This window comes from Malania oleifera, chromosome 10 (genome assembly GCF_029873635.1).
Source record: "Malania oleifera isolate guangnan ecotype guangnan chromosome 10, ASM2987363v1, whole genome shotgun sequence".
Lineage (NCBI taxonomy): Eukaryota > Viridiplantae > Streptophyta > Magnoliopsida > Santalales > Ximeniaceae > Malania > Malania oleifera.
The window spans coordinates 62,250-275,285 of NC_080426.1; the positions used below are offsets into that span (position 1 = coordinate 62,250).

Below are 213,036 nucleotides of genomic sequence, written 5' to 3' on the forward strand. Positions count from 1 at the left end.
ACTTGTGTTTATAAGAGAGTTCCTTCTCCCATTTTTACTATTAAGATTTTTTTTTTCTTCTCAATCCTATGGTGATGTTATCAAAATTCTTAAATTTACTGATAAATTTCTTAAATGTTAAATTCATCATCAGTAAATTTGTCTATATAAATATGTCTTCTAATAAGCAATCTATCAATTTATTACCTTCAAGTTGGGGTTATCTTACATCGGTTATGAAAAGGGTTTAATAGTCGGTTATTAAGTATGAAGGAAATTTTTACCCCATGAGTTAGCTTTTATGATTGAAAAGACCTAATATTGATATCAAAGTCCATGGTTTCTCCTTAGGATATCAGGCATGTGGTCCTGCCGAGATTGTTAAGATTATCTCACATCAATTGTGGAAGGAGCTTGATGATTAGTTATTAAGTATTAGGAAAAGTCTCGCCCCATGAATAAACTTTTTGTATTGAGAATACCCAATACTACCCAATTTCACTCATTTTCTTACTTGAATTGAGCTACTACTTTTTGTTACCACAAGTCAATTATTGTTGGAGCTCTCTCCCCTATACATCTTGGGTTCACAAGTTTTAGATCACATATTTGATGAAAAAAATTTCCTAACTTATCTCTCATGGTTATTTCTTTTTTCCTTTTTTTTTACCAATCATGAATTCTTTGTCAATTTTTTTTAATCATAAATTTTTATCTATATTATAGACTTTGTACTTAGAGGCTATATAGCCTCTAACGAAGCATCAATGTAAAAATGACTTGCAAGTTTTGCATTTTTATTTTTATAGTTAATATTTCATAAATTAAAAGTATTTTATTTTTAACGTGTGCATTTGATTTAACACGTGTACATTCATGTTAGATTATAAAAAAATTTATTTTATCTTATTTTCTCAAACATTAAACAATCATGTTAGTGTATGTTGCATATTATGTTGATGATTGATATTTGACATAATGCACTGTGTATGCGAGATTAATATATTTACACAATTAAGAATGTGTGGGAAGTAACACGAACCCGATAGGGTTCTTCTAACTTTGATACCAATTGTGATAACCCGAAATTGTACAGCGGAATATCTCAAATATATTTATACCAGAGTACTAATTACCTTTATTACAACAATGTCTCCAATATCATAATTAACAACCCTAAAATTCCAAAACATTAAAAACATAACTAATTAAATTTTTATCCTAACTAACTATTTTATCGCACTCACGCTTCCGTTACGCTACTTTGATTTCGGTTATACTTTTTAAGGTATCTGAAATGTAAGATAATAATGGGGTGAGATACCTCTCAACAAATAAGGATTATATTATTATTAGTGTCTGGCTGTCACGTGCTTTACGGTATAAAAATATATTTAATAATTTCACTGTAATAAAAATCTCTATTGAACAATTGTAATCACATGTATAAACCAATACACATACTTTTCTCCAAAGTCACATTTAAACTCATTAAATGGTCATAATCACATAAATATCCAAATATGTATAAAAGAACTCAATCTCGCCTATGCACATGATGTTTTAACTCTCATGACCGGACTGTACTGTCCGAAAAATAGACTTAGTTTGGTTGGCCGACCAAAACTAAATTAAAACATTATGTCTCTAAGTGCGATTTGTCTCACATTATGGTCCGAACACAGGTGTGTACTCTCTTACTCAGGCCAAATCCACTATCTACTACCAACACTTTCACAATAGTGTGGTAGCACTAATATTCATCCATTGTTACGGTATCGAGCATTCACCACATCCGGCCCATCAGAGTTCTTAAAACATATAATTGCAATTTATGCAATAACAAAATATGTTAATCTCATCATTTTCCTAACGTCAAATTTGTGACAATCTCATCACTATTCCCAATCATACACGTAATAAATATAACACCGTAAAATTTCAACTTGCTTAATTAGGCAATAAATTAAAATAAACTAATGCCACACAATTTATATATTAATTATAATTTCATAAATTGCCTAAGGAATTCTCATAAATATATATTATGTAAATTTAAATAAAAACGCTGGTATGATTAACACCCCGTATTTAAATTTAATCCCCAATATATTTAAAACCCCAGATATGATCAAATCCCCGCAGTATAATTTAACTCAGGCATGTGGACATAATAAAATTAACGTAATCAATTTAATTCAGGCATATTTAAAAATAGCATCTTACATAATTTAGCCCAGTTACCCTAATTTTGGAGTGGTGTCTATAGCGTGCAGGAGACGAAATTCTCGTGGTCAAATCTTTGGAGAGTGGAATTGGGACCCAGGATTGATTTTCGTTCTTCAAATTCACAGAGAAATGGAAGAGAAATTGAGAGGGAGAGATGGAGGGAGGGAGGGAGAGAGAGAGAGAGAGAGAGAGAGAGAGAGTGGGAGAGAGAATGAATTTGGGGAGGAGAAATCCATCTCTGATTGATGAGGATGGCATCCTAATCTTTTTTCTTAAAATAGATATATTATATTATATGAATATATTATTATATTATAATATATTATTTAATTAAATAATTAATTATTTTTAAAATTTATTATTTTTTTTATTTTTATTTATTTTTTTTAGGATTATTACACTAATCATGCATAAATATTTTAGGGTCGTTACATTCTCCCCTCGTTATAAAAATTTCGTCCTCGAAATTTGCTAAATAACTATGAGCGAAAAATTTTCCTAAAGAGACTCTACTATTTAGCATAGAAATAAGAGTACTTGTGAATCAATATGGTTTAAAACAGAGTAGCAGATCAGAAAGTAATACACTATAACCCTAAATAAAATATATTGTTAACGCATAGTACTATAATAGGTGTAAAAATATCCTAACCTACTCATTCCTAACCTTATCCTAATTCATTCATATATTATGGTAAAAATCATTCCTAAACTCTACAAAATTTATATCTCGATGCTTTGATACCAACTGAAGTAACACGAACCCGATAAGGTTCCTATGGCTCTCATACCAACTGTGATAACTCGAAATTTTACAACCGAAGACTCAAATATATTTATACCAAATTACTTGTAGAGACCCAAACCCATAAAATAAGAAAAAGATAATAAAAAAAAAAGGGATTTTTGCAGACTTCGTAGACAAAGTCAATGTTATCGTCGATGAATTCCCTTCAATGCATCGTTGCCGACGTTCAGAGTCTCGTCGACGAAAAGATCCCGACTGACAGAAGAAAATATCAGGCTTGCGTTTGTCGATGAAGGAAGAGGTTCGTTGATGAACAATCTTCTATGGTTCGTCGACGAGTTTGAACGAGTCAAAAGGCCTACAAATAGGATTTTTCATGGTTTAAGGGCTAAGAAATCCCAAAAGCTCTCTCTCTCTCTCTCTCTCTCTCTCTCTCTCTCTCTCTCTCTCTCTCTCTAGAACCGACAAGTTCTATCTCTCTACAATTCTTCACCGTTCGTCGCCTGTTTCGACTATTGAAAGTTACTATGAGGATCAGGGAGCTAAGATCTACAGTACTAGCGAAGCAGATTCTTGTTTTCATGAAAAGTCAGAATTTGGATTTTTGAGCGTTTTGGTTTCTATTTCGAAATTAGGTAACGGGATTATGTTTAATGTAGAGTTTTAGTATTTTTTATCTGATGGATATGTTAAGGAATGAGTATATTTATGTTTTTTGTTGTTCTTTTGAAAGCCAACCATTCAAAATGTTTATTTACAAACATAGGATATACGATATGATATTTTGAGTAGAAAGGAACGATGGAAAGTTCGGTTTGATCCTACAAACCATTTATACGGTGTTTTTTCATGGTTGTTTACGGGATATGTTTAAATATGGGAAACTGTGTGGCACGTGAATACTATTTTGAGAATTATGGAAATATTAGGATGGGTATGTTTGTGTAATACTAAACTGTTTGCGAAAATACTGAAATTATTTTGAGAAATGCAAGAAGTTATGAGAGGGCCGAGGTCGAGTTTGTATTAAATGACCAAGCTCGGGTTTTATAAAATAAGAGAGTTTATTTTGAGGTTGGAGTTTGTATTAAACGTCCGAGTTGTAACAGAGGAATCGAGGCCTGAAATTTGTACTTTATGAGAGGCCAGAGACCCGTTTCGACTATTGAAAGTTACTATGAGGATCAGGGAGCTAAGATCTATAGTACTAGCGAAGCAGATTCTTGTTTTCATGAAAAGTCAGAATTTGGATTTTTGAGCGTTTCGGTTTCTATTTCAAAATTAGGTAACGGGATTATGTTTAATGTAGAGTTTTAGTATTTTTTATCTGATGGATATGTTAAGGAATGAGTATATTTATATTTTTTTGTTGTTCTTCTGAAAGCCAACCATTCAAAATGTTTATTTACAAACATAGGATATACGATATGATATTTTGAGTAGAAAGGAACGATGGAAAGTTCGGTTTGATCCTACAAACCATTTACACGGTGTTTTTTCATGGTTGTTTACGGGATATGTTTAAATATGGGAAACTGTGTGGCACGTGAATACTATTTTGAGAATTATGGAAATATTATGATGGGTATGTTTGTGTAATACTGAACTGTTTGCGAAAATACTGAAATTATTTTGAGAAATGCAAGAAGTTATGAGAGGGCCGAGGTCGAGTTTGTATTAAATGACCAAGCTCGGGTTTTATAAAATAAGAGAGTTTATTTTGAGGTTGGAGTTTGTATTAAACGTCCGAGTTGTAACAGAGGAATCGAGGCCTGAAATTTGTACTTTATGAGAGGCCAGAGACCCAAGTGGTATTAAATGGCGAGTAGCCGGGTTTTATGAAATGAGTTTCAAAGTATAGTTTTCTTTACTTAAATTGCACGATATGCTTTAGGAAACTTGTGAACCCAGTGTTGCGAGCGTGGTACCATTGCTAGAGAGAAAGTTTCACCATTTGACCACGTGCGCTCACATCTACGAGCGCGTGGTGTTGGGCAGTCCTAACTGATTGACCTCTGTAGATGTAGTACCCAACTCGGAAGTGGTAAGGAAATCAGACCCGCAAGCGGGCTTGCGGAAGCCTACCGGTGGAGTGTGCAGGAGCTGACTTGGCTTGGGTTGATCACCCCAGGTTTTCGTCTAGCCTTTGGACCGCACAACCCTAACCAAGGGGGTTTATACATGGCGAGTAGTTATAGGATGTATCTTTTATGCATATCTATATATTTTTTGTAATGATATTACTATTTCTTGAATTGTTTTATATTGTGAGAAATTAGTATTTATATACCATGTTCGGTAAAAGAAACATGTATGGTGATTTTGAAATACACTGAGACGTGTGTTGACCACACTCACTGTCATTAACTTAACCTTCCTTACTGAGAGGTGTCTCACCCAGTTGTACAACGTATCTTTTCAAGAAATCACAAAGATTGAGTTTATATGATTTTAGAGAGCAGAGACTAGAACAGTTTTGTGCGAGTGTCTACAATAACTCGGATGCGAGTAGTTATTGTAGTATGCCTTCGGGCTTGTATCACTGGTTATGTGGACCGAGTATGTGAACTCATTATTTCAGGTGTAATACGTGTATGGAAAGAACCTTGATATATATTGTGATTTAGACTCTGGTAATAGAATGTTGAGAATGTTTCATTTATTTCGCTGCATTTCGTATGTGATATGATGGTATCAGGTACTCAAACATCACTAGAGTAGCACCCCGGGTCCACGTGTCGGGGCAGGGCGGGTCGTTACAGGTGGTATAAGAGCCTAGGTTTGCTAGGTTCTGCAGACTTTGACGGTCAATGTTAATTACCATAGTATAGGTTGAGATAAGTTAAGAGTGATTAGGGGTAAGATAGGTCGGGTTTTAATCTAGAGGCTTGGAAATGGAATTCTGTCAACAGTCTTCCGTGCTTTTCCTAGAATGACGATTTCAGGAAAACCATGGTAAATCCACTAGGTTTGGGTTCTAGGTTGAAGGACTCGGCTAAGAAAATATGTACGTCGCGTCAGCATATGTTTAGGGTCGGATATTTTGGAAGTTTTACAATAAAGATGTACATGTGGGTCCTTTAAACTACAAACTTATGTATTCTATTAGTTAGTCATTTCATGTTTGTTTTAACCATGATAAATGTGGAATTCCTAAATCAGGTTATATCCTATCTTCAATATGAATTCTAGGGGAAAGGAAGTCATGATTGGAGGGGACAATCACGTGGATACTTCCAGCAATGATGATGTTGAAGCTTTGTCTGTACTGCGTAGTAAAACATGGCGGGCCAAGAGGGAGTCCCAGAGAGATTCCAGGGAACGGAGTCAGCAGGCGGCTGATAAAGGCTGCACATTCTAGCAGTTCTCATGAACGAATCAGCCGACATTCTCAGGAGGAGTGAACCTGATTGCGGTAGAGGACTAGGTCTAGGAGATGGAGGAGCTATTGGAAGTGCTGGTGCACGAAGGAACAGAAGGTATGTTTTGCTGCCTTCAAACTGGTGGGGGAGGCAAATAGATGGTGGCGATTGGCAAAGCTGGTAGAGGAGCAGTGTCCAGGGTACGTATCGGTTATCTGGAGCTAGTTTAGGGAAGTCTTCTTCAGCAAATACTTCCCTGTTGCCACCAGAGAGGTAAAGGTGGAGGAGTTTCTAAGCTTGACACAGGGATCCATGGCCACATAGCAGTATGCAGACAGATTTGTGGAGTTATCCCGATTTGCTCCACATATGGTCCCGGATGATTTGAGGAAGGTTTGGATGTTCGAGAGAGGACTGAGACACACCATATGCGCACAGGTGGTGGTGTTGTTGGTCTAGGGATTTACGAAGTTGGTGGACAGAGCATAGCAGATGAAGCTAGTATATAGGAAAGGGAGAGAGAGACAAATTAGAAGAAGAGGTCTTTATTTCATAATTATCAGTCCAACACTGGTTAGAACTCCTGAAAGCAGCTTGGTAGTTCGTCGGGCCAACGATAGACGTCAGGACCATGAGCCACTCAAGGAAATTCTCAGCGCCCTACTTGTCTTGAATGCAATAGGATGCATAAAGGCGAGTGCAGGGTTGGTTTTCTGGGTTGCTATCGGTGTGGTAGTATGGGACACCGGATACGGGATTGTCACGCGGTATTAAACTACGCGCCTTCACAGTCGCAGTATAGAGGAAGTAGTCAGACAGCCAGAGGAGGTCACTAAGGGGGGCACCGCACAGGTGCAGGTTTACTCTTTGACGTAGGGCGATGTAGAGAATGCCGACAACATAATGACAAGTATTATTTTAATTTTGTCACATAATGTTATTCTGCTATTCAACTCAGGTGCGATCCCCTCATTTGTATCACGGAGATTTGCTAGAGTATGCGGAGTTGAGACCCAATTGTTAGGGGTCGAGTTAGGAGTGGTCACGTCGACAGGGTTAGTTATAGTATGCAGTAAGGTGGTTAAAGACCATCTAGTGGAGATTCTGGGGAGAAGGTTGCCTGCTAGTCTCATTGTTTTGGAGATGTAGAGATTCAATATTATATTAGGGATTGATTAGTTAGCATCCAGCTATGCGAGCATAGATTGTCGAAAGAAGGAGGTTGTGTTTAAACCTCCGGGAGAGGACGAGTTTAAATTTGTTGGGTCGTGTGTGCACTTTGCACCACAGATCCTCTCAGTGGTGCAAGCAAGGAAGTTACTTCTAGACGGCTGCCAGGGGCATCTAGCATGTATGAAAGCAGTACCAAAGGAAGGACTAAAGCTGGTGGATATTCCAGTAATATGAGAGTTTCCCAATGTCTTTCCTGAGGACTTACTAGGGTTGCCTCCAGATCGGGAGGTGGAGTTCGCTATTGAGTTATTCGTTAACATAATTTTTGAAATCATTCTCTGAACCTAATCAATCATATGCAAAAGATTTAACCCACGAGATTATCCAAGAATAGGGATGATTACCCGCCCATACAAGTAGCACCCCTCTGCTCTGATACATTTGGCAACCCAAAGGTCACAATTGAAGCATACCAGGGCACTTACCTTACTCAGTATGACCTCAAGAATTAAATTGATCTTGTACTCACACAGTTCAAACAAAGGTTTTTACCAGCGAAGGCCTCAAGGATGGGGAAATCTACCTGCCCATACAAGTAGGTTCCCTCTGCCCTAGTACGTTATGAAGCTACTGCCACATTTGAAGTTACTAGTGCACTCGCCTTTCTCAACAAACCCTCAGGCGAAGAGTACGAACCGCCCAATCGTAACATGTTCTACGAGCATAGATACTTCTAATATCATAAAAAAAATTTATTCTATCATTATTCAACCATTCACCTATGTTCATGTTCATAACTTTAACATTCCATTCCATTTCACTTTAAGTGACTTTTTCGCATTTTACATTGTTGACATTTCACACTTCATTTTCGTTCCATTCATTTTCATTTTCATTTTATTTCATTACATACCCAACATCTTTCAACTGTTTTACCCAACATTTTTCAGAAGTTTTACCCAACATGTTTCAACTATTTTACCCAATATCCTTTCAATTGTTTTACCCAACATCTTTTAGCTGTTCTAGACAGCATCTTTCAATTGTTTTACCCAACATCTTTCAGCTGTTTACATGGTTGCATTAACACATACAAGCAACATAGTTCATAACATATTTCATTCTCAATGCATTACTTACTTAACCTATATCTCATACATTTAACATATATTTGCACATAACTTATATTTACTCATGCCACACAATTTAGTAATAAAATTCATACACTGCCTGTAAAATAAGTCAACCAACATTTAATGTTTATATACTGAATATACCTTTTATTTCTAATAAACATTCCTAAACTCGAAAAAATATAATTTAAATGGTTCACATTTTAAACCCATACTGAAACATATACACGTATATATAACGTAATTTATTTTTCATTAAATTCATAAAAAATATGGTTTAATATATATTTTCCCCCTCACCTGGTTTCTTGAACTACACCAACAGGTACCTCAAAAAATACCTGCGGCGCTCACCCAGACCCTGAATCAAAAATTATAATTCCATTAAATTAACCCTAAATAAAAAACTATTTTAATATTTTCTAAGCCCTTAAATACCTAATAAATAGTTATACTCTCAAATACAACCAATTTACCAAATTTCTCAAATCTCAATCTCGCTTTGGAGTGGGGTCTAAAAAACCCCAATTGGAAATTTACTCATGTCAAAACGATGACGATCGCGACTAGGACCCCATGGTGGTGTCTGATCGTCGATTTAATGGTAGATTTAACGAGAAATTAAGAAATTAGGGAAAAGTTGCCTTACCCCAAGATAGTGCCCAAGCCACTCCCACGACAAATCCGCTCTAGTAGAAATGTGAGTGGCAGAGTTAGGAATCTAATGGAACCTTCTGTTTCCCAATTAGCCAAATATATGTCGAGAAGTGAGAGAAGAGAGAGAGAAGAAGAACGGAGGAGGATGCTAGGAGTGAGAGAGGCTGAGAGACGGACGCAGAGAGAGACTGAGAGACAGCTGCCAATTGTCCAAATTCTCCTGAAGCTTCTTTAAGCTTCAAGAGATGATAAGCCTAAAACATTATTTTATTATATTCATATATATATATATATATATATATATACATGTATATATGTTTATTCCAATTAGTTTTTGTTTTGTTTTTTTTTTATTATTCCTTTAATTTGTTAGTTCAATACATTAATTTAATAATATTTAATTAATTAATTGATTGATAATTTTAATTAATTATTATTATTTTTTTCGACTTATTACAAATATACTTTAAGCTTCATCAGATTTTTCTATCTTTGAATCCAAGCTTTTCTTTCTTCAATTTTATTTTGTTTCATCATGGGCTAAGCATAATCTTCATGTGAGCTTCTTTACAAACACTTAAGCCTGATCTTTTAGAAACTTGATCTGTTATAAAAACTTTTGAGCTTGATCTCTTTTTATAAAAAATTTTTAGCCCTGAAACGTATCTTAACAAAACATGTTAAGATTCTCTGTTTTGTTATCATCAAAACGAGATTCGTAAACCTTATTAGGCTAACAATCTCCCCTAAACCTATAGTAAGCGAAGTGAGCCAGAGATCTCCTGCCATGCCTAGCCAGCGGCTTGAAACATCTCCTTGTAAAGCCATGGCAACGTTGCGAACGCCCAGTTGTACGAGTGAATATCTCTTAGGTCCGCAAGGAGTGGAAGGAACATTAGATGCATGCAACTCCCCAAAATGTCGCAAGACAACATCTCACATGTCAAACGCAACAGGTGGGCTCATATGTGGCACACTACAGTAAGTGCATCTGCATCTTCTGGGAGCTGACGAAATATATCCACCTCAAGAAACCACATATGAATGCGTGCACCAACCAACTCGCTAGCAAGTGGCACCACCCTTAACAATCGCTCACACATACGGCGCAGTGCGAGTCCTCCCTAATGATCTGCAAAGCACTCTATTGGTTTGAGAGTATGATGAGTGACGGGCCTCCCATCAATCGACAACCCGAACAAAACCGCAACATCCTGGAGTGTGATAGTCGCCTGTGGTAGGCGGAACATGTGTGTCTCCGATCTCCATTGCTTCGCAAAAGCAAACACCAGATGCCAATCCAATTGGATATGACCAATTTGATATATCTCGTAAAAGCTAGCATCGCATATCCATCTAACAATGCGGTCTTCTCCATCTATCCAGCTCTCGACAAAATGCGGGCCCACTTGGTAGTACAAGGGGTCGACGTGATAATTAGATGACCTTGGATCGATCATACAAAATGTACTAGTAAAATATAGTAAATATAATAATTACAGGCTGTGTAGACGAACCCCTGTAATTGCGTAATAAGTCAATGCGAAAACCAAGTTGCATCTCCAGGTTGTGTCCTTCTCGAACACCTTTTGCGGTAATGTCTTTCTTGATGACCTATGTTACACGTGCTCTTCTTCCTACCTTCTTTTGCATCCATCTCATTTTGTAGACGTGAGCTCTTAGGCTGACCTTTATGCCGAGCATACATAGGATTTTCCTACAAAATGGGCAACGAGGATGCTAGCCAATACACCTCGTGTATAATTGGATTAAAATAAGCGACATATGTCGCATAGTGTTCGGTAGTGCTCCAACATGACTCAACATACTGGACAGGGTTCAGCCATGTCTCTGCACATGCAGCAAGAAGGTGGGAGCGAGGAAAGTGTAAAACTTGTCACTCCCCACATAAGCATTCGTGTCAATTTATGTTCAAAGTTTGGACATTATTTCTTTTATGTGGCCCCAATTGCGCGGCTCTGATGCTAAAGGTACCCATGGACAGGTTGAATGTTGTGACTCAATGTCCAGTCATCTTTAGCTTCTATCTCTCAATTGCTAGCAGGATGTATGGAGTAAATGCATTTTCTCAAACTATTGCCTTACGAGCATCGTCCCATCAACTATTGAAATAATGTGCAACGCGGTAAAATGTTAGTTGCACAAGGGCCATTATTGGGAGGCTACGAGTTCCTTTCAGGACGACGTTGAAATATTCCACAAGGTTAGTGGTCATGTTCCCATACCTGCGTCCACCGTCGTGGCACTAAGTCCACATATGAGGAGGGATCTACTCGAAAAACAACTTTGTTGGTTCTTGACCCTCATTGAATATCCTCTCCATTCACTTGTCAAATATTCCTACTTGATGCCCCCTTCCCGCTCGCTCAGCCATACGCTTCATAAGGAATTGAATATGAGACAGAGAAGGTGGTTAGAGTTGATTAAGGATTTTGATTGTACTATCAGTTACCACCCAGGGAAAGCAAACATGGTAGCTGATGCATTAAGCAAGAAGTCTGGGGTTTCTGCGTTGGCAGCTATGGAGATCCAGCATCCGATCATGATGGATCTAGAGAGACTCGACATTGAATTAATAGAGAGTAATACTCCAGTATGTATCGCCAGCCTAGTGGTACAGCCTACACTACAGGAAAGAATTAAAGTTGCTCAAAAGGAGGATCCAAAATTGGTAGAGGTAATGGACAGAGTGCAGAGTGGTTAGGGAGATGAATTTTGTATTTCAGATGACGGAACTTTGCGATTCCGTTCCAAACTATGTGTTCCTACTGATACTGACATCAAGAGGACCATTTTAGATGAGGCTCACAGATCTTTGTATACGGTTCATCCGGGCAGTACGACGATGTACAAGGATCTGCGAGAGTTTTACTGGTGGAGTGGTATGAAAAGGGAGATTACCGAGTATGTAGCCTAGTGCTTGACATGCCAACAGGTAAAAGCTGAGCACTAGAGGCCGGCAGGCCAGTTACAGCCGCTATTTATCCTAGAGTGGAAGTGAGATCATATTTCCATAGATTTTGTTTCAAGGCTACCATTGACATCGCATGATCAGAATGTGATTTGGGTGATAGTAGATCGGTTGACTAAATCCACCCATTTTCTCCCTATCAAGATTAGTTATTCCCTCAGTCGTTTGGCAGAGATTTACATTCAGGAGATAGTTTGTTCTCATGGGGTGCCTGTATCTATTGTATCTGATCAAGACTTGAGATTCACGTTACAATTTTGGAGGAGCTTGCAAGAAGCTTTGGGGTCTCAGTTATCATTTAGTATGACATTCCATCCTCAGTCAGACGGACAAACTGAGAGGACGATACAGATACTAGAAGATATGCTTCGTGTATGTGTATTAGATCTTGGGGGTAGCTGGACTCAGCTCATGTCACTGGTAAAGTTCACATATAATAACAGTTACCAGTCCAGTATTGGCATGACACCATTTGAGGCACTGTACGGTAGGAGATGTCGATCTCCTTTATATTGGGATGAGATGGGTGAGCAGCGAGTTGTGGGTCCAAAGATGGTACAGCAGGCATATGATAAGGTTCGACTTATCAGGAAAAGAATCAGTGCAACTCAAAGCCGACAGAAGAGTTATGCCGACAATCGCCGCAGGAATTTAGAGTTTGATGAGGGTGATCACGTATTTTTGAAGATAGCTCCATTAAAAGGAGTCATGAGGTTTGGTAAGAAGGGTAAACTTAGCCCTAGGTTTATTGGTCTGTTTGAGATTTTTAAGAAAATAGGGCCGGTGGCTTACAGGCTAGCTTTGCCACCCACATTATCCAGAATACATGACGTATTTCACGTATCTATGTTGAGGAAATACGTCCTAAACCCTTCTCATATTATCAGCTATGGTGAGATAGAGCTCAGTGATTCACTAGTTTTTGAGGAGGTACCAGTGCAGATTTTGGACAAGAAGGAATAGGAACTACTTAGTAAGAAAATTCCTCTACTAAAAGTTCTATGGAGGAATCACGCAGTAGAAGAGACTTTTTGGGAACTCGAGGAATAGATCATACAGAAATATCCACAATTATTCTAAGAAGTTTAAATGTAATTAGAAAATATGAGTAAATATGTAATTTGCTTTTGCAGGTACTTGTAATGTTTTAGTAGTGAGAAGTATTTTAGTCTGTGGGAAATTTCTTTTGGTATGTGTAATCTCTCAAAACTTAAGTTGTAACCACGGTATTCCTCCGCCACAAGTAAGGATAAGTAATAAAATAAGTAAATCATTTTGCCTTAAGGGATGATGAATTATGCGAATAGTAAATTTCGAGGATGAAATTTCATAAGGAGGGGAGAATGTAATAACCCGAATAATAATGGAATTTAAATAATAAGTGGTGGGGAAATGGAAATGGTAACAGAAGGAGGAAGTCGACGACATTGCATTTTGGAGGGAAAAACAAAAGGGAGGCATCAGGGCTTCGTCGATGAATACAGGGGATTCGTTGACGAGGGTTTAAGAAAATTCGTCGACAAAGACTGAATTTCATCGACGAAGAAATATCAAGAGAGTTTTGAGCCGACTGAATTTCGTCGACGAGGACTGAATTTCGTCAACAAAATTATTGAAGGATTCATCGACGAATGACGTGGCTCGTCGACGAATGACGTGGCTTGTCGACGAATCCAGTTCTATATATATTAAAAATCCGATTTTTAACTTCATTATTAAGCCATCTTCATCCTCTATCTCTCCTCTTCGGTGCTCTCTCTCTCATCATTTTTGGGTCATATTTACTCTGGATCGACAATCCAAAGTCACCATGATGCTCTTGGGGAAGTTCTCTCTAAATCTACCCGAGCGGATCGTTGGTGAACGCAAGTTGGGAATCATCCCTAAGTTGAGGTAAATCTTTTTAAGTTAAATTTGGTCTTACGACAGTTATAGGAAGTGATGTACACGTAGAAATACTGAAGTTTAATACTGTGAGTTTTCAATTTCAGGGTATTGATTAAGAAATCCTACGGGGGTTAGGCTAGGATATTTTAGGGGCTTTCTCAGTAGCCAAGTAAGGGAATAAACTAAAGCAGTTACTTTCTTGCAAATTACTGTTATTTATGAGAAAAGTTATTTTCAGAAAAAGTATATATTATATCTGTATATTATGAAGGAAATGTATGTTTTAGCAAAATACTGTTATTATGTTGAAATGTATATACATGTAAGAGATGCCAGAAAGTATGATTTTAAAATGCAATGTACGGTTTTATAGAGCGAATGTGTGGCATGAATATTATTTTACATGGAGAAATATTATGATATGATAATGATATGAATGCAGTATGATTTAAGAAGTTATGAAAGTATACAGTACATTATGATTCTGATAAATGCATGATAAAATGATTATTTTCAGAATGACATATTTATGTATGATATGTTCGGCGCAAGGCCGTAATTTAAAAAAATGTTCGGCGCAAGGCCGTAATTTATGAAATGTTTGGCGCAAGGCCGTAATTTATGAAATGTTCGGCGCAAGGCCGTAATTTATGAAATGTTCGGCGCAAGGCCGTAATTTATGAAATATTCGGCGCAAGGCCGTGATATATGAAATATTTGGCGCAAGGCCATATTTATGCAATTATGAATGATGTTATATAATTATGTATTATATGTTATCAAAACCCGGATGTTAGTTTAGTTCAGTTCAAGAGTTCGGTACCGTAGCTATTTATAGATCAAATATCTATGTTCAGACTTGTGCTAACCACCCCATGAGGGGGTGAGAGATGGATAGTCGGTGTGACTTTCAGTGTAGAATTGTAGATGTCCACCTGGCTGTCCAGACCATGGTGTGGTGGGCCCATCGTACTTACAGACATATTTGACTCGGCAGTGATCGGCCAGCCATTGTCGGGTCCCGCCTTCGGGCTGCAGAATCCGTCATGGGGGGTAATACACGACATTAGCTAGCTATTCATTCTGAGTATATTTTCAGTATTACAGTTATAGAAGATGTTTTATGTACGTTACGAGTTATTAGCAAATATGAAAATGTATGATTATTTAGTATGATATGATGACTGTTTTTCGATTTATGAAATGTACTGTATATGTATAAATGCATTAAATGTTCATGTTGCCACACAACTATATTTAGTTCATTTTCCCTTATTGAGAAGTGTCTCACCCCCGAACTAAATATATTTTTTCAGGAGACCTTGAGTGACCGACGGATCGTGGCCGCCGTTAAGTTAGGGATATTATCCCGTTAGGAGGGTAAGATTTTTGTACTAGGGTCATAATTATTTTGTGTTTGACTCTAGAGTTATTTTGATGTTTATGGGGATGTATAAAAATACAGTTTTATGATGTGTAGTAAACTCTGGTATTATGCTTGAAAAAATGAATGATTTAAATTTTATAATTGCTGCTGCTTTGGTTTCCGTTGTGATTGACAGGTGTCCCCATTACCCACAGGTTCGGTTTGACCACTTTATCTATTATGTGACATTTTATATTAAGAAATTGAGGGTCGTTACAATCAGTGTTTCATCCGATACATTGCACGCACTCTCCATACGCAATCAAACTCCTTACACCTAGCAACCCATAACACCCGGGTAGACTGCACAACGTAGATGTCATGGTGGGTTTGAGCGTGATAAATTCGCACTACCATTATCAATTGATCCTTCGACTGAATAGCATCCCCCTACTCAGCTCAGACAATTCATCCAACAAGTTGCCCGTATAGGAAACTCCTCTTCACGTGATGAATCTGCCACATCTATTTTAATTTGAGCGTACATTGGATGTTCGTCCGTAAAGTGAGAATTGTAGGTGGCATCATTCATTTCATTGGGGGGGGGGGGGTCAGGGGTGGGTTCACATTATCGTTGAACTCATTTAGTCATATGGTCGTTTCTTGCTTATATGTGTCTTTATCTTCTAAATTAACATCATTCATAATATTCATTCCCTCTTCTAACGCAACGTTCGCAGTGGCTAACAACGATTCTGGACCTTCTTCCGGAACTTCTTCACAACCTCCTTGATCATTCGTGTGAAGAACAGGTCTTTTGTACGTCGGCGGCTCGAACGACGAATCCGGACATTCGTTGGAATCCACTACAGGCGTCCCACCAATCTCCGCACTCATGTATGGTTCAATACCTTCATCTGCAGTCATTTCATAATGGCGTGTTTGTTGGGTGTCTTCCTCCACTTCAACCATATGTTCAACAGACGTTCCCGTCTGTCTCTTTGCGGCGACACCCATTTGAGGAATGGTTTCGACGTATAACTGCATAGTTAAATATGTCGGACCTACGCAATGTGCATCCAACACAATTCACATACCATAATCATCAGTTACGGGAATAGCCTCATAGATGACTGTATCATTGAACCCTCGCATAAGGTATATTGCAGCTACCCGCAATGCATATTGATCTATATCAAAAATATTTGTATATCTTTGCATAAAATTTATTTAATTTAGTCATATGGCCAATTCAAATTGGTTGAACAAATTTAGTACTATAACTAACACCTTTTACTCTAGTGATATTTTCCCCTATATACAACAACACCGTCACCGGAACATTGCTTGAGCTTCTTGCCATTTAGATCGACCCTCAAGAAATAGTAAAGACCTATGAAAAACAGAATTGTATATATAAGCGCATGGTATAACACCTCTTTTCATTCATTCTAAGCTAATCAACTATAATCATGACTCCATTCATTATGCAGTAATCCTTTAAAATAAAGTTCAACATGCAACATTTGTTAATCATTCGACACATGGTTTATACACTTAGATTATTTTGGGAAAAATCTTATAAGAAATTCAGCAGCATGCTATCTATAAACAGAACATTTTCTCATTTTGCATATCACAAACCATGCACCAGATATCTTAAGAGTTTCTACGACATGCAATTCACAAGTCACTGCATCAGCCATGCAGGTGGCGTTCAGTTCAATCAGCATGCACTCCTAATCAACTACCAGCATGCAATTCACAATATTGCATTAGCCATGCAGTTGGCATTCCAAATTAACCATGCAAAAACAGTATATTCAATAACAATTAAAAAGTAAAACTACTGTGTGCACGAACATACTCATCAATATATACAGTATTATATAAATTGGCTAAAGCCATTATTTTTGGTCGATCTTATATATTTTATACTTCTATCGCACAAAATAAGAATTAAGGGCATATGTATTACTTGTATATGAATAAAACTTATATTTCTAGCATAAAAACCTTCTCAAAATTTTCAATAATGATAAATATTAAAATCTAACTCTTAAATAATAGGATCAAATTCAGCAATACCTCACTTCTTAGAACAACAAATTAACATATTAACCAAATTAAACAAATTAACCTCACATTAAATAACAACAAATTAACATATTAAATATATAACAATTACACATATACAATACCGTATAAAATACAATATATGATATAGCATTTTTTTTTTCATTTTGCCTGTTTCAAGTTTTTATTGTCGAATTTTGCAAATATTATAAATATCGACTTCTATAATTTTTAGTAGTTTTGGCAATATGTTGTTGTAGTACTTTAATATTTAAAATTGGTTTTTGTGTATTAAATCAATAATTTTATACAAATTTTAAAATTAAAGTAAAAATAAATGGCCATGTGAATTTAAAATGCAATTAAAATAAAAATATTCATAGAACTTGTATAATTTTGAAAAAAAGAACAAGTCATTTAGACTTCAATTTCCAAAAGAATAAGTCATTTAGACTAGATTTAGAATAAGTCATAAAACTTAAATAATTTTGAATAAGTCAATTTTTTCTTTCAATACCAATTACACATACACAATACAGTGGAAAATAATTTTTTTTTAATACCAATTACACATACAATCTACATTTGCATGAAATGAATGACAGGAAATATAATATCAAATTCAAGGAAATAAATAACAAAATCAGAATAACCATAACCTCAATATTGGGGGTTTCTTGCAATCAATAATGAATATATTAAACATTTGAATCAAACTAACAAATTCTCCACAAAATCAATAATGTGAGTAAGGGTTGAAGAAGTTACATACCTCATCTTCCTTTTTTATACCTTCTCCCTAACGTTCGACGAGCAACGTTCGGCGAGTCCTCTCCAACGGTCACCCGCTCTCCCGTCCAATCGTTCGGCCAACTTTGCCCTCTGCTTTGCAACGCCCCTCTCCTCAACAATATGCGAGCAAATGAAGGAGGAAGGGGACGTTCAAAAGTCAAGCAAAACTTGCTGGATGGTCTAACGAGTTTTGTCATATGTCAAACGTCAGTTGATCTTCGAAACCCAATATCTAAACAAATCTCGCTGGATGGTCCAGCAAGATTTGCTATGCGTCCAACGCTACTTCATTTTTCTAAGCAAATGTTGTTGCTTAGTTTAGCGAATATTGGACCAAACAGCGAGATTGCGTATGTATCAAAACATTAAAATATTTGACAAACAAAGTATTATTTAATGTTTTATTATAAAATAATATTAAAATGAAAAAAAAACTCCTACATTAATTCATACAACCAAATAAAATAAATCACATTTTTTATCTTGCTTTATAAGTTCCGACGATTTTAAGCTCATGTTTTAAAGACGGGAAGTCCCTCTTTTCACATTTTTGTTTTTGGTTTTTCCTATTTCTGTTTTCAAATTTTTGAGGCCCAAAATAAAAGGATTCCTATATCAGCGATTCGCAGCGCTCGCCGTTTCATTCTCAAAGCGGTCGTGCGCTGTTTCCGTTTCACGGCGTTGGAAGGCATTTCCCATCTCCAGGTGTGTATTTCCATTTCAATAAATTTTTGCTGCTGCTACGTCGAATTTTTACGACAACTTATTTTAGTAGATTAGTGTAACTTCCAAGTTCCAACTGTAGCATATTGTTTCATCCTCTCGAAATTTCGTTGACATGGATTTCTGCAAAGTGCACGCTCTTTCTGCGATCCGATTCTGGTGTAAATTTCACATGCAAACGTGTTCTGATGTATTGGCGAATCTGTTCAGCATATTTTTCTTATGTAATACGCATATATTTGGGTCATATTGACAGAGACTAGAGAAAAGGAGAACTGAAGCCGCTAGTGTGCCCCTGACATTATAAATAATCGGGTTTCCGTCTTTAAAAATATGGTGATATTCAAGAAATTCGATATCGTACACGATTGATGAAATTTTAATCACAATATATTCTGTTCAGTCATGGGTAGAAGGAAGCAAATTCGACCACGTCATGCGGCTGGAATGGTAGAAAGCAACGGTAAGGCTGAAGGGGAATTGGATAACCAGAGCACTTCCCAATATCAGTATGCATCCAACAATGAATCTAATGTATCTGATGCACCATTATTTGTTGAAGTTGATAGAAGAAGTTGGGTTTCAGACGAACACTTTGATATTTCTGAAGTTGTTCTGACAAATTTAAATACCAGGGAAAGGTTTTTCAATTATCAGGCAGATGGGCACTTTTACCAGGAATCTAAATATTTTTTAAGATTTCGATTGTGCAATGTTAAGCAAATGGATCGCATTCGGTTAGGCCATTGGCCTGTCCTGCCCGCTAGTAGTATCTCTTTGGAATTTATAGAGAAACGACTGTCAGATGACATGGAGACCCATGACATGATTCTCTCAGGGAGCTTTGATGGAACAGATGACGGTGTTTCTGGTCTTGTTCATTTGGTCAGTCTTAAGTTCATGACAGTGAGGCCCATTCTGGGAGTTGCTTCATCGGAGGACATTTCATCTTTGAGACTAAGGGTGGAGATACTTAGGAGTGCTTTTGATGCTTGTGACTCACTACTGGACAATACAAGGCAACTTTGGAAAAGGAGCATGATGAATGTCATGGCTTGGTTGCGTCCAGAAGCTACAACTTCAGAGGCCATATATGGAGTTACTAAATCAGCAGATTTGGAACTTGATTTGCACATGAGAAAGAAGCAAGGTGCTTCTATTTCCAGGCAGCATGCAAGATTTGATGCTTGTGGATTTTATGAAGCCATTAAGCCATCAAAGTCAGTAATTTGCTTTCTTATGCATTATCTCCATTTATTAATTCATCATCCAAAATCAATAATCTCATACTTCTGCCTTTAATTTACAATGTTGCCATTTCTTATGTACAGAAGTGAGCAAATGCTCATTGATGACATACCTGATTTGCTTCCTGAGCTCAGACCATATCAGCGCCGAGCAGCTCATTGGATGGTACAACGAGAGAAAGGAGCTTCAGCAAGTTTGGGTGAAAGGGAAAGAAATCAACACTTGTCTCCACTATCTGTGGCTGTGGATTTTATAGACACATGTGTGAAAATGTTCTACAATCCATTCAGGTATAATCTTACAGTTTGGTGACACATAGGCTGTGCAAATTACAGTATTTTGCCACAAAACCATAAGCCTGACAAACGTGTTATGATATGTCATTTTCAAAAACAAAAACCATAAGCCATTGAAGAACTCACTAGGAATATATTTTTTTTTTGATAGAAAAAAAAATGCAGTAGATAGAGAAAGAATGTACAATCAGGAGAGAATACATTTGCTTAAAGAAGTATGGGAATCCCCAAAAAAATAGAAAAAGAAAAGCACAGAAATAAAAGATAGCAAAAAATCAGCATGCTCTAAGAAGAGACTGCCAATCATGTTGAACATCTAAAATCCACACCCCCTTGAAATTTCCATTTCCCACACACCATAAAGAAGCCATGAAAAGAATCTTTTTCCACACTAACCAACATGGTTACTTATTCCTTGAAAAAATATGCTAGTTACATTTCTTCCACAAGCCCTACAGTGCAAATGAAGCACAATTCCATAAAACAATTCCTTCCTTCTTCCCCCCAAAGCCCAGATAAGATATTTCCAAGAACTCCTCCACTGTTCTAGGACACCCAGATTTCTCCAAAGTAATTGAATATTCAATTGCAAACCTTCCATGCAAAATCGCAATGCAAGAAAAATATGAAACATATTCTAAACAATCAAAACAAAGCATGAATATATTAGGAGAGAGAGCCTTTAAAGGTCTTCCCATTTGCAACAAGTCTTTAGTGTTCATCTTATTAAGCACGACCAACCAATGAAATGCTTTGATTTTAGGGGGTATTTGGACCTTCCAATTACTTTATGGAGTAGAAAGGAGAAATTGGTACCAACCAAGAATTTATTGAAAGATTTATAAGAATAAACACCCAAAGAATCCAACAACCAACATAACCTGCAAAGAAGATAACTTAATTGTTTTCCCTATCTTTCAAGGTTCTCCTAAAGTGAAGATCCCAAGGAGGCAAAGGACTGCTCGAGTCTACACTAAAAGAAGAGATGGGATCATTTCGTCTTGATCTCAAGGGAAATAGACAAGGTAAGTGGTGGACTGAACAACATTCCCCAACCAAAGGTCTTTCCAAAAATGAGTATTACAACCCTTACCCATAACAAATTTGGTATGGGTAATAAAGTGAGGGTAAATATGGAACTTATTTGGAATATCCAAAACGAGATGTCATGGTGTATGCTATTTGCAAATGATATCGTTTTGATTGATGAAAGTAAGATTGTGGTAAGTCTAAGTTAGAACTTTGGAGGATAATGTTAGAGTCTAAAGGTTTTAGAAAAAGTAGAAACATGACACAATATACGACTGCAATTTCAACCATGTAAGGAGGAATATTGAAGATAAGATTATACTTGATAATAAAAAAATCAGCAACACTAGTTGATTTCGTTACCTTGGATCTATTATGCAAGCGGAGAGAAATATTGAAGCGATGTAGTACATAGAGTTAAAGCAAGTTGAGTAAAATGGAGGAATGCCTCGGTTTGTTGTGCTATTGTTGAATACCACTAAAATTAAAAGGAAATTCTATAAAATGACTCTATAAGATGACTATAAGTCAGCCATGCTATGTGGATCAAAATGTTGGGTAACTAAGAAACAACATATTCAAAAAGTAAAAGTGGCCGAAGATAAGAGAGGGGAAACCGGGCAACGTAGATGATTTGAACATTTGAAACACATGCCAAGTAATTTACCAGGGAATAGGAAGGAACTAATTATTGTTAATGGTATGAGCTTGGAGTGGTAGACCTAAAGTAACTTGGAATGAGGTAGTAGGAAAGGATTTAACAGCTCTTGAGTTAGTCGAAGTAAATGCCTTTGATAGAGTGAATTGGTGGAAAATGATTCATATAGATGACCCCACTTAGTAGGACTTAAGGCTTGTTATTGTTGTTGTTGTTGGCTGGATACACTCTATTGTATCCCTTTGCTCCTACAATCTTGTATTGGCTAGACATCTGCTGGTTGTGGAGCTCTTCATATGTACATCTGCACTTTGTCCACTATGGCAAGATGCTGTTGGTAACATCGTCTCACTTGCTTTTTATGGATGGCATTATTATGATAGTGAAATATATGAAAACAAATACAAGTATAGGATGCAGTAACTTCCCATCCTGAATGCCCAAAAATCTCAGTGTTATTCCCTTCTAAATCTTCACCTTTAACCCCTATTGGTTTGTAGATGTGGTTTGCTTCTGAATGTAAATTTATGTGGTGTGATCCATGTAAATTGAGCATTTTACGGATGAAGTGTTACTTTCTCAGATTTTTATTGTTGTGAATTAGAGGGCTTCTTTTGATTCTGTCATGTTATATTTGGTTTGCGGAATGTCTATTTCTAGGAATAGAGTGATTATAATAGAAGAATTTGATAGTTTACACAAACAAAAGTTTTTTTCTTTTTTGGATTGTGACAATTGAAAGAATTAATACCAATGATTTGCTTCAGAAGAGAAGACCTGATAAGGCCCTGAACCCTGACGTTTGTGTCCTTCATTTGAGGAGTGAAGTGACTTGTGCACTTCTGTGTCTTCATTGTCCTTTCATATTAGCTGTTTGGATAAATTATATGGTGAAAACTGGGTCTGTACATACATTTTGACGGCCTCTTCTTAGGTGTAGCTATTGCTGACAATTTGCTTTAAGCAGAGTGGTATCTTGCATTGCTGCGGGTGTTGGCAAATGTTTTTATTTTTTGTCATGCTTCTCGGGAAAACTTGCAGCAGGATTGGTTGGTTCTGTGACATTGAGCTGGTTCTCGGTTTAGGTTGTGTTCTTTGTTACTATTTTCTATTGATGCAAAGGGAGGATTGCATATTCTTGCTGTTTTTCCAGTTTTCTTTTCCTTTCACTTTGTTAGATACCTCTTTACCTAAAAGCTTAAGCCGTTAGGTTGTGGGTCAACAATGTATATTAGGCCTTAAAACTCCCCCACACGTACAGTCCGGTTGCACGTGGAGGATAAGAGAACAATGAATAACACACATATTGGGAACATGATAATTTTTTGACAAACTTGCATTAAACGCGAGCAATAAGACTAGAACCCATGACCTCCTAGAAACCACGACTCCGATACAATGTTAGAGTTGCACTTTGCCTAAAGGCTTAAGCTGTTAGGTTGTGGACCAACAATATATATCAACCTTTAACACTCTTTCTCTTTTTTTGATGTACATTCTTCTCTCTTTTAATACATTTCTTTGTTAATGGAAAAAAAAAAAAAACAAAAAAAAATGTTATTATCATACATCGCATAACTATGCTCAAATTATTTATTAATCCATAATGTGTAATAACTATTTCTAAATTTTATTATGGGAACGCCTATTCCTTTCCTATACCATGATAAATGCAATAACATAACTTTTGTATGAGTTGTCACAAGCTGAGCTTGTTTAGGGCATTATGCTTGCCTGTGGCCGCTTATATCGTGCGTTTGGGGTGGGTTTTCATCATGTAAGTACTAGCGTAGGTTTATTTTCCAGAAGTAGTTTTTCCCTGGGCTAAAAAAAACAGTATGTCTCCTTGGTCACTTTGATGTTTCCTAGTGCTAGAGTGAGAATAGCATAGAAAGCTCTTTAGGAGAGGGTGAGTGTTCATCAACTTATAAAACTCACTAGCTATTGTCAACGTGTTTAGCCTACTTGCCTCCCTTGGTAGACACACAATGTTAACATAGGTGTTGATAATGAATTACGTTGCTTCAATATTTACTGCTTAAGCGCCATTGCTTTCATAAGTTGCTTACTGGTTCCGCTTATATTTGCTTGAATGACAATGAAAGTGTTTTGTGGGTGAATTGTGGTAAATGATTGGTTGTCTAGTTAAACAAGAGGGCTTTAGCTAGCGTTGCACGGTCCATTCACAAAGGTGTGAAATATTTGGTCCGTGACACCTGATATTAGAGCTTAGTTAGTTGCTTCGTGAATTCAGTTGCCTTCGTTGTGGGATTGGTAAAATTTTGGTAAATGACCATGCTAACCACAGCTGAGAAAATTAGTGTGTTGGAAGTACAGGTTGAGACGACAACCAACATTGTGGCCATATAGATGACCTGACTGACGGAATGTGTTGATGAATTGGAGGGATCACAAAAGCATCAACAAAGTTCGATGGTGTAAATGTCAGAAGACTTTCACCACACTGTGGAAACCTTGCAAGCTCAGATAGCTGATCTGTCTGCAAAGGTGAATGTGATAGTTCTTGTTATGGGAAACTTTGACACCCTGAGGTTTAGCAAGATCAAGGTACTAGAACCCAGGACGTGTGGTGGTGCCCGTGATACCAAGGAGTTGGGGAACTTCTTGTTTCATACGGAGTAGTACTTTCGCGCTTTGAAGACGGACTCAGAATAGGTGAAAGTGGATACCTGCAACTATGTACCTAGTTAGTGATGCCAAACTGTTGTGGCGTACTAAGTACAATGAAATTGAAAATGGACACTGTGTTGTGGATTGTTGGGCAAACTTGACTAGAGAGCCCAAGGCCCAATACTTTCCTGAGAATGTTGAGTATAATGCTAGCAAGAAGCTGAGAGAGACGTCAAGCATACTGGGTCAATCAGGGAATATGTGAAACAATTTTCTGCTTTGATATTGGATATTAGGGACATGTCGGAAAATGACATGTTGTTCTACTTTCTTGAAGGGTGGAAACTATGGGCAAGAACTAAATTTCATAGGCAAAGAGTTCAAGACTTGTCTACCGCACAAGCTGCTGCGCAATGCTTGATTGACTGCGTTGGTGATCATACCGCTTCATAAAAGAGTTTGGCTTAGGGGGAAACAACGGAAAGTCTTTCAAGAAAGGCAACCCCAAAAGTGGGGGAGCTGACCATAAGGCATCAACTTCAAAAGAAGTTTCATTGTCCTGAGTGTTCAACACACCCACTAGAAAGAGTAGGATTTCACGCTACTTGTGTCGAGGCCCTCACAAAGTGGTTGAGTGCCCTCACAAGGCATCACTCAATTCCTTACAAGCTTCAACTGCAGAGCGGGTAGTGGAAAGTGATGGGGAAGAGGAGGATACCTAGAGGATGGGTGTAATGTGGCTGGTGAATGCATTGGAAAAGCAGGCGAAAGCACTAAAAGTTATACAAGTGAAAGGATTGATGTTAGTGGACTTGAGGATCTATGGGAAGAGTACCCATGCTATGGTGGATACCGGGGCTTCCTATAATTTTGTATAGGTAGAAGCAAGGAGACTTAACTTATTCTTGGAGAAGGATTCAGGACGCATGACAGCGGTGAATTTTGTAGCCCAACCTACTCTGGGAGTAGCCAAGCAAGTGGCTGTGAAGCTTGCATAGTGGGCAGGCATTGTGAATTTCATAGAGGTGCCGTTGGATGACTTCTAAGTCATTTTGGGAATGGACTTCCTGAGGGAGACTAAGGCAGTGCTGATACCTTTTTATGGTTCCCTGTGTTTAATGGGAGATCACCCTTGCATGGTGCAAGTTGTTGCAAAGAAAGGAGGCGATGAGAAGTTCCTTTCAGCCATGCAACTCAAGAAGGGGTTGATAAGGGGCGAGCAGACGTATCTAGCCACGATGGTGGTAGATGAAGAAGTAGGCCAAGAGTTGGTGCCTATGACCATCCGAGCTGTGTTGGATGAGTACAAGGAGGTGATGCTGGATAAGCTTCCTCATAACTTGCCTCCATGACGGGGTATGAAGCATGAGATAGAGTTGTTGCCAGGAGTGAAACCTCCTGCTAAGGGGCCATATCGGATGGCGTCTCTAGAGCTTGCAGAGTTGAGAAAAAAACTTGGTGATTTGTTGGAAGTAGGATATATTCACCCTTCCAAAGCACCGTTCGGAGCACCAGTGTTGTTTTAGAGGTAACATGATGGGAGCTTGCGGATGTGTGTAGACTACTACACCCTTAACAAGGTGACAGCGCGCAACAAGTATCTAATTCCGTTGATTGCCGATTTGTTGGAAAGTTTCAAAATTTATACAGTCAACTCTCTTTGATTATAGGAGAAATTTTTGTAATTATGTAAATCTACTCTCCTTCATTATAGGAGAAATTTCTATAATTATGTAAATGATCTTAGGAGATATTCTAGGATATATTCTTAGTTGATATTCTAGGAGATTTGTTAGCAATTGTCATTCCTTCCTTTTGTCTATTCTTTCCTTTGTTATTCTTTCCTTTTAGATTATCCTTATAGTGTATAAGACATTTAGATTGTACCTTATTTTAAATAATTAGAAATGCTATTTCAATTCTTCTCCACTTCTAGATGGTATCAGAGCTTGGTTTTCTTTTCCTTTCGGCAGTCATAGCCTCTAAAACCTAGGCTTCACTGCCTTAACTCAGTTAAGCCTCCATTATGTCTGAAATTTTCTGAAACTTCCACCATGGCCAGACTTGAACCTGTGGTTAGCACCCAAACTGAAACCAAGTTAGCCCATACTGAACCCCATTCAGTCCAAATCACAAATATCCGTATCAATGAAGCCAACTTCTTGAGATGGTCTTAGTCAGTTTGAATGTATATTTGCGGGAGAGGTAAGATCGGGTACCTTACTGGTGAAACCAAGGCCCGTGATAGAGCAGACCCATCATATGCTATATGGGATGCTGAAAATTCCATGATTATGGCTTGACTTGTGAATGCAATGGATGAAGATATTAGTGCTAATTACATGTGCTATCCTATTGCAAAAGAACTCTGGGATAATGTTAGCCAGATGTATTTTGACCTTGGAAATTACACCCAGATTTATGAATTGCAGCAAAAAATTGGCAAGACCCAACAAGGGGAAGATGGTGTGACTAAGTATTTCAATGTCTTGAAGGAACTGTGGCAGGACTTGGATCTATTCAATGATTATGAATGGAAGAGTCTTGATGATTGCAACTACAACAAGAAGATGGTGGCAAATGCAAGAATTTTAAAATTCTTGGCTAGACTCAATGATGAGTTTGATGAGGTTAGGGGTAGGATTCTTGGTAGACAACCTCTGCTTCCAATTGGAGAGGTATTTTGTGAAGTGAGACGTGAAGATTGTCGTCGGAATGTTATGCTAAAGAAAAAAGGTGCTAATGGAACAGTTGAGAACTCGGCTTTGGTTGCTGCTAATCCTATTGTTTTGGCTGCTGCTAATGCCTTTGTACAACGGTCATATCCCAATCAAAAGTCTCGAGTATGGTGTGACTATTGTAATAAGCCACGCCATACTTAAGAAACCTGCTGGAAACTACATGGAAAACTAGCAAATTGGAAGAGCAACAAACCTAGACCTGGAAACAACCAAGTGATTCCTAGAGCAAATGAAGCCTAGACCAATGTTTTAAGTTCAGAGTAGATGGATCAACTTCTTCAACTGTTGGAATCCAATATGATATCTAGTACTTCTATTGGTTCCTTGGCTCAAGCGGGTAATATGTCGAGTGCCTATTCCAGCTCTTTAGCCTTTGCACCATGGATTATTGATTGAAGTGCATCTGACCTTATGATCAGTGTATCTTAATTTTTTCAATCTTATTATCCTTGTCTGGGTAATAAAAAGGTTAGGATTGCAGGTGGGAGTCTTTCATCCATTGCAGGAGCAGGTTCAATTGTAATTTTTGGGAAAATAGAATTAAATTCTGCCCTTCATGTTCCTAAACTTACTTGCAATCTTCTGTCTATTAGTGGATTAACCCATGATTCTAACTGTCGTATCATATTCTTTGATTCTCACTATGAATTTCAGGACCAAAACTCGAGGGTGATGATTGGCATTGCTAGGATGATCGACGGCCTTTATTATTTTGATGATACCCTATTCAATAGTAAAAAAGCTCAGGGCTTGAGTGGTAGCACTAGTTCAATCCCTGTGCGTGATCAAATAATGCTTTGGCATCTTAGATTAGGACATCCTAGTTTTTCTTAGTTAAAATATTTGGTTCCTAATCTGTTTAAAAATTTTAACTGTACTTCTCTTCATTGTGACGTGTCATTTATAAAAAAATCATCGAGTTCCTTATATTTCAAAAGGCTACTGTGCATCAAAACCTTTTTATTTGATTCGTAATGATGTTTGGGGTCCCCTATAAGGTTACTACCTTATTCGGGAAAAAATGTTTTGTGACTTTTATAGATGATCATACTTGGATTTGTTGGGTATATTTGATGAATGGAAAATATGAAGTTGAAATATTATTAAAGAATTTTTATATTATGATCGAAAATCAATTTCACACAAAAATAAGCATACTTCGTACGGATAATGGTACAGAATATTTCAACCAAAATTTGGGAAATTTTTTGAAAGAAAGAGGGATTCAACATCAATCCACTTGTAGTGACACCCCACAACAAAATGGCATCGCTGAAAAAAAAAATCGTCATTTACTTGAGGTTGCATGGGCTATAATGTTTTCAATGCATATTCCAAAATATTTGTGGGGGGGATGCTGTTCTAACTGCCTTTTACCTTATTAATAGAATGCGTACCCGTGTGTTGCAATATGTCACTCCTTTGGCATGCCTAAAAAAATCCTTTCCTGATAAAATGATAATTTCTAATCTGCCTCTAAAAGTATTTGGATGCATTTTTTTTGGTTCATATTCCAGCTCACCTTAGATCTAAACTTGATCCTAGGGCTGAAAAATGTGTGTTTCTATGATATGCTCCCAATAAGAGAGGGTATAAATGTTTGAATCCAAAAACAAAAAAAATTCACATAAGTATGGGTGTCGTTTTTGTTGAAAATCAGTCTTACTTTGATCAAACTTATCTTTAGGGGGAGAAAGAGAGTAGTGAAGATTAGTTGTGGCAAACTTATATACCAATGACTAATGTTGTCCTTGACATTGACACCCCTCTACAAAACATTCAAGGAACTGAAATTTAAAATAGTGAAAAAATTGGAAATCCCAATCTGCCTGTACAAAGCATAAGGGAATCACAAATAGGGGGAGAATTGCTACAGAATAATCCCTTTTTTGAGCTTCGTGTTTATACTAGAGGCAGGTATCATTTTGATACCAAGGATCATCCCACAATTTTAGAGCAGAATCAATCATCACCTCCAAAAACTGGTCATTTGGAAATCCTAGGTAATCCTTCTATGACACTTCCAGTTGATCAATCTACTAACCTTGATGTACCTATAGCCATTAGGAAAGGAGTTAGAACTTGTACCACCTACCCCATTGCCAAATATTTATCATACCATAGACTCTATCATAATCATAAGGCCTTTACATCCAATATTGCTCACCTATTTGTTCCAAGGACCATTCAGGAAGCTATGGATCATCCGGATTGGAAGTTAGCAGTCCTTGAAGAGATGAATGCACTACGAAAGTATTTTGACAATTTTATTTTGACAGGTAATGACAACAAGGAACTTGAGAAATAAAACAGATGCTTGTTAATGAATTTGAGATTAAAGACTGGGGTGGCTTGAAGTATTTTCTCGGCAAGGAATTTGCAAGGTCAAGAAAAGGTATTTTTGTTTCACAAAGAAAATATGTGCTCGACTTGTTTGGAGAAACAAGTTTACTAGGGTGTAAAACAGCTGAGATACCTATAGAGCCTAATCTTAAACTACAACTTGCCAAGCCTAAAGAAGTAACCAATAGAGACCTGTACCAAAGATTGGTTGGAAGGCTACTTTATCTATCACATACACATCCTGGCATAGCCTTTATTGTCAGTATGGTAAGCCGATTCATGCACTCACTAGGGCCTGACCACTTTGATGTAGTTTATAGAATCCTGAGATATTTAAAAAGAAATCTAGGAAAAAGGTCTATTGTTTGAAGACCATAGACATCTACAAGTTGAGGTATACACTAATGCAAATTGGGCTAGGAGTATAATCGATCGAAGATCAATTTCTAGTTATTGTGCCTTTGTTGGTGGAAATTTGGTTACATGGCGAAGCAAAAAACAAAATGTGGTAGCTAGAAGTAGTGCAGAGGCAGAATTTAGAGCAGTTGCTCATGGAGTTTGTGAAGTGTCGTGGATTAAAAAATTATTGGAAGAATTGAAAGTCTCTAATCTACTACCTATTAGTAGACTGCATTGCGATAACAAATCTGCCATAGCCATTGCTCACAACCCAGTGCTTCATGATTGAACAAAACATGTTGAGGTCGACAAGCATTTTATAAAGGAGAAGTTGGATAGTGGACTGATTTGTTTACCCTATATCTCTACTTCTGAACAAGTAGCAGATATACTTGCAAAAGGACAACCAAAGAAGCAATTTGAAAATTTGATCGGCAAGCTAGCTATGGAAGATATCTTCAAACCAGTTTGAGGGGGAGTGTTGGAAAGTTTCAAAATATATCCAGTCAACTCTCCTTGATTATAGGAGAAATTTCTGTAATTATATAAATCTACTCTCCTTGATTATAGGAGAAATTTTTGTAATTATGTAAATAATCTTAGGAGATATTCTAGGATATATTCTTAAGAGATATTCTAGGAGATTTGTTAGCAATTGTTATTCCTTCCTTTTGTGTATTCTTTCCTTTATTATTCTTTCCATTTAGATTATCCTTGTAGTCTATAAGACATTTAGATTGTACCTTATTTTAAATAATTAGAAATACTATTTCAATTCTTCTCCACTTCTAGACGATCTGTTGGATTAGCTGAGTCATGCCAAGTACTTCACTAAACTTGACTTGAGATCAGGCTACTATCAGGTGAGAACTGCTGATAGGGATGAGCCAAAGACAACTTGTGTGATGCTGTATGGGGCGTATGAATTCTTGGTGATGCCATTCGGGTTGATGAATGTGCTTGCGACATTTTGTACCTTGATGAACCAGGTATTTTGTGAGTACCTTGACAAGTTTGTCATGTTGTACCTAGATGATATTGTTGTCTACAATTCCACTTTGGAGGAACATAAAGAGCATCTACAGAAGGTGTTCGACAAGCTGAAGGGGAACAATCTATATGTAAAGAAAGAGAAGTGCTCTTTCGCTCAGCGGAACATCAAATTCCTTGGTCATGTAATTGAGCCAGGTAATATTAGGATGTATATGGAGAAGGTAAGAGTGATTCAAGAATGGAAGATCCCAACGACAATGAAGGAGCTGCGTTCCTTTCTTGGTCGTGCCAGCTATTATAGGAAGTTTGTAGAGGGGTACTCGCGGAGAACTGCTCCTATGATAGACTACTGAAGAAGGGTCAGGGGTGGAATTGGGCAGAGAAGTGCCAGGGAGCCTTTGATGACTTGAAGGATGCCATGATGAGAGATCCGGTACTTGCTCTTCTGGATGTCATGAAACCCTTCAAGGTACAAATAGATGTATTATACTACTTCTTAGAGGAGCCTTGTTATAGGAGGAACGTCTTGTTGCATACGAGAGCCGTAAGCTTAGTGAGGCGGAACGAAGGTACACAGTTTAGGAGAAGGAGATCCTAGCAGCGATACATTGTCTCCGTGTGTGGCGACATTATTTACTTGGGTCAATGTTTGTGGTGAAAACGGATAACTTGAGCGTTAGCCACTTCTTCACATAGCCGAAGTTGACACCCAGGCAAGGCCGATGACAAGAATTCTTGGCAAAATTTGATTTTTTATTTGAGCACAAGGCGGGGCGCTTGAACCAAGTTGGTGATGCACTGAGTCGGAAGGCCGAGCTGGTGGCCTTGTAGATGGTAGCACACTTGACTGTGAGTACTGTTACCACGACGATGCGGGAGTGCATCAAAGAGAATTTAGCCAAAGATCCAGTTGTGCAGAACCTCATGAAGTTGACCGAAGAGGGGAGAGCATGTTAGTTTTGGATGGAATATGGATTGATGATGACCCATGGTAGTTGGCTCTTTGTTCCACGAGCTGGGTATATGAGGAAGACATTGTTGAGAGAGTGCTATGATACCATGTGGGCCAGATATCCAAGATGGCAGCGCACTTTGGCCTTACTGAAGCAGAGGTTTTATTAGCCGCACATGCGTGGTGATGTGGTTGATTATACCCAAACTTGTCTCAATTGCGAACAAGATAAGGTGGAATGGAAGAAGATTGCAGAACTGCTAAAGCCCCTACTAGTACCATCCAAACCGTGGGAAAGTGTCTCACTGGACTTTATCACCAACCTGCCCAAAGTGGGAGATGAAGGGTCTACATTTGTGGTTATGGACAGGTTTTCGAAGTATGGTACGTTTATACCCGCACCAAAGTTTTGTTCGGCAGAGGAGACGACACAACTATTCTTTAAGAATATTGTGAAGTATTGGGGTGTTCCCCAAGATATTGTTAGTGACCAAGACTCAAAATTAACCGGCAACTTCTAGACATAATTTTTTAGAATCCTCGGTTCACATCTTGGCATCTCTTCGAGCTACCATCCACAAATAGACGGACAGATGGAGAGATTCAATGGGCTACTAGAAGAGTACTTGCACCATTTCGTCAATGCCAACCAGAAGAATTGGGTGCAACTACGTGATATGGCACAGTTTTGTTTCAATGCCCAAAGGAGCTCAACAACCAACAAGAGCCCTTTTGAGCTTGTTACTGGCCAGCAACCGCTGTTACTTCACACAGTGGATGAGTTGAACAAAGGAAAGAGTCTCAGGGCGTACATCTTCACCAGAGAATGGAGACAGAATGCAGAGATTGCCCGAGCCAACCTGGAAAAAACTTCTAAGCCGATGAAGAAGTGGGCAGATTAGGGAAGAAGACCGCAACACTTGAACATAGGTGACTTGGTGCTTATTAGACTCAATCCTGAAGAGATCAAGTCAATACGAGGACGAGATAGGAGATTACTTTATAAATATGAAGGACTAGTCCCCATCTTGGCCAAAGTTGGGAAGGCCTCTTGTAGAATCGATCCTCTGACTTGGATGAGAGTGCATCCTGTATTTCATGTCATGTTAGTTGTCTCAAGCCATTCAATGCCTACATTGAAGATTCAAGCAGAAATTAGTCAACTAGAGCAAAATTGAAGATAGTGCAACCTGACAGATGAGAAGCTGAAGACATCCTTGCAGACAGAGATTTCACATCCTGAAAGGGGAAGCAGCGGGAGTTCTTAGTGAAGTGGAAAGGCCTTGGCGACAAAGAAATCAGCTGGGTTCCTGGGAAAGATACTCAACCATTTGTGGACAATGTTGAAGTGTACCTAGCATCAAAGTCTACGAGGACGTCGACTCTATAAGTGGTGAAGCGTCACGAGCTAATCTTGTCAAGGGGATTATGCTTGCCTATGACCGCTTGTATCATGCGTTTGGGATGCGTTTCCATCGTGTAAGTACTAGCGTAGGTTATTTTCCAGAAGTCGTTTTTCCTTGGGCTACAAAAGGCAATATGACTCCGCGATCACTTTTATGTTTCTTAGTGGCAGAGTGAGAATAGCATAGAAAGTTCTTTAAGTGAGGGTGAGTGTTCATCAACTTGTAAAACTCACTAGCTATTGTCAATGTGTCTAGCCTACTTGCCTCCCTCGCTAGACACACAATGTTAATGGAGGTCTTGATAATGAATTACGTTGCTTCAATGTTTACTTCTTAAGTGCCACTACTTTCATAAGTTGTTTACTGCTTCTGCTTGTTTTTGCTTGAATGACAATGAAAGTGTTTTGTGGGTGAATTGTGGTAAACGATAGACTGGCTAGTTAAACAAGAGGGCTTTAGCTAGTGCCGCACGGTCCATTCACAAAGGTGTGAAATATTCGGCCCGTGACATTTCTTCCTAAATTATTCCATTCCTACACAATTTTCGTTACATTTTCGTTGTGTTCCATTCTATACCAAGTAATAGGTATTTCACGAACTAAATACAACCTAAAGATAAAATAGTCAAGGAATAGGTTTATGGCCAAGGAGTAGGTATTCAAGGAATGCCTATTTCTTAAAATAGAACAATCATGACATATTTGATGACTTACTAAAAGATATGTGTTGTCATCCTAAAGTAAATGACAAATGCAAAAATTTTAGGAATCCATAACATTGTATAGATAGGAGCAACTTCCAAATTTTACCATGGGAATGTCTATTCTTGTTATTCCATGTTGGGTAGAATAAAACAAGGTTTTGTATAAGTAAATATTTTTCTAAATTATTATATCCATATACAATTCTTATTACTTTCGCATCTTATTCAACTCTATTCCTAGAAATACACATTTTGTGAAGTTTGAATGAAACATAACCTTAATATGTAATATGTCTATCTTACTTTGCATTAAACCTGTTTGTAAAGTCTTTATGAGTATTGTATACTTATGCCACATATTATATAGATTGTTTAAAGGAGAAAAAGCCATGAAAAGATAGAGGGATGGCTGTTTTTTGTCTTTCTAACTTTTCTTATTCTTCTTCCATTTAGTCACTTAATTTCTTACAACTAAGTGCACACATATTTTATCTCTCCCTGTCTTCCTGTTTGCTCACCTTGATTATGTGTTGTTTTCAGTGGAAATGTTTCATTGCATCCGGAATACTCTTCAATGCATATTTTTGGTGGTATTCTTGCTGGTAAGCCGTTCCACTGTACTTTATCAAGCACGTGCAAGATTTTTTGAGATCATTTTTAGATTGTTTCTTGTATTTCCATTTCGATTTACTTTTTTGGCAAGAAATCAAATATATTTATAAAATAACTTGGTTCAGCATTTTCTAAAGTTTGGGTATTTCTCACAAAATGAATGCTAGATGCAGAAAAGTGCTTAAAAATCCAAAGTTGAGTTTTGAAATGAAACTTCATGTTGATTTGGTTAGCGTCCACTAAATTTGTTGGTACTTGTACATATCTAATCAATTTATGATATGAAGAGGCCTATATAAATGCCAATAACTCGAGGAACAACTTGTTAATAATGCATTTGTTTGTTGTAGCTTGACATATGAAGAAGTACCCGGACAAGGGCTAGGGTTTATATTAACCACATTGCAAGTTCTCTATGTACCTGCACACACTTTTCCACATGTACCTTTATTCTTGGGTCTTGGGAGGAAAAAGGGTTTTGAAAGAAAGACAAATTCTTTGAAATGCTTAAGGGAGACATTTATAATCTCTCTTTTGATCTGCCCCTCAAAGGGTAGTCCATCAGTAAGGGCGAGCTCTAGTGCAAGTCATCAACTTGGACATCTTAGGTTTGATTCCTTGTGGGATTTAATTTTGATTTAAGTGGACATCCATGGCTGGGGGATGCTACCCTAGGTGCCCTTGAGGTAGCTGATTGATTTATGGTTGGTGCTCTCCCTAAAAAAAAAAAAAAAGAAAAGTCTAAATCTCTCTTATCGATGGCAGATTTTTGAGTTCTGCACCAATAATTCATTTTTGACCGTCCTATGTTTATGATAGTGAGTATTAGCTAATCTGGTTTTGCTGAAGTTGCTTTGACTATGATCGTTCATGACAATCACAGATGAGATGGGCCTGGGCAAAACTGTAGAATTGCTTGCTTGTATCTTTGCTCATCGAAAGCCGGCATCTGAAGAGGGCATTTTTTTTGATAATGTGTTGCAAGCTACTGAGGATCAAAAGGCTAATTTCAAAAGATTGAAGAAGGAACGAGTTGAGTGTGTATGTGGATCTGTCGCAGAAAGCTCCAGTTATAAAGGATTATGGGTACAGTGTGATATTTGTGATGCTTGGCAGCATGCAGATTGTGTTGGTTATTCACCTACACTGAAAATTTCGAAGTCCAGAAAGATTTCCAATGGGCAAACATGCAAAATTAAACCAACAGCAAATTTAGAAAAGCAAATGAGAAAGAAAAATACAACAAACATAGTTTTGATGGATGGTGAACATATATGCCAGCTCTGCTCGGAACTTATCCAGGCCACTCATTCTCCGGTTGGTACTGGTGCGACTCTGGTTGTGTGTCCAGCTCCTATATTGCTGCAGTGGCATGCTGAGATTACTCGGTATAAATTTTGCTTTTGCGTCAACTGCCCTTGAAATTGGTATTATTTTTATTTTTATTTATTTATTTATTTTTTTGCATTTGTTGACTTAAAATTTAATTTCTAGAAAATTTGTAAATGAATTTTGCATTCTGTAAATGATTTTTGCTTAAACTATTCATTATAATTTCTGCTTTAGCTTTTACTGCCCTTGTGTATTTGCCAGTTATGAAATATCTTAGTATAACACATTAGTGTTGAATTTTGCATTTTTATTGGCATTTAAAATTCTTATTTTTAGGTATGGTAGTCTAAGCTTATCTAATATACTCTTATGTGTATGCTTTTGACACATTATCAAAATAGTAATGAAAATAAAAAATAGATCTGTCAAGTTTTCAAGATTTGGGTCCTCCCATATTTGGCAGTAATAGATCATATTCTCTTATTCTGTGTTTAGTGGGGGGAAGGAAAAGGGGAGGAAAGAACAAGGTAAAAGGGAAGGAAAGGGAAGGAAAGAGGGTGTAATTTTCTTTTCCTCCTATTAGCTAGTTGAATGATGAAAAACAGAATGAATGAAAATTCTTATAACTCAATTTAATTGCTGAATTCTTAATTGAGAACAAGTGGCTGTCATTTCTCTCTTTTCTTATAACTGCTCCTTGGCACCATGGAGCAGGGAAGATGCAACAAGCAGGGACAAGAATCTGCCAGTATGAAGTCATTGACCCAACCATATGCTAATATCATAATGCTTCAAGAAGCCAGTCCTCTTAGTCATTTCATCAAACACACGACGGGCAAGACTTGAGAACCCACATCGGGAATACATATAAACCAAAGAATTCCTGATAAAAGGATAATGATCGAACCCAGCCTTAAAAACCCTGCGATGGATTTGAGCCCCCTTACGACCAATGCCAAACCCATCGAACTTCAATTCTTCTTCCACGCAAAACAGAACTCTAGTGCGTGCCCTTAGCACGAATGTGAAGGTAAAATGGTCAAATTCAACGTTCATGCGGTGCATTTGATTGTAGAGATATATAACTCTGACAGGGAAAACACTCTTAGCATAAGCTCTAGTGTGTTGCAGATAAAAGGATTTGGGAATACAAAGGAAGGCTGGGCATGCAATTACATTTTGCAGGCACCAAGCAAGTAGGCAGACAGGCGGGGCACTTGTGGACCCGTGGTCTTGTAGATTATGGAGGCCAGAGGGGCAATTCACTATTGTTCCACATCGGAAACTTGAAGGATGGGGAGAGCCTCACCACTTGTATAAAAATGCCACTTTCTTTCTTTATAACTTCATATATTTTCAGTTATAAAATAAAATTTATTCAAAAACAGAATAAAGTGTTTTATTACTTATTTAGAATTAAAAATTATTGTTAAAATGATTAAACATTTATGAATATGATATTAACATTAAAATGATTAAACATAATTTTAACATTAATATTATATAAAATTATAACAAGCATAGTTTATTATCGGTTTATCGGTTTGGTTTTCAGCTTGAAACCAAAACCGAAACCAAAATTCTTTAGTTTGTAAAAATGAAACTGAATTTGGGAACTGAAAAACCGAATCGGAATATATTTTGGTTCGGTTTTGGTCTGGTTTTGGGTATCTTGGTTAAATTTGTACACCCCTATCCAACAACAGCCCCCCACCGCAGTCAAACTCACTAATATCATCACTTTCTGAATCTGAAAAGTCTCCCCATTTCTTTCCCTCTTTTTCTTTACGTACCCCATTAATGCACCCGAACTCCTTCTTAGCTGGAGAATCTTCCACTGTACTAAGCTCTCCTTTAGAATCTATCTTTAATAGCTTGCAACTGATTCACTAGATTTTTCTCTAATATCTTCAAACACCTTCCTCATCTCAGCACCCATACAAGCCACCCTCCAACAAGCATGAACCTTGTTCTTCAGATCTGGTATGGTTAAGACTACAAACATCAGATTTTCCCCCCAGGTCACTTCTTATTTTTCACTCTTTTCCACGTCACTTTCAAATTTAACTCTACGATCTTGTTTCAAATCTACTAATATTCTGAGTTTGTTCTGAAACTTGATCAGTTTTACTCATAAGCTGGAAATCTGTGAACTGGGAATGGTTGCACTATCAAGGTGTATAGGGTGCTCTTCCCAATATTCATCTTCTGGATTCTAGGAACAGTATTTTAGGCCTGCTGATTTTTTGTTTCCAGCAGGGAGGTACCTGGATCTGTATTTCCCAAAACATATGCCTGACTACTACAATGGGCCATCTGCATGGAGCCCAAAGGATGAGATCCTCCCTTTGACTCCACATTAAAACTCAAATCAGACTTTCCTAAATATTGGGCGTGATCAAATAAGTGGCCAATTTGTTAAAAAAAGATGTACCTTCTTTCTATTATTTGGGCCAGGTCCAAAACAAGAAATATACCACCTGGCCCACTTCTCTTCACAATATCCTCCCAAATGCAGCCCTTGCTGCATGGGAAGAATGCTGCTCCTGCCAAAACCCTAGCTTCCTTGACATTCTGATCAAATGATTTCGGTCGGTCTGCGATGGATCCGGACTTCGAAACCCCAGGATCCCTCAGCTGCAATGCGCCTCCGTACTTACAACACCGATCTTCTCTCCCACCCACCATACCCTGATTTCCAGAAAGAGATTGACTACCATGACCCATGCCTTTGCACTTTTTGCCTTCCAGCACCACCTGACTCCATGATCTGGGATGTAACGAGTCATATGCAACAACAGCTCAAGAGTCCCTCCAAAATTCCTTTATGATCTCTCAAAAATTGCTTGGGAAATTTACCCACCTTCAACCTTTGCGCTGCTGGGAAAGAAAACTGAAAATATCCTTTTTTTCCACCCCAATCCTAACTCCAAAAACTTTCCCACCTTAGTCCACCTAATCAACATCCAATACTGCGTAATATCCTTAAACACTCCGAGATCCCCTTTCCATATGACCGAACACTGACAACCCATCAGCGAACCAGGAAACTGCCTCTTTAGTTTTAGGCAGGCTCAGAAGAGGTTTCTGAAGTATTTGACTTGGTAGTATGAGGTATTGTTTGACAACTTGACCACCAAAACTTGGGAAGTTCTTGGACAGAGGGCTGTGATGGAAAGGAAGATGCGTTTCATTGTTCATTGCTAGTGGATTAAAAGGAGATGGATGGTGAAAGTTCATGAATGAAATCTGTGCGCTGGTTAGGGTTTTCCCTTATGGCAATGGTGGTGTAGGCGAATGTTTACAGAGAGGTGGTTGTTCATGGAGCCAGGTAGTGGTAACAGAGAAGAACAAAGTCTATGATAGATGTGGTTGTGCTTGTGTGATGCAGAAAACGCAGGCACAGCTGGTGCAGGGTGCAACAACAGTCTGTCAATTATCAGTGGGACAGCAAAATAAAGTTTCATTAATAGGAATATAATTTGCAAGAGGGAGAATGAGATACTCCTGAGAATGATCTGGAGCAAACCAGAAATAAGTGCTGTGAAGATGTGACGGTGCAGGCTGAGGTCCCTTTAAATCAATTTGGACTTGGGCTGGATTTCAGGCAGTATAAGATTTGAGGACTTGGGCTGGTCCAATGTCTTAAGTGGTGACCAGGCCTGAATTCTAGCCCATGCAGCTGAAATTTTTAAGGCTTGGGCTCAAAAAGATTGGAGCTTACTGGGCTTCCTTGTCAGGCCTAAAATTCTTATTATCACAAAGAAGGGAATCGGCCCATTCCAAGTTTTAGAAATGGATTACTAAGCCCCGTATAGAAAACTCTCATGTGGAGATGGAGCTGGCACTACCCTGTCCACAGAATAGGGTTAATGCCACCTCCGTATTGCAGAAAACTGGATCCAATGTAGCATTGGGGGATTGACTAGGGGAATCCTGCAGGCAGACTCCAACCAGTGATGATAGCAACTTGTTTTGTCCTAGAATTTAAGTTGATACTCCTGTGCTTTTGGTTCGAGAGGGTCGCTGCCAGGATGAGGGCTTGGTCAAGAAGCTGCCGTCGGCAGTAGGAAGGAGGTGCAGATGGTATACAAGGGATTGCTGTTGGTGAAGGGGATAAATCTACTAGTAAGGGAATGAATTTCAAGAGGGTTTTATCTAGTGGACAAGCGAGGTAATTCTGCTGGGACATTGGGAAAAGATGCAGGAAGCAATGCAGAAAGTACTAAATGTGTTGTGAAGCCCCAATTATTTGGAAGGAAGGTACAAATGTGAGGAGTACCAAGCGTAGGGAGAAGGAAAAATGGGGCTTACTATGCACTTGAATAAATATGCATTTACTTGGCATAGCACAGTCTCTACTCTTTTATATTCATGTTCCTAAAACCTTTTGGACTGATGCTCTTTTTAGAACCTGTTTTTTGCTCAATAGGATGCCCTCTATTGTTCTACGTAGGAAAATTCCCTTCTCCCCATGTAACCAAAAACATTCATGTTCTTTGTTGTGCTCGTGTCTTTGAGTGCTCTTGTTTTGTTCATGCTTTGTATACTGGTCGCAACCGGATTTGCCCTAGTGCTGTTAATTGTGTCTTGGTTGGGCATTTAAGAACTCAAAAAGGTTATAGATGATATGTTCCTGTGCTTGCCGGAAATATGTTAGTGCCAATGTCACCTTTTTTGAGTGGACAACTTATTTCCATTGTTCTGGGTCCTCTTTGGATGTATCTATTTTGAGTCCGCCAACAATTTACGACTCCCTCTCTTGTGTTGATTCTCCCATTCATACCCTTACGCCTCTCGAGAAATCTTCTGCTTTTCCAAATTAGTTACTAACAATAGAAATTATTGAGGGTTTATGAATGGCAGTAAGAAAGCACAAACATCACTACAACCATGCAGCAGGCCATTACTGTTTCGACTTCTAGTTTTGGAGATCTAGTCTGGCTTGGATGTGCCCATTGCTCAAACATGTACTTCGTAGTTTAGCTGCTTATCCTACTACTCATTATGTCTTAGGTTTTCGCCTTCTTCGTCCTATGTGTTCTTTTTCCTTGTTTATTTTCGCTGTTTTTACCCCTTCCTTGCCTGTTGAAATGCTTGCTAACCCTAGGTGGAACCATGCAATGGATGTAGAAATTGATGCCTTGACCACTTGAGGGACATGGGACTTGGTGGGTCTTCCTTTAATATGGAGTTGGTTAGATGTTGTTAGGTGTACATCATTAAATATCTTCTAGACCGCTTTGTCGAACGACTTAAGACTAACATATGATTTTGATTATTCTTAGGACCTTCTCTGTTGGTGCTCGACTAAATTATGTTCCTGTATTGATCTTGCTGGCAGTTAATTTAGGTTGACCCTTATTCTAGTCGGATGTGAAGAATGCCTTCTTGTGTGGATATTTGTTGGAGGAGGTATATGCATGGTGATTGGAGCAACCTCTTGGAGGGGGAGGATGGTAAAGTAGTAGGTTGTATAAAGCCATTCATGATCTTAAGCAGTTTCCAGTCTCCTCAAGCCTGGTTTTACAAATTTAGCATGGGGTTCTTTGCATTTAGCTTAACATGGTTCTCCTTTAATCATTTGGTTTTTGTTCATGAAAGGTAGAGGGATGTGGTACTTCTAGCAATTCATAATAGGGACCAAAGTAGGATTGCATATGTTAAGCAATTTCCTCAAGCAAAATCTCAAATCATGGGCTTAGGTGCTCTGCGTCAATTTTTTGGTATTTAGATTGTATGGTGTTGGAAAGGATTGAATCTATCTAAGCGAAAATATATGTTGGACCTGCTAAGTGAGATTGGCTTGTTGGTGGCTAAACTAGTTGATACTCCTATGGATTTGAACTTGAAGTTGTCTGGGGATTTTGTGCCAGACTTTGAAGATAGCATCGATATAGACAGTTTGTTGGCCAGTTCATCTAGTGTCACTAGACCTCACATAATTTTTTTGTGGCGGGGGTGGCAAGTCAATTTATGGAAAATCCTAAATAACCACATTGGGATGCTGTTTGTAGGATTTTGCAGTATCTCAAAGCCAAAGGCTCTCCCAATAGAGGTTTGATACATAAATTCAATAGAAACTATGATACGCTTACATGCAGATTGGGGTGGTTCTGTTTGTGATTTAAGGTCTACTATTGGATGTTGTACAGTTGCGGGAGGAAATGTTGTTACCTGGCGTAGCAAGAAACAATCCACTATAGCACTAAGTGCTAAAGTAGTATATTGAGCTGTAGCTCATATTGTGAGTGAACTTATGTGGCTGAAGCCTCTTATATTTAAGATGAGGTTCTTGGTAACAAAGCCAACAGATATGTTTTGTGATAATTAAGCTGTCATTTATAATGTAGCAGTCCAGCGTTTCACGAGAGGACAAAGCACATTCAAGTCAACCCTCCTTTTGTGAGGGACGCTATTTTGAAGAAGGTTGTGCGGACTGCCTTTGTGAAATTTGTGGATTAGTTAGGTGATGTATTCTTGGAACTTTTATTTAAGCCAGTTTGTTTTTTTGGGTTATGTGATATTTATACGCCTCCAGCTTGTTGGGGGGGGGGGGCGAGTGTTATTTAGAGAATATGTTATTTTAGTAAGTAGGGTTTGTTAGTGGGGGTGTTTCTGTCCTTAAATATTTATTATTATTGATAATTGTTTAAGCTTTATGTTCATTGTTGGCCACAACCTAACAACTTAAGCTTTTAGTATGGTATCGGAGCTGTTACCAGGAGGTCCTAGGTTCTAGTCTTGTTGTCAACATTCATTATGTGATGTTTAAAAAATTATTATATTCCCTGTAATGGGTGTTATTTATTGTGTGTTTCTATCTCCACATGCTATTAGGCTGCACGTGTGTGGGAGTGTTAAAGCTTGATGTTCGTTGTTGATCCTCAACCTAAAAGCTTAAGCTTTTAGCTAAAGTGGTTATCTAACAATAATATATGGCAGACCTAGAGCAGTATGTATGATTGAGGACATTGCTGTGCAATATTTTCTTCTTTTTCTCTTTTTCTTCTCTTCTCTTCTTCTCTCCTCTATATCTTACCTTACAACTGATATGTTGGATAATGATAGTGTTGATATTAGTGAATTTGCTGATGTGCGCGTTTTGCTTTTGGATGAGATTCAAGAACAGCGTGGCTATGATACTGAATCATCTCATTTACTTGGGTATTTATTGTCTGTGTCACCATCTCTATTTGAACATTCAGAAGGTACTTTTATAATTGAGGATGATGAAATGGGTAAGGAGCAGCCATGCAAGGATGGGGTTTTGCCCACTCTTGTAGATGGGGTTGATTGGAAAGATTTAAAAGCTCAACAATTTATGGATGACATGGGTTTGTGGTTTTCCCATTTTCGAGGTAATTAAGTTTGCTTGGATGGGTGTAAAAGGAAATTGAAGAAGGGACGGTGAAGTAGAAAATTTGAAGTTTTTAGTGAATTATAAAGGCAAGGGTTTAAATAGGGGGTTTCTTATTTGATTTGTTAGTTAGGTTCTTTTTACTTCTATTTTCTTCTTCCTTTTTTTACCCCCTTTTTCTCTTGCTTGTCCTCTTCTAGGTTGTAATCTTTTTTTTCGTATCTTATTATAAAAATAATTCTTATTTTATGGAAATTTGCAAATGATTGGGTGTGCTACCTTATTCTTGGAAAATTTGGTTCAGGTCTTCTAGTGTTTTTGAGGAGCATTGGGGGGCGGCATTCTCTAGGAACTTTTCCGCTCAGAATTTTAAGTGCTTTGGTGGTGAGGAGGGAAAGATCCTTTTGGAAATGTGGTATATGTGTTTTTAATTTTGGTGCATTTGGTTGGAGTAAAATGAGGGTATTATTTGATTTGGTCTAGAGTAGGGTTGTATGGTTGATTTTGTTTGTGGTAGGGTTAGTTTTTGAATTGTTTTGGGCTTCTATTTGATCCTCTATGATTTTTATTTTTTCATTTTTAGAGGAGTGAGGCTGGTGGATGTGCGAAGAGATTGGAGGGCTTTGTAACATTATTGTTTTTTTTTGTCTTTTATTTTATTTCTGTGTAGGTTTTTTTCATTGTAGGGGGATACATTCATTTCTTGGACTTTTCCTTCTGTCTTTACAATATTTCTTCTCTTAGAAAGAAAAACACTCAAAGCAGTTGGGACAAGGATGTAGTGGATTTGAGTCTGTATGTGCTATTTTAGTTTTAACACCATAAATGTATTCTTGAATTTAAATTGCCTTGATTTATTTCCAATGCAAGAATTTACTTGAGGCAATGTTATTTGTAGATAATTCTTTTATTTAAAGCATCTAACTTGGATAATGTTATCATGCTTATGACATGTTATTGTATTATTTTATAGTTGATATCAAGTTTGTGTTGCAAACTGAATTCTTAATTCTCTCTCCTTAGGCACATAAGGCCAGGTTCCTTGACTGTTTGCATCTATGAGGGTGTAAGAAACACATCTCTTTCAAATGCATCTGGAATGGATATCAGCGAACTTGTCAGTGCTGACGTTGTATTAACAACATATGATGTACTAAAGGAGGATTTATCACATGATTCTGACAGGCATGATGGGGATCGCCGTTTCATGAGATTCCAAAAAAGGTCTTTCAATACTGCAGCTTTATTTTTTATTTGCTTCCTTTTACCTGTCTCTGCTTCAAATTGTTATTCAATACTTGGTAGTTATTGGTGTTAAACAAGTGCCTTTAGTGGTTTTGGAGAATGCCTTCTTGCTGTATCGTTAAACATAAAATGTATGTCCACATGTTTGGTAAGTTCTGCCTTGTCAATTGTCTCCACATGACACAGTGTGCATCTTCTGTCTGTGCTTGTTTCTTAAAAGCCATTTCTTTGTCTAAAGGACTGGTCTTTATTCTCTTCCTCTGATCAGAGTGTCATCTCAATTGCATCTGAAGTTTCATCAGTTTTTTCATGCATAGAACGAACTTTTTATCAAGTATAAGGGCTAAATACTGTCATACACTTGTATTGATGTCTGCCACGAGAGTTAGAGGGAGTATTTAGTTCATATACTTGTGTATGTTTCTGTGTTCTAGAGCAGTACTTGGTACATATATTTCTGTTCCTTTTTCCTGGTCTGTTATTTTTAAATTAAATAGAAGGCGCTGAACTTATTGTGACTTCCAAAAAATCCATCAAGAAGAGCAGCAAGCATTCCCGAATATCTCTCCTCCCTTTGCAGCCCCTTCGAAACTTGCCTAGCTAAATAGCATAGATAAGAAGGGCGTTGTTTTCAAGGTAATCCGGGCTTCTTTGAAAGAGACGTTCCCCCCATACAACAAGTAGAGATGGTTACCACGTCCTCCTCCTTTTAATTAAAGGGAGGGCGCTGCCTAGCCCTGCTCAATGCTCCCCGGAAGGGCCTCTTTCCATAAAGAAATCCTTGAATCTCTATTCCTGTATTCTTGAGTCGAGGTGGGACCCCGTAGATACTCTGATGGATTGAATCCCGGCAACTACGGATTCCACGGGATGGGCTGTTATGAATAGTTAGTAGGTCGGAAGGCAAAGAGAGATAGCCGTTCCATACACTAGCAAGCAGGACCGCTTTATCATTCTGTATAAGAAAAGACTAGGTATCTTGGGGACAGGTAAACTTATCAATGGACTCTTTATGCTCTCTTTTTCCATCTAATTGTTAGAATGTAAGGAAGCAGCTCACATATAGCAATAGAAGAAACTATTTTTAAAGGAAAGACTAAAGGTTCTGGTAATTCTTTTTTAGTGTATGAGGAAAAGGTTTGACCTAGTTGCTGATTGCACTTCAGTGAAGATTAATGGCTATTCTTTTGATATCTAACCTCAATCCAACCTCATATCAAACTGTGATGGAAAGATACTGTAGATGATCTATCCAGATCGAAGGGAAAACCTTCAACTTGAGATGGAGAAGGAAAGAGTGACTTTCTATTTGTGCTCAAGCATTAATCCTGGGCGAAATTAGTGGGTTAGGTTTTCTTTGTTGTTAGTGAAACAGTTTCTAGAGGGGATGTTGTTGGTTTTTGAAAGATTGGGAAGAGGTTTTCAAAGCATGAGGGTTGGAGGCGTGAGGTTTGGCTATCTATTTGCTCAATGAAGATGGGGAAGTTTTTGGAGTTAGGGTTGGGATGAAAGGGGAATTTTTTTTTTCGATATGTGTTCCTGGTGGGCTAAAGGAGAGGGGTGGTGAAGCTTTATTCAAGAATTTGGAGCGTTGGCTAAGGAATTTCGAGTGATGAAATTCTGTTAAAAATGAGGTCAGTGATGGAGTTCAGAGGGAATGATTGTTTGTGGTGCAAGATCTCGATGGCAGGAAGGAATCAATTTTGTGATCATTGTAGGAGTCCAATGTAGATTGTGATTCATGGACATTCATCATCTGCTGTTGCTGTTTATCCTCAGCATTTTGGGGAGGCAATGGCCGACGTGGAGGAGGCTATGGATTCTGAAATGGAGGTGTGAAAAAGACGGTTTGGAAGGGGCTCAGCCTTGCTAATAGTGGGCTTGGTAACTTAAATTGAAACTGTGTGGGCTTAAAATGGGCTTGGCTGGGCATTATAGATATTACCCTGCATTTAGGCCACATCTTGGGTATTCAAAAACACTTGTGTAGTTAATGGGCTTTCTTGAGGTAGCCCAGATAACAGGGGCCCAAAGTTCTTGCAGCCTATTACATGCCAAATTAGTCAGGCTGATTTGCTGGATCAAAAGGTTCTAATGGGTAGAAGATGCAGACTCTCTTATATGTTGACTTCTCAAGCTTTCCACATGAACGGTGTCTCAATTCTAACTAGAAGGTTGAATTGCAATGGAAGAATTCAAGGGGTTGGTGTCATCTACATCGAAATTGATGAAACCATGAGTAAATAAGACAAGTCTTGGTGAATGGCAGGAATAGGTTAGGTGATTTGCTGAATTCAAATGATGTTTCTGACTCCATAATGGGTGTTAAAAGTGGGGATGCTGGGAGTGTGCCCCAGGATATCCTCTGCCTAATATTGATGAGGGTAGGGGCACGAAGGATAAGACATTTTGTGGGGATGATGCTCAGAGTAGTCTTGATGTTATGGGGGATCAAAGTGGAGATACGAAAATCAGTAATGATAATAAGAGGGATGGTAAGGTTTATCGCCATTGGGTGGTGGGGTAGGCAAATGTTAATGATCAGAAGAAGGATTCAAAAGAAACATATTTAATGGTAAGGAGAAAATGCAATGGGGAGGTATGTTGGAGGATGAAAGTGAAGCTGCTAATGAATTTGCATGTGATGAAGGTCTGTTATTGGATGCAATTCTGGAACAGCAGGGGTATTTGTACTTCCTTGGGAATGAAAAAAAATTGATCTACTTTCATTTGGATCGTTTGGATTTGGTATTTGGACCTAAACTCTTTGACTCCTCGATACTCAATCAAATCCTCTTTTTTGTTTTTGACGTTTGAATGCGCCTCTATAGTCCCATATTTAGTAATTCCTGAACTGAGTCATCTGATTTATTTTGGGGCCTATCATATGTGCCTCCATTTCTGGTGGAGAGGTTGGATGGAATTCCTCTTTTTGAGGAAGTTGGTCTGGGTAAAGAGCAGTGGGAAGGGGTACTGCCTATCCCTGAGAAGCAAGTGGATGGGAAGGATGTAGTGGCTCAACATCTTTTGGATGAAGTGGGGTTATGACTGTCTGGTCCTAGAGGAAATGTTTATCTGCATGATGGCGCGGGAGGAAGGTGAAGAAAGGCATGTGGGATAGTTAATTTGCAGTGTTCTGTGAATTATCATGGCAGGGGATCGAAGAGGGTTTCTTAATTAGGTTGTATTAGTTTCTTTTTTCTTTTACCTTTGTTTTATTTCTTCTTTTGTTGTTGTTGTTGTTGTTGGTTTTTTTTTTTCCCCGAGGCTTCATTGCCCTCCATTAGTTCGTGACTATTTTCTTTTTTCCTTGGCAAATTTCTTTTCCTATACAAAAAGGGAAAATACACTTACATCCACTAAACCATACCATCTATTGCAAATTCCCCTTGAACTTTTGAAAGTGACACTTGCACCCCCAAACTATCTTTATGGGTCGCAAGAAGTCCCTTCTGAACATGAATGATTAATAATTTTTTAAAGACAAAATTATCCTTATAAGATTAAGAGATATTATTGTTAATAAAGTTTACTTTATGAGCATGGCAAAGATGCCCGTAAGGAAAGTAGCAAAGACAAGATAAAGGGTGTCCCTGGGCCATAAGGCTCCCTGCTTCGCGAGGGTAAGGGAAGGTCGTCACAGTGTAAGCAGCCTTACGCTCACTTTCAAAGACAAGATATATATATGTCTTTTTTCAGAATAATATATAGTAGGCTAGAATAATGTATTAAAGTTTCTTAAGGGTAGATCTTAGGTATGAATCTAGACCTGATTTTGGGTTCAAACAACCAAACGACAAAACAAATAACGTATTAAAAACATAGAAGAATTGATTGAATATGGATAAGAAAAAGAGATAAACATTTGAGGAATTAATTAATTAATTATATAGAGTAAAAATATGCTATACCGCTTTGCATGGGTAGTGTAAAATGCATTAACAAAATATCATCTACTATATATTGCAACTTTTACCTATTCAGATAACATATATCTTATGGATTTACGTTGCACCATCCAAAAAAAATATTTTATGAAACAAATTAATTTTTATTGTTAATATAATTTTGATGCCTTTTATATGGTGTATGCGAATGATACCTGGAACTTCTACTTTTAGTATCTTACACGTGCTTTCCAACCAAAAGGTGTTTTTTTTATTTTTTATTTTTATTTATTTATTTATTTTATTACTTCTGCTTAGGAAAAAGGGAGGGCCCTTTGTGTTAGGGTTCTGGTAACTGTAAAGACAAAATAAAATTGAGACCCTCTAGGTAAGAGCAGAAGTATTTAGGTAAGCATGTGGAGGCAGAAGAATGAAACAATCTTCCAGAAGGACTTTAGCTATGGGACACTATTATAGTGGTGTTGTTGCCACTATGCTAAAGTGGTAAATCCCAGAACCACCATTTGGACCTTAAAAAAATTGTTAACAAGAAGGAATTAAGATTATAAGATTCGGAGGCAAGCTTTGCTTAATAGATTTTGTTCCAATAGTTAGTGTTGGAGTAATGTGAGAACTGGTATGTGAAGATAGGATGAAGAGTGGCATGCAGTGCTGTGCTTATATCTGGAGAAGATCTCCATGTTCTCGTAGTCCTGCAGTTGTTTGATTCTTGTTGTCAAGAAGTGGGTTGTCATGCTAGATGGAGTTAAATTAAGTTAGAAGGGCTTTAAAGTATTCTATTATTTTAGTTAAGAGATATTAACTCCATATATAAAAAATGTATGGTAGAACTCAAGCTCTCACAGGTTTTGACCGTTCAGAATCAACATTTAAAACAATCTGAGCATGATTATAGAGCCAACCTGCTAGAAACGTCTTTTTTGGTGTTCTGAAAGAGCCTTTTAATATGAAATCTGAAATGATTTTTTTTGGATCAATGAGAAAGATAAAAATAAATGGAAGACAACAATAAAGCCTCAAGTCCCACCTTGTGCAGTCAGTGTATGAATGCTTTTCCACCATTGCTTGATTTGGGGCAGCATCCTCTAGAAGTTGGAGATCCATCAAGTCCTTCTTTACTACCTCTACCCTGGTTCCTCTCTTTTCTTGCTTCAAACCTCAATTAATCTGCTCCTTTGCTCTGAGTAAATGGAAATAATAATTGAAAAAAAATAAAAAAACATGTCCATGAGAATCACACAAGGTCTGAACAGTATAGAACCAATGAAAATGTTCATTTGATAGAAGGGACAACAATAAATTCTGGCATATCAAGACATCAAATCTGTAACGAACAGATTCCTACATCAATAGATTGCTGATGATCATCAAATACGCAGTGATTTACTGATTCCTTCCTATAATGCCCTAAATCGCTTTTGGTGGGAATTCAGGCCTTGTTCACAGGCTTGACCTTCAAATATTATAGAATCAGTGCATCTTACATGCTTGAAATTCCTTAAGCAGCTGCTGTCTTTAAGCATGGACCAGCTGTGTAATGGGACATCGAACAATATAAAGCAGAACGTTGAACAAAAAATTGTGCAATCATAGTCATTGGGACTAAGGCTAAGCTGATTTCTTTTTTCCTCCTAATTATATTTCCTCTCCTCTGTAGTACCACGAGTGCAACCGTTGGCTTCATATTACATTGTGAATGATCAAGGAAGCAACTGTCTGGAGTGATTTTTGGTTTCTTCCATTCTTTCTTGTTTGATTATAGATTTGTATTTTTGAACTTAATTTTTCTGGATGATGACATGTGGCCTTTTGTTCTAGGTATCCTGTTATTCCAACTATTCTCACAAGAATATTCTGGTGGAGAATATGTTTGGATGAGGCTCAAATGGTGGAGAGTAATGCTGCTGCTGCAACAGAAATGGCCTTGCGATTGCATACTATGCATCGTTGGTGTATCACCGGGACTCCTATACAACGTGGACTTGGTGACTTGTATGGACTCCTGAAATTCCTTAAAGCAACTCCGTTTGATGTCCATAGGTGGTGGAATGAAGTTATGCGGGATCCTTATGAGGTATCCGGTTCTTTATATTTTGACTCAAGATCATTACTTGTGAGGTAGAGTTAAAGTAGGGTGGGTAAAATGGAGAAGTGCTTTGGGCATGTTGTGTGATTGTTAAATACCTAATTAAAAGGAAAGTTTTGTAGGATGGCTATAAGGCCAATATCCAAAAGGTAAAAGTTGTTGAAATGAGAATGTTAAGATGGATGAGTGATATTACGTTAAAAGATAGTTAATGACATTTCACGGTTGGTTAGGCATTAACATATAGAAGATAAGATAAGAGAAGGGTGGCTTAGGTGATTTGGGCATGTGCAACATAGGCCAAATATTGCACTAGTGAGGAGGAGTGATTTGGTTACTCTTAGTGAAAATGAAATAATGAATAAGGATTTAATACCCCTTATATTGTTAGAGGAATTTGCTGACAATCGTGTTAATTTGCGGAGAAGGATTCATGTAGGATGTAGCTGACCCCACTTAGTGGGATTTAAGGCTTGGTTTGTTGTTGTTGTTGTTTATCATTACTTGTGAGGTGCCTTACAAGAGCCATGAATTCTTGTTGAAGCAAACTAGCCTCTCTAATTATTGCACACTAAAGTAGTTGCCTTCATATTTCAAGGTTTCATTCCTAAGTCAAACCTAGGTAATAAAACTAGTACGATTGGTCTGTGTAACTTACAGTTATGCGAGGGGAAGTGATGCAGGGGCAGCATCAAGATTCTGCAGTCATGGGAGAATTTAGAAGAAATAGAAGGAAGGAAGAGGAAGGGAGCAGAGAGAAGATACCAGGGGAAACTCACGTTCAATTCCAATTCAAATTCATCAACAACTGTTTACAATATGGCTTTCACATACTATTTATAAGAATGCCTCCTCACATGAAGTGACATAAAAACCCCTAAAACTACATTACATTACAGACATACCCCTAGAATACATAAATACTACAAACAAGCCCCCAAAATACACATGATACTATATATTGTTGGAAAGTTTCAAATCTGTTTAGTCAACTTTCCTATTTTTTCTGAGAGAATCTCGGCTGTAAATGTGTGAATATCCTAGAATATTTAGTTTGCTTAGAAGTTAGCATCTTTGGTTTTTTCATTCTACTCTTCTGCTGTACATCTATTTATACAGACCTGTACCTATGTTACGATTAATGAGAATTATTTCCACAAGAAGCTATCTCATTCTAGATGGTATTAGAGTTAGGTTTGGCTCTTGGCCTTGTGTATACCCTAGTTTCCCTTGGTGGCTCCAATTTGACCCTAATCTCTATAGTGTTTTCTTCCTTGTTCAACTCTACCCTAATCTCTTCTGTTGCTGTAGCCATGGATGAAACTTCAAACAAAGCTAAACCCGAAACCAAACCTAAAGCCAGAGCTACCCATTCTGAACCTTACTCTGTCCAAATTACCAAGTATACGATTGAATGAGGCCAACTTCCTGCGGTGTTCACAATCTGTCAGGATGTATATTCGTGGAAGAGGGAGGATAGGGTACTTGACTGGTGAAGCTAAGGAGCCTGAGAAGACAGACCCATCTTATGCTATATGGGTTGCTGAAAATTTCATGGTGATGGCATTGCTCGTGAATGCTATGGATGAAGAGATTAGTGCTAATTACATGTGCTATTCTACTACAAAGGAACTTTAGGACAATGTGAGTCAGATGTACTCTTACCTTGGGAATTACTCTCAGATTTATGAACTGCAGCAGAAGATCAGCAATACTTATCAAGGTGACGGCAGTGTAACAAGGTATTTCAATGTTCTTAAGGGCCTATGGCAATTTGGATTTATTCAATGATTATGAATGGAAAAATCCCTCTAATTGCAATCACAATAAGAAGATGGTGGAGAATGCAAGAATTTTTAAATTCTTGGCTGGAATTAATGATGAGTTTGATGAAGTAAGGGGAAGAATCCTAGGGAGACAGCCTATACCCCCACTTGGGGAAGTATTTTTTGAAGTACGACGAGAAGATTTTCGAAGGAGTGTGATGATGAAAAAAAAGGAGGATGTGACTGGAAAATTCTGCTCTACTTGCTGCCAATAATCCTACTCCTCATGCTACTGGTAACACAGATTTGGCTACTGCCAATATTTCTGCACAGCGACCTTACTCTAATCAAAGGAGGTTGGAAGATAAGCCTTGAGTATGGTTTGACTATTGCAATAAGCCACGCCACACTAGAGAAAATTGCTGGAAACTCCATGGAAAGCCAGCAAACTAGAAGAGCAACAAATCTTGACACTCTGGTAGCAATCATGCAGTCCCTAAAGCCAATGAAGTTAATTCCGTAAGTGCTGAGCAGGTGGATCATCTTCTTCAACTGCTGAAATCTACTTCTGCCTCTAGTCTTCCTTTTGGTTCATTGGCCCAAATAGGTGATAAATGTAGTGCCTACCCTTGTTGCTTAAATCATTCACCATGGATTATTGATTCTGGTGCATCTAATCACATGACCAGTACCTCACAATTGTTTCAATCTTGTTCTCCTTGTTCTGGTAATAAAAAGATTAGAATTGCCGATGGCAGTTTTTCATCCATTACTGGAGCAGGTTCTGTCCAAATCTTTGAAAAAATATAACTCAAATCTGTCCTTCACATCCCTAAACTTGCTTGTAGCCTGCTGTTTGTTAGTATACTCTCACGGGATTCTAATTGTTGTGTTATTTTCTTTGATTCCCATTGTGAATTTCAGGACCAACTCTCAGGGAGGATGATTGGCAGTGCTAGGATGATTGACGGACTCTACTACTTCGATGAGACTTTATTCAGCAATAAACAAGCTTAGGGTTTGAGTAGTAGTACTAGTTCTGTTTCTGTACGTGAACAAATAATTCTTTGGCATTTTAGACTAGGACATCGTAGTTTTCTCTATTTAAGACATTTGCTTCCTCGCTTATTTAAAAAACTGGATTGCAATTCTCTTCATTGTGATGTTTGCCACATATCCAAAAGTCACCGAAGCACCTATCAATCAAAATCTTATCATTCTTCCAAAACTTTTTATTTAATTCATAGTGATGTTTGTGGTCCCTCAAAAATCACTACTACTTCTGGTAAGAAATGTTTTGTTATGTTTATTGATGTTCATACATGTTTGTGTTGGGGTGTACTTATTGAGTGACAAATTTGAGGTTGAAATTTTTTTTCAGGATTTTTATAATATGGTGAAACCTAGTTCCAAACGAAATTCAGTATGCTTAGAATTGATAATTGTACTGAATGTTTTAACAAATGTTTAGGAACGTTTCTTTCAACAAAGGGTATTCAAAATCAATCTACTTGTCGTGACACCCGACAACAAAATGGCATTGCTGAGAGAAAAAGTCGCCATTTGTTAAGAGGTTGCATGGGCCCTAATGTTTTCAATGCAAGTTCCTATATATCTATGGGGTGATGCTATTTTAACTGCATGTTATCTTATTAATAGGATGCCTACTCAAGTGCTAAAATACATCGCTCCCTTAGATTGCCTGAAAAAACTGTTTCCTACATGTTGGATAACATCAGACCCGCCACTAAAAGTGTTTGGATGCAAGCTTGATCCTAGGGCATAAAAATGTGTTTTCCTTTGATATGCTCCTAATAAAAAAGGGTACAAATGTTTTAACCCTTTGACCAAAAAAATTTATATCACTATGGGTGTTGTTTTTAATGAAAACTAGCCCTTTTTTGTCCATGACTATCTTCGGGGGGAGAAAAGGGAAATTGAAGATGAGTTCTGGCGAACCTCTAAGCCTTTTCCAAATGTTTTCCTTGACATTGACATCCACTCTTTAAAGGGTTAGGAAACTAATACTTTAACTGGTGAAAATAATGGAAATCCTAGTCTACCTATACAAGGCATACCTGATTTGCAAATAGGGGGAGAAGTACTATCAAATATTCCCTCATTTGAGTTTCGTGTTTATACCAGAAGAAGAAATCATCAGAATAATAGAGCTCTTTGTTCAAATCCAGAGCAAGGCCAATCGTCATCACCTACACAAGTTGGTCCTCCTTCACATACTCTAGGTACTTTTTCTTCTTCAGATCCTTGTTTTGATAATTCTTCTGATCTTGATCTGCCCATTGCTCTTAGGAAAGGAGTTAGAACTTGTACCACACATCCTATTTCCAACCATCTATCCTATCATAGATTCTTCGATTCTCATAAGGCCTTTACTTCAAATGTTTCTCATCTGTTTATTCTAAGAACCATTCAGGAAGCACTAGATCACCCAGAATGGAAATTGACTGTTCAAGAAGAGATGGATGCACTAATTGCTAAATTGGTGACCTACCGAAGAGGAAGAAGACTGTTGGCTGTAAATGGGTATTTACAGTAAAATTAAAGGCTGATGGGAGTATAGGAAGGTACAAGGCAAGACTTGTGGCGAAGGGGTTCACTCAAACATATGGAATTGATTACTAGGAAACATTTGCTCCTGTAGCCAAGATGAACTCAATCCGTGTGTTGCACTCTCTAGCAGCTCACTTTAACTAACCCTTATATCAACTAGATGTGAAGAATGCCTTCTTAAACGGAGACTTAGAGGAGGAAGTCTTTATGGATCTACTGTCAGTATTTGAAGGGAAAGGTGGCAAAGGCAAGGTGTGCAGATTGAGGAAATCATTGTATGGACTCAAACAATCTCCTAGAGCTTGGTTTGAATGCTTTGGGAAGGTAGTAAAAAGTCATAGCTACAGCGAAGGTCAAGCCGATCATACTATGTTCTATAGACACATGAGTGAAGGTAAAATGGCTATCCTTATTGTTTATGTAGAAGATATAATTGTGATAGGTGATGATAGCAATGAGCTAGAGAGGTTAAAGAAGATCCTTGCTCATGAATTTGAGATCAAAGACTTAGGAAACTTGATGTATTTTCTTGGTATGGAATTTGCAAGGTCAAAGAAAGGAATTTTTGTTTCCCAATGCAAGTATATGCTTGATTTACTTGGAGAAATAGGTCTTTTGGGGTGCAAAGCAGCAGAAACACCTATAGAACCGAACATAAAACTACGACTAGCTAAGGCTGAAGAAGTGATCAACAGATAGCAATACCAAAGATTGGTAGGGAAACTCCTTTATCTCTCTCATACACGTCCTGACATAGCCTTTGCAACAAGCGTGGTACGTCAATTTGTGCACTCATCAGGACCCGAGCATTTTGATGCTGTGTACAAGATTCTAAGGTACCTAAAAGGGGCTCCAAGTAAAGGTTTATTATTTGGACATGCGAATTTACAGGTTGAAGTATACATTGATGCAGATTGGACTGGAAGTATCACTAATAGAAGATCAACTTTTGGCTATTGCACCTTTGTTCGTGGAAACCTAGTAACATGGCGCAGTAAGAAACAAAATGTGGTGGCAAGGAGTAGTGCGGAGGAAGAATTTGTGAAGCATTATGGATCAAAAGGTTGCTCGAAGAATTAAAAAATTACTAATTCACTTCCAATGAAACTGTATTGTGACAATAAAGCTGCAATAGCTATCACTCACAATCCAGTTCTTCATGATAGTACTAAACATGTGGAGGTAGACAAGCATTTTATCAAAGAGAAAATAGATAAGGGAGTAATCTGTTTGCCATATATCACGACAACTGAGCAAGTAGTAGACATACTGATAAAGGGACTGCTGAAGAAACAGTTTGAAAACTTCATTAGCAAGCTGGCCATGGAAGATATCTTCAAGTCAGCTTGAGGGGGAGTGTTGGAAAGTTTCAAATCTGTTTGGTCAACTTTCCTATTTTTTCTAAGAGAATCTCGGCTGTAAATGTGTGAATGTCCTAGAATATTTAGTTTGCTTAGAAGTTAGCATCTTTGGTTCTTTCGATCTTGGTTCTTTCCTTCTATTCTTCTGTTGTACATCTATTTATACAGACCTGTACTTATGTTATGATTAATAAGAATTATTTCCACAAGAAGCTATCTCATTCTAGATATATATTAATAGTAATTTTACTAAATACATAATAAACTTCTAAATAAACCCAACAATAATCGATCCAATTCTTCTTAAGTAGCCTTCAATATGGATCTTCCCAAGGTCTTGCTTCTTGTCCTACACTAACTCTCACCCAGTTAGAAAATATTCAGCCTCAAAGTTTGAAATGTTGGAGAATCAAAAGGGAGAAGCAAACTTGGACTCTTCGAAATCAGTGCTTGAATGAGACAAGAAACCATGTTCCATTGGAGCACCATAGACTAGTGAGAATTAGCATCAATGAACGTATAGAGGATGACAAACTCAATGATAGGAATGTTTGAAAGACTTTGGATGTCTTCATGCGTATGCATTTCTTTGCTTGTAGTGTTTTCAATTTGAGTGAATGTGACTGTTTGTTTGTCTTGGTTAATTGGTAGAGCAGACCTCAAAACAATTTTAATCCCATTATACTAGAAGACATGTATTCTCAAGCCCTTGAGTCACCCAAAAGATTCAAGCAAGAGGAACCAAGGAGTATATGGCCAATCTTCATAGGTATGATATCACACCAAACATTAGCCAAACATTCACCCATTTGGATAGGAACCAAACATCTCTCGCAAACATGTATAGTAGAGTTATCAACCCAAGATACACATAAGGCTCTGGGTGAGTTTCCAGATCAAGCTGCATTCGAGTGACTCCATTTATGGAAACCAGATTCATTGGACATCTTCCATCAATAATGATTTTGCAAACCTTTCTCTGCATTTGAGAAAGGTATGGAAAAGCTTGAAATTGTGCCCTCGGTACAGTAAATGCATTCCTTTGTCCAATAATTTGTCACCATATTGCTGGACTTATATACACTGCAACTATGTATCACCAAAAGTTCTTAACAAACCCACAATTCTCAATCTAATCTTGCAAAACCATAAACTTGACTCCCAGTTTTCGAGAAATATCTTCAATTCACCTTAGATTGTAGTGTCATGCTGAATGAAACAAATTCACTTACGAAACTCTCAAATTACAGCAATAAAACCTGATTTTTGATACTGGCAGCAGCAATTTCATGGTTTCGTGCCAAAATTATCATGCTTGGTTACAATATATTGTGTCTGTGATCAAAATATCAAGATGCACATCAAATTATCATGGAGAAACTAAAATATTGTGCCTGCAGGCAATTTCTCATGAGACAGGAAATTGCAAAAAACTCTCAGAGACTCTCTGATGCACTTCGCTGGCACATGGGGCATCTGAGTTGACAGCAGTGAGATTTCTGACGATGAAAATTCAGGCGAGTGCAGATCAGTGGGTGGGGAGCACAGTGGTGGTGGTGCTCTGATGAGAAAAACGCAACACTAGGGATTCTTGAAGGCTGATGGTTGGAGTCCTTTGGCTGGTGCATGAGACTGTTCCGGTCAGTGGAAGGTGATGAAATTGTAGAGGAAGGGGCGTCAGGGTGTTCTGTCTGTGATGGTGTGTGTGGTGTTACATAATGGTGGCTGGAAAGTAGTGTTTGAAAAAATGGGGACACAGCTGGAATTTCAAAAAAAGGATCAGAAACTGCATTTCCAATTTTTTTTTTCCCCTTTTTAGTACTAAAATTTTTGAACAGAAATGATGAAGAAGAAGTGGACTGAAAGCTAGAGAAAAAGAACAGAATAAAGAAGAAGAAGCAGCAGATAGGGAACAAGAAGTTGCAAGAAGAAGAAGAAAAAGAAGGCATGAAAACAAAACAGAGAAGAAGGGATGATTAATACAGGGCAGAGAGTGCAAGAACAGAATAGACAAAAGGAAGAAGAAGAGAAGAGGAGAAGAGTGAGGGAGAATGGGCTGACTGAAAGCCAGAGAACTAGAAGCAGAATAAAGAAGAAGAAGCAGCAAGATAGGGAGCGAGAAATTGCATAACAGTGGAGAGAAGGAAAGAAGAAGAGAGGGAGAAGAACAGGGCAGAAGAGACGAGAGAAGGGGATGATGGGGGGATTGAAATGGAAGAATGGAGATTGAAGTTGGGTTCTGATAACCAAATGATGCAGGGGCATCATTAAGGTTCTGTGGCCATGGGAAAATTTAAAAGAAATAGAGGGAAGGGGAAGGGAGGAGAGAGGTGATACCGGGGGATACTCAGGTTAAATTCCAATTCAAATTCATCAACAACTGCTTACAACGTGGCTTTCACACACTATTTAAAAGAAAGACATGAAATTTCATAAAAACCTCTGAAACTTCATTACATTACAAACATACCCCTAGAATACACAAATACTACAAACAAGCCCCCAAAAGACACAGAACACTATACTAATTATACTAAATATATAATAAACTACTTATTAAACCCAACAATTATTGATCCAAGTCTTCTTAAGTAGTTTCCAACATGGATCTTCCCAAGGTCTTGCTTCTTGTCCTACATCAGAAAGGTACTAACACCTCCTAAACATCCGTACCATGAATGGCACATAACTAACCATGTATGATCACAAAATCAATTGCCCTTCTGAGAGGTTATTTATGTCTTTTAATATTATTATTAAGTGTCTTACTTTGTTAATTAGTGAGAGTTTGTAAAGGTATTATTGTCATTAGAATGTATTTGATTTGTATTATAAATACAAGGAGAGGCTTATCTTCAAGTTACGTCATTCATTTTATTCAAAATCCCAACATGGTATTGGAGCATGATCCAACCTAAACCCCATCATACACTGCCATTGCCAAAAACACATTCCCATAGCTGCCCTTCTCAGATCCACCTCCGCCCTTCATTATTTCACAAAACCAACCATACATCCAAAAACAGAACCCTCCGAAGCCTACCCCAACAAAACTCCATCACCGAAAAGGGGCCCACGCGCCAGCACGGGGATGTCAATTGCTGTCAGTGCCGACCCCATGCCCTAGTGCTTGAGAGAGTTTCCGACCAACTCTCTCTCTCTCTCTCTCTCTCTCTCTCTCTCTTTTTCCTCTGCCATGTTTAGAATCCTACTCTAGACAATGTTATCAATCTATTGGGCATGTTTTTTGCTAAAAAATCCAACCTTTTTCGACCATGCACTTACGATAATCCATTAATTTCTGTTTTGGTGGTGTTTGTAAAGGCTTCTTTGTGAGTTTTTAAGGGCAGTTGCAGTTTTTGTAAGTTAAGCTGTGAGGTTGTGGCAGTTCTATATCAATAAGTGAGTTGTTCACCTCATCCGTGGTTGTGTCGGTGCTTCACATAGTTTGTGATTGTACTGATTAGTTTTGATTGTTCTTCTTGTTTGACATTGGTGTGGCTGCAAGTTTGAGATTGTTGGGATGGAGTCTATGAATCCCAAAAATATGTTTCCTACATCGCTGCCATAGATAACGATTCAAAAGTTGGATGGAAAGAATTATGTTCAATGGTCTAAATCCGTTTAGGTTTATTTAATAGGATTATGAAAATCTGACCACTCGCTCTAATCTGATCCTTGTAATGAGAAAAGAAAAGGAGTGTGGATTCAAGAAGATGCCTTGATTGTTTCCCTTTGGCGGAATTCAATGGAACCACAGATTGCTCAAATGTTCATGCATCTATATACATGCAAGGAGATTTGGGATTATGCCAAGCTTCTATACTCTAGTAACATTACTCATATGTATGATTTTTCCCAGGAGTACTTTTGGTTACAACAAGGAGATAGGAGCATTGTAGATTATTTTGGAGAGATGAAAGCGTATTCATGAGGAGCTTAATGTTGTGCAACCTATAGCTACTGATGTTCGTGAGATGCAGAAGCAGAGGGAGTAGATGACTGTCCTTCGGGTTCTAGTGGGCTTGAGACCCAAGTTTGAGGCAGTCCGGTCCCAGATACTTAGTAGTGCTGAATTGCCATCATTTGCTGATGTTTATTCTGGTGCCCTTTGCGCTTCCTTTAGCACACATTCTCCTGCTCTTGCATCTGGCTTTGAGAGGACAACCAATGCAGCCACTATCGACTCCACACCTTTTGGGCTGAGTAGGGGGCAACGTACTGTATTTATGTTAGAGGAGGAGTACCCCAAGTTCCAGTAGTATCAAGTGTCACAACTAGCTTCTCTTCCCATTGCATCTTTTGCCCAAACAACTAATCCCACATTATATGTGTCATCTAGTACTCCTCATCCTAGTCCCTTAGGTCATAGACTCTACTACTATTGATCATATCACAGGCATACCTAATTTCTTCTCTACTATTCAAGATCCTGCAAATTTTCCTTGTGTTACTCATGTTGATGGATCCACAACTGCAGTCAATGGAATTGGGACCGTAAATCCCACTTCTTCTATTTATCTTCCTTTAGTTTTGTATGTTACTACGTTTCCTTTCAATTTTATGTCCTTTAGCAAGATTACTAAATCCATGAGTTGTTTAATAACATTCTTCCTTGATCCTTTGGTTATTCAGGATTTGAAGATGAGGAACACAATTGGGGAAGGGCGTGAAGCTATTGGACTTTATCACTTCAAGCCGCTATCTCCTTCTACCGCTTGCACTGTTGTCGCCACACCTCTCCAAATTCATTGTCGTTTTGGTCATCCTTCGTTGAACAAGTTGAAACGTCTTGTTCCTAATTTTAGTTCTGTGTCTAGTCTTGATTGTGAGTCTTGTTAGTTAGGAAAGCACCACCATGTCCTTTTCGCTTCCCGAGTCAATAAACGGTCTGCAAGCCCTTTCATGTTAGTCCATTCCGATGTTTGGGGTCGTGATACAGTTGTGTCCAAGTTGAGTTTTTGGTACTTTGTGACCTTTGTATATGATTATTCAATAATGACTTGGCTATATTTAATAAAAGATCATTCCGAGTTATTTCATATAATTTGTTTCTTTTGTTCTGAAATAACAAATCAGTTTGATTTCTAGTTCGAGTACTTCGAATTGGTAATGCTAAAGAGTATTTTAGTGCACATTTCACTACTTGTATGACTTAGTTTTGTATTATCCATCAATCATCCTATGCTTATACTCTTCAACAAAATGGGGTTATAGAGAGGAAAAATAGGCATATCCTTGAAATCACTTGAAGAGATATGTATTATCCATCAATCGCGTGTACCAAAAGTGTTTTGCAGTGATGTTGTACTTACTGCTTGCTATCTGATCAATAGGATGCCATCCTATGTTCTTAGTGCTAAAATTCCCTACTCCATTCTCTTTCCTAATTCACCTTTATTCTCTCTCCCTCCTTGTATATTCGGGTGTGTGTCCTATTTTCATCAACGAACTCCTAGAGTGGACAAGTTGGATCCTTGTGCTATAAAATGTGTCTTTCTAAGCTACTCATATACTCAAAAGGGATATTGTTCTTATAATCTTGTGTTGCAGTCCTTGAGTGGTTTTGAGCTCAATGAGTCTCTTCCTATACATAATCTTCTAGACTCTACTTTGTTTTCCTTACCCAACTAACCATCTGAGTCTTCATGTAGTTCGAGTCCTTCTCATTGTAACGATCATCCTAATTTGCATGTGTATTCACGACGGCAGCTCCAAGGAAGAATGTTACCTGTAGCTTCTACTACCATGCCTTTGGTTTCCTTGTTTGATGATCATATTTCCCATGATGTTGATCCTCCCATTGTTGTTTAGAAAGGTAAATGCACATGTACCCAACATCACCCTCCTATTATTATTTTTTCACTACTCTATCATCTACTACCCTTCCTAAATACGTTTCCAAAGCCTTAGCCCACTCTAGGTGGAGGAATGCTATGGTTGAAGAGATGAATGTTTTACAGGTGAATGACAATGAGAACTTGGTGACTCTTCCTCCTAACAAGTTTGTGGTTGCTTGTCGCTGAGTATACAATGTGAAAGTCAATGCTAATGGTTCTGTGGCTCGTATAGAGGCCTATCTCTTTGCTAAGGGGTATACTTAGGTGTATGGTTTGTATTATTCGGACTCCTTTTCCCCAGTTGCCAAACTTACATTATTGCGTCTATTCATCTCCTTGGCTAGTGCTTGTCATTGACCTCTGCATTAGTTAGATGTGATGATGCCTTCTTGCATGATGATCTTGAGGAGGAGGTCTATCTGAAGCAGCCACTTGGGTTTGTTGCTCAGGAGGGGTCAGGCTTAGTGTGTCGGCTCAAGAAGGTACTATATGGTTTAAAAAAATTCTCCTAGAGCGTGGTTTGGTTGTTTCAATGTTGTAGTACTTGAGTTTAGCCTTCGATTGTGTGCAGTGGATCATTCTATGTTTTATTGTCATACTTCATTGGGTACGATCCTTTTTGTTTTTTATGTGGATGATATTATTATTACAGGTTATGATGATAAAGGTATTAAGAATCTCAAACCTTTTTTATAGACTAAGTTTCAAACTACAGATTTGGGATTGTTGAAATATTTATTGGCTATAGAAGTATCTAGATCTCATATGGGAACTGTTTTGTCACTAATGAAATATGTTCTTGATCTATTGGATGAAATTGTATTGTTGGAATCCAAACTGATTGATACACCCGTGGGTAATAGCAAGTTAATGCCAGATTTGGGTGATTTGCTGCCTAATCCTAGATAATTCTAGAGACTTGTTGGAAAGTTGAATTATCTCACAGTCATTCGGTCGAATATATCTTGCAACAAGTGTTGTTAGTCAATTCTAGATTCTCTGAGAAGCCATTAGGATGCAGTTATTTGCATCTTGAGATATCTTAAAGGTGCACCTGGGAGAGGTCTTTTATATCGTGAGGTCACACTAATATGCATGGATATACAGATGCAGATTGGGCTGGATCGCATTCTGGCCAGAGATCCACAATGGGGTACTCTGTCTTGGTGGTAATTTGGTTTCTTGAAAAAGTAAGAAACAAACTGTGATGGCCAAGTTGAGTGCTAAATCATAATATAGAGCTATGGATCATACTACTTGTAAAATTGTTTGGTCGAAAAACATATTCGAAGAATTGGGTTTTTCACATTCTCTGCCTATGAAGTTAATGTGTGATAATCAAACTGCTCTTCATATTGTTTCCAGCCCGGTCTTTCATGAGCGGGCGAAACGCATTGAAGTTGATTGCCACTTTGTTCAGGAAAATGCTGTGCAGAAGCTCATTACTACTGCTTTAGTGAAGTTTGATATGCAACTTGCTGATTTGTTTACCAAAGCTTCGGGGGGTGCTCGTGTTAAAATTATTTGTAATAAATTTGGAGCATATGGCATTTATGCTCCAACTTGAGGGGGAGTATTAGAGGTTATTTGTTTATTTTAGTATTATTATTATTAAGAGTGTTAGTATGTTAATTAGTGAGAGTAAGGGTATTATTGTTATTAGAATGTATTTGATTTGTAATTTTCTTTTTATTTCTCATGCATAATAAAATAATATAAATTAAAATTTGGTTAGGTTATATATTTTATATGTGTGTGGCATTTATTTAATCATTTATAGCTAAGAATGCCCATATGAAAATAACATATTGCTAAATACAAATTCAAAATTACTTCTACATATGAAAACTTAAGTTAAAACTAATAGAGATTTGTACATTTTCTTTATTTTAACGAAAAGTCCCTATAATATTAAGTGATACCATTAGAGAAATTATTTTTACACTTAAAATCTCTTATTTCAATCATTTGCAAATCGACTAAAATTCACAAACTTATTTTAATAATAATTAATTCCATACTTGAAAAATGTATTAACTAATATTTATTATTTAAAATATATTTAAAAATTATAAATAGAGGGAAAGACCTATCTTCGAGTTAGGTCATTCATTTTAATCATAATCTCAACTTGAATTAGCATTTATTGCTTCCCTTTAGAGATACAGTCACTTGCATTCTTCACGATAGTCCAATGTGAGATGCAAAGGGTTCTCTTACCTTAAGAAACCCTATGAGAGTGCTAGTGCACCCATTTAGGTAATCCATCATTGTATTCAAATTAGAGTTAACAAAACTAAAAAGACAACAAGTGTATGAAATTAGACTAGAAAGAAGAGGTAAGACGTCTCAATTAAGCAATCATAACAACTCTTAAGTGCTAAAATAGAGCAGGCCAAAAACAAGAAATAGAATAACAGCTTGATCCATCTTTGTCCAAAAAGAGAGCAAAATTTATAAATAAAAAAATGACAAAAGTGCAATATTCTATTTAAATATGGAAACTAAAAGATTGTAGCTTAATTATTACCCCAAACAAGAAGAAGCTACCCAACTACTCACTCAATCCTGCTTTCCTAAACAAAGAAGTAACAAACTCACAACTTCCAAAACAAAAGGGAACACAATTTATATACAAAAGGAAACCCTTATTATTGCATTTTTCAGTTTTTTTTTTAATTATAATTTTTGGGGATTTCTAACTTTTTCCTATAGTTCTTAAATAATCAACTTATTCAATTGGGAGAATTTTCGCCTTTTTATTTTCTGGATTTTCACAAATTTTAAGATTTTCTAATAATAAATAAATGGCACATAATAATGATAATAATAATACCTATTATCTGTACTACTTATAAAAGGACAAGGAAAAGGTGTGTGTTTTTTCATATTGGGTGCCTTCTTAAAAAATTATTTTTTATTAAAGTTAAAATTAAAAAATTAAACAATCAAATAATTCGATCGCTTTTCACTCTCTAAAAGTGCCTATTCCGAGGTGTATTTTAAGAGTTATCTCCTTCCATAAGAGGTACTCTAATCATAATTGAGTGTCTTCTAAGACATGTCTCCTTTCATGAAAAGGTCTCTCTATCTCTATAAAAGGAAATAATGTTTATAGGCTTAACGCAGAAGAACACAACACTAGCATCTCTTCTCTCTTCTCTTCCTTTGTTTTGTAGAAGTTCCAAAACTTCTCATAATTACCCTTATTTCAATCTTGCAATTTTACTCTTACTGTCTAAAAGGCACCTATTCCACTATAAGTCTTTAAAGTGTCATCTTTCTCCAACAAGAGTCGCTTGTCCACTTTTTTTTAAATTATAAAATAAGTTATATTATATACAAAAGGAGAAGTTACATCGAAAAAGGACAGGAAGTCCACCCCATAAAAATAAAATTAAAAGTAAAAAAATAACAAATTATCAAGGAACCCCCTCTTCAATCCTTTCCCTTTATAATTCACCGGACATCCATACTTCAACTTAGCTTTCCTTTGATCCTTTTTAGCTCTGTTTTTACACCAATCGAAATGCACTTCATTTCCTCTAGGATCACAAAGCTTTAAACCCAATTTATCCATAAGATGTTGAACTTCTACAAATCCTTCCTTGACCTTTCATCCCTAGCTTATCTTTGGCTCCCAAAATAAGAGAAAGAAAAATGTATGGTTTGCTAAGTTGCCCTCTAAGCGTTTGGAACCCAATATTCGGGCAAAACCAAATTGTGGAGATTTCGGACGAGATGGAGCATAACAAAACTCCTAGTCCCAAACCAAACCCTAGGGATTCCTTTCCTCCTCCATCTCTTTCCCCAATCCTTCACCAAATCAAACTCTTAACAAATCATCCATCCATTCACGTCGCGAACAACGCTCATGGTGAGGAGTCTACCCCAAGCAATTCAGAAGAGAAAGAGCATGTGGATCACAAATTTCCACTTCCCATATTGGAAGGACACGATGCTAAATGGTTCATTGCCCCCAACGACAACACCAAATATTTTACTGTTTTTACTTTTTATTGAGAAGTTTTTTATTTTTTTTTTATTTTTTATTTTTTATTTTATAAATCAAGAAGAAGCTTTTGCCCAATCAACTTTTAATATGTTTTCAAACAATGGTTTCTCCTTCTCATACTGTTGAGGCCCAAGGTTCAACAAAACTATGTTGTTTTATCACTCCCACCTTTGAAAATTATCTGCAACTAATTTTATTCGAACTTGGAACAAAAGGGCATTTACCTTGGCCATATTGTACAATCATATGTTCATAAGAGATACATGGATATTCAGGCCCAACACTTGACAAATGTTTTTTGATTTACCCACTGCTGGCATCCAATCTATAGATGAACTTAAGAAGAAAAACGCTTTCAAAACAGTTTTTGGTTCTTCCAAAGCTAATAATGACGTGAACTTGTTCATTGTTGAAAAGAGAATTTGTAATGGCCCGACCCACCACGTGGGCCCGAAATTCTGGGCTTGACAAAACCGTGGACGGTTTGGCAGTTGACCTTCTCAGTTGATTGAAACCGTCAATGGTTTTCCCTAGCTCAGTGAAACCATCGATGGTTGGAGTCCTGCCAAACTAATTTCCTTCTTTTTCCTTTCTTTTCCTTTATTTCTCTCTTCCTTATTTATTTTCTTTTATTTTTTGGGTTTGGTTTTCTACAGAATTATCCATCATATAGTAGCTAATCTCCTCCTTCCCCAATATAGCTCTATGACCCTAGGGGCAAATCTTCACTTGTTATTTATGTGGACTTTTTTGAGAAGGAAACCAATCAACCTCCCTATCTTCATGCTCTGTCACATGATTGCTGCAATGGAGAAGAGCTTTGCCTGCCTAAACTGTGTCCATTTTCTGTGCAAACTATTTATGGATCCTCAAGTTCCGTTTGAGGACATTTCTGTAGCCAAAATCAAACAAAGTTGTACAATGAACAATCTAACTACCATGAAGGCTGCAACAAGTTGGATCCGAGCTCCATAACATCAAAAGGCAAGCTCACAGTGTCCCTCCTTATCAGCCTTCACTCCTACGGACACCAAGTTGAATACTTTGGTTTACTGTGTTAATCACTTTGGAAGAACAAGCAGTTAGCAATGTTATCATGATGGAAAAATTGCTGAAAAAGAATGAGGAGATACTTTGCCTGGTGCAACCCCATCCCCTCTCCTGCAGTGATCATTATTTATTTCCTCTGGCTCTAAGCAATTATTCTTTGGTCTGCATGTAAACATTTTTTCTTTCTATCTTTCTTTTATATGCCTCCCTATTTACTTTTTGATGATGTCAAAAGGAGGGAGAAAAGTATTGTATGCTCATATACTGCTCTTGTGTTTTGTATGCTCATATACTACTGCTGCACTAATATTGTATACATACTACTGCTCCTATATGTATGCTCACATGATTTATTGTTTACCTAATGATTGATTGTATCCTAAATGCATGTTACGCAGCCATCACCTTCATGATTTTTGCTTTCCAACACCACCTAACTCCATAATATAAGTCATGGAGAGTTACCTGCACTTGCACTTTCAATTTCATCCCGAAAAACCTTTGCTAACTCGCTGAAGACACTTGTGAAACTTTGCCGCCCATCACCTTTTTTGCCCTGAAGAATATAAGCTAAAAATTTCCTCCCTTTTCATCCCAACCCTAACTCCAAATACTTTCCTTGCTTCGTCCATTTAATCGACATCCAAAGCTTCATGACATCCAAATGAAAAGATTGAAAACCCCTTTGCATGTGACGGAGGAAAGACAAGCCATCAGCAACCCAAGACACTGCTCCTCTGGAAAATCTAACCCACCTATTCCAAGATACATTGTTCTCAATGACCAGCAAGGATGTGGCCTCTCCAGTTTATTTATCGCAGATTGAAGGATTTACCTTCAATCTGGATCAGTTGATTCAACATCAATTACTGTGAGAACCTCCATGGTATCGAATGCATAAAGGGGAAGTGGTAAAAGTTCCAGAGAGAGAGAGAGTGGGGAAGCGGTAAAAGTTCCTGAGACAATCCGTTTGCTAGGGATAGAGAGTGGGGAAGTGGTAAAAGTTCCCGAGACAATCCGTTTGCTAGGGATTTATGGAATAGACTTTTTGGTCTTTTGGAAGAAGACTGGGTTTGTCTAGAGTCGGAGAAGAATTTGGTAGCCACTTCCTTTTCTGCTTTTGGAAAAAGGAAGGATGCACATGCTTTATGGACGTGCAGTTTCACTGTTCTATGGGGTTCATGGATTGAATGAAATGCCCACCCATTCATGGGGAAAAGCTGAACTTATCTTTGTTATGGGAGAAGATTCATTGTTTGGCCTTGCTTTGATGTGCGTTTGATGATTGATTTAAATGAGTGAGTTTTCTGATATTCAACAGGATTGGTTGGCTTTGTTGGTCTAATTGTTGAGTGTTTTGTGTTAGTGTTTTTGTTTTATTTTTTATTTTCTCTTTTTTCTTTCTTTTGATGTGGAGGATTTATTGTTCTCCTTCTTGTACATTATTCATATTCTAATGAATTCATAAAAAAAAAAAAAAAAAAAACACGCACACGCACATGCTGTTTTTCCAAATCAAACACACGAAAGCTGTTTTTCAAAAATAAACACATACACCTGCCCTTTTTTGAAAACACACACACACTGCTTTTTCACACATGCTGTTTTTGTTAACAGCTGCAGTTTTTCAAAAACAAGCAGATGCTTCTTTTCTAAATCTCACACACACACACACGTGCTGGTTTCTGAAAATAAGCACGTTCACACACTGTTTTTTCAAAATACACACACATACTGTTGAAAAATAAACACACATAGTATGCGTACCCTTGTACACATTCACGCAATAAAACATAAAAACAGGGGAAAAAAAAAAAACAGTAAGTGTAAGGAATAGTTTGGATGGAGAATGTACCTGATTTTGGATCCTCCTTGAGCCTTCTCTCCAAGCCCTTTTTTTTCTAATGTGCCTCCCCTAGGTCCTTTGTAAAGAGCTAATGTTAGGGCGTTGAGCCCTAAAATCTAGTTTTCAAAGAATAGGCCTAAAAAACCAAAAAAACCAAATTTTCACTGATTTACCGAAGAGTACTAACTTGGACATTGCCCAAGTCCAAGTTCAACTTAGGCAATGTTTGGTATACATGAATGGAATGGATTGGGAGTGGAATGGAATGAAAAGTTATGTGAAGAAGTATATAAAAATATAAATATCAATCCATTCTTTTGTATGAAATAACTTTACACTAATAGCCCAGATTCACCCTTGTCAGCAAAGAAAGGCGGTCCAATTTCCTAGGGTAGGGACATTGAAGGTTGGAATTAGCGTGGCAAAAACAGGTGCTCGCATATATCAAGCTTTGATAATAATAACAATAACAATAATTATCATTATTATTCTCACGAGGGTGAGGGTTTCAACAAAAAGTGGAAGTGATGAGGCACTCCAAGGAAAAAGGAAGGAAAAACAAATATGAATTAAGGATATTGGTTAAAGAAATTTTGTTGGCTTGAGAATCAAGAAGATATGTTTTCTTTATGGGCTGTTGCTGCAGGTCGTTTCAAGGGAATGTGTTTTGAGGATGTACAGCATGATTGGTTGGCTGTTTTTGTATCGACTGTTTTGTCTACTAGTTTTTTCTCTTTTTCTAAGGAGGACTTTTAATCTCCTTCTTTGTACATTTATTCTGAATTCTGAATAATACTTATTTTTTTTGATAAAAACGAAAAGGAGAAGATTCCTGACTCTAAATGGAGATTTAATATGGTCAAACAGATTCATGTGACCACCTATGGCAGAATAAAACAGATGAAAGAATCCAGAGGCTTTGGTAAACATGGACTATGAGGAAATCTAGACAAGTGTGCAAAAAGCCAAGGCCTTCAAGATTTATTAAAAAAAAAACACAATCAGTTCGTAGAAATCGTCTTGAAAGCCTTGGCTTTTTTCACGGTTGTCTATATTTCCTCATATTCCATGTTTACCAAAGCCTCTGGATTCTTTCATCTGTTTTATTCTGCCATAGGTGGTCACATGACTCTGTTTGACCATTAAATCTCCAGTTAGAATCAGAAATCTTAGGTGACTTAAACATACACAGGCTAAATAAAAGGTTAGGTGGAGACTCTATGAACTTAAAGGGATAGGTAAACCTTAATTCCACTCATAATTGTTCCACTATCCAAGTCAAGGTGTTATATCTCTAGATCCTCACTGTTCACAATATACATTGTTGGCCCACCACCTAAAGCTTGTTATACATTTTTGGTCTGCAGCCTAATGACTTAAGCTTTAGGTGAATTGGTTGCTTAACATGGTATCAGAGTTGCGGTTGCCAAGAATTCCTGGGCTTTTGTTTTGTTGCCCACGTTGATTGTGTGGTGGTGAAAGAAAATTATATTATTCCCTGTAATGGTTGTTATTTATCCTTGTTTTTCTCTGCATGTGCAATTGGTCTGCACGTTCTGGGAGGGTGGTGGCTTTAAAGTTGATGGTATTGCTGGTGTACAACCTAATGACTTGAGCTTTTAGGTGAAGTGGTTGCTTAACAACAAAAAACAGCACCAGCAAAGGGTAACTAGAAAAATATTTGAAGTTCACTCTTGATATGTTTTCATTTGTAACATGAAAATTTTCTGTTTTTGAACTAACTTTTATGTTGACAACAATTTTGCCTGACTTTCTCCAATATGCTGAGTGTGGTAAGCTGGGTAGTGTTTAGTGTGGCTCCCTGCATCTTTTGGCCATCTGAAGGAATACAATAAATTAGATTAAATTTTCCATGGTTAATCCCATGGGTGGACTTTGCTGTATGCTATTCTCTTGTATGGAGCTGCTGATTTGAAATAGTAGACAGGATATCCTTTGAATTCTTTTATTTTGCTTTGGGCAATTAATCTAAGAAATCAGAATCTGAAAATTGGAAGAACAAGAAATTTATACTCTGCTTCGTTTTACTCATTTATGTCAACAGTATCTGACTTTTCAGCATGGGTTATGACTGATGGAATGCATTGCATTCTGCTTTGTATGTATTACTTGCAGTATAGTTCTTTGTCATGCCCAATAGCCTTTGTATGTTATCATTGTCAAGTGGGAATAATGAAGACGAAAAAGAAAAAAATTGTACTTGATACTAAACAAAGGAATCAGTGTTCTTTTTTTTGTCCCTTTCTTGCTTTCTTATATAATGTTTCTGTTGCTGCCCTGGTCTAGTAAATTTGGTGAGGATTTGTGGAATCTTGATCGTTCTATATTCTGAAAATTACTTAATCTTGCATCTACATTTGCAGCGGGGAGATGCAGCTGCTATGGAATTTACACATAAATTCTTCAAACAAATCATGTGGCGTTCTTCAAAAATTCATGTTGCAGATGAGTTGCAGCTTCCTCCTCAGGAGGAGTGTCTCTCTTGGCTCTTTTTCTCAGCAATAGAGGAGCACTTTTACGAGAGGCAACATGAAAAGTGTGTGAGTTTTGCTCGTGAAGTTATTGAACACTTCAAAGATGAAATTTTCAAAAGAAGAGCTCCAGGTTATTAGTAATTTGTTTTGCAACTTCATTTGTGATTTACTGAAATAAGGCAGCTTTTAGGTTTTGCGACATTTTCATGCTTACTTTTTATTTTGAAATTTTCAGGTTGTCCATCATCTGATACTTCATCTGACCTTTTTATCACCCAAACAGAGGCTGCAAAGCTACTGAACTCACTCTTGAAGCTCCGTCAAGCCTGCTGCCATCCTCAAGTAGGAAGTTCTGGTCTGCGTTCTTTGCAGCAGTCACCCATGACTATGGAAGAGATATTACAGGTGGTTATAATGAAATCTTGGATCTTACTTCCTAAAAAGCTTTAATAATTCTTTCTTGTTGTTTAGCGAAATTCTCGTTTTCTAGGTTCTTGTTGGCAAGACCAAGATAGAAGGGGAGGAAGCTCTTCGGAGGTTAGTTGTTGCCTTGAATGGGCTTGCAGGGATTGCTATAATTAATCAAAATTTTTCTCAGGCAGTATCACTTTACGAAGATGCTCTGACTTTTGCTGAAGAGCACTCTGAAGATTTTCGCTTGGATCCGTTGCTGAATCTTCATATTCATCATAATCTTGCTGAGATACTCCCACTGACTTCAGGCCACTCACAACAGATCCTGTCAAAGGGAGGACAGTTCTCAGAAATCTGTGAAGGGAAACCCTCAAAGAGATATAGTGTTGAAGAATGTAATCAATCCTTGTTGAAGAGGCAAAAAAGGAGCTGTGAAGATAATTCAGATACAACTACAGCTTCTGGGAAGCTTTTTGTTTTTACTTCCAACCATGCAGCAAATGGCATTGTCAGTGATGGAGAATGTGGTGCTGGGCAGCATGTGTTGTCCAGATTCCCTACTGTTGGATGTTTGAGAACAGCATGTGAGAGTATAAAACGGAAGTACTTATCTGTTTTTAGTTCAAAGTTGTCTGTGGCTCAGCAAGAGTTTAAAAGATCTTATATGCAGGTATGCATTGCATCACTGATGATTTTTGGAGTTAACTTTCATTCAGAAATTCAATTCTATAAAGACGTTACTGCTGATTTTTGGAATTAACTTTAATGAGTTAACTTTCATGATGGCGATAGTGCCAGATGATGAATTTCAAATATATTTTATGAAATGGTTATCTATAGAAATGCCTTCCATCTTCCTACTCCTGAGAAGTGTCTGTACCAAATGTTCTCTCTCTGTATGGTCCCTTATAAAGCAACCTTTATTTAGTTACTGGTCATTATATCAGCAAGTTTTTTGTGCATTTGTCATGAAGATGCATGCTCAAAGCTCTCTCTCGCAATGATGGTCTCTTTCTTTATCTCTCGTGCATGTGTGTGTGGGCACAAATCAAGAGGGTTGTGCAATCTAGATCGAAAGGAAAACCTTGGGTCTGAGATTTGAAGGTGGGGGAGCTTCTCTCTCTGTTCAATCTTTAAAACAATCAGGTGCACAGTAGGTAGGTGATGTTATTGTTAGTTGCGAAACTGGTTCTCTGATGGGTTTTTGTTGCTTCTTGAAGGTTTAGGAAGATTTTTTGAAAGCTTTTGGGCTGGAAGTGGGATATTGGATGGCAATCTGTGCATGAGGGGGAAGTTTTTGAAATTGTGTTAGATTACCACTTTACTGAAAAGCTTAAACCTTAAGCTGTTAGGTGGTGGGTCAACAATGTAAATCAAGCCTTAACACTCCCCTGCACGTGCAGCCTGACAGCACATGGAGAGAAAACTCACGATAGATAACACCCATTATGGGAATACTATAATTTTTTCAATGCAGACACAATAAACGCGGGCAACAAGACTAGAACCCAAGACCTCCTGGTAATGAGCTCTGATACTATGTTAGATTCCCATTTTACCTAAAATTGGGCTGTTAGGTTGTGGGCCAACGATGTATATCAAGCCTTAACAAGGGCATGGCTGGAAAAGTAAGAGGTTTTCTGTTTTTTTTTTTGTAGCGTTTAAAGGTGATTAATGACATCAATTTGTGAAAGAGTATAGTGCAAGTGTTAGGTCTCTTCTTCCTAGCATTGAGGGTAAAGGTAGCAGTAAGATTAGCCATAATCCTTCATGGAGTCTAGTGGTGTCAGGGTGAAAGGACATTGCAGGAGAAAGAAATTATCATCAATATAATTAGTGGAATGACAGTGTGACAGAAGAAAATAAGCAGGTTTTTGGTGTGGTGATAAAATGCAAGTGGAAGACTGTGGGATTTCTTGCAGGGAGTGAACACATTTCACTCAGAGTTGAGGTATCCGGATCCCACTGTCAAGATGGCTGGGGTTTCGCCTGGAGATGTGAGGTTTCTGAGGCAAATCGGAAGTGGATGTAATGGCTTTGACCTTATGTATGTTGGTAAATTTGCATGTTTTTAAGCTCTTAACTCTTCTTAAAAAGAGTTTTAGTGTATTTTGGATCCTTTTAGTTCAATTCAACTTACTAACATTGTTTAATGCAGGAACAAGTTTTACAATTCGTCACTCTTTCAGTAATCACATGCATGATAAAGTAAATAATAAAAAAATCATTATGCAGTCCAGTAATCTGTTAGGCACATAAGACACAAAAATAATATAAAAAATTGGACAAATTATATTAATTTATTTGTTAAAGTAATAAAAATTTCAAAAATTTAGACTAACAAGTTACGTTGTGTAACCGTATCCTACAAATTAATTCTTTAATGTAAAATCAAAGAATTTACCATTGAATAAATACCGTAGTAAGTACTAACAAATTGAACAAGGTAAAACTCGGAAAGGGAAGAAGCTTGAAGTTGAAAAACATTGAAAATAAAAATCAGATTATTATCAAAATAAATATTTTTAACAAAACAGTGTCCTTATCAAATTATTAATTAGATGCTTTTTTTTTTGATAGAAAAAGAAATTCATTACATAGAGAAAGAATGTACAGTCAGGAGAGAAGACATCTCCTCAACAAAATCTGGGAATCCCCAGGAAAACAAAAAGGGAAAAAACACAAAGATAACAAGAGAAATCAGCATGCCCTAAGAATAGACTGCCAATTGCTCTGAATATCTGAAATACACATCCCCTTGAAATTTCCATATCCCGCACACCATAAAGAAGCCATAAGAAGAACCTTTTCCCACACCATATAATATGGTAACTCCTTACCTGAAAATATAAGCAAGTTAGATTCCTTCCACAAGCTCCAAAACACTGCAAATAAAGCAGAATTCCATAATGCAATCCTTCTTTCTCCCAAACCCCACAAAAGAAATTGCCAAGAACTCCTATACTGTTCTTGGACAAACCGAGGTTTCTTCAAAGTAATTGAATAACTTGTTCCAAAGCTTCCATGCAAAATCGTAGTGCAAGAAAAGATGTGAAACAGATTCTGATCAATCAAAGCAAAGCATACATATATCAGGAAGGAGAGCCTTTCAAGGTCTCGTCATCTGCTGCAAGTCATTAGTATTTATCCTATTAAGCACAACCAACCAAAGAAACAGTTTGATTTTAGGGGTGATTTTGACTTCCCATATAACCTTGTAGAGTGGAAAGGAGAAAATTTTCCCAACCAAGAATTTGTCGAAAAATTTACAAGAACATACTCCTGAAGAATCCAACAACCAATATCAACCATCATTTTTGGAAGATATCATACAATTATTCAACGTAACCTTCAAAGAATATAACTCAATAATTTCCTTATCATTCAAGGTTCTCCTGAAATGAAAATCCCAAGAAGGTAAAAGACTGCCCAAGTCTACAATGAATGAAGAATTCGGACTATTTGAACTTGAGCTTAGGTGAAAAAGGTGAGGCATGATTCAACAGAAAAACATTTCCCATCCACAGGTCTTTCCAAAAACGGACCTTACAGCCCTTACCTGAAACAAATTTTGTATGGGGAGTAAACAGAGGGTAAATCTGAGAGAGAGCTTTCCGCAGACTTTCCAAAGAGGATCTGGAACCAAAATTAGCGTCCCATCCATTCCCATCAAGTCCAAATTTACTTTTGTTAACTTTATGCTGCAATGAAGAAATCTCTGGTGGGAATTGCCGGAGCCATTTAGCCAGAAGAACTATGTTTTTAGAGACCCAATTTCCAAGACCCAGACCCCCCTCCCCTCTTAGTCCTACAAACCACCTCCCAACTCACCAAATGATATTTAGAACCCGCTGCCGCTGAACAAAAAAATGGAAGCAGAATTAAAAAGATTGAGCATTTGCAGAGTTAAAGCTCTTCTTCTTCTTCTTCTTCTTCTACAGAGAGTTCACAATCATGGGCGTCATATTGATTGCAGAAAAGTTGAGGAAAAAGAGTTTGTCTGGGGCTGGTGATTTTGTGTTCTCTAGAGCTACACAGGCACAAGTGTGCTGTGCTCAGAGTTCTTCCAAAAATATTTGCAGCCTGAGAATATTCAAATTAAACCCCTAATTTTATTCCATTGATGTACTGTGCTGTGGTGTGCAGCCATTCAAACACTTTTCCCCAAGTGGTGAAGGGGACACAACCAAGAGTTCTTATCATTTGCTTGCATTTAAAATTTCTTTGTTTGCTGCAATGTGTGGTTTTACTGCTACGAAGACCATCTTGCATCAGTGATAAAAGAGTAAGCTTCATGCATCCTTGGGATAGCCAAGAAGAGAGTAAGGGGGAGAAGAAAAATTATTGCTGAAAATTCAGGGCTGAAGGTGTCTGTTCAGTCAGCTTGAATTGACGATTAGAAGGTGTGATTTCTTGTTTGATTGAGCTCAAATTTTGGCAGTTTGTTTGTCACTCATCCTTCTTCATTCTGGTTGGTTTGATTGTCATTTGGAGATCAGTTGCCTTGGTTTCATGGCTCGGCCAGTAGCCTCTGTTTTTGGGTATTTGTCATATACAGAGCTCTTTTGTAAGCTACCATATCATGCTACACTCAACAAGAAGTTTATTGTTCCACAAGCTGTTGCTTTTATGAAAAATCATCGTACTTGGCTTGTCTCAGACCTGCAATCATAAATGTGAGAATGTGAATGGAGTGAGTTCTACCAGGGCCATCTCGACCAATAAGTATGTAGCTTTGCATTAGTGGTAAAGAGGCCATTGGAGTCCTAAAAATAAAGAACAATTAAATAGAAAATAGAATGGTAGATCACCTTGCTGCAAACGCTTGGCTGTTAGAATCAAACAGGAGCAGTGTTCCTCGGCGACTCCAGTGTTCCTGTCTTAGAGACTCTTGGTTGAATGAGACTACTTCGAACTAGAGCCGTCTGCGTTGATTCTCTGTTGTTGCCCGCTTCAATGACTGACTTTGGTTTGTTTCCAGCAGGGTTGTCCTCTTCAACAGTGTTTGTTTGGAATTCTTCAGCATCAGAGATGGTCCTGTTACCCCCTACCAGAGTCGACTTTCTTGCTAATCATCAGCAGGGCTTTGCGAGCTTCCTACCTTCACACTTTGGGAGGCTGTCGCACATCATGCCTAGTGCTGGTTGGTTGTTTTTTTTTTATTTTCTGTACATGCTGCTTTGGTAACTTGCTGGTAGTTCATGCTCTCTCACCTATTGGTACACATTTTTTGGGCTGCCCAATTGCACGTAGGAATGGGGGAAGGGAAGGAGATGATGCTGCTGTGAAGATTGAGAGGAAAATTTTCATTGCTAACCGCTTGGGCAGTTCATCTTTCAGGTTGTCTGAATTTGCAGGGAGATTCATCTCTTATATCTTACTGAAAAAAGAGTTCTTACGGATATTAAGATTCTTGGAGGTGATTTGTTTGGGTGTGTTAGGGGCAGTGAATGGGCAAGGGGTGATGCTCTTTTGTGTAGAGAGGGAGGTTGGATTACAGCCCATTTTTCGTGGGTTTTAGGTGGTATTTTCAGTTGGAAAAGACTCCTGGGATCAAAAGGAGTCGAATGGTGGAAATAGCGTTGAATTTGGACGTCAGATGAAGCCGAAACAAAGAGATGTTGGAATACTAACTCTGGCCGGCGTCTCCCTCACGTGCTGAGCGCGTGTGTGGTGCGTTTGAACTACTGGACTGGTCAACTGGTCCAAGTCGACCGTTCGATTGGTCTGTCCTATTTTATTTATACATTTTTATAAATCTATTTTACATTTAAAAATCAATAAAAAATTACTTTTTAATTTTAGAAAATTATGAAAAAATAGAGGGCATCGAGGAAAATTTCTTTTTCATTTTAAAGCTATTTTCTTAGTTTTTTAAAATTGATTGGTTATTTATTTTTCTTTTATTTGTCTGTTCCCAATGTATAATTTTTTTTTCTTTTGGTTTTCGTTTGATTTTCTGTTTATTAATTTTTGGGCGCTCCTTTGCAATGTTTAGGGATTTTTAGGTTAATTTTATTCTTTTTAAATATTTTTTTTTATTTTTTTCTTGTATTTTCATATTTTTAGTTTTTCTTAATTGATAAAATTGATAAAAATTTTACAAATTTCTGAAAAATACCAAAAATTTCTAGAAAGGTGTTTATTTATTTATTTATTTTAAGGATTTCCCAAGTGCCTTGAGGTCATTTGCATCGTAATTTGGGTATGAAGGTTAAAGAATGTATGAAATTGACGGTCCCTGTACCCCGTTTTGTGTTCATTTATCTATTTGCAAATGTAAGGATGATTGAATTGTGTGAAAATGCAGTGGAATGATGCTTCTATGATGTTTGTTTAGGCTCATGATAGTTTGAGTTGAACATGATGCTCAATGACATGTGTTGTCGTTGTGCCATGATATGATTGTAACTTGTGAAACCATGATTGAATCTCTATTTGAATTTGAGAATGGTTGAATGCTTTGGAACTTGAAAACTCTAAATCTTAATTAAGGAATCCGATAGTGGATCCACAAAGATCATGTTATTGTTGTTCGTGTGGTTCTTGAGGCGAGGGAAGCCTTATAACTCTGATGGGTTACTCATGGATTGTGGAACAATATCTAAAGGCATGGTAGATAAAGTCAATTTAACACTACTTAGATTTGAGACCATATGGCTTTGTATAAGACATGAATGTGTTATTATGTATATTTGAAAGGATGTAATTTTACTTGTAGCATGCTTTAACAAAATATGTTGTAAGATTCATGTGATGGAATCATTTTGACCAAAGTCATAAACTTTAGTCAATGAATTTTATGACGTATCTCCAACATTCATGTTATTGCTCTTCGTGCAATTCTTGAGGTGAGGGAAGCCTCACAACTTTGACGGGTTGCCTGATGGTTTTGAGGTTGAACAATACTTAAAATTAAAAGAAAGGTAACCTAACTTAACAAAGACTCAAAGACCTATCTAGATTAATGTTTGAACATCTCAAACTTATCATTGTACCATTCGAAAGGATGGGTGTGTTGGGAGTGCTAGTACCTTCTCCTCTCATAACCGAACTTTCGAACAAGACTATGGAATGTAGACTAGAGACTATTGGTTCCTTGGACCCTAGGATTAATTAGAGACCAATTGATTGATCGATTGATTGTAATTAGGTGCGCAACTATACCTAGAGAAAAAAAGGTTAGTGGCGATTCCGTGAACCTACAAAATGCAAGATAAAGGACATTAAACACATCTTTGGACAGCCATCCTTTGAATTGTCAGATCCCAGTCTGCATGTGTTGACAGAGTATGTTGTCAAAATCCAAAGTCTGTTGCTTGAGTGTGTTCTTCACATATCTTAAGTTTACTAATTCCTATGTCATGTGAATTGGGAAAATAACAACTGCCTCCTACCTAATTATTATTGAGAGAAGCCATGCCTGTACGAGAGAGTGCATCATAGTTTACAAAATCATAAATATGTTTGTTTTACTAAATCATAAATATGTTTGTTACCATCAACACCTTATGATAATTTATGTTCATTTGTGGGTTTTGTTTTTAAGTTTTAAATTATATAATTTTTTTTTAGCTTTATATATTTATTTATTTATTTATTTTACTTGTCCTGGTCTTGAATTTTAAAGTTTCTATCCTGCAAGGCTGTCTTTGCATTTCAATGATTTTCTAATTTTTTTGAAGGTTTGCCATGCCTTAAGTGATAGAAAAAACTATCAGACTGTTTGGTGGTTGGAAGCCCTTCATAATATTGAGCAAATTAAAGACTCCTCAAATGAGTTGATTAGAAAGATTGGAGATGCTGTCTCAGGGTCTTCGAATAGTTTGAGGTAGTTAGTTTACATTTCTTGTGTGCTTTATGGATGTGATTATTTGTACTTTCTAATTTTTCATTATAATTAAAAATAGGCTTGCATTTTATCAAGTACATCTATTTTGGGGAAAACATTTTGCAGCATTTTCAGTGAATTCCCCCACACATGGGCCTTTGGCAAAAAGATTCAGAAGTGACCAGGCTTTGTGGACTAGTTTTCTTGGAACGAACTAAACTTTAGCAGCATTTCAGACATACAAATCTAGCAGTAGTTGCCTAAAATTGTTGGTTATAGCCCAAAGTGATCAAGTAATTTAACTATTGAATGGCCATTATCTGATCATAATTTGTTGATTGGATGAAGTGGCAACTTACGTGGAATTTGGTTTGCAGCATAAAAAATGTTCCCTTGTAATGACATTTCCTGGGAATGGGATGCCTTTCACATGGGAATATTTTTGTTAGCTTTGATTAAAGGTTCCCAAGGATGTATGCAGCATGTCCATGCCAATATCTGATTCAACGTGGGAATCTTGAAAGGCATTTGTTGTATGACTACTATTATATCCTTGACCTATGTGTGGAACAATATATGAAAAAAAATATTTAGCTTAAACACTTGCTAAGAGTAATTACCAAATTGAATCCATGTCCTACAAATTTCAACATAATCCAACACAAAATAATAATAACACACTTATTTTTATTGCTTCCTATTTTTAATTGTATAATTATTTATTATAATAAATATAATATGGTGACTGCTGGCTAATTATACTATGCTCTAAAGCACCGATACTTCAACGATGGGGAATTGTTAGTGTCCGACTTTTATCGAACATTAAAACTCCTTCAACATGGCCTTGACACACATTGGACAATTCTCAAGCATATCGGGTTTTCTCCTATTTTTGGACACGTATTGTACATAACAAAGCTAAAGTGCCGACTAGTTACATGACACGATGACAAGACGGATATGAGCACAAGGAAAAAATTAAAAATTTCAGGCCCCATGTTGTAATATTACCAAAATTTGAGAGATTTCTTATATGTTTTAAACATAGGTATATAGGCTAAATTAAGTGAACTTATAAATTGCTTTTTGATCACACACTGTCCAAAAGGGGGGGGGGGGGGGGGGAGAACTACTCATTCAACAAAGACTCTGAAAATCAAAGGAACCATTTTTACCTACATTAGGCACAAATTCAATGATGCTTGATTACTATTCTCTTGAGGACCATATATAGATTAATTTTTTTGTGCCCTTACCATGTTTTGTCTTGAATTTCTAAGATATGACACGCCAAACGTGTTTAGACACATACCATGTTGAACATTCCGTGCTTTATAGTTATTGTGTTAATGGGGCATTAATTTTCCAACTTGATAAAATTGTGGGAACATTTTAGTTCCAAAAATAGGATGCCCCTGGGTATGTGATCCCATGAAAGATATCCATGGAGGACAATGGGAATGGGATTCCCATATTTTGTGATCATTATTCATTCTTAGAGAATGTGAGATTATTTCTTGATAGTATTTTGAATGTGCTTACTATTTTGCAACTTTGTGAGAGGGTTTTGGGTCTAAATATAAATTTGAGGAAGTGTGGTATTGCAGTTTTGGTTTTAACTCTTACATAGATTTTTTGGAGCTAGCTCCTTTAGATGAGTGTAGAATTCTAGCGTGGCCATTGACGTGTTTAGAGGTTCATTTGGGTGGTAAACTGGTAATCCCTTCTTGGCCTTCCTTTTAGCCCCATCCATGCAAACTTTATTACCTTTAGGACTGGATAGGCAGAAACCCATCTCATCCAACACTTATGGAGCTTCTAAGTCCTTCCCATTGACCTCATGTACTGGAGTGATTCCCATCCTTGCGCTGCTCCTCCTTACCTATTCCATCCTCAAATATTGAACTACCCTCTAAACCTTCCAGTGGAGATGGCGGCTTGTATGACATATCCCCAGGTAAATCAAATGATTTGAACCACATATACATTGTCTTTGACTTTCATCCAAAAGCAAACTGCCATCATCCGCGAACTCACTAATATCATTGGTGTCATTGTCCAACACATAACTGCGGTTCCCTTCTCCTTACTCTTGCTACTCCAAAGGTCTTTGATTTCAATTTCGACAAAAATTTCAAGGCTTCAAAATTATGGAGATTTCAATGGAAATTTTGGTATTGATGTTGATCTCGATTTTGATTTCAAAAAATGATTGAAATTAGTAATAAAGTGTGGAATTTCTTCATGATGCTTTAGAAACTATTGACAAACATATTAATAAATGATTTATACTAAAATACTATAAACAAAATACATCAAGGACACTTATGCTGTGTATAAGTTGCAATAACTGTAATATAATAATCATTGCAAACTTATTCAATTAATGTAAATGAAATTCATAAATCAGTTAAATATTTAGTACATGAATAGACATAGTTTTAGATATAGTGAAATGATAAGTTAGTCCTTGTACTATTAGCTGGAATCTATTTCAATCCCTATACGCCTATTTTGACAATTAAGGACTTGTACTTATTAATTTTATTCAATTGAAGTTGCCATTTAAATCAATCTAATGGTTGTTGTTAAATTACCATTTTACTAAAAGCTTAAGCTATTAGGTTGGGCCAACAATATATATAAAGGTTTAACACTTCCCCGCACATGCAACTTGATAGTGCATGGAGAAACAACACACGATAAATAACACTTATCACGGGGGTATAATAAATTTTTTAAGCACTATACAGCAAATGTGAGCAACAAGACTAGAACACAGGACCTATTGGTAACCAGTTATGTTTTCATGTCAGATTGCCACTTTACCTAAAAGCTTAAGCTATTAGGTTGTAGGTCAACAATGCTTATCAAGCTTTAACAATTGTGAATTGGAGAGTTGGAATTAACACAAGGCCCCTCTGCCCTTGGACTAGTGGGCCCATTTGGAACTTGAATATTATTGATTATGCAAAGAAAGTAAATATTATTTTTGAATTATTTTATTCAATTTTGCACTTAAAACCATAATCAGTTCATGGATAAAATTACTTGAGATATATATATTTTTTCTAACAAATAATACACACAATGTAATGCCAATTCAACATTTTATACATGTAAAGAAGATTCACTAATATTTTTAGATGTAATTAGGATGGCCAAAACAATTGTGTAAAATCAGTAAGTACAAGTCCTTTGTTGTACTACTTAAAAGCATAGAGGCTAAAGTAGATTTCGCTTAATATTATAGGGACCAATTTATAGTTTCATCTTTTAGATATAAATGGACAAATAAAATGTATTAGTCAATATCTAAGTTTAATTTTTCATATAATTTCAAAAGTTTGAAAGCTATGATCATATCCTTGTTACAATCTCTAGTTTCACTCTTAAAAGGTAAAAAAAATTAAGTGAGAAATTTCAATTCAGGTTTTGAATCTTAAATTTGAATTTCAAGACTAAAATTTGGTAAATTTCATTGCGATTTCAAGATTTTGATAAATTTCGAATGATTTGTAGAGCTTGACAGAAATTTTGTAAAATAGAAATTGACTTGTCATTCCAATTTTGAGGATAGTGGAAAGTGAAAATTTCGACCGAAATTTTGATAGTTTTGCGGACATTTAAGACCATGGCTAGCCCTCATATGTATCTCCTTTTTCAAGAATTTGGGTTTCACAACAATCACAATTAGGGGAGGGCAAGAAAAACTTAAAAGCTGATCTGAAAAATTAGTTAACCAGTTTTCCGGTTTGGTTTCGGTTTGAAATTTTGGTTATTGGTTTGGTATTGGTTCGACCCATTCAGTAACCACAATTAACGGAACCAAACTGATATATTATAAATATATTTAAAAAATAAATATTTTATAACCTTTTAATAATTTAAAATTGCACTAAGGTTGATGCTTAAATTTTAATGATGAATATTTTAAATTTACTTGTGACTATCATGAAAGGAATATATTATTTGTAATTTTAAATTGTACTTAACATTGTGGTTCAGTTAACCATTAGATATTGGTCTAAAAACCAATTAATTGAGTTTCAATTAACCATTTTAAATGGTTTGGTCTCAGTTCACATTTTCTAGTGAATCAAAACTTCAATTCGATTAATGGTGCAGTGGGTATGGTTCAATTAACGAACCTTGCCCGCCCCAACTCACATTACTTTCAGCATTTTTCCTTCATTTTTTTCCCTGTTTTCCCAAGAAGAATTACCTCACTTTTCCACCTGGCGTGGATATCCCTATCGAATTTCCTTCCCTTCCTAGTAGAAAACTCCCCTCCCTCCCATTAATAGTGTTCCTTCGGATATCATCAACACATCCTTTCTGGACCTCACGTAACCTTTGCTGGCAGCAACTTCTTGATCAAGCTCTTGTCCTGAAAGCAGCCCTTTATACCAAATACATTGTTGTATCACTTGAAATTGCAGGACTAGTTGAATTGTTCTTGTCTAGTGCCGGAAACTGCCCTACAGGTTTGACCTTGTCATTCACCCTGACCTGAGCTGCGAAGTTGAAATGTTTTTTCCTGTTTTCTGCAATATGGATGAGAAGGGTGGAGAAATCTTAGCCTTATGAAGATGCCAAGCTGTAGTTTCGTGGGGTATTTGGTTGGAACAAAATGCACATGTTTTCTTTGGGAGAGAAGATGTCATGTTCTTTGTTGTGGGATAGGATTTATTGTTTAGCTTACCGTATGGGTTGTTTGGTAACACTATCAAAAATTACGGAAACAAAAACTAGAAACAAAAACCAAAAACCAACATAGAAACTAAAAATCAGAAACCAGCAACCTGGTTGGTTAACATTTATAAACTAATACAAATTAGAAACCTAAATAAAAAAAATGCTATTTTCATCTTTAAATCAAATAATATTATAAAAATATGATTAAAATATTAAAATTACAAATACTACACATTAAAAAAAATCTATAATAAAAATACAAATTATTATAATTATTGTACTTTATTGTTATCCATCCAAAAATTTCTTTACAATAAAAATTTTATTGGACATGACAGTTGAAAATATAGTAAAATTATTTTGCAATTGGCTTTATTATTATTTTTTGAAATTTATGTATAATTTTCTCTTAATTATATTTAAATTCATATGATCATTTAATTTTAATTTTAATTTAAAAGTGTACAAAATAATATTTTAATGCAAAAAACTATTTTTTTTTTCTAGATATTAATTTTCTGGCAATAGATTTTCAAAACAACTGAAAACCATAAAATTTGGTTTTCAACTTTTTGGCAAACAACTGAAAACCGGTAATAGAAACAGCAAACTGACAACAAAAACAAACATATTTTTATAATCTGTTTCTTTACTTTGAAGGAATAGTAATAGAAAATAGAAAATAACACCGATACCAAACAGGCCCCTAGTCTTTTGCAGCTGGCTGTTTTGAAGGGATGTGCTTCGCGGATATACAGTGAGTTTGGCAACTTGTGTTATTTTTCTTGTATTTTTTTCGTGTGTAATATTTTCTTATTAGGAGGATTCTTATTCTCCATTTTGTACATTCTTTGCACTTCAATGAAATCTCTTCTTCTTTGAAAAAAGGTTCACAATTTGCTTGGAGGAGAAATAGTGATGCTTTCCTTCCATTGTCTCCTCCCTCCAAGCTTGCAAGCATGCAATCTTCTCCTCTTCCCTTATTCTAAACTGTTACCCCCCAAAACCTCATTTCATCAGTTTCTATTGCTATGCCACCCACTTATAGGAATTGGTTCTAGGTGGCTCTTGTTCCACTGTTCCATGTTGGGTTGTGTCTCAATCAATGATATATTGGATGGGTATTGGGAGTTCACTCTAACTTTAAAGTTGAAAGGAAGGTGTCGACATGAATCACCTAGATCTTACAACATTTTGCATTTTGGAATTCATAGGTAGGCATGCATGTTTCGTCTTGCTGAAGAAGGATGACTTTTTGTGGGTTTTGAGGAATATAGGTGTATTGTGCAAAGGAAATGGAGGCCTTGAGGTGGGTTGATGGGTTATTGATCTCCAAAAAGCAGAAGGCTTTTTTAATTTGCAGCAACTATCAAACGATGGGGGCATATATCTACGTTTGAAGAAGGATGGTATAGGAGGGGGAGTCAAGATGTGCATATCCTTGAGGGAGATCAAATTTCTCGGTGATGAGCTTCTCTCTTTGCTTTGTTGGACTTGTTGATGGCAAGTGCATGGATGCATGTGCACATAATTTTAGATTACGATGTTTGGAGTGTGGTTCTGTGAACATATAAAGGTCTGTGGAGCATGGTTATATGGTAAGTGTGTTGCAGAGGCTCTTGATAAGTGCCTCTTTTGCCGACGCGCTTAGAGTTGCTTCGAGACAAAGCCCTAAACAACTTCCTAGATTCATGCGATATGCTGGTGAATAAGGTGCTTAAAGGTTAATCCCTCTTGTGGGCCTAAAGGTTTGGTTGATATTGAGCCTTTAGTTTAGAGGCCAATCTCGTATTGGCTAAGGAAAATGAGGAGGTGAAATGGATTTGTTTGAATAATGAGTTGGAAGAGGTGATTTTTTAGGAAATGAGGAATGGAAGGCTAAAGATCAAATTTAAAATGGGTCAAAGATGGTGATTGTAATTCTAGTTTCTTCCATAGGATAGAAAATGGGAAAATGAGAAAGAATTTGATAAGGGATTTGGGTGTGTAGACTGGGGAGAGGGAGGATTATTACTGACTTTAGTTAGATTTCCTTTTATTACTGACCTTAGTTAGATTTCCTTTTAGATCACTACTTTCTATTTTTATCTATATTTGGAGGAGGATGTTTGTTGACCTATGATTGAGGGGTTAGAGCAAAATTCCAATTTTGGAGATTGGATGCTATGGTTAGAGGGACCTTTTGATGTGGAGGAAGTGAGGGGTTTAGTTTTTGGGATGGAGTGGGGATAAGGCTTTGGGACCGGATGGCTTTAATATAGCCTTTCTTCAAGATTGCTTGAATGTGATTAAGGGATTATGGGAGGAGGATTTTGAGCTAGAGTATTTATTCCACCTTTATTGCTTTGGTGCCTTAGAAGACTAGATCTATTAAAATAGAGGACTTAAGACCTATTAGTCTAGTTTCTAGCGTGTATAAGATATCACCAAAGTATTAGCTAATAGGCTGAGCATGGTGCTTGGTAAGACTATTTCTAGTGGTCTGAATGTTTTTAGGTGGATAGACAAATTGTGGATGCTACTTTGACGGCTAATTAGGTGGTGAAGGATATTCAAGGGAGAAAGAAGGGGGATTTCATTTTTAAATTGGATTTTGAGATAGTTTACAACAGAGTTGGAGATTCTTGGATAAAATTTGTGAGAATGGGATTTGGTGAGAGATGGTGTAAGTGAGTAAGGGTCTGTTTGTCTAAAATGTGGTTTTCATTAATTGTGAATAGTCAACCTAAGTCTTGGTTTAGTGTTTTGAGAGGTATTAGACAAGGTGACTGACATTCCCCCTTTTTGTTTGTCTTAGTAGCTAGTGTTTTGAGTAGGATGGTGGTTTGGGCAGTGGATAGGGGGTTGGTTAAAGGGTTGGCAGTGCAGTGTTTGCTGATGAGACCATTTTCCCTTTAGACGATCATAGCCCTTCTTTCAAGGTTATCATGGGTATTCTCTATGTTTTTGAGAGGGTGTTTGACTTGAAGTTTAACATGGGGAATAGTGGTTTAGGAGCTGTTTTTGTGCGGGTTGAGCATGCTAGTAAGTAGTCCTCCAATGTGAGTTGTGGTTTTTCGGCGTTTAGATGGCTGGAAGGAGGCTTTTTCCTCTGTTAGGGGTAGAATCACGTTTATATAGGCTTGTTTGTCTAGTATCCTGTTGCCTGACTTATATATTTTCAAGATTTTGGTGGGGATCGATTGTAATATTGAGAGAGTTATGAGAGATTTCCTGTGGTTTGGAGTTGGGGGGGTCTTAGGGATCATTTAGTGAGTTGGGTAGAGGTGTGCAGGTCTATATTGGAGGGTGGGCTGCGTCGTGGAAAGTTGTTGTCTAAAAATACCGCTCTCTTAGCTAAATGGCTTTGGCATTTTCCCATAGAAAATTCTTCCCTTTGGACATCTGTCTCTCAGATTTATCCTTTATTTATTCCTGGCACTATATTTGTGGTGGGAAGGGCTTCTTGGATTCCGTGGTTTGGGAATGCCGTATTGTCCACATATTTTCCTCATCTCTTCATAATGAGCTCAGGCAGAATTGCGTTATTTATTTCTTCACTGGTGATTTGGTTAGTCCTTTGGCTTCTTGGAATTTTCATTTTAGGAGACCTCTTAATGATAGAGAGATGGTGGAGCTGTCCTCCTTGTTGACTTTATTGAATAATTGTTCTCTTTTTTCTGAAAGGACTTTTCTTGTTGGTCTTTGGGTCATTTGGGGATTTATTCTTGTAAATCATATTATGAGTTCTTGACCCATTCTTCTTCCTATTTTCCTCTTTATTCTATTATTTAAATGGCCAAGGTACCCCCTAAAACAAGGCTTTAATTTGGTTGTTTGTGCTGAATAGAATTTGTTAAAGCTTGATATACATTGTTGGCCCACAACCTAATAGCGTAAAGTGGTAATCTAACGTGGTATCAGAGCTGGTTACCAGGAGGTCCTGGGTTCTAGTCTTGTTGCCTGTGTTTATTGTGTGGCATTTAGAAAAATTATTGTATTTATCTATTGTGCTTTTATTTCTCCAGTGCTGTTGGCTGCATGTGCAGGGAGTGTTAAAGTTTGATATGCATTGTTGGCCCACAACTTAACAACTTAAGCTTTCAGCTGAAGTGGCAATCTGACAGAATCAATACTAATAACTTGTTGCAGATAAGGAGACCTTTGAAGGCTCCTTCTCTAGATGTTTGTCCAGTATTGATGGTGGAATTTATGGCTATTTCATTTGTGGGTTTTGCAGTGTTGTGGGGGTTATGGTTGGAGTCAAGGTCTTAAATTTCGATTTTGACTCAAATTTCGAAGCTTCAAAAGTATGGAAATTTCGATTTCGATGTCAATTTCGATTTCGATTTGAAAAAAATAACGGAAATTAGTAGTAAAGCGGGGAATTTTTTTGGGAAATTTTAGAAATGGTTTATAGACATAATAATGTAAGTTTTAGGACACATCTATGTTGTGTATGAGGTGGAAAAGTTGTGATATAGTATGTGTTACAAGCATATTTGTAAAATAATATACATTAAACATATTTAGTTAAAACAAATGCAATTCATAAATCATTTAAATATTATTTATTATACAAATAATGATAATTTAGACATGAATGGTTAAATAAAATGTTGTTGTAAGTTTATTTTTTCATATAATTTCAAAAGCACTTTTAATAATCTTTCATTTTGATAAAAATAAATAAAATAAATGAAGAGTGAAATTTCACTCACTCCTAAATCTCTCATTTGAATTCTGAGCAAATTTCTTTGTATAGTTAAAATTTTGACAAGTTTTGCTAAACTATTGCGATTTCAATAAATTTCGGATGATTTGTTGAGATTTCGACGGAAATTATGCAAGATGGAAATCGAATGCCATTTTGATTTCAAGGGTGACGGAAACTGGAAACTTCGATGGGAATTTCAACAATTTCGTGGAAATTTAAGACCATGGAAATGTACTGCCCAGAACGTTTTGGGAAGAAGTTGAATTGGCTGCTGGTTTGGGAAAAGATTTACTATAGCATCGTTGTGGTGTGCTGGGTTTGGGTTTCTCAAGTGAGTAAGCTTTCTCGAAAGTTCAGCAAAATTGGAGGAATCTGATGGCTTGATTTTTTCTTTTCTTTCTTTGTTGTTTGTCTGTTTTTTCTTTCCGGTTATTATGAGATATTTTTTGGGGGATGTCTTATTCTCCTGTTAATGAAATATTTTATTTTGCTATTAAAAAAATTTCCTACAAAATCTATGCTGGGGTTCTTAGTTGTGAAGTCAAACTATTTGTGTATGCTTATTTAAAACATTACCAGATGGTCTGCATGGTAATTAGTAGTGTGTGTTGAAAAGTGAATGTCTAACCCCTTTCCAGGACTTTGTCAAACCATGATGGTGAAACTCTGATGCGCAATTTTAGTTAAAAACTTTTGTAATTTACTTGTCTGCTCCTTGTTCAGACTTCGAAGTATAAGTGCTCTAAAGTACCATATACAGAGTGCTTTGGATTTATTGGAAGCTTCTCGGAAAACATTGATTGATCAAATTTTGGAGATCGACCAGACAATGGAGAATCCAAGGGCGGAAGATGTAGAACGGGTGAGATACTGTCCAAAATGCTATCAAAATGGTGATGGTCCCTTGTGTGTGCACTGTGAACTGGACGAATTATTTCAGGTTTGGTGTCTATTTCTTTTGGCTGGGGTTTCTTGTTTAGCTACTCAATTTATATGTCAATACATTCCCCCAGAGGCAAAATTTGGAGTACAGCCTCAAACATTTCTCTACTCCTTTCGTTCAGGTTTATGAGGCGAGGCTCTTTCGTTCTAGCAAAGCACATGGAGGAATGATTAGTTCTGCTGAGGAGGCAGTGGATTTACAAAAGAAGAAATCTGCTCGGAATCATTTCTACTGGACTTTGTCACAATCCAATAAAAAACCATCTTCATCAACAGTTGAGAATGAAGAATATAAAACGAAGAGGGTTGCCAGAGAAGATGTAGTGGTTAGTTACTGTATCTGGATCCCATGCTTATTTGTAAATTATCAGAGGGCGATTCAACTACAATTGAGATCACTTGTAGTTTAGTAAAATTTTGGGGCATTTCTAGTGTTTTGCACATGGAACTGCCATATTTTAGAGCAATAGTTTTCCCATCATGTTTCTCTCCTTTTCTCTTTCTCATTTCTCTCCAAATTCTTAAATCTTTTTAATATGAAAGTTTGAGCTTTGAACCCATTTTTTTTTTTCATGTAAAAAATGGGTTTGAAAAGTCGATGCTCGTCCCATTTGTAGTTGAAGGGTGCCCATTTGTTTGGTATAAATGCCTGCGTACTTTTTGGAGAAATACCCCTTCCTACTGCATTCCAAGTTGTCTTTTTTTATTGTGATGGGTTAGTTTCTTCAATTTTTTTGCCTAATAGATGTCTTCATCTATGTGGAGGCAAAGTCCATTAGTTCACGAAGTGTATTGAAATTTAAATTGGTCATATTCAAGCTCCTTTACCCATTAAATTGAAAGGTCTCTTGAGGTTGTGGGCTGGAGTTTTAATCAGAATATGTGACCACTTGCTTGTGATCTCATACTCTTTTATGCTATCATTGTTTAGGTTAGGTTTTATGCTCAATATTTTTTCAATATTTATTGTTGTCAAAATGGTGCTTGAATGAGGCTAACATTTTACATCATATATTTTCTCTTGTTGATGATGTTATATTGATAGGTTTCAAAATGTCCCTCTGACTTGGAGGTTGTTCTTGGTGTTATAAAGAGCTATTCCAAGGCACAATTATGTAGAGATGATATATCTGCTGCTGCCAATCACCTACTTCTTCTTGAGGTATAGCCTGATAAATTCTTTTTAGTTGTTATAGCTGCTTTTGGTTCTACTGAATTTGAACAAGAGAAATAAAAGAAAAGAATGGATGTTTTTCTTTCCCCTTCTGGGTCAACAAGGGTATGGGTATGTGAGAGGGAGGTAGGGGCAAATAGAGAAAGAGGGGGTGGGACAGAGAGAGAAACAATTGTTATAGAGTTCTGTTCTATCCCCTTTTACTTTTTTGATTGTCTATTAGCTAGTCTCAGACTCTCAACATTCTCCCTTTTAGAGTGTACGAGTTGATTTCTTGTCTTCACATGAGGAATACAGGTAGGGGTGACCATGGTCCAGATGCTCTAGTACCAAGTTGCCAGAAAATGCTAATACCCTAGCATGTCGCAAAATTGTTACATGAATGTTTTGAAGTTTGGTACATTTTTGTTTTGGAAAACTTGATCTTGTGATCTAAGTTTTAAATCAATATTTGTTACATGACATTTTTATTAGTAAAAATGGAGCATTATTGATGTATGACAGCAACAGAATATCAGAATAGAGGGATAATGGAGAATTATAGAAGAGAAAGAGAGAGAGGAGAGAAGAAGAAATGAGAAGGCAGAGGGAAATAAGATGCAGCTGGCAGAAGGCAGGGACCAAACAGAGAAGAGCAAGAGAGTGAAGAACAGAGAGAGGGACAGAAGGGAGAAGAAGGCAAGAAGGAAGAAGAAGGGAGAAGAAAGAAGGAGAAGAGAGGAAAGGCTGCACGATAGAGAGAGGGAGAGGGAAACTGCAGTTGCATTCTGATTCAAAACAGTAGCTGTCCAGGTAACTTAACGAACCCGTATTTGTACCCACTACTACTAACACATATTTAAATAAAAAGCCCCATAAATCAGGAAATTACACCAGACAAAGGAAAGTCTAACATAAGCTTATTTTCCTAAATCCTAAAATAGGTGTGCTGAATGAGCAGCTTAAAAGATGTAGGCGGTCCTCCACCAGTTATCCCTTTATAAGTATATTCTTTAGTGGCATGTTCTGTCTTTTGGGTAACATCCTTTACTGAATCCAAAATGTGGAGCCTTGTTATACATGTTAGGGAGAGTTCTCTGAGCCTGTTAGGGTCGCTAGGGTTCTATTTTTAAGCCTAAGTTAGGTGCAGTCAGCTATATGAATCCTTTACCTCCATTACTCACAATCTAAGGCAACTTCATCAGAAAGTTGGAGTGCCGTCAAATCCTAATTGACTACCTCTGTCCAAATTATTCTAGCCTAGGTACCGCCTCCTCTTTTTTCTATACACAAATAAATCAGCAGGTCATCTCTTTGTCTCTCTCTCTCTCTCTCTCTCTCTCTACACGAGCACATATGTATGTAGCTTGTTGCTGCTTTCAGGAGCTCACCCCCTACCTATTCTACATGCCCTTGCACCCATTTTACACCAGGATCTGAACTTGCTTCTATTTCAAAGGACTGGCACTGGCATTAGTGCTTAGGATTGGTGTTAGGCTAGCCCACTAGACCAGCCTTGAGCTGATAAATTTTTTTTCTGATTTTTTGAGTGTTAGCCTGTCCTTTGTCATCTCAAACAGTGGGTTAAATAAAATGATGAACTTCAATGTGCTGAGTCTTTGCATTTTGGGCTTGATTATGAGCATGGTCTTAAATTTCCACTAAATTTTTGAAATTTCCACGAAAATTTTGAAGTTTCCATCGGAATTTCTGATTTCCGTTACCCTCGAAGTCGAAATGGCAGTCAATTTCCATTTTACATAATTTCTATAGAAATTTGAACGAATCATTCGAAATTTATTGAAATTTCGAAATTTTAGTGAAACTTGTCAAAATTTTAACTTTAGAATGAAATTTCCTTAGAATTTAAATGAGTGATGTAGGAGTGAAGTGAAATTTCTCCCTTCATTAAATTTTTTTTTATTGAAACAAAAAGATTATTGCAAGGGATTTTGAAATTATATGAACAAATAAACTTACAGCAACATTTTTTATCTAGGCATTCATGTCTAAATATATTTTTTTGTATAAAAAATAATATTTAAATGATTTAGGAATTTCATTTGTATTAACTAAATATTTTTAATGCACAGTATCTTATACAAAAATTATATTACTACTTTTCCACCTCATACACGATATAGATGTATTTAATTTTTAATATATTAGTCCTAAAACTTATGCTATTTTGTCTATTAACCATTTCTAAAGTTTCATGAAAGAATTCAATGATTTAGTACTGATTTCCATTATTTGTCAAATCGAAATTGAAATTAACATAGAAATTGAAATTTTTGTTGAAATTTCCATACTTTTGGAGCTTTGAAATTTGAGTCAAAATCGAAATTTAAGACCTTGGTTATGAGGAATGTTTTAAAAGGTGAAGGCTTAAGGCAAGGCATTTTACCTTTGGCAAGGTGAGGCATAAGCCTTTTGGGAGCTCAATTTTTTATTTGAAAATGTTGATGGTTATCTTCGTCATTTAGCATTATTTTAATAAGTGAGAGTTAGTATGGTATTTTGGTCATTGCGACATATAATATAAATAGAGGGAGTTACATATCAATGTCATTAGGTCTTCCATTTTACCCAATTATTCTACATGGTATCAGTGCGGTCTTAAATTTCCACAAAATTGTTGAAATTTCCTATTTCTGTCACCCTTGAAATTGAAATGGCAACTGATTTCCATTTTACATAATTTCCATTGAAATTTCGACAAATCATTCGAAATTTATCAAATCTTGAAATTTTATCAAAGCTTGTCAAAATTTAACTATAGAATGAAATTTCCTCGGAATTCAAATGAGAGATTTAGGAGTGAAGTGAATTTTTTTTTCATAATTTATTTTATTTTTATGGAAACAAAAAGATTATTACAAGGGGTTTAGAAATTACATGAAAAAAATAGACTTCCAACAACATTTTTTATCTAACCATTCATGTCTAAATAATCATTATTTGTATAATAAATAATATTTAAATAATTTAGGAATTTAATGTGTATTAACTGAATAATGCTCTAGAATGAGATAGCTTTTTGTGGAAATAATTCTCATTAATCATAACATAGGTACAGGTCTGTATAAATAGATGTATAGCAGAAGATTAGAAGGAAAGTACCAAGAAGGAAAGAACCAAAGATGCTAACTTTTGAGAAAACTAAATATTCTAGGATATTGACACATTTATAGCCGAGATTCTCCTAAAAAAATAGGAAAGTTGACTAAACAGATTTGAAACTTTCCAACACTCCCCCTCAAGCTTAAGATATCTTCCATGGCCAGCTTGCTAATGAAGTTTTCAAACTGTTTCTTTGGCAGTCCCTTTGTCAGTATGTCTGCTACTTGCTCAGTTGTCGAGATATATGACAGACATATTACTCCCTCATCCTATTTTCTCCTTGATAAAATGCTTGTCGACCTCCACATGTTTAGTTCTATCATGAAGAACTAGATTGTGAGCGATAGCTATTGCAGCTTTATTGTCACAATACAGTTTCATTGGTAGTGAATTAGTAATCTTTAATTCTTTCAGCAACCTTTTGATCCATTGTGCTTCAAAAATTCCATGAGCAACAACCCTAAATTCAGACTTTGCACTACTCCTTGCCACCACATTTTGTTTCATGCTGCGCCATGTTACTAGGTTTCCTCGAACAAAGGTGCAATAGCCAAAAGTTGATCTTCTATTAGTGATACTTCCAGCCCAATGTGCATCAGTGTATGCTTCAGCCTGTAAATTTCCGTGTCCCCCAAATAATAAATCTTTGCCTGGAGTCCCTTTTTGGTACCTTAGAATCCTGTACACAGCATCAAAATGCTCGCATCCGGGCGAGTGCATAAATTGACTTACCACGCTTGTTGCAAAGGCTATGTCAGGACGTGAATGAGAGATAAAGGAGTTTCCCTACCAATCTTTGGTATCGCTCTATGTTGATCACTTCTTCAGCCTTAGCTAGTTGGAGTTTTATGTTCCGCTCTATGGGTGTTTCTACTACTTTGCATCCTAGCAAACCTATTTCTCCAAGTAAATCAAGCACACACTTGCATTGGGAAACAAAAATTCCTTTCTTTGACCTTGAAAATTCCATACTAAGAAAATACTTCAAGTTGCCTAAGTCTTTGATCTCAAATTCCTGAGCAAGGATTTTCTTTAACCTCTCTAGCTCATTGCTATCATCACCTGTCACAATTATATCATCTATATAGACAGTAAGGATAGCTATTTTACCTTCACTCGTGTTTCTATAGAACATAGTATAATCGGCTTGACCTTCGCTGTAGCCACGACTCTTTACTACCTTACCAAAACGTTCAAACCAAGCTCTAGGAGATTGTTTGAGTCCATGCAATGATTTCCTCAATTTGCACACCTTGCCTTTGCCACCTTTCCCTTAAAATCCTGGCGGTAGATCCATAAAGACTTCCTCCTCTAAGTCTCCATTTAAGAAGGCATTCTTCACATCTAGTTGATATAAAGGCCAATTAGAGTGAGCTGCTAGAGAGAGCAACACACGGATTGAGTTAGGATTGTGTTAATCTTGGATACAAGAGCTAATGTTTCCTTGTAGTCAATTCCATATGTTTGAGTGAACCCCTTTGCCACAACTCTTGCTCTGTACCTTTCTACACTCCCATCAGCCTTGAATTTTACTGTAAATACCCATTTACAGCAAATAGTCTTCTTCCCCTCCGGTAGGTCACCAATTTCCCAAGTGTTGTTAGTGCACCCATCTCTTCTTGAACAGCCAATCTCCATTCCGGGTGATCTAGTGCTTCTTGAATGATTCTTGGAATAAACAGATGAGAAACATTTGAAGTAAAGGCCTTATGGGAATCGGAGAGTCTATGATAGGATAGATGGTTGGAAATAAGATGTGTGGTACAGGTTCTAATTCCTTTCCTAAGGGCAATGGGCAGGTCAAGATCAGAAGAATTATCAAAACAAGGATCTGGAGAAGAAATAGTACCTGGTGTATGTGATGGAGGACCAACTTGTGTAGTTGATGATGATTGGCCTTGCTCTGGATTTGAACAAAGAGCTCTATTATTATGATGATTTCTTCTTTTGGTATAAACGCGAAGCTCAGATGAGGGAATATTTGATAGTACTTCTCCCCTTGTTTGTGACTTAGGTATGCCTTGTGCAGGTAGGCTATTTTTTCCAGTTAAAGTATCGGTTTCCTGACCCTTTAAAGAATGGATGTCAATGTCAAGGAAAACATTTGGAAGAGGCTTAGAGGTTTGCTAGAACTCATCTTCAGTTTCCTTTTTCTCCCCTTGAAGACAGTTATGGCCAAAAAAGGGTTGGTTTTCAATAAAAACAACATCCATACTGATTTGGATTTTTTTGGTTAGAGGGTTAAAACATTTGTACCCTTTTTTATTAGGAGCATATCCAAGGAAAAGACATTTTTTTGCCGTAGGATCAAGCTTGGATCGAAGATTGGTGTAGGTATATGAACAAAAACAGTGCATCCAAACACTTTTAGTGGCGGGTTTGATGTTATCTGACATGTAGGAAACAATTTTTTTAGGCAATCTAAGGGAGTGATGTATTTTAGCACTCGAGTAGGCGTCCTATTAATGAGATAGAATGTAGTTAAAATAGCATCACCCCATAGATAATTAGGACTTGCATTGAAAACATTAAGGCCCGTGCAACCTCTAACAAATGGTGATTTTTTCTCTCCGCAATACCATTCTGTTTTGGGGTGTCGCGACTAGTAGATTGATGTTGAATACCCTTTGTTGAAAGAAACGTTCCTTTACATTTATTAAAATATTCAGTACCATTATTAGTTCTAAGGATACTGATTTTCGTTTTGAACTGGGTTCAACCATATTTTAAAAATCCTGAAATTTTTTTTCAACCTCAGATTTGTCACTCAATAAGTACACCCAACACAAATGTGTATGATCATCAATATACGTAGCAAACCATTTCTTACCAAAAGTAGTAGTGATTTTTGTGAGACCCCAAACATCACTATGAATTAAATACAAAGTTTGAAAGAATGATAAGCTTTTGATTGATAGGTGCTTCGGGTGACTTTTGGATATGTGGCAAACATCACAATGAAGAGAATTGCAATCCAGTTTTTTAAATAAGCTAGGAAACAAATGTCTTAAATAGAGAAAACTAGGATGTCCTATTCTAAGATGCCAAAGCATTATTTGTTCACGTATAGAAGCAGAACTAGTACTACTACTCAAACCCTAAGCTTGTTTATTGTTGAATAAAGTCTCATCGAAGTAGTAGAGTCCATCAATCATCCTAGCACTCCCATTCATCCTCCCCGAGCGTTGGTCCTGAAATTCGCAATCGGAATCAATGAAAATGACACAACAATTACAATCCCATGAGAGTTTACTAACAGACAGTAGGTTACATGCAAGTTTAGGGATGTGAAGGATAGATTTGAGTTCTTTTTTTCAAAGATTTGGACAGAACTTGTTCCAACAATGGATGAAAAACTTCCATCTGTAATTCTAATCTTTTTATTACCAGAACAAGGAGAATTAGATTGAAACAATTGTGAGGTACTGGTCATGTGATCAGATGCACCAGAATCAATAATCCATGGTGCAAGATTTAAGCAGCAAGGGTAGGCGCTAGAGTTATTACCTGTTTGGGCCAATGAACCAGTAGGAAGGCCAGAGGCAGAAGTAGATTTCAGTAGTTGAAGAAGATGATCCTCCTGTTGAGCACTTAGGAAATTAGCTTCATTGGCTTTAGGGACTGCATGATTGCTGCCAGAGGGTCCAAATTTGTTGCTCTTTTAGTTTGCTGGCTTTCCATGGAGTTTCCAACAATTTTCTCGAGTGTGGCGTGGCTTATTTCAATAGTCTATTCAACTATCCGATTCTAGCCAATTGTAAGAATCTTCTGATCAATCCAGAGGTCATTTGGATTCCATTAATAATGAGAATTCGGAATATCACACATTGATCAATCAAAGAGAGATTCAACAACTAAAAGAAAGATCGATTCTTTGAGATCCTTCCTTTCTTCAAACGGAACGAACAGAGATAGAATCAGATTGATTTCGGAAATGCCTGTCTGGATATTCCTCAATGTCCCTCACGGACGTGAGAAGCAGATGAACCAAAGATGCTAACTTCTAAGGAAACTAAATATTCTGGGATATTCACGCATTTACAACCAAGATTCTCTTTGAAAACTAGGATTGTTGGCTAAACAGATTTGAAACTTTCCAACAAATGCACATTATCTTACAAATATGTTTGATAAACAAATTATATTACAACTTTTTCCATCTCATACACAACATAGATGTATTTGACTTGTAATATATTAGTCCTAAAAACTTATATTATTACATCTATTAACCATTTCTAAAGTTTCATAAAAGAATTCCATGCTTTACAACTGATTTCAATTATTTTTCCAAATCAAAATCAAAATTTCTGTCGAAATTCCCATACTTATGGAGCTTTGAAATTTGAGTTGAAATCAAAATTTGAGAACTTGGGTATCAAAGCATGATTTTTATACCTAAACCGAAATTGTCACAGCTACCATCAAAACCAAAGCCTAGAACTCTAAATCCACTGCATATCTGCAATCATAGAAGGATTTCCAGCAACACTATAGTAGTCCTAAAAAAACATCCAGTGGATGCCAGAAGCCAGAGCTGTCACTGGAAATTTCCTGGGCGACACTGCAAGTTTTTGAGCACAAAATTCACTGTAGATTTTGCAAACACAACACCATAGTCACCGACAGACATTGCCAATCTGCCTCCAACTGAAATTCCATCTCCAGACAGTGCCCCATGCATCTTCATGCGCCATTCAAAGGCTGCCAGTTCCGACCCGACGTGCTGGCCTGTGATGCCAATTTCAGGCATGTTTCTGGCCTGAATATATACAGCACTACCCAAATACCTCTATAAGCATATTATTGAAGTTTTTCGTGATGTTTTTGTCCAAAAATATCAACTTTTTTAGTTGGTCATGTCCAATGCATGAGGAATGGCTGTTTGATGCTTCTGGAAGCTGTTTGTCAATATTTATTGAGTTTATTAGTGCTATTTCTGTGTTTTTGATTTGTACATTGTGGGCTTGTGGTTTGCATCAGTTGTAAAAAGGTTGTGTATGTTGGGATGTAGTTGGTGAATCGAAAAAACATGTTGTCCGCTGTGAATTTTTATCGGCTGCTTTCGAGGTTGTATGTGTGTTGGGATGGAGTTCCAGACCCTAGAAGTGTGTATCCCTCAACAGTTACTTGTTCGAGGGCTCAATGCACTATAATTGTCTCAGATGAGGAGTATTCGAGGTTCTTGCAATATTAGACATCCCAATTAGAATCTCATCACATTGCATCTTTAGCTTAGAAAAGTAATCATACCGCCTCTATATCATCCGGTATCTCTCCCACGACTCCTTGGGTTATTGACTCTGCTACTTATGAGCTCACACTCCACAACAAAATGGAGTTGTGGAGCGGGAAAACAAACATATTCTTGAAGTCATTCGAACCCTATTGTATCAAATAGATGTCTCCAAAGTTGTTTGGGGTGATGTTGTGCTCATTGCTTGCTATCTCATGAATAAAATTCGATCTTCTGTCATTGGTGGTAAAATCTCATATTTAATTATCTTCGCTTAGGCTCCTTTATTCTCCCTTCCTCCTTGTATATTTGATTGTGTCCTTTGTTCATCTATTAAATCAGATTAGGATAAATTTGATCCTCGTGCTATCAAATGTATTTTTCTAGGTTATTCCTATGCTAAAAATGGATATCAATGCTATGGCTCCACTTTACATTTGTGTCTGCTAATGTCACCATTTTTGAGTCTACAAGGTACTATTTTGATTCCTTGAGTTTTGTTGACTTTGATAACTCTCGTTCTCTACCTAGCCTTTCTGAGCCTAACTTATTCCTTTCATCTAGTCTTCCCACATCTTCATCCAATTTGAGTCCTTCTTATCCCTTGGATCGTCCTAATCTACAAGTGTACACACGACAACTCAAGGGAGGAGAGCCTCCTCTAGTTCCCTGATCGGATTATCCTCTTCCTCAAGTGGTTGATCCTCCTTGTGCTATTTGAAAAGGTAAATGCACTTGTACCCCATCCAATCTCTAAATTTATTTCTTATGATTTCTTGTCACCCTCATACTATTGTTCTGTTAGTACTCTTTCTTCTGTTGCTCTTCCAAAGTCTGAAGTTCTATCCCATTTGGGATGGAGGAATGCAATGATAGAAGAGATGCATGTGCTACAAGATATTGATGGTTGGGAGTTGGCACCTCTTCTTCCTAATTAGTCTATGGTTGGTTATCATAGGGTGTGCATTGTGAAGGTCAATCCAGATGGTTCCATTGCTTTATTGAAGGCCTTCCTTATTGCTAAGGGATGTACTTAAGTGTATGGCTTCAACTTTTCAGACACATTCTCTCTTGTCATCAAACTAGCCTTAGTGCATTTGTTCATCTCCTTAGCCACCACCTATCACTAGACTCTACACTAGTTAGATGTGAAGAATGCTTTCCTACATGATAATCTTCATGAGGAGGTCCATATGGAGCAACCATCTGGGTTTGTTGCTCAGGGGAGTTAGGCTTAGCGGCTTAGGAAGCCACTATATGGTTTAAAACAAGCTCCCAGGGCTTGGTTTGGTTGATTAAGTGCTGTCATACTTGAGTTTGCCCTTCTACCCTTCTATTGTGTGCAGTAGATCATTCTGTATTTTATTGTCATGCTCCAACCTAAAGGATTATTCTTATTGTGTTACGTGTATGTGGTTCATATTGTGGCTACAAGTGATGATGATCAAAATATCTAGAGCCTAAAGTAGTTTTTGTAGACTAAGTTTCAGACAAAGGATTTGGGACCATTGAAGTACGTATTGGGTATAGAAGTATTGAGGTCTTGTCCGATAACTGTCTTGTCACATAGGAAGTATGTTCTTGATCTTTTAGATGAGATTTGGTTGTTGGGATTCAAACTTGTTGATACACCTATGGATCCTATCAGTAAGCTAGAGCCTAATATGACTGATTTCTTCCCTACCCAGGACAATATTGGAGACTGGCTGAAAAGTTGAATTATCTCACGGTGGCTCGGCTGGATATATATTTTTCTACAAGCATTGTCAGCTAGTTTCTTAGTTATCCTAGAACAATTCATCAGGATGTAGTAATTCACATCTTGACATATCTCAAATATGCACTTGGAAGAGGTCTCTTATATCATGATAAAGGTTGCACTCATATTCAGGGATATATTGATGCAGATTGGGTCGGGTCACCTTCCAATAGGAGATTTACAACAAGGTACCATATCTTTGTTGATGGAAATTTGATTTTTTTGGAGGAGTAAGAAACATATTCTAGTGGCTAGGTCAAGTGTTGAGTTAGAGTATAGGGCCATTATTTACACCACATGTGAATTTGTTTGGTTGAAGAACATGTTGGAAATACTAGTTTTTCCACATTCTTGGCCTATGGAGTTGATGTCCAATGATCAAGCTGCCTTTCATATTGCCTCCAACCCAATCTTCCACCACTTTGTTTGCGAGAAACTTGAGCAGCCACCACTCAATTGAAGTCTGATTTGCAGCTTGCTGATTTATTTTCTAAAGCCTTGGGGGGGGGGGGGGGTGCTCGTGTTCAATTCATTTGTAGCAGGCTAGTAGCGTATGATATATATGGTTTAGCTTGAGGGGGAGTGTTGATGGTTATCTTAGTCATTTAGCATTATTAGTGTGTTAGTGTTATGTTAACAAATGAGAGTTACTAAGGGTATTATGGTCATTTGCATGTACTTTGACATGTATTATAAATAGAGGGAGGGACATATCATTGTGATTATGTCTTCCATTTACTCAATTATTCAACAAAAAAGATACATGACTTACTAAGGCAAAATTTTGTTGTATAATTTATTCAAAGTTGTAATAACTATTGTGAAATTAAGATTATGAGTCATACGATGAACTAGTAGAGAAACTGTGAGGAGGACTGAGTTAGTTAATGTTTTTGGCATATGAAGGGTAGGGGTAGACCTAAAATAACTTGGAATGAGGTAATGAAGAAGGATTTAGTAGCCCATAGTCTAATAGAGGAAAACGCTCTTGAAAGGGTGAATTGATGGAAAAGAATCTTTGCAGCCAATCCCACGTGGTTAGACTTAAGGCTTCTACTTGTTGAATAATTGTTAACCCTAAATAGCTTACTCTAGATCCCACCGTGTGCTTTTTCCTCGTTAAAAAGAGCCATATGTTTTTAAAAGTATTAAAAATAGATCGGACACCCTCTTCTCTTAAATCCTGTTGGAAAGTTTCAAATCTGTTTAGTCAACTTTCCTATATTTCTAAGAGAATCTTGGTTGTAAATGTGTGAATATCCTAGAATATTTAGTTTCCTTAGAAATTAGCATCTTTGGTTCTTTCCTTCTTGGTTCTTTCCTTCTATTCTTCTGCTGTACATCTATTTATACAGACCTATACCTATGTTATGATTAATGAAAATTATTTCCACAAGAAGCTATGTGATTTGTTGATGGTATCAGAGCTAGGTCCGACTCTTGGCCTTGTGTAAGCCCTAGTTTCCGTTGGCGGCTCCAATCTGACCCTAATCTCTATAGGGTTTTCTTCCTTGTTCAACTCTACCCTAATCTCTTCTGTTGCTGTAGCCATGGCTGAAACCAAACCTTAAAGAGTATGGTGTGGAATCCTAGAGAGACAGCTTCTATCCCCACTTGGGGAAGTATTTTCTGAAGTATGACGAGAAGATTGTCAAAGGAGTGTGATGATGAAGAAAAAGGAGGATGAGACTATGGAAAATTCTGCTCTACTTGCTGCCAATAATCCTGCTCCTCATGCTGCTGGTAACACAGACTTGGCTACTGCCAATATTTCTGCACAGCAGCCTTACTCTAATCAAAGATCAAAGGAGGTTGGAAGATAAGCCTCGAGTATGGTGTGACTATTGCATTAAGCCACGCCACACTTGAGAAAATTTCTAGAAACTCCATGGAAAGCCAGAAAACTGGAAGAGCAACAAATTTGGACCCTCTGGCAGCAATCATGCAGTCCGTAAAGCCAATGAAGCTAATTTCCTAAGTGCTCAACAGGTGGCTCATCTTCTTCAACTGCTGAAATCTACTTCTGCCTCTGGTCTTCCTACTGGTTCATTGGCCCAAATAGGTGATAACAAGTGGATTGATGTTGAGTCCCTCTTTCTTTCATAAAATTTCCCAAACACATGGTTGAAATATTCTGTAGCATTATCCGTATGAAGCATGCTTATTTTTGTGTGAAATTGGTTTTCGATCATACTATAAAAATTCTTGAATAATATTTCAACTTTAGATTTTCCATTCATCAAATATACCCAACAAATCTGGGTATGATCATCTATAAAAGTCACAAATAATTTTTTTCGGATAAGGTAGTAACCTTAGAGGGACCCCAATGATCACTATGAATCAAATAAAAAGTTTTTAATGCACGGTAGCCTTGTGAAATATAAGGAACTCGATGATTTTTTGATAAATGACACACGTCACAATGAAGAGCACTATTCAAATTTTTAAACAGATTAGGCAACAAATATTTTAAATAAGAAAAACTAGGCTGCCCTAATCTAAGATGCCAAAGCATTATTTGATCGTGCACAGAGATTGAACTAGCACTACCACTCAAGCCCTGAGCTTGTTTATTGTTGAATAGGGTATCATCAAAATAATAAAGGCCATTGATCATCCTAGAGTATGAATCAAAGTATAATCAGTGTGTATTCGTGTGTATTGGTGCTCTAATGCGCATGTAATAAACCTTATATAGCTTAGGAAGAAATCTTACTGTTTTCCCCAAGTTTGGAAACCATATCTTGTAAATTAGGAAAGAAATTGCGCAGTTCGTAAGTTTAAAACACGGACTTCAGTCGCTTGAACCATGAGTTCAGTCGCCTGAACCATTTAAAATATGTGCTCCGGAATGGCAGTAGCAATTCAGTCGCCTGTACTAGCACTGTTCTGATATCTTTACACTAGCAGTAGCAATTCAGTCGACTGAGCATTTGCCTCAGGCGCCTGAACACTCTGTAACTCACTGTATTTCCATGTTTTTGATTCCAAAACTTGTTTGCATTATTTTGAAAAGAATTTTGGACTTCTAAAAATATTTTTCAGATTTTTAACAGGTCTCTATGTCCAATATTTATTCCTAAGAGCTTCATAAACAAATTTTAAGTTTAAGAGTACTTGCATGAGACTCTAAGAACATTTAAATACATGTAAATCCTAAGTCTTCATGTAGTGTCGCTTTAACTCAATCCAAGCTTGATCAATAATCCAATGAGCTTGTTTTCTTCATGACTTGTGAATTTAAGTTGAGCTTCAGCTCTCTTTAGTAAGTTTAACCATTGTGCTTGTAAGAAATATCAGAAAGCATAGCTAGAATACCTTTGTTTGTTATCATCAAAATGAGATTGAGCGTTGTTAGGCCAACAATCTCTCCCTTTTTGATGATGACAAATAAGGAGCGAAATAAGGTTGCCTTGATAAGGCTTCCCCTCACAATAAGCATGAAACATAAAGTTTAATCAATATATGCATATTTGTTCACGCTCAACCATGATTTGGTTTTTCTCCTTTTTAGAAAGATTTTCCTAAAAAAGTCATTTATAAAATGTATTTTGCAAAAATAACATGTATAATATCAACTTAGCTCATATATAATTTCAACTTAGCTTACTCTAATATCAACATAGCTTACTCTCCCCCTTAATATCTTAATATCGTATTTTCTTAATACATCAGAAAATAGTTTGCCAAGAAAACATTTTGCCAATTTCTTCTCCCCCTTCTGACATCAGCAAAAAGGAATGTAAAAGAAAATTCAGCATGCAAGTCTCAATGGGACCGTTAAGCCGCATACATTTCACAATCAATAGGTCCAATGGTCTGCATGCAGTGCTCAATCAATATATCCATCAATATGTCCATCAACATGCCCATTAATAATGCCATCATTCAGCATGCAAATAATAAACAATATGATCCTTTACCAGCATGCATTTCACATTGTTCAGAATATTGAAATCAGGAGAACATAGTAGTAGTATTAAGCATTCATAACAAGAAAAATAAGTGTTTAAAGAACAAACAAAAGATAAAGTATCAATACAGTACAACCAGATACAACACTGTAAATTGTTCTTCAGCAAGTAATATCAAATAAACATCTAGTCTTCATCAATGTCGTCACCACCAGATGAAGTCTCCTGGTCCTTATCATCATCGTTGTCCTCTTCGCCCGAACTCGCCACCATGGGAGCTTGTCCTTTTGAAGAAGACGAAGCACTTCCCATATTTCCCTCAATCCGTGTGAGCCTCTGATCAAAAGTGCTCAAAGAAGATTAGAGTGCATTATATTTAATATCTAAATCTCCACGAAAAGCACTCAACTGGGAGTTCATGTGTTGATGAAAATCAGTAAATGACGAAGGAGCATTATTAGCTAAACCAGTTGGAGCAAGTGGTGCCGCATGGGATGGAGCATTTCTACGCGCACGACCTTCCTCCATTTGTGCTCTTGGAGGTGGTTGGTGTTTGGAAACCCAATCATTTACACCAGCAAATTCATATCCCATGAGTTTTACAGTGGTTGACAAAAACAGATCATAGGATGTTCGTTTGATAAATAGGATGAATGAATTAGCCACATTGAGATGCTCAAAGATGAGATTCACGATTCCTCCATATAGAAGAATAACTCGCTTCGTTTCTTCTTTCGAAATCATCCATTTGAGTATCAGGGTGGGAAGATCAAGACTTTTGCCCTTGTACAAACACCACATAACAAAGCAGTCTAAGTAGGATGTTGATTTAGGTGTAATCCCAAGAGGGGGAGTGAATTGGATATTTTAAAAATTCTTTGAAACTTATTCACCACTTAGTCCCTATGTCTAAATTTAACCAATTACTTATCAAATTCGTGTGAGATTATTTAACAAACATACATGCAAAGTAAATAATGAAGTGCACTGCAGAAATTAAAAAGATAAGGGAAGAGAGAATGCAAACACAGTTTTTACGAGGTTCAGCCAACCCGGCCTACGTTCTCGCCTTGAGCAACCCACTTATGGATTCCACTAAAATCCCTGTTCCTTAAATTGGGACGGAACTTCCCTTACAATCCGCTACTTACAAGAGGTACAACTTCCTCCTAATCCGCTGCTTACAAGAGATACAACTCTCTTCTCAAACCCGATTCACAACCCGAACCGTGAATACAATGAAATCTGTAAAACACTCAAAGTTGCTTTCAACGAAGGTAGTGAGTACAATTGAAATTCCTAATACATAATCATATGATGAAACTTGAAGCTTAGAATGAATGCAACGATATAATTGTTATATGCAAAAATATGATGCACTAACTATCTCTTTTATGAAATCTCCCAAAAGTAAAGATATATTGTAAACGCCTTGGAGAAAATTTGGGTTCTAGTTCACTTTGCGAAAATGCATGAATAAATCTAATGTGAACTTATTAAAAAACTTTGTCTTGAATATTAGATCAATCAAAATCAACAACTTTCTTTCAAATATTCAATCACACAATGATCTTTGTAATATGCAAATCTATATATATATATATATATATATATATTTATATATATATATATATATATAATATGACTTCCAAAGATCAAAAACTGAATATAAAGTTTTCCAGAAAATATCCCTTAATAAAATAAACATTTATAAACACTAAGGATAGTTAATCAAGTGGTTTTAAGATTTCTAAAATATAGAGCTTGAATACACACTTGAATCAAAGTTGGTTAACCTATGGCAAAAACCTTTCTTGAGTAGTGATCTTATTTAAACAGTCTATAAATAAATACACTCAAGATCAATCATTCAGCTTATTTTGAATAACTGATTTTGAGATGAAAAGTTCTTTGGAATATATATATATCAACAAGCAAGTAAGTATATATGAACAACTCTTATGAGAATAAATATTAACGTGCAGATTGATTTACCAAACCTTAATATCAAAAGGAGTGCACAATGATTGCTAGATTGTCTTTTGAAAATCGAGGTAGCCTTAGCTCAGATTCGACGTAAGAACTTTGGAATCCCAATCTAAAGTTTCAGCAGTGTGTTCAAGTTGAGCTAAACGTGCAATCTCCTCAAGCGAATGCCAAAGGTTTGTTCTCCTCTATTCTCAATGATCTTTGCTTGCGTACTAGGGTTTAGATGTTCAACATATAGGTGTCTTACCCTTAGAATCAATCTCAACCGTTGGATCAAAAAATATCTTGCAAGTTCTCTTATTAAAAAAATTAAATTTTAAGTTTTCCTGCAAGTTCAGACGACTGAGGTCAAAGGCCCAGACGACTGAAGTTCCTTAAAGTTTCGAAAAATCAACCTGGACACTAGGTCAGATGACTGAAGTTTGGGGTTTAGACGACTGAAGTGTCGGGTTCAGACGACTGAAGTTGAGTTCAGTCTTCTGAGGTGCTTCTGTTAGGTTCTGTGTTTCACCATAAATTCTTCAGGCGACTGAACTTAATCTTCGGTCTTCTGAAGAAATTCTTCAGACGACTGAGGTTAACTTCAGTCTTCTGAAGTGGCAACTTCAGGCAACTGACCGCTGAGTTCGGTCGTCTGAAGTTCCTAAATCTTGAAATTTTTCTTTAAGCTTTGGAAAACTGCTTTCCTCTCTTTCTTAGCTCTTTTATACAAATATTTTCCGGGGTTTTAAAAATATTTCTAAGTTCATGAATGTCCCCTAATGATGTACATGAAATGCATGAGTCCTAAGGTCATTCTAGATTATGATTTGAGCCTCAAATTAAATCATATGAAAATGTAAATACATGAGTTCTAAGTAACCATTCCCATGATGCTTTTGAACTTGTTGCTTGCATCTTCATTCTTGTACTCTTGAGTTTCATGGATCTTGCCCAGATATGTATGCTTTATTCTTTATGGCTTCCATGACTTGTTATCCTTCTGTGCATGTTTAATATAGTTCCTGCTCACAATCTCAATGCACAGATCAAATGCCAAGTGATTTGTCATTATCAAAACACGATTGGACTCATAGAGTCAACATAGGGAATGTGGTCTCGAGACCCACTCCTAGGTAGAATATTGTATGTGATTAGCAAATGTATGGTCTTTGCCTCAAGAGGCAACTGCCTATATAAAGGTGGGTGACCAAAGTAAATTGGTTGTTCAGTCATAACAAGTGGCAAAAACTCTAGGGGTGTAAATTCACGTTTCATCACCCAAGAATGTCCCAAGTTTGGACATTCAAACTCACCAAATTGGATTCAGAATCTAGTTGCTATGTTTTGTGGGGTGAGTGCAAATGATTTGTCCACGACTTTGGTAGAATATATGTTTCCTTCCCTTTCCGAGTTTGCATAAAACAAGCGAACCAAGTTTGGGTAAATTCCTCTAGGTTGATACGAAATGAATCTATCCCATCTTAATACATTGAACATATGAAGAATATTCGGGAAGCTCTCTTGCATAAAAGGGATATCCAAGATCTTACCAAGAATTGGTTTGGTAGATTGAATATGTTCAGTGTACATTTTCTTTGCCGCAGGAGAGACGAGCCAGCGTTGAATAACCTCAGAGTCATCTTTTCTTGAGGATTGGCTCTTGTTTGCCCTAGATTTTGTCCTTGGCATGGCTTTTGGAGAAATGGAGAAGATAAATCTGAAAAACCGAGAGAATGAAGTATGATTTGAAGCTTTGAAGGAGCTTTTTGGACAAAATCTTAGTGGGAGAGCTTCGAAGATTGATAGATGAAGGTTCAAAGGAGCAAAGAACAGAGTTCAGGTGCCTGAATGTTCGTAAAGTTAGGGTTTTTTGCAAATAGCAGTATATATATATATTTGTGCGATTCAGGCGCCTAACCTGATTGTTCAGTCGTCTGAACTGCCTAGGTTTTAAAAATTTCTAACACAGTAGCCATTCAATTGACTGAAGACGAGGATTCAGTCTCCTGAAGTGCCTGGATTTTAAAAACGCACAAGACAGTGCTGTTCAGTCGATTGAGACAGATGGGTCAGTCGCTTGAAGTTATGAAAATTTTGACTAACTTGAACTTTTGACCCAAACACTTTGATTAATGAATATCTTCCTCTCAAATCACTTCTTTAAAATTAATAAGCCTAATTTACTTCAGCTTCTCTCTCTTTTAATTTAAAATTATTCTTTTTGCATATGAATGGCCAAATTTCAAATGGCTTTCCAAATTAGCCTTTAATGCATAGGTCTTTTTGAATTCAATGCTTTCTCAATTAAAACCTTGTGCAATCCAACCTTGCTTGGTTGCGGCCAACAATGTCATTTTTATATTCATTTGTTTCCAATACTAATGTCATCAATAAGCTTGGGAATTAATTGTCAAGATTGTTATAATTCATTTCAACTTTGATCAATACTCTTGTATTTACAGTGAATAAGGAATTTTTCATAGATTGAGTAAAGAGAAGTTTCTACTTAGAATTTATGAACTCTTTGAATTTCTTTGTAGAAGCTTCTCATATGATCATGGAATGAAAGCTTTTAATTGATTATGAATAGCTCACTAAATAGGTTCAGAAAGATACTTAGATGCATTTTTCTTTTTGAATCAACTGTATGTTGTGAGTGTTCAAAACTAATTTGCATTGCACTAGCACTTGATAACCAATTAGTGTCTTGAGATAACAATCAGATGAATATCCTATTTATTTAATATCTGACACGCTGAATTACTGATTTTTCAATTTGACTATCTTTCAATTTTTTGTTCAATCATTAATGTCTCAAGATGAATTTAGAATTTGATGGGAAACAATACTAAGACTATTATGATTTACTTCCTTGAAACTCAATTCTGTGCAATGGACAATATATGATATGCTTTAGATATTTAACCTTAAGCATACATCAATTAACTTTTATTATTCAATTAAAGTAGACACCTTTGTGTATGGGAAGTGGATTTTCTACGGTATGCTATCTCATCCCTTGAGCTATAGCTAGTATTCTAACCATTTAACTATGATATACATAGTTAAGAGGGGCTTTTAGATTGATCCTTTGAATTTTTCATATTTATTTAGCTTTTCAAGGTCTTTGATATGGTAGACACATCTATTGGATTTTATATGTTAAGGATAGTCCACTATTAGAGTATTATTATAGTCATTACTAAATCTCTTCTTAGGATTGATGAACTCAACCTTTATAGGCTATTAAGGCATTTCTAACCTTTTTTATTTTTGTATAATTGAACTTTCTTAATTCCTAAAAAGGGATGATTAATCCTAAGATCTAAGGAAGCATTATTTCAAGGATTAGGTTATTATTTTTGGTACCCATTCTTCCTTGGGTCTTAATGGTTTAGTTAGAAAATGGGCAATCAAACTTGATATTACCTTCTTTTTACACAAGAAGCACATAGTGTGAGTATATGCATTTGACGAAGTGCTAACATAGAATTTTGACTCTTTTGCAAAGTAACCCATATAGAGTGATTTCTTTTTCTTGTTCTCTTTGCCATTGAATCCTTATGCCTTCTTTGTCTAATGTCATCTTTTGTGAATCTAGTAGCTTATCAAAGTTCTCTTTACCGCTTGTAAATTTATGAATGATTTTAGCATAGTCTTTGACCTCGTTTTCTAAGCTTATTATTCTAAGATCCTTCTCATTTTCATTAGTAGTTTGGGATCTTAGATCTTTTAGTTCTTTCGTCATTTTCGGTCTTATTTTCTAACCTCTTAATTTTTAAGTCCTTTTCTTTTTCAACAATAATTTGAGATTTTTATTCTTTCATTAAAGCTTCATTCTTGTTTTTCAACGAAGTATATTGTTTAGTCACTTTGACTAGAATCTTATTAATCTTAAATAGTTTTCTTTGTAGTTCTTCATAAGTGGGCATACTCTCATCATTTGATTCATCATATGAATCATCACCGGATTCATTGCATGATTCATTGAGTGAGTTGGACGAGGAACTTTGTACTTCATTATTGTCCCATGCCATAAAACAATCGTTAGCAACCTCTTGGTCACTTGATTCACTTCCTGAACTACTGGAACTTAGATTGTCCCAAGTAGTGGCCTTCATTGCCTTTTTCTTCTTTTTCTTAGACTCCTTCTTGAGCTGTGGACAATTAGGTTTTATGTGGCCTACCTTTTCACAATTATAATGTGTAGGAGGTTCAGCCTTTGTTTCTTTCTTGCTAGTTTCACCTTTGTCCATTTTGCAGTCCCAGAATTTTCTCGTAAATTTATTTTTCTTTCTAAGGAACTTTCCGAGCTTCTTCGTTATGAAGGCTATGTCATTTACATCCATCATTTCTTCATCTTTATCGCTAGAGCTTCCATTTGAACCTTTAAAGGCGATGAATTTCTTGGCTTTAGGGTTTTCACTAGCTCTTTCGTTTATCGCCATCTCATATGTGAGAGGTGACCCAATGAGTTCATCTAGGGTAGTGTTCTTTAAGTTCCTACCTTTAGTTATAGCAGTGAGGGTTCCCAAATAGGTGGAAGAGGATTTTCCTAATCATTTCATTGGTTGAATAGTTCTTCCCAAGTGCATTTAGGAAGTTTATTATGTGAGTGAACCTAGTATACATACTAGATATTGATTCCTCTGGGTTCATCCTAAAGGCCTCATACTCACTGGTGAGCATGTCAATCCTACCATCCCTAACATCTACTATTCCCTCATAGGTTACTTCTAGTTTGTCCCAAATTTCCTTTGCAGTCTTACATCCCATTATCCTATTAAACTCATTTGCGTCTAATGCACAGTATAAGGCATTCATAGCACTAGAATTTATTTGCAATTATTTCATATCAGTCTCACTCATTTCGTTTTCTTCTTTAGGAACTTCTTTGTTTTCTACAGTCTTAGAAGGAATGTAGTTCCCTTGGATTTCAACTTTCCAGATTTTCCAATCCATGGTTTGTAAAAATATCCTCATTTTTTGTTTCCAGAAGGTGTAATTCACACCACAGAAAGTTGGGGGTCTAGTGGAGGATTGTCCTTCACCGAAAGAGGATACACCTACGTTTTCCATTACGATCTTTGCATAACTACCTATTAGGATTTGCTACAACCTATGCTCTTATACTTATTGAAAGTACGGTGTAGTCCCAAGAGTGGGATGAATTGGGTATTTAAAATTTTATTACACGGCAGCTTGATTTATTTTAAACCTTTTTAACAATCTCAATCACCACAAAACAACTCATCAGCGAATGGCTGTCAGCGTGCATTAATTCCTGCCTGTCATTGGGGTTGATGTTTCTGTCAGTGGCCCGCGTGAACATGTTTGTCTACTGTTGTGTTGTTTTTTTCTTTGTTTCAAAAGTTCCTCCAATCAGTTTGATTTTTAAATTAGAATTGTCTATGTGTCACACAGTAGGAGTGTGATTGAAGTATGGTGGAAGAATTGTTTTCAATTATTTCCATCACGAGTTGATACTGTTCTTTACAACATGCGGTACAAAGTCAAATGCAGTGTCATTTGTGGTTTGGAGTGTTGGTCATCAGTTCTTCTATTCAGGTTTTGGAAGTGGGGTTGCGAGAGTTAGTTTGCAATTTCCCAATTCAATTTTTCAGGATGGGATTCATATCCATCCGGCGATTGACACTATTTAGATTTTTCTGTTATAGTAGGTTCGAGTGATGTCCTCACGGGCATGGCACAGTGAAAGCTCCAGGCATGCATTCAGCCTATGAAGAGGAAGATTGGAACAAGGGGTCTTGGCCTCCTTGAGCTCAACTGATCTTGTGTTCCCTTTGTGTTTTGGGTATGCCAGTTTTGATTGTACTTGTCTATAGGTTTTTCCTAGTTTTGTTGCTACTTGTCTGCAAGCCTTGTGCCCTGGGTATGCCCAGGTTTGATTGTACTTGTTTCTAGGTTTTTCCTAATTTTGATGCTGCTTGTTCTAGATTGGGAACTTTGGCCTCCCTTCTCGGTGAATGTTTCGGATTTTTCAATACATATCCCTTTGATCAATATAATTTACCCTTTACTGATCCAAAAAAAAAAAAAGAAAAGAAAAAAACTAATCAACAAACGGCTATACCAATAAGCAATCCTAAGTATATATGTAATTTGAAAACACAATCTGAATATTACCTTCAGCAGATTGAAATATGCACTCTGAATTTAAACAATGAACAAGTATTTATTTAAAACGAGATTAAACAATATAACTCAAGCATGTAGCCTTCCTGTGCTTGAACAATCAACCAACAAAAATAACTTTACCTTAGCCAATCAAATTTAATTTAGAGTTTCAGCAACTGTCTGATTTTCAACCGGAAAATTAAATCATTCAAAGCAATCACAAAACGATTTAATTATTCAAAGTGATCCCAATCCAATCTCAGCATTCATCAAATTTTCCCAATCAATTTAAAACATATACAGCAGTTAATCAGCAAGTATTAAGTGCAGAAATTAAAGAGAGTTAGGGAAAGAAGATGAACACAAGGATTTTTTACAAGGTTAGGCGTCCAGCCTATATCCTTGCCCCAAACAACTTGCTGTGAGGATTTTCCTTGCTCTCTCTGTTCAATATGTGGATTTCCCTCTCTCTGTTGGAAGGTGGAGACCCCTCTCTAGCAAGAACATCCCTCTCGCTAGGCAACGACTCTATCCCCAAATCATAAGTTTGCAAAAACAGCAATACAATTGTGCGTACAATCAGATAACTCTCACAGTAGAGCAGATTTTGTACAAAGATGAAATCACTATATACTCTTAACAGAAATTTGCAATGAAGCTCACAAAGAAATCAAGGGTTTTCTGATTTGTGGTATGAGAAATTCAGTAGTATGAATCAGAAATGAATTTAGGGCTTGAGGAATGCGCATAGCAGTTTTTCAGAGTATGAATCAAAGTATAAGTAGTGTCTATTCGTGCCTTATTGCGCATATAATAAGCCTTATATAGCTTGGGAAGAAATCTTACCGTTTTCCCCAAGTTTGGAAACCATATCTTGTAAATTAGGAAAGAAATCGTGCAGTTTCGTAAGTTCAAAACACTGACTTCAATGGCCTGGACCATGAGTTCAGTTGCCTGAACCATTTAAAATATGCACTCTAGAACTGGCAGTAACAATTCAATAGCCTGAACTCGTGAGTTCAGTTGCATGACCCTGTTTGGGTGACCTGAATTCCATTCAGTCGCCTGTACTAGCATTGTTATGATTTCTTTACACTGGCAGTAGCAATTCAGTCGACTGAGCATTTGCCTCAGGCGCCTGAACACTCTGTAACTCACTGTATTTCCATGTTTTTGATTCCAAAACTTGTTTGCATTATTTTGAAAAGAATTTTGGACTTCTAAAAATATTTTTCAGATTTTTAACAGGTCTCTATGTCCAATATTTATTCCTAAGAGCTTCATAAACAAATTTTAAGTTTAAGAGTACTTGCATGAGACTCTAAGAACATTTAAATACATGTAAATCCTAAGTCTTCATGTAGTGTCGCTTTAACTCAATCCAAGCTTGATCAATAATCCAATGAGCTTGTTTTCTTCATGACTTGTGAATTTAAGTTGAGCTTCAGCCAATCTTTAATAAGTTTAACCATTGTGCTTGTAAGAAATATATAACCTGAAATTTCACTTGAAAGCATAATTAGAATACCTTAGTTTGTTATCATCAAAACGAGATTAAGCCTTGTTAGACCAACATGACCTCCATATATCTACTGTAAACTCCTATCTTTTCTAATACCCACCAAAGCACTTCCCTAGGTACTCTATCATAAGCTTTCTCTAGATCAATAAAAACTATATGCAAGTCCTTCTTTTTCGTAAACTTTTCCATTGAACTTTTTAAAAGATAAATAGCTTCTATTGTTGATCTTCCAGGCATAAAACCAAATTGATTTTCTGAAATCTTCATTTCTAATCTTATTCTATGTTCAATTACCCTTTCCCATAATTTCATCGTATGACTCTTAATCTTAATTCCACGATATACAGTTTTGAATGTTGTTTTTGTTTTTATATAGAGGTACTAACGTACTTTTCCTCCATTCTTCTTGCATTTTCTTGGTTTTTATAATTTTGTTGAATAGATTAGTTAACCAAATAATTCTTTTATCCCCTAAACATTTTCAATCTTCAATTGGTATTTTATCTAGTCCTATGGATTTCTCACTTTTCATCTTTTTCAATGTCATCTTAACTTCTAGGACTCTAATTTTACGAATAAATCTCCTATTTTTATTCTTCTCTCCATTTGTCATTTCCAAGCTCAATCTTTCATTTTGGTTTTCATTGAACAACTTATCAAAGTATCTCTGCCACCTTTCTTTTATGTTTTTCTTCTCTAATTAAGACATTATCATTCTCGTCCTCTATACATTTTACAAAACCTAAATCTTTGCATTTTCTTTCTCTAGCTCTAGCAAGTCTATAAATGTCTTTTTCTCCTTTTTTTATCTCTAGCTTAGTATATAAAGTATCATAAGCTCTATGTTTAGCTTTATTGATGTCTTTTTTGCATTTTTTCTCGCTTCTTTATATTTTTCAAGATTTTTTGTATTTCTACAATTTTGCCATATTTCATACCAATTTCTTTTTGTCTTAACAGCTTTTTGGGCTTCTTGATTTCACCACCAACTTTCTTTACTACTTGAGTATCTTCTTTTGGACTCCCCTAAAACCTCTTTTTGCTATTCTTAAGACAAAATTTTCCATTTTATTCCAAATAGTATTTGCATCAACCTTATCCCCTACAGATTAATCATACTCATTGTTCATTTTATCTTTGAATGTTACTATATTATCTCCCTTGTTGATTTATACTACTTCTCTTCCATTTTTTAATGTGTATCTAGTGTTAAGACTCTATGTTGTGTAGCTAGACTTCCACGTGGAATAACTTTACAATGCTTACAAGATAGACGATCCGCGTTCTTAGTTAAGAAGATATCTATTTGACTTTTATTATACCCACTCTTGAAAGTTAGGTTGTGTTCTTATCTTTTTATAAAACAAGTATTGAATATAACCAAATTGTATGATGTGGCAAAATCTAAAATTGTATCATCGGACTCATTTTTATCTCCATATCCATGGTGTCCATGTATCCTCTCATGCCCTATATTATCCTTCCCAATGTGACCAGTCAAATCAGCTCCTATGGATTTATTTTCAAACATTGGGATCTCTTGTAAAATACTATCCATATCTTCCTAAAATTGTCTTTTCAGATTTTCTGCTAAGCCTATTTGGGGAGCGCATGCACTAATGTCGTTCACTATCTCTAGGCTTAAAACTAACTTGATTGTAATGATCCCATCCCCTATTCTTTTGACATCTATTACATTATCTTTTAGTTCTCTATTTACAATAATACCCACCTTGTTTTTATGTTTCTCTTTCCCAGTGTACCAAAGTTTAAATTCTGATTTTTCAATTTCCCTGGCTTTTTCTCCTACCCATATGGTCTCTTGAAGGCAGACTAAATTAGTTTTCCTTCTAAACATTATTTCCACTATTTACATACTTTTTCTCATAAGAGTCTTTATATTCCTAGTTCCTAATCTTATCTTAGCTTCTTGTATTAACTTATTAACCCTCTCCCTTTTATACTGACCCGGTCTATTCCCTTGATCTAGCTGATTTTGGTAAGAATTCGTGATAAAAAGATATGACAAAGTTTTATGTTGGCTGTTAGCTAGAAAACTTATTTCACAAAGAAAGTTTTCTAAGTTACACCCGACAACTACTAGAAACTACTCGCACAATACAATGATTTAAAAAAAAAAAGTTAAAGCATACAATTTTGAGTGTGCATCCAAGCTAGACTAAAATCCATGCAACAATACTTTTTGGAAAAAGCAAAAGTCAAAAAAAATTTCTTATATTCCATGACTTGCAAATGTAAACACAAAAACACAAAAAACAAATATTAAGCCTACAAATCCTAGACACAAAAATCACCATAGCTAACCAACTATTTGGAAAAAAAATATTTAATAACAATAATAAGAAAAGAAATAACAAAAGAGAAGAAGATCTCATCGGTGGCTGAAACTAGAAAGGTGAAGACAACTGCTTGAGAAATACCCTTTGATGCAAGAAAATTGATGCTGGTAACGAGAATCAATTGAAGAATAGGAATTGCAAGAATTCTTCAATCTGCCCAAAGAGTAGTTGGGTCGGAGTCGGAAAATGAATATGAAGTTTTGGATCAACCAGGATTTGATTTTCTATGGCTTCAGCTGCTATATTCTCCTCTCTTCCGCAGGAAATTTGATGTTGCTAACGAAAATCAATCTAAGAATATTTAAGCAATAAAGGATTGCAAGAATTCTTCAATCTAAATTCTAGATTCAAAATCCAAGAGTATTGATTGAAGAAACAAGATTTCTCAACCCATAAAACCTTTATTGCTTTTTCATGATTTTAGGGTTCAAGAAACAAGAATCCTTGAATTTGTTTGGTTCTTTGGGAGAAAAGAAAGGAAAAGAAAGGAAAGAAAGGAAGTTTCTGATGTGGGACAAATATTAGAATAAAAAATTAAGTATATTGCATTGATACATAATATAACTTACTCATAAGAATTACAAAATCCAATTTGTAGTTCGGTTCATTTTGTTAAAATAATTTAAAAAAAAAAAAACCAAAGGAATTTGGAAATTTTGGTTTATAGTTCAACCCACATTCTTCCTAGTTATCAAACTTAAATTGGTTTTGTTGTTTATCTTGTTGAAGCTTGATATACATTGTTGGCCCACAGCCTAACAACTTAAGTTTTTAGGTAAAGTGGTAGTCTAACATGGTATCAAAGTTGGTTACCAGGAGGTCCTGGGTTTTAGTCCTGTTGCTTCTGTTTATTATATGGTATTTTAAAAAATTATTGTATTCCCTATAATGGGTGATATTATCGCGTCTTTATCTCTCCACATGCAATCGGGCTGCACGTGCGGAGGAGTGTTAAAGCTTGATATACATTGTTGGCCGACAAGCTAACCGCTTAAGCTTTTAGGTAAAGTAGTAGTCTAACATATCTCTTTAGCCATTAGCTATTATTGGTTGCTATATCAATTACATTTGAGGAATGCTTTCTTATATGGTGATTTTTGAGGAGGTATATATGGAGCAACTACTTCAGTTTGTTGCTTAGGGCAGCGAAACCTTCTAAAAAAATCCTTATACAGTTTGAAGAGGAATTTGCAAGCATTGTTTGATAGTGCTTCGGTTGGCCTCCGTAGATAACTTTGCCATTGCCTATAGGAATTTGTTGATGGTGTGTGTGGATGATATTGTTATTACTTTTGATGATAGTTAGAAGTATCTAGATCATGTATGGGATGATGCTAATGTAGAGGAAAATATCTTTTATACCTTTTGGAAGAGACTTAACTATTGGGATCCAAACCCTTTGGCACGCCTATGGATCTAGGACCAAAGTAGTGCAAAGATGTGGGTGACTCATTGATTGATCTTAGCAATGTATTAGACTTGCTGGGAAGTTGAACTACCTCACAATCACTTGAGTAACTTATCTTTTGCAAGGAGTGTTATAAGCTAGTTCCTTGATTCTCCTTGAGCAATTCATTGTGATGCTATTACCTCATAGGTTCATTTGGGATGGGTATCTTGTGTTGGGATCAGGGGGTCACACTCATGTTTAGGATTACACATACGTAGATTAGGTTACCTCACCTTTTGATAGAAGATTCACAACCGGGTAATGTGTATTGTTAATGGTATCCAGATATCCTAGGAAAATGAGGACCACATTGTGATTATGTGGTCAAGTGCTAAAGTTTGAGTACGAGGATATGGCCCAATCTACATGAAGAACTTGCTTTTCAACATTCCTAGCCAATTTGTATTGTGTCTATTACTATTTCTTATTAGAGGAAAAATTATATTAAGATTGATCTTCATTTCACTTGGAAAAACTTGTGCAAAAGCTTATTACAAATATCTGCTAGCGAATTGGTTCACTAAACCTTTGGAGGGTGCCCTAGTAAACTTCATTTTAACAAGCTAAGAGCCTATGATATCTATGCTTTAGCTTAATTAGGGGAATATTATAGTGTGCATTAGTGAGTATGAGCTAGTATGGATGTACAATCACAACACTAGATGCAAGAGCCCATGCCCTCCTCCCAAAATATTTGACACTGTACTCAAGTGCTGACACGGCGTGTCATTTCGAGTCAATGACCTAGCCCTCTTTTGCGTATTTTTTGTTACACCTAGGTGGTATAAAGTCCAACGTGTCACTTGTAGGGGATGCATCAACGAATTTATGTGATGGAGATTTGACAAGTTTTATGCTGCCCATTACCTACCTAATGCAACCCTCCTTCTTTACTTGGTCATGGGGCAGACTTTGTATGAAGAGATTTAGGAAATTGAGTGCATTATAGGTAGGGTTGCGAGTTAGTATGGGTACGATTCATGCAAATAGGTGTGGTATAGTAGAAAAAATTTACAAAAAAATGTTGAGATTTCTTAATAGTATTTTAACAATCTTTTTTGACTCAAATAATTACCTAATCCTCAAAAAAGTGAAAGAGATTACTGCTGTGGATTTCAGCCAGCAAATAGGACAATTTCTAGGCACAATAGCAACTTTATCCTCGGATTAGTACCCTACAAGATTACACTTCATAGACAATTAAGAAAGAAGTCAAGAAGTATCAAGCGAAGGCTAAATCAATCTCTATTTCAAGTTACAAGTGCAAAAACCTCAAATCCACACAAGATTTGAAGAAATACCTGTTTTGGTGCTATGTCAGAGCACTAAAGGTGATTTTTTGCTTGCCTCTCATGCCTTTAGCAGCGATTGAGGGATTGGTAGGCACCACGGGTCGAGTCCTCAAAACCCAGGCCTCCAAATCTTTACAACCCTAGCTAGTCTAGATTTGAGTTTTGCAAACAAATCTTCTCGAAGAAAAAAACCCAAAACCTTCTTGGAAAAGTGGCCGAAGGCTCTTACTCATACGAACCGCAGGGCTTGCAAGGGAAGTCAACTCCCATTTTGCGCATAACCCTTTTTAAAAACCACTTCTCTTCTAAAGCCCCCACCAAAAATAACTCCCATCACAATTGTACCGGTGAAAATATTAGAAAATGGCCCCCTAAGAGTTAATTTGACCAAAATAAATCCCAAATGCTGAAATTACTGAAATGCTCCTAGCACCCATAAATGATGACAAGTGTCATAAACAGTAAATTACATAAAGATTTCAGATTTGCATTAATTATGGTCATTATGATATATGTGAGATAAATTACAAATAGAGGGGGAGGCCTATAGCTAAGCTAGGTTCTCACATTACAACAAATATAGGGTTGCATATAAAAACTTGCAACAAATCAACACTTCGGCAAGAAAAACGACAAGAAATTGGACCATTTCAACAAGCCATTGGAGAGTTCAAGAGCACATGAAGTAGTAGCAAATAGTGCACTTGATACCTTAGACAACTCTCTAGCAAGATAATTCAAGTTTACTAAAGTTGAACCCAAAATCGTCTTTTTTCATGGATTTAAATAATCGTAGCCTAGCAATAGAAAGAATAACTAGCAATCTAGTTTATAGCAACATTTATAGTAGAAACTTCTTTTTGCAGGATGAGCTTTAGATATAAAAATTGAATGTTATTTTTGCTGCCAGCTCAAAAAAGGTGTTCATGCCATGCTCATCCCTTTGGATAATGCTGATGACCTGGCCAATTACTTATTAACTGTCCTCTTTGGTGGCATTCTTGTTGTAGATTCATTTTGGGACCAAGTATTTAAGAGAGTTGCCAGGAGGTTAGATGTGACATTTCCTTGGTGGGGAAGTGGTTATGTTGTTTCCTCTTTGAACCTATTTCTCCTTGGCATAAGGTATTTCATAGTTTGGACTTATAAAAAAATGGTGGAATGCTTAATTGTGGTTAATATTACTCGAGTCCATGGAAACTTTTATAACTTACTATATTCCTTGGAAATTTGGATCTTATATTTATCATTGGTTTTTCCCTAATGTTCAATACAGAGTTGGTAATGAGGAGAGAATCCATTTTCAGGAGGATCGTTGGATTGTGGTGACTACTTTGGCTCGTGTAACCTTGTCATGAAACTCCTACTTTTGCTTTCTTCTTCTCACAAGAAGCCAAACATTCTTGGGATTTTCATTTTTTAGGAACATTAACCTGAAAGAGACTGCAGCTTGCACTTTTGATTGAGTTGCTTGATTTTTTTATTTCCAGTTGGGGGGTGACAAAATATTTTGGGGTTTAGATTTTTTATGTGGAATGTTCTGGCCCTTTTTATTCTTTAATTTGGAAAGATAAGGTCCTTCAAAGATAGAGGTTTTTACTTGGACTGTGATCCTTGAGAAAATCAGTTCTAATGATATGCTTCAGAAGTAAATATCTAATAAGACCCTGTCATCCAATGTTTTTTTTCCTTTGCTTTATTATTGGGAAGACTTGCGCATATTTTTCTTAACTTCTAACAATTTTCTTTCTCTTGGGTTCCATGGTAGAATTTGTTTGTTATTTTTGGCGAGAACTAGGTTTGCCACTCTTCTTTGGAGCTTTTCTGCACTATTTTATTTTTGATGATTTGATGGCAGTCCATTGCTGGCTATCACTTGGTTTTATTTGGTTGGGTAAGAAATGCCAGAATTTTTAAGGGTTTGGTGATGTCTCTTAACTTTATTTGGATTAATGTGGTGTTTTTTATGTTGCTTTGGCATTTGGTGGATGAATTCTTCCGGCATGTTTTCCTGAAATGCAGCAGGATTGGATTCCTTTGCTTCATTAGAGTTGTATTATAATTATTTCCTTTTTCTCTTGCTGTTTTCCTTTTGTAACAGGAGGTCATCTTGCTCTCCTTGTGTTTATTTCCTCTCTTTGACGTAGTCTTTCTTTCTTTAATACATTCTTTGTTTATGGGAAAAAACATCAACAATTAGCTGGTCCGTTTGTTTACAAATCGTTCATTAAATACCGTTAAATTCTTCTGGAGCTTTGATACCATAGAGAATGATTGTGGTTCTTGTTTTAAAAAAACAGAAAATAATGATAAAGACGCACAGCAACTAGTCCCCTTGTATTAGTGCAGGTCTCCTTGTATACTTATATCTAGTCAGCTTTAAACATGTATTAATGCACATAAGTCCCTTACCATTGCTTATAATTTGAGATAGTCTACAACCAGCAGGATCTATTTGCTACCTAGCATTCCTTCTGCAAAGATTTGTTATATTTTGATTCATGATCAAATTAAAATATTACATGTCATACATTTGTGCAAGGCAGTAACTAGATGTGATCACTTGCCATTACTAACAATTCAGGCTAGCATGCTCCCAGCAGTAACTATTTTTGCTATCTGGCTATTTTTGCTATCTGGCATTCCACTTACACAGTTTTATATTTTGTTTTGCAGTCAGATTACACGTTCTGTATTTGTGTGAGGAAGAATGTTTTCTAATGGAAGTGGCTTTTCCCCATAACTAAATACGATCAGTTGTCTTTTGATATGATTGTTTGGCTGTCTTATTTTTCTTTCTTGCTTATTTTTGTTTTAGATTCTAATAACTGTCATCAATTAATCTATAAAAAAAAAGAGGTCCATCATTGTATAATGTTTTATTTTGATATATAAGCATGCAACTCTTCTGCTATTCTATTTTTTCAGCATTTCATATATATATATATATATTCCATTTTTTGGTTTGTTAAGGCCATGCGGAAGGAGTATGCTCATGCAAGATCCTTGGGAACTGCTCAAGCTCAAGTGTTGCGTGCTCATGATGAAATTAAGATGGCGACATCACGATTGCGCCTTAGAAAAGACGAGAACGATGAATCTATTGATGCTTTGAGTGTGGAACAATTAGTTGTGGAGAGCATTGAGTTCTCAAATGAAAAGTTCACCTCCTTGAACTTCTTGTTGCGTATAAAGGGGCAACTTCGTTATTTGAAGGTAGAGCATGAAGTCTTTTGCATTTATTCATTTTGTTGAGTAAGAATCTGTAGTATATGCCAAATTATGAGTTGTTCGATTTCTATCATAATAATAGAAGCAATGGATTTAGCCATAGAACTAAAGGATGGCTCCATAATTAGAGTTATATATGAATCGCTTTGGTGTGAATAAGAGTCATTGTCATATGTTTCTCACCACAAGAAAGCATGATTTGTTGTTGAAAGCAAAATGGCATGATGATGATTTATCTGGACCTCCAACGATGGGGTATTTATTGGCCAACTTTGGCCTATCTTGCCAAAGCCCAAAATAGGAAGTAGGAGGGAGAGAAGGCCCCCCAAAAGGGTCAGGCTAGTGGGTATTGCTAGTGGAATAGTGCCTGTTGGTGGTGAAAACGCCAACAATGCTTGTCAACACCCTTTACATCGCCAATGGCCCCGTGCATGGCAAGTGGTGCTCGCAAGGGTGGTGCCGCTTGCTTTGCTCTTTGCTGGTTTGCTGAGCGTTGGCCCTTTTCCTGTCAAAATTTCCCTGCCTTGTCCTATAAGTAGGATATTTTCCTGTGAAGGGAAGGAGAATCTCTGGGAAGAGTGTTTGCTGAGATTACAAGGAGAGGGGGTTATTCCATTTGCTACATAATGATTTCCTGTGATTTGGTAGTGGGTTTGAATTATTTTCTGATTTTTATGATGGTAATGGGGAACGAAGACATGGGCAACTCCATAATGGGTTGAGAAGGGTCATTAGTAAATGGGTTTAGAAGGATAAAAATATTGTTGGCTCTAACTCTGTCCGGGAGGTGGATCTAAGATCCTTTAGTAATAAAGAAATGGGCTAAAATGATTTTGGCTTCTTTCTTTAGTGGCTAGGTGGGTAATGTTGTTGAAATCTTTTTTTTTTTTTTTTTGGGGGGGGGGGGGGGGGGGAGGAAGGGGAGAGAATTCAGTAGGCTGTGTTGGGCAGAGCGCTCAAGCAAAGTTGAAGGGAGAGGATTCAGAGGCACAATGCTTGGGAGATATGAATGCAAAGGAGGAGAATTTGGGAGAGCTACATTGAACAACAAGAGGGGGAATGTTTTCTCAGCTAGTGACTTTTTGCCATCTCCTATTTTAAACAGTGGGGAATTGGAAAAGGAGTTCGAGATTCGTATTATTAGAGGACAAGAGTTTTATGCACTGGATACAAGGGGAGAGAATGCTGAAGTAGTCAAAAGGGGCTGATGTACAAAGATTTGAAGCTACTTTGAACAATGGTGGTGAAGAGGAGGTTTTTTGATATTGAAGATGACTAGCAGCTTTTGCAATTTTGAGAAGGAATTGTTGGTTGATCAGCTGAGAGTTGACTTTGATTTGGACAAGGAGGATGTCGTGGCACAATTTATAGAGGGACTTTTCTAAAAGAGAGGGAATGGAATCTTTGGAGCAGTATGATGTTCACATGCAATATATGGATCAGTTTGGGGAAGAGTGTGCTCAATTGTTTTTTGACATTGTGCAAGGGGGTACAAATGGTGTAAAACACAACTCAAGCCAGACAAAAGACCAGGTTGGTAAGGGTCTTTGTCCCTTGTTCTTGAGTTTTGTTGAATGATTGGGTAAAATGAAAGACCTCACTTCAATGATAGGTCTCTCCCTCTATTTGTAATATATCTCATGTACAATGCCAATGACTATAATACCCTTGCTAACTCACATTTACTAATATAAATCTAACCAAGGTCTTAAATTTCGATTTTGACTCAAAATTTGAAGCTCCAAAAGTACGGAAATTTTGATAGAATATTGGATTTCAATGTCAATTTTGATTTCGATATGGAGAAATAATGGAAATCAGTAGTAAAGCATGGAATTCTTTTGTGAAGCTTTGGAAATGATTGATAGATATAATAATGTAGGTTTTAGGACTAATATATTACAAGTAAATACATCTATGCTGTGTATGAGGTGGAGAAGTTGTAATATAATATGTGCATCAAACATATTTGTAAGATAATGTACATTAAACATATTTAGTGAATTAGTTAATACAAATGAAATTCATAAATTATTTAAATATTATTTACTATAACACTTCTAATAATCTTTTGTTTCGATAAAATAAATAAATTAATTTAAGGGAGAAATTTCACTTCACTCCTAAATCTCTCATTTAAATTCTGAGGAAATCTCATTTTGCATGGTTCAAATTTTGACAAGTTTCGCTAAAATTTTGAAATTTTGATAAATTTTGGATGATTCGTTGAGTTTTTGATGGAAATTATACAAGATGGAAATCGATTGGTATTTTGATTTCAAGGGTCAAGGAAACCAAAAATTTCAACTTTTTTGTCGAAATTTAAGACCATGACTCTAAAACACACAATGACCAGACAACCATTAACACTCCCTTCTAGTTGGAGCATGGATACCATATGCTCCTAGCTTGTTATAATGAATTTCAAGTGCCCAACTCCTAAGGCTTTCGTGGCAAGCTAAAAATTAGACTTCACGTAAGTGGTTGTAATGAGCTTCTGCAAAAGTTCCTCTCGAACAAAGTGGCAATCAACTTCAATGTACTCTGTCTACTCGTGGAAGAACTAGGCATGGTTTTAGATTATAGTAGCAAGTAGCGGAACGTTTTTGTAACGAGTGTAACGGGAAGCGGGAGTAGCGGATATTACATAACAGGAAGCGGGTGTAATGGTTGTGAATTTTTTTCAAGCATGCGCAACCTTGAGAATGATTTATGAAAGAAAGGGAAAAAGTGAGAAGAAAAAGTAAAACATAAAATAAAATATTTGGTATAACAGTCCTGTAGCGGTTACGTAATGGTCGTAGTGGCCTTTACGTAATTGTTGTGGTTCGTAACGGCTGCTACAGTCGTGATTTTTCTTCCCACCAGTTTTGCAGTGCGCAATGGTATTGGTAACCCAAAAAATCGTTACGTAACTATGTTACGTAACGGTTGCGGCCGTTATTTGAAACCATGAAACCAAGTTAGAGGCAATATGAATGGCAGCTCAATTATCTCACATCAGCTTCATAAGCTGAGAATGTGGAAAACCCAACTCTTCCAACATGTTCTTCAACCAAACAATATCACATATATTATGGGCCATAGCCTTATACTTTGGCTTAGCACTTGACATGCCCACCGCAATTTGTTTCTTGCTTTTCCAAGGAACCAAATTACCACCAACAAAGATAAAGTACTGATTGTTGATGTTTGGTTGGAAGGCGATCTGGTCCAATCTGCATTTATATATCTGTGAATATGAGTGTGACCCTGATCCTAATATAAGAGACCTTTTCTTGGTGCACTTTTGAGATATCTCGAAATGCAAATTACTGCATCCCATTGACTTGTTCTTGGATAATCAAGAAACTGACTCAAAACACTTGTTGTGAAAATATGTTTGGTCGAGTGACTATGAGATAATTCAACTTTTCAACTTGTCTCCATTACCATCCTAGGTTAGGCAACAAATCACCCATATCTAGCACTAACTTATTATTGAGATCCATGGATGTATCAACAATTTTAGATCCCAATAGCCCAATCTCATCTAAAAGATCAAGAATATACTTTCTATGTGACAAAAGCGTTCCTATACAATATTCGATGCTACTCAAGAAGTACTTCGATGGTCCCAAATCCTTGGTCTGGAATTTAGTCTGTTGCAAAATCTTTAGATCCTAGATGCCTTCATCATCATCTCTAATAATCACAATATTATACACATATACAATAAACAAAATCTTGCTAGATGGAGTATGATGATAAATTATAGAGTGATGCACTGCACATCGTTGAAGGCCTAACTCAATTAGGACAGCACTGATGCGACCAAACCATGCTCTTGGGGCCTATTTTAATCTATATAATAGTCTCTAGAGTTGACACACTAAGCCTAACTCCCCCTAGGCAGCAAACCCAGGTGGTCGCTCTGTGCCCCATATAGATCTCTTTAAGATGACCATATAGGAAAGCATTTTCGCATCTAACTAGTATAAAGTCAATGACAAGTAGTGACTAAGTAGATGAATAAACGTACTGAAGCAAGTATTGCAACTGAGAGAATGTGTTTGAATAACACAAACCATACACTTGGGTATATCCCTTAGAAACAAGATTGGCCTTCAATCGAGCCATGCAACCATTTGGGTTGACCTTTACTATGTACACCCAACAACAACCAGCCAAAGACTTATCAGGAGGTAGAGGTACCAACACCCAAAGCATGCATCTTTTCAATCATTGCATTCCTCCGCCTAGAATGGGATAGGGCTTTAGAAATAGATTTTAGGAGAGCAACTGAAGACAAAGTACTAACAAAACAATTATATGAAGGTGACAAGAAGTCATAACAAACAAAATTAGAGATTGGATGTTGGGTACAACTAAGTTTACCTTTTTGAACAACAATGGGAGGATCAACATCTTGGGAAATAGGTTCAGCTTAAGAGAGAACTAAAGACAGAAGTGGAAGCTAAAGAATTTTAACAAGTGGAAATGTTTTATAGTGAATTTACCCATTCATTAAATATTGGTTGGCCCTGTGCAAGACGACAACCATGCTCACCTTGGGATCTTCGTATGCGTGCACAAGACACTACCTTGAGGTCTCTCGTTGTACAGATTAAGGTATTTTAATGTTAAGCAAGATACCATGTAGGTGGACAAGTTAAAATCGAGGGATATTCTACTTAATCATGCGAAGGAAAGCACACTAAGACAACCAATCAATGATCAAAGATGCATTCAAAGTGACCAAAACAAAAAAAGATATTAAAAAAAGAACATGATAAATCTAAAGCCACAAAACCACATGCCATATGTACATATCTATAAAAGGCAACCAAATACAAACCAATATTAATTTTCTATTTTGAAGGAGTTGTCTACCTAAGCAAGGAAACAAAGTTCAAACTTAATGCACAAGAAAGCTCCCTTCTTTTTTTTTTTTTGTCATTTTTCTTTATTTGGATCCCTTAATCTATAAAAAAAAATGCGACAAGAAAACCCTAAAGGCTACAAAAACCATAGCAAGTAACTAAGAAATTCTTTAGAATTTTTCTGCATCTTTTTTGAAGTCTTTAAATTTTTAAAAAGTATTAACAAAAATTAAGACAAAAAATAATAATCTAGTACTAGTAATAAAAAATAAGGTCAAAAAAAAAAAAAAAAAAAAAAACTAAGATACAACCCTAGCAACCGTCAACTAGAGCTTGCCCCGTCCCCCTGACCTCCGTCCTGCTCGGAGATTGGCCGCCGCTACTCTTACTCTCTGTCGACCCGTGCATGGATGCTGTCTAGCATTGCTGCATCACTTGAAAACCAGCTTCGTGAAGGGATAGAGAGTTTCTTTAAAACCCAAGGTTTCCAAGCCATAGCTATGCCCAACCACATGGGCACCAAGAACCGGACATTGTTGGAGCTCCTTGTAGTGCTGCGTGTCGCCAAAATACGGCTTCTTCGGCCAGGCGGCTAAGGAGTTTCCCACTTCTGCCAGGATCCTCTAGTGGTCTCCTTGATCATTGTTTGTTAGTCCTTGCGCTTTAGTTGTTGGTCTACTTTGTCAGAATTTACTCTCTTCCTATTTGCTGCCATATCCTCCCTGGTTGGTGCAGTCATAGCTACTACCATCCGCCGTCACTGAAAGATTGCCTGCCTTCATCTTGGTACTTTTAATTCTCTCAGTTGAATTGTCATTTAGTTAGGACCCCAAACCCTAGGTATTTAGATAAGTGACTTAGAAATAAATTTGCTTACTTATTTAGGCTCGAAGGGCTAATAAGTGGAAACTAAATTTATTAAACTGGTCCTTTTGGCTTTTAATAGTCAGCCAATGATGGCCGCTTTTCTTTAGTCCAAATTTCAGCTGCTAACACAAAGAAAAATCACACAAGATAAATAAAAAATTTTTTTATTCATCTCAAGTGCAAAATGTTTCAAAATAAAATTGGCGCTCATAGACAATGATGTTCTTCCAGTGAAAACTCACTTGAGCTTTGGGGGTTAGGGCTATTGATTCCTTTTCTTCTTTTGGGCATGCCTTAGTGTCAATGTCTTTTCTTCTCATCTTTTGATTGCTTTGATTGAGTTCTACTTTGGAATAATATACGTTCATTTTTTGGCATTAGTAGATTTGCTTCATATGGCTCTATTTAGTGAACTGAATTCTTTGAATCAAAATCTGGATTGACTTCCCTTGACCAGATAAATTCATAATCCTTAGACCTGCAAAAAGGACTTACATGGCACAACACAAGTAGGATAATACTTATGCAACATAGGTTGCATATGCATGGGGAATTTTCTAAAAATGCTTTCTTTTATTAATAAAAACTGGAATTGACATTTTTTTATGAGCATAGAACACCCCTTTTTTCAATTTTTGACAAAATAAAACAAAGCAAAATAAGTATTAAACCATAAATTCACTTTAAAAAATTACCAGGATCACATTTTCTCGACCAACTCTGGTGAGTCCTGACTGTTGAGGAGCAACTCAATCTCTACCAACTTCATTTCTCTGCCTCTACGACATCAGTGTTTGACCTACTAGCTTGTAGGCTTATCATTATCACCAAAATTGATCCACTTTTCATCTCATTTGGTTTGGACCTTGTACTTGAACATCCAACAATTTTTAATTAAATGGCCTAGACAACCATAGTGTTATTCGCACATAACTTTGGGATCATACCACTTTGGGTAAGGCTCCTAATTCTTTACTTGCGGTATAGGTACAATTAGACGAACACTGAGTAGTTCTGGGAACAACTTTGCATATGTCATAAGAATAGGTAGAATGGTCATCCTTTTTCCCTGCTTTAGTTGTTGCTGCTTAAGATGTGGCCTTGCTTGGATGGCAGTAGGTGTGACCTTAGCAATCATCCTTTCTTGAGCAGTGGTAGTGCATACCACCACCTTTTCCTTCTTACTTCCTCTAGGTGACTAGCACTCTATAGCCTAAACTTTATTCTCCTTCTTGCCTCCAAACTTCTTGGACCCCTGATTCGATCTTTTGTCTAGAATTCTTTCGCTGCAAATGGCAGCTTCTTTTCTTTCCCCTGTTTTGACTACTTTTGCAAAGTCAAAAGTTTTGCTCCATATCTTCCATTTGTAGTAAGCATCTAGAAGGGTGCTCACAGAAGTTGCCACAGTTTCATTAGTAGTGGGGGGAGGTTGTATTAACAAGGCTTTCTCCATGTATTCAAGTAGTCCTTGAATTTCTCCCGAACTCTCTTTTTCATATTATGTAGAGTCATTCAATTGGAAGAGACTTGACTTGACTCTAAAAAGACCTTAGAGATTAACTCCCAAGTATAAGAGTGTCTGCAAGTAGTAATTAAGGGAAGTCCCTAAGTCATCTCCACAGAGAATAATGTATGTTTATTCCAAATTTTACTATTAACCAAAATGAAAGGAATTAAAATGCTACAACTAACTAAAATGGTATTTGCAATGGAATGGGGTTTTCGGGAATGATCGGAAGATGGTTCTTTTTCTTGATTTTGTATGAGATGGTAAATTATCTAATCAATGGACTAAATGAAATTTAAATGCAGCATGTTCGCAACCCAAGTAAGACATAAAATATGGTGACATAACAAGCTCAAAAAATTCACGCGCCAATATCTGTGTCACCAACACTATATTTATCCCTAAATCATAAGAAATTAGGGATGTGTGTTGAATGAATGGCAATTATCCTTGCTTCGAGGAGCTAAACCACATTCAACAACATCATCTAATCCACTATTTCGTACAATAAATGGCCAACTATAGTGTTCATGTTCTAACAGACATTTTATCGAACACCTTGTGTGCAACCTTGTTACTTAACCAAATTCTAACCAAATTCTAGTCTTTTTGTGTATTAGAACATCCCATGAATGCAAATAAAATCTAAACAATTACGTAAAATCCACGCAACCAATATTACTCACTCAATGATTCATCCAAACAATAAAATAAACGATAACCAAATTAAATGAGTAAAACAAACCTATGTTTAGACATTCAGATAAAGAACTAAATCCTACGTTTGAAAATTCAGACAAAAGACAAAAAATGAGAATTTTATTAATCAAATTAAACATTCAACCATAAAATCCTCAATCAAACATTAACTTAAACAAAATAAACTTAAACCAACAACTTAATTGAAACAAACTTAATCCAACAATAAACCAAAATACGGTATTGAAATAGACATGAAATTAAAGCAATTAAAAGATAAAAGATGGAAGAATGAAGAGGAGAAGAGAGGGTTTCATGGTGTGGCCGAATGGAGGGGACTCCTCTCTAGATTCGGCTGCCCCAATGATTTCAACCCGCAGCCCTTGCAAACTTCCTTCAATGGCCTTCAAAATATCCCCCAAAACGAAGAACAAAAGAGCACCAACAAAGAAGAAGGAGAGTAGAGGAGGAGAGAAGAGTAGAGAAGATGATTCTAAGCCTTGCGATTACACATGGTGATCCAAAACTCTCAGCTTGCGGCTGCTCTCAAGCTCACAGCCTCCCCAAAACTCTCCTCACATTTGGCCACACATACACACGCTAAAAACCCTTGCTTTCTTTGCCCCCTTTGCTGCCCTAGCCAACTTCCTCATTGAGATAGGTGCATGGGCTGATTTTTGCTGGCCCATTGGCTTCTTTTCCTCCATGACATAGCTGCCATAGCAGCCCACAACCCTTGCACACGGCCAGCCCATGTTGGAATGTTAGTTTCTTCCACAAAATTACACCCTAGCCGTGTGGGTTTTCACAAGTAGGCGCATGGGCCTCTTTGCTTTGGTCCATGCTTCCTTTTCTCTTCAAGCACATCCCTTTGTAACCTTTTTAAGCCCCAAGTCCTACCAAATTCAGCCTCTAATCATGTAGGACTCCTTCAAGTAGGCACATGGGCCTTCTTTGTTTTGACCCATGCCTTATTTTCTTCTTTAGTCTTCATAGTCCATATTCTTGTTTCTTCTTTAATCTTCAAAGTTCCTGGATGAAATTAAGGTCCTTCAAGCGTGTCATCCTTTTGCATTCCATCTTTAAAATTCTTGGCCTTAATCTTTTTATTCCCGAGCATTGCCCTGCAATTATTAAACACGAATGTTGTAAATTTACGGAAAATATAAGATAATTATCTCAAGATCATCAATTAAGCTCAATGTTAAAATATTGGACATAATTAGGCATTTAAGTAAAATTGTAATACTAAATTAACGCCTTTAAACACCTAATTATGCATCTTTTACATGTAATCAAGACTCCTGTGACAGGCTTATTGGGTTAGGAAGGCACTAACCATATTGGACCATGTTCAGATTCGAGCCATGTTCAACTGTATATGCCGTTGCAAAGGTGCCCTATTTAGGGTATCTAGAAAGCATTGAATGAGTAGTTTATCATCTAGAGCATGTGCAACCATCCTACTGTAGAACTCCAAAATGTGTGTAGTAGGGCACTACATCCCATGGAACTTATCAAATTTTGGCACTTGAAACATATGGGGGATCACCATATTAACGTTCAAGCATGCACTAGTGGGCCTAGACTGATTTGCCCCTTCAATGGTATGGTATTTCTCCTCAGTCAAAGTCATGCTTTTGCTTCGGCTCCAAGTCCCTGATGGCTAGGTTTATTATACTTGGGGTCATTATTGTGGCATGGCGTTCATGATTCACCTCATTTAGTTTGTATTGATGTCTCGTTGGCGCATGCCTATAAGGTCTTGCATCAAAGTTATATCTAGGTCTAATACACATCAGTGAGGGGAGTTGAATCCTTTTAGGTGCAAGCCCATATGGCAATACGAGGTCCTCATCCTGAAGTAACTCGTGCTCTATTGAATTACTCTAGACCCTTTTTCCCTTATCTGTCACAGTTAGCATTTCCATTAGCTTACTCACATGCTCCCTATGGGTCTTGAGGCCTTGGCTAATCTCTCTCTGATTCTGTTCCAACCCTAGGATCCTTTCCTCCATATGTTTTGCAATTTTCTTGGTCCTAAGGGTGGGGGTTCTTTTATGGTGCAATAGTGGATGCCTTTACAATGGTTATGCATCCAATGCCAACAGAACTCTTCAGTATATATCTTGAGGAAGTTTGGATGCTTATGATTCATGAATGGATGCATGAGTGCGTTGATGACTTATGTGTAGATGCATGAATGGATGGATTAATGCATAAATGACTTATGCTTGGATGCATAAATGAATGCACGAATGCATGAATTAATGCATAAATGAATGTATGGATAAACATTTCTTTTGACTAAAGCTAATGACATCAAACTAATGAAGGAGTGGTGTTGTTATCAATGTTATGTAAATAGGTAGATGGAGGAGTGAGTGTTTCACATATTAGGAAATTGGAGAGAGGACTTAAGAATGTTCTCATATTGGGCCAGCATAGAAGAATGGTGCTCATAGATTGAGCATGCATGAACAAATTGATGCTTGAGACACTTAAGGCTAAGCATGTCGTCGTCATATGTAGATTAAGCATGGATGCGTAGATGTTTATAAACTAGAAATGAGTAAATGGATGCCCACAGATTAGGCATGGGGATAGATGCTTGTGGATCAAGCATAGATGGTTGCATGAAAAGACAAACAATCATGTCTAAGCATTGATGGATAGATGTTGTCATATTGAGCATAGACAGATGGATGCCTATAGATTGGGCATAAAAGATTGATGCCCACATATTTGGGCTTAGATGGTTGCATTCTCGTGGATTGTGCATAGAGACATAGACGCTCATAGTGAGATTATGTGTGAATGAAATTTAAAATATTGAGCATAGGTGTTGGCATGCTAACAGATTTAGCATAGAGATGTAGATGCTCACTGTTGAGCATGGTTAGAGAGATGCTTACGATTGAGCACAAGTGAATAGATTCTAATGGTGCATGGGCAGACAAATATCTATAGGTTCTGAGCATAGAAAGATGCTCACAAATTGAGTATGGAAGAAAAATGTTCATAGATTGTGGGATGATGGGCACATGAAAGGATGCTCCAAGTTGAGCACAAATGAATACCATAGGTTGAGCTTACATCATGGCTTGATGTGCACAGACCGAGTATAGATTGGCACTTATGAGTAGATGGATGCTATCAAATTGAGCATGGCAGATTGATGTTCATAGATGTGTACTTGTACATCGAGCATTGTAGATGAAAAATAGATGCTCACAAATTGAGCATGGACTAATGAGAGGATAAATAGTTGCTTATAGATTGAGTATAGCTGGAAGGGTGCTGAAAAATTGAGCATAAATGAATGGGTGCTTGCAGATTGAGCATTGGCAGATGGGTGTGCATAGATTATGGGTGAATAGATGGGTACTTTCGGATTGAGCATTGATGGAGGGGTGGCCATAGATTAAGAATGAATAGAAGGGTGCTTATAGATTGAGCATGGATTAATGGTTTGGTGCTCCAAGTTGAGCATGCATAGATATGAAGGCTCATAGATCGAGTAAAGATGGAGGGGATGAGGTGGACTTAGATGCAAGTGTCCTTATCTTTATTGAATGAGCACCCTAACTCTAGGATGAAACATGTTGCACATTAAGAATCAAGAGATTAGCACGCTTAAAAGACAAACCCTAGGGAATATGTAAGTTGACACCCATATGGAGGAGGAAGAGGCCTCTATCCCAAAATGGTAGGTCCCTAACCACGGGGGCTTATACTTAAAGGCTCTATCCTAGGGTTAGAATTTTTATAGCTCATTACATGAGGTTAGGCTTTAAACCGGTGATTTAAAAGGCGTTCTTGAGGGCGTGCCTTGATGCATTTTGAGGGTAAAATGCCCTAAGGCATAATGTAAAAGGCGAAAGTCCCTAAAAGGCATACGCATTTTGGAGTTAGGCATATGCCTTGCACAGAAAAACTCGCATTTCACGTCTTAATAGAGAAGGCATACGCATTTCAGACCTTATTATTTGTGCAAATTACGGAGCAAAAAAAGCTTCCTCGACATCGACGAATACTCTCTTTGCATCAGTTGATATTCTCCGGAAAGACACCTTTGATAGAATGATTGGGTTGTTTCATTTCAGCCAATCAAGCACCATGACTCTCTCTCTCTCTCTCGACCTACTTTAATCGTCGGCCAACCTCAGATCTTTTATAGATCCGTGCCAATGACTTCTTAGGCAATCTCTTTCCTATGTCGAAGACCTAATGCCGATTTTAGACACACTTCGACCTGCAGCTGCTTCAAATCTTCTTACAGAAGCCTCTTTCTTTGATACTCAGCTGCTTCGTATCTTTATGCAGAACTCTCTCTTCTTGACCTCTAGTTGCTTCATGAAAAATCATCTATCGTAGACTTATATCACTCTAGAGAGAGAGAGAGAGAGAGAGAGAGAGAGAGATAGAAGAAAGAGAGAGTCATGACTATGTCTTTAACCAAGGAAGACAATGGGTTTGGAGTCAAATATTAAAGCTTGGATGGGCACGTGGCAGTGGCTTTGTAATTCATGGCCAATACCCCCACAGCTAGCTTGAGTTGACTCTTTAGGCTATTTTTAGGGGTAAAATTTAAAGAAAGTGCTTTATTTTAATTATTAAATAAAATTCATATGATTTTTAGTAAGTATAATTTATTTTATATATTTTTAAATAAAAAATTAAATTCCCTTGAGGCTTACGTGGTTATGCCTCGCCTTGTTAGTGGTAAAACGCCCCGTCTTACACCTTTGCCTTTTAAAACATTGCTTTAAACCCTAACAGTTGTAGGTTCCCAGTCTATCTTTGCATGCCCTAGGGCTAGCAAAGTCTTCATCCGACCCCATTACAAGTTATACGAGGACCAGGTATATCTTGAGTGGAATGTTTCATGCACTTATTAGGAGATTCATGCCTCTGAAAGGCTAACAACCTAACACTACAACATTTTGGACTAATCCTTGAAAGAGAACAACCTGCGTATAGGGCTTATGAGGCGTGTGCAATAAAAGGCTTAAAAAACCCAAAAATCCCACAAGCACATAGCATGCAACTGTTTTATTATTCATGCAAGTTACAAACAGGTATGTACACAAGTATTAGAAAGAACCATAAAGCCTCGGTGGTTAAATTCATCGTAATTAAAGGTTAATCCATGGCTCAACTCTTTAATGTCCATAGAAAAGTTGCCAAGCTGTCAACAAGTGCTACAGAGCCATCTCTACCAAAGTGAATCCCTAAACAGGCTTGACACAAATGGCGAACTCGAGATGAGAAATTTGAATAAGGTTGAGATATTGGTCAAAAATGCATAGCAATGAAGTTGCCACTAACCTTTTGTATTCTAGGTGAGGTTAGAATACCTAATTAATTGCTACCAATTGATTTGTCCACTTTTACTCCTACGGTCTAAGGAACCAATAGTCAAAAGTCTACATACCTGAGGCAAGTTTAGGAACATGGTTATGCAAGGGGAAGGTACTAGCTCCCCCAAATACACCCGTTCCACGAAAAATGATACCAAATTAGCCTATGATTACCTTCGAGTTTAACCCATCAAGACTTTACTTCTTTCATTTTAGTAGCTACCGACCTTTAAGATATTGGATGACCCCATGCAATACGACGACTTTCCTCACCTCGAGATCCTCAAAAGCATGCACAAGACACCACCTTAAGGTCCTTCTTCAAATGGATTTTAACAAGTGAAGGTGTCTTAGTGTTGAATTTACCCATACATTGGGTTGGCCTCGCACAAGATAGTAACCACCCTCACCTCGAGATCCTTGAAGGCATGCGCAAAACAACAACTTGAGGTTCGTCATCCGGATTGATTAAGGTATTTTAATGTCAAGCAAGAGACCATGTAGGTGGACAATTTAAAATCAAGGGATATTCTACTCAATCATGCGAGGGAAAGTACACTAAGACGATGGTGTTAAATTTCCATCAAAATTTCAAAAAATCATCTGAAATTTATCAAAATCTTGAAATTTTAGCAAAACTTGAGAGATTTAGGATTGAAGTGAAATTTGTTTATTAATCTATTTTATGTTTATATCATAACAAAAAGATAATTACAAGGGCTTTTGAAATTATATGAAAAAAATAAACTTACAACAACATTTTTTTTTCTAACTTTTCATGTCAAAATTATCATTTTTTGTATACTAAATAATATTTAAATGATTTAGGAATTTAATTTGTATTAATTGAGTATGTTTTATGCTCATCATCTTACAAATATGTTTGATAAAAAGTTATATTACAACTTTTTCCACCTCATAAACAACATAGATGTATTTAATTTGAAATGAATTAGTCCTAAAACTTAAATTATTATGTCTATTAACCATTTCTAAAGTTTCATAAAAGAATTACATGCTTCACTACTGATCTCCATTATTTTTTCTAATCGAAATCGAAATTTCCGTCGAAATTTCCATACTTAGGGAGCTCTAAAATTTGAGTTGAAATCAAAATTTGAGACCTTGACTAAGACAAGCAATCAATGATCAAATCATGCATTCAAAGTTAACAAAATAAAATAACTGAAAAAAAAATAGAACATGTAAACCTAATAAAACAAAATCGCATGCAATATTTACGTAATCTATAAAAGGCAACCAAATATAAACCAATCTTACTTTCATATTTTTAGAAGATCCATCTACCTAAGCTAGGTGCCAATGCCAGTTTCTATCCACCGTGCAACGTTGAAGGACGGAATGGAGGGATAAAACGTGGCAAAGTGGAGTCGCCACTTCATCTTTTGGGAAGGGAGAAGTGAAAAGACCTATACATTGTGTTTGCAAGCATGGATTTTTGTCGTTGGATATGAATTTGAGTGGATTTGAACAAGTTTCAATACAAATTTATATTACATCTTATCAAAATCCAATACAAATTCAAATCCAATACCTCTCCAAACATAGGGTTAATGATCTACAAAAAAAAGAGATGGATCTGAGAGCGTGATTATGCATAAGGAAGGTGTTAGACACCTTACGGCATTCATTCTAACTTCTAAGAGTAGTTACCATTGTTGATCTATTGTTTGGAGTATGTTGGGTCGCCTACCTCCTTTCTGGCTTCTACTTCTGCCATGATGCCCAGAGATACAACCCCTTTCACATTCTGTTCTCTCTCTCTCTCTCTCTCTCTAGTTCAACCTCACTGCTCTTCGACAATGCAACAAATGCTGCAGCCACCACACAAACTGACTTAGCCTCAAAACCCCTAATGTTTTCTAGCAGGCAAAAGTCTTGATTTTTTCAAGAGATAATAACCATACCATAAAAAATATACACATGTCCCGAATCATAGTCGAACAAAGCAAATGATTTTGAGAGAGAGCTATTATTTGGTAAGTTTGTAAACATTAAAAAATGTTCTAGATCTTGACCTAGCTTTATAAGCCCTAATGTATTCAAATAAACAAACCCATGATTTTAAGAGATAACGATCTTAAAGTGAAACTTTTGAGCATGCCTTGAATCTCTGAGCCATGAAAGCATAAGGCACGTATACATAAAAAACACTACTTAAGAGAAATATGCATGATTGCGCATGCGGTTTGCTTATTTAAACATTTATTTCTTTATTATATAACTTGTAAATGGTCATCTCAATTTCAGCAATGTAGAAATTCCAACCTCCAACTCAACCTTTATCAATTGAAGGAAACCCATATTTATACCAACCTAAGGCGTGAACTTGTACACAGGACAATTGAATAACATCTAGTGAGGGACTGGCTTACAAGTTTTTATTTTCCACAATTAAAATGGAAATTTATTAGGGGCTGAAAAGTGATACAAGGAGGAGGATAAGACATCCTCCTAAGAATAAAGAATAAGAAAATGAAAACGAAAACAAAATCTAGGAAATAGAAATAAAAAAAGATGAGCTCAACGAAGCCACCCAATCCTGCTGGAAGTCCATAAAGTGTATTCCTTTGAACTAGCCAAATAAGCCTATAATGATGCCAGAAAACCTATTCTATCCCAAAGCAACTGCAGAGAGAGAACTTAGCTGTTATAAATCTGAGCATCCCCCTCATTCATTACCCTAATTCCCTGCAGAGGCTGCACAAATTCACAACTTTTCAGCATCCTTTCCTCTTCCGAAACCTCTAAAAGAAATAAGCATAAAAGCCTCCAGAGTCCAGAGTTTCCAGACATCTCAACACTCTCAAAATAAGCAACCCAGTCACATGTTCTTAGCCACTGCAAAATTATGATAGTTCTGGCTTATTAAAAAAGAGACAAAAAAAATTGTTATGGTTCCAATAGACTCTTAAGGATGTTTTATTCAATATCAGCTCTCTCTCTCTCTCTCTCTCTCTCTCTCTCTCTCTCTCTCTCTCTCTCTCTCTCTCTCTCTCTCTCTCTTATATATATGTATGTATATACTATGCATGGTCTTAAATTTCCACGAAATTATTAAAACTCCTTTCAAAATTTCCACTTTCCGCCACCCTTCAAAATCGAAATGACAGCCGATTTCCATCTTCCATAATTTCCATCGAAATTTCAACAAATCATCCAAAATTTATCGAAGTCTCGAAATTTTACAAAACTTGTCAAAATTTTAACTATCGAGTAAGATTTCCTTAGAATTCAAATGGGAGTTTTAGATGCAAAGTGAAATTCCTCTTTTAATTTATCTTATTTTTTTATTGAAACAAAAGATTATTATAAGGGCTTTTGAAATTACTTGAAAAAATAAACTTAACACAACATTTTATTGAAACATTCATGTCTAAATTATCTTTATTTGAATAATAAATAATATTTAATTGATTTATGAATTTCATTTATATTTACCTAAAATGTTTAATATACATTGTATTACAAATATGTTTAATGCACATTGTATTGTGAAAATGTTTAAAGCACATTATATTACAACTATTGTGTCTCATACACAACATAGATGTATTTAATTTGTAATGTATTAGTCTTAGAACTTGCATTATTATGTCTATTAATCATTTCTAAAATTTTATTAAAGAATTCCATGCTTTACTACTAATTTCCGTCATTCTTTTAAATAAAAATCGAAATTTCCATATTTATGGAGCTTCTAAATTTTAGTCAAAATCGAAATTTAAGACCTTGGCTGCTAGGAGGTCTTGGGTTATAGTCTTGTTGCCCACTTTTACTATGTGATGTTTACAAATTATTGTATTCCCTATAATGGGTGTTATTTATTGTGTGTTTATCTCTCCACATGATGTCGGATTGCATGTGTGGGGGTGTTAAAGCTTGATATACATTGTTGACCCACAACCTAACTGCTTAAGTTTTTAGGTAATTTGGTAATCTAACATATAAGCCCTTAGGGCAAAAAGCATCACTTTTGTCTTCTTTTTTTTTCGGACGAATTACTAAGACTAAAAGCTTAAGTGTAACGACCCGACCCTTTACACGGACTCAAGTGTCACTCACATACATCAAATACCTATACCTGTTCAAGATATGGAAACAACCGGCCCTAAACAGGGACATACGAGTGTAAATCATACATAATCATGATGTAAATGTCACGGAAAAACATAAACATCCATTGGGATTACTACTAGCCTTATACCAGAGTTCACTAATACATCCATAATTTACATACATTCGGACTTAGAGTAATCGTCATATTACGACCCTCCAAAAAGGACCTTCATCAAGTTTAGTACAAAATTTAGATGCTTACGTAAGCTAACCAAAATAACCTCCCCAGTCTCTTTATCTACTAGGACCGATGCACGGACGGACCTGATAACAAAGGTTGTAAGATAGGGTGAGACACCTCTCAGTAAGGAAGAAGGAGTTACAACAGTGTGTAATTGCATACATGCATATTTTCATTCAATATCTAGAATATAAATGAAATATTTTCAATACAGTAATGCATCAGGTATATCATTATTCATATTACAAAATTCCCACATCTGTCTTTCGACCATTTAATGATTTATCAGATGACCCATAGCAAAATATCCCTATAACCAGTTTTACCCCGTGGCTCGGGTTGTGCACTAGTACTCGTCCAATGCCCTGTTCGTGCAGACATTGCCGAGTAGCTACATGCAATCCGACTGCCCCCATTGGCCCAATATCAGCCAATGGTTTCACCCTGCTAGCCGACCATCTCGGTACCCACATCGTTTAATACGTGTGGTTGCATGTGTACATCTAGCTACGATATCGTGCCGTATCATATAATAGTGGTTTCATTTCACCCTGCAAAGAAAGTATTTTTCAACCCTCCCTGGACTCTCAAGCTGTGGTTCCGTGTATCATAAATTCAATTTATACAAATATGATAACCTGCGCATTTCCAGTATTTTTCACAAATTCACATAATAGCATTAGGTTCAAACCGGTGTCTTTCCACTCAGTTTACCCTTCTTTGTTTACTGATGCGGTTCGGTGTATTACCAACCTCTGTTTATTCACATTATCAGTATAACAAATTTGGAACTTCGTTCCCATATTCTATATCAATAGTATAGAAAATCTATTCATTCACATATCAACATATATCACACAAGTTTAATACAAAAACCCACTAAATGATAGAAATTCAATATACATAGTTTAACTAAATAAATAAAGGATTCGAGCCTCTCCTACTATAGTATAAACACAAATAAACGATGTTTGTAAAATTTTGGAGATTACACGTCGAAAACCTCGTTTTTACCAAAAACTGTAAAATCGTCAAACCGGCATCTCTGCTCGGTAGAATTTCACAAATAAGCAGTTAAATCATAGATAATAACATAAACTAGCTTTTTAGTGGTTTAGTTTTCCAAAATAGCTGTTGTAATCAAATTCCCCTTACCTTATACTCGAGATGAAAGTTCGTATGAAAACGGTCCAAATCGACAACCCGAGATCCCAAAAACCTAAAACCACAGAACATAACCTTACTATGTTTTCTACTGCTATCCAAATATCCAATCAAAATTAGGATCAGATTCCTACCTCGATTCTTGGGAAAACCCGAAACTCTCCGAAACCACGATCCTATCCACTAAAAGTGTAGAGTTTCCTCTTCTGTTCCACGCAGTACCCTCCGTTTTTGGAAACAGACGACGAACGGCGAAGGATCTTAGCGAGAGAGAGAGAGAAAATGAGAGAGAGAGAGAGAGAATGAGAGAGAATAAGAAAATTTATAGAATAAATCCTAACTTAACCCTTAAGTAATCTAAATAAATATCTCCTCCAAGATATTTATATAAAAATATCTCAAAATATCTTTGTTCAAAATATCTTCTCCAAAATATCTTTTTATTTATTTTTATTTATTATTTTTTTAATTTTTTATTTATTATTATTATTATTATTATTTTTTCGGGGTTGGGTTACTACGTTAAGCCACTAGGTGAGATAAAAGAAAATGGTTTTGTTATCTAACATGCCTCATATAATGTTTAATTTCTTTTATCCATGCAAGGGTTAAGCATTTAGATGAGATCAAGGTTTTAGCGTTTAACTTTAATAGAAACTTAGTTACTGTGGGGCGTAGTAGAAGGGGTAGGGGTAGACCTAAAATAACTTGGGAGGAGATAGTGAGTAAGGATTTAATATCCTTGAATCTATCAAAAGAAATGGTCCATGATTGCATAAATTGGCGGAAAAGGATTCATATAGCCGACCCCACTTAGTGGGACTAAGGCTTGGTTTTGTTTTTTGTTGTAGTCCTAATGTGAAATCAATCCAAGCAATTTTCAGTTTTTCTCAATTATTCACCATTTACTTATGGACATTGGACAATGAAAATATGTGTTTTAAGAAGAGGGTAGAAAACGTAATAAAGTTCAACAGTCGATAATATAAAATTCAAATATCTGTTCTTTTAACTAGGATGGTGCAATTGATCTACTTCTTCTGCTAGCTGTAGTCCCCACGAATCAACTTGACCCCTAAGATACACTTGATTTAAATAATTTTCAGATGTTTACAATTGTTCACCATTTACTAAGAGGGAGCTTGCTTACGCATGCACACATGCTTATGTAGATGCAAAATATCCTTCGCCAATAACCTTGGTGGCTATTGGCTTATCTGTTTGATTTGCATGAATTTCTTAAGCCTATGTCGAGTTGGAAGCATGTTGGAATGTAGTTAACTGTAGTCATGTTCAACTTATACAAATGAGTAGTACAGAAACTAGGCCCTGCTCCTCGTGCTATTGCAGCTGTTGTTAGTTGCTAGTGCCACTACTAGTTGTAGCCGGTAGTAAAAGCAGCAGAAGCTGCTACTGCTGCTACTGTTACTTTATTACCATTACTAATGGTACTATAGTCGATAAAATTTTTGCCTCAGTTGTTAAGGTTGTCTATATCAAAATTTATTTCCCTCCTTTCATCTCTTTAGATAGTATTGAGCTTTTATCTTAAGTCAAACTTTAGTAATTTTTCAATATTAAGATATTATAAAATTCAGTCTTTTATTTTAATTTTACTTTTTCTTTCTTATAACATTACAAAGCTTTGCACTGCCTCCTGCTCTTTGCCTACCTTAGGCATTTTCTTGCAGACTGGATTCACTTAGCCACGGTTGTATGCTGCATAGGTTACTTCTAGTTATTTTTTAAATTTACATACAAAATGCATGTGCATATTTCCTTTCTTCTGCTTGTACTTAATATGCGTTATTTCCAGGGTTTGGTACAATCTAAACAAAAAGTGCAATTGGAGAACCCAAATAGTTTGTCCTTTACTCAAAATACAGCTACCTCGCTGACTTCTCAGATAGAAGAGAGAGATGAATGCCTTCTTAAAGCCAATGAGGAGGCTTGCCCAATTTGTCAGGAAAAGCTCAGCAATCAGAAGATGGTTTTTCAATGTGGGCATGTTATTTGCTGTAAATGTAAGTTTCTAATCACCTTGTATATTGTTTATCATTTTATTGTGAGCTGCTTCATAAGCCATATCATGTAAAGTTAAAATAATGTTGGAGCTTGGCTCTTTGAGCTGTGTTGTGGGGAATTTGGCTGGGAAGAAATGCTAGAATTTTCTGGTAAGAGATTATCAGTTGAATTTCTTTGGGATAGGATTCAGTATTGGATACTCTCTGGGCTTATGGTGCAGGCTGTTTTAAGGGTTGCTGTTTTCAAGATGTCATCCGAGATACGGGTGCTTCTCAATGAAGTTTCTTTTTCTATAAAAAAAATTAAAAATTTGAAAAAAATAAATAAATATTGGAGCTTGTTAGGAAATGGTACATTACTGTGAAAAGTTTTGAATTACGAAAGGAAATCTAGATGGAGAACTGAAGATTCACAGCTACAGGTTGCTGAACTCCGCATCTGCTTTCATCACCAAGATGTCTACTGTAGTCTGGTTTGCTGTGGAAAATGTAATCTGCATCTTGTTTGAGGGCTTGAAGTTGTTTAGCAAGTCTTAAAACTTTATTTTTGGCAGTACATATGTTTGTGTAATTTTCAGCTTTTTATGAATCTGAATATAGTCAGAGGATTCGGGACTTGCTTCTCTTGATTGCCTGGGGCAATTTGTATACCGCAGAAATTTGTGTCCAATTTGTTTTGTTGTTTGAATGATAATGGTTCGGATTTATCTGTGTTTTTATGATAGAAGGTGGACCATATCTACTGACCCTGTCAACTTTCTGAGCTGTCTAATCACTTTTCTTTCTTTATTTGTGGTTGTTCATGGCAGTAGGTGGCCTGTGTAAGGTAATGTGTTGGTTGTTTGATTGTTTAGTCAGTTATTTTTTTTGGTGGATGTTTGTGGCTGTCTATTTCTGTTTGTGGGACTCTGTAGTGGCAGTCAGCTATTGTGTTCTGCTCCTTAAGCAGTTAGTATAATTTTGGGGTTAATTGTTCTAATTGGCAAAGATGGATTCTAAACAAGTTTCTCCCCTGCTGCCGAGAGGAGTCAGAACATATCCATATTATTCCTGAGTCTCATCCAACAGCAACCCCCATCAATCAAACTCACTAATGTTTTCACTGTCTTTACCCAAAACGTCCCCTCATTTCTTAGCCTGTCACGCCCCAAACCCGCCAAGTGGGGCCCGAGGTGTGATGTGATCCAATCACCTGTGTCTGATACCATAACCTCAATCACGTAGCAGAAAAATAAATAAATATCCTCAATAATATACCAGAGTTATATATAAAGATCCCAAAAAATTTCCCAACATCCAGTATCCGTATATATTCATCTCAGAAAAACTAAAAACATAAACCCAAAAATATATCCAAGATCTATACCCTCTCACAAAAATGCTATGCCCACAAACCCAGCCCCGAGCTCACTAAGCTCGATGACGCGGAGGTCCTGACAAAGATGAATTGTATAACGGGTGAGCCACATCTCAGTAAGACGGAATAGATTAATACAAGTGTGTGGCTATCATGAGTTTAGTGTATGCAAAATATCATCAGTTGTTATATAACCACAGTTATAAAATCATTCTTAGCCCATACTCACCCACACACACACACACACACAATTATTTATAAGTGAAAGTTCCCGAGGATAAGGAAGATTACACGCCCATACATGTACCTTCCCTCTGCTTTAATACCATTACAACTACCAGGGTACTCACCTTACTCAATAAGCTTTCGGGGTTATGTTTATAAGCGAAGTCTCCGAGAATAAGGAATATTACACGCCTATACATGTAACTTCTCTCTGCTCTGGTACCAGATTGTAATTACCAGGGCACTCGCCTTTTTTAGCAAGCCCTCGGATGGAGAGTTTATTTCACCCCAAATACATATAATAATACTATATTTAATTCATTTAATTCGTTGTTACTTTACTCTGTATGTTGTTATCTCTGTAAAACCCAACTCTTCATAATTCTGTCTTTCAAATATTACCCAGCTCTTCATTTGCTGTGTTTTCATATACTCTACTTTGTTCTCTTATCACATACTCTATTTTCACGTTTCCCATCCTCTGTCTTCTTATATTTTGTATTCACATACACTGTTCTATATTTACATGCACTGTTCAATTATACTCGGGTTAAATCTACAATTATGAATTTAGAACTCACCGCCAAATGGATAAAAACCGACATGCTTCCCCCCATGACGGGTTGTGCCTGGTCGGCCCACCAGAGTTAAATCAATTCTCAACTCTTCAGTCTGCTAGTCCGATTTGCTTTCCCATGCTGGTCTAGACTCCAGGAGGAACTCTACCCTTCACAACTCAATCGACTATCCCATACCAGCACTCTCTCTAAGACGTGTGGTTGCACTAAGCTCTCCATAACTCTCGCAACGGTACCGTGCATACTATGGTCCACCAAAGTTCTCAAACCATAGATTGCAATTTAACATTAATATTCTACTCTGAATAAACAATTCCAAATACAGTATAATCCCAACACATTTCAGTATTTCCACATGTTATACATATTTCATAACTCAACACAGTATTTTCATTTTTCCTCATGCCACACAATTTCAATAATACACATATTTATATAACTATTGAAATAATAAGTCAATCCATGTTCATTATATGGCTTGCTGAAAATATAGGTTAAATTATCTCCACAATTTATCGTATACTCAAAATAAGCGTTAATAAGCAAAACGGAGATAATTAACCCTACTCACTCTGACCAATTTTTAGAAAATATAAAACAATTCCAACCAATCATTTCAAACAATCAATTAATCCAGAAAATCCATTACTTAAATCCTGTAGCCTTTTACTTTATTTTAATCGGTTCATTTTCGAAAATGATAGCTATTAACACAACCCTAGGCTCAAAAACTTCAATTTAATCGGTTGGCTTTCAAAACTTACATGATAATCATATACATACACATATAATTTCCATTTTAACTAGTAGAATTTAAAAAACAACTGGCTTAATCTATTCCTCTTACCGTATTCACGGAGACTGTGCCTGTAAGATTCCTAAACCGACGCCTACAGCGATCAGAGCACAAACCTTGTAACCACATATTTCAGTATAATAAGCTAAGTCCTAGAATGATAATTATTTTAATATCCCAAGGCTCACACACTCCCATTAACCAGTTAAATTCTAAAATTCTAAAAACGGGGGTATGATCCACTTCCCATATTTAAATTTAATTTCTAACATATAAAAAGAAATACCAATATAATCAAATTCCCGTAGTTTAATCTAATTCCAAAATATTCCCAGAATTCTAATTTAATTCAATCCCTGCAAATTCCTGCAATTTAATTTAATCCTAGGAATATTTCCAAAAATTCAATATAATCCATTCCCTACAATTTAACTTATTCCCAAAACACTCTCAAAAGTCTGATATAATTAAATATTACAATTTAATCGGTTAAATTTTTTAAAACAACTCACATAATTTGTATTCCTCACGTTAGCCTCGGAGTGGTGTGTGAAAAGCCTAGTTCAAAAATTTACTCCGCTAGACTTGCAGAGAAACGCTCATAGATCATCGTGATAGTTTCTTATCGTCAGTTTGGCTAAAGATTGGGGAGAAATTGAAGAGAGAGTGGGTTTACCTTATCCCAGGAGTGGTGCTTACGACGCTTCTACAACAAATCCACTTCGGTTAAAATGTCGGTGGTGGAGAATGGAACCCAATGGTATTTTCTATTTTCTGATCGGCTGAGTATTTGCCGAGAAAATGAGGAGAGAGAGAGTGGAGGTGAGGAGAGAGAGTTGGAGAGAGAGACGGAAAGAGAGAGTGCTGGAGAGGCGCAACTTTCTGAAATCCTAATTGAATTTGGATGAAGAAGCTTCTTCAAGAAGCTTTACTAACTAATATAATATAATATATATACTTTAACTTTTATATATATATATATATATATCTTTATTTCAATTATTTTTTTTTCCATACTATTCCTTTTATTTGTTTATTTAATTAATTAATTTAATAATGTTTAATTAATTGATTGATTAATAAGAAAACTTTTTTTTCCGGGTTACTACATAGCCTCCTTTCCTTTGCTTGCCCCATCACTAGATATACCCTCATGTATATCTTCCATGATACATAAATCTTCTTTTGAATCTCTCCTTAAAATCTTTGGCACTATCTCACAAGCATGCTCTCTCTTCCCTTCTTGTAATTTCCTCATATGGGACTTAAGGCTTGTTATTGTTGTTGTACCGGCCTTTAATCCCTCTGCAAAACCAGCATCATCATCTAATCTGATGCTTTTATTTTTATCAACATTTTCACCACAAATTGACTTCGAAACCAATCTAATATTGTCCTGGTTATGCTCTGAATCTTGATCTGTTCCATGCATGTATTGGAGAATTAGAGAAAGGCTTTGGATTTCATTAGCAGAAGATTGAAAATCCACCTTCTCCATATTTTGTGAGTTATGGGTCTTATATGGTAGGAACCTGTGCCTGCCCATTAACAGGGTTGAAAAAGGAGGTGGCCTAGTCGCCCTTATCCTTAAAATGGACCTGCTTAGAGACATGGCCGAACCGCAAAAATCCTAGATGAGAATGGCCCTCTTTTGAATCCAAAGAAAGGCTTGTAGAATTATTATCTAAACAATGGGCCTGTTCAATTAGGTGACCCAACTTATTTAAAGAAGAGGCTCTACCTTTCTCAATTACCTAGCCAAGATCCAAAATATTCTTCTCAAGCATGAACAGAAAAGGGGTCTCCCCCTTCTTATCCAATCTCAGATTGAAGGTCTTTCCTTTGATCTACTACCATCAAAGCCATGGTACTGTTCGTGTGAGAGTGAGGAAGTTTTTTCACGAAACAGAGAGGGAGCCATTGCTTTTGAAACACCCTAGGAAATACTTTTGATGGCCAAGATATTAATAGAACTAGTAGATTTCGATACCTTAGATCTATTATGTTAGCCGAAAAAGAAATTGAAGAAGATGTAATACATAGAGTTAAAGCAGTTAGATAAAATGGAGAAGTGCTTTGGGCAGGCTGTGCAATCGTAGAGATAGTACGTTGCCTCTCACTCAACCCCAAGGGTGAGGAGTTGGTGGTGGCTGCATTGGCAACACGTGAAGATCTGTCGTGAAGATCCCAACATTGCTTAATAGAATGATTATTCCATCCATAGTGAATGCACTTGCGAGGAGGACCTTTGCCTCATTTGTCTCTGCCTCTATGTCTACTCAAACCACTGCAATTGCTTTAGCAGTTGTTTGGTACAGAACTAGAATCACTCTATGTAGCAAAGGTTGTCCTATCAAAGCTAGATGCAAGAGAAGGAGAATGCGTGCTAAAGGAAGCACGAAGGACATGAGAATAAACATCAGCAAATGATGGCAGCTCGACACTATTGAGTATCTGGAACCAAACTTCATCAAACTCAGGTCTCAAGCCTGCTAGAACACAAAGAACTGTCATCTCCTCCCTCTGCTTCTGCATCTCACAAACATTGGCAACTATAGGTTGCACGATGTTAAGCTCCTCATGAATACGCATCATCTCTCCAAAATAATCTGCAATGCTCCTATCTCCTAGTTGTAACTGAAAGTGCTCCTAGATAAATCATACATACATGTCATGTTACTAGAGTATAGAAGTTTGACATAATCCCAAATCTCCTTGCACGTATCTAGATGCATACACATCTATGCAATTTGTGGCTCCATCGAATTCCAGAAAAGGGAAAAAATCAAGGCATCTTTCCGAACCCATGTCTTTTCTCTTCTCATCAGAAGTTTCAGATTGGAGCAAGTGGTCAGATTTCCCTAATCCTACTAAATAAATCCGAACAGCTTTAGATCATTGAACATATTATTTCCATCCAACTTTTGAGTCGTTATTTGCGGCAGCAATGTAGGAAACATTTTTTTTTTGGATTCATAGATTCCATGCCAACACACAAATCAGCAATCACACCAAAAACAAGATGAACAATCAAAACTAATCGGGACAATAGCAAACTATGTGAAGCACCGGCACAGTGACAGATGAGGTGAACAATTCACCAACGGATATAACGCTGCCACAGCACTCACAAATCAGTAACCACACCAAAAACAAGAAGAATCAATAATTGGAACAATCACAAGTCATGTGAAGCACCGATGAAACCATGGACGAGGTGAACAACTCATCGATGGATATAGCACTGCCACAGCCTCACAACTGAACATACGAATGCTGCCACGGCTAAAAAAAACTCGCAAGGAAGAAGAAAAAAACTGGCCTAACAGCTTGATAATATAGTCTAAAGAAGTAATCAGAGCATGCCAGAAGAAGAAAAAAAAAAGAAGCAAAAAGGTGGCTAGAACTTCACTCACCGGGTGGCATTTGGCCAGCTCATGGGAGCTTGTGGAATGCCCTCTGACAATGGGGTTTTGTGGGGTGGGACGTGGAGGGGGGGGGTCTGATTATGGGTGTTGGTTGGTTTTGTGATTTAGTATGGGATGGAGGTGGATTAGGGAAGAACGCCCCCAAGAATGGTGTTTTCCGGCGACGGCTGAGGGAAATAGGGTTTAGATAGGATCATGCTCTTTTACATTGTTAAGATTTGATTAAAATGGATGACCTAACTTGAAGATAGGTTTCTACCTCTATTTATAATACAAATTTTAATACATTCTAACGACAATAATACCTTTACTAACTCTCACTAATTAACATGCTAACACACTAAACAACAACAAAAAAACCAAGCCTTAGTCCCACTAAGTGGGGTCGGCTATATGAATCCTTTTCCGCCAATTTATGCAATCATGAACCATTTCTTTTGATAGATTCAAGAATATTAAATCCTTACTCAGTATCTCCTCCCAAGTTATTTTGGGTCTACTCCTACCCCTTCTATTGCCCCCCATAGTAACTAAGTCACTCTTCCTCACAGGTGCACTATGTGGTGTACATTGCAACTGTCCATACCATCTGAGTCGTCCCTCCCTTATCTTATCTTCTATAGGAGTTACACCTAACTTACCACGAATATGTTCATTCCCTAATTTATCTTTCAATGTTATACCATTCATCCATCTAAGCATTCTCATCTAGGCAACTTTTACTTTTTGGATATTATGTTTCTTTGTCGCCCAACATTCCGATCCATATAGCATAGCTGGTCTTACAGCTGTCCCATAAAACTTCCCTTTCAATTTTAAGGGTTTTCTACGATCACAGAGCACCTTCAAAGTACTTCTCCATTTTACCCAACCTCCTTTAACTTTATGCATTACATCATCTTCAATTTCTCGTTCAGCTTGCATAATAGATCTAAGGTATTGAAATCTACAAGTGTTATTTATTTCATCATCATCAAGTTTAACTTTGTCTCCAATATTCCTCCTATCATTACTAAAGTTACATTTCATATATTCTGTCTTATTTCTACTTATCCTAAAGCCTCTAAATTCCAAAGCTTCTCTCCATAATTCTAACTCAGCGTTTACTCTGTCCCTAGTTTCATCAATTAATACAATATCATCTGCAAACAACATACACCATAGAACCTCCTTTTGAATACTTTTAGTCAATTGGTCCATCACTAAAGCAAAGATAAGGACTCAAAGAAGATCCTTGATGTACACCTATGGTAATTGGAAATTCTCTAGTTTTTCCATCTGTAGTCCTTACACTAGTCATTACTCCATCGTACATATCCTTAATGATATCAGTATACCTACTACATGCACCTTTTTTTTTTTTCTAAAACCCACCATAGAACTTCCCTAGGTATCCTATCATATGCTTTCTCAAGGTCAATAAATATCATATGCAAGTCCCTCTTCTTTTCCCTAAACTTTTCCATTAATCTTCTTAAAAAATAAATACGTTCTGTGGTAGATCTCCCATGCATAAAACCAAATTGATTTTCTGAGATCTTCGTTTCTAACCTTAATCTTTGTTCAACTACCTTTTCCCATAGTTTCATCGTATGACTCATAAGTTTAATTCCATGATAGTTGTTACCATTTTGAATATCTCCTTTATTTTTGTATACTAAAGTTCTTTTCCTCCATTCCTCTGGCATTTTCTTAGTTTTTACAATTGTATTAAATAAAGGAGTTAACCATATAATTTCGTTATCACCTAAGCATTTCCAAACTTCAATTGGGATGTTATCTGGTCCCATAGCTTTTCCATTTTTTATCTTTTTTAGTGCAAACTTAACTTTTTTAACTATAATTTTGCAAATAAATCTTATATTTTTAGTCTTTTCCTCATTTGACAATTCTATGTTTAAGACGTATATTTGGTTTTCATTAAACAACTTACTAAAGTAACTTCACCATCTTTCTTTAATGTCTTCGTTCTTAACCAAAACAATATCATCCTCACTTTTTATACATTTTACATTTCCTAAGTCCTTGCTCTTCCTTTCTCTAACTTTAGCAAGTTTAAATATATCTCTTTCCCCTTTTTTTATACCTAATCTATCATACAAACTATTAAATGATATATATTTAACTTCACTAACGGCCTTTTTTGCATCTTTTCTTGCCTCCTTATATTTTTCAAAGTTATCTCTATTTCTACATTTTTGCCACATTTTACCAAATTCTTTTTTTCTTTATGATTTTTCGTACATCTTTTTCCCACCGCCAACTCTCTTTGCTATTCGAGAATCTTCCCCTTGATTCACCTAAAATCTCTTTTGCTATCTTTTTAATAGAGCTAGCTAGTTTATTCCAAAGAGTATTTGTATCTATCCCATCCTCTATGGTCCAATCCCCATCTTTGATCATTTTTTCTTTAAATTTTATTATATTTTCTCCTTTTAGGTTCCACCATCTAGTTCTCTTGCACTGGTTTATTTTATCCTGTTTCTTCCATTTTTTAATGCATATATCTAACATTAAGACTCTATGTTGTGTGGTTAGGCTTTCACCTAGAATAACTTTACAATCCTTGCATAATAAATGGTCTACCCTCCTATTTAAAAAAAAAAATCTATTTGACTTCTATTTTGTCCACTTTGAAAGGTTATTAAGTGTTCTTTTCTCTTCTTAAAGCAAGTATTCATTATACTAAAATCATATGACATAGTGAAGTCTAAGATCGTGTCCCCATACTCATTTTTGTCTTCATATCCATATCCTTTATGTATCCTCTCATAATTTTTATTATCTCTTCCAATGTATCCATTTAAATCTCCTCCTATAAATATTTTCTCAATCCCTGGTATGCCTTGTATAATACTATCCATATCTTCCCAAAATTGTCTCTTAAGATTTTCTTCTATGCCGACTTGAGAAGCATAAGCACATGATATTTATTATCTCTTATTTAAATCCTAATTTATTGATTTCTCTAGCTTTCTCCCCCACCCCCTTAGTTTCTTGAATGCAAATTATATTAATTCTTCTTCTGATCATTGTATCCACAATTTCCATGCTTTTACCCGTAAATGTTCCTATATTCCAAGTTGCTATTCTAATCCTAGTTTCTTGAACTAACGTCTTTACCTGCCCACGTCCAAAATGATGCAAGAATCCTCGCATATTTGACACCGTACCCGGGCGCTGACACGGCGCCTCGCTTCAGGGCCACGACTTAGCCCAATCTCGCCCACTTTTCGCTACACTCGAGTGGTTCAAGTGCAACGCCTTGCTCGTAGGGGACGCTCTAGCAAATATTCAGTAAGGATTCATATCATAGTAATCTGACAAATTTTACACTGGCTGTCAGTTGCCGAATGCAACCCTCCTCCTTTACCAAGGCTTGGGACTGGCTGTGTGAAAAAAATTAGGACATTAAGTGCATCATAGGCAGAGTTAACATACTAATACACTCAATAATAATAATACTAAAAGACTTATATAACCTCTTAACAAATTCAATATTGTAAAAGTGGACTGAATTTGCTACCATTGTTACGTGATTAAATTTGCTAGTTTGCCATTATGAATTATTAAGCCATTGTAATTAAGTTTTATCTTTTAATAAATCTTTAGTTTGTAGTTTATATATATATATATTGATTTTAGGTATTTTCTAAGTTTCTGAACTAAACAAGTTTTGATATTATTATTGCTTTCTAGCATAATGAGTGCATGCTTGAGTATTGTGTATATTATATTAATTTTATTTGTTTCTCAAAATTCTTATCTCTAGTATAACTGTGTTAGGGATATGTTATTTGCGTAATAATATTTTACTTAACTTATTTAAATATTGTCAAATTTGGAAATATATTGAAGTGTGGGGGTTATAATTTTATAATAGCTATAACATTGTTTGAGATTTATTATATTTGAGCCAAGTAAAAAACTTGTGGCTTAAACAACTTAATTAGAAGTTTTATTTCACTTCCTATTGTTGGTTTTTATTTATTTAAATGGGAGACACAAATGTATAAATGAGATGACACTATTATTTTCTGTTTTTTTTCCAGCAGATAATATTTTAGTATTTTATTCTATTTCACTACATATATGGAAAATTATTATCTATTTTTCCCCAATCACACCATTACATTATTTTTGTAAGGCAAATAAAATTATTTTTAATTGTGGGGGTTAAAGTTTATATATTCTATTCAAATGTGAAATATACGGTGGTGCATAAATATGCAATTAAAAAAATATGCTCGATAATTATTATTAAACTTTTTTTGCAAAGCAAGATTGGCACAAATGAGGTACAGTCAAGCAGTAGTGTGGTAATAGAGTCCCCTAAATTTACAAGTCTTAATGGCACATGAAAATTAATTTGAATATGCTAATAATACACATAGGTGTGTAATTTTATAGTGCATTGCCCAAGTGGATAATAGACACAACCATATTATTGGCTTTGGTTAGTATATTTGTGGACTAACTTGAACTAATTGAATAGGCAAATTGAGCTATTATTAGTGTGATTACAAAAATGTGGGGGTACCTATTATCAATATGATCAAAATATGAGAAGTGAGAAATAGTTGTTGATTAATGATTTCCTTAGTTAAAGGACTAGCTAAAAAGCTAATTGAAAATAAACATCGAGGCGGATGTGTCTTAACTTTTAAGCCCTTAAAATAAACTAGTAATGATGGCAACCCAACCTGTGTGATTGGAGATCCCCTGTGTTAATGGTTATTTAGTCATTTAGCATTATTAATATGTGTTAGAGTTTCACTAGAAATAAGTGTGAGTTAGTAAGGGTGTTATGGTCATTCCAATAAATAGAGGGAGAGACTTAACATTGTTGTTTTAGGTCTTCCATTTTACCCAATTATTCAACATGGTATCAGAGCATGATTCTGAAACCTAAACCCTAATTGCAACCACCACCATCAAATCCAAAGCCTAAAACCGAAAATTCGCTGCATTTCTAATGCCGTAGAAGAATTTCCAGCAACAGTATAACCCTTGATTACAGTCAGAAGCAGCAGAAAGTCGGACCAGCCGCTGGAATTTTCTGGGCAACACTGCCAGTTCAAGAACAACGAACTGGATCTGAAACAGTGGGATATGCTGTGTTTTTTTTTTGATACAATGTTCTAATTTGTTCCATATATCAAAATATCAAGCTATTGTACATGTTTTTTGCTCAAAGATCCAATCTTTATTGTGATCATTCACTCGTGATAATTCATTAGCTGCTGTTCAGTGTTAGGAACAGTCATTGGTGAGTTTCTTGGAGCAGTGGCGGTTCTCATAAGCTGTTTTGTGTGAGGCTGTGGCAGTGTTATATAAGTTTGTTGGTGATTTATCCATGGTAGTTTCAGTGGTTCACCTCTCCAATTGTTCCAGTGCTGTGTGTTGCTTTCTTGGGGCTGCGTCTGAGTTTCCTGGTGCTGTGGCAGCCTTGTACTAATTTATTTGTGACTTGTTCATGGTGGGTCACCATGTTCGTGGTTGTTCAAATTGTTCCAGCAATTAATCTTATGATCATATGTTTGAGTTTGTGAATGTTGGGATGGAGTTTACAAATCCCAAAAGTATGGTTCCTTCGTTAGTCACTTGGTTGAGTGAACCCCATACAGTGATTATATCAGAGGTGGAGTATTTAGGGTTTCTATATTATCAATCATCTCAATACGCATCTTATCACATTGCATCTTTTGCCCAAAAAGGGAATCCTACAGTTTGTATGTCATCTAGTATCCTTCCTACTAGTTCTTGGGTTATCAATTCTGCTGCCCCTAACCATATAAAAATGCAAAACAACTTCTTTTCTGATCTCCAGTATCCTAAAAATTTACCTCAAGTTACTCTTGCAGATGGGTCCACTATTGCTGTTAATGGGATAGGAACAGTAAATCCTATTCCTTCTAACTTTCTTTCTTCTACTTTATACATTACTAAATCTCCTTTCAATCTCATGTCAGTTAGAAAGCTTATAAAGTCCTAAATTGTTCTGTCACATTCTTTCCTAATTCTGTGGTTATTCAGGATTTGAAGACAAGAAAGACAATTGGCATAGGACGTGATGGTCATAGACTTTACTACTTTGAGCCACCTTCTCCACCCATTGCTTGCACAATCGTATTGAGTTATGTGTATAAACTGAGTGTGGGTCTCGTCAATTAGGCAAGCATCATCGTGTTCCCTTTGCTTCTTGAGTCCACAAACAAGTGAATAGTCCTTTCGTGCTAGTCCATTTCGATATTTGGGCTCCTAGTCATATCACATCAAAGTGGGCATTCGGTACTCTACTACATTTATTGATGACTACTGTAGCATGACTTGGTTATATTTAATGAAAGATCATTCCGAGTTGTTTGATATCTTTTGTGCCTTATGTTCCCAAATAAAGACTCAATTTGATATGCCATCCAGGATACTTCGTGGTGATGATGCTACGGAGTACTTCAATACCCAATTAAACACTTATATGACCAACTGTAGTGCAATCCATCAGTCCTCTTGTGTTCACACTCCACAACAAAATGGGGTTGCAAAGTGGAAAAGCAAACATATTCTTGAAGTCACCTGTACCCTATTGTATCAAATGAATGTCAATAAAGTTTTTTGGAGTGATGTTGTACTCACAACTTGCTCTCTCATCAATAAAATTCCATTCTCTGCCCTTGATGGTAAAATCCCATATTTATTTTTCTTCCCTAACACTTCTTTGTTCTCCCTTCCTCCTCATATATTCGGTTGTGCATCTGTTGTCCATCAGTTAACTCCAGGAATGGATAAGTTGGATCATACTCAAAAAGGATATCGATGTTATAATCATGCTATACAATGATTCTTTGTTTCTCTTAATGTCACCTTCTTCGAGTCTACACCATCCTACTCTGATTCCTTGAATTCTGTTGACCTTGATAAGTTCTTTCCTCTGTTTGGACTTCTAGATCCAAACCTAGTATTTGTGCCTAATCCTCCTACGTCTTCATCCAGTTTGAGTCCTTCTCATCGCTTGGATCATCCCAATTTGCAAGTATATATACAACAACTCAAGAGGGAAATGCCTCCTCCAACTTCTACTACTGTGCCTCTAGTTCCCTCGTCGGGTAATCTTATTTCACATTATGTTGATCCTCCTATAGTTATTTGAAAAGGTAAATGCACTTGTACCCAACACCCAATCTCTAATTTTGTTTTTTATGATTTCTTGTAAGTTACTTTAGTAAGTTGTTTATCTTTTAAGAAGATTAATGGAAAAGTTTAGAAAAAAGAAGAGGGACTTGCATATGATATTTATTGACCTTGAGAAAGCATATGATAGGATACCTAGGGAAGTTCTATGGTGGGTTTTAGAAAAAAAGGGTATATGTTGTAGGTATACCGATGTCATTAAGGATATGTACGATGGAGTAATGACTAGTGTAAGGACTATAGATGAAGAAACTAGAGAATTGCCAATTACCATGGGTGTACATCAAGGATCTGCTTTGAGTCCTTATCTTTTTGCTTTACTGATGGACCAATTGACTAAGAGTATTCAAAAGAAGGTTCCATGGTGTATGTTGTTTGCAGATGATATTGTATTAATTGACGAAACTAGGGATGGAGTAGAGGTTGAGTTAGAATTATGGAGAGAAGCTTTGGAATCTAGAGGCTTTAGGATAAGTAGAAATAAAACAGAATATATGAAATGTAATTTTAGTAATGATAGGAGGAATATCGGAGACAAAGTTAAACTTGATGATGAAGAAATAAATAGCTCTTGTAGATTTCGATACCTTGGATCTATTATGCAAGCTGAAGGAGAAATTGAAGATGATGTAATGCATAAAGTTAAAGCAGGTTAGGTAAAATAGAGAAGTGCTTCAAGTGTGCTATGTGATTGTAGAATACCCTTAAAATTGAAAGGGAAGTTTTATAGGACAACTATAAGACCAGCTATGCTATATGGATCGGAATGTTAGGCGATGAAGAACCATAATATCCAAAAAGTAAAAGCTGTCGAGATGAGGATGCGTAGATGGATGAGTGATATAACATTGAAAGATAAATTAAGGAATGAACATGTTCATGGTAAGTTGGGTGTAGCTCCTATAAAAGATAAGATAAGGGAGGGACGACCCAGATGGTATGGACACATGCAACGTAGGCCTTATAGTGCACCTGTGAGGAAAAGTGACTTAGTTACTGTGGGGGGCAGTATAAGGGGTTGGGGTAGATCTAAATTACTTGGGAGGAGATAGTGAGTAAGGATTTAATATCCTTGAATCTATCAAAAGAAATAGTCCATGATCGCATAAATTTGCGGAAAAGGATTCATATAGCCGACCCCACTTAGCGGGACTAAGGCTTGGTTTTGTTGTTGTTGTTGTTGTTGTTGTATGATTTCTTGTCACCCTCTTATTACTATTTTGTTAGTACTCTGTCTTCTGTTGCTTTTTGAAAATTCTATTTCTGAAGCCCTATCCCATTCTGGGTGAAGGACAACAATGGTTGAAGAGATTCGTGCACTACATGATAATGGTACTTGGGATTTGATACCTCTTCCTCCTGATAAGCCTGTGGTTAGTTGTCACTGGGTGTACAATTTGAAAGTCAATTCTGATGGTTTTGTGGCTCATCTGAAAGCCCGCTTTGTTGCTAAGGGGTATACTTAGGTGTAAGGTTTGGATTATTTAGACACATTCTCCCCTGTTGCTAAACTTGCCTCGGTACATTTATTCACTTCTTTGGCCACCACTTGTCATTAGCCTTTGCATCAGTTAGATTTGAAGAATGTTTTCCTACATTGTGATCTTTATGAGGAGATATGTATGGATTATGGAGCAACCACTTGGGTTTGTTGCTTAGGGGGGGAGTCAGACTTAGTATTTAGACTTAAGAAATCATTGTATGGATTAAAACAATCTCTGAGAGCATGGTTTGGCTGTTTTAGTGCTTTAGTACTTAAGTTGGCATTCAAGACCTAAAGCTTTTCCTACAAAGTAAGTTTTAGACTAAGGATTTGGGACCCATGAAGTACTTCTTGTGTATAGAAGTATCGAGATCTCGTACAGGAACTGTCTTGTCATAGAAGAAGCATGTTCTTGATCTTTTAGACGAGACGGGGTTGTAGGGATCCAAACTTGTTGTTACACTGATGGATCCCAATAGTATGTTAGTGCTAGATGCCTAACCCAGGTTGGTACTGGAGATTTCTTGGAAAGTTGAATTATCTCACAGTCACCCAACCAGATATATTCTTCGTAACAAGTGTTGTGTGTCAGTTTCTCAATTCTCTGAGAACAAGTCACTACGATGCAATTCGCATTTTGAGATATCTCTAAGTTGCACCAAGGAGAGGTCCCTTATATTAGGATCGGGGTCACACTCATATTTAGGGAGATATAAATGCAAATTGGGTCGGTTCGACTTCCGACCAAAGTTCCACAATCGGGTATTATATCTTTGTTGGTGATAATTTAGTGTCTTAGAAAAGTAACAAACAAACTATGGTGATCAGGTTGAGTGTTATGTCAGAATACAAGGCTATGGCACACAATACATGTGAATTTGTTTGACTGAAGACATGTTGAAAGAACTAGGTTTTTCACATTTTCAGCCTATGGAGTTGATGTGTGATAATCGAGATGCTATTCATATTGCCTCCAACCCTGTCTTCCATGAGCGAACAAAGCACATTGAAGTTGATTGCCATTTTATTTGGGAGAATCTTGTATAAAAGCTCATTACAACCACTTGTGTGTTCAAATTGCTGATTTGTTAACTAAAACCTTGGGAGGTGCTCGTGTGAAATTCATTTGTAACAAACTAGGAGCATCTGATATATATGCTCCAACTTGAGGGGGAGTGATAATGATTATTTAACTATTTAGCATTGTTATTATGTGTTAAGAGTAGTAATAAGTGTTAGTTGGTAAGGGTATTTTGGTCATTCCAATTGTACTTGATATATATTATAAATAGAGGGAGAGACCTATCATTGTTTTTAGGTCTTCCATTTTACCCAATTATTCAACACCATGAATTAGGTTCAATAGGTAATAACATGTCATCGAATAGTTTGGTGAGCACTATTATTTGTTTTGATCGTCTTTATGGTGTTTCAAATGGTGCAACTATGACGATTGTTAGGTTAAGTTTATCTCTTAATAAATTTATATGGTGTGTTTAGTTACAATTACACACTTGATGGATTTACCTATGTGAGTGTGGACCTGCGGCCGCTTCATATGAAAGTCTACTGGGCTAAAACTTTCTATAATGCTCATGAATATCTGGGTATGGTGCATGACCTATTTGTACCAACCCACAAGAGTTTTGTATGTAGAGATGTTATGTGAGTGATATGTTTAGTGTTGCGCTTTTGGTTCAAGAATTTAATATTCACCAAGTTCTTGTAACTCATAGCATATTCTCTTTAAGTGTAATTCAAATCGAAAGGAATTGTCACCCAAGGTGTTACATGTTATAATTACCCAATGCTGATTTTTATCTTTCTTCGATTTTTTAATTTGAACTATGTGTGGAATTGTTGATATTTATGTTGGATGTTTCAACTAAAAAAAAACTATCTATTTAATAAATATTATATCATAGTTGTTGGTTTTATTTTAATTAAGTATACGTTAAACTTAATTTATTAGTTTTAAAGTTTTAAAATATTAATTACTACTTTTAACGGTTTCGTATTTATGATGCTGGAAGTTATACTTAATTTTACCTATATAAACTGTGATCCAGCTTCATTTCAAGATACGGTTTTTCTTTTTCAAAATAACTTTATCTTCTACTCTTTCTTGAGATTTATATTTTTCTAGCTAACTAAGTGACACTGCATCTCTCATTGCTCTAGTGTTTGTGAGTGTACACAAAATCGAACCAGCTGAGAAGTCCTAGAGGTCGTGTACATAGTGACTATATGCACAAAAAAATGTTCTGCATATGCGCGAAATAGGCGTTAAGGACAATGGCCCTTCCATGCCTCAGCTTCTGATAAGTATTTGTATTTTTATTTAATATTAATTTTATTAGTAAATATTTTTCCTTCTATTATATTTCCAACTAGTTTCCCCTTGGTATCTCCTTTCTCCTTCTTTCCCCTTCCTCACTTCTAATTTGTCCATGACTGCGAAACCTTGATGTTGCCCCTGCATCATTTGGTATTAGAGTCCAATACTGATCTCTTGTAGTAACCCAATCAAAATATATATATATAATAAATAAATAAATGAAGAAATATCTTCGAGGAGATATTTATTTTGATAACTTTAAGGCTAAGTTAGGTTTTTCTTTGTAAACTCCCATTCTCTCTCTCTCTCTCTCTCTCTCTAAGATTTCCGAGCCATGTGTTGCCGGAATCGATGATCTGACATTGCTACGTGGATCAGGGAAGGAATCTCTACAGGTTCTACGGATCAGAATTTCATTTAAGAGATTTACGAGTTTTTCCCGAAAATCGAGGTAAGGGTCGGTTTTTGCTTTTGGTCTGGTAGATCTATAGTATACGAGATTATACTGAAGTGTTGTTCTTTGAGTATTAGGTTTCAGGGTTTTCGTGCCGTTGTTTTGAACTGTTTACGTTCAGGGTTCGGAGAGCTAGGGCTTGAGTTCCGGGTTGTTTCGAACTCCGATTCACACGCAAGTAAGGGGGTTATGTTAATATAATGATTTATACAATATGAACCGATTGAAATGTTGAAATAACTTTTAGATATTGAGTTACGGCAGTTTTAGTGTTTCCGGGCCTCAGTTCAATAAACTAGCTTTATTTTCAAAACCAACCGGTCAAATTCAAATGTTATATTTTTAGAATATTGTACTTGTCATTCTGGACCTTTTCACCAGTTGGAAATGTTGTTTTCGTTGTTTAAAACTCGTATTGTGATATTAACTGTTTATATTTACTTACGTGTTGTTTTCGAATGTGGAAAACTGTGTGGTAGGTGTTGATGTTGTAAAATACTAGAACGGTTGTGAAAATGAAGGAAGTTTATTTGACGGCTATGGGCTGGATTTCATGTAATGATGTGTTTTGTGAAATGAATTCAAAAAAGTGTTTAAATTGCTTATATTGTACGATATGCTTTAGGAACCCTGGGGATTGATAGTGTAGGCACAGATCCGTTACCAGTGAGGGCACCATACTTTTGATCTATATGAACCCGGGCTGTATTGAGACAGTAGGGGCGGTCAACCCCGATTGTGGGGATTTATACATGGTTTAGAGTTTGTGGGCGTGTCCTATCCTGCATATCTGTACATTTATGTAATTGTTGTTATATACTGTGGGGTTTTTCATATGATGAAAATGGGCTACGTATTTTACAATTATGGAAACGATGATTATATATGTTTATGTTTTTGTTAAACACCCTATCATACAAACTGTATTTTCAGGTCCTTATCAAGGTTGAGATTAGCAAGGACTGGGGCAGGGTAGCGATCTGTTTTTGAGAGAGCGTCTCCATGAGCTCGATTTTGTAGGTTATGTTATAGGTTTTTAGAACTTGTAAAATGTTGTAAGACTTGAGGATGCGTCAAGTATCATACAGTATTGTATATGGATGTTGGAATAGATGTATGTATCTATTAGACAGTTAGAACTCTGGTAATAGTTTGATCGATGTTTATGTTTTCTGCTGCGTATATATATCTATTGAGAAGTATATCAGGTACTCAGGCGTCACTACAATAACACCCGGGCCGTAAGTTGGGACTGGGGCGTTATAGGCAAGGTCTTAAATTTGGATTTCAACTCAAATTTCAAAGCTCCAAAAGTACGGAAAATTCGACGGAAATTTCAATTTCGATGTCTATTTTGATTTCGATTTGAAAGAATAACGGAAGCTAGTAGTACAGCGTGGAATTCTCTGTGAAACTTTAGAAATGGTTAACAAACATAAAAATATAAGTTTTAAGACTAATATATTACAAATTAAATACATCTATGTTTTGTAGGAGGTGGAAAAGTTGTAAAATAGTATGTGTATCAAACATGTTTGTAAATCATATTCAGTTAATGCAAATGAAATTCATAAATCATTTAAATATTATTTATTATACAAATATTGATAATTTAGACATGAATGGTTAAATAAAATATTACTATAAGTTCATTTTTTTATATAATTTCAAAAGCACTTGTGATAACCTTTTGTTTCAATAAAATAAATAAAATAAATTAAAATAGAAATTTCACTTCACTCTCAAGGTTTCAATAAATTTTGACAAATTTCACTAAAATTTCGAGGTTTAGATAAATTTCGGATGATTCGTTGAGATTTTGACGGAAATTATGCAAGACGGAAATCGACTGCCATTTCGATTTCAAGGGTGACGGAAATCGAAAATTTCGACGAAAATTTCGACAATTTCGTGGAAATTTAAGACCATGGTTACAGGTGGTATCAGAGCCTAGGTTTGCTAGGTTCTGCAAACTTGGACGGTCAGTGAGTAAATTACCAGAGTATTGGCTTTAATGAGATAGAGTTAGAGAGTTAGTGGGGTTTTAGTATGGAGGCTCAGAGGCGAGAGTTCCTGCGACAGTCTTCTGTGCTTTTCTGGGAATGTCGATTTTAGGAAAACCATGGTAAATCTATCAATAGTTTCGTTTCTAGGTTGAGAGACTTGACTCGGATGTCGAGATGAGAGGTTTGACGGTTTAGTGTGTATAAGTTGTCGGCGTCTCGAATACGTGTTGTTTAATCTTCTTGTTCCATATTTGCATTTATTGTGTTAAATGTGGAATGATTAAGTTGGCTTTTACCTGTGCACAGGATGGAATCCAAAAGGAAGGGGATTATGGCAGGAGGCGATAATCACCTGGATGCCTCTAGTGAGGATGAGACTGAGGCTCCTGTGTTCCTCCGCGATATAGGGAGGCAGGCCAGGAAGGAACCCAGGAGGGGTTCCAGGGAGCAGGATCAAATGGTTGCAGATAGAGGCTACACGTACCAGCACTTCTCCAAAACGAATCCACCGACATTTTCGGGAGGGCCGAACCCGATTGCGGCGGAGGACTGGTTACAAGACATAGAGGATCTGTTGGAGTTGTTTGAGTGCACAGAGGAATAGAAGGTTAAATACGCCGCCCTCAAGCTGGTGGGGGAGGCTAAGAGATGGTGGCGATTAGTTAGGCTGGTCAAGCAACAGCGCCCAGGGTACGTGTCAACTACCTGGAGTTGCTTCAAGGAGGTGTTCTTCGCACGATACTTCCCCATTGCCACCCGTGAGGCGAAGTCCGAGGAGTTCCTCCACTTGACTTAGAGATCGATGCTGGTGTAGCAGTATGCGGCTAGCTTCGTGGAGTTATCTCAGTTTGCGCCTCACATGGTTTCAGGTGAGCTGAAGAAGGCTCGTATGTTTAAGAGGGGTCTGAAGCAGACTATACGTGAGCAGGTGGCAATGTTGATGGTCCAGGGCTTTTACGAGCTTGTGGATAGAGCCATGGCGGCTAAAGCCAGCATCCAGGAGGGGGAGAGAGAGGCGAATCAGAAGAAGAGGTCTTTTCCCCAGAATTCGTAGTCAGGCTCAGGCAATAGTTATTGGAAGAAGTCCGTTGGTCCTTTGGGCCAACAGCAGCAACAGTTGGGATCGTAGGCTTCCCAGGGGAGTTCGGAGAAGCCAATGTGTCCTAAGTGCCAAAAGCAGCATTGGGGCAAGTCTCGATTCACGGGCTGCTACAGGTGTGGGGAGTCAGGGCATCTGATACGAGACTGTTGGGTGACAATGACTCCCTTTAGCACAGGCTCAGCACCGAGATGGTAACCAGACACCTCGAGGTGGTCACTAGGGAGGCACCGCTTAGGCTAGGGTGTACTCGATGACGCTGGGCGATGCAAAGAACACCGGCAATGTGGTGACAGGTACTATTTACAGCTTATCATATAATGCTGTAGTTCTTTTTTATTTGGGTGCGACCCACTCCTTTATATCTCGAGAATTTTTTAAACGGAGTGGAGTGGAGGCTCAACCGTTAGAGGTCGAGTTAGGTGTGGATATGCTATCAGGGTTAGTGGTGGTATGCAGGAGAGTGGTCAGGGATTACCCGATAGAGATTCAGGGGAGGAGGCTGCCTATCAGTCTAATCGTGTTTGATATGCATGTGTTTGATGTAATCCTAAGGATGGATTGGCTGGCATCTAGTTTTGCAAGCATTGACTGCCGTAGGGAGGAAGTAGTGTTCAGGCCTCCCGGAGAGCAGGAATTTCTATTTGTTGGGTCGTGTGTGCGTTTTGCACCACAGATCCTCTCGGCGATGCAGGCGAGACAGCTGCTTCTAGAGGGTTGTTAAGGATACCTGGCAAGTGTGAAAGAGTCACCTAAGGAGGGATTGAAGTTGGAGGATATCCCGGTGATAAGGGAGTTCTCCGATGTCTTTCCTGAAGACTTGCCAGGGTTGCCCCCAGACAAGGAAGTGGAGTTTGCTATTGAGTTAGCACCGAGGATGGCACCAATCTCCAAGGTGCCTTACAAGATGGCTCCAGCTGAGTTGAAAGAGCTAAAGGAGCAGTTGCAGGAACTTTTGGACAAGGGGTTCATCAGGCCGAGCGTGTCACCCTGGGGTGCGCCTGTGTTGTTTGTGAAAAAGAAGGATGGATCGATGAGGATGTGCATCGACTATCGAGAGATCAATAAGGTGACCGTGAAGAACAGATGTCCATTGCCTCAGATTGACGACTTGTTTGACCAGTTGCAGGGCACTCAGGTCTTTTCGAAGATCGATCTACGATCCGGGTATCACCAATTGAAGGTGAAAGCAGAGGATGTATCGAAAACTGCTTTCTGAACCCGGTATGGCCATTATGAGTTTTTGGTTATGTCATTTGGTTTGACGAATGCACGTGCAGCATTCATGGACTTGATGAACAGGGTGTTCCACAAGTACCTGGATAAATTTGTGGTGGTGTTCATCGATGACATCTTGGTGTATTCGAAGAGTCTAACAGAGCATGATGCTCATCTTAGAGTAGTCCTTAAGGTACTTAGAGAGAAGGAACTATTCGCTAAATTCAAGAAATGCGAATTCCAACTTGAGCAGGTTGCATTTCTAGGGCACGTGGTGTCCAAGGAGGGGATTTCAATCGACCCAGGTAAAGTTGAGGCGGTAGTTGACTGGGCGAGACCAAGGAACGTGCATAAGTTTTGTAGTTTCTTGGGTCTAGCTAGGTATTATCGCCGGTTCGTTGAGGGCTTTTCTAAGCTTTCAGGCCCTTTAACGCAGCTTACCAGGAAGGGTAGCAGGTTTGCGTGGACTGGACACTGCGAGCAAAGGTTCCAAGAGTTGAAGTGGCGCTTGGTCACGACTCCAATGTTGACCATTCCATCAGGGGATTGTGGCTTCGTGATCTACAGTGACACGTCCCTGAAGGGACTAGGTTGTGTTTTGATGCAACAAGGTAAAGTAGTTGCCTACGCTTCTCGTCAGCTCAAGGAGTACAAGAAGAATTACCCTACGCATGATTTGAAGCTGGCAGCAGTTGTGTTTGCTTTAAAGATCTGGCGGCACATGGCAAGAAGTGCGATATCTTTACCGATCATAAGTCTTAAATACTTCTTCACCCAGAAGGAGTTGAATATGAGGTAGTGCAGGTGGCTCGAATTGATCAAAGACTACGACTGTACCATTAGCTATCACCCCGGAAAAGTTAATGTGGTAGCTGATGCGCTGAGTCGGAAGTCAGTGGAGGCGTCGGTTTCAGCAGTTGTGGGGTAGCATCAGATCAGGATGGATCTAAAGAGATTGAGGGTAGAGTTGGTGGACAGGGATCCCAAGGCCTTCGTTGCCGGGTTGGTGGTTCAGCTGACCTTACGAGAACGAATCAAAGCTGCTCAGTTGAACGACGCGGAGTTGGTAAAGAGGGAACCACATTCAAACTTTAATGTCTCTGAGGATGGAGTTCTCAAATGCCACACCAGGCTATGTGTACCAGACGACACAGAGATAAAGAGGATGATTCTGGTGGAGGCTTATCACTCTCTCTATACTATTCATCCAGGGAGCACGAAAATGTATAGAGATTTGCGAGAATCGTTCTGGTGGAGTAATATGAAGAGGGAAGTAGCCGGATTTGTTAGGCAATGCCTCTTATGTCAGCAGGTGAAGGCTGAGCATCAGAGACTAGCAGAACCACTACAGCCACTTGACATTCCCAAGTGGAAGTGGGAACACATCTCGATGGATTTTGTTTCAGGGTTGCCTTCAATGGTGCACGGACAGAATGCTATCTAGGTGGTGGTGGATCGGCTAACGAAGATGGCACACTTCATCCCAATCAGAGTTAGCTATTCTATGAATAAGCTGACAGAGTTGTACGTATAGGAGGTAGTATGGCTCCATGGCGTCCTGGTGTCTATCATTTCAGATCGAGACCCACGTTTCATGTCTCGGTTCTAGAAGGGGTTGTAGGATGCCTTGGGGTCACAGCTCACGTTCAGCACAGCGTTTCACCCGCAAACGGATGGGCAGTCTGAAAAGACGATTCATATTTTAGAGGATATGCTGCGGGCATGCGTGTTGGATTTCGGTAACAGTTGGATCCGGTATCTGCCGCTCGTAAAATTTGCTTATAACAACAGTTACCAAGCCAGTATTGAGATGGCACCATATGAGGCCTTGTATGGTCGTCGGTGCTGATCTCTATTGTACTGGGATGAGGTAAGTGAGCGGCAGATTTTGGGACCGAAGTTGGTTTAGCAGACCTCTGCGAAGGTTGAGCTTATCAGAGAAAGGATTAGATCAGCTCTGAGTCGGTAGAAGAGTTATGCCGACACTTGCCGACGGGACCTAAAATTTGATATCGGAGAGATCGTATTTCTAAGGGTTGCTCCTATGAAAGGAGTGATGAGGTTCGTGAGGAAGGGCAAGTTGAATCCTCGGTACATTGGGTCGTTCGAGATCTTGGAGAGGATAGGTTTAGTTGCTTATCAGGTAGCCTTACCCTCGACCTTATCTAGGGTGCATGATGTGTTTCACGTGTCAGTGCCAAGGAAGTACGTGCCAGATCCGTTGCACGTGATCAGTTACAAGTCCTTAGAGATCAGTGAAGCGCTAGCTTATGGTGAGGTATCGGTTCAGATTTTGGATCAGAAGGTACAGAAGCTGCGTACCAAGGAGATACCATTGGTAAAGGTGCTATGGCGTAACCATGCGGTTGAGGAGGCTTCTTGGGAATTAGAGGCCGAGATATGTCAGAAGTATCCTGAACTATTCATAGATGTTCCGAGTTAGACAGGTAATGTAGATATGTGAGTGTATCCCTTTTTGCTTACGATAAGGGTATGTGGATTGTCTCTGGGAGAGTTTGTATGTGCAATGTGAGCTTCCAAGACTATTGTATGTGACCACGGTATTCCTCTGCCATAAGTGAGGGTAGGTAATAAATTTGGGATGAGACTACTATGAGGGTGGCTGCTGGCTCTTCCTAGAGATAGAGCAGTTAGAGTTCAGACGATGTGATAGGAACAATTAGCAAATTTCGAGGACAAAATTTTTATAAAGAGGGGAAATTGTTGTAACCCAATCAAAAAAATAAAATAAATATATGTATATGTATAAAATAAATAAATAAAGAGATATTTTGGAGAAGATATTTTGAAAGGAGATATTTATATATAAATATCTTGGAGGAGATATTTATTTTGATTACTTAAAGGATAAGTTAGGTTTTTCTTTATAAACTCTCATTCTCTCTCTCTCTAAGATTTTTGGGCTGTGTGTTGCCGGAATCGACGATCTGACGTCGCTACGTGGATCAGGGAAGGAATCTCTATAGGTTCTATGGATCAGAATTTCATTTCGGAGATTTTTGAGTTTTTCCTGAAAACGAGGTAAGGTTCGGTTTTTGCTTTTGATCCGGTAGATCTGTAGTATACGAGATTATACTGAAGTGTTGTTCTTCGAGTATTAGGTTTCGGGGTTCGAAAAGCTAGGGCTTGAGTTTCGGGTCGTTTCGGACTCCGATTCACACGCAAGTAAGGGGGTTATGTTAATACAATGATTTATACAATATGAATCGGTTGAAATGTTGAAATAACTTTTAGATATCGAGTTATGACGGTTTTAGGGTTTCCAGGCCTCGGTTTGGTAAATTAGCTTTATTTTCAAAACCAACCGGTCAAATTCAAATGTTATATTTTTAGAATATTGTACTTGTCATTCTGGACCTTTTCACTAGTTGGAAATTCAAATGTTATATTTTACTTTCGGGTTGTTTTTGAATGTGGAAAACTGTGTGGCAGGTGTTGATGTTGTGAAATACTGGAACTGTTGTGAAAATGCAGGAAGTTTATTTGATGGCTATGGGCTGGATTTCACGTAATGATGTGTTTTGTGAAATGATTTCAAAAGAGTGTTTAAATTGCTTAAATTGCACGATATGCTTGTAGGCACGAATCTGTTGCCAGTGAGGGCACCATACCTTTGATCTATATGAACCCAGGCTGTATTGAGACAGTAGGGGCGGTCTTAGTGTGAGTTTGCCTCTTGATCGTGTACCCAAGCTGTCTTGAGACGGTAGGGGCGATCAACCCCGATTGTGGGGATTTATACATGGTATAGAGTTTAAGGGTGTATCCCATCCTGCATTTATGTAATTGTTGTTATATACTATGGGGCTGTTCATATGATGAAAATGGGCTACGTATTTTACAATTATAGAAACGATGATTATATATGTTTATATTTTTGTTAAACACTTAAAGCATGCTGGCCACACACTATTATTAGCTTAATCATCCCTTACTGAGAGGTGTCTCACCCTATCATGCAAACTGTCTGTTCAAGTCCTTATCAAGGTTGAGATTAGCAAGGACTGGGGCAGGGTAGCGATCTGTTTTTAAGTGAGCGTCTCCACGAGCTCGATTTTGTAGGTTATGTTATAGGTTTTCAAAACTTGTAAAATGTTGTTAGACTTGAGGATGCGTGGAGTATCATATAGTATTGTATATGGATGTTGGAATAGCTATATGTATCTATTAGGCAGTTAGAACTCTAGTAATAGTTTGATGGATGCTTATGTTTTCTGCTACATATATATATCTGTTGAGAAGTATATCAGGTACACAGACGTCACTATAGAAACACCTGGGCCGTAAGTTGGGACCGGGGCGTTACATCTCTGTTCTACCATTTTTGTCCCCCATTTTCCTCTCTCTCTTCTTTTTTGCTTTTTTCCTCGTCTTCTTCTTTGTTCTTATTCCATTCTTCCCCCATTGTTCGGCAAATTCTTTGTCCCTTTGCTTTTTCTTCTTCTTCTTCTTCTTCTTCCTCTTCTACTTCTTCTTTTACTCTATGTTTCTCTTCCATCATTCTCTCTGCGATTCTTGTCTGCCCTCAAATTTCAATTAAAAAAAAACAAAAACGAAAAGCGGTTCTGCAGTTTTTGGACAATCTATGAAATTCCATCCGTGTCCCCAGTTTTAACAAACCAACTCTTCCAGTCATTTTCTTGCAACACCACCCATCCCATTGAAAACATAACCCCCCGCAACTCTCACCCTCAAGTTTTCATCATTGTCCGACCATCAAAGGAACCCCTGCGTGCATGCCAAACATCTCCGACTATCAACTCTTCAAAAACCCTAACCTCCTGTGCTTTTTTCATTATACCACCAACACCATTGAACTCCTCATCCCCTAATCTTCCCTCAACCAAAGTTTTATCGCCAGTGACCCACGCATTGACAACCTGCGAGTGGGACTCTGCCTAAGTCATCTCCTTGTTCCAATTTTGCGAGAATTTGCTCCAGCCATGATATTTTGGATTTTATCCATGATATGTTGACCTGCAAAGAGATATTTTGTTGTGGACACAATATATTGCAAGAAAGCATAATAATTTTGGCGCGAAACCCTGAGATTGCCACTACCAGCATAAAAAATCAGGTTTTATTGGTGCAATTTGAGAGTTTTGAAGATAAAACTGTTTCATTCATAATGATGCTCAAGATCTAAGGTGAATTGAAGATGTTTCTTGAAAATAGGGAATCAAGTTTATGGATTTGCATGATTAGTTTGAGAATTGTGGGCAAGTGTGTTAAGAACTTTTTGTGATATATAGTTGCAGTGTATGTAAATCCAGCAATATTGTGACAATTTATTGAACAAAGGAATGCCATTTATTCTACCTTGGGCACAATTTCAAGCATTTCCGCACATTTCTCAAGTTTGGAGGAAATGTATGCAAATTCATCATTGATGGAAGATGTCCTATGGACGTGGTTTCTAGAAATGGATTCACTCGTAAGCCACTTCATTTGTAACCTCACCCCACTGCCTTGTGAGATATCTCGGATTGACAATATTACCATATATGTTTGTGAAAGATGTTTAGCTCCTATCCAAATGGGTGGCTATTTCGATAATGTTTGGTGTGGCATCGTACCCATGAACATTAGCCATGTACTACTTGGTTCTCCTTGGTTGGATGATTTGGGTGCAACTTGAGGACATGGGAACACATGTCTTCCACTACAATGGGAAGAAAATCATTTTGAAGCCTGCTCTACCAACCAATGAAGACAAAGAATCTGGGATTATTGATCATGTAAAAGTTACTCAACTTGAAGACAATGCAAGCAAGGCAATGGAAGTGTTTGAAGACATCCAAAGTCCTTCAAACATTCCTATTGTAGAGTTTGTCATCCCTAATGAGTTCATTGACATTGAGTCTCAAGTCAAGTCTATGGTCTTGCCAATGAAACTTGATTTCTTGCCTCATTCAAGCATTGGATTTCGAAAGACTAAGTTTGCGTCTCCATCTTGATCCTCCAACATTTCCAAATTTGAGGCTGAATTTTTTCTAACTGGTGGAGAGTTGATGTAGGACAAGAAGAAAGACCCTAGGGGCTGGGAAGATCCATGTTGGAGACTACTTGAGAAGAATTGGGTTGATAATTGTTGGGTTTAATTGGTAGTTTATTATGTATTTAGTTTAATTAGTAAAGTACTACGTGTATTTTGGGGGCGTATTTGTAATATTTGTGTAAAGTAGGGGTTTGTTTGTAATTCATGTAGTTTTTAAGGGTATGTGTGTGATTTTGTGTTTAGGCTTTCTTAAATAGTGTGAAAGCCATGATGTAAGCAGTTATTGATGAATTTTAATTGGAATTGAACATGAGTTTTCACCCTGGTATCTCCTCTCTCCCCTTCCTCTCTTCTAATTTCTCCATGGCTGTAGAACCTTGATGTGCCCCTGCATCACTTTTGCCTTGCAAAAGGGCTTATAAAGACGAAAAAGGGAATTAGATCTAGTTAGAAAATCACAAAAAGATTTGCAAGAATAAGCCATGGAAGGATCCAAAGATCAGGCCTAGCTATCCTCCAAAGAAAATTGGCAGTGAATTATTCAGCAAGACTAGCAAAGAGGATAGCTTTACCAACTCCCTATTATTTGAAGACCTATGAAAATGAAAATCCCAAGAAGGTGAAGGACCACCTGGATCAACAACAAAAGAGGAAATGGAACCATATGGCCCTAAGCTCAAGCAAAAAAGGTGAGGAAAAGAGGTGGACAAAACTACATTCCCCAAACCAAGGATCTTTCCAAAAGCGGATATTTATACCCTTTCCACAAGGAATTTAATATGGGGAATGAAAAGGGGATAAATTTGAGACATAAATTTTCATGGACTCTCCGGAAACATCTGAATCTCAAATTAGTATCCCATCCATTCTCATCTAATTCATATGTTTTATAACTTTACGCCAGAAGGGAGAATTTTTTAAATAGAAACTGCCAAATCCATTTAGCTAGAAGAACTGCGTTTCTAGACACCAAATTTCCTATACCCAAGCAACCCTCCCGTTTAGACCTACCCACCACTTCCCAACTTACCAAATGATCCCTAAAGCTTCTACCCACAACCACAAGAAGTCCCCCATTATCTTCTCAATTTTGCTAGCAACCCCAACCAGAATCTTAAAAATAAAAGCAAGTATAAAGGGATACCAAAATGACAAGCCTAGACGAGAGTAATTCTTCCATCAAGAGAAAAAAGAGCACCTTTTCCACCCATATAGTCTCTTAGAAACTCTTTCCGCAACAAGATTCCGAAAGCTGATAGATCTAGGGTTACCCCCCAAGGCAAACCCTAGATTGGAGATTGGCCAATCCAAAACACTACAACCCACCTCCACAGACAACTCTCTAACACTCTCGTCTGGCATATTGATAGCCACAATATCACTCCTCCTCATATTAATCTTAAAATAAAAAAATTTCTCAAAAACATGGAGAAGACCAAAAATATTCAAAAAGGAGGGTCTAAAGTAGATCACATTATGCAAGCAGCCTCTAATCCAATGCCTTCATCTCTCACCAAACCCTTTTCTCACAAAAATCTTATCCAAGAAATTCAATCCACCCTATCATAAGCTTTCTAAAGTTCCAACTTAAAAATGATCCCTTCTTTTTCCTTCTCCAATATACTCAACAACCCCATTGGCAACCAAAATGGCATCCACAATTTTCCTGCCCGCCACAAATGCACTATAAGCCTTGGAGATAGTTCTATCAAACACCACACTCAACCTATTAGCTAACATTTTAGTGACAATTTTGTAAACACTAGAAACTAAGCTAATAGGTCTATAATATGACATCTTGATGGGTTTATTCTTCTTCAGCACCAAATTTATGAAAGTGGAAAGGATGCTCTTGCTTAAAAATCCATTCTCATAAAATTTATTAAAAACCTTAAGCAAGTCATTCTTAACCACCTCCCAGCAATCTTGAAAGAAAGTCATATTAAACCTGTCAAGCCCTAGAGCTTTATCCCTCTCCATCCCAAAAATGGTGACCCTCACTTCCTCATCCTCAAAAGGTCTCTCCAACCATGCTACCTCATGATCAAACAAAGGGTCCCATTCTAAACCTTCAACCATTGGTCTACTATCATCCTCCTCATAATACAAATTAGAATAAGATTCTGTGATCTCAAAAGCAATTTGACTCTAATCAAAGATAGAATCCCCCCTACCCATGTCAAACTCCCTAATCAAATTCTTCCTCATTTTCCCATTAGCTATCCTATGAAAAATCTAGAATTACAACCACCACTTCTGATCCATTTGGGTTTCATCTGCTGCCTCCAACTTCTCATTTCCTTTCAAATCACCTCCTTCAATTCACTCTTCAAAGATAGCCTTTTCATCTCTTCCTCCACTAAGCGAACACCAACTTCTTCCTTCCTATCTAACTGAGCCAACTCTCCTAAAATACTATCCTTTTTAAACCTTAAATCTCCAAACACCTCCCTATTCCATTCTTTCAACCTCTCTTTTAACCTCTTCAATTTTTTCATGATCTAAAGCCTTCCCACCCTGTCCACATTCTAATTTCAAGAATTCCTCACCAAGGTTTGGAAGAAATTAAGATCCAACTACATATTTTCAAACCTGAGAGTGGGACAGGCATCCGTCAAGCTTGCTTGCCACCACTTTAGCTCCTCCCACTGAGCACGTAAAATTAGCATTATCTAGAGCAAGATCTCTCAAGCCACAATCCTTAATAAGCAAATCAAAACTCTGCATAGTAGCAGTAACTCTATCAGCAGTTTATGGGAGATTTTTTTGTGAGTGGAGGGTATTTTATCATTTGAATATTGTTGTCAAACCATTGATAAAGATGAGCCTGCCCTACTGTACGCATGCTTCTTCCCTCTCTATTTTTTTTCTTTTTCCGCTAAGCCTTCTTCCCTCTCTCTTGTACATCCAAAAAATCTCTCCTGTATGTCTCTCTTCCTCTTTTTCTCTAAGGAACACTAATGTGTCAAAATATTTATTTAGCATTGACATCTTACTATTGCATTTCTTTTTTTAAGCTCATTATTAATTGGAGAAACTTTCTTGGCAATTCTTCATCAATGTTTTTCCTTTGAGGCATGATTTTTTTGTTATTTTTCCCATTTATAGACTTAATGCAACTTCACAATTTTTTTTCGCAGGTTTATTTGCAATGACTGAACGGAGATTGGTTCATCATGGTGGGTTTCAAGACAAATGGTTAATGTGCGCAACATGTAGACAGCATACAAAATTTGAAAACATTGCTTATGCTGATGATAGAGAAAATAAGTTATGTAACTCTAATGTACTGCATGCGTCTCAGAGTCATGAGAAATCTGAAGCTTTAGTAACTGTTCAAGGTTCTTACAGTACAAAGGTATGTCTCCTCCATATGACATGATTTATGCATGCATGGCTGTATATGGCATGCATTGCAAAATTTTTAGCATCTCCCCCAAAATGATTTATTATACACTTTTCAATGGAAAATGAGATACCCAAAAAGCCTAACGCTTCATCATCTTGAGGCTTATGCCCTGCCACCTTAGCCAATCCCATTAAGATTAAGGAAAATAATATTGATTAGTAGATTGAAAGTTCATGTGTAGCTTGTTATTGAACTTGGGCCGCATCCAACAATGGGAAGGCGGTAGGCCCCAGTTAATGAATTGGAATGCTGATTTTTTTTATTTTTGAGATTAAAATAAAATGAAAATATTTAAACCTAACTTATCTGATGAGGACCCATCCCAAATTGGATTGAAAATATTTGTTTGGTAGACTGCCAAGAGATGAACATTAATCCGAAGGTTAAGATTTCTTTTCCTGGTTTCAGAGGGCCCTACAAGAAATGGAGATTCAAACTTTGAACTCCTACAATGTAGCAGAGCATGGGTGTGGGTGCAGGTCCACCAAAGCTTATAATAGCTGTAGCTCTTCATTTTTGGGCATTCTTTAATCAGGGCTGCTGAAGTCTTTTTTATTTGTTTGTCCTCAAAGTTAGGCCACAAATAAGAACTTGGAATTTAATGTTTTTTTACACACATCATCTTAGGCAAAATGTTCCACTAATTGCAATTATCTTTTTTATGGTTACACAAGTTTCTCTTGGGAATGGATCTTAAATTTATTCTCATGTTAATTTTTGTGGGGAACTATTTTCAAGATTGAAGCAGTCACAAGAAGAATCCTATGGATTAAGTCTATGGATCCAAAAGCAAAGATTCTTGTTTTCTCCAGTTGGAATGATGTCCTTGACGTGTTGGAACATGCATTGACTACTAACAATATCAGCCATATCCGCATGAAAGGGGGCAGGTAAGCGAGTCTAATAACTTATTTCTGTTCTGATACTAATGCTTGTTATGGATCTGCTTTCTCAAAGCATGAGGATAGTGGCTGCATTATACACACACACACATATAATAGAAAAAAAAAAAGTTATTGAAGTAAGAATATACCCCCAAAAAAAAAAAGGAGCATTAGTAATCCTCCTTATGAGAGAAAAGAATCAAAAAGAAAATATATATATCAATTCAAAACTGCTGACTGATCATGCTGAAGATCTGATAAAGAGAGCCTCCACGAGGTCAGCAATGAGCCTCCCGGGTTCGATTCAGCCCCTGGGCTCCTGGTTTACCCTCCTCGTGGTGATGTGGGGCCGGATCCACGGGGCGTGGGATTAGTCGCTGGCCGGTGCGACGGACCGTAAAACGGACGTCGTTGACGGTAGGCGGATACCCGGGTCGTACCCAAAAAAAAGAGAGCCGTTTAAAACAACCAGCCGCAGAAACCCACAAAGAGGCCATATACTGTGACTTGACTCTAAAAACACCTTAGAGAATAACTCCCAAGTATAAGAGTGTCAACAAGTAGTAATTAAGGAAGTCCCTAAGCCATCTCCACAAGGAACGGTATGGCTGAATTCCAAATTTAACTATTATCTAAAAAATGAAGGAAATTAAACTCTACAACTAACTAACATGTTATTTACAATGGAACGGGGTTTTCTAGACATAGTCCGAAGATGGTTCCTTTTTTTGCTTTTGTATGAGATTGATAAAACATGTATTTAATGGACTAAAGGAAATTATAACAGAGCATCTTTATAAATCCAAGTTAAACGCAGAACATATTTATGTAACAAGTTTAGAATTCATGCGCCGATGCCCTTGTCACCAACATTACTCTTGTTCCTAAATTAGAAGAAATTAAAACATGTGTTGAATGAATAATCATTATCTTTGCTTCATGGTGCTAAATCACATTCAACTACATCATCTAATCTACCTATTTCCAACAATAAATGGCCAAGTATAATGTTCATACTCTAAAGGACATTCTTTCAAACACCTTGTGTGCACCTTGTTATTTAAATAAGTCTTAATCTCCTTGTGTTATAAAACATCCCATAAACACAAATCAAACTTAACAAACTACGCAAAACCAACGCAACAAAAAGAACTCATTCAATGATTCATTCAAACAATAAAGTAAACGATAACGAAATTAAACGAACAAAATAACCCAACATTTAAACATTGAAACAATAAACTAAATGCAAGAGCTTCATTAATCTAATAAACCATTCAACAATAAAGTAACTCAATCCGATAATAACTTAAACAAAACAAGCTCAATCCAACAATAAATCAAAACAAGGTATTGAAATAAACATTATAGTAAAGAAACAAAAGAACAAAAGATAACAGAACGAAAGGAGAGGAGAGAAGAGAGAGAAGTCTAGGGTCGAATGGAGGGACTTCCTCTCTAGGTTCGGCTGCTCCAAACCCTTCACCCTGCAGCTGTTCCAACCTCCTTCAATTGCACTCAAATAAACCTCAAAGTGAAGAAACAAAAGAACAAAAAGCTAGAAGAAAAGAGAGGAGAGAAGGAGAGAAGAGAAGAGAAGGGGAGTCTAAGGCCGAATGGAGGGTTGCATGGCTGCACACGGCTGCTCCCAAACTCTCAGCACGGCTGCTCCCAAACTCTCAGCACGGCTGCTCTCAACTCACGGCCTCCAAACCTCCTTCAACATACGGCTGCCCTAGCTTAAAACCTCCGTTTTTTCTTCCCCTAAGCTGCCCTAGCCGTGTGGGTTCCTCCTTGTATGCACATGGGCCCATGCTCTTGTTTCTCTCATGCACGGCTGCTCCCTTGCAGCCCATACACATGCACACCCCTTGCAACCTTAAAAATCCAAATCCAAACAAGAATTGCCGCTTGGGCCTTCTCCAATGCATGACTCTCTCTAATTTTCATAGCCCATGTATGAATTTAAGGCCCTTCAGGTGTGTCCTCTTTATGCACTTCAATTTCATGGCTTTAAAGTGCTTGGGCCTTCACCTTTTATTCCCGAGAGTACCCTACAATAATTAAACACAAATATTCGTAAATTTACGGGCAAGGATAGGATAGTTTTCTTAATATTATCAATTGAGCTTAGTGTTCAAATAATGTACATAACTAGGCATTTAATTAAATTTTCAATACCTAATTGACGCATTTAAATACCTAGTTATGCAACTCTGACGCTTAATCACACCCTCCAACTAACGTTTTGCTAGTCTCTAGCAATTGATGTGAATGCACTCATACCAGTGGAGTAAAACCATAATTCTAGTATTTTTTAAAATCACATGCCATGAAATATGCTTGTTGAGTTTAAGAACACAGGAAATAGATCAATCTGAGTTAAGTATCAACTGAGAGATTTATATACCATTTAGCCAATCAAGCAAGGTAATTGAGCGTAACAAAGTTCGCGTGCATGGGAATAAGGCTAGAATTCCAAGATTGACTACCAAGAGGCATTAACAATTTCAATCACAAAAGTTAATCTAAGATAACCGCATGGTCTTACTCTAATTCAAAACCATTGTAGTGGCGGCTTTCACGCTATTACACTTTATAAGGTACCTATTTTCTTATTTAGCAAGGACTCTGGTAATAGGTAGCCTTTTTAGTACATAAATGTATAATGGTGGCTTTCACGCTATTACACTTTAGAAGACACCTACTTTCTTATTTTGTTAGGATCCCAGTAATAGATAGCCTTTTCCAATACACAATTGTTTCCCTCTTTTTTATTTCTTTTTTTTTTTTTCTTTTTGCAATTGATCCTTGGCTTGTTTCCCATTTTCATTCGCTCCATACTTTTTTTTTGTTTTTTTTCTAAGCCATTAGGATATGGATCATTAGAGTCCCCCAAATAACTGAAGTGTAAATCAACCAATAACGACTCAGGGTAGTCTTTCTAAGTATTCTGACCTGTGTTGTGTGTTTTGGCAAAAACTTTTAACATCTTTCCCTTGGTTGAAACTAAGTGAAATGGATAAGTTTCCCATTTGATCTAATCTCTAATTTGCACTACATCCTACATGTTTCATGTTCTCAAAAATAAAAATTTTCAGCATGTAAAATTCACTAATAAAGCATTTAGTATGCTTTGAGCTCAATACCAGCACTTCCCCTAAGGTAGACCAAACTATCTAATGCATGCAAACATTACATTAAAGCTCTTTAACATAGCAGCACACAATTGCACATACAAATTCTCTCCCCCCAACTAAAATGTAGTATTGTCCTCAATAATTGAAAAGAAAAGCAAAAGAATGATACTGAGAGAAGTAGAAGAGTTCCTGGGTAGAGAAGTAAGGGACAAAAGAAAAAATTGAAACTAAAAGAAAATGTACCTACAAACAAACTAGAAATAAAACAAAATAAACCAAAATGAAAATAAAGGAAAGTAAAGCATCACGGTATGTTTGGAGGCTCGGAGAAATTTCATCTGATGGGTGTGGGTTTATAGGTTGAAATGGCGGGTCTCCAAATTTGAGTCACCACAACGAGTTTGTTTTGTTACCTACACAGAAATTAGCCTCAAATAAATCAATGCTTTCCAAGGTATCAGACAAAACATGTTCAAATTGACTTTCTTGTTTTAATAAGAAAAGATCTTTATCAAGTATGGATTCCAAGAAATTCACTTCTTGAAGAACCAATCTTTGAGGAAAAGGTGTTGGAACAGTTACCTTCGGTTCTTCAGAAACATCAATATCAAAATTTTTACCTGATTCTTTGAAAGTGGAACTCTCACCATTCTGATTAGCTTCTCTATCTGGTGTACCAACCACCTTACCACTGCGGAGAGTTGTTACGACATTGCAATTCTTGACATTTACTCCAGTAGGGGATGAAGGTTCCATGGCTGCAACCTGCACTTGAGAATTTGGCTGGGCTTGAGTTGGGAATTTACCTTTCTCTAATGCACTCAAGGTTGTGTTTAGCATAGTCAAATTGCTCCTTATATCGTTGATGGCTTGAGAATTTTGAGTGTTGATTATATTTTGGCTTACCATAAATTGCTAAAAGGTGGCAGGCATCTGAGCAACTGTATCATCCAGTGATTTCTTAGGAGGTTTAAAAGGCTGCCGATGTTAAGCCACGGGGTATTGCTGAAAAGTTCCCTAAGGACGTGCAGCTGACTGGCTTGATTGTACTGGAACATTTCTCCATGAGAAATTAGGATTATTTCGCCATGCTGGAGTGTAAGTATTCAATATTGGTGGATCCTGAGGTCGACTCACCCAGCTTACATTCTGAGGTTCCTCTGTACTATTCTCTTGATACATCGGCAAAACAGGACATTCCTTGTTTTATGACTTGTATCAGCATACAGAGCACAAGCTTCCTGAGCTTTACTCACTGCCTTCTCCTTTTCCATCTCCATAGCATCCAATCTTCTGGTGATTGCAGCCAAACGTGCCTGAACATCAACGTCATCCTTCGATTCACATTGCCCTCCACCAGGTATTGCTCTCAATGGTTGAGCTGCAGTTGGTTTTTTGTCAATCCTGATAGTCCATTGCTGAGCATTTTCAACTAAATAGTCAAGAAAACCCAGTGCCTCATCAGGCTCCTTATTGAAAAAATCCCCTGTACACATTATATGGACGAATTGCTTTGATTTAGGGGTCAAAGCAATGTAGACATAATTGAGCAATCGCCATGATTCAAACCCACGATGAGGACACATGTCAACTAGCTCTTTAAATCTTTCCCAGCTTGCATGAAATGTCTTATCTGCTCTTTGCATAAATTGACTGATTTGTTCCTGCAAAGATTGAGTTCACTATAAGGAAAAAAATTTATGCAAAAATTCTTTTTGCATGTCAGACCAGCTAGCAATAAAATTTAGCCTAAGAGAATTAAACCATGTCTTAGTCTTGTCTTTCAATGAAAAAGGAAACAGACACAATCTAATTGTCTCATTAGTAACAACCCTATTCATGAATGTAGTACATGCAAGTTCAAAATCAATTAAGTGCTGATATGGATTGTCAGACTCCATCCCATGAAACTAAGGTATCATAGATATCATTTCATGCTTAATATTAAAATTTTGTGCATTCTCAGGCAATATGATGCAAGAGGGTTGTATGGTTCGTGTGGGCTGCAGATAATCCTTAATTGTCCTAGGAACTTGTTCAGCTATGTTATCACCAATAAAAGGATTTTCTAGATCAGTCTCAAAATCAAAATTAAAGATACAATCTAATTCAACACTTGAAAAACTACTACTAGGGTTGTGATGCACACGATACAATCTATTTGTCTCGTCCCTAGCCCACGACATCAAACATGAGTGCCACAATTATAAAATGCTTCAAAACAACTAAGGTAGGACAAAATGCAAGAAAGAGGAAAAAACAAGAAACTAAGAACACTAATGATGCAAATAAGCAATACAAAATCTAAACAAAGAAAACTAAAGAAAGGAATAACAAAAAAAATAGATAATAGGGCAATTTAGAACTAAGCAAACCATTCCCCGGCAACGGCACCAAAAACTTGACTTGACTCTAAGAAAACCTTAGAAAATAACTCCCAAGTATAAGAGTGTCAGCAAGTAGTAATTAAGGAAGTCCCTAAGTCATCCCCACAGGGAACAGTATGGTTGAATTCTAAATTTAACTATTATCCAAAAAATGAAGGAAATTAAACTCTACAACTAACTAACTTGTTATTTACAATGGAACGGGGTTTTCGGTCATAGTCCGAAGATGGTTCTTTTTTTGGCTTTTGTATGAGATTGATAAAACATGTATTTAATGGACTAAAGGAAATTAAAACGCATAACAAGTTTAGAATTCATGCGCTGATGCCCTTGTCACCAACATTACTCTTGTCCCTAAATTAGAAGAAATTGAGGACATGTGTTGAATGAATAATGATTATCTTTGCTTCAAGAAGCTAAACCACATTCAACTACGTCATCTAATCCACTTATTTCCAACAATACATGGTCAAGTATAATGTTCATGCTCTAAAGGACATTCTTTCAAACACCTTGTGTGCACCTTCTTATTTAACTAAGTCTTAATCTCCTTGTATTGTAAAACATCTCATAAACACAAACCAAACTTAACAACTACACAAAACCAACGTAACAAAAATAACTCATTCAATGATTCATTCAAACAATAAAGTAAACGATAACGAAATTAAATGAACAAAATAACCCAACATTTAAACATTCAAACAATAAACTAAAGACAAGAGCTTCATTAATCTAATAAACCATTCAACAATAAAGTAACTCAATCGGATAATAACTTAAACAAAACAAGCTCAATCCAACAATAAATCAAAACAAGGTATTGAAATAAACATTATAGTAAAGAAACAAAAGAACAAAAGATAACAGAACGAAAGGAGAGGAGAGAAGAGAGAGAATTCTAGGGCCGAATGGAGGGACTTCCTCTCTAGGTTCGGCTGCTCCAAACCCTTCACCCTGCAGCTGTTCCAACCTCCTTCAATTCCACTCAAATAAACCTCAAAGTGAAGAAACAAAAGAACAAAAAGCTAGAAGAAAAGAGAGGAGAGAAGGAGAGAAGAGAAGAGAAGAGAAGGGGAGTCTAAGGCCGAATGGAGGGTTGCATGGCTGCACACGGCTGCTCCCAAACTCTCAGCACGGCTGCTCTCAACTCACGGCCTCCAAACCTCCTTCAACATACGGCTGCCCTAGCTGAAAACCTCCGTTTTTTCTTCCCCTAAGCTGCCTTAGCCGTGTGGGTTCCTCATTGTATGCGCATGGGCCTTCTTTGCATGGCCTATGCTCTTGTTTCTCTCATGTACGACTGCTCCCTTGCAGCCCACACACATATGCACGCCCCTTGCAACCTTTAAAATCCAAATCCACACAAGAATAGCCGCTTGGGCCTTCTCCAATGCATGACTCTCTCTAATTTTCATAGCCCATGCATGAATTTAAGGCCCTTCAGGTGTGTCCTCCTTACGCACTTCAATTTCATGGCTTTAAAGTGCTTGGGCCTTCACCTTTTAATTCCCGAGAGTACCCTACAATAATTAAACACAAATATTCGTAAATTTACGGGCAAGGATAGGATAGTTATCTTAATATTATCAATTGAGCTCAATGTTAAAATAATGTACATAACTAGGCATTTAATTAAATTTGCAATACCTAATTAATGTATTTAAACACCTAATTATGCAACTTTGATGCTTAATCATACTGAATCCTACCCTGCAGCGTAGAGCAAGACATTTCTTCCCTGTCAAGGTACAAGCTCTCCACATAACAGCAAACATGCCACACCTCCACAAAGCTGAACCATCTCTACTACAAAAACCTTAAAAAGAGAGATAATGAATCCCTTCTCAACATCCTTTCTCCTAGGGATAGATATTAAATCCTAAACCCTCATCCAGCTTAGACTTAGAACTACACACAATTTTTGTTTTTGTTCTTCTGCAACGAAGAAATAGATCTTGAAATAACATTTGTTTACATGCTAATCAGTTTTCATTTGTTCTCGAAAAAATCGAAAACCAGCTATGGTTTTCAATTGTTTTCACAACCTATTTGCAAAATACTATAAGATGCAAAATTAAATTTTGTAAATTAAATTATTCATTTTATTCATAATTTTTAATTAAAATTAAAAAAAAAATGAGTATATGAATTTAAAATATAATTTAAAATATGAATAAAATTTTTAAAAAATTGAAAAATAATATTAAGTCATTTAAATAAATAAAAAACATCTTTACTGTATTCAATTTTCATGCACAATAAAATTGTTACTATAGCACAAAAAAAAGTCATTTTAAAATATAATGGTTCAGTAAAATAATTATAATAATTTATTTTTATTATAGTATTTTTAATTTTTTTTTATATTTTTAAAATTTCAGTCATATTTCTTAATTATTATTTGATTCTAGAGAAAAATGAGCATTTGTTCATTCAGGTTCTTAATTTGTATCAGTTTTATAAATATTTATCATTGTTGGTTTTTGATTCTTAATTTTTGTTTCCAATCTTCAGTTTTCATTAGTGATCTTCATTTTCATATTTTTTGATAGTGATACCAAATGTTCCCTCTTATTCCCAACCTCAGACCAAAGGAAATCTCTAATAATTTTATCAAGTTTACTAGTTATCCCCTCCAAAATCATAAAAATAGACAAATAACAAAGAGGGGGGAATAGCAAGACAAGCTTGAACCAGAATAATGCAACCCCCTACGAGAAGTAACACACTTTTGCAGTCATCCAAATGGTTAGGCACAGTGATGTAGGTCAAGGAGCGAGTATTTGGATGGATGACTTTGACCCAATTTGGAGGCCTATGTCAAAGAATAGGGTCAAAGGTTTATTGAGTTCTAAACCCAAATGTGCTTAGTTGGTTAGTTTTTTAATCATGTGTGTTTAGTTTGCTGGTATTAGGATTATGTATGTTGGGGGGCTTGTCTGTAATATTTGTGTTTTTAAAGGATATGTTTGTAGTTTCATATAATTTTAGGGCTATATGTGGAATTTCATGTGTTGGAGGTTTTTTTTTATAAATAGTGTGTGAAAGCCATGTTGCAGGTGGTGGTTAAACACTTGAATTTGAAGTGAACGTGATATTTCTCCCTTGTATCTCCTCTCTCCTCTCTTCCCCCTTCATTCTTCTCTTGAATTTCTTCTAATGCCTCCTCATGGCTGCAGATCCTTGATGCTGCTCTGCATCATTTGGTATCAAACCCCAACCATGATCTCCATTCTTTGATTTCAATTCCCCTATCTTCTCCTTTCGCTCTTCTTCTTCCCCCTCTTCTCCTTTTCTTCCTTCTCTGCTCTGTTCTGTAACTTCTCTCTCCCTTCCACTTCTGCTTCTTCTTCATCCTCTTCTTTTCCTCTTCCTTTTCCTTTATGTTCAATCATGGTTCTAAAAAAATTTTAGTAGTTGGATTATTAGGAATACTGATTTAGGTAATTTCTGAATTTCAGTTTTTGTGGTTCATATTGGCTGATAAATATGGTACTGTTATTATAGGAAATCACATATTGCCATCAGCCACTTCAGAGGACAGAAAAACTGTGCAGGAGCTAGCAGCATGCATGCCTCCTTGCAGGCAGAATCAAAATTTTTTCAAGTGTTACTGCTTTTGATCCATCATGGAGCGAATGGTCTCAATCTTTTGGAGGCGCAGCATGTTGTTCTTGTAGAACCACTTCTCAATCCTGCGGCAGAAGCGCAAGCAATCAGCAGGGTGCACAGAATTGGGCAGCAGAAGAAAACACTCATTCATCGTTTTGTAGTATGTTTGTTCTTTTCCCTTGAGGTTATTGGACTATGTACAAATATTATCAAGCACAACACATCAAACTTCTCCTAAATGAAATGCTTAAAACCGGCCTAGTTTGGATCAAGAATTTTGTCCAAGGGGAGAAAAGGGATTTAAGAAGGAATGCATTTCCCATTATATTTTCTCTCCACATCAAGTAGACATTTAAAATGAAAACTGGTCCTGATATGATTAAAAAATAAGAAAAATTAAATAATAATTATGTGCAAAATTAAAATTTTATTTGTTCATCTGTTATATTTTTATATTCCCCCTCAATTCCCTTATAGCCTAAATATGGAAAAAAATTTAAATTATTTTATCTTTTTTACTTTCCTTTTTCTCATATTTTCCAAATTCCAAACAAGGCCTGAAGGAATTGTAGTGGAAATTAAACATCGTCATCCCAGAGTTGGGGAACTCTTCACTATAATCATGTTACAGATGCATACAGAATGGAGCCATTATTATTTTTGCTCTTCTACAATAGTTACCTTACACATAATCATCTACCTACTACCTCATGCTTGAATTCCAATTGTTCACAACGATCTCACCCTTTCATGTGTCAGGTGAAGAATACAGTGGAAGAGAGCATCTACAAAATGAACAGAAGCAGGAACAGCAATTCGTTCATAAGTGGAAACACAAAGAACCAAGATCAGCCCATTTTGACATTAAAAGATGTGGAATCCCTATTCACAGTGGTACCATCCATTTTTCCAAAAAGCAATGAAGAATCCACTGAAAGCTTGAGGCATTTGCCGCCTTCTGTTGCTGCTGCTGTGGCTGCTGAAAGAAGACTGAAGAAGTGCGCAGCATGATATTATATATTCGTTATTCCCAAAACATATACTTTTGATAATTCAGTTATTTAAATTAGCATGAACAATAAGAGTACGAGTACAAGAAGGCCAGACCTTGTGCATGCTAGATCCAATCCTAACAGGCACACATCTAACACAACATTTTAATACAAATTGATTCTTTGTAGTACTACAAATCAGAGTTTGTTCAGGGGTCAGGGGTGGCTAGTAGGATTGAGAGAATCATAAGAGATTTTCTTTGGTCTGGGATGGGGGGTCCCAGGGACCATTTGTCGAGGTGGGAGGTAGTTTGTAGGTCTCAATGGGAGGGCAGCTTGGGTCTTGGTTATTTGGTGTCTAAAAATACTACTCTCTTGACCAACCAGCTTTGGTGGTTTCCCTTAGAGGCTTCTTCCTTGTGGCATAAAGTTATAAAAGGCAAGTTTGGACTTGATGAGAATGGGTTGGATACTACTCTTAGATGTTCATTGGAAATTTTGTGGAAAGCCATCTCTCAAATTTATTCCCTCTTTATTCCCCTTATTAAATATTTGTATGGTAGGGGTTGCAATATTTACTTTTGGAAAGACCGTAGGTTGTGGAATGTTGTTTGTTGACCTCTTTCACTCGCTTATTTCGTTTGAGTTCAAGACGGGATGGTTTTATTTCTTCTTTTATTGTGGACTCTGATGATCCTTTACCTTCTTAGGACTTCCTCTTTAGTGGACAATTGAATGATAGGGAGATAAGACGAGTTTTCCTCCTTGTTAATTTTGTTGAATAATTGTCTCTTTGCAAGCTAATAACAGCTCCTGATCTTTGGATCCCTTAGGGTTTATTATTCCTTCAAATCATCTTGTGAGTTCTTGGCTAGCTCTGATTTTTCTTTTCCTCTCTATTTGGAAGGCCAAAGTCCCTCCCTAATATAAAGCTTTTCTCTGGTTGGTTGTGCTTAATATGATTAACAGATGACTTGTCACCAATTAGTAGACCATTGAAGGCTCTCTCTATAGATGTGTGTTTCCTTTTGTTTTAATTGTTCTAAAACTGCTCCAATCCATCCATGCATTATGATTTCACCCAGAGCATTTGGAACAAGCTATTTAATTATTTTGAGGAATGTTGGGTTTGTTCAGAGATAGTGGTAGAGTTTTTGGCAATTCTTCTTGTCGGTTTTGGCAAGAAAAAGGAAGGTAAAGAGTTAAGGAATTGTGCCCTATTTCTTGTATTTTTGGGGTCTGGATGAAATGAAACTTTTGTATTTTCTTAGAGAAGTTATCATTTGTGTTAGTTTGGGGGGAAGATTTTTAGCCTCTCATTTGTGTGTGGATAATGGGAACTTCAAGGGGGTGTGCTTTTTAGATATTTTATTGTAGTTGGCTTTCCTTGTTGAATTGATAGGGCATGCTAATTATTCATTTCTAGTGTTTTTTGGTTTTTCCTTCTCGCTTCTTTTGGAATAACCCCAGAGTTTAAAGGAGATGTCTTACGTTTTTCTTGTTTGTACATTCGTATTCTATCAATGAATTTCTTTTGTTATCAGGAAAAATAAAAAGGAAAAATGAGAGTTGGTTTCATCTTTTGTACCTATATAATAAAAATGTATGTATGTATGTATGTATGTATGTACATATATATACAAATGTCAATTTTGTTCTCATTTTTGTGATCCCATGGACAGATGAATTTGGAATGGGAACAAATGATGTCGACAGAGAAGATGGTGGTTTTGGATATTGATCTTCTTGGTGTATATTGTGCTGATGGATTGATTTTGCACTCGAGCACTACGCATGGCGTGAGCTGGCTGCATGGTATTCTCACTTTGGCATATGACCAAATGTGACGAATTATTAGCATTTTTTTTTATTGGTTGTTAGGCATTTGGTTGTGGACCTTGTGGTCCTTGAGTTGTTGAGTTTGAAATTTATTCCACAAAATCTCCGAGAGGTATGTGCCCCCTCAGCCTTGCCTCAGGTACGTTCTCTCAATTAATACATGATGCAAAGTCCATCCTTGCTAGCTGATTCTTAAAAATTGAAAGGTAGAAAGATGAACAAGTTAATTAAAGTTGGTTGAAATATTTAAGTTCGACGGCCCAACATGTTCGGTGGCAATGGATGAAACACAACCCCAAAGATAAGATCAAAAAAATCATGCCCATTTGTTCTTCTATTCAGCAATAACATTGTCCCTATAGTAGCTGAGCTTGTGCTGGATCTAGAGGAGGAGGAGCACACCCGTCGCCAGTGAGGACTAAAGATTATGAATCTGCGGCGGAATTGGAAAAAGGCATTGTAGTTAATTTTGAAGTTGTAGAAGATGATGGTGCAGAAGATGTAGAAAAGGAGTACATAGGTGGAGGTGGACTTGGAGGGGTCAGATTGGTGCAGGACACGGAGGGCTTAGTGGGAGAAACGTGAACAGTGGGAGATGATGATGGTAAAGAGGGTAGAGAGCCATGAGACGGATTTAAGCGCTAAAATCTTTGATGCCAATTCCTTAGTTTTCCGCCTCCCCTTCCCCCTCCCTAGCTAGCTAGTTCGCAGGCTAAATAACCTATAGCTCCTCATATGACCACCTAGTCTTATATTTATCTTCCCCCGAGCTCTTAATTTTGCATTTTTCGTATATACGTTCTGTATACTGGCTGTGTATCCCAATTTTTAAATAAACATAAAGTGCCCGAGTTACAGATGTTCTGAGCGTCAGTTAATCAGATCACTAATGCTAATGCAGTATTGCCACCTATAAGATAAAACCCATTTTTTAAAATAAATGTGTGCCTGTGCACGGGTGTGTGAGAGAGAAAAAAAATCTATTTACCTTGAAATTTCATAGTAGATTGAAGCATCTACAGTACACAGTCGCCAACAGTCTTATATAGCATTTTTAACTTCAAGAACACGTTACACTACAACTAGAAGAAAAGGAGGTTGATATGAGTCATGAACATTTCTCTCTAAATCAAAACTACAGGAATGCCATTGACTGCTTCAAACTATTAATATGGTTAATAGTGCAAAGCAATATTGTGGGTGCGTATATATATCAAACCTCACCAACTAATAATAAGACAAAAAAAAAGAGGTGAAGTAGGTCGGTGGATAGGTCTATATTAATTAAAAGTCTTTTCAACAAAACTTCTAATGGTTATTGCACTTGACTTAGGTTACAAAAGTGGTCATAGGTTCATGAGTCTGCATCTGGAAGTAAGTGCACTTGTGTTGCTCGAACTGATCCATGGTGGCCTTTGGTAGCCCTCCAAGCTCGCACTCAAGCATAGCCTTTTTTCATTTTTTTTTCTTGTTCTTGAGTTGCCTATAATCACTTGCTATTTCTTCTGAGTTCCGCTTTAAAATTGTCATTGGCTTCTAATGCCCAAGAAGCACTAGGTTTCTTGGATCCTTTTGGGCACCATTTGAATGATTGCGCTTCTCAAACAACACCAATTCTATCGAAATAGCAAGCCAATTGGTCGCTTCCCTTCACTTCATCCCTAATATTTTCACTAACTTTACTGCATGCTTTGGATAGAGCCTCCCATTCTTTTTTTCAACCTTCTTGCTGCCATTTTTATGTAATAATAATTAACACCTTCAACCTACTTTTCCTAATTAGCTGTCTTGGCAATCTGTGACTTCAAAGTCCATCTGCCCTTGGTACATATGTGTCATTGGGAATGTGGGTTTTCTCAACTTTGGATGCTTTGGGAATGTTGTTGCATCTACAGCATTTGCAACCTCCACTTTTATGAAATTGTTGTTGTCTAGGCTTCTATCTCCTATTTCCACTAGTTGTTTCCTCAAGGACAATCCGTTTCCATAACTTAAGCAAGTCAAAAGCCAATCCATGGATCTTCTTGCTAGGGAGTTTTTGTGAGTTGCTAAAGAGGTTTCCCGACCTACTTATATATATATATATATATATATATGAGAGAGAGAGAGAGAGAGAGAGAGAGAGAGAGAGAGAGAGAGAGAGAGAGAGAACAGCCCCCTCCAAAAAAAAATTAAAAAATCTAAGTTAAACAAGCTAAAGTCCAACTTCAATATTTTTCTTAAAAAGTAAAAGATGAATCCTTTGCATCAATGATTATTGGACCATTTTCATGATATGAATGTGGGAGTAGATTGTGTAGCATATAATATATAATAGATGACTTAAATTTTATATATGTGTGTATGTGCGCGCGCACGCCTCTGAAACGAAAATGAAAACGACTATTGTCTAATCTCATATATATATATATATATATATATATATATATATGAGAGAGAGAGAGAGAGAGAGAGAGAGAGAGAGAGAGAGAGAGAGAGAACAACCCCCTCCAAAAAAAAATTAAAAAATCTAAGTTAAACAAGCTAAAGTCCAACTTCAATATTTTTCTTAAAAAGTAAAAGATGAATCCTTTGCATCAATGATTATTGGACCATTTTCATGATATGAATGTGGGAGTACATTGTGTAGCATATAATATATAATAGATGACTTAAATTTTATATATGTGTGTATGTGCGCGCGCGCGCCTCTGAAACGAAAAAAATGAAAACGACTATTGTCTAATTTCAATAAAACTAGATGAATCAATTATCTATTCAATAAATATTGCATAATAGTCATCAGTTTTATTTTAATTAAGTATACGATAAATTTAATATAAAATATTAACTGCTACTTTAATGTTTCGTATTTATGATGCTAGAAGTTATACTTAATTTTATTTATATAAATTGTAATCCAATTTCATTTTAAGATAATTTTTTTTTTTTCCAAAACAACTCTATCTTCTATAATTTTATTCTCTCTTAAGATTTATATCCTGTTGGGTAATTAAATGATACTCCATCTCCCATCTCTCTGGTGTTTTTGAGTCCACACAAAATCGAGCCAGTTGAGTAAAACTGTAAGTTGTGCGCACAGTAACTATATGCATTGAGAAATGTTCTCTGTAGGCATAAAATCGGTTTTAAGGATAGTGGTCATTCCATACCTCAACTTCTGATAAGTATTTGCATTTTCATTTTAATATTAATTCTGTTAGTATCTTCTTTCCAAAAATCTTAAAGCTGATTTATTTTAGTACAATGAGAACAAGGCACGAGTAACAAATTTTTCTTTTACACGTGAAATTTACATCTAACTATCTTGTCCTAGTTTGTTGTGGTTGAGCTTTGGTACTTTGGTCAGTTCGTTCGACCAAGGCGTTGCAGTATGTTTTGCGGTCGGTCGACCAAAAGGTCAAATTTTTTACCCAGTGGAGGTTTGATCGATCGAAGGTCCTTGTGCATTAGGGTTCGGTCAACCGAACATGCCCTTTTTGAGCATTTCGGTCATATTCCTCTTATGCGATGTCCCTAATCACATGATAATCAGTTCTAAGTCAATAGAAAACTTTTTCATGCAGAATTGTGGGTCTTATGGTCAGTCTAAGGCATTTGAAAATTAACCCCAAAAATCTGACGTCGGTTGACCAAAGGTGATCCCTAAGGTCATTCTACGGTTTTAAGCTTATAGTCCTATTATGCATGTTATGCATTAATTATTACAAACCAAAGATTATAATTACAGACCCAAATGATAAATATAACAATACAACTTAAAATGGACAAAGGCTTCATGCTCTGCTCCTCGGGAATTCCATAGATTGTACCAAAAGATGTGCTCGTTTGAGTGTTTCTCGGCTTCCATTTCTCATCTGTCATCTGTGTTTTAAAAAGGTAGACATGTTCATACACTAAGCACACAGATGAGATACTATGGTTTGTCATAATCAAAACATAAGACAGACTCAAAAAGTCAACACTATAGATCACAACCTAATTAATAGTGGGGTTCACATATAAGAATTTAAGTGTTCCCTACTATTGTTATGACTTGTTTTTAAGTTGTGGAAGCATGTGTAAATAAATGAGCCGACATTATTCTTGAATTTTCTTTATTATGAATGCTTAGTCATGTACATGGATAGGATATAGTAAAGTAAATTCTTTAGTGATATCTAAATGTAAAATTTTTATTGTGGCGTTAACATTTTCAGTAGATCATCTTCTACTATTTTGTAGTAGATAATATTATAATATTTTATCTTTCATTTCTATGTATGTATATGCATCACGATTGTTATTAATGATTTTTATGTCCATGAGAAGCAAATTAATAGGTGCAAATAAAGCATAATGCATGGAAGTAATGGTGTAGTAATGGTGTGGGGATGAAGTCACTTAGCCATAAAATGGCATGGAGAAATTAAAGTGTAAACATACATAGGTGTGTAAATTATTTATTTTTGTGGTGTCTTATTTAAGTGGGTAATAGACACATCACAAAATGTGGGGTACCTAGTATCAATTATTTCCTTAACTAAGGACTAGCTAAAAAGCTAATAAAAAATGAATATCGAGGGGGTTATGTCTTAAGCCCTTAACATAATTACTAATAATGGCAATGCAACCTATGTGATTGGAGATCCCATGAATTAGTTTCAATGAGTTATTACAAGTCATTGATTAGTTTGGTGAGCACTATTATTTCTTTTGATCATTCCTGTGATTTTTGAATGTTGCAACTGTAACTATTGTAAGGTTAAGTTTATTGCTTAATAAATCCATATCCTTTGTTAGGTTGTGTATTTAATTGCAGTTATGCACTTGATGGATTTACCTATATGAGTGTGGAAGTGGGACCATTTCCTATGAAAGTTTATTGGGCTAAAACTTTCTAGAGCACTCATGAATATCCAACTATAGCATATAATCTATTCATACCAACCAGCAAAAGTTTTGTCTGTAGAGATGTTATGTGAGTGATATGTTTATAATGTTATGCTAAAAAAATTTGGTTCAAGAATTTAATATTCACAAAGATCTTATAACTCATAACATTTTCTCTCTAAGTACAATTCAAACTAAAAAGTATTATCCCCTAATGCACTACATCTCTTAATTATCCAACGCTATTTTTTATCTTTCTTTGGTTTTGTTTTAATTTGAACAATGTGGAGGATTGTTGATATTTATGATGGATGTTTCAAATTAAAAAAAAAAACTATCTATTTAATAAATATTATATAACAGTCGTTAGTTTTATTTTAATTAAGTGTACATTAAATTTAATATTGTAGTAACCAGAACCCAAAAAATAAAATAAAAATGAATAAAAGAAAATAGAAATAAATAAATAAAAGGAAAAAAAAAAGAAGATGGTTTGCTTCGGCACCAAATCATCGACGGTTTGAGGATCTCTCAGAAAAACCGTTGATGATTTTCTCTTCAATGGGCATTTTAAGAACCAAACCGCCGACGGTTTTGTCAAGTGCAGGAAAATCATCGACGATTTTATACGGGGACAGAATACCAATAAATAGATACTAGTTCATTTTTTTCAGAAAAACTGTAGAGACCCGAAGAATTATAACAATTAAATAATAAAAGAAGGAGAGAAAAATGAATTTTCTTAAGGAATTTCATAAGGGTCTTGTCGACGAGAGAAGAAGTGCTCGTCCACGAGCAGGGTTCTTAGGCTCATCGACGGGGACATGCATCTCGTTGATGAGAAGTTACCGAAAGAACTATTTCTAGACTCTGAAACTCGTCGACGAGGAGAAGGTATTCGTCGACGAGCTCCCTTCATTAACTCGTCGACGAGGAAATGGGACTCGTCGACGAGGCCATATGGATGAGCTATCTATATAAGCCTCAGAACTCATTTTTCTACGAAAAAATTTATAGGAACTCTTTCTCTCTCCCACAACTCCCTCTCCTTCTCTCTTCGATTCCGGCCCCGTTCGTGGCTAGTTTGATGATCCAAAGTCGCCACGTTACTCCTAGGAAGATTCTTTACAAATCTGCTGGAATGATTTGTTGGTTAGGCTAACTGGGGAACCATCCCAAAATTTGGGTAAGTTGATTATTTTAATATTTATAAAGGTATTTGATATTTCTCGATTGAGGAAAGGTATTAGATGGGTTTATACTAAAGATTTGTTAGGGGAAATGTAAATTTCAGGGTGTTGAACTAAGGAACACATGGGTGTAATTTTGAAGCAATTTGTGAGTTTTTTTATAAGTCAGGTAAGGGGATAAACTAAGTCAGCTATTATTAATTTTGAACTATTATTTTCAAGGAAATTATGTATGTCATAGTACGGAGTTTGGAAAATACTGCTATTAACAGGAAAACAATTTTAATACAATTCAACAAGGATTATAATTTTGTTTAAATTTTATGAATGCAATAATACTCACTTTCGTGTGGCATGAGTATGAAATTCTATAATTTTATGTAATATCAAAATATTATGTTTTCAGAATAAGCATGTTATTACTATTTTTTTCAAGAAGATATTAAAAATGGTACAAGGATTTCAAACTATGAATTTTATATGATATGTCGGCGTAAGGGTCGTGGTTTTATATGATATGCCGGCATAAGGGCCGTGGATTTTATATGACATGCTGGCGTAAGGGCCGTGGTTTTTATATGACATGCTATGCCGGCGTAAAGCCCGTGATTTACAAAATACAAAATGCCAGCATAAGAACCGTGAATTTTATATGATATGTTATGCGAAATTTTATGAAAATATTGTCATGACAGATATTATTAGGAAATAGTCATGTATTATTATTTGGAAATATACTATATATTATCATAACTCGAATGGTTTGGTTTAGGCTTTCACGAAGCACGGTATTGTAGCTATATGATCACGATCATAAATATGTTAGTGCTACCACATGTCGTAAGGGACTATGGGAGATCGGCAGTCGATGTGGTTTTATGGCAGTGTAGGTGTCCCTCTGACATCCAGACCAGGAGGGGCAGACCCATCGTACTTATAGACTTATGTTAATCTAGCGTGGTCGGCCAGCCAATGCTAGGTCCTACCTTCAGGCCGCACAACCTAATTATGTGGGGGTAAGACATGACACCAGCCAGCTATCCATCCAAGGTATTATTTCATGTACAGTTATATGAGATGATTTTTATGTATAGAAATTCATTATGCTATACCATGTTATGATAAATTATGTTTTTCCCAGATATGATACAGACAGTTTTACCAAATATGATTTATGTATTGTTATATGTATAATACGAAAATACTCATGTTACCACACACTGATATTAGTTTATTTCCCTTACTGAGAGGTGTCTCACCCCAACTAAATAAACATTTCAAGTGCCCCAGATAGAAGAGCGGATAGAGCTCTGCAGCGTTAGAGGTTGACTATTCTTGTAACGACCTGCTTAATTTACTACATAACTAACCATATTAAATATCTAATACCAATAACTAATGATATAGCAAAGTCAACCCGAACCCATGGGTAACGGGGACACATTTATCATACACAGCGGACACCTAAGCAGCGGTAAATATAAATTTCATTCCACCGTTTTTCTGTAGATGTATATATACAATCCTCAAAACACCAAAAGATAAAACTAGGATCTTACATCAAAAACCTATTGACCCTAGTTCAAAAACTCACCCTCCTAGCGAAGTAGTAAAAACTGCCTCTAATAGCGCGGAGCTCGATCCGCCTATCAATCTAGGTTTCCTGAAATAATTTTAAGCTGAGATGAGACACCTCTCGGTAAGGGAAATAAACTAAATAAATTTGTGTGGAAACATGAATATTTACGTGCTATAATAAATATGCAGTACATATCCTATGTCTGAAAACACTGATAATATCATAACTGAATAAATATACAATTTCATAGTTATTCTAAATCATATTGTATCTTACTGTTCATAAAATCATCTGCTATAGCTAGTAGTACTGAAATATACCCAGGATGAATAGCTAACTGATGTCATGTATTACCCCTGATGACGGATTGTGCAGCCCGAATGTGGGACCCGACAATGGCTGGCCAACCACTACCGAGTCAAAAATTTCTATAAGTACGATGAGCCCGTCACACCCTAGTTTGGACTACCAGGTGGACATCTACAACTTTACACTAAAAGCCACATCGACTATCTATCTCCCACCCCCTCTACTGGCAGGGGTGGTTAGCACAAGTCTAAACTAAATTGAACTGTATTACTACGGTATCGTGCTCCTGAAAATTGATCTGAACTATCATCCAGGTTCTGATAACATATAGTACATGATCATATGTTGTTTTAACATAAATAGATTGATAGCATTTTCTGAATTCAGTCATAACATAAATAATCACGGCCTTGCGCCTTACGCCGGATAATATACATAACTGCGGCCTTGCGCCAGCTATCAATCACGGCCTTGCGCCAAACATATCATAGATACTGAACTGAGCATGTGTATTGTTTATCATATATTCTGAAACCACAATTTCCTATATTATCCGTGTTATTCTTGAAAATAACTGTTAACATGCTTTTTCTGTAAATCTGACTTAACATAATATAATATACGTGAAATAATATTCATGCCACACAAACTGAATAAAAATGTAACAACCCCGACCTGCCACATGGGCCCAGAGTGCTACTTTAGTGACGTCAGTGTACTTGATACCTTATTCATCAAATATAAAACACACATACGCAGCGGAAATAAAATATAAAATCCTTAAATTACATTACCAGAGTTATAACTATCTTTATACACAAATATACCCATTTTCACATAATTGCATCCCATAAAACTAAACAAAATAAAATCTCTATCCACACACTACCTACATAAATTTACACCTCTAGCCCAGCTCCTCTAACCCGCTAGACCCGATCTCTAAGATTTCCTGAAAAGATACTTTGTAAAGTAGGGGTGAGGCACAGTTCAGTAAGGGAAAGACTAAGTTAATGTCAATGTGTGGCTAGTATGCATTTAATGTACAAAAAATAACTAGTTCACCAAGCACATAAACTCATTTATGAAAACATTCTTATTTCACACTCACACACACAATTAGCCGAGGATAAGGAAGATTACCCGCCCATACAAGTAGCTTCCCTCTGCTCTAGTACCATTACTGCTACCAAGGCACTCACCTTTCTTAGTAAGCCCTCGAAATTATCTTATTAATTAACCGTATTCACATAAATTAACAGATATGCATATAAGACAATCCCTGTGACAAACACGCCATTTACATCCCCATGGCATGGGTTGTGCGGGCCCGAATGCTGGACTAAACCTGGGTGATCAGCCCAAATAAAGTCAAAAACAACATCCTCTACAAACACATCTGCAGGCTTCCACAGCAAAGCTGCAGGCCCGACGCCCTTACTTCAACCTCACGCAGGCAGTCGGCTGGACCCCCTACACTTCTATCCAGACAGTGTGGGTGCACATGGTCTAACTAGCAACGGTACCGTGCTCACAATACACTAGTCCCCAGGGTTCCTAAAGCATATCATGCAATTTAGATAATAGAAATCACCATTTAAAATATTAATTCATATATATTTTTTGTTATTCCAAACACCTGGCCCTCAACCACAAAATACAACCCGGCATATAGCCATCAATTAAAACTCGGCCATCGGCCATCAAATAATAATCCTGTCCCTTGACCAATTAAATAACACCCGGCCATTGGTCGTTAGTTCAAACTCCTGCATTTCATAAACAGTTCCAGTATTTTCACAAGCATTTCTAGTATTTCTTAACCAATTCAATATTTCACAGACAATTCAGTATTTCAAAATCCCAAATCTAGATATATAATAATCCATATAAATTAAATCATCTGCCACACGATTTTCTACATTTTAACAAATCCATATAAACAAACAAGCTTTCCATTGTTCATTTTATTCAAAAATACCATACCATATATCCTAGGTTTGTAAAATCCATTTTGAACGGTTGGTTTCTAAAATAGCCTTTAAATTCCCAAATGAATAAATAAATAAATAAATTTATATAAAAATAACAATTTAATTGATTCAATTTTCATAAAATTACTGACTTAACTTAATCCTCTTACTTGATTCATGAAAAAAACCCGATAACACCCTGGCCTACACCCCAAGTGTTCAAAAACCCCTGAAATCCTGAAATTCAAATTTCACCATATTATCCTTCATAATTCCTAAAGTAACTTTCCTAAAAATTTTCCTAAGTTTTGAATACCCTAAATAGCCCAATAAAAGCCTAAATTATTAAACTTACCCCCGATTTAAGATTGGTACCCCAGAGCTCCAATTCGAAAACTCGCTCCGACTAGATTATAGAGAATCTCCCCACGAGTCTCCTGGTAATTTCTATTCATTAATTGAACTTATAGTTTAAGAGAAATTGAGGTAAGTTTGAGATTTCGCCTTACCCCAGGAGATATGTTTACGCCACTCCCACGACAAATCCGCTCTAGTAGAAATGTTGGCAAGCATAACCGAATGGTATTTTCGGATTTTTGATTAGCCGAATAATGGAAACGGAATGGAGAGTGGGAGAGAGGGGACGAGGAGATGGAGGAGCGCTGCGAAGAGCGTCCTCTGCATCTTTTCCTTCTTCCTTTAGGAAGAAGATATAAATAATATATATCATTATAATATTATATTATTATTATATTATTATATTATTATTTAATTAATAATAATAATAATTTAATTAATTAATTAATTAAATTTTAATATTTAATTTTAATTTAATTAAATTTTTTTAATAATAATTTTTTTAAAATTTTTTAATTTTTTAATTTTCTATTTTTTTTTTTTTAGGATCACTACAAAAAACATGAATTTTGTTCTAGAATTACATTTTTTGACATTTTACACTAAAAACATATTCCTATGTAACAACATTATTTTTCCAAATATATATATTTTCTCAAATATACTCATACATAATACATGCTTTTTGAAAATTAATCTGCTATTAATTAATAATAATTTTCATGAAAAATTACTGTTTTAGTTTACTCCCTTACCTGACTACTAGAAAGCCCCTAAAATGACTAGTCCTGCACTCACAGGGTTCCCCGCTCAGCACCCTGAAAACAACATTGCCTTAAACAAAACTTCAATATTTCTTCAAATGCTACCTTTTCTACAATTGTAAGAATGTCAAATGCTCAATAAAAATTCTTACCTTGAACTTGGGATGGAGTCCAAGTTAGCCCCACCAATGATTTACTCTAGCAGACTTGAAGAGAACTTCCCCAGGAGTAGCGTGGCAACTTCAGATCGTCGATCCGGCAAAGAACGGACCCAAAATCCTAGAGAGAAGAAAAGAGAACTGAAGAGGGGGGAGAGAGAGAGAGAGAGAGAGAGAGAGAAAGAGAGAGAAAGAGAAAGAGAAAGAGAGAGAGAGAGAGAGAGAGAGAGAGAGAGAGAGAGAAGTTCTTCGTGTGAATTCTATGGTGAAAACCGAGTTCAGACTATTTATACACCTACACTTGTCAACGAGACACATCACCTCATCGACGAGGCCACGAATGGAGTTCGTCAACGAACGCTTATTCCTCGCCAACGAAATTTAGAACTGAAAATAGCCCCTCGGTAACTTCTTGTCGACGAGACGAGTGTGCACGTCGACGATCCCATCAATCGTGTTCGTCGACGAGACCCTATTGAATTCCAATTTATAATTTCCTTTTCTCTCCTCCTCCTATTATTTAATTAATATAATTCATCGGGTCTCTACAGTTCTACATTGTCAGAAGGGTAAGTCTTTATGCTAGGGTTTGATGGATTTTTGGATTGTAACCCTAGAATACTTTTTGGTCTTTTTGGGATGTGTATATGTATATAATAGTTTTAGTAAAACTCTGGTACTGTATTGGTTGGATGATTTGATATGTATATGATTTTACGTTTCCCGCTGCTTAGATATAAGTGTTGTATTTCAAGTATATCCTTAGTACCCATGAGTCCAGGTTGACTATGTTTTGTCAGGATTATTATATTAAATATTATTATGGGAAAAAAAATTGGTAAAATAGGCAGGTCGTTACAGTTTGGTATCAGAGCCTAGGTTGCTAGCTTCTATAGACTTTAGAGTGTAGTGGAAACGATACTAGAGTTTAGGAAAAGGATTTAAGGTTTTATTCTGCAGTCTAAAGGCAGAACTTCTGTAGTGGTTTCTGTGTAACGACCCAAAGAATAATGGTATTTAATTAATAAAGAGGGAAAGAAATGGAAACAATAACAGAAGGAGGCAGTCGACTTCGTCGGAGCGTTCGTCGACGACATTGTATTTTGGGAAAATATCCCAATAAATTATCAAGGCCTCGTTGACGAATACAGGGGATTCTTAGATGAGGGTACAACAGGACCTCATCGACGAGAATGAGCTTCGTCGATGAGAAAATACCGAAAAGGGTTTTAGGCCTTCGAAAATTCGTCGATGTGAAAGTAAGGTTCGTCGATGAAATTACTTAAGGACTCGTCGATGAGATGATGTGGCTCGTCGACGAAGGCCGCAATATAAATAGTGTTTACTCTGATGCCTAAGTAAGGGAAATGCTTCAAAGAGGTTGAATGCAACAATAAAGATGGGTTAAGAATGAGATACCTTAGCTTGTTTGCATTCTCACTTTTTATAGTGGCGAGGGTTGACCTTTAAGGCAATTCGTCTTTATGACGTGGGGGTGTGGATCGCTCCCAGGTCATAAATTGCCAGCATGTATCACTCTGGGCATTTAAGGCACCAGTCTGGATCTCTCCTCTCTTTATTGGGTTGGAGCTAATTGCTCTCGCCAAAAGGGCTGACTTGGGGAGTGATTGTTCGGTGTTGACTTCCTTTTATTGACTGATATATTTTGGGCATATCAATTGTCCCCCTTTAGTTTCGAATTTTCGAAACTTGTTCTTGAAATTTCAAACTGGGTTCTCCTTCTCTCCTCTCCTCTCTCCCCTCTTCCTCCTCTTCTCATCTCTCTCTCCTCCACTCTCTCTCGATCCGCGTCCTTCGTCCTCTTTCTCTACTCTTTCATCATCCTCTCTCTCTCTCTTCTCTCACTCATCTCCCCCTTCTCAGTGGTCGTCCTCACCCTCTACCTCAAAGATAGCTCGGCATCATCCTCCATCTCCACACTCTCCTGGTACTGCTCATTCTTCTCGCCTTTCTCTTCTCTCTCTCACTCGCGTAATGGCCCCATCGACTCCTCTCTTCTCTCAAGACCGTCTCTTCCTTAACTTGCCGGCCCGATGCCTCTCCCTCCATCGCTCTTCACCGTTTCTCTCGAACATTCTGGTCTTCTTAACTTCATCTGGAACAATATAAGGGCAAAAACACGATAATTCGATAAATTTCACCGCGTACTGCTGGAGTGTCATCGAACCCTGGGACAAGCTCAAAAACTCTTGTACCCCAGCCTCTCTGACCGAGGCAGGATAGTATCTATCAAAGAATATATCCCTGAATCGTGCCTAGGTCATCAGCATTGGAATTGCTCTCTACTTCTCCAATAGTCTAGTGGTCGTCCCCCATCTCTCGGCCTCCCCTGTCAACTTGTATATAGCATAAAGGACCCTCTATTCGTCGGTGCGGTGAAGCACCATCAAAATCTTCTCTACCTCCTACATCCAATTTTCCATAACTACAAGATCATCTACTCCTGAAAATGCTAGCGGGTTTATCTTCATAAATTTCTCTATCGTACACCCCTGAGCTGGAGATGGACCTCCCTGCTCCCTGGAGCTCCAAGCAATCTCAGTCATTACTTGCTAAGCCACACTACATAACACAGCATTTGAATCTCTGCCTCCTGCACTGACTCACTTCTAAAAATGAGTAGTACTAAGGTTATCCCAAGTATAGGAGTTACGTCATGTAATAATTAGCCCAAATAGGCCAGATCGTCTCCACGGGGAATGCAGATTAGTTCTAAACTAGCGCGAATAGAGAAAAAATAATCTAACAATTTTACTGAATATATGGTTCAGATGCCGAATTTTGGATTTTTGGGGAAAATTTGTGATGATTGAACAAATTAAAACCTAAATAATAACAAATGTGCATAACCAGATAAAACGCACATACATAAAAAAGAAATGAATAAGCTAACCATAGACAAAGGTCCTTCAATACTAAACTATCTCACATACTCCTTGAACAAATATTTAAATCCAACACTAATTTTAAATAAATGCAGCAAACAAACTCAACACAAAGCACCACTTAGACTAGATTTAATAACTTTAATTAAAAAGAAAAATAAACTAACTTCAATAAATAAATAAAACCCCAACAACATCTCATTCCAACAAATATTCAAGATTCAAAACTAAGGGAGAGAACAAAAGCAACCACTCTAAGTGACCCCAACAAGATTTAAACAAATATTAAAATAACACAAAGAGAGAGAGAGAGAGAGAGAGAGAGAGAGAGAGAGAGAGAGAGAGAGAGAGAGAGAGAGAGAGAGAGAGAGAGACAGATGGAGTAGACTAAAGGATTCTTTAACAGCAAAATAAATCAATGGACAAACTAGCTTAAACAATAATTTAAATTTCAACATTAACTCCAAGGAAGAACATTCAATATATGATTAATTAAAACTAAGTGTAAAACATGTGTTGAATGACAAACTAAAAACAAATAATAATAATTAATTAACGACAGAGAGAGAGAGAGAGAGAGAGAGAGAGAGAGAGAGAGAGAGTGGTAGAAATGTGAGTTGGAGAGAAAAGAGGAGCAGCTACTCGGGTCTCCATGCACAGCAGCAGCAAAGCGGCGCAGCACCCCAGAAAAAACAACAAACAGCACCCCCAAAAAATCCTACCAAAAACCCTAGCTTCACACCTATATTTTTCTTTTTCTTTTTCTTTTTTTCTTTATCCTTTCATTCCCCCAAAAGCCCTCCATCTGATTTCCTTTACTGTCCCCAGCGCACGCACACTCTCCCAGCCCACAATTTGCATGGCCGGGTCACATCAAGACCCGGCCCACTTCAATTTTTTTTTTTTCTCCTTTTTTTGTTTTTTCATTTTTTTATTCTCTGTTCACCGCAAAATTTGACCCTTATGGAGCTGGTTTCTCACAAAACTCAAAACACAAAAGTAATAGAACTCTTTCTCATATTTACCCATAATTTTGAATCATTTCGATCGGAGTTCGGACGGAAAAGTTATGCATGAAATACGAATAGGTGTCAGTTTTGATTCCCGAGACTTTTCCTGCGATAAAAAATTATCAAAAATTCATAAATTGCACAATAAAACTCAATAATTATAATTTTGGCACTCTATTAAAATATTGGATAAATTTGAACATTTAATTAAAAATATAAGTCGTAAAGACCGGATTAAAATACCCAATTGCGCAGTTTTGGCGCGTAATCACACCCCCAACTAACGTTTTGCTAGTCCCTAACAAATAACGTGAATGCAATCAAACCAGGGGAGAAGCACTAAATTTCAATACTTATGAAAATTACATGTCATGAAATATGCTTACTGAGTTTAGGAACACAGGACACAGATTAATCTAAGTTACGTCTCAACTGGAATATTTATACACCATTTAGTAAAACAACAAAGGTAATGGAATGTAACAAAACTTACGTGTACAAGAGAAGATTAGAGTTCCACGATTGACCACCAACAAACATTAACGGTTTCAAACACAATCAATTAGTCTAAGACAGCCGCACGATCTTACTCTAATTCAAAACCACTATTTTGGCAGCTTTCGCACTATTACACTTTAAAAGGCACAAACTTTTTTGATTAGTTAGGACCTCGGTAGTAAGTAGTCGTTTCCAGTGCATAAATATACAAAGGTGGCTTTCACACTACTACACTTTAAAAGGGAACCACTTTTTTGTTTAGTTAGGGCCCTGATAATAGGTAGCCCTTTCCAATACACAATTGTTTTCCTCTTCTTTTTTTTTCTTCTTTTTGCAACTGATCCTTGACTTGTTTCTTGTTTTCATTTGCTTCAAACTTTTTTTTTTCCTTTCTAAGCCATTAGGATATGGTTCATTAGAGTCCCAAACAAATGAAGTGTATATCAACCAGAAATGGTGTAAGGTAGTCTTTCTAAGTCTTCTAACCTATGTAGTGTCTGTAGCAAGACTTTCAACATCTTTCTCTTGGTTACAACTAAATGAAATGGATAAAACTCTACTTTGATTCAAACTTTGATTACACTACATCCTACTTGTTCCATATCCTCAAAAAGAAAAAAGAAAAAAAATTGGGCATGTAACGTTCACAAATAAGGAATTCGGCATGCTCTAAGCTCAATACTAGTATTTTCCAAAAGGTGGGCCTAACTAACATGTAAACATCACAGGCAATTTTCAAATTGAAATTCTATCACATGGAAGCACACAATTGCACACAATATCACATACAAATGATCTCCCCCCAACTAAAATATAGCATTGTCCTCAATGTTTGAAAAAAGAAGCAAAAGAATGATAGTGAGGGAAATAGAAGAGCACCTGGGCAGAGCAGTAAGGAAAAGAAAAACTGAAACTAAAATAAAATGTACCTGCTAATAAACTAAAATAAAATAAAATGAAAAATAAAGGAAAGAAAAACATCACAGTATGTCTAGAGGAGGCTCTGGAGGAATTTCATCTGGTGGGTGCAGGTTTATAAATTGAACTGGCAAGTCTCCAAATTTGAGTCGCCACAATGAATCAGTCTTGTCGCCTGCACGAAAGTTAGCCTCAAATAAGTCAATGCTCTCTAAGGTACCAGAAAAAACATGTGCAGGTTGGCTTCCTTGTTTTAACAAGAAAGGGTCTTTATTTAGTATACTGTCCAAGAAATTCAATTCTTTAAGAACTAGTATCTGAGGAAAAAGTGTCGAAACAGTTACCTTCAGTTCTTCAAAAACATCAACATTAGAATTTTTACCTAGTTTCTTGAAAGTTGAGCTCTTTCCATTTTGTTCAACCTCCCTATCTAGTGCACCAGTCACCTTACCATTGCGAAGATTTGTTTCAGCATTGCACTCCTTGACATTGACTCCAGTAGGGAGACACGGTTTTATGGCTTCCAATATCTGAGAATAAGGTACCACAGGTTGGTACTCCTTATGTAACGATCCAAATAAAAATGGTATTTAAATAATAAAGAAAAGGAAATGGAAGCCGAAAAAAGAAGGAAGACGTCGACTTCGTCGACAAATACTAGGGATTCGTCGATGAAGGCTTAAGAAAATTTGTCGACAAAGACTGAATTTCATCGACGAAGAAATACCAAGAGGCATTTTGAGCCTACTGAATTTTGTCGATGAAATTACTGAAGGATTTGTCGACGAATGACGTGGCTCGTTTACGAAATCCCTTGTCTATAAATAGAAAAATCCGGATTTTTAACTTAGAAACGAAGCTACCTCTTCCCTCTCTCTCTTCCCTTCGGTTTTCTCTCTTTCTCTCTTCGATTCCGAGCCGAATTTACACTGGATCGATGATTTGAAGCCACCATGATGCTCCTGGCGAAGTTCTCTACAAGTTTGCCGGAGCGGATCGTTGGGGAAATAAGGTTGGAAATCATCCCAGAGTTAAGGTAAGGCTTTTTAAGCCAAATTTGACTTTGTGGTAGTTATAGAAAATGTTGTACGTACGGAAATACTGAACTTTAATACTGAAAGTTTTCGTTTCCAAGGTTGTTGAGTTGGGAACCCTGCGGGTGCAAGGAATATTTTCTTAAGGACTTTGTAGAAATCAGGTAAGGGGATAAACTAAGCTAGTTTTGTTTTGAAAAAATGCATGTATATGTATATATAGCATTTGGTTTCAGGAAAAATAAATATATTTATATATATATATATATAATTTATATTTACAAAATACTGTGCAAATGATCGTATGTTGAATATGTGAAAATCCATTTGTGTGGCATGAGTAAAAATGTTGTGAAATACTGTTTTCTAGGAATGTGGATGGTATGGATTTTTATGATGGAAAACCGGCGTACGGGCCAAGATTTTATATGATTTGCCAGCGTACGGGCCGTGCTATGTGGATGTGATTTGCCAACGTACGGACTGTGCTATGATTTGCCGGCGTACGGGCCATACTATGTGGATGTGATTTGCCAACGTACAGGTTGTGCTATGATTTTCCGGCGTACGGGTCATGCTATGTGATGTGATTTGCCAGCGTACGGATTGTGCTATGATTTATCGGCATACGTGCCGAGCTATGATAAAATGTGTAATACCGACGTACAGGCCGATAATTTTCATGATACACGTATGAATGCAAAATGATATGATTGATGTGAAAATTAATGATATGAGATATCCATATATCACAGTTTCAGTGTATATTATATGATATCAAAACCTGGTTGGTTTGGTCTAGGCTAGCACTTGCATGGTACCGTTGCTATGTGTTCATGGTCTTCGTGATCATGATATTTGTGGTAACGCTGCTGTACGGAGTGGTGTGAGATTGGATGGTTGATGTGGTTATTAAAGAAGTGTGTTGTGATCGCCCCTGGTGTACGGACCAGGTCTGGCAGACCCATCGGACCTACAGACTACTGTTTGACTTGGCAGTTGTCGGCCAACCATTGTCAGGTCCCACTTTCGGGCCACACAACCCAATCATGTGGGGGTAATACATGACAATAGCCAGCTAACCTACCAGGATTGTTTTTATAATCTAATTACTATATGAGATGAGATATGCTTATGAAAATGCAGTATGTTCTGCCATGTGTTGATATATATATGTCTTTTCCCATATTTGACAAACAGTTATTGAATATGTTATGTATGGTATATGTAGAACATAGAATACTCATGTTGCCACACACTGGTATTAGTTTATGTCCCTTACTGAGAGGTGTCTCACCCCTTAATCTTATAAACTTTTCAAGAGCCCCTGATAGAAGAGCAGGAAAAGCCCCGATAACCTACTGTTGGATATCTGCCCTTTTTGAAGGGTAAGTTTCTTTTGTAGGGATAGTTAGATTTTGTGGGAAATGTCCCTAAATTTATTTCGGGATGTATATAAATACTGTGGACTATAGCAACTCTGGTATATTGTAATATATGGTATTGAGATGTACATTATTGTATGTTTTCTGCTGCTAGGGCTTCTGCTGTATGTTCTGATAAATCCCTAGTACCCACAGGTCCAGGTGGATGGTGACCTGCTAAGCTGGGATGTATGACGTTGATATTATTATTAAAAAAAATGTGGAAAATGAGCAAGTCATGACACCTTATTAGTCTCGACCTCCTCATCAACTGACTTCTTCACTTCCGGGCTCACTTCCTCTGGTTTTTCTTTGACTTCATCTATCTCAATTGGAACTTCGGGTGTCTCATACCACTCTCCACCATGTATTGCTCTCAATGGATGAGATGCAATTGGTCTTCTGTCAATCCTAGTATTCCACTGCCGAGCATAGTCAACTAAATGATCTAGAAAACTCAATGCCTCATCAAGCTCCTTGTCAAAGAAATTTCCTAAACACACAGTGTGGATGAACTGTTTCAAGTTAGGAGTCAATGCAGTGTAGAAGTAGTTGACCAGGCGCCATGATTCAAATCCATGGTAGGGACACATATTGACCAGATCTTTAAATCGCTCCCAGCTTTCATGAAATATCTCGCCAACTCTTTGCTTGAAGTGACTGATCTGTTCTTGCAAAAATTGAGTTCTCTATGAGGGAGAAAATTTAGGTAGAAATTCACATTCCATATCATTCCAATTAGAGACAGAATGAGACATCAAAGAATTAAACCACATCTTCGCTCTATCCTTCAGAGAGGCAGTAAATAAACGAAGTCTAGTTAATTCATCAGTTCTAACACTAGGAAAAAAAATATTGCAAGTCAACTCAAACTCTGTCAAGTGTCGATAAGGACACTCGGATTCCATCCCATAGAATTGAGATATCAATGACGCCCTCCCACGCTGAGTCATGAAATTAAGTGCACTATCAGATAAAACAGTGTAAGATGGTGCAGTAGTGCATGTAGGTTACAAAAAATCCATAAGATTGTGTTGTGCAGGTGCAGCCATATATTCTTCAAAACTCCTTTTTTTTTCTTTTTTTTTCTTTTCTTTTTCATGAAAAAAATTAAAATAACGAGAAAAACACTAGTTTAAAACTTGAACTAACATTCCCCGGCAACGGTGCCAAAAACTTGAGTCACTTCTAAAAATGAGTAGCACTAAGCCTATCCCAAGTATAGGAGTTACGTCGTATAATAATTAGCCCAAATAGGCTAGATCGTCTCCACGGGGAATGCAGATTAGTTCTAAACTAGCGCAAAATAGGAGAAAAAAAATAATAAGAAAAAAAATTTTACTAAACATGGCTCAGATTCGAAATTTTGGATTTTTGGAAAATTTGTGATGAAATTGAAACAAATTAAAACCTAAAACAATAACATCATGTGCATAAATAGGAGAATAACTCATATACAATTAAATAAATTAATTAACTAAGCTAACCTAGATAAAGGTCCTTCAATAATAAACTAATCTAACATACTACTTGAACAAATATTTAAATCCAACACTAATTTTAAATAAATGCAGCAAACAAACTCAACACAAAGCACCACTTAGACTAGATTTAATAACTTTAATTAAAAAGAAAAATAAACTAACTTCAATAAATAAATAAAACCCCAACAACATCTCATTCCAACAAATATTCAAGATTCAAAACTAAGGGAGAGAACAAAAGCAACCACTTTAAGTGACCCCAAACAGATTTAAACAAATATTAAAATAATACAAAGAGAGAGAGAGAGAGAGAGAGAGAGAGAGAGAGAGAGAGAGAGAGAGAGAGAGAGAGATGGAGTAGACTAAAGGATTCTTTTACAGCAAAATAAATCAATGGACAAATTAGCTTAAACAATAATTTAAATTTCAACATTAACTCCAAAGAAGAACATTCAATATATGATTAATTAAAACTAAGTGTAAAACATGTGTTGAATGACAAACTAAAAACAAATAATAATAATTAATTAGAGAGAGAGAGAGAGAGAGAGTGGTAGAAATTTGAGAGAAAAGAGGAGCAGCTGCTCGGGTCTCCGCGCACAGCAACAGCAAAGCGGCGCAGCACCCCCAAAAAATCCGGCCAAAAAATCTAGCTTCACACCTATATTTTTCTTTTCCTTTTTTTTTTTTCTTTATCCTTTCATTCCCCCAAAAGCCCTCCAGCCGATCCCCTTTACTGTCCCCAGCGCACACACACTCTCCCAGCCCACAATTTGCATGGCCGGGTCACATCAAGACCCGGCCCACTTCAATTTTTTTTTTTTCTCCTTTTTTGTTCTGTCTTTTTTTTGTTCTCTGTTCACTGCAAAATTTGACCCTTTTAGAGCCTGTTTCTCACAAAACTCAAAACACAAAAGTGTTAGATCTCTTTCTCATTTTTCCTCAAAATTTTGAATCGTTTTGATCGGAGCTCAGACGAAAAAGTTATGTATGAAATACGAACAGGTGTCAGTTTTGGTTCCCGGGACTTTTCCTGCGATAAAAAATTATCAAAAATTCGTAAATTGCACAATAAAACTCAAGAATGATAATTTTGGCACTCTATTAAAATATTGGACAAATTTGGACATTTAATTAAAAATATAAGCCGTAAAGACCGGATTAAAGTACCCAATTGCGCAGTTTTGGCGCGTAATCATGCACGAAAAGGCCCAACGCCATCATCCCCACTAGTGTGCGCGCTACTACCTCCTGGGTCCATCCTACAATGTTATCAAATAAATTTAAGTATCTGAATCCTACAATACTATACTAAAATTGTAACAACCTCAAAATCTTAATATAAAATGAAACATAATAAATAGAAAAGTCAATCCAAACCTGTGGGTAACGGGGACACCTATCGATCACAGCGGAAACCTAAGCAGCACTAAATATAAATCACATTCTCAAAACCATAAAATACATAATATACTTAATACCAGAGTTCACTACATCACCAAAATATTGTATTTATATACAACCTCCAAAACATCAAAATAACCCTGGGATCATACAACAAAATCTCCTTATCCTAGATCAATGCTTACCCTTCTAGTAGGGAAGCTCAACTCACTCAACGACGGCCTTGACCCGCCAGTCTCTCTGAGTTTCCTGAAAATCATTTAATGTTCGAGGGCGAGACACTTCTCAGTAAGGGAAAATAAACTAAATACAGTTGTGTGGCAACATGAATATTTATTGCTGTTATACATACTCAGTACATTTCATATATCTAAAAACATACATCATAACATGGTGGAATAATCATATACTTTCATATTTTCTAATAATTCATACTGATCATGAAATGTCTGTTATAGCTAATAATACTGAAAACACACCCAGGATGAATAGTTAGCTGATGTCATGTATTACCCCCCATAACGGATTGTGTAGCCCGAAAGCAGGACTCAACAATGGCTGGCCGACCACTGCAGAATCAAAAATGTCTATAAGTACGATGGGCCCACCACACCCTGGTCCGAACTACTAGATGGACGTTCACACTCTACTAAAAGTCACATCGACTATCCATCTCCCACCCCCTCGTAGGGTGGTTAGCACTAATCCGATCATAGATATCTAATCTATAAGCTACGACACTGTACTCCTGAACTGAACTAAACTAATATCCGGGTTCTAATAACACATAATACATGATATTATAGCATTTTTTTCATCATTTCATAAATACGGCCTCGCGCCGAAAATCATTTCATATATAAATACGGCCTCGCGCTGAAATCATTTCATATATATCATTCTGAAAATAAATCAATTATCATGTATTTTCAACATCATTTGTACTGTAACATTTCATATTCCTGAAAACATGCTTCATTTGTAAAAAAGTCATATCGTAATACATTTCACGTAAGGTAAAATTCATGTCACACATTTGCTGTATAAAGTCATACATTGTATTCTAAAAATCATAATTTCTGGCATCTCATACATGTATATACAATTCAACATAATATTAATATTTTCCCAAATGTGCATTTCCTTTGTAATATACAGATATAAACCATGCTTTCTTGAAAATAAGTTTACTCATACATAATATTAATTTGCATGGAAAATAACTATTTTAGTTTATTCCCTTACCTAACAACTAAAAAGCCCCTATATATTCCTGGACTCACACCCGTAGGATTACCTAAACAATACCCTGAAAATGAAAACTCCCAGTTCTAAACTTCAGTATTTTCACGTGTATATCATTTCCTATAACTACAGTAATACCAAATTCGGCATAAAAAGTCTTATCTCAACTCAGGGATGATTTTCAACAGAGTTCCACTGACGATCCGCTCCGGCAGATATGAAGAGAACTTTTCCAAGAGCGTCGTGGTGGCCTCAAATTGTTGTTTCGGTGAGCGACAAATCCGGAATCGAAGAGAGAGGAGAGAGAAACCGAAGGGGGAGAAAGAGTGTGAGAGATTTCTTAATTTTTACATTTAAATCTGGATTTCTACTATTTATAAAATTAGATTCGTCGACGAGTCCTGAAGAAAGTTCGTCGACGAACCTGCATCTTCGTCGATGAATTTCAGACTCCCCCAAAACCCTCTCTCGGTATCTTCTCGTCGACAAATCTTGGCTTGTCGACGAGGCCCTCTTATACCCTCGTCGACGAATCCCCTGTGTTTGTCGACGAGGACTTGATGATTTCCCTCGATTAATAATCCCAAAGTGCAATGTCGTCGACAAACGCGAAGTTAACTGCCTCCTTCTGCTACTATTTCCATTTCCCTTCCTCTTTATTATTTAAATACCATTTTTATTATTCGGGTCATTACAAAAATACCTCTAACCTCTCATTACTAATTTAAGGTCATGCCCTACCGTATGAAAATAGAAATCATCGATAGTTTACTATGGTTTTCTTAGAATCGTCACCCTAGTAAAATCACAAAAACCACCCCGAAATTCTACCCCCAAACTGCAGAATGAAACCCTAAATTCTCATTCTAATTTCCCAATATCACTTCACTGATTCCTTGTTCCACTC

General features: G+C 36.9%; 1 protein-coding gene across 4 annotated transcripts; it reads left to right on the plus strand.

Moving 5' to 3' along the window:
- The first annotated feature begins 18,910 nt into the window (after window positions 1-18,910).
- Window positions 18,911-187,363, plus strand: LOC131166357 (uncharacterized). 4 transcript variants are annotated; one of them, XM_058124829.1, is made up of 20 exons: window positions 18,911-19,099; window positions 19,200-20,337; window positions 20,449-20,655; window positions 35,057-35,118; window positions 36,012-36,516; window positions 44,844-45,044; window positions 50,792-51,047; window positions 71,893-72,133; window positions 72,239-72,408; window positions 72,494-73,087; window positions 80,103-80,248; window positions 90,369-90,585; window positions 90,710-90,913; window positions 91,633-91,749; window positions 123,482-123,724; window positions 144,339-144,546; window positions 175,879-176,096; window positions 176,886-177,037; window positions 186,069-186,333; window positions 186,933-187,363. In XM_058124829.1, exons 2-20 carry the CDS (start codon window positions 19,523-19,525, stop codon window positions 187,182-187,184), a joined length of 5,073 nt encoding a protein of 1,690 aa, XP_057980812.1. In that variant the 5' UTR covers window positions 18,911-19,099; window positions 19,200-19,522; the 3' UTR covers window positions 187,185-187,363. The 4 variants fall into 4 exon arrangements, with proteins under 4 accessions (XP_057980812.1, XP_057980813.1, XP_057980815.1 ...); XM_058124830.1 differs by having other exon boundaries at window positions 19,374-20,337; XM_058124831.1 differs by having other exon boundaries at window positions 18,979-19,099; window positions 19,521-20,337.
- Window positions 187,364-213,036: the final 25,673 nt, after the last annotated feature.

Excerpts from the sequence above, each read along its gene's own strand:
- LOC131166357 (XM_058124829.1), top strand. The coding sequence starts at position 19,523 with ATGGGTAGAAGGAAGCAAATTCGACCACGTCATGCGGCTGGAATGGTA. Across the intron at positions 45,045-50,791 it reads TTCATGAGATTCCAAAAAAG|GTATCCTGTTATTCCAACTA; the intron begins GTCTTTCAATAC and ends CTTTTGTTCTAG. Across the intron at positions 90,914-91,632 it reads TTGCCAGAGAAGATGTAGTG|GTTTCAAAATGTCCCTCTGA; the intron begins GTTAGTTACTGT and ends TTATATTGATAG.